Here is a 288,358-nt window from a genome sequence, read left to right on the forward strand (position 1 = left end):
AAGCCCTTCATATGTTTTAATCCAATTAAAAGAAGACTTCATTTGGCATCGGAGGAAAAGCCTCATAGTAATAAAAAGCAGTTCTTTATTTGGCCTTGAGTTTAGGATTTAACTTGGGGGTAGAAGCAGGGAGAGGGATATCATGAGCAATGTCATGACAAAGTTCAAGAATTTGGACTTGGGATCCCTTTGCCAATGCCAACTGAATACCAAATAGACATGAAGTATTTTATTACTCCATTTTTGTGTGTAGTAAGAGGTAGTATCTTATAAGATTATTATAAATTGTCAGAGAATTATACATTGTTCCAATGATTTATACTTTGGGAAATTGCTTGCTTTTTCTAAAGGGACAACCAGTGACTAAAAATCTTTTGAAAGAACCTATAGTAATGAGGACAATGAAATATGTGAAGCTGATTTCTATCAGTGTGATCATTTTATCTTTATCAGATGTTCTCATTTCAATTATATTTCAATATTTAATTTGTTTGAAAAATTTATACTAGTCACCTAATAGCTACAGAAGGAAGTACCTATTTTGAAGGAAAAAAAAGCCATTAACAGGTAAACATTTTGATCAATAGAGAAAAGTATGTAAGAAAAAACCTTTCCCCCTCTTGATAAAGAGGTTAAATGCTTTCTAGCTAAAGGATGAAATAAAAAAACACCAAGAAAAGGGACAGGGTGGCTCGATTATGGACATGGGGGAGGGTATGTGCTATGGTGAGTGCTGTGAAGTGTGTAAGCCAATGATTCACAGACCTGTACCCCTGAGGCAAATAATACATTGTATGTTATTTAAAAAGAAAAAAGACACACACACACACACACACACACCAAGAAAGACTTCACGGGAGCAATTAGTAGGATGGTGGAAATGATGCATTATTAAAACATTCGCTAACTAAATACGTTTCAGGTTTTAACAAAAGAATATAATGAAGGCAGATAAATTTATCGTTATAAAATTACACTGAGGTCCAACACTATAGGTGGAATAATATGACACCGAAACCAGGAAGTCAGTGCCATGAATGCAATCTCTTGCTCTTCCCTTTCAATGCGATGACAAAGTAGTCATTATAATTAGGATGAGTCTTTCCTTCGACTGCTCTCATGTGGTATCTGAAATTTATTTCTAGTCTAAAACACAGAATGAAGAGTTTAATGGCACACTTGTTCCATGAAATCTTGACCATGCTTTTAACTCACATGGTTTAATACAAGCTGGTTTTTGGAAAGACACTGGTAAGCACGGATCATGTTCAAGTATGTCCTTCAGCAACTGCTCTCCTCTGCAGCTGCCTTTCTCCTCCCCCGTCTCTTCTGTTAACTACTTGTCTTAGTAATAGTTCATGTATTTAGTCAATTCATTTACACTATCAATCAACTATAAAAGATAGTGCAATTGATTAAATAAAGGGTTCCAAACTGGTTAGAAGGCAAATTCAACTAACAGACATATTTGCTTTGATCCACTGGATTCAAAAAATCTAGAAATATCACAAAAAATTTTTAGATTTCTAGGTTTCTCTTGATAAATCAGAAGAACTTTCAGCACTGGACCTGAATTTTATGTGACTAGAGCTGGAGTAAAATATAAGAATGCACACTTGGGGTAAATCCCACCTCTGTATTGCTTACAGCCAGCCAGGTTCACTCATGCAATACCTCGTTGGCCCCTATCGGCTTGTGAATATGTGATCCTTGGATGATATTGACATGGGTGACAGTGGTACAGGTGGTATGCAGACGCGCGTATGCAACAAACATTCAACCAAGATGGCTTAACAAATAGTCTCAGCCCATTATCACCTGAGTTATTCACTTCTCCCACAGTATTTGATGGGCTATCAAATACCAAAATATTCTTTTAGGGATAAACAAAATGGATTCTTAATTATAAATACCATGAAAAGAGAACTTCCCGTATCCACAAAGTTGCATGCTAATCCCATGAGACCTTTATCCCTACTTTGTTCTCTTTTTCTTGAGTTTTTTCTTTCCCAAATGTATCACAGAGAAGTAATAATCTATTTTTTTAAAGAAGATTTATTTTGGATTAAGTGATTTCATGGTGCAAAATGGTTTTAAACAAAAATAGAGATCAGTATGAAAATAAAACAAATTGTACACATTAAAATATCTTTCCCTCAAAGCATTTTGGAATCATAAAAAAATACAACACAAAAGTCAGGGGTTCAGGTGAGGATAAGAATACAAGCTTTCCAGAAAACCAACATCTAGTCTACATTTCAGAGTCTCAGGCTCCATTTAATACCACCCACAAATCATTTCTAGGATGTCAACAATCTGCATTATTTGCACTGGAAAAAAATAGATGAAATTTAAATATAAGGTGAAGTGAGAACTGTCAGGTCTTAAAGTCAATACTAAATACCTCCCGTTAGTTCTCTGTTAAAAGTCACACTGGACGAATACGAAGCTTAAATCAACTCAACAAAAATAGAAAGAAACATAGCTCTTGACTGTGACACATGGAATAATGGACACGTGGCTGGAGTTGGTGAAAAGAAATGGAAAGGCTTAAAAAAATACATCACCTGTGCTCTACTGAAATCTTAGAAATAAATATGGTTTTTTTTTTTTTACAGAGCCTTAATATTAAAAAGTAAGCGTTATTATAAAATTAGATTAATACTTTCAGTAAGAGGCAAGAGAGATGCATGTATTTCTATTTTGGAATGCCTGCATCCCTATTATAAAAACATGTAATCTTATGCACTTTCCAATATATTAACAGCTTCAGATTTTACTTACGATATCACATAAAGAAAAATAGGTTGTAATAACAGCTTTTAAAGCATTAAGGTCCTAAAAGAACATTCAGGTCTGTGTGTTTCCTGGTTAGTACTTCCCAGGTATTTCTTGAACATTATCCATCCTCTTTTACAGAAGGTGTAGTAACTGGAAGTTTACTGATGGTTCCTTACCTGCATCAGTAATAGCTAACTCAGCCTGAATCCCACCAGAGACCTATCGACACTTCTCAGGGAGGTAATGTCCTAAGAGAAAATTAGATGGAAAGATATCACCTGCCCAAGGCCACTAGATGCTAAGATCATGTATGTAAATATGATTACTCTGTTTTTTTCCCCAGAAGCCCTAAAACTAGGGCCAGCCAATGCTGCTGAACTGTGCCATCATGAAAGCCAAGTAAACTGCCTAGCAGAGTAAGTCTGAGCCAATGTGTTTTCAGTCTTGATCAGCTTCCTGGAAAATTGGAAACACTGATCAGGTCTCCATTTGCAATTCGGCAACCCAATTCTTGAGTTTCTGCTTCCTGGATTAATAGGGAACATTTAACTAACCACTAGAAACCACGAAAATGTCCCAAAAGCTCTATTCTCATGTCAAAGAATGTCTGCTGAGAAACAAATTAAGCATCATAAGTATGTCAGGCTACACCATTTTTTTTTTAACTTATAAAGTTCAATAATAGCCACAGTAATTCTGAAGTTAAACCAAATCCACAACATAATTTAATGCTAAATTGTCAAATTTTCCTGATTCATCTGTGGGTTAGCTTTAATACTTTCAAGTTCTGTTGTGCAATACCGAAGATGTTATCAGCCTACCGAAGTTACACAGCGAGGCTAATTTCCCACCAGGCAGATTATCAAGCAGTGTCCTCACTAGGCAGCAGGACGTTCTTTTCTTCTTTTCTTCCCGAAGGTCAGAAACCAAATTGAAGCCCAAAGGTGATCTTCCCAGCCCTTGTTTTTACTTTCCCTTTGCTAGGATCCTGTCTTAACCATCCCTGCATTCCTTCTGGCCCAAAGTTCTGTGATTAGGGGCAGCACGCACACGCGTTATATCCTTTGTCCCAGTTCTTTGGAAGGCAGCTACCTCCCAGAGTCTTGACAGTTGGTCAGGAATTAGCACTGGGTTCCGGCCGGGGTGGAACACAACTGCTGGGCTTCTCTTGTCTGCTTTTCGCTTGAATCGCCCCTCCCGTGGGCAGCCATTGGCCTTAGTTTAGAAAGCTTTAATGTCTCTCGTCTTCCTCTGCTTCCATGTGAGATAAACAAATCTACCACCTGCCTTGGGAATCTCTCCAACACAATTTAGTTGAAAAGACCTTCAGACTCTTTACTGTAAGATGTTTTCTTACATTTCTTAAAGATGTTTAGAAGTGGTCAAGTCATAAATACAACTTGTGCAGAAAGACAGACAAAAATGGAGTGACTATGAAGAGGACAGAAAGGAAAAGAGAATCTGCAAGGGTTCCTTCATCCATAGCACTGGAGCCTACCTCCCAGACCTTCTAGATCCATCCTCATTAAGAATTAAAAAATAAAATAAGGTTAGTGATTAAAGCGGGTTTTCTTCCCCATTTTTATGCTTCCAAATAATAATAAACCACACTCCTGTAGAAATCCACCAAATGCCATAATTTTGCAATGTTTTAAATTTCTCATAACAAGTAGTAAAATGCAAGTATTAAGTCCATGAGGAGTTTTTTCCCCACGAATATACTAGTACCTTCCAGAAGCTTTTCAGAACGTGACGCATTTTAAAAATGTTTGAAAAAAATGAGAATTTGGGCAGATGCAACATCTTGCAAGATTCACTGAGAGTGGAATATGTTTGTAGAAACATCAGTCTCCACATTGTTTGAAACGAAAACTAGAGTTGTAACCATTAAGTGTGGAAATTGATCCATGAAAATCAACCTCCACCCAGCTGGGTTTGATACCTTTTACCCCCCAGAAGCATGAGAGCAGCAACAGATTTAAGATGGCACACGGGAAAGCACTTTGAAACTCCAAAGCGATGCCCACACATATTCTACCCTTACCGCTCATCATTTTCGATACAGTTTCAGCACGTCTCATGGTTAATGCAGGTGAAACGGATTTCCCTTCGAGTATAGGATGTCCACTAAATAATACACCCAACATACGCCACAAAATTGTGACCACACTTCTTTAGCCAAGATCCATTTGTTTTTGTGCACAAAATAAACGTCCTGACCCCCGAAGTGGGTTGGGCTCGAGGACTGGGGATTTTTCCCCCTGAAAACTGAAGTTACATAGAAGTGCAGATGAGAGGAGAAACAGAGGGAAAATACTGGAGTTAATTTTGCCATTTCTCTGATTATTTGAAGATCCTTGAGCTGCTCCTTCATGGTTCAGCTCCTCGCCTGAGCACTTTAAACCCTAGTGTGTGAAAGCGCCCTGGGCCTCCCCGCCGGACCAGTGCTGACACACTATCACATGCCATTAGTTACCAAGAGAAAGAGCATTTATGTGATTTTTATTTTTAGCCACACAGTATCTCCCATGTATGAAGGCTTCAGGGGATTTCCCAGATGGAATAAGCCATTCTCTCTTTATTCCTTAATTGTAGAACATACCAAATTTTATTAAAAATACTTTTTTTTAAACCTTGGTGTCTATTTCTGAGACTGTGAGCTTCCCAAGGGCAGGTTTTGAATCCTGTGGCTCCATCACCAAACCCAGGGGCTAGTACAGAGTGAAGGGCAACAGCGTGCCTCTTGCTTCATGTACACGACGTTCTGCATACATACGCAATGCTTCGTGACGGTCTTTTATAGTAGAAGACCGTGTACTATAAGCGTCACTCAAGAATTTTTTAAAGAAAACGAGACCACACAGCCAAGTCATCTAGTCTCAGAGTCTAGAAGAAAATATTTAGGGACATTTCTATTTGTAGGGGATATTCAAGTCTAATTTATTCTGTGGAAATGTTACGTAATGTTTTTATAGTGACTATTGGACTTTTTTGTTTTACTAATTAAGAATAATAGGTCAGTTATCATGGTGTTCCGATATGCTAAGCACATCTTCCTTAATTCCCAGTTCTGAGAACTAGAGCAGCAGTCGCTTTGGGAAGAAGTTAGATGCTTTAACGAGAAATATTTTTGTTAGGATTAATTAAAGAGATGCATATTATTTCAAACCTCTTTTACCCAATAATGTGGAATATGGTAACACAGTATCACAAACCAAAATGAAAGCTAACATGGTTAGCTTCGATTTTTGAAAGAAATGTGTAACCTTTTACACTAGCTACTTAGAGAATGCCAGCTCTGAACCATCAAGGATGTGTGTGTGTCTGTGTGTGTGTTTAAGTATGTTATAACTAAATTTCCTCTTAATGAAAAAAATACAAACAAGTAAAAATAGTTTGCAAAATTAAATATATACTTATATTCATGATCAGTAAGTACAAACTAACATCTCCAATTAAAACTTTTTTCTCTTCCCTTTTTCTCTGGTCCAGTTATAGTACACAGATAAATCCTTCTTTCTTATCTTTAGATTTTGGTAACCTTTTTTGGGGAACGTTTCCCCATGCTCAGGAATGTTGCATAGTTCAGGAATGCAACACGAGTGATATTCCTCTGGAGGGTCTCAGTAGTAAACACAGCTTAACCAACAATTAGTTCTTACAAACCACCTGTGAAAACCATGCATGTGACCCTATAAAATACAAGATGGCCAACATCCCATAATAGGAATCCCATGGCTACTTATAATTCTCAAAGAGGTGTTGGGGCAATGCCTGTAAAACCACAGGCTGGCAAACCAAATGTTAATCCAATGCTTTTATTATCCATGATTTAACTTCACTCTACTGAAGAACTGACTCCAATTAGTTATGGCCATAAGTCAAGAAATAAACAATGATGTGGAGTAACCCTAAAAGCAATAAAAATGAAGAACATCCTCTGATAAAATTATGCAGAAATAACATTAGTGATATCATGCAGTTTCTGAGATACCATAGAAAAATTGTTTCTTAATATTGATAAGAAAATTATGCATCAGTGAAAATGCAGGCTTAGAAATATAGTACTGAGAGTTTCAATTTGTGATGTCTTCATCGATGAGGGAAAATGGAATTCTTATTACTAAAGAGAGCTGATCTCTTGGGTGTTGCTGATGGCTCCCTAAATGAGCTTTGTGTTTAATGAGGCTGTACAAATAAAAAGCAGTGGGGGAAATACGAAATATCTGTATTAAATGCCATCCTGTAAAGTATTTGATGGATGGAAGAAGTCTAATGCATTTTAAATAAATGCATATCATACTATCACATATAGTGAGTCTTAAAAAATTATTACTTAGATGCACAGTCCTTGTAGTGGTAGACACGGCACTGTGAGGAAGTCTGATTTAGAAGCGATTTTCTATTACATCTGTTATGTGATGGAGTTGCTGTTAGTCGTAATGTCCCTTCAACTTTGGTACATTCAGTGCAAAATATTTCGGGGAATTTTTTTGTACCTTTATAAAAATAAAAGGCCCTTTTGTTCTCTTGAGAGTGCTTAAAAGGATACGTACTAGCATGATGCCTGAGTAAGCATGGAACATGGAAATGGAGCAGGCGATACACACAGTATGACAGGCAGGTTCTTATATACATCTCCAAGAACATAAATATAATGAACCTATGAAAAATAAAACAGAACTCACGTGTAGTTTTTCCTGATATGCTGTGATTAATTGCTAGTTATTTTTAAGTTGTTTTCATGCATTATAAAGCATAAAATCTGTCATTAGTTATTCATAGTATAACAGTTTGTCTTCAGCCTTAATTACACACATTTCACTTGGCATTTACATTGTCACAGACCACCTTATTGCAAATCTGTAAAGTTACCTCATGTTGACTGGGTTTCATTTTTGCTTGTGTCCCATGAAAGCTGAAACCTATGGTGCACACCATGCAGGCACTCGGAAGCAAGAAAATGAACATTCTGCTATAACGTAGGGCTTCAGTGAGTGTACTTTTAGGAAACATGTTGGTTTTTGTTATATTATTTAACTTGCACTAATTTGGAGATTGGGCCAAGTGCTGCCAGTGTGGCTTGATCCACGTTCAGTGGTAAGTTTCAAGGTTCTCCTGAGTCCCTAAAAGTGACCATGGATCTGATCGTGTACAGGTTTGTCTTTGTCTTGGAACATAACACAAATGGAAAAAAGTTTGGCAGTCAACAACAGTTGATTGAAAGACTGTTGGGTTGTTCCCTGGGCATCAAGCTCACCCCAATCCTTCTGAGAGGACTCATCACCACTATCCGGTCCCCAAATGGGACAGCGTGTGTGTTCCTGGACAATCAGAGCATTCAGCTTTACTCTAACGGAAGTGCACTCTTCCAGCTTCCAATGTTCAGCCATTCTTCAAGAGGGCAGCTTCTGAACTTGCCCGTCCGTACGGAGCCCGACATTGCTTTTCCAGGTCACTCAAGTCCAAAGGTGCTGGTCTCTTCCACTGCGGTCAAGAGTTTTTCATAAAGCATGGAGAAGCTTGGGTACGGCGGGAGATCCAGGCGGTTAAAGCACGTGTGAGCTCTGCAACAGAAGCAGCAGACATAGATGAGACCGCTCTGAGTGAGAGGAGACCGCCGTGTGTGTGTGTGTGTGTGTGTGTGTGCGCGCGCAAGCGCGTGTGTTCATGCTTGTCTTTCATATGCAGAATGGCTTATGGCCAATCTTCACACTTTTTTGGGAGGATCTGAAATTATTTTAATTTCTAAAGAGAAATAGGATATTTAAAAAATATTTTCTTTATGTTTTCACAACCATTTCAAATTCACATTACATACATATTACTATTTGTTTAGTTGTCGAAGAAGTGCAAAGACAAGTTTGTTTTTTTTGTATCTCTTTTGATGTCAGATATTTTTTTTAAAGTTTTTATTTGAATTCCAGTTAGTTAACATACAGTGTAATGTCAGTTTCAGGTGTACTCATGTAGTGATTCAATACTTACATGGACATGAATATCAATTCTGGCAAAATAATTCATTTTGCATTTGTCTGGATGTCTCGGAAAGTCTACAGTTTTACATTTTTTCATTTTATTGGGCAGGGAAGAGCACTGAGTGTCTCTGAGGATCTGCCTCATGGCTTAGAGTCTTGGGGAAATTCCCTGGCTGGATTTTTCCTATCGAGGTCAGTAGACCATTGTTACTTCTTTCAACCCTGTGCTATAATCTGTTTTCTCCTAACTCACAGTACAAAATAATGTCCATTTAAATCATTACATTAAGCATTCTTTTTTAGAAATACCTCCCCTTTGCCATGATAGGAAAAAAATATGCTTTCCTGTTATTTGCACCTGAATCACAATAAGAAATAGACAGTTTCCAAAATAGTACATCTTATCAGGAAACAAATCTGCACTTTTGACATGGATAGGAAGCATTTTATTCTGAACATACCACAGCTTGTTTGTGAAAGCTAAACAACTTGGACACACACCAAAAAATGCTCCTGGATTAATATGGAATTTTAGGAGCTATGCTTATTGATGGACTATTTTACAAAGTCACATGTTTACATTTTCATTCTTATAAATCACTCTAACACTTAGGAAGTAAATATAATGACATTCCTACATGCAGTGGAAAGATCAGAAGTTTGGAGCTGGACAGACCCAGGTTTGAATTCTAGCTCTACCAACACGCTGAGTGATTTGGAGTTATTAAAACTCTCTGAGACTATTTTCTTACCTATAATATGAGAGTCATATCATTTGTCGCAGAAGGATACAAGGATTAAATCAAATAACAGAAGCATTTTTTTTTTTTTTTAAAGCATGCTTAGTATAACGCCTGGCTCACATTCTCTGATGAAGTTATTAGTGAGAGATGTATTTTTAGCTACATTTCATTACCATTAAAAGGATTTGCTCTAGGGGCGCCTGAGTGGCTCAGTCCTTAAGCGTCTGCCTTCAGCTCCGGTCATGATCCCAGAATCCTGGGATCAAGTCCTGCATCCGGCTCCCTGCTTGGCAGGAAGCCTGCCTCTCCTTCTCCCACTCCCCCTGCTTGTCTCTTGCTATCTCTCTGTGTCAAATAAATAAAATCTTAATAAAAAAAAAAGATTTGCTCTAGAAGCCTTCATTAAATTGCCAAAAGATAATCATGACTCATGGAAATGATGAGATAACAAAGAGATAATAAAGCAGGTGTGTGGCCGCATCCATTATTAGGTCAGGAATGCAAAGGAGCTCAGTTAATAAGAATTCAGTTTAAGGACACAGTGTCGGCTCAGAGCCTCTGACTCTTGTTACTACAAACACTTGTATATATATTGGGTGGAAGTCCTCTAATTACTCTTTGCAGCCAAACACATTTTTAATAAAATAAATTATTTCAGAATTGCATTTGATATAATTCTTGTTAAAAATTTCTTATCATACCTTCCATACACTGGAACCTCAAGGAAGAAGTTTAACCTTTTTAAAAATTGAACTAGCATATGAGGAGACAGTCCCAGGAATGATTTAAGATCTACCTTTTGTATAGAATTTTTAAAGGAAATATAGAATTATTAAATGAAGAATTTATCTCTGTACTAGGAAAACAGGAAGAAGCAGAGAAGTAAAATATGTTTTTAATATAATTATATTCCAGACTTTGTGTGCTGGACACATAATACTCACTATCCATTAGACTAAAAGATGATATTCCTTTAAATGAAATTTAAAATGCTGCATTTCTTTGGACACCAACATAGCTGAGCATCTTTCTCCAGGACAACTTGCTTACAACATTTCCTATTTTGGGACCTCCGTGTTCATCTCCTTGGCCTATTTATCTTTTTAAGTTTTTTTTTTACTGTGATAAAACATACATCACATAAAATGGATCACTTTGGTCATTTTTAAATGCACAATTCTGTAGCAGTAAGTACACAGACAGTGTTTTGCAATCATCACTACCACTCATCTCTGAAACTTCTAAATCTTTCCAGCCTGAAACTCGGTACCCACTGCACACTAACTCCATCCTCTCCCATGCCTGCAAGCGCAATTCTATTCACTACAGATCTGACTATAGAAGGTACCGCAGGTATGTGGAATTATACAGTATTTGTATTGCATAATGTTTTCTTAGCATAATGTTTTCCAGGTCCACGTTATGACATGGGTCAGCATTTCATTTCTTTTTAAGGTTGAACAATATTCCATTGTAGGGATTTACTGCATTTTGTTCATCCATCCATCCATCGGTGGACACTTGGATTGTTGCCATCTTTTGGCTATTATAAAAAATCTTGTTATGTACATTGGTGTACGAATATCCATTCAAGTCCCTGTTTTCAATTCTTTTAGGTATATACCGAGGAGTGGAAATGCTAGATCATATAGCAATTCTACTGCACATCTTTGAAGGAGCTGCCGTACCATTGTCCACAGCAGCTGCATCATTCTATACTCCCATCAGCAGTGTACAAGGTTCCAATTTGCCTCCATCTTCATCAATATTGTTATTATCATTATTTTTATAACAGCCATCCTACGGGTGTGAAGTCCATTTGTCATTTAAGGCTTCATGATTTCCTATTGATTTGTACAAATACTACAAAATAAAGAGATGAGCTCTTGCATTATCTCCTGCTAATCGCTTTCAGCCTGTTCACTTTTTATTTAGTTATGCATTTTATTTACAGAGCAATACTAATCTGAAACATTGTCATTATGTCTGTAGTGTGTTGATATGAGATGTGTTGGGAAAGTGATCACTATTGCTTACACCTAGTTGGAGGTTTTGTTGTCTATGCTTTCGTGGTAGTGTTGGTATAGTGTTATAGGTTGACTTAGGGATAATTCTTCCTAAAAGAGTAACTTCATAGTTGTAATCTTGAATAAATATGACTGAACTCATTTTCATGAATTGAGTCATATTGGGTGAATTGGGAAATAAAAATAATTCAAGATGATCTGCTCTCTAGATAAGCCATAATCCCTAATTAATGTCTTAGTTGCTTAGGATGGGACACGACTGGAGATGCAATTTATCTATCACACTCTTGTTAAGCCTGTTCCTTCCCTCTTGACGACCAAATACCTTCCCTTACTGAAGGATATTTTTAGCTAATTAAGAATGCACAAAATGGTCACATACATTGGAATGAGAATTCATTCAATGTTTCAAGTCCCCAATTAAGTTCTTGCAAATACTTAGTTGTAGAATTTTAATTCATTGTGGTTTTATGGTAGGCAGAATTCTAAGATGACCCATGCCTTTGTATAAACCCCATCTCTCAAGTATGAGTGGGATGTGTAACTCACTTTTTTTTTTTTTTAAGAATTTATTTAACAGAGAGATACATAGCAAGAAAAGGAACACAAGCAGGGGGAGTGGGAGAGAGAGAAACAGGCTTCCTGCTGAGCAGGGGGCCTGATGCAGGGCTTGATCCCAGCACCCTGGGACCATGTCCCAAGCTGACTGTAGATGCCTAATGACAGAGCCACCCAGACTCCCCTGTAACTCACTCACAACCCATGGGGTAAGGCAAAGGTAAAGGTATATTTTAGATGTAACTAAAGCTAATCAGTTGATTTTAAGTGAAACAAAAGGGTAATTATCCTGAGTTGGCTGGACCTAATTAGGTAAGACCCTTAAAAAGGCATCAGGGAGGTCAGAGACTATCACTGTTGCTGGATTTGAAATAACCTGCCATGAGCTCTATAGCTACAATTCTGCCAACATCCTGAAAGAGTCTGGAAGCAGGTCCTTCGCCAGTTGAGCCTCCGGATGAGAATGTGGTCCAGCCGATACCTTGATGTCAGTCTTGCGAGATGCTGAACAAAAGACCCAGCTAAGCCACGCAAGGGCTCCTGATCCATAGAAGCGTGATATAATTGTGTGTTTTAAGCTACTAAGTTTGTGGTAATTCATTAGGCAATAATAGAAAATCACTATCGGTCTCAAGAGAGTAGAATTAGTCCAAGAACAGTGTGAGGAATGAAGGGCGACAGTAGAATCGCCCCATCAAGGTCAGGTAGTGGGTCACAGCCGGGAGCAAACAGCCCAGGCTTCTGAGCAGAGGAACAGGAACTCTGCACGTTTCTTGGCAGTTTCTGTAGGATCTTATCCAGTAAACCCTTCAGCCTGAGTACTCTTTTCTCTAAAGACTCAGTTCTCAACACAAAGGTAAAGACTGGACAAGTTTTCTTTTTATCATCTTGAGTCACAAGATGTAATCATCATTACTGATCCAGAATCGAAGATAATCACTGCTTCCTAAATTATATCTAGTTGCAAAACATATGGTCACTATAGCTGAACTCTTCCTCTAATAAGCTGAACAGCTTCTCTAGAAAATGTTTCATGAGGATGGAGGGGAAAACTGCAGAAAGATTAAGTGGTTTTCCCAAGGTCAAAGTTGAGTCAGTGGCCAAATCAAAAACAGGACCCCAACCTAGGGGAAGTCCAACACCACGCCGAAAGCAGGAAGACTAATGCTCATTAGCTCTGTTCTTTCAGTTCTTTCTGGAAGTCCGAGTGTTAATCTCGTATTACTCCTGACTGAACTGCTAGCCTGAACATCCTACTAGGTTATATAGATTTTGAGGACAAGGATTAGCAAGAAAAGCTTCAAGTATATATTTTTAATGAGTGACTCAGTCACGATATGCAGTAGCTCTGGGGGAAATGGTCCAAATTAGGTCAGTGTCAGTCCAGAAAACCCTGGGAGATACCGGGGGATTTTTAGGCTTGGCTCAAACCCTTCAGTTCTATCTCTGGCTCACCAGAAAGCAGAGAAACTCTGAGCAACACACCGGAGGGCATCAGAATCACCCTAGAAACTGTTTACAATGGAGATTTTTGGCTGCATCCCCTGAGATGCTAATTCAGAAATTTGAGGGTGGGCCCAAGAATCTGTATTTTAACAATCACTACACGTGAGTCAGACGCAGGTGGTCCCCGCTGCTGGAGACATCAAATGGATGAGAAATAAGATATCTACGTTGGCCATCTACACCAGCGTTTTGTATGTTTGCAAAAATTTCAAAACTCCTTATAAACAAGACAGCATTGCTAATAAGGAAATTGAGGAATAGTGTGGTTAAATCGGTTACCCAATATTTACCATCAACCTGCGGTATGAGCCAAGGACAGGAAAAAAAAAAAAAAAGCAAAAGCAAAACAAAACACAATCCTCTGAGGCTTTTCACACCCCCTCTCCCACCCCATTCCAAGTCCTAAGAAAACTCCAGCACAAAGTAACAGGAGGCCCTTGGACTCTGTTGATATTGGCAGCAAAAAGCACATCCAGTTATTCAGTCTCAATAAAAGGACATTTTTCAAATCTTTCAAAGCCAGCCACACTAAGGCTATAATGAGTTTACCTCATTTCAATCTTTGCAGCCAGAACCACTCAAGGAGGGCAGGTCTGAAACCCATCTTTGGGAAATCACGCTGGCATCAATATAAAGAAAATTTAAAGCCCTCCAGACATCTGGTCTGACTTAATCTCTTGGTGCTCTCTGTATTCGTCAAATGTTAACCAGGAGGCCACATGCCTACCCTCTCTTCCTTCCTACACACAGACAAGTCAATTACCCGAATCCAGTGAGCCAGAAGTACCACAATTACATCTAAACTTTCCACGATCAGTTAAACGATTAAGGAATTTCTCTTTCTCTGTACTTATTATTTTATTCCCCATTTTCCCAGAACTGATTTTTACTAGCCTATAAAGACTCAAAATATAAGACAAATAAGAACTTAGAATCAAGATTTTAAATTAAGAAAGAAAACAAGGGATAGAGAAAGAGGGAGAAAGGAGAAAGCCACGCACCTCGTTTTATCTAGTAGATGTAGTCTTAGAAATAAAATGGTTTGAATCTAATAAATACTTTCTATTTGCATTATGGTTTAAAAGGTGCTTTGCTAATAACTCTCTTTTTTCATTTGGCAGTGGTGCTGAAGCTTTCAGGTTTTGGTTTCCTTATCCCATTCCTTCCTCTTCTTCATGTAATTAATAAATCAAAAAACAAAAACGAGCATTTTGGAAAATTCTTAAGGAATCTTGGAACAGATCACTTTTTAATATCAACATTTCTTTGGAAATGTGAGTAGTCCTGACCTAAATTACCTGTCACATCCACATTTTGCCTGTGGGAGAGTGTGTCCACAGGATTTCCCTAAGGGAATCAGGTGTGACTGCAGTTCTAGTGGTCCGGACTGCTGGAGGCAGGGGCCAGAGTCAGCCTGGAGCTGGGCCATAGAGCAGGCAAAGGGGGGCTTCCTCTGGGCTCTCCAGAACCTCTAATTTGGGGATCCAAAGACTCTTCAGGCAGCATCCAAGCTTGTTCACCTATAGAACATCTTTTATGATTTCTCCCCTCGAAGGTGCCATATTTGAAACCTTGTCTTTCTCATACAAAGTGCTCTGACAATTAAAAATTAATTTTTCAATTTGCACAACATTTCATTTAGTCCTTCATTCACTGAACAAATACTTACTGAGCTCATATTTCATGCCAGGCATTGAGCTGTCCCCTAGCAGATGAGAAAGAAAAGCCTGGCCTCTGGCCACGAGGAGAGTTTACGTTCTGGCATCAAAATGTGCAAGCAAATGGACCCCCTACAGCTTGTGCGGTCTGTACCCTGTACTAGGGGATCTGACTGGGGAGAGGGGGCACCAAAATCCAGGCTGCCTTTGGCTCTGTTCACCAAATCCTGAGCCCTGACTCAGGGCCGCATTTCTCTACAAGACTGCAAGACACCTTTGTCTAATTAATTCAAAAGATCCATACAAGTGGCCTTGTACACAATTTTAATATACTGAGTTATAAGTCTGCTCAGCAGAGTCAGAAAGGCTTTAAGTGGACCTTATTTGTGCCTTGAAGGATGTGTAGATGTATAAGATTTTTCTGGATAAACTACAAGGAGAAGGATGTTCCTAGCAGACTGCCCCAGAGTATGGGGAAACTCCACATCCTCAGGAAACTTGAGAAGTAAAGTACTTGAGTGACAGTAGCCAAGGCTGGACCACAAGCCAGTTAGGGAGGCAAGACCACATCAGGAAGTAAGGTGTGTTCATGCAAAGACCTCTTCCATTTCTTCCGTGGATGAAAGGTAGCCAGTGACTAGCTACGGGGAGTCAGATGGCAGAGGTACCACTCAACAAAGCAGGGGACATATGAAACGGGTGGGAGCTACATGATGGATTCAGCGTTTGTAATCAGCATGAGAAATTCAAAGTTCCCAATGGCACAGAAAGATAAAGTTCAATTAAAGTAATCCAGGGATTGTGCCGTTAGCCTAGATAGATTTAGAAACACTAATAAAGGTAAAATTTCCATTACGATTATTAAAATATTCATAATTTCTCTAATATTACCATTAATATCTTCTTAGGCCATGATATTTAAAGCAGGAATTTCTGCTAAGACCAGTTCATAAATATTTGTGTAACCCGTGGTGGTACAAAGTTCCTCACCAGGTGTTCCATAAATGCCAATCAAGGGAAGGGAATTCTGGCCTGTACCATCTCCATCCCTCAGCTGTCATATATACCATTTGGTGGCCAATGACGTTGGTTTTCTGTTCATTCAAACTCCTTTATTACTTCCATCTGTTAAGACCCACACGGACAGAGATCAATTTATATTTCCCAGAAGGTTTTGTACATACTAATGCATGGATATCAGAAGGCTTTTTTAGAGGAATCTTATCTACTAACTAACGTCTTATGCTGATTTCACTAGGTCACCTTGGTTAAAATGTACTTGCACTTAGAAATACAGTTTGGAATGACCCCACAGCGGGAAGTCCTGCATCCAGGGGTAAGAGCGGAAGGAACTGTCCCAACTATGCAGTATGGGCAGATAACTTCTTTGCCCGTGGGTGGCTCTGGGAAAATATGAAGACAACATCCTTGTCAAACGTAAGAATTTAAACCCCATAGAAGAAAACTCAGTAAGGAACGGTTCCAGGACGAAAAGTCTTGAAGTCCAAACAAACATATAAATATCTTGGGTTGATATAGCACATTTCTTGCATACCTAAAGATGGTAAAATACCAAGCCAGCTCTGCAAAGTATGTATCGGGAACAAGAGTAATAATGGCCGAATTTGCTGGATGATGTGTTAGGCCTCATTTTAAGCCCTTAGCCTGCATTATCCGCGTTCATTCTCAAGACTGCTTTGTGAAGTAATGACTCGCATTTACTTTACTTGCTCCGATGAGAGTACAGAGATACTAAAGTGATTTTGGTATATGTTGTCTGCAGTGATCCATAGTCATAACCCAAGTTGAAGAATTCCCTAAGAACGTATTCATCGAGTACAAATGACGTGCCAGGGCTCCACACTAGGGCAAAGCCACACTCAATTCCCAGAGTCCTTGTTCTCACGGGTTTAGATCCCAGAGGAAGAGATGGGTAATCAGCAAGTAAACCAATAACTAAACAGAATGATCAAACTGAGGTAAGTCTTATGAGGGAAATAAGACATGGCAGAGTGACAGATGCACCGGGAGCGGCAGCATGGACGGTCTTCCTGAGGAGAACAAGAATTTCTTGGCTTTTTTTTTTTTTTTTGGTAAAAACTTTTCATAAGAATAAAAAGCATAGTTTTAAAAATGAAAAAAGTTACATCTTTAAAAAAATATTTTTTTAAAGTTCCAGTCCATGAGAAAAACTATCTTCCCGAGACACCCATTTCATAATTAATTCTTGCTTATTTCTTAGTTTGGGTCTGCATTTCGTTCATAATAATTTCCAGACGCAGCCATTTTCAAGAAGTTTCCTCCTTCGACAAAACCATCACCCACTCCATTACTGCAGCTCTCCAACTCCTCGGCCACATCACCCCACTTGGCAAGAACCCTCAGAGATGAACATATATAAACTCCATACTGTGCTGGCAGAGAGTACTTGCCCTGCATTTTCCAGGCTGGCACGGTAGCCTCCTGTTTGTCGGATGCTGAAGAGCAACTGCTATAACGTGAACGGACGGTCTCCTAAGTCCTTCGGAGCCCTGGGGGATGGGAAATCTACAGAAATGCAAAATCCAGAGCTAAGTACCAACCACAAGTGGAGGGAGTCCAGCAATGTGTTCAGGCCCTAAGCCTCTGTGGAGACACCCGTCTGCCTCCATCAGTCTTTATCGTCTGGCTCTCTAGTTTCGTCACCACCACGAAGAGAGGAAAAAGAGCCACGGATTCAGCAAGTGCCGGCTTCAGACAACCCTATATACTTTCCTACACTTCTTGGCCCACAGTGTGAGTAGGGCTACCACAAAGCGAGACCAGGGAATCTTAGAAAATAAGACTCACATCTGCTTGCTAGAAAGGTTGAAAGGGCCTCAATCACCCATGTCTAGAAAGACTAGGATGCCCTCCTGTTTGCCAGGAGTGCCCGCCCCACTTCCAGCTCTCTGGGGTGCAGCTTCCCCTGCCTGACACGAGGCGAGGCCAGACTGCTCAGAGAATGCATTTTGTCACTGAGAAGGACAGCCACCTGTTTTGTCTCCGGTCTGTTCAATGTCCTATTTTACACGTCAAACACTGTCTCATTAATCAGAAAAAGAAATACTCTGGGGTTGCCCAGCATGAGACAGACCGGCTCTTTAGCTCTGCGACTTGAACCTATCAGGAAATAGCAGGAAAAATGGCTTCAGGGAATCTACTTTGATGGTAGGAGAAAAGGCCGAAGTCATCTCCGCCCTTGGAGGTCTTTTTTACACTTAAGTAACACCCCCCATTTCATGAAGGATGATGATAATGTCACCAGCGAAGAAATCGCTTCTGATAACACTATGTGGTCATGCATTGAAGTTCTTCTTTTTATGTCTTTCCTCCAAGTGTACTTTTTTTGTGCAGCAAATTCTCATAGCTATAGCCGTAGGCTGGGCTACAGAAGAGTCAGGATCCGGGGCTAAAAGAACAAAGCTCTTCTCATTCCTCGGCTCTCATAGGCACCTTCTCACCAACTTGCCACACACTTTGTGAGCACAGCATTGTTACTCCTCTTCTTCCGAGGCGGATCTGGCCTGCTGCTGAGGACCAGATAGCCCGGGCCTCCCATACCTCTCCACTAGGTAAGCGGCTGTGAACCAGAACAGCCAGAGAGCTCTCCCTCCCAGTCAGATCTGAGAAGTTAGGCCTTGTTATAGACAAGCTAGGAAAATAGTCTGCTTGCCTGATGTGCTTCCTATCATCTTTGTTTATGTTTTTTTACAACGTGGGTAAAACTAGGAATGTAGAACCAACCTTGGGTCAGAATAAAGAAAGGAAGAAACAACGCCCGTTGCCCAACCGTGAGTGTGTAACAATAGTGAGAACACCGTCATCTGTGATGAGTCAGCACGTGGACTTCCCGGAGCTCTCGGGGGAAGCAGAGAGTGAATCCAGTCTGACCCTCAACATTTTCTCCAACCTGTGCTTCTCACTTCTTGCTCAGCCAAACCTAACACACCACCCCCTCTCCCTGGCCTTTTGCACATCAAGAGATTTTCCGGTTCCAGAGTTAGTTGGTGGCAGAGGCAGGCCCAAACCCAGGTCCTCTAGCTCCCAGCCCTGTGCTCACTCCAGTATGTTACCACCTGGCATATGCTGCCACTACTAACTGGATGCTTACTCAGAGCCAGGGTCAGCACTGACTGCTTGACATGAACTACTTCATTTAGTCCTCAGGATTACCAGCCTACAAGGTTAACAAGGAAACTGAGGCTCAGCAAGATGAAGCGACTTCTCCAAGACCCCACGGCGAGGGGGATGGTCCAGTCTCTCCGAAGCTAGGTTTTATGTCCACACCATAGCACCGTTCTCTGCTCACCAGGTTCTATGAAAATCGTAGTGATTAAGTGTGAACAACCGATACATCTGCTTATTGGTGCAGTTTATTCCATCTACTTTACAAAAGCAAATCTTCAGAAAAACAGATTTCAAGAGAAAGGGGACCCAATTCATCTGCCCTTTCCTGCCTCTTGATGCTGATGCTGGAGTTCCTCAGAAAGATGAGAAGCCTTCATCGGGAAGTGTGAATCTGCTTATGTGTTTAAGTTGTGTGCTGTGTGTGTAGGGGGGTGATTCAGGAATACATAAACATATTTCTTTAAATAATAAAATTACAGTCTCCCAAATTTGGAACATCGGGTATGCCGGGTAATACGTAGGTGTCCGGATGTAGTGCCTCTGTTCCCAGATGGACATGTACCCGAGGAGACTGGGGAGGCTGCGACCAGCCCAGAGCTTGCGCCGTTCACTGCTGTCTGTATGGGTACTTTCAGCGCCCCACTTGTCATGTGCTGGGGCTTAGAACATAATCCTTAAGAAACAGTGTTCTGTGATCGCTAAGAAGAAATTCTTGTTAATAGTTTTCTCAAAGTCGCTTTTACTTAAAAAAAAAAACCAACTCAGGATGACATCTTCGGGTACCTAATGCCACTTAGGAAGACCACAACTACCACCTTACAGTTTTACATTTATTAGTCGTAGCGAAGTAATTTTCTGCCACTCCAGGGAAATGCATCATCTTATCATGAGTGAGAAGTCGAGGCAGAGAGCATGCGCATGGAACGGAGGTGTGTGCTGTCTAAGCCAAGGAGGCACAGAGGACAGTAACAGGATTTTGTATTCTTTCAAAACCACAATGGCAGTTTCTAGAGAAGGGATTCTAAATAGTTATTAATATAAACACAAAATAAGCGCTTCATTTAACATCTAAATTTTTCAGCTGTAATCCTAAGAAGCCAGAATGTGATGACCAACGTTGTTTTACTAAAGTTAACAAATGCTTTGGTTATGATCCATTTTGTATTATAAGAGAAGATATTTGTAAATGATATATCTGATAAGAGCTTAATAGCCAAAATATAGAGAGAAATTATACAACTCAAAACCAAAAAACATAAATAACCCGATTAAAAATGCGCCAAGGACCTGAAGAGAGATTCTTCCAAAGAAGACACACAGATGGCCAAGAGACACATGAAAACATGCTCAACATCACTCATCCTCAGGGAAATGGAAATCAAAACCATAATGAGACACCACATTACACCTGTCAGGATGGTTAAAATAAAAAAGACAAAAATAGTAAGTGTTGGCAAGAATGAGGAGAAAAAGGAACCACTGGGCACTGCTTGTGGGAGTGCAAACTTGCGCAGCCTCTGTGGAGGAGACTTGGAGACTCCTCAAAGAACTGGAAAGAGAAATACCATGTGATCCAGTAATTCCACTACTGGGTTTTTACCCAAAGAAAATGAAAACACTATTTCAAAAGGATATATGCACCCCGATGTTTACTGCGGCACTATTTATAAAAGCCAAGATATGGAAGCAATCCATACTGACGGATGAAGGGATAAAGAAGAGGTGGGGTGTGCTCGTATCGCACACACATGCGCACAAACACATGCGCGCACGGATGTTACACAGCCATAAAGAGGATGAGATCTTACCATCTGCAACAACACGGATGAACCCAGAGTATCTTGTTAAGTGAAATAAGTCAGAGAGAGAAAGACAAATACCCTATGATTTCACTTATCTGTGGGAATCTAAAAAACAAAAATGAATAAACAAATACAAAGCAGAAAGAGACTCACCAAGACAGAGAACAAACTTACGGTTGCCAAAGGGAGGGGGGAATGGAGGGTGGTCAAAATGGGAGAAGGGGAGAGGGAGATACAGGTTTGGAGTTACTGAAAGAATAAGTTATGAGAATGGAAAGCACCCAGAGGGAATACTGTCAATGACATTGTAAGTATGATGTATCCGGACAGACAGTAACTGCACTTGTGAACACAGCATAACAGCGTAACATACAGACTTGTCAAATCACTATGTTGTACACTGGAAACTACTGTAACAGCATGGGTCAATTTCACTTCAATAAAAAAAGAAGACAATGATATGTATATATGCATTTTAAGTGCGACAGGAAGATTTTTTACTCCTCCATATAGAAAGGTGATCAAAGATAAATTCATTCTAAAATATTTTTTCCGCCCTCCCAAAATTTTAACATAAAACAGTAATTAATCAATACATACATAAGTTAAAGGTCTCCCTAGAATACCGTAGTGACAGGAAAGAAATGTTTTATATCTTACCTGGGAAGAGCAGTGATTTTCCCCCATTTCTCCACACAGAACCTTCTTGGGCCATTACTCCCTCGGAGAGAAGCAAAGCCTTCATAGGGAATGCTGGACGTGCCTGTGACAAACTGTCCACCAAGAAAACAGAAGGACATGGTGAAACCAAGAGACTAGCCACTACGAGCCACAGGGCATCACTCACACGCAAGGCGCTTCAGGAAGAGCAGTGGGCTGTCACTGGTGGGAGAGCCCGAAGGCTACACTCAGTGGGTGTGGGACAACCGAACACAGGAATTTTGACAAAGAGCTCGGGAATGCTAAGGAAGGAGAGTGAAATAAAAAGGAAAAGGGAATGCGGAGGGCTTGTAGCGGATAAGGCATTCTGTACAGCTAACCAGCAGAGAAGACTAAACTGGGTCCATTTCCTGCTACAGATTCATAAAGTGTCAATTGACCTAAGTCTGCTGAGCATCAGTCCCCAATCAGCTCAAGGTGAGTAAAGGTAGGACCAGATCCTTGATCCAAAGGAGCAAAGACCCAGTCTCCTCATAAGTCTGAGCCCAAGTACCCAGAAGGCTTGCTCGTGTTTGATATTTCTCTGGCTGCAATAAACCAGCAATTGCCGTGGCATTATAAGCACTGCAAGAAAATTATGAGCTGGTTTTTCCAGTGTCCCTGAACTTCACTGTTATCTCAAATTTGCGGAAAGTTAGATGGAAGAAAAGAAAGGATTCTTTATCACAGACTTGGTTACCTCCTAAGGGACTGAAAACCCACTTTCTGTTGTTCGGGATGTGGCCCTGCAGAGTGCCCTGGGACCTCTTGAAGGGACTGACGGCCCCGAAGCCGGTGTTTCTCCTGGGATTCTTGGACTAGAGTTGCTACGTACTCAAAATTTAATGAAATACTTGGACTTGGTCGGGGATGTTCTGCGTAGCAATGGAGCAACAGAACCACGCAATCAGGAGAGTCTGAAATAATGTATCCCTCATTTGCAGATAAGCACAGGGTATAATTACTGAGTACTCAGCATTTATAAAAAATATGCAATTCTAACAATAATTGCATTAATGCATTAAAAATATTAACTAGTGGCATCTTACCTGTAACAACCTCAGCCGTTGTTCATTGTTGAATCTTTCCACTGCGGCCCAGAACCACCGGATTACAATGTGATTGTCATGATACCCTATTGACCCAAACAGGAAGGCCCACGTTACTCTAACTTTTCTGTGTTAGGATGACAGGACAGCATGACGCGTCAACAAAAGACCTCCAGACATAAATCATCATCTCGGATTCTTTAAAGGTTGTTTATCGTTTAAGACTAAGGAATAACATTGTAAATATGATCACATGAGTGTCAAAAGTCAAACAAAAACAACACTAAATGAAGCTAGGAGGTCTCTGTTTCCATTTAGTGGTCAGTAAATAAAACAAGTGGGAAGAAGAACAACAAAGTTGTTATTTTAACCATATCATTTCTGAAAAAGATGATTGCCGTGACTGGAAATGAATAACTCTTTTGGTCATTCATTGAAGAAATTTTCAAGTATCGCTAGAACAAGCACTATAGTAAGCTTGGAGGTAACAGAGGCAAAGAAGACAGATTACAGGGCTTCTGGTAAAGGAGAGATACAATCGTCAAATAATTACACAAATATGTAATTGCAAACTATTTTAAAATTACATACAATGTTCAGATTTTTAAATCAAATCACTTTTTACTAATGAAAAGGCAAAAGTAATTTTATTACTTTAATTTCTTCAACTAATAAATCCCATATAATCCTTAATCTAAGTGTTATTTTTAATCCCGTATTTTAGTAGAATTTAATAAAATGTCAAAAGTATCATCCCCAGGGTGGATTAAGGCAATATTGAAGATTCCAAAATCTTTCAGTGAAGGAAGTTTAAGTTCAGAGAGAGAGCTGACAAGGATTAAGGAACAATTAGTGATCCAAACCGGTTCACTGACACTAGTGACACAGCCCCTCTAATTCTAAGTCAGCGGAAATAAATCCAAAGCAAAGGTAAGTAAAAAATGATTTTAATTTGAATTAAATTAATTCAATGCTCGTGTGTTTCAGTGGCTGTAGAGTTTGGGGGAGATTTTGCCTTCCTGTTTATCATTTGATCAGTGATGCTGAGTGGCCTCTGCATCTTGGATTCCCAAGAAAGGGATCCAGGTGAAGGGTAAATGTGCTTCTATTGGACACGGAGATTTATAGGCTCCACATCCACTTGGCAGAGATGAGCTCGTTGGTGCTAAGCAAACAGTTTTCTCATCTTTAAGTACGTTGGCTCTTTATAGCTTGTCTGACCTTATGAACTGGCCCCTTTTGGCTTCTGCTTTGCTGTCTGCACCCAACCTTTCGGAGGAGGACAGAAATGTCTCTTCAGATTCTCTATCAACAGCTGCCTTGTGAACATACGGCAGTGGCAGCAGGCTGCCTCCTCGTTCAGTGCCAGCGACTTGGGTTAGCAAACAGCTGGGCGTCTCAGCCATTCCCCTGCCTCCCTCCGGAGCACTGTCTTCCCAAGGATGTCGTTTGGCAAGATTTACAATAACCATGGAAACGGGGACTCGATTAGACACATACAGCAAATAAAAGCTTACAGCATATAAATGCAAAGTGGCTGACTGGATGAACAGCATTGCTATTAGAATTTCCTGGCGGGGAAGAGCTAATGAGATTTATGGTAAGATGCAAGTTTGACAGCGTGCTGGAGAAGCTGTGCTCTAGTTCATAAAAAGAATTTGGTTAACAAAGTTATAATGACCAAGGCTGTATATGGATTATACATGGGGCCAGCTGGAAGAGACACACCGCAGCAATTGGTTTCAGAAATAGCAGCAAGAGAGACTGCAACTTAATGCGGCCTTTCCGAGAGAGCGGGCGAGCGAGGCCAGCCCACGGCAGGCGAGGAGCTGGAGGGGCCAAGGCAAGAACAAAAGCAAGTTAGCAAATGTTAAGGTATTTTCATTCTAACTCCACACTTGAAAAGGTGTTTTGAAATCTCTGTTTCCATGTACAGATAACTGGAGATATGTTCCGCTTTCAGTCTCTTCTGCTGAGTGATTAATTCAGTGACTTAAAGTTTGTATTTTTCACTCCCAAGTTCAGAACTACTGCTAACCTCTTACTTTCTGAGCTGAGTTAAAAACCAAAATCCAAAATCAAAACAAAAACAATTGCTCTTTGTCAAAAACTGTCCCCCTGCAATAAATTTCAGAAAATGTGTTCTTTCTTTGCTTTAAGGTATGGAATAAAAACTTTAACTCTGGATTGTCATCAGGTCCCTTTCAAAGTGTCCCAACTCAGGATCAAATCCAATGGTTTTAAGCGCAATTACTAATTGAAAATGTATAGTGATGTACAGAAATACCACTTGTGAAGCTTCCCATGTGGTGAACTGTCATATAAATGTTTTAAATAATCTTCTAGTAGAGCTTCCTTTTCAGTTGAACTTAATGCTTGAATTTAGAAAGGCCTTTTCAATAAACATCTTGAATATTGAGAACCATGTCTGATTCCATTTATGTGTTTCAACAGTGAATTATAACTGAAAGTAGTTTAGTGAAATGTAGAAAAACTGTGTTTGCGCGTTAGGAGGCCCAGAGGGTGTGTGACTTCAAGGTTTCGAAGGAAGGGAGAGAGGTGGGATTTTGACCAGCTGGACGTGAGCTCCTCAGGGCTTCCCTCACAACACCATAAAACAATTACTTAGTGTTCCCATGGTCACGTTTCTTCACAACAATTAGGAGTTATGACATCCTCAGAGGAGGTGTAAACAGTCCCTCCTCCACTTGACAGATGAGGTAACCAGGAGCAGACGAGAACGTACCTTGCCCAAGGTCTCAGAGGAGACTGCAGCAGACCTATGATTAGAGTACAAAGTACTCTGCCCGTCCTGGATTCTGAGACTGGCGCGCTAACCATCTGCTTCCCCTCAGTGTGAAACTAAAAGTCCAGCCATCTCTCAACCACATCTCACCTCCTCTGTATTCTGTGTTGTTTCTCCAGTCACTCAGGTCGATCTCGGCTGTGCCTGCGATGACCAGTTCCAGTTCTCTTGCATCGAAAACAGACACCAGCCTGGCATCCACCACCTGTGGAATAAAAAGAATGCAGGGCATGGCTTATGAATCAGGAGAAATCTCAGCTACCATTAAGCCTCATCAGAAAAGGAACACACAAGGAGGTTGAGGAATGTTCTGGAAGCACTCCGTGTAGGCACTTTGAAAACTGTAAAGCTCTCAACAAATACAAGGTATTTTAGTACAATATGGATGATCTTTTCCTCAACAGAATTTTGATTTTACAAAACTGACCACTGGTGAATCCGGTTTGTTTTTCTCCTTGAAAAAAAGTCCAGTGCTCCTCCGCAGGAAGTCACATGGAGTATTTGTAACAACTCATCTGAACCCTAGATACCATCGTTTCACATATCACACAGATATGTGATTACCCACATCTAAGCACGAGTAAGACCTACCACTTCAATGCTGTTAGTGGTCATTAAATCGCGAAATGCTACCTGATTTCCGATCATTTTAATTCAGTGAGCTCTTCTAACAGGGCATTAAGGCTTTTTCGTCTTCTTGAAACATATTAAAAATATACTGGAGTTTTTAAATCGAAAGAGCAGTAGTAAATCCACCAAGAGAAGAAGGGAAATACCGCACAGAGAGCGCAGTCAGAGGGACTGCGGTACCCCAGAGTCCCCGCCGCACAAGCCCACTCGTGCCGGCTTCACCTCATAGAAGCCGCGCACTAGGCTCTCCGTCTGCTGCACGACGCCCCTCTCAATCCGCCACTTCACCATTCTCTCGATATACTCCTTCTTGTTCTTCTCTGTGACTGGGATGTTGGCACCCCCTGGTTTTAATTCTCGTTCGGTTATCTGAAATCAAAAAAATAAATAAATAAAAAAGGGCTGAACATAAAGCAACATTCTTGATGTGAGAAGAACACTGCTCCCAGTGAGCGGAAATCAGCCAGCCAGCTACCTGGCCTGGCCTTGGCCCGGCACAGCCCACAGGCAGCCGGCGGGTGTGTGTGGGGGGGAGTGCCAGGGGAGGTGCCCCATGGAGCCACACAGAGCCCAGGCACTGTGGAAAAACCAGGCATTGAGCTGATATCTGAAAGCCTCAGTAGTTAAAAATTGATGTACCGTAAGTACTGAAGGTTAAGTTTTAAACCCTGACTAAACAAGTAAGGCTTTCCAATGAAAATCAGTAGGTTCCAGATTCTGGCCCACTGCTATTTGAATGTTTGGCAAAAACATATTTTCGTAAGTTCTGTTAGGGTTCAGAATCAACTACATATAGAAAGCCAATATTTAAGTAAAGATTTACTTTAATGAAGCAGAATTACATTCAAGTGAATGTTAAATTGAGAACTTCTTTTCCAACACGAAATTTAGAAGACCAGCCAAATACTGATGTCTAAATAAGAATATTACGTATGAACCAGTTTACAATTTCTGAAAGAGATCTTTTAAAACCAATCCTTCCACCAACTTTGGGAAAAAACCGATATGATTTCAAACCTTCACCAAAACATTATTTACCTTCCTTCAGCTTTGAAACAACCAATTTCCATTCTTAAATATGAGTGAGAGTTAAGTACAAATGTCAATTAAATAACTGAATATTCAACTCTGGGGTAGCATGGACTTTTAGAAGCTATGCTTTATACAAGACAATTCCAACACATCTTATCTGGATATTTTAGTTGGAAATAAAAGATTGCTTCTAACACACAAATAGTTATATAGCTTATAACACACAGTTACCACAATCTATAAATCAGAACACCTTCGTCTGTAGCTGGCATTAAAATAATTTTTGTAACCAAAATTACTATAACTGTACGCAGACCTAGATTGAAACCACCCGACAAGCCACAAATAAGTAAGTGCACGATCTTAGCCACTGAATTAATTCTTCACCAACCATCAGTCTTTGATTATCACACTTAGTCACCAGTGAGTCACAGACCTGCCCGAAAACTTCTTCATTCACAGTGAATGTAAGGTCCAGGATGTCATGGATGTCATTGTCTTTCATCCACTGCAGGCTCTGATGGAACTCCTCGTCAAGGTATTCTAGATCACTCAGGTCACACAGACTAAGACGACAGACAGACAGAAACAGATATGTAGGTATGACTATCAGCCAAATGCCAAAGACACGAGGAGAGGTACCAAGAATTAAAGGCAAGAACAAGATCAACTAAATGAACGGTGATTCCTGCAACGTTCTTAGTCAAATTCAGTAACCAGACTAGCTAAATAATTCAGAAATCTGGTATAAGATTTTAAAATCTGGATATATAAAATGCCTTAAATCAACCAGCCTATCCTTTCTTTTACAGACACAGAACTGGGGTGCAGAGAGTGGCTGCATTTTCCCAGTTACCCACGATTAACGCCATCGTCATCCATGATTAACGCCAGAGCAGGAACTAGAACTCTGGTTGACAACTTGACTTCCAGATTCGTTTGGCTAGGTTATACTACCTTAAAACACTGTTCTCCGTCGGGCTCTCTGCTCGGCAGGGAGCCTGCTTCCCTCTCTCTCTCTCTCTGCCTGCCTCTCCATCTACTTGTGATTTCTCTCTGTCAAATAAATAAATAAAATCTTAAAAAAAAAAAAAAAGGGGGCGCCTGGGTGGCTCAGTGGGTTAAGCCGCTGCCTTCGGCTTGGGTCATGATCTCAGGGTCCTGGGATGGAGTCCCGCATCGGGCTCTCTGCTCGGCAGGGAGCCTGCTTCCCTCTCTCTCTCTCTGCCTGCCTCTCCATCTACTTGTGATTTCTCTCTGTCAAATAAATAAATAAAATCTTTAAAAAACAAAACAACAACAACAACAACAAAAACATTGTTCTCCCAATCTGAAATTTTTTGTATGTTTCAATGCTGTACTTTAACTTTGTTATTTTTTCTCAAGGACTAGATTCTGTGATCCACATTCACCTGTGTCCCCTTTTTCTTCATGGTCCTTATTCTTTCTGTGTTTCTGAAAACAGCAAGCCACAGAATCTCTCTACAATTATAATGGTTTTCAATACTTCTCTTTTTTCTACACAGAGAGAGGTGGAATTATTATTTTATGGTCCTATTTTAAAGTGGTAACTATTGATTGGCTTTGTTTTGCTTTGTTTCCAAATTCCCTCCCTTCAGCCTAACTTCAAAGACCATTTTGCTTGGTTCCACCTAACCATTTATTAGGCATCAAGTATGTGCCAGACATCGTAACAGCTACTTGACAGTTACTGCCCTCAAGGAGCTAATGGTCGGGTTGGAGAGACAGGCACACAAGGAGGTAAACTCATATAAGGTGATGGTGATAGCCGAGGGTGGGTAGCCCTTGTAATGTGTGTATTTTTCTATGTATGTTACACTCCACTTAAAAAAGCCCAGATAAGGTAGATACAGGGAGCTCTCACAGCAAGAATGCAGAACATTTCCTTCAACTGGAGATTCAGGAAAACCCTTCTGAGGTAGATAATACCCACATCAAAATTTGTAGGTTCTTGAAAAGCTGGAGAAGTGAAGGGGAGTGGAGGAAGACGGGGAGCAGGACGAAGGGGGAAGGAGAGACCAACATGAACCAAGTAGGAGGGCATGGAGTGTGGAGAACACGCAAGCATACTGGGACGATTGAGTGTTGACCGCGAGACAGAATGTCTGCAGAAGGTGGGAAGATTGCTGGGACCAGGTTTTGGTTGGATGTCAGTTTAAGGACCTTGGTGCTTCAGAATTACCAAAAGATTTTAGGACAGGAAATGACATGATCAGATGTGAGACGTAACTCTGAATTGTTCTATCTGGAAGTCACGGTACAGAGAATTACTTAATATGTTAGTAGAGTGGATATTAGATGGTGGAGACAATTAGTCGACCGCTATGGTAATCTGGCTAAAATAAAACAAGAGTTTCATATTTCGGGCACAGCTATTAAGGGTAGGCAGGAGAAGATGCATTTAAGACTTACTTAGGAGGTAAGCATGGGCATTAGTAAATGGTTTTCTGGGGAGCATAAAGAAGGATATCAAAATAGGGGTGGCGAAGGAACTCGTGTTGCAAGCCAACTCTGATTAACTGCCAGTCTTGAGGGCTGTAAATTGAAGAACTCCCTGAGGCCACAACGAGTTCAGTGGGAAAAAGGACCATAAACGATTTGTGAACTACACCAAAGCAATGGAGTGGGAGGCAGGGAAGAGTAGAGTAGGTGCCGCGTGCTTGCCACCTCCACCTCTGTCTGAGGGGGACTCCTGATTTCCGACCAGTCACCTGAGAGTACTGGCACCGTGAACTGTGATGAGGCCCAGAGGAGAAGGCACACTTTCAGGGACACCAGTAGAGGAACAACTCACAGTAAGTGCGTGGGGTTGGGGTGGGGGGTGTTCAACAACAGCAGAAGCCGCAGAGTGGTCCAGTAAGACAGAGACTGAAAGACATTCTTCAGGAGCTTCTACGGAGGGCGCCTGGGTGGCTCAGTTGGTTAGCAACAGGCTTCGGCTCAGGTCACGATCCCAGGATCCTGGGATCGAGCCCCGCATCCCACATCGGGCTCTTTGCTCAGTAGGGAGTCTACTTCCCCTTCTCCCTCTGCCTGCTGCTCCCCCAGCTTATGCTCTCTCTTTGCATCAAATAAATAAAAATAAAATCTTTAAAAAAAAAAAAAAGCTTCTATAGGTTACCGGTGGGAAAGAAGCCAGGCCAAAGTGTGTTGAGGGCACATCGCAGAGACTGCTCTTTCAGGAAACATAGATGAGAAGACGAGAGAAGGACTGACATGGTAAAGATGCAAAATGGGGCTCTTCTCCCAGTACCCATCCCTTAAGACTGTCCCTTCCTCTAGAAGCTCCTTGCCAGGAGCCCCAAGAAAAAAAAAAAAAAAGAAGATGCAAAATGGGACGGGGAGGACCCGAGGGGCAGATGGACAGTGCCCAGTTGCCCAGGGTTTCATCTGCCCAGACGCCAAAAGGGGGGAAAGCAAAAGCCTTCCTACTGACCCTCTTAAGAACCCATTAGAAATACTTTGTTTTCATTTGAAGTCTAGGTTTCCATTTTACTGAAGCAGGTACATGACCTTGGTCAGGGAACGAGCTGGCCTGAACCCAGCAGTCATTCTGTGCTTCCTCACTGCAAGTTTGAGCTACTACTCCCCTATTAGACAGTTGCCTTCTCCTGTTCAGCCTTGTAAATGACTACTGATTATAGGACAGAAATGTTTGCTCTACATTTTACAATAATTGCAATCTTTCGTTGTGGTAACGATGAAGAAAAGGTTCTGGATATGCTAGATTTTCATCTGCCATCCTAAATTACTGTCTTGCATATAGGGAGGTCTTCTCAGGAAAAATATGGGACAGCCTACCTCTAACAAACAAACAAACAAAAAAGTAAGACAAAAACAAAACAAAGGAGAATGAAAACTTAGCAGATGAAGTCTGCATAAAGCAAAATATAAAATGCTTCTCATAAAGGATAGGGGTTTGTGAGTCACCAAGAGTAACCCACAACTATTCTATTAATAATCAGCATTAATACCACAGGAATTCCAGTACTGTATTTGAAGTACAGTTGTTTTGAAGAAACATGTGTTGCAACAAATGAGAATAAACTTTCCGGAATAAAGCAAAACTAACACTTTAGGGGCAAGACAGAAGGAGAAGATCAGGAAAAACACAGTAACCATATTTGAAATCGCATTAGTTTCAGAAATCTAAGCACATAAATGACAAGCCCCTAAAAGAAAAAATAAAATATTTCATTTTAATGAAAGAAATACTGCATTCTTACATGCTAATTACACAAGCAATCAAAATTCTCTTACATTCTGAGAAGAGCTTTATAAAAGGGCCTAGTGAAGAAGGCGTCCAACAAATACTGATGTATAAGTGCGAGACCCAGAATCCTCCCGCTGAAGCGGAACCTGTGAAGGAAGAGCAGAAGGCAGCTTGCACATCAGGGAGCAGCTTCTAGGTGGTCCGACCTGCTTTCTAAAACGCGATCTAGGTCTAACCACTGAAAGTGTGTCTAAGACTTTCTGCTTACATGAGGTCCCTGAGAGTTCAAGTGCATTGCAACCTGGGTCTCCCTTGGGCCAATATTCACATCTACTTGAAAAAAAGCTGTTTTACTCTGATATTTAGAGAGCTACTGCTCCATCTCCGTCTCATGTCAACAGTATCCGCCATAGAGCACCCCACAGGGACACCATGGATTCCCCGAGAGCAGGCCTGTGAAATTTCCCCAAGCCGCTTTTAAGAGATGACAGAATGAAACCAGTGGTGGTGGGGAAAAAGTCTCCTTCTGGCTTGTTTGCATGAGTATCAGCAGGATTTCTCTAAGACAAACCCACGAGCAATCCCCTTTTGAGGAAAAGCCCCATCTCAGAGTGAGAGGGTTCCTATCTCTATTCTCTCTCAAACCCCTGCTGATTATTGTCACCATCCAAGAATTATGTTTGTGAACATCTGGGGGAGTTTCCTCATGGGCCATTCGGTTCTCTAAAATTTGAAAGCTCAATTCTACTCTGAATCATTTTGGAAACTTTGCTAAATATATCAGTCATGACTGGATCTGCTGAGAGGTCCCTTTATTTTCTCTTTCAGAAGTACTGTGGTTTCTACCTCAGGAAAGTCCAAATGTCTTCCAAAAGTGTAAATCCATGTTGAGCTTCATACAGTCCATTTGTAATTTCAGAATAAGGTAGCCAGTTTAAGATTAATATCCAGCAGCTTTGCTTTTCTCTTTGTCCACCTCACTTAGCACAACTGCAACAGACTCAGTTACGAGGACTGCAGACTGCAGCTACGTGGGGTTATTCTGAAGACTAAGTCCTACACGTCAACTCCTTCCGCCCACCGGTATTAACCTTCATGGCCCGAAGAAGCTTCTCCCGCGAGTCCTGCTTACGGTCTTTGTTGTTACTCCCCGTGGAAATAAGCAGGAGCAAGCAAAGAAGGGGTTATAAAGATATTTAGCACGTATAAATGCAGGGACTAGAAAAGATGTAAGGATGTTTGGAAAGAGAACAATTTGGGATTTTTAGAATAAACGATCTTCAGAGGGGAATCCTACACCAGTTTTCCTGGATGATTTTGTGTGAAAAATTAGGAAAGGGGCAATGCCTGGCTACAAACTTCAGTGGCTACAGGGTAAGTCACTGCTGTGACCACTCCATGTCCTCTGCCAGGGCTCTCGTCTACACAGGGTAAGTCACTGCTGTGACCACTCCATGTCCTTCGGCCAGGGCTCTCGTCTACACAGGGTAAGTCACTGCTGTGACCACTCCATGTCCTTCGGCCAGGGCTCTCGTCTACCATCAGTTCCTCCAGGGCATTTGACCTGCCACTCCCTCCTACTAGAATACCATCACCCCCTCAGCCAGTGTCCCAGCTGCTCTGTCCCAACCCCAGGGTTGGCCACTTCCTTAAGGGTGCTCCAGAAGCTGTCTGACCTCCGGGACAGGACCTTCTCCCACCCTACCTCAGAATTCAGAGATGCCCAAGGGTGTAGAGAGGGGTCTAGGGACTCCGCCAGGAACCTAACATCATCTGGAACTCCCTTCCAATGGGGGAAAAGCTTCTGAATTCTACCCAGTTCACCTGAAATTGGTCTTTTGGAATATAATCTATCCTAGCCTGGAGAATGCCTAATATTTAAATTTGACAACAAAAGTAAGAGTCAAATGAAACTGAAAATAGGTTTTTCTCCAAGGAGGAAAGCGTTAAAAGAAATGTGGCTTCCAATAAAAACTAATATCACAGAAAGCAACTGAAGGAAAGTGTCGGGGAAAAAAATACTTACCATTCGTGGTGATTGTCTACGAAAGCAGACATGGGACTTATTTGTACTGTGTATGTGTCATTGGCTGAATATTCAAATAAGCCATAATATGGGTTAAAGAGTTCTCTGGATACGAGGAAGAAAAATTCTCTGGAGGGTCCACTGTAATCCAGCCTTTAAAAAAATCCACAAAAAGAATAATGTTATAATTTTTTCTATATATTGGGCATATTTTCTACAGAGCTCAACTTTTTTTTTTTGATATTTAAACTTTATTTTTTTCAGTGTTAAAAACTTTTTTTTTTAAAGATTTATTTATTCATTTGAGAGAAAGAGTACAGGAGCAGGGGGGAACAGAAGTAGAGGGAGGGAGAGAGTCTCAAGCTGACTTCCCACTGAGACAGACTGCGCAGCAGGGTTTGATCTGAGATCACAACCTGAGTTGAAATCAAAGAGTTGGACACTTAACCAACTGAGCCACCAAGGGACCCCCAGAGCTCACTTTCTATAGAACACTCATTACAACTCTAATTGCCCACATATCTGGACTATCCAATCCAAAATAAAGTGAATTATCTTGAGTCCTGATCTCATCCATGTCTTGACCTAGAATAGTGAAATGGACATTTCTGTGAAGCATACCCAAAAACTAAAGCTACACACAGATAATGAACAGGCAATATGACACTCATTTGCTTATATGTATATACATATAAAAAAGGTACATATTTTCAATGTCTGGAACGAGGTAATGGGAGATAGGAGTACATTAGGAATCCTTTATTTATTTAAAGTATTCCTTTAAATACAGAGAGTATCAGCTACCTACATCCATGGGACATGGAGTTCTTATGGATTTCTGAAACATTCTGAAATGGGGGAAGAAAGAGACATTTGTGAATTGGTAAGAGAATAGTACAGATACAAGACCCCCTAGGAAGATCAGAGGCAAAAAAAAAAAAAAAAAAGAAAAAAAAGAATGATAGGGTTCAAGCAAAAACTTTAAATTATAAAACACCAAGGAAAATTATAGACAAGTAAAATGAGGGTGTCTAAAACTTCCTAAAGGAAGGCATTTGGAGAAGAGGCTGAAACTCTAGCACCTGAACTACAGTGTAAATTCCATTTAACTCACAAAGACATCAGGGTCAAAGTGAAGTATGAGAAACGGTTGTGTTAGCTTTGAGGAATGACAAGTGGCCAACAATGCTGAGAGGAAACATGCAGCCAAGAGGAGTCTGCAATAAAGCGATTTGATATGCTACATTTCAAGTGAAGAAGACAAAGTACATCTATTCCCTGATGGCGAGCCGACGCAGCGTTCAAAGACAGGAGGGAATGCTGGAGGGGACAAAAGCAATGGGAAGCTGGGTGGTGGGATTTTACAAGACTTCTTTTGTTCACTGTATTTTTTTTCTCTTATGGAATTTTCTCTAGGGGCATTACTGCATATATATTTTTTTTAATGAAAAAGAAAGAAAAATCATCTGAGTCTTGTCCAGTGAAGGGACTGCGTAATAGAGAAAAATTGCCTTATTAGAGGTGAAGACTGAGATGGGCTACTAGTAAGAAAAATGAAATGGCTTTTATAGGTCTTAGTTTATAGGTCTAAATAACATTTACTTAGAGGGGCACCTGGGGTGGCTCAGTGGGTTAAGCCTCTGCCTTCTGCTCGGGTCATGATCTCAGGGTCCTAGGATTGAGACCCACATCGGGCTTCCTCCCACAGTCCTACTTCGGGCCACTGACGCCATGAAGATCAAGTAGAATGTTTCTTCCACTTGAATGTTCTTCACATACTTAGAGGTGTTCTTTCCACAAATACTTGAGTGCCTACTATAGTTTGAGTACTAACCGAGATGTAAAGACAAAGTTTTTTTGAAAAGTAATTTTCTATAGGAACTCAAAGTTTAGCCATTTTGATATCTCTGGTCTCTGCACCCTCCCCCACTCCTGAACCTGCCATGTCTTTCAGTCTCCTCTCAAGAAGGGCAGGGAATTCCCTTGCCATCTTGGTCCTCTGTTCGGGACACTCTCCAGGGTGGGAAAGTCTGATCTCAAGGGTGGTGTCTAATACTGATCACAACACTAGGTTCAGTCTTGTCAGCACGGAGCTGAGAAGGAGCCCTTACCTTCTCTTGCTGGGCACGCTTCTCTGCTACGGCAGCTTAAAGCTACCTTGCCTTGCGGGGCAGCCACTTTGTCGATTCACGAGCCAGTCATCAGCCCAAACCTCTCACTTGTGCCCCTTTGCCCAAGACACTCCCGTCCTGACTGCAGGTCTGTATCTTCTCGGAACCTAAGTACTAGACCAGAATTCTTTCGACTGAGTTTCACTTTGTGAAACGTTACCATGTTCCAGTCTACCCAGATTCCTGAGGATGCAAAACATCTCTCTAAATTTCCTATTAATGGTGAATTTCATCAGCAGACTCCTGTCTTTCCAGAAATAGAGAATGCCAGTTAAAGGCATCTTGGAAGTCATTTTGTCCATCACCTCATTTTACTGAAGACTGAGGCTGAAGGAAATCACAGACTTGGATCAAAGGAAAGCTGCCACGGAGACTCTAGGGCTTAACACAGGTCTCCTGACCCCACGTTTACTGCTCATTACTCCTTACAGCCTACTGGTCAGTACACTTTAAATGTCACCAAGACTGATAAAAATGCTGCTTATGAAGCAGGGGTCAGCAAACTATGGCCTGTGGGCCAAATGTGGCCCATCCCCTGGCTTTGTAAATAAAGTTTAATTGAAATGCAGCCATGCCCATTGTTGACATGTTGTCCTTGGCAACTCTGCTACTCTAGTGGCACAACTGAGGAAGTAGAACAGGAAATGTATGGCCTGCAAAGTCTAAAACATTTCCTATCTGGTCCTTCACTGAAAAAGTTTGCCAAAGTAGGATAGAAGAAAGTAGAGGGAAAATGCTATTTTATTAAAATACCTGGCTTCCTATAAACCCTCCTCTATAGTGAAGACCCCTTCAGGCAATACAATGACTACGATATCCTAGGATATATGCAACCTTAAGAATGGTCCAACTACTAAGCATGAGCCTGTGAACGAACTCTGGTCCACAGTGGTCCCCGGCCTGCAGGGGTTTTCAGATACCATCAAGGCACGTGACAGATAAGGGTCACAGACAGCTGAAACACGGGCCAGTTTTATGAGTCAGTTTTCTTATAAAGAACAACAGATATAAGTAAATGAGTCTTTAGCTGCTTAAAATTAAACTGTGGCATTCAGTTTGAAATAGCAGGTTTTCTCTGAGCTTCAATTCTCAGTGTTTTCATAATACTGCTCTTATCAGAGTGTGTTATAATAATCCGTTTAGGCGTCTGCCTCCCCTATTGGCACATCTAGGCTGTAACCATACTGAGGGCAGGGGCTGTGTCTTTCTCATTTCTGTATCCCAAGTACTTTATTTTATTTTATTTTTTTAAAGATTTTATTTATTTACTTGAGAGAGAGAAAGAGAGAGGGAGAAAGTACAGGCAGGGGGAGTGCAGAAGCAGGCTCCCCCCGCAGAGCAGGGAGCCCAAGAAGCTTGATCCCAGGACTCCAGGATCAAGACCTCAGCTGAAGGGAGATGCTTAATGGACTGAGCCATCCAAGCGCCTCCTGTATCCCAAGTACTTAAGCCTGACACACCACAGGGGCTCAGTATCTGCTGCTGAATCTGTAAGTGGAGCTCTGATGCTCTCTAAAGAAAATCAACATAATTTACATTGTTATTCGACATCTAGCAGAGAGAATAATTTTGCCCAAGCTCACCTTCAGGGGCTGTACTGATTCAGTGACACTAATAGGTCATGCCAATCCCTGAAAGACAGCTCAGTTTGCACAAGTGTCAGGATTCACTCCGTGAGCTACACCTAGAAAGCCTGGTCTGGTCCTTTCCAGGGCTCCTATCTTCTAATAATACAGTTGTTAAACCAACAAAGATGGATCTCACTGATTTGTTCTTTATGGTAAGAGCTGATTCTGCTGAAGATAAGATGAATGTTCCCTGAAGTCTTAAACTGAAAAATAAAACCCCTTTTCCCCCCAAGAGAGAACAAAGTTAATAATAGTTCCTCAAGGAGGAAAATGGATCTTCTCTAACAGCTCAGGTTTTTATCTGCTTTTTTTTTTTTTTAACTCTAGCAGCACTGACAGAGCCAGTGTAAAGCCAAGACTGTTTTTAAAGTCTGATCTGATTATAATTCAAAGCTTATGCATATCTCAGACCGGGTCGTGGGTTACAAATTACATATGTCCGCCCACTTCAGGAAGGCATGTCCTGGTAGGGCACCTCGTGCATGTGCTCCCTGTAACCGTGTCTCAGGAACCTCTTCCACATAAATAGTTAATATGTCTCAGATCACGGGATCGTATGCTACATTCCTGTTTGGCCAGTTTGGTTGGTTCCAGAGCCAAAGGCTTGGCCCGGAAGTACAGAAACTCCAGACAACGGGTGTGTAGCCACACCACAGCTGCATCTGAGGGCATTTCGGAATAAGCACAGATGTCTTTAGGGTGGCAGTGGAGTTCTGAGCCCATGAAATGCTGATAAAGCATTTTAAGCGACCATCTCGTTGCTGGGCCGCCAGCACCCAAGCAGTCAGTGGTATCCAATACTTGTTAAAGTGATTTTTTCGCTGTAGCCTCCTGTTCTGCATTTTCAACTAAACATCACTGAAAGCAAAGTATTCCAACGCAAGTCAGTCACTGAAGGAAAGAAGAGGAAGGCGCTGGGAAGTCACACCATCGTTTCCTATAAATTTTCTGGGAGAGAGAAAACGCTTTGCTTTCTTAATAGCTGGTTCAGGCACATGAGGCCTACCGACTCATCTTCTGATTCAGTGTCAGACATTTATAGCAGCAAGGCCGAGTTCCTGAGCCACTTAAGGAGGCCTGCTGGGTGAGTAAGGGATTTTGCAAGCAATTAATATGACAAACAAAGTGTTACCTGCTGATGTCAAGCCAAAGTCTGGATACGGTAGCGCCCTTCGGCGAGGTTTGGGTTACTGAGGTTAGCCTGCAAAGATCTCTTTTTGGAAGAAAACAAGCAGGACCATAAGGTTTCACTTGCAGCTTTACAGAATTTTGAGGAATAAATGGTCAAACTCAGGACCCCAAACAACTTCTAGCAAGGATGAGACCAGTCCTATGTAAGAGCTGCTGGTTATTTCATAGCGGAGATGCAGGCAGACTGTTCCAGATCTCATCCTCCTCGTGACTTTGATTGGTGTCTCAGGAGAAATATCACAGAAGGAGCTCATCTGTTTAAGAACAGAGGGGGAGGCGACGGCACCCATCCCCTCCCTCGTCAAAGTGTGGTTTTGCGAGACAGACGACCGATGCCAATAGATGGCACCTTACATATAAGGAACTCACTCTTTCTTAAAGAAAGGTGCCTTGTACAGATTTGGCCGTGGAGGGAACAAAGAGGCGAGGCAGTCACGGTGTAAACATCCTTTCCTTATCCAGGCCCTTATGTCCTCCCTGCTTGGGGTACGGAGAAGTTAATGGCCCAAGACACCTTATTAGAACACAACAGTCCACCTAGCTAAGTCTTGATCCCACATGAGCTTTCGTTGCTAGAGCTTTTAATTCAGAAGAAAATAGTATGCTGGAGAACATGCAGTGCTCTATTGGCCTCCTTCCTACAGAAGCAATTTCCAGGCAGACAGAAGCCCAACAGAGAGAGGCAGCCACAGCATGTAATTTCCCACCACATTTTGTCGAGATGACTCAGTTTCCAGCCATTCTGTCACTGCTGACCTGCCACCCTTCCCACTGTGCAAGGCCAGATAACCAGATTAACTTGGGTGGAAAATGTAATGACCAGAACAAAACGCCAAGTTCTGACCACATTAAATCACAGTAGTTTGCTTAGCAACTGTCTACTTTTTGTAAAAAGCCAAGCATAACATGAAGCTCTATTTTAGCAAAAAATAATAATTACTTATCAACTAATACACTTCCAATAATAGGCTCTACAACTCTATGTATATCCTAAAAAGTGAATGTATCTTTCACCAGTAATCTGAGATTGATTTTTTAAAAAGACTTTATTTATTTATTTGAAATAAAGAGAGTGAAAGAGAGCAGGAGAGGGGAGAAGGTCAGAGGGAGAAGCAGACTCCCTCTGGAGCTGGGAGCCCGATGTGGGACTCGATCCCGGGACTCCAGGATCATGACCTGAGCCGAAGGCAGTCGCTTAACCAACTGAGCTACCCAGGAGCCCCTACTCTGAGATTAATTTTGCCTTACATGGAATTTGTAAGTCATCTGGTAAATTTCTGACTATAAATTTTCCCATATTTCTCTTGATTCTCCTCTTCCATTTCAGAACAATCTTTATGTGTGTTTCAGATCTATGCAACGAGACAGCCAAAAGCAGAGCTGAAGTGTCTCTATGAATCTGCTAGTTCATACTTTCTTGGAGTGCGGGCAGGTACAGTTTTCTTAAAAATAAATCCCCTTCCTTTATGCCCTAACTTCTCTATTGTAAATAAATACCCTCATTATGACAGGTAGGGAATATAATCACTGAGACAGTACCAATAAGAATTGCAAAGTATTATTCCCCCATAGAGGAAAATAAACTTGACATCAGCAACACAAAACACTATTCTACAGATACACCACTCCCCCTACGAATTTGGACTTTTCACAAAATTAACTGTTTCTCTCTATATATATAACTCTACTGACCTCCACTGCAGAAGGAAGTGTACACGTGCCCAAAATTATAATGGGGGCAGCCACTCACTATCCAATAAGGAAATAAGAAAAGTTCGGGGAAACATTTCCTAAATCGCCCCCAAATCCTGACTATATCCTTTCTTTCAGTAAATGTTTCATTTTAGAATAGTTTTTTATTTACAGAAAAGTTGCAAAAAGAATATGGAGAATTCTTGTATATGTCATACCCAGTTTCCCTCTTATTAACATCTTACATCGTATATAGTACATTAGTTATAATTAATGAACAGATACTAAGGTATTAACTAAAATGCATACTTCATTTAGATTTCCTTAAATTTTATACCTAATGTCCCTTTTCTGTACCAGGATCACACCCAAAGCACCATGTTTACATTTAATTGTCCTGTTTCCTTAGGCTTCTGCTGGCTGTGCCAGTTTCTCAGACTTATCCTTGTTGTTGACGACTGTGACAGTTTGAAGGTGTACCAGTAAGCTATCTTAGAGGATGTCCCTCCACTTGGATTTACCTGTTGTTCTTCTCATGAATAGACTAATATTATGGGTTTGGGGGACAAAAACTCTAGAGGCCAAGTGCCATTTTCATCACATCATATGAAGGGCCCACACCCTAGCATGATGTATCACTGCTGACTTTAACCTTGATCACCTGGCTGAGAGTTAGTCAGGTGTCTCCATTCAGGACTTGCTTCTTTTCCCCCTTCTCAAACTGAACTATCGGAAGAAAGCCATATTATGTGCAACCCACAATTACAGAGTGAGGATTTATGCTGAATTGTTTGGAAATCTCCTGCACAGAAGACTGGTCTTCTCTTTATTTATTCATTTATTTACTTAATCACATATTTATATTAGTACAGATATTTATTTTATACTTTGGGTTATAATTATAATCCAAACTTACTTTAATCATTTTCTTGCTCAGACAGTTAGGAGACCTTTCCATCGGCTCTTGAGTCCCTCTGACATAGCCTCATCATTGTGGAAATTTTGAGCACTTCTTTATTTTCTGACACCATAAGACACTTCAAGCCCCATCTCGTATATTTCCTGTTCCATCCTAGAATCAGTCATTTCCCCAAGGAGTCCTAGTTCCTTTTATTGAAGAATGATATTACAAACCAAGATCTAGTCACTGGGTGTATATATTTTAAATACCCATTACTAGGACTAGACATGAAGAACTTACAAAGGGACACATTTCATGAGCATTAAAATTAATGAGGGGAAAGTGACAGAAAACTCCCAACTCCACATTTATAGGTCCATGGAAAAATGCAAGTTGATTTTCACTTTGGCTATTTATTACAATCCAGAAAGAAATGACATTATCCTTAATTTTAATGCAATGGAATCAATGTGTTTGAGAAGGTGGCAAAGTCTAAAATAACTTCTTAATTTTATATTATTTTGAGGTTTCCATTTTTCAGCAAGAGTGCTATTTTATTCTTTCAAAACAGCATTATGTATTCTCAATGCCTTAGTAGCAAAGTGTAGTCTAATCTAATAATCTCTAGGTACAATATCGACAAGATAAAGCCATGAGACCAGAAATCACGTGACCCTATTACTCCAGCTTCAAAGGGCCTTACGCAGAGGGGCTTGATTATGGCTGTTCTGTATGGCTGAGGTCAAAATTCAAAGCGCCCCCCTCTTGTTTTCCCTCTGGGGTTACAGCTAGGAGACGGGTGATGGAAACAGGCAACATCTGGACATTGGTGGCAAGCAGATAGAGGTATCAAGCCATACTCAGTCTAGGAACAGATGCCATCAGTCCAGATCACAGGGCGACTACTTTAGGATGATCGAGCATGATAAGCATCTGCTCTATTCAAACTTAAGTACCAGGGCTTCCAAAGACTCTTGCTTACGTCTCTAAGATCTCAACAAACTATGGTCCAAAACAGAAGGAGAGCAGCTGGAGCTCTGGGGGAGGAAAAGTATTCCCACCCAAATGAGACTGGTTACGTAAGCAAATGTCTGGAATTCCACGCACACCTATGACTTGGCTTAAAACACCTGCCTTCATTTTCAGTTGTACACCTGCATCAGTAGCATAAGCTAGCATAAGCTAGAAGCCCACTGCGGCCCTTCACTAACCAAAACAAGTCTCAGGTAAGCTTCTGTCCAATTCTGTCACCCAGTACTGTTTTCCCATATAACATTCTACTTTCAGCTAAGCCCAGCTGGGACATTATACACAGAATATGTGACAAGAGCAGGGGTTATCAGTCCGCTGGAATATTCAAGATCCTTGGGTAGGAAAAAGTTCTGAAAGACCAGAGTTCAACAGTTTTACCTCTATCCAGTGCTGGCCCAAGAGTCCCGGGTGAAAGAGTCCTGATTTTACTGCTATCTAGTTCCATTAGCACCTGCAAATTACTTTTACTTGGGAGCCTTCAAAGTAACCATATGCTGAATGGCTGCATTTGTTGGATGTTAGTCCTAAGAGTCTATAATCTAATATACTTCATTCCAAGGCAGGACCGAGAACGGTAGCTTTAAAATGATCCAAATTAAGAGTCAATAAGACAACCAGAGTTCAGGCCATCATGTAGAACTTTTTAAATTTGCTGTACTGATGGCTGGGTTACGAAGGAGGTGCTGAGACTCGAAACTCAGATCTGAAATGAGCAAGGAGGAGGGGTCTGGACAAGAGGAGAGCTGTCACCTTCCCGAGAGTTATAGGAGAATGGCTGTGTTTATTCCGATGCAGTAAAAAGCGTGCAGGATTCTTCGCTCCTTCATTCCTGAACACTTATCTCCGCGAGTGCACTCATGGAAGACTCGCAGAAAGCCAGAGATGCTGGTCTAGGGCGGGCTGTTATTTTGGTAGGCATGTTGCTGTCCCCCACCAAAAAAAGAGAAAAGCTGGCAACAGAGAAATAAGAACCGAGGCCCAGGAATTACTGCTGTAGAAGCTTCCTGGTAGCAGAGCAGGATTCTAGCTTGATTCCAATACGGAGCTTATTTAACAGGTGAAGGCTGTTCTACTCACACCCAGCACAGATAAAACCATCACAGACATTAGAATTCAACCCTTGTTTTTTCCCTCAATGCCCCACTTTTTCCCCTTTAAGAAGGAGATGTAGAGAGAAGAAACCTAACCAAACTTCTGCTCTCAAAAATGAGCTATAGTTATGAGTATTTACCAAATAATTTCTCTGTCAAATGATTTAAAAAACAGAGAAAGCCATTAAAAAAAGAAAGGAAAAGAAAAAAGAAAGAAAGAAAAGAAAAAAAAAAGTTGAGAGGTTTATGCGTCTGAGAATGGCATTTCCTGCCAGCATGGTTTCCTGTGTCAGGCAGCCGCAGCGACCATGACCATGTGGTGACACAGGCCTCCGCAGCCCAGCCCGAGCTCCACATGCCGCTCCTCTGTTCTACTCACCCTTCCTCCCCGACAAATGTGACGTACAGCTTATTTCTCTGCAAGTCTTTTCTGGAGTAGCCCATGATCTGATTAAAAGCATCTTCCAGTAAGTGATCTCTTCTGATAATTAACCTGTCCATAAAAAGACAATGTGAAAAACAGATTATTTCCTAATCCTTATCTTTCTAGAACTGGGCAGTTTTGATCCCCTTCTCATTTACCATGGTTAACCGGGGGAAAGGGGAGCGACTTAATACACTTCTGGCTGCAATAATGCATATTTGTCTTGAACTCTTAACAGCAGAAGCAAAAATTACCTTAAGTGAATTGTTGGTGAGCAAAGCACCCCACCTACGACATATAAAAACAAGTCCCCAGCTCTTTCTGAATGGTCAAAAGAATTTATCCCCGAAGGAAGACGATTTTAAAACAATACAAACACAAAACTTTTGTTTACTAAGGAAGGACAACCCGATGAGGTCATGTTTTAAGCACGAAGGCACCTAGACAAGGAATTCAATTACTAAGTATGCATAGAGATGACTGTGCACCAGGAGAGAGAAAAAAAAGGAAAAACAACAAACCAAACCTCCCCATGTTCTCCAAGGCTGTCAGGTTTATGCCTGTGCTTAATTTAATTTTTAAATTAAGTGAATCTGAGATTCCCCAAGTGACAGCTACAAATGAATGATACTTGTGGCCCATTAATCCACTTGTGATGATCATAATGAAAGTCATCCTGAAGTGGCTAAAATTTGCCTTCAGTGCAAATAGTCATGGAAAGGGAAATATAGGGAGGCTGGACACAAGGAAAGCTGAGCTTCTGATCTCCTTTTTTGTTTGTTTTTAAGAAGTCTTTCTGCCTAGGCATGGAGTTCAGTGTGGGGTTTGGACTCATGACCCTGAGATCAAGGCCTGAGCTGAAATGAAGAGTCAGATGTTTAACCGACTGAGCCACCCAGGCGCCCCTCCAGACCTTCTTAAGTGAAGGGTGAGACAGGCAAAGCTCGCAGAGGCGGGTGCTTGGGCAGGCCGACGTGTGTTGAAGGGTAAGGAAACCGGGACCTGAGAATACACCTGAGCCAACCACTCTGCGGGGGAGCCCTGACTGGGGAGCCGTGAGACCACCCCTGGACCTCTTCGCAGACCCCTGGCGTCATGGCAGTGTGGCTGTGGAGACCCTTCCTCCCCTGACCTCTCTCCGGGGGCACAGGGATCTCTAGTGGGCACATGAGGCAGGGGTAGAATAAAGGGATAGAGGAAGGAGAGGGAAGTAGGGAATGAAAACAATTCTAGGCCAGATAACAGGACGATGTTTAAATTTCCTCGTTCAAGTTGGGGAAAGAAAGGCAGAAACAACAGTCATGACATAGTTCTTTGGACAAGTGAAGCTTATTCCACGGAATAAAACAGAGCTGAGCAGTGTTCCCACACTCAGGTCAGGTCAGGAGACAGTGCTGCGCCGTAGAGGACACCGTGCCAGCGTTTTATCTAACAAATAACACTGTAAGTGAACAGAGAGGCACTTTTCAGGAGAAACAAATTAGCTTTTTATTTTGCCTATATTTTTACAGGGAACATGGTGTTTGTTTTAAAACCTTAAGCTGAATGGTGCTTAATTCCAGAACTCTGTCATAGATGAGCCTGTAACTGCCACATGCCACAGTAATTACAGCGGCTAAAACAAAGGCTGTGATCCCAAATTACAATCCGTTCGACGTTCCCGACCGCATGCCATCTCCTCACCGTCACCCAGCCCTGAGGTCTGTATTTTGACTTACTTTAATTTCCCCGGGCCTTGTCCATATCCTTTTGTCTCTAACTTCCTGTAAAAGTTCCTTAGTTTGGCTTCAAAGTCTCGCTTATAAGGGGCTGGGGCGCGGGCATTGGCACGCTGAGTACCTGCGGCAAACCACAAAAAGAGAAGGTCTGGGTCTGTGCAATGTCCCGCTGTTCGACACATCACGGTGACAAAATACTGCCGGGGGCTGAGGCCACAGGCGACAAGGGAAAGGACACAATTAATTCAGCGGCTTCGCTTTTCACCTCCCCACGTCGGAGGTTCTAGCAGAGCTGACCCGAAGTCTTACATATTGCTGTGTGGCATTTTGGTTGAGAACAACAATCCTGTCTGCATAGTTACAATGGTGCCCATGTGTGTCAAATATGTTTCCCTTTTCAGTCCCAAGTCATAGGAGTCAAACAGAATGACTCATGTCCAATTGGAACTGTTCAGGGTGAAATATCTCCCTCTGCTCGCTGCTGAGATGATATCACGGCAATTAGATAGGAAGTTACAATGTGAAAGTATGTGGTGTATAAACCAAGAACAGTGCCTTTCCAGACTTTGCCCCGTGAAAATGGACAAAATGTACAAAATGATTCTTAGATATGCACATAAGAATTATTTCAGACTTATAATCACATACATTTTCGATTGTAGGGTAGGATAATCTTGATATAAACAGATAATTCTGGCATAACTGTAGACTCACATGCTTTTTGGCTTCACAAAGAATAAATAGTGCGATTTAGTGCGATTTGTTCACTTTTAATATGTACCAAGCGCTAGGATCATCCGCAGATAATCTAAAGATGTTTCATATGTCATCCAACAGTAGGTTTCATTAATAACGTGTAAAAGTAACACAGTTTGTTCCTCTTTCTGCAGAAAAGTCTAGCTTTGTACCACAGGGTGACTAACCAACAAACTGGGACAAAAAAATGGATGATAAATATGGGAATCAGACGCAGAGCCATGACAAAAACACTGCACATGAAAGAGCCATGAAATATTTTGCAACACAGTGAATGGGACTGGAAAACAGAAATTGTGAAGTCTTGTGCATTACATACCACATAAGCTCATTAAATATTTCTTTAATGAGTCAACTAAGTGATTACTGTTCATTGCTAACACTGTGTCAGAGTCAGCAACGTATGCTCAAAATGAGTAAGGCAGGACTGCTGAAGTGGATATTTTGGTTGCGAAGACAGAAATAAAACAAATCAAACAATCAGATAGATAATTAAGTCCTAAACTAGGAGGTGAACTAACTATAAAGCACAGGGGACAAAACCACATAGACTTGGGCTGTACCCAGCCCTGATGACCTATTTTGCTTGGCATACAATTGTTTTTAAAGATTTTAAATTAAATTCCAACATTTAAAAATTAGGAGATTTCAAGTAAAAACAAAACAGATTTTCTCTTGAAGATCTCATGGGAGCTCTTGCAACAGCTGGCCTGCACTTTCCTTAGGGCCACATTGGGCAGCTGTTCCATTAAATGAAGTATGTGCCACAACCACTCAATGATACCGATGGCTTGGCCCCCCTCGGTCTTTGCATTTGGGATCAGTGTTCCAGAAAAGTCATGGCAAATGAGGATAAGTAGAGATCAAGATGGAAAAGGCCCCAAGGAGAGGGCTTTATGGGGGCCAGGCCTTGTAAACAGAGGAGGATCTGCATCTTACACGGGGCAGGGCAGTGCAGGCTGGGAGAAGCCCTGCAGGCTTGTCTGGAAGGCCCCCGAGGAGACTGACCCAGAGCACAGGGGAGTGCTGCGGAGTCACTGGGAAGTTTCCTCAGAGGGTTGGAGCCAAATTATGTGAAGAATTTTAAAAAACCCAGCTAAGGAGTTTGAGTATGGGGCGGTGAGCCGTGGGAAGACGTTAGAGGATCCTGAGCGAGGCAGTTACAAACCCACGGTGTTTTTTAAAGCAGGGGTTTTCAGCGTGTGTTGGGTGGATTCAGGGCGGGAAGGAGAGGAGGCGTTTTGCGGGGGGCGACCTGGCCGGGAGTCCTGAGGGGACTGCGGTGACTCGGAGAAGCGCACACAACATGAAATAAGAGCTGCCAACAGATCGTAAGTAGGGAAGAGACATGGGGAGCTCTGACAGCAGCATCGAGCTTTAGACAGCAGCAGCCGCTGTCATTTGTGAAGCGCCTGCGGTGCGCACAGAGTCATGCGCTTTCCAGACAGGATCCTGGGAACCCTACGAAACCGGCACGATGCTCCTCGCCGGCACCGCCACTCGGTGACTAAGGAAACTGACATCACGTGCCGGTGCGTGGGCGCTGGGACCTGAGCCGGGTCTATGGGACCCTATGAGCAGTGTGGGACAGGCTGGTGGACGGGGCACGTGAAGCTTTCTACAGACTGTGCTGGGGACGAGAGCCATTCAGGTGGATCTCCTTCCCCGGCACTTGAAAACACAGTCCTGGGGTTCCGGTGAGAGATGAGGACCACATCTGTGCACTGAACGAGTTCGGGCAGCAGGATGCTTTGTGAGTTAGCTGTTTCTGACATTATCTGCAGAGAGGTGATGACTAAAGACATGGGGAAATGTGTTGGGGTATTAAGAATGGATTTTAATAAAATCAGCTACCAATCAATGATACGTCTAGAGAACTGTCTGCATGTTTATGAATCTTTTACCCAAAGATCTAAGATCTACGTCATAATGGAAACAAATAAACTTGACCTTAAAAGCTCTAGGATACAGAACCCTCTTACGCAGTGGGTTCTCAATCCTCACTGACTTAAGAAGCTCTAAAAAATCCCAATGTTCAGGTCACACCCAAGACACATTACATCAGAATCTGTGGGGCGGGACGCAGGCATAAGAGTTTTACGCAGCTCTCCAGATGAATCCAATATGCAGTCAAGGTTGAGAACCGTCACCCCCTACAGGAAGAGCAAATGTAACCAATGAAACATCTGGAGAACATCCAGAGACCGACACAGAGGCAATGCTTCCCCTGTATTTGAAAGGCATCATTTGCAACATGAAGGATCGTGATCTCACTCTTGGACAGCTAAGGGACAGGGCAGCATAGCACAGGGTCACTCAAGTGTGGCAGATTCAGGCTGTTGGTCCTGCAGCCTGAGAAACCTGTAAGCTAGTAAACCTAGATAGCTCAGAAAGCCACCGTCATGAGTGAGCTTTCAAGAGGGTGATTATTAATAGGGAAGAGAAAAAAGAAAAACAAAAGACTGAATGAAAATCTTTCAGGACTCTAAAGTTGATTGCTTAAAAAAAAGCACATGTACCATTGCTGTATTATTTGAGATGCTTAAAAGGATGTGGGAAATGCCACAATTCATTCCATCATTATCAATATGGACACCTAATATAAACTAGCTCTGACTCCATTTATGCTCTAGGTTCAATTACAGAAGAGATCCAATTACAGAAACTCTGGAGACAGAAATTGTTAGATGCAAAAATTCTTTTGCTAATAGTTCTATTATAAAAAAAATCATTTACACATTACTTCATGGTTTAAAAATTACAATAAATTATGCTGTTGGCCCTTGTCAAGTTCGTAATGCAAGTCGGGTGCCCTGCCAAGAAATTCCAGGGCAAGAATGCTGTTACTTCCACTTTAGAAATAAAAAATGACCTTGGAAGATTGAACTAATAGCACTGTATGGGAACCCTAACTAAAAGTAAAGTTTTAGGATACTGCTATAGAGAGAGTAACCTTATGGTTTTAAAAAAAGGAAGTCAGGGGCGCCTGGGTGGCTCAGTGGGTTAAGCCTCTGCCTTCAGCTTGGGTCGTGATCTCAGGGTCCTGGGATCAAGCCCTGGATCAGGCTCTTTGCTCAGCAGGGAGCCTGCTTCCCTTCCTCTCTCTCTCTCTGCCTGCCTCTCTGCCTACCTGTGATCTCTATCAAATAAATAAAATCTTTTATAAAAAAGAAAAAAAGGAAGTCAGATACAAAATAGTCCGTGTTACATTTAGGAAGTAATCAAATAAATGGCTGACTTCATGGGTGGTCAGCATTATGTTAATTATTCGCAGGAAAATTTTTAGTAACAGATATTAGGTTTTTTCCTTTATCATTGCGAGGCAGACCTGAAGTATGATAATAGTAGGATATTGTTTCCATTTATCATTATGAAATTGTATAATCATATACAAACTAAAGAATTCTACCTGACAAAATGCTTCAGGGCATAGGAGAAATATTCTGGCATCAAATCACTAGGAAGTCTGGGTGTTTTGGATTCTAGATGTGCCACCAAGATCTGAGATGGCTTTGGTGACTGGCCCTCACTCTGCTTTGGGTGGGATGGAGTTTGGCCTAATCCAGCATGGCTCTGGCCTCTGACTGGGGTAGCTCAGAAGCCTACTTCTCTCCTGGTTCACTTTCTAAAAATCGTCTCTACAACTTTTTAAAAAATTTATTATTTTTTTTTTAATAATTCCCTGTTAGTGAACAAACCATCAAGCATTATAATAATTTCTGGAAGACTCGTTCTTCTGGAACATAGCTCAATAATTAAAATTAAGGGGAAAGAAACACCTCCACAATGGCTGACCCAAAGCACAATTACCAAAGTTTTTGCATTTGTGCCTTATTCTCTAAGAGTAGTGAAAGGCTCTAGGTCACTGTTTTGAGCTTGCTGATATTTCCATTTACACACTGTTTATTTTTTTTTTAAGCTTTTATTTATTTACTTGACAGAGAGAGAGAGCATGAACAGGGGGAGGGGAAGAGGAAGAGGGAGAAGCAGACTCCCCATTGAGCAAAGAGCCTGATGCGGGACTCCGTCCCTGGACCCCAAGATCATGACCTGAGCTGAAAGGAGGAAATAACCAAATGAGTCACCCAGGCACCCCTCATTTACACACCATTTATTTTTTAAAAACCAACTTAATAAGCTGATTTTTTAGACCTTGAAAATCAGAAGCAATATATTAAAGGGGGAAACTGCAAGGCACACCAGTGACGGGCATTCTCTTACAGCCTTAGGGATGGGCGGACAAGGGAGCCTAACAACAACAATAAAATTTAAAAACACCCGTATATCATGGCACAGGCAGTATTTGGCCGTCTTTCAGTCTCTGGAATCACAGCTTCCCCATCTCCACCCACCCAGGGACATCCTCCATCTGCACTGTTTGTTCCTAGTTCATCTTTGTGGGGCTGAGCAAAGAGAAGTAACACTTTTTCTAAACACAAGTGCAGTTGATCCTTGAACAACACGGTTTCAACTGCATGGCTGCACTTAGATGTGCATTTTCTTTTAATAAATACAGTACAGAACTGTAGTATTTTCTCTTCCTTATGATTTTCTTCATAACATTTTCTCTAGCTTGCTTTATTGTAAGAATGCAGTATGAAATACATGCAACATACGAAACGTTTGTATGGACCTAACTGACTGTTCATGTTGTGGTAAGTTTCCTGGGAACAGTCAGCTGGCAGTGGTTGAGTTTTGGAGGAGTCAGAAGCCATATGCAGGTTTTTCACCTCACGGGGGGTTGGCGTCCTTGGCCTCCGCAGTGTTCAAGGGTCAACCGCATGAAGCTACTTCAGGGACGGTGGGCAAGATGGGGGACGTGTGCAAAGACAGGACGAAAAGAGAGACAGAAAGACAAAAGAGCAGGAGATGACAGAAGCAGCAGCCACGATGCTGACTTTCAGGGGAGAAAGAGAGGGAAAGAGGGCCCTACGGGGTCTCACTGTGCATATCCCATGCCTCAAGACGACTTTCAGCGAAGAACCACATGGCTCTTCAGTGCTCTCTGGTCTGTTTAACCCTGTTGCGTGTGACCTGGTGCCCGCCTAGCTTCCAGATAGTCCAGTTTTAGTCAAGCTGTAACAGCTCTGTACGCTGATCCCCCAAACCTGAAACACCTTTAATGCACTGTGTATAGGAAAGCAGGGAGAAAGATAACGTATTTGTGAAAGAGTTCAGTAAATGGTGGGTTAAATTCTCTGACACTTAGTCATAGCTTTGGTTACATGGAAAATTCACATATGTGAGCACATCTCCAATAATAGTAGATAAATTAAGTGTTATTGCATTTAAATTCCTAGAAATGTGGACTTACAAAAGGTCCTTAAATAAACTTCTGGGTCCCATATTTGGCATAAGAACTATATGGTCTTTGGAGAGATTTTCCCCTTCTGGCACAGCTAAGGTCAGGATTGGCATTATAACGGCCCTGGAAAAACAAACCTTCACATTCCAAAATTTTGACCAATTTTAGGTGAGCTTTCTAACAGCTGCAAAAATCAGCAAGTCAGAGTTTCCAAAGCCCCTCTCTCCACTGCACTTGAAAAAGTAAATGTGCTCAAATAAGGAAAAGTATGGAAAGTTTACCGATCCCAAGGCATTCTGAAAGATCATTCGAATTTGTTGCTGTCATAATTTTCACAGTATTATGCTCATACCACTAAAAGGGATGAAATTCTAGTCACAAGAAGGAAGAATAGACCACTTTAAAACATCCAAAATGCTTTTCACAAAAAAGCTTCAGGAAAGTGGTTGAAGGAGATGCTTTCGTACTCCAAGAATCAGAAGGTCACTCCACAGGGCAAATGACTTTAGCTAGTCTTGGCCTTGTAAGATCATGTGGAATCAGTTACAATAACTTCCATTGGTATCAGGCAGTTCATCCCAATTGCAAGATCAAATAGAGCCCCTGAAATTGAATAGGCCAAAAATGTGGAGATGATTCTCCCTGTAAATTAAAACCACCACAAACGCTGCTAGCAATTTAGATATATTTGGGTTCTACATCTCTTTGGAAAATGTTGGACTCTAAATGTGCTTCCAGAATGCGTTTTACTACCATCAGAGATTTCTCATGTTCCTTTGTGATGCTAAATGATTAGTCACCCTTTAAAATGCTCCTATAGTCTCAAAGAATGATTAGCCAGTCCCCAGGAGCACATGTTTTTGTAGGGCTTGGAAAGGGACAGAAGCCGTTAATCTACCTCTTTCTTGGGGAGGGACAACAAAGAAAAAGAAAAGCCCCAGGCAGGACAGCCTTGACTGAAATGAGCAAAAATCCACAAGGCTTCATTCCTTTAACCACAAAGCATCAGGTAAAGGAATAACCCATTTGAACTTCATCATAGGATCTAACTAAGATAAAGACCAGACAGAATGATTAAATATTTAGGCAGGAGCTTCTGCAAATCAGGGAGAAATGACTTCCCATTTTTTGGTTATTAATGCTTGAACATTGACAAACTATACTTCTCAGGATCAGATTTCCAGAAAGAAAGAAAAAAGGGATAAATTAATACTTATCGGATGCTTGTTGTGCTGCAAGCAGCAGGCAAGCGTGCTCCCCCAAGAGTCCGTGGGAGGTGATTGCTCTTATTTCCATTTTATAGAAAATCACATTCAAGTTCAGGGAAGGAAGTCAACTGCCCAGAGACACAGACCGTTGGTAAAGACTGAGGCTGGCTCCAAATTCCACTAATTTTCCCCCTACATCTTGAAACTTAGCTGAAGTGTCATATATTTATTTCTTTTCATTCTGGATCATCAAAATATGTGTCCCTGCTTTGTTCCAAAGTTGACCTTCACTTCTGTCTCCAGTGTCCTGCCTTTCCATGGGTCTGTGGTTTGCTGCTTCGACAAACTAGTTTCCTTCCACCCACGTCTTCTGACCTCTGTACACACACACACACACACGCTCAATTTCCCTATCCTGAAACCTCTTCCTTAACGCATCTTCTCCTTCTAAATACTGTCCAAGTTTCCTTCCTTTTCATCCCCATACTTCCTAAAAAGAATATTCTCCACTTCTGGCTTCTACTTTCACATCCTGTACCACTCTGCAAGTGGTCACAGTCTAGTTTCTAACCTCTTATCTCCTAGAAACTTCTCTAGAAAAGGCCATTTATAACTTCGTGATTTTCAGATCCAGTGGCCTCTTCCCAGGACTCATCCTTCTTGAATGCTTTGAGGATTTGGCCCACTCTCTACTCCTTGAAGCCTGGCTTCCCTGAAAAGACCTTCCTGATTCTCTTCCAAAATCCACTGGCCCGCTTTGCTTCATTGGCTCCTCTTTCTCAACCCGTCCCTGAAATACTGGAGTTCCTCATGTTCCCATCCTCTGTTTTCTCTTCTTTCCACGGGCTTGTCCTCCCTGGTTCCTCCAATCTGCCCTGGGTTTCAACTGCTACCAGCATACCTATATGCTGAGCCACCAGCCTCTCCTGAGCTCCATGACTGTCTTTTCCATTTGTCTTCGGTATCTCTAGTTGGATGGTTCAGAGAGTCCTCAACAAACCATGCTCAAAACTCAACTCCTCCAACCCCTCCTTTTCAGTCTAATCTTTTTCCTTCCCTGGTAAATGGTGTTGCCATCTGCCTGGTAGTCCGGGTGTTGGGGACCTCAGCATCTGCCTTGACCTCAGAATCTTCCCTACTTGGACTCAGAGTCCTGAGTCTCTATATCCTACGTACCCTTTGAACTAATTCCTGTTTCTCCAACACTTCTAGTCCAGCCCTTCAGCAGGTCCTCGTATTAACCTGCGTTAACACAACACCTGTCTTAGCACAACAGCCTCCCAAGCGGTTTCTCGGACTCCATTATCTCGTCTTCGAAACCATCGCCCCTATTGCCACCGAAGTGTTCCTTGGAAAACAGGGTATTCTTCTGTTTGCAAAGTTTCCGTGGCTCCATATGGACGACAAACTAAGCTTCCACGACCAAGCCGCCCTAGCCTATCTTTCCAACCTGAGCTTTGAGAACTTGCTCTTGCTCGTAGCTATTAATCGGCCCTAAACTTCTCTCACACTTCTGAGGCCGAGGTCATACCGCTCGCTGGCTGAGGACAGCCTTCTTGCTCCGGCCTGCCTTCGTCATCCTTCAAGGCTCCCACTGTGTCTGTTTTCTTTATCCCCAAACACCCACTGCCGATCTTGAAGGAAGAACAGTTCCCAAATCGGAGTTCCCATACCTCTCCTTCCAGAACCAACCACACGGCTTTACAGAGTCATTTGCTGACTCATTGTCCCACCATGAATCCTTCAAAGGCAGAGACTGCGTCATTCATCATTGTAGCACTGGAGTCTAACTCAGTGCTTGGATCATACTTGAATGCTCAATAAATCTGTTAAGAGAACAAATTAATAGACCTTTTCCTGTTTGTGGTATTCAATTAGGCTTTAGCTTCATTAACATAGGATTTGTGAAAACAAGTTATACATCAAAGACTACAGAGCAGCTTTGAGTGATGCATAATAGCGCTTAGATTTCTATTAAAACAGTTTTAAATACTGATAGCTATTAAAGCGTAAATAACACATAGCTAATGCTCTGTCAACGTTATAACTATTTTCTTTTTAAAAAACTTACTTCCTAAGCTGCATTTTCTATCATTTCTTCATCCATACATCCACTCACACCTTCATTCACACCAGATGTCTTTCAAAAGGATTTTGAACTTAAATATTTTAGTTTTTTTTATCCGTCAACATGTTTTAGCTGCCTGTGTCTCTAGTATTCCTATCTAATGTAGTTAGTCATTACTGCAGGAAAAACCTATCGAACTCCATTAAACTACTTTTAATTGTTTATTATTTCTGGAAAGTAGACATTTCTTTTTATTTGAATCTGTCTCCGAACCAAAATTTGTTTCAGTCCAAAAGCTAACATAGTATTTTGTGTCCTAATACTTTCCAGGATAGATTAGACACTACGTAACATAATGGAAAGCAAATCCTGCATCTGAGGATATCACACTGCTAACATTTATCCTCTCTTTCTGGAAAGTCATTATCTTCCTGTCCAAATGAATGGTCAGGGGGACAAACCAGTTTTAAGTGCCGTAGAACATGTACCCGTGCCCACACTGACGACGTACCCAAGCGCTCCTTTAGTGTCCTTTACGAAGGATAAAACATCTGGTCTTAGGGTACGCTTCTCAGAGGACTCACTGGGCACAACAGGCGGCCTTACCTGGTGAGTTCTGGGGAGAGGACACGGGGGAGCCACGTGGGGACTGACAGTAGCTGGGGTGCAGTAAGGCATGTGGAGGCACATAAGACATTATCTCTTCTTCAAATAAACTGGGGAGAGACAAGAAACAAAACGTACACTTTAGCCAAAGCAATGGGGAAAAGCCTTGCTTCCAAATGAGCCAGACAGTCGATTTCTCACCCTGAGGTCCAGCACACATCTCAAAGGGAGCACCTGTCCCCGCTCTCCTGTAGCTAATTCTTGGGATAAGCAGCCACCTGTTGTGGCTTTTGTGGAAGCTGTGGTTATGGGCCTGTTTTCCTACCAGCTTTGGACAACACGATTTCTATTTTGCCACTTTATTATTATTTTTTTAAGATTTCATTTATTTATTTATTTGACAGAGAGAGCCTGATGCGGGCTCGATCCCAGGACTCTGGGATCATTACCTGAGCCGAAGGCAGCCGCTTAACTAAGTGAGCCACCCTGGGCCCATTTTGCCTCTTTAATATGTGAGTCTGAATTTACACGTTTGCTTGAACACAGTACCTGGGTTTTTAGCTTCAAGAATAAGATTCAAGGGGCACCTGAGTGGCTCAGTGGGTTAAAACCTCTGCCTTCGGCTCAGGTCATGATCCCAGGGTCCTGGGATCGAGTCCCGCATCGGGCTCTCTGCTTGGCGGGGAGCCTGCTTCCTCCTCTCTCTCTGCCTGCCTCTCTGCCTACTTGTGATCTCTGTGTGTCAAAAAATAAATAAAATTTAAAAAAAAAGAATAAGATTCAACACACAACACACAATGCCTACTAAGAATCCATAATAGAGACACAAAGTATGTTCTTTATTTTCATTCTAAGAAATACATGACAGAGTCTCAATGTTCAAAGAGTTTAGGATTTAACTGGAGAATTAAAAGCAAAATAAAACACTTCCTAAACAACTACAGCTGCTCATAGTTAGGTCCCTTGTTTATTCTGGCTTTATAATTTTTTTCTAAATATGAGGATTTTGATCTCAGATTATTCACATTCTATCCAGTGTCTTTGTTCTTCCCCATATTGAAATTTCTGTTTCTCGGACTCTCCTAAAAGATAATAATCAGGGATGTGAGATCTTAGAATCCCAGACTTTTCATTAAATCTTATGATAAAAGTACTATTGATCACACTAAGTTCTTGACACTTGACAAGACACTTGAGGAATATTTGACAAAGCTTTGAAACAACAGTAAAGTAAGATGACTTGTGTTTTTTGTTTTTTGTTTTTTGGTTTTTTAATTAATAGGTAGAGGTAGGTTTTCCTCAAACTTGGCCAAATCTAGAAACCCGTTAGAAAACACTCAGAAAAAAGTGACAACAGTTCATTCTTGCAGAGGTTAAGAAAAGGACCCCTTAAGGTTGTAAACACTCAACTGAGGCAATTTTGCCTTCTCGCACACCATTTGGGGACTTTGGGGAATGTCTGAGAACATATTTGGTTGTCATAACTGGGAGGGTCTGCCTTTGGTATCTAGTGGGTAGAAGCCATGATGCTGGTGCATCATCTCACAAGGCACAGAAGACTGAAGAGCTCCCTGTAACAAACGTGTATCCAGCCCAAAATGTCGGTACTTTTGAAGCTATCTCTTTTGACAAGGATTTAATTTTTTCTCAGCATTGTGCTTTTGTCAACAATGGTGCAATGAAGATCCGGTATATATTTCCTTGTGCAGAGCAAGGAGGTTTAGTATAAACACGGTATGTATCTAAAAGCAGAAGTGCTCTGTCATAACACATATGCCTTTTCAACTATACGAAATATCATCAAACTATGCTCTGAAAAGGTTGTAGGAATTGTAATCCCAAGTACAGACAGTATGAGAGTCCCTATTCCTTATTCAATATTATCAGACTTTTTAATTTTTTAACTTTTTCCAAATCTAATATTATGAAATATTATGTCATCATTGGAAATTGCATTCTATGATTGCTAGCATCTGTCCATGAGTTTACTGGCTAATCTTTTCTTTTAAACGTTGTTTTTTGGTTTTTGTTCTTTATTTTTTAAGGATTTATTTATTTATTTGGCAAAAAGAGAGACAGAGAGTGAGCATGAGCAGGGGGAGGGGCAGAGGGAGACGGACAAGCAGACTCCCCACTGAACAGGAAGCCCTACACGGGACTCTATCCCAGGAGCTGGGATCATGACCTGAGCCGAAGGCAGGTGCTTAACCCACTAATCCACCCACGTGCCCCAGTTTACTGACTATTCTTATTTCAATTTCTAAGAAATGCCTTTTTCTTCTACCCTTTATCCGTTTTTCTTTTGGGTTCTTTTCTTCTGAATTGATTTAAAAGCATTCTTCTCATATTCATAATATCTCCCTTTTACATGTTGTGAATATATTCTTTTAGTTTGTTAACTTTCTTTGTGCTTTTATATATGATGTCTTTCACTATATAAACTTCAAAATTCTAACAGTCAAATAAATCAATCATTTCATATTTGAGCTATGAGAGAGGTAGATTTTTTACAGGAGTTCAGTTAATGAAAGAATATATGATACAGAAGAATTAATAACAAATGTAACAACGTCATTTAAAAATTCTTGAGTTTTATAATAGCTATTTTGGAGAACAATCTTACATGGGTTTATTTTGAATGGAATAATTTCCTAGAGCTGTGGCATGTCGACATTGCAGCTTGCTGATAATCAAGTCCATTTGTACCAGGAGTGATTTTCCTTTTTTTTTTTTTTAAGGCTTTTAATAAAATTTTTTATTTTTTATAAACATATATTTTTATCCCCAGGGGTACAGGTCTGTGAATCACCAGGTTTACACACTTCACAGCACTCACCAAAGCACATACCCTCCCCAATGTCCATAATACCACCCCCTTCTCCCAAACCCCCTCCCCCCAGCAACCCTCAGTTTGTTTTGTGAGATTAAGAGTCACTTATGGTTTGTCTCCCTCCCAATCCCATCTTGTTTCATTGATTCTTCTCCTACTCACTTAAGCCCCCATGTTGCATCACCACTTCCTCATATCCGGGAGATCATATGATAGTTGTCTTTCTCTGCTTGACTTATTTCGCTAAGCATGATACGCTCTAGTTCCATCCATGTTGTCGCAAATGGCAAGATTTCATTTCTTTTGATGGCTGCATAGTATTCCATTGTGTATATATACCACATCTTCTTGATCCATTCATCTGTTGATGGACATCTAGGTTCTTTCCATAGTTTGGCTATTGTGGACATTGCTGCTATAAACATTCGGGTGCACGTGCCCCTTTGGATCACTACGTTTGTATCTTTAGGGTAAATACCCAATAGTGCAATTGCTGGGTCATAGGGCAGTTCTATTTTCAACATTTTGAGGAACCTCCATGCTGTTTTCCAGAGTGGCTGCACCAGCTTGCATTCCCACCAACAGTGTAGGAGGGTTCCCCTTTCTCCACATCCTCGCCAGCATCTGTCATTTCCTGACTTGTTGATTTTAGCCATTCTGACTGGTGTGAGGTGATATCGCATTGTGGTTTTGATTTGTATTTCCCTGATGCCGAGTGATATGGAGCACTTTTTCATGTGTCTGTTGGCCATCTGGATGTCTTCTTTGCAGTAATGTCTGTTCATGTCTTCTGCCCATTTCTTATTGGATTATTTGTTCTTTGGGTGTTGAGTTTGCTAAGTTCTTTATAGATTCTGGACACTAGTCCTTTATCTGATATGTCGTTTGCAAATATCTTCTCCCATTCTGTCAGTTGTCTTTTGATTTTGTTAACTGTTTCCTTTGCTGTGCAAAAGCTTTTGATCTTGATGAAATCCCAATAGTTCATTTTTTCCCTTGCTTCCCTTGCCTTTTGCGTTGTTCCTAGGAAGATGTTGCTGCGGCTGAGGTCGAAGAGGTTGCTGCCTGTGTTCTCCTCAAGGATTTTGATGGATTCCTTTTGCACATTGAGGTCCTTCATCCATTTTGAGTCTATTTTTGTGTGTGGTGTAAGGAAATGGTCCACTTTCATTTTTCTGCATGTGGCTGTCCAATTTCCCCAGCACCATTTATTGAAGAGGCTGTCTTTTTTCCATTGGACATTCTTTCCTGCTTTGTCGAAGATTAGTTGACCATAGAGTTGAGGGTCTATTTCTGGGCTCTCTATTCTGTTCCATTGATCTATGTGTCTGTTCTTGTGCCAGTACCATGCTGTCTTGATGATGACAGCTTTGTAATAGAGCTTGAAGTCCGGAATTGTGATGCCACCAACTTTGGCTTTCTTTTTCAATATTCCTTTGGCTATTCGAGGTCTTTTCTGGTTCCATATAAATTTGAGGATTATTTGTTCCATTTCTTTGAAAAAGATGGATGGTACTTTGATAGGAATTGCATTAAATGTATAGATTGCTTTAGGTAGCATAGACATTTTCACAATATTTATTCTTCCAATCCAGGAGCATGGAACATTTTTCCATTTCTTTGTGTCTTCCTCAATTTCTTTCATGAGTACTTTATAGTTTTCTGAGTATAGATTCTGTGCCTCTTTGGTTAGGTTTATTCCTAGGTATCTTATGGTTTTGGGTGCAATTGTAAATGGGATGGACTCCTTAATTTCTCTTTCTTCTGTCTTGCTGTTGGTGTAGAGAAATGCAACTGATTTCTGTGCATTGATTTTATATCCTGACACTTTACTGAATTCCTGTATAAGTTCTAGCAGTTTTGGAGTGGAGTCTTTTGGGTTTTCCACATATAGTATCATATCATCTGCAAAGAGTGATAATTTGACTTCTTCTTTGCCGATTTGGATGCCTTTAATTTCCTTTTGTTGTCTGATTGCTGAGGCTAGGACCTCTAGTACTATGTTGAATAGCAGTGGTGATAATGGACATCCCTGCCGTGTTCCTGACCTTAGCGGAAAAGCTTTCAGTTTTTCTCCATTGAGAATGATATTTGCGGTGGGTTTTTCATAGATGGCTTTGATGATATTGAGGTATGTGCCCTCTATCCCTACATTTTGAAGAGTTTTGATCAGGAAGGGATGCTGTACTTTGTCAAATGCTTTTTCAGCATCTATTGAGAGTATCATATGGTTCTTGTTCTTTCTTTTATTGATGTGTTGTATCACATTGACTGATTTGCGGATGTTGAACCAACCTTGCAGCCCTGGAATAAATCCCACTTGGTCGTGGTGAATAATCTTTTTAATGTACTGTTGAATCCTATTGGCTAGTATTTTGTTGAGTATTTTCGCATCTGTGTTCATCAAGGATATAGGTCTATAGCTTTCTTTTTTGGTGGGATCCTTGTCTGGTTTGGGGATCAAGGTGATGCTGGCCTCATAAAATGAGTTTGGAAGTTTTCCTTCCATTTCTATTTTTTGGAACAGTTTCAGGAGAATAGGAATTAGTTCTTCTTTAAATGTTTGGTAGAATTCCCCCGGGAAGCCGTCTGGCCCTGGGCTTTTGTTTGTTTGGAGATTTTTAATGACTGTTTCAATCTCCTTACTGGTTATGGGTCTGTTCAGGCTTTCTATTTCTTCCTGGTTCAGTTGTGGTAGTTTATAGGTTTCTAGGAATGCATCCATTTCTTCCAGATTGTCAAATTTATTGGCATAGAGTTGCTCATAGTATGTTCTTATAATAGTTTGTATTTCTTTGGTGTTAGTTGTGATCTCTCCTCTTTCATTCATGATTTTATTTATTTGGGTCCTTTCTCTTTTCTTTTTGATAAGTCGGGCCAAGGGTTTATCATTTTTATTAATTGTTTCAAAGAACCAGCTCCTACTTTCGTTGATTTGCTCTATTGTTTTTTTGGTTTCTATTTCATTGATTTCTGCTCTGATCTTTATGATTTCTCTTCTCCTGCTGGGCTTAGGGTTTCTTTCTTGTTCTTTCTCCAGCTCCTTTAGGTGTAGGGTTAGGTTGTGTACCTGAGACCTTGTTTCTTGAGAAAGGCTTGTACCGCTATATATTTTCCTCTCAGGACTGTCTTTGTTGTGTCCCACAGATTTTGAACCGTTGTATTTTCATTATCATTTGTTTCCATGATTTTTTTCAATTCTTCTTTAATTTCCCGGTTGACCCATTCATTCTTTAGAAGGATGCTGTTTAGTCTCCATGTATTTGGGTTCTTTTCAAACTTCTTTTTGTGGTTGAGTTCTAGCTTTAGAGCATTGTGGTCTGAAAATATGCAGGGAATGATCCCAATCTTTTGATACCGGTTGAGTCCTGATTTAGGACCGAGGATGTGATCTATTCTGGAGAATGTTCCATGTGCACTAGAGAAGAATGTGTATTCTGTTGCTTTGGGATGAAATGTTCTGAATATATCTGTGATGTCCATCTGGTCCAGTGTGTCATTTAAGGCCTTTATTTCCTTGCTGATCTTTTGCTTGGATGAGTCCATTTCAGTGAGGGGAGTGTTAAAGTCCCCTACTATTATTGTATTATTGTGATGTATTTCTTTGATTTTGTTATTAATTGGTGTATATAGTTGGCTGCTCCCACGTTGGGGGCATAGATATTTAAAATTGTTAAATCTTCTTGTTGGACAGACCCTTTGAGTATGATATAGTGTCCTTCCTCATCTCTTATTATAGTCTTTGGCTTAAAATCTAATTGATCTGATATAAGGATTGCCACTCCTGCTTTCTTCTGATGTCCATTAGCATGGTAAATTCTTTTCCACCCCCTCACTTTAAATCTGGATGTGTCTTCGGGCTTAAAATGAGTTTCTTGGAGGCAACATATAGATGGGTTTTGTTTTTTTATCCATTCTGATACCCTGTGTCTTTTGACAGGGGCATTTAGCCCATTAACATTCAGGGTAACTATTGAGAGAGATGAATTTAGGGCCATTGTATTGCCTGTAAGGTGACTGTTACTGTATATGGTCTCTGTTCCTTTCTGATCTACCACTTGTAGGCTCTCTCTTTGCTTAGAGGACCCCTTTCAAGATTTCCTGTAGAGCTGGTTTGGTGTTTGTAAATTCTTTCAGTTTTTGTTTGTCCTGAAAGCTTTTAATCTCTCCTTCTATTTTCAATGATAGCCTACCTGGATATAGTATTCTTGGCTGCATGTTTTTCTCGTTTAGTGCTCTGAAAATAGCATGCCAGCTCTTTCTGGCCTGCCAGGTCTCTGTGGATAAGTCAGCTGCCAATCTAATATTTTTACCATTGTATGTTACAGACTTCTTTTTTTTTTTTTTTTTTATAATTTTTTATTTTTATAAACATATATTTTTATCCTCAGACTTCTTTTCCCGGGCTGCTTTCAGGATTTTCTCTTTGTCACTGAGACTTGTAAATTTTACTATTAGGTGACGGGGTGTGGGCCTATTCTTATTGATTTTGAGGGGCGTTCTCTGAACCTCCTGAACTTTGATGCTCATTCCCTTTGCCATATTGGGGAAATTCTCTCCAATAATTCTCTCCAGTATACCTTTTGCTCCCCTCTCTCTTTCTTCTTCTTCTGGAATCCCAATTATTCTAATGTTGTTTCGTCTTATGGTGTCAGTTATCTCTCGAATTCTCCCCTCGTGGTCCAGTAGCTGTTTGTCCCTCTTTTGCTCAGCTTCTTTATTCTCTGTCATTTGGTCTTCTATATCACTAATTTTTTCTTCTGCCTCATTTATCCTAGCAGTGAGAGCCTCCATTTTTGATTGCACCTCATTAATAGCTTTTTTGATTTCAACTTGGTTAGATTTTATTTCTTTTATTTCTCCAGAAAGGGCTTTTATATCTCTCGAGAGGGTTTCTCTAATATCTTCCATGCCTTTTTCGAGCCCGGCTAGAACCTTGAGAATTGTCATTCTGAACTCTAGATCTGACATATTACCAATGTCTGTATTGATTAGGTCCTTAGCCTTAGGTACTGCCTCTTGTTCTTTTTTTTGTGTTGAATTTTTCCGTCTTGTCATTTTGTCCAGATAAGAGTATATGAAGGGGCAAGTAAAATACTAAAAGGGTGGCAACAGCCCCAGGAAAATATGCTTTAACCAAATTAGAAGAGATCCCAAATTGTGAGGGGGGAGAAAGGGGATAAAAAGAGGTTCAAAAAGGAAGACAGAAAAAAAAAGAAAATAGAAAAAAAAAGAAAAGAATTTTTAAAAAAGAAAACACCTAAGAAAAATATAAAAAAATATATATATTAGATAAACTAGTAAAAAATCATTAAAAAAGAAAAAGGTAACAGTTAAAAAAAAATTTTACCCGAAGGCGAGAAAAAAAAACAAAAAATGAAAAAGAAAAAAATTAAATTAACTGCAAGACTAAAAAAAATCACAGGGAAAAAGCCATGAGTTCCGTGCTTGGCTTTCTCCTCCTCTGGAATTCTGCTGCTCTCCTTGGTATTGAAACCGCACTCCTTGGTAGGTGAACTTGGTCTCGGCTGGATTTCTTGTTGATCTTCTGGGGGAGGGGCCTGGTGTAGTGATTCTCAAGTGTCTTTGCCCCAGGCGGAATTACACCGCCCTTACCCGGGGCCGGGGTGAGTAATCCGCTCAGGTTTGCTTTCAGGAGCTTTTGTTCCCTGAGCGCTTTCCGTAGAGTTCCGGAGGACGGGAATACAAATGGCGGCCTCCTGGTTTCCGGCCCGGAGGAGCCGAGAGCCCAGGGCCGCACTCCTCAGTGCGCCCTCAGAGAACAGCACCCAGTCACTCCCGTCTGCCTGACCTCCGGCCGCGCTCCGAGCTCACCGAGCCTGCGACGGTTCAAGGTCACCCCGAGCTGTGAGCTTACTGTCGGCTCTGTCTCTGTAGCCGGCTTTCCCGTTCCAGTACCCGCAAGCTCTGCGACACTCAGACACCCCCGATCCTTCTGGGACTCTGCGGGACCTGAGGCCACGCTGACCCCGCGTGGGCTTCGCCCCGGGTAGCCTCTGGAGCGATGTCCCTCAGCGGAACAGACTTTTAAAAGTCCTGATTTTGTGCTCCGTTGCTCTGCTGCTTGCCGGGATCCGGCCCCTCCCCCCGGGGTCTATCTTCCTGTCGCTTTGGATTCACTTCTCTGCCGGTCCTACCTTTCAGAAAGTGGTTGTTTTTCTGTTTCCAGAATTGCTGTTCTTCTTCTCTTCGATCTGCCGATGGATTTTCAGGTGTTTGCAATCTTTAGATAAGCTATCTAGCTGATCTCTGGCTAGCTGAAGTAGTCTCAGCTGGCTACTTCTCCGCCATCTTGACTCCTCCCCTGATTTTCCTTTTTTTAAAAATAGGGGCACCTGGGGTGCTTGGGTGGCTCAGTGGGTTAAAGCCTCTGTCTTCAGCTCGGATCATGATCTCGAGGTTCTGGGATTGAGTCCCGTGTCAGGCTCCCTGCTTGGCGGGGAGCCTGCTTCCTCCTCTCTCTCTGCCTGCCTCTCTGCCTACTTGTGATCTCTGCCTGTCAATTAAATAAATAAAATCTTAAAAAAGAAACAGAGGCACCTTGGTGGCTCAGTCATTTAAGCATCTGCCTTCTGATTTTGGCTCACGTCATGATCTCAGGGTCCTAAGATCGAGTCCCACATCAGGCTCAGAGCTCAGCACTCAGCACAGAGTCTGCTTGTCCCTTTCGGTCTGCTTTTCCTCCCCCCACCCCGTGCTCTCCCTCTTTCTCTTCTCTCTCGTAAGTAAATAAAATCTTAAAAAAAAAAGAAAAAAAGAAAAAGGAAATAGGCAAAGTATAAAAATAGACAGAAAGTCTTTCACTATATATGCAACTAGTCCATTGCTTGAGTTTATAGTCACTGATTCAAAAGACTCAAACTCCAAAGTAAAATAAAAAATAACTAAGGACATCTGATAACTAAGGACATCTGAAAATGTTTCAATAACTATTAAACATTATTTATTAAGCAACCACATGGAATACATTGTGTCACTATGTACAATTATTAAATTTAATAAATACATCTGATCATCTAAATAAAATAAGTCTAGAACTTAATAACATCATTTGAATATAATAATTATAGAACTATTATATAATAAATGAATTTCTCACACTTCTCCAAAGGCCAATTAACTTCAGATAATACAGTGTTTCCCCAAATTGAGGAAAATGTAGCTTTGCTCATATGTATATATATATATATATATATATATATACACACACACACACACACACGTGTGTATCTATATACACACATATGTATATATATGTATATACATACATATACATACTTAAAACTGATACATATATATGTATAAGTATTTTTTTAAATGATTTTATTTATTTGACAGGAAGAGAGCACAAGTAGGCAGAGAGGCAGACAGAGAGAAAGAAAGGCAGAGAGAGAGGCTCATGACCTGAGCTGAAGACAGAGGCTTTAACCCACTGAGCCACCCAGGTGCCTCAGTTTTTAAGTATTTTTAAGTTCAACCATATAACACATAGAAACTCAGGAAAACTGCAGTGTTAACAAAAGCACAAATATTCTAAGCTATACTGTAACTTAAAAGATTGAGGATGATACCATCTAAAGATTATTGAACTAAGAATAGGTGAATGATAGTCATGATTTCTATTTTATGATCATTGTTTTTATTAATTCCAAATGCAGAATTTTTTAGTTTAAGTAAAAATGCTTAGATTTCTAAAATTTCTAGAATTTTACAACAGAACTATTTTATTACCAACTGAACTATGGTAGAAATATCATATTACATAGTAACTAACCAACAGTCTTCCTGACCATGTAGCACACTATATTCTGTTCTTAGAACTCATTCAGTGTAACACAGTCACAGGTCACCCCTTCGACTGAGAAGTAACCCTTGCTTCCCAATAGGTCTTGTTCAGGATCAGGTGAAGCAAAGTCTCTGTGGGAAGTGGTTATATATCCCTTTGAACTATGCTCCAACTACCCAGGAAAGGAACATAATTTTTTTGACTTCAGTTTTACAAGTATGGCAACTGTCATGCAGGCAGTCAGAAACGGTGAGGGTCAAGATCATCATGAGTACCATGAATGAGACTGTTAGCACTCTAAGACCAATAAAACGGTGTGTGGTCTGTTTCAGTATGACTTTGCCTTTAATTCTTTGCAGGTTCTGGTGGTGGGTGTCCCAACTATTGGGTAGAGCAAAGCATTAACTTATTCTAGTCTCTTACATTTGAGGGATAATATTAAAAATGAAAAATCTTTTGAAAACTTGCCAGTTTCCTTTCTAAACTACTCTAAAATAAACCAAAGCTGACCTAACCATCAGGAAAGAAAATGCAGCTGGTCAATTTTATGAAGGCCTATCAAGTCAGCAATGCGTACCAGTGATCAAATTTCAACTTTCTGATCGAATTTCCCAAACCTAAACTCTCAAAATCATTTTTAAAAAATCACATCAAATCAGAAAAAATAAACAAAAAAAGCACATTTGGAGGAAAGAATTTGAAAGAAAATATAAATATGACCTTTTACTCCAAAGGGGAAAGCCTGTATATGTTTGCGTTCCATTTCGTGAGTGGGACATTCTACCATTGGCCTCTATTAATCTCTCCCTTCTCCAATACCACCTCATTTATCACCAGGGTAAAAAAAAAATCAAACAGATCTCAGACTAAGAAGTGCAATCTGAAACGAATTATCACTACATCACCAGCATCCTACATCTTCCACATGAGTATTCCACAAGTCTTTAAGAATAACAGAGACATTTTTAGGCTACTAATATTAGGATAGCATTTTCTAAAACACTCCATAACATCCAATGACAGAAAACTTTCTACTTCAAAAACTGGTGTTCCATACCTCAGCAACATAACAAGGTCGGCATCACTTGAAAGACGCACCAATCCTGGGGTCCCTTCAGTTCGGATAAATTGGATCTTCTCCCTATTCAAGCAAACAAACAGCTCAGAATGTATGTGCTGGACTTCTGAAACATAACATGCCTTAGGCACCATTTTAAAAAACATTTAAAAACAACTCAGTCTCTGCTTTGAAGTAAAGCCTACTGTGGGCTTGTACCTAAGCAAATATTTGGGCCATTCAGGCCAATTCCCTGTTATTCCAAAAAGTGTACAGGGACAGTCATCTGTTTACCTGGGGGCACACCTCTACATCATGTGTTATAAGCGTATACCTACTTGGAGGCAGATGGGTTATACTCAATACATATTCAACATAAAGGCATATGGCTCTTTGAAGTAACTCAAACCCTGAAACACCTTTAGTTACCACAGTTGGTAGAACACATAACATGTATGCCTGTGCAAAAGTATATACACTTATATGTACACATTTCAAACATGACAATGTGAGTGATTTCTACCATTATTTTACTATAGATAGATGTAAGAACACCAGGTTTTTCTTTTTGTTTGATGAGCCATCATCATGCTGTTTTCGATTCTTTATATGAAAACAATTTTAATAAAAATTTCCCTGTTGCTTCCTCTTATTTACATGATTTTATTTCAAAGCACATCATATTCATTTTTATAAAAAAAATATAAGAACATAAACTACAGTACTGAAAGCATTTCATTTGATAGGAACATAGGAGTAAAAACAACCAATCAATTAACTCAAAGTGCTAATGACAGTATAGTCTGATTTTTGTACACTATGAAATAAAATATTAATCTTTGGTCCAAGTATTTATTTAGATTTAGTTCCTCTTGAAGATTATCTTGTTTTTCTGTTTGATATTTTCATAAAGTTCTACTGTATTTTATATTTCCAAATTCCAAATCTCTTAATTTTTACAAGCTTGAAGACAATGAGGTGTAAGACAAGGTTTAACTGTTGAGACGGAAAACCCCAGAATGTACAGAGAAGTCAACGGCTTTGCTTTCAGCCACACAGCTTACAAGGAGTGATCAAGAGTTTGCCTGCTTCTGGCTAGATCCATTTTAAACAATACATTAGCATATGAAGTTTCTAATCTCTGGTATTACCAAATTTCCCTTTCCAACCTTCACTGCCAGGAGTTTCACATATGCAACCTAAGAAATGAATGTTAGACCGGAATGTAAAGAAATTGCTCAGAAGGGAAAAGCCAGTCTTTCTGCTTAGTTGTTTCAGTCTGAAAACTGGAACCAAGCGGAACATTTGCCTCAAGTGTTACAATCACATGTCTGAAGCACATGACGAAACCAGGGAGCATTATCTGGTGAGCAATTTTTTCTGGTACAAGATATGAAAGTTGGTTGAAAAAAGCTAAATTAGAGAAAAGTTATCATGGAGGAAAAAATGAACAATAACTTAACGAAAGAAATCTTCTGGTAAGGGTCAGTAATAACATGCTTTGATCTTGAAGAATCACAAGCTATCTCTAACAAATACACAGTTTATCTCCGTAGCCTATCATGAAAAGGAGTCAGGCAAACAGAACAGACGAGAAGACAAACAGGGCGCGCACTCTCCTCCACTTCTCTGAGTGGAGCTAGATGGGGTGAGGCGAGCGACCTAAGAGATCGTACTCCGGACTGTGGCCTGTAGGCTTTCTGGGAGTCAGGAAAAGATGACAGCTTCCTGACTCACAAGAATGACAGGCTGAGGACAGGGAAGGACACCAGAGGACATATGCCAATGGGGGAACTTTTTATCACTGTCCAGATATTAACTATATTAGGCAGTGAAAGGAACTGGTCTGATTCTTTAGGCCAGAACATACCAGCGGCAAGTGGAGGCTAGTCTTCTTCAGGCCAGCTGAGTTATTGCACCAGTGAGCTAAGGGTCATATACTTTCAGGAATAAGACTCTGGAGCATGTCACCTGACGCATACTCTACCACTAAGAACTCTTTATACCAACATTCATTCGTCCTTTCAGCAAACATTTTCTCAGTGTCTGCTCTGTGCCGGGCACGGTATCCCACACTGGGCGTACAGTGGGGTAGAAGCCCTGGCTCCTCTCGCAAAGAGTTCACGTGCAGTGGAAAGGAGAAGGTCACTTCCAGTACTGCAGGAAAATATTCAAGCCGTTCCGTTTGTTTAACTGAATTCTGTTCAGGTCGTAGGCCCACTCCTATTCCACCAAGTCTTTTCACATAAAAACAGAGGGCATCGGTTTACTGACTGTCGAGAGCAGATCAAGGCGGAGGAAGAGAACATCACCAGATATCCTCAGAAATGTTGCCAATCTTTTCTAAGAAAAGCAAAACCAAACAGGAACTACTTCTTGGTTATTAGGTATTTGCCTAATAGTCCGTAGGCCAGCATTTGTCAGACTCGTGTTCCTATCTACTAGAAATCTACAGACATAGTCTCAAGTTCTCGGGGAATTTAAAAATTCTGTGTTTTCACACTGACAATCAAAAACTGCTAATACTGAGGCAGGATATGTTAGATAATCTGAATAACATTAATGACGGACTTGCTGCCATCTGACTTCAGTTCCCATGTTCGCATTTATAAGACATTGGTGCCAAGTGATCAGAGAGAAACTTTCAAAGTGTTGGTGAGCAGGCTCTGAGGTTGGCAGGGCCTTGATGTTAAGTTTGATAACAGCGGTCCCTGTCTACCACACACGCACCATTCTCTTACCAATTAAAAAGACAAGACTTTTCTTTTGCAGTACTGATTTGCATAATGACAATGAAGTGAGGCAAGGTTAGGTGTATATATATTGCCATAAGGTAAGAGAAAATAAAATAAATGGACTTAAAAAGTAAATTATGCATTTATGCTAACTAAACACCAACAATGTTATGACTTATTCTAAGAACACAAGTTTTATAACTTACAAATAGAAAAGGAGGAATAGAATCATCACAGGGTACATTTAATAATATATTTTTTCTTCAGTATTGCATTTGGGGTATTAAATGAAACAATGAATTAGTAGATACAAATAAAATTAGGAGTAAATTAATAGACAAAAGCAAGCTATTTGTTAAGAAAAATGATGACTGCACATTGCCACAGATGTACCATTAGATGCAAAATCAAAATCAAATACAAGTCAAACACAAGCGAAACAAAAAGTACAAATGTATCTTTCTACAGACAATGGTCTCTGTATTGGTGATTTGGCTTCTGAAAAACAAAATCTCACATTAGTATCATTCAATTAAATGTTATTTTTTAAAGTTTTCCCTTAACTTACATGTCTTTTGGCTTTAAAGTTCATAAAAGCTGTGAGAAGTTTATGCATATTTTGTATCTGTGCACACTTATGTTTCATTAAAAGTGATTAAAGTCAACATTATAGATCTGCAATATTTCTTTTCTTTTTAGATTGGAAAATAAGTTTTGGCTCCTAATAATTTTCCATGAGTCCACTTAGTGTCTGAAATAAACATAACAAGCTTGAGAAATATCATGAAAGAACCATATGACTCTGATTAAAGAGACATTTGAAAGTTACATCACAATATTTGTTCTAGTTTACTTTTTGTATTTATAGAGTTAGAAGGAATTAGTGGCAATCCTCTAATTCTTAACTTTATTGCACCTTAATGTAGAAATTCTATTCAATTTTAGTAGCTTATAATGAGGATTTAGATGACATTCAAATAACCCTTTATCACTTGACCCCCTCTGCATGGGTATGTTTCTTTCTCTGAGACCTTTAGAAAACATTCCGGCACTTCCTCCACTGGGCTTTCTCACTGGGCCACTCCGTTACAACATAACTCCTTTGTAAACATGAATTTCTTGAGAGCAAAAGCCCTTCCTCCTTCAGTTTTATGTTCCCCAAACACCTAGCTTTGTGCTGTAGGTACAGCATTAGGAATGCCCAATAAAACACAACACGACACAAGATTAGTAAACGCTAAACTAAGAGTTCGCTCCTAACAAATTTCTCTGCCTCCACTCAGCCTCCAGAATAAGCTACCATCTTTTTGTTGTGGCAGAGAAAAAGAATCAGAGAGCTGATAGCAGATCATCTGCTAAAACAGACCCCTGTGAGGGGAGTGCAAGGACAGGCAAAGGGGCACTCTTTTAATAAGGGAACTCACAGCTGCGGCGGTGACAAGTTAAACTGTATCGTGACAACCTCAGGGAAAAGTCTCTGGCTCTCGCTGCATCTCAGACACCCATAACATTTAGATCTTTGTAACCACTTCCTCAAGTGCACAGAATTACCCCAGAAGATCAACTCTAGCAGAAGAGCATTTGAGGACAATGAACATAGTCTCAGGGCCGGAATTCCCACAGAAATACTCTCATTGAAACCAACCTACATTTTTGGTGAAGTTAAAGAAGGGCACATGATCAGAAACAATCAGAAGCAGTAAGGCCTCGAAACCACAAAACTCTCCGGGTTGCAGACTGTGCACACATGGTTCCTGTAGACTCGGTTCAGTAACACCTTCAAAAATACATGTTTTAAAAAACTTCCCGAGGGCAATTTTACAGAAACCCCATGACTTCTCGACTGGTGTAAGTCTAAGACGAGAAGATTCGTGTTCATTACTCCATTGATCATTCACGCTCTGCCGCGGTCACCAGCATGGTCTGAGCTGAAGGCCAGGGCCACGCTGTACAAAAACCAACCTTCCTTTCAACTTCCCATTTGGTTTGCAAATACAGGGCTGCTGTGGATTCTCATGGACAAATAGAAATGGAATCAACCTGGACCCCAAAATACGTCTCCCTGATGCCTGGGGGAAGATGGACTAGTAGGGAGCAGGTCTGTTGGCTAGACCTAATAATTACATAAGAGGGATTATTCTCAACTCTTTTTTTTTTTTCTTAAGATTTTATTTATTTACCTGACCGAGAGTGATCACAAGTAGGCAGAGAGAGATAGAGAGAGGAAAGCAGGCTCCCCGCTGAGCAGAGAGCCCGATGCGGGACTTGATCCCAGGACCCTGAGATCATGACCTGAGCCGAAGGCAGCGACTTAACCCACTGAGCCACCTAGGCGCCCCTTATTCTCAACTCTTAATTCAGTTTTATGACATGTAGATCTTTGCACATAATATAGTGTTGTACAAATACCAACACCAAAAATTTTATTGAATTTGTGCTCATTATATTCACCAACAAAATATTGTTAAAGGGTTCTTTTCGTAATGAATATATTTGTCTTTGAATGAAATAATAGAACACTTTATTTTGGCTTTAATTTTAATGCCACACATACAAAAAGCTTCTTAGTATGATAACTGCCTTCCAGTGAGAGCCAGTAGGAGGATACAGTCACCCACGGGGCGACAGTACCTGCTTGAAGCAGGTAGTACCGACTCTTGGATGTTGATTTCTCGAGCTGAGGAAAGAAATCTTTTCTGAGATTTTAAAAAAGAAAAAAAAGAGGACAACTTCGTAGTATCCCCTTTACATGACAGTTAGAGGGAGCGGTGATTTAAATGCAGTGGTGAAAGCTAAAGCCATATCCCATTGCAAAGAACCGTAGCCATCCTATGGTAAAAGAAACACAAAGTGGAGTCTCAAGGAAGAGGAAACTACATATGCGTAGGAACTAAATACACAGCTGGCTTTCCTCTGGTTTAGAAGGAATCACAAGTTAAACAGGAAAAACACAACATAAATAGATGCACCCATTTGAATCTCCCAAGGGCTAACACTTTTCCTCATTATATGGAGAGAAAAAAGAAGGGATATTTCTTTGAAGTGACTGTGCCACTCGTGAGAAAGAATGCATGCAGAGTGACGCTGCTGTTGAGGACCCTTGGCTCAGGAAACGAGTATCACACAGTTACCTTTGACACACAATTACTCAGTGGCTCTATTCTACGCATCAATCTTTTATCAAAGGTATCACTGTAATACGAGATTAAAAAACCCCAGCGGGCTCCCCACCCTGCCTTGGTGGGAATGCCTCTTACGATGCAGTTTTTAACCATACAAAACAGAATGTTCTCTTAGACACACAAACTTCCCCATTATGATGTGAGAAAGCAAAATGCTCAACTACCGAAAACTTTTCGGAAAACAGAAGTGCGCTGTGACACACACTCTTTGTAGAGGAACAGCATTATCTCATTGATTTATGTTCCTGCTTCCTTCTGTACTTGTCATGACAGCATATGCTCTTCATGCTCAAATTCTGTAAATGATTTTAGAAAGGATATGCCGAGAGTTATAAATAAGGTGGAATAAGATAGAAACTTATTTCAAAACTTATCAAATAATTTCTTACCAATAGATTACCCTGTGAGATCTACATTTAAAGAATATGTTCAGCTGAAGACCCCAGGTGTCACTAACAGATAAAAACCCTTACCAATCATTGGGAGGCTAGAGACTTTTAAGACTCTGAAAAGCAGAGGGAGACAAACTGTAAGAGACTCTTAATCTCACAGAACAAACTGAGGGTTGCTGGGGGGGGTGGAGGGTCGGGAGAGGGTGGTGGGGTTATGGGCATTGGCGGGGGGTGTGTGTGCACTGTGTAAGTGCTGCAAAGTGTGTAAACCTGGCGATTCACAGACCTATACCCCTGGGGCTAAAAATACATTATATGTTTATTTAAAAAATATATAAATAAATTAAAAAAAAAACCAGACTCTGAAAAGCAGAAGGAAAAACAAAACAAAACTGAAAGCTACCCACTGTGGCCTGCAGTTTTCCCCTCTGGTAGAATCTAAGGTTGTGTCAAATCACTGAAGAATAATGATACTGTTGGATGCCTTGTTCAGGAAAAATAAATCACCCATTATCTTCGATGGTGGAAATTTAAAGATACGTGAAATTGCTGTAAATAATAATGTGGGGTGTAGAGCAAAAGTAGAAACCTTCTTGAATTTCCTCTTTCTTGTTTTTTTTTTCCTGTGTGGGGGGTGGGGTACCTTGACAGGAACAGATACTGACTACAGGTGTATGTGCGCATGCATGTGCATGTGCGTGTGTGTGTGTGCGTGTGTGTGTGTTGGGGCTAGAACTGGTGGGAAAGAAAAATAACAGAGTTCTCCTTATTTTGTGGTTAGCAAAAGAGGAGAGATTTGTTTTTGCTCTGTTTTGTTTTGCGGTCTGGAATCTCTAAGATCTCTCAGTGACAACTGAGGAGTTTATGTCTGCAATATTACTAACTGAAACTTCTTACATGAGACTCTCCAGTGGACCATGGATTACTGAGCTGATGATGTAATATACAAGTATGCAAAAAACAATTTTTATAATTTTCTTGTGATTGAGAACAGCACACTTGTAAGGTTGAGAAAAGCACTGAGACTTGAATTAGATGTTAACTAATGGAAAGTGGATTTTTGTGTAGCCAGTGTTTGCAGTCATACTTGAAATTACATGTAACCTTAGCCTTTAGAAACTTAGGAAGGTAATGATAATTTTAAAGCTATGAGAGACTGACAGGAGATGGGGAGTGGGCAAGATGGGGAGAAGGGTTCATAACGTACCAAGTTCCAGCTATAAAAGAAGTCAGTCATGGGGAATGTAATATATAGCATGGCAACTGTAGTTGATAATACTGTACTGCATATTTGGAAGTTGCTAAGAAAGATCCTAAAAGTTCTCATCATAAGAAAAAAAAAAATCCTGTAACAGTGTGTGGTGATGGATCTTAACTAGACGTACTGTGATGATCATTTCACAATACATACAAATATTGAACCATTGTGTTATATGCCTGAAACTAACATAATGTTGTATATCAACTGTACCTCAACAAAATAAAAGATATGAAAGACTAAGAACATAATAAGAAGAATTGGTAATTTATTTCAATTCGACAAAAACATCTATGGTTATTATCTATGTATAGACTGTACGCAAAATACTATTCTTGGTATTTAAAAGCAGTAAAGAGGAGATAAAATGAGTTGAATAAGATACATATTTCTAAGGAACTTATAATCTAGTTGGAAAATAAACCATAAGGACTTGAAAAGTCAAATTATAGCACAAAAGTCATATAACCAAAATAGTATAAACAACACTGTGATACACCACATAATTAATTATCAGTTAGTGTCTAGAATAGAAATTATACCTGGATGTGTCACTGGAATTAGGTGGAGAGGTTTTAAGATATCAGATGCTTGAGTTTTCCCCCAGACCTCCTGAATTAAATAACTGGACAGGGTGGAGGAGGACAGGGGGTATAAGTTCAGGGAAGGGAGAAGAGTTGGGGGGGGAGAGAAGACCTGACATTTTACAAGCTTTATAAAGCTCCCCAGGTGATCCCAATGCAACTTTTCATACAACTAAGTAGAGTAATATTGGAGAATCACTGCTGTGGGCCAAGATGGGCACCACTGGACAAACATCTCTACCAGTAAAGGTGGCACATGAACCAACTGAGCTTTGAGTTATGTCAAATTTTCAGCAGAAACTCACATCTTTTTCCCTCTCCACTGATGCCTACAAATTTTGGTTGAGAAATATTAGGCTAGAGCTTGGGAGCAAGAGCTTACAATGCAGCGGAGAGGCTTCAAGGAGGTGAGTTTTAAAGGAAAGACCTTCTTTGTCAAATGCAAAATAGAAGAACTCGCCAAGGAACAGGAACAGCATGTATTCAGGAAAGTAAAACTGGATTTAGGTGATGCATTGAAGAACTGTTTAGAAAAGAGGGTTCACGCAGGGGAACACTGGGTGGTGAAGAGGATCAGATTCCCTCTTTGGGTTCCACTGTGTTTTTATTATGAAAATATGTGAACCCCGAGCCTAGGATTTTGTTAAGTCTCAATTCAGTAAACTCTTTTACTTTTGTTCACTCGAGCTACACTCAAAAACGTTAGTGCCTTATTATTTTCATTATAATCTACACATCAAGGATGTATTCTTGGCTATGATTTCTTTTTTTTTTTTTCATATTTCTTCTTTAAAGAGAGTGGTTCTAGGTTCTTTAGTCAATCTTATTCAATCTTCATACTTAATAGACAAAAGCCAGGACTACAATGACCTGGTTGTTGATGACAAAGTCCTGGTACACAAGATGCCTTTGTTCAGACTGCCAGAAAGAAAAAGTAAATTTCCAAGATGATTATCAGTGTTACTGAAGATTTAATAGCTGGGGCTTATGGAACTTGAACCAAATACCAATACTGCAGTTACCTGAGTGAATGATTCCTGGTAAGATCAGGCTGACGCTCCTGTAGAATTTCAAAGATGTTGGGTTGGCGCAGAAAAGCAACAATCTTGTCATTGTAAGCTGAAAAAAGTCAGAAATTATAATAATACTTTAAAAAATCTATTAGATTTATGCACATAAATCCAAACTTAAAAGTCTGGTATTTGGGGGTTAATGTTCCTTGTACTAAAAGTCATAGTTTGGGGCACTATAGATGCTTAAATTCCAATTTGTGTCTACTTGTTATATGACTATTGGACGTAGATCTAGTAGGTGTGGCTTAAGCACTAATTAAACTCATCCAATAAATCGTATTTATTATCAAATTGCAGGTTGAGATCACTAACAAGATTCTAGATATTGCTAGCTTTTAGCTACTGTTTACCAAAGGCCTCTAAGCAACTGTTAGAAATGGAAAAGTATCTTCTGATAAAGTATCAGCCATCCAGAGACGTAAAGAGGCAGAACAAGAGTTGCCCAAATACACTAGCGCTCTGAAAACTGAAAACATGGATAAAAGAAATTGAAGATGACACAAATGAATGGAAAGGTATACCATGCTCATGGATTGGTAGTCTTAACACTGTTATATGTACATACTCAACACAGAACTCTACAGATTCAACAAAATGCCTATCAAAACACCAACATTTTTTACAGAACTAGAACAATCTCAAAATTTGTATAGAACCACAAAAGACCCATAATAGCCAAAGCAATCTTGAGAAAGAACAACAAAGCTAGAGATATCACAATTCCAGACTTCAAACTAAATCACAAAGCTATGTAGTTAAAACAGTGCAATATGTACACAAAAATAGATATACAGATCAACAGGACAGAGAGCCCAGGACATAGCCATGTTTACATGGTTACTTAATCTACAATAAAGGAGGCAAGAATGTACAATAGAGAAAAAATAGTCTCTTCAATGAATGGTGCTAGGAAAACTGGGCAGCTACCTGAAAAAGAATGAAACTGGCCCACTTTCTTTCACTATATACAAAAGTAAACTCAAAATGGATTAAAGAGCTAAGTGTAAAACCTAAAACTATAAAACTCCTAAAAGAAAACATGGACACTAATTTTCTGGACATTGGTCTTAGCCACATTTTTCTGATATGTGTCCTCAGGAACGAAAACAAATGCAAAAACAAACTATTGGGGCTACATCAAACTAAAAAGCTTTTGCACAGCAAAGAGAACATCAACAAAATGAAAAGACAGTATACTGAGTAGAAGAACATATTTGTAAATCATATATCCAGTAAGAGATTAGTGTCTAAAATATATAAAGAACTCATTCAACTCAACAACAAAAATCAAATAATCCCAATGAAAAATGGGCAGATGACCTGAATAGATATTTTTCCAAGAAAGACAAAAAGATAGCCAACAGACACCTAAAAAGATACTCAACATCACTAATCATCAGAGAAATCCAAATCAAGACCACAGTGAGACATCACCTCACACCTCTTAGAATGGCTAGTGTCAAAAAGACAAGAAATAACAAGTGTTGACAAAGATATGGAGAAAAAGGAACCCTTCTTTACTCTTCATCATATCTGTTTCTAATCAGAAATATAGATGTATTTAAGCCACAGAACTAAATGTCTAGATTCTCAAACATCAGCGATCCTGTTCGGGTAACACTCTTCTGCTCATAAATATGTCAAGGAATACGCCTTACTTAAACTAACAAATGATCAAACAAAAGAAATATAATGCTCTAAACATTTTCCAGTTCAAATTTCAGCTACATCATGCTGCCTATGTATACATATTTTAGTTAAATGTAAGTAAAATTTAAAAAATACTATCTGCTGGGGTGAGTATGTGCTTTGGTGAGTGCTGTGAAGTGTGTAAACCTGGCGATTCACAGACCTGGACCCCTGGGGATAAAAATATATGTTTATAAAAAATAAAAAATTTAAAAAAATACTATCTGCTCATAGAATCTCCCTGCAAGCTTGAAGTGTATCTAACAGTACATTTCATCATATATAAACAATGAAAACACTTAAAAATTTTTTTTTAGAAAACGCTTTTATAACTAAAATTTTGTCAGTGGGTTTTAAATTCCATCTACAATCAGAGACTAGATAACTTTTTGAGCACCTATTTTAAAATATTTTAAAATTCTCTGTGCAGTATTTAATATCCTACTAGTAAATGGCATAATAAAACAGGCTACTGGACTTAGATCCAAGATTTCTTCTTATCCAGTGTTTGCCAAACTAGTTAAATAATGCCATGGGCATTACTTTATGTTTCATGTTAAAGTTTTCCTTAAAGACGTGAAAATTTTAAGGTAGAAACAGACCACTGGACAGCTACTGGAATTTCAGAAGAAGCAGGGAGCCCGCACAGCCTCCTGCCGTCCGTCTACTCCGCCTGCCTGAGGGCTCCCGGTGTGAGACTGACCTACTTCAACCTCATCACGTGACTAATAACTCAAGTTGTTCTTTAGGTCTATTTGTCCCAATTCATTTATTTTTATTTTACAATTTTGGAGTCTCTTCCTGCCTTATATTTGCTAGAGATACCTAGCTCTCTACCAAAACCTTAAGAATGTGTCACCATTGCTTTCTTATTGTGAGGCTACTGTAGGTTCACACACTATTTAAGTTCAGTCCCAAGCATTAGATATATTCTAAGTATATGCTTGTCCATTGCTAATTTGAAATGACCACATAATATATTTGCCTTAATAGTTTATCTTTCTTTAAGCTCAGCTATCTAATATAATAGCTCTACAAAGAAAAGGTAGAGTAATATAAAAAATCTCATCCTAGAGGATCTTATATGACATGAGTGCTTTGCGATTCAATCAGTTTCTTAGGGATAATGAAACAGTTCTCAGTACAGGGCAAAGGGGCAGCTGACAGGCCGCATGATTCACACTGACAGGAAAAGTGAAGATAAAGATTTCTAGAAAGCGATGACGTACCCACGGGAACCATGTCCTGGTACTGCGGCCTACTGACTGTATTGAACGTACTCGATGGCCTGGGAAGAACTGGTGGTCCTGTATGTCGAGAATCTTCTCCTACCTGCAAACAGAAGCATCATTTATGGTCTGCACCAAGACCCAGATGGTTTAAATCAGCACACCGAGCCTAGTTGTTCAACATACCTGACAACGAGCATTAAGTGTCAACTGACCAGAAACGATGCCACCTGAGGAGCCAACACAGGGCTCCCAAGAGCTCTGCTTTAGTGGCTGAGCTGGGGGGACAGGTTGGGATGTCTGTGTCCTTGAGAGGAGCCTGGGGCAGTGACTACCAGGTGGTACAGACATAGTTCATACGTGTATAATCACTGGGGGCGTAGAAGCTCAACAGCACACGTGTTCACCAGGAATAACCTCTACTTTGACAGAACCCAAACCTGCAACAATACATCGGAGAGGGAACCTCGGAAGCACCAGGACCTGGTTATTCCTTCTTCTGGCCAAGGCAGGTCCGGGAATTCCCTGTGCAGCGGAGGCCACACTGGCTTCGTGTGGGCTACTGAGGTCGGTGTGTGATCTCCTCAGAAGCAATCTCACATGCCTATTAGAGCACCTGGTACAACAGCTCTTTCTGGTTTGAACCTCCCACACCAGGGAGCTAATCGCAGCAGGTGTGAGAGAGCTAAATAGGGTTGCCCCAACCTGAATTATTTATTGTACCTATTACAGATTTAGAAACCCGTGCATACAAGTCGACCAGCAAAAATGCCCTTGCGCAGTCTTCTCTGCGAACCCCAGCATTGCTTGAGCGTCTGTTTCAGCACTGCCGTCCCCGTATTCCAGAGGGCTTTTCAGACAACAGCAGCAAGGACGTATCAGACAGTAAGAGGGGCAAAGGGCGAAATAACAGAGTGGATTTAAAAACTGGTACTTTTAAATAGAGCTTCTACTCCCACTCATTCAAAATTCACCACCGTTTTATCACGTTGTATCTGTGAGGTGTTTGGTGAGGGCTTTTCTGAAGGCCCTAAAACTAAAAACACTGTTCCCGCTCCATGCTGCTTGCTTGTCCCTCAAGAATACTCTCCCTCACTCTTCACAGTGTGGTTCAAACAGCCCCTCCTCGGCGAAGCCTTCCCTTCTGTTCAAGCTGACTTGAAATGCACCTGCTCTGAGCTCCCACAGCACCCGATACACATCGGAGAAGCGGCTGCCATTATTACTGTTTCATAAAGTGTCTTCGTTCATGTTTTTATTCATTCGTATTACAGTTAGTTTCACATATTTGCTTCTTAGTAAGAACAAGGAACAAGTGTTATTTGTGTCCTTCACACCAGCCACTCTGTGGCTACCCTGCCAGTGTTCGCTAAGAGTGACTGTTGGGTGGAAGATTAATCAGCACTTTGCTAAATGGGGATAAGAGATAGAAAGACTCCCGGGTGTGACTAGAAGTTTCTCGCTCTGCTTCTCTTGAATTATCGGCTTTGAAGAATGAACTCAGCTACTCTCAGAGTCTCAGAGACTCGATCCTTAACGACACTTTGTGAGCCACAGAACTTACCATTTTAATACATGAACATATTCTTTCCCTCCTGTCAGTATGTGGTTATGCATCATTATTTCCCAGAACAGACAAACGTCTTCTCTTCAACATCTCACTTCCTTGAACCAGACCGTCCCACAGGGGACAAGGCCAGATAAGAGTGAGGAGCACTGCAGGCTACACCACAAAGCACATTCTGGACCGGGCTGGGGCTGACTGCTGAGTCTTTACGGGATTACCCCTCTTCTGTGGCTCAGTCTCCTTCAACATGAAGAGCTGTCCTCACTTGAACAGGAATGGGTACTTTAGGATTCCTCTACCACAACAGGCTATTACTAGACTATGACAATAACTAGAGGGCGTAAGCAAAGGAATTGAAAGAAAAAAGAGGGTAGCTGTTAATCTGATGCAGAGTCCCTACCCCACCCAGCAGCCAGCTCCATATTGTGAAGTCAAGATAAGGCAAGTGGCTAAAGTGCACCGGCCTCGTGATAAAGCCAGGCAGGGCCCTGATGATGGTACTTCTCACACACAAGGTCCAAAGGTGAGAGGTCTGTTCTGCTTTTAAGATGAATGCTGTCCATATCGTCCAGTTCACCACTAATGGTCTCCATGGCAGCAAAGTAAAGATTTATTAACTACTCATAAAACACAAATATTTCTGTGCATACCTCATCCTGCAATAGACTCATACATCACTTTTATATGAGCTTCTCAAGTATCCTCTCCTACGTCCGCACTTCCAGTCAGCAAACACACAAGCATGTAAATCATGAGGGGAAATTCCAAGAGTAGAATTTTGATGAATCAAATCCAGTTCTTTATTGCGTTCATAATTTTTCTTATGAGAGGCTACAAAATATCTGACCTACAGTATAATACTGAAAATATAACATGCACATAGACATGGAAAAGGCATGCTGGAAAAGAATCTCAATTTTTTTTTGCTTGAGCAAAATGTACACCAAGCAATGATAAACATTCAAGGCATAAAGCCAGTATTAAAGAGAAAAAAAAAGTTGACTTAGAACATTCCTTTTATTTAAGCTACCAAAGAAAAAAGAAAACAGGAAGTAATTATTTCATTTTTTCTTTTCTTTTCTTTGGTTAGGCTATTCGAGAGCCCCCATGTGGTTACCATGGTCACTGCAAGCCAGCAAAGTTAGAGCGAGGTAGGGCTGTTCGTAATTCCTAATTCTGCTCATTTTCTCTGGGCTCTTAGAGTTCATGAATCAACCCTCAGGTATATGGTGACTTTAAAGAATTAGTGAGGACACCACAACCCCATAGCATTGGCTGAAGATTTTAATTCAACCCAGCAACCCCCACTTGAAAAATCTCCCTGCATGTAACTGAAATTCAGCCCACTAAACGTTACATCTTGGGCCTTCTGCAGTTCGTAGTCGTCACGACTGGGTGTTCATGCCCTTGTGGGACACGAGCCTCCCTCAAACTTTGTTACGAATCGGTACACTACCTGTCTGACGTATTTTTGTCCTACGTAGCTGCCCTTAGGTATGCAAAAGGGTTTACCATCATCCTCTCTGGAACATTTTGTAACACTGAGAATTTTCTCTCACCATCTTCTGAATATAAAAAAATTCCCCACACTCTTCCATCTTTCCTCCTACATCCATCTTTTAAACTTTGTAAATGAGGCTCTGCGTCTTTCCAGAGAAGCCTTGTGAACATTCCAACACTTTTCAGTCTCCAAATGATAATCTCTAAAGCCAACTAGGGAAACAAGACAAGGCAATACTAAAAAGCCTGCCCATTTCCACCGCGACCGCGTGCCGTGGCCTCCACGAAGCGCTTCCCCAGGCGGGGGGCGCGGGACTCACCTCGCCTGCGCTGTGGCTGCGTTGCCTCGTCAGGTGCTGCCGGTGGACCAGCGCGCTCGGTCTACTGCTCTGCAGCGGGAGCCGGGGGTCGATAAAAGTGGTGGTGCGGGAGTTGTGGTCGACAAAAAACGCCTAGGAAACAATCCCCTCAGTCAGTGTCCGCTTGGGCCCCGCACTTGTCTTCACTCACCTATCACTGCACACGTTCAGGAAAAGACCGACTTTTGGGTAATGATCTTAGCTCCATTTTCTCATAGTTTTAATCTCTGGGGAGCATTACTCCTGGTTTTAGGAAATACTTGAAGAGACAGTCATCAAAGATAGGATCTTAGAAAGGAGCCGTGTGAAAGGATGGTTGGGCTTCTTTTAACTGGTGCTATTCAAGCTCTTACTGCTGTGGATGGTTATTACCAAGTTTTCATCAGCTGACACTTCAGTGTCATTGAAGTCTCCTACATGGTCAGCCCCCAGACACGTTCCCAGAGTAGTGTCTCCTCCATCTGGCCCATCACAGCCTGATGACCCTCCTATTATTTCAGGGCTTTCTCTCGCACATGTTAGGTAATAATTGTCTTCAGTTGTTCCACATCTCTACAACCTTATTCACGTAACCGGCACCTCAGTACCGAATGTTCTCTCTAAATGCTTTGATTGCATCGCTGCTCCAATCCAAAGCTTCCGCTGGATACTCACTATCTCAAAAAAAACCATTCTGACCCTTTGGCAGTTTTCCGAGATCTTAAAATCTCCTGCCCATTTGCCTTTCCAGTTTAATTGGTGTTTGCACATTCCACACAAATTCTATCACTATCACCTATGATGACTTTCGGCAAGCCAAAAAGTTCTCTGAGCTGTAGATTTCTTATAAAAACACGTCTTCCTCATTCACAACCCCCCCCCCCCGCCATACTGTGTGAAAGGAGGGAGGAATCACGTCTATGGTGTTTACAGCAGAATCCCCCGATGATGTGAAGTCATGAATAAGCATAACCAGTTTCCCTCACTACAGGAAGAACTATATATAATGCAGAAAAGCCTTTTAAAATTCTTTTTGTTTAATTTTGAAGCTCTACACCTGCTATTTATTGTTATCATTAGGAGACAAAGGGTTTAAGTCTTCAAAGTGAAATTCGCTCTAGGGAATAAGGAAGCCCATTATCTCAAGGACAATTAGAAAATGTGAGTTTTCCATGATCAGATAAAGTTTATTAGGCCATCAAGATAAAAGAGACTATTAGCAGAGCGGGGAGACATATTACCTATTAGTCAAGTGTCAGGGCACATGATATATGCCAATAACCTAAGCAAAAAAGAACTGACTTCTCAAACTAATGAAGCTCAGGTAACAAAGTACCTTAAAGACTAGGAAGGAAAACACCTAGACAAATCCCAGGTTTAGATGGTATATTTATGTCTATTAAAAAAAATCACCTTTCCATTATGAAACAAAATATTTCTGTATATACATACTCAGGAAACAGGCAAAACAATTTGTAGGTAAGCTCCCAAATAGAAAAAAAATTTTTTTTTGTAAGATAATACCTTTAAGCAGTAGATGCACTAGAAAACAAAGCAGAGAAATACACTGATTGAGAATCCTTCCTTCCTATTTGTTTAATTTAATTTATTATTTTGTTATTATTATGTTCTCTTAGCCAGCATATAGTACTGTATGCTGGCTAGTCCCTTCTTTCAATATCTGATTTCCAGATACAAAGACTGAATTAAATGGAGGTTTTGTAGGACATGACGCCGTCAGCCTCACATCCCTGGGTAATGCTCCCTTTTCCCTAACATGTCAGGTGGAACATCTCTCTTCTCTGAGCTTATTAAAAAAAAATAAATAAAAACTCTAAAAAACAGAAAACACCAATCATAAACTCTATATAGGCCTAAATTGGTAGATTCTGGTCCCAAATGTGAAACTGGTTCCCATTTGATTCGGACTTCTAATTACACTTATACATCATTTCTGCCATACTATGCAAAATGTCATGCAGTAGAAATTAATTTATTTTTACAAATGGGCATTTCAGAGTAATAGATATCATAATCAGCCATATATCTTTATGAAATTAAGATTAAGTTTTTATTACTAAAACAATAATATAAGCTATGTTTTTTAAGGGAAAAATACAAAGAGTACTAAAATAGAATTGCCTATTTACTCTATCTAATTTCTTAGGAATGTTTTGAAGGGATAGGTAACCATTTAGAAGTAACAATGACGCACTTGTAATTATAAGGACAAATGGGTGTGTGCATCTAGGTCAGCTGTGATTTACATGCAGTGTCATAGTATAATTTGATGTTAAGAGGCTTGTCTAAAACCAATTCTCCAAAGAATGATACTGTAAATGCCTCGAGGGAAAGGACTCTTTCTTACTCACCCTGTTATCCCCGATAGCTTTTGGGAGTGCATCTGGGGGAAAGATGGGGCCTTAGTAAATAATGAAACTCTCAAATTCTAATATCTTGTCTAAAGTACAGAGACAACGCACAACAAACTAATCAAATAATAAAAGTCACGTTCTTTTACATAAACATAGAAATACTTAAAGCTCTTTAAAAAATAAATGAGGGGTGTGTGTGTGTGTGTGTTAGGTAAAAAGCATGGAGAGTTAAAAACTATAAAACCACAGATAGGATAGAAGTTTTTAAAACAGCCCACTGTAGACATGAATTCATTACCAAGTTAAAACTTGAGAAGTGGGAGGCAAAGTAGTGGTTACATGGTTGGGATCCAAAATGAGACAAGGCTGGTTCTGAGAGCTAGCTCCACCACTTACCAGGACATAACCTTGAGCAAACTACTTAGCTCTTCTAAACCACAATTTCTTTTCTGGGAAATGAGGATAATAACACCAACATCAAAGGAAGATTAAACGAGACGGTTCTTACAAACTTTGTTAACATCGTGCCTGTGACCTCTTAAATGTAACTATTATTAGGATTAATAATAAGTTCTAACGTCTAAGACGTTTTTCCCAGGATCACAATGCTTCTTGCTACATTCCATATACAAGGCTCAAAAAAATGGAGAACTAGGGAAATGAGATTTCCTGAGCTCTTCATAAATGTATGTGGCCCAGGCTAAGGTATGGTCAATGAGATGTAAACAGAGTGTCACATGGTACTTCTGGAAAACCTCCTTACAAGGAGATTTTTACAAGGTCAAGCCCTCCCCTGTCCTTCATATTTTCTGTTCTCTGAGTTAAAGAGGAAATTCATGGAGCTCCAGCAGATATACAGAACCATAAGGATGAAAGAAAGCTGAGCAAAAATCAGAAGAGGCCAAGGCTCTTACTCCTTAAAAGCCTCAGACTGTCTACCTCTGATTCCTTTATGTGAGTGAATAACTCTTGTATGTCAAACTTTGTATGGGTCTCTGTCACAAGGCAGCCAGAACAAATCCTAACTGATACACTGGAGTCTCTGGGGGTGCAGAAGAAACATGGCCTTTCTAAAATTCAAAGCCTAGAAGAACACATAAACCAGCAACCACCATTATAAAGATTTTCATTATTTGGTAAATAATGACATCTCATTGTTGTTCACCTTCAATATAGGTGGGTAACAGTTCTGATTTAAGTGAGATGTATAGTTGGGAATGAATAAAGCTGGGATTTGAACTTATCTTTCTATCTGACTCTAAAGCCCAATGAGAAGTACCTCTTTCCCCTCGGTCTCCTTCTCATCTATCTTTTTGTTTCCGTTCTGCTTTCTGCTCCCTATCTTTTGCTTTTCATGTTCCTCCCACTGCCCTCATATCTTACATTGTAGGTGATTTTAGAACGCATTTAAGTGTTTACTGAATTAGGCTGGCAATAAGAGCCACTCACAGTGCTGGGCCTTAAAACTGTTTCACCACTGAAAAGGCTGCGACTAATGCCAGACAGCAAACTTTAATACTCTCCACAGTTAGCATCGCTGGCCAGGTGCAGGCATGGCTGTGGTTGGGGAATAGGTGCTATTTGTATCCCACAAAGGGTTCAATTTCAGAGTCAAATAGGACGTGCATATTGTTGAAACATATTTTTTAAGTCTGCCAAGTACTTTGGAGAAAGGTCTTGATTAAGACCTCTATCAAAATCCTATCACTAGAACACTAACAGAATGTAGTGCAAAGAAACAATTACTTGGCATGCATTTTGCCTTTGCCCCACCCACTGTGTGACCATGGACAGGTTTCCTTGGTACTTTGCTTTATCCCCATAAAGGGGACCACTCAGGTCACAGTTGAGTTGTGAAAAATGTATCCTACTTTAAAGTAGAGAGAAAAGCATAGAAAAATTATTGTGCAAAATTTAGGTTTGCCATTTCTATTTGTGACACACAAATCAATTATGTCAGAAAAGTGGATCACTTTCCCACAGGATATCCTAAGTAGTTCAAGCCAGTAATGCAGTTGACCTAGTACTTTTTTTTTTTTAATGTGGGTCATTTTTTTATGTCACCATCCTAAATAACCTGCCTTTATTTATGGAAGCACTTAACACATATTAGTAAATTCTGTGTGGGTAAATAGCATGTTAAGAATGTAGACTATTGGAAAAAAAGATCAATTGTATCAAAAAATGGGTCTTTTTCAGATTAGCCATAGCAACGCAAATTTTGACCAACATAGATTCCCTCCTGTTAAGCTTATTAAGAAAATTGACTCAAGCTTCACAGTGCTGGACCAAGTAAGACTAACAACACAGTCAAAAACTGAAAGGAATGCAAATACACAAACTCAAATCTCATTTGAAAAACTTCTTCTCTTTCATTGCTTCAGGGCATGGTCGAGTCAGGAAATATGAGCTGGTTGGAGCCAAGTGGTATTTTAGTGAGGCCAAACAAAATATGCTTCTCTCTTTACACAATTCTTTTTTATTTTTTTAAGCTTCTATTATTTTAAGAAAAGAAAAAGCCATCAGTATTTGAGAAGAAATACCAACCTCAGGCTCAACAAATCTAAGTCACAGAAGTTTGAAATTGTTTCCAGTTAACATTCTGCCAAACCAGGAATCCATATTAAAAGACCATGTAAACAAAATAAAACAAGCACTTCTAACTATGCTACACAAAGAAGATCAGATCTTCTATCTTCTTCCAAAGAGCTATGGAAAAAGCAGGCAGTTCAAGATGGTGGCACAGGAAGACCCTGAACTCACCTCCTCCCATAGACACAACAAATCTTCAGCTACATATGAAACAATTCCTTCTGGAAAGAACTTGAGAACTAGCTGAACAGCTCTTCCACAACAAAGAATTCCACCCCCAGTGTAGCAAACACTGAGTGGGGGTTCACAATGGAACTCCTTGATGAGGTGTTTTTGACTGACATCAGGTACCCCAGTCCTTGGAACCTGCACTAGAGACACAAGCTCTCAAAACATCTGGCTTGGAAAACCAACAAGACATATCCAGAGGAACCATAGGGCTGTAGGGAACAGAGATTCTGCTCTTAAAGGCCTTGTGTGTAGGCTCACTTGCCCTGGGATCCAGCACAAAAACAGCAGTTTGAAAAGAGCCTAGATCATATGTGAAGAAATTCATTTATTAATCTCAGAGCATCTACCAGAGGGCAAAAGCCTGTTGGGACTTTTTCTAGGAATGGAGGTACTCATGGATGCCATTTTTGCACTCTCACTTTGACTTGTTAGGGCCAACCCTCCACCCTCAGCCTGCCTTATTCCCTCACACTGCTAAGGCTAGAGGCCAGAGGCAGCAGGTGAGCACCCCATCCCCCTCACTGCTTTTGCAGGCCTGTCTGCTTTCCAGGTTCCCCCATAGCTCTCCAAAGCCAGTGCGTGTAGGCAGCCCACAGAGGGGGTAGCCACTGTGTACTTGGCTCTGGTGACCAGGGGAGATTGCATTTCTGGACCCCATGGAGCTGAAACTAACAGAGAGGCAACTTGAAACACAATCAAGAACTAGGGCAAGTTTAAATAGTAAGGTTAATTGCCCACACAGGGACACCCCTTTAAGACTGGGAGAGACAACTCTTTTGCCTAACACATGGAAACAGAGAGTCAAGCAAAATGAAGAAACAGAAGAATATGTTCCAACTGAAAAAACATGATAAAATTCCAGAAAAACACATTAAAGAAATGAAGATAAGTAATTTACCTGACAAAGAGTTCAAAGTAGGGTCAAAAGATGCTCACCGAACTTAGGAAAATGGATGAACATCAAGAAAACTTCAACAAAGAGACAGAAAATAAGAAAATACCTAAGAGCAGTCACAGAGCTGAAGAATACAATAACTGAACAATAGCTGAATACAACAGCTGATAATACATTAGAAGGGTTCAACAGCAGACTAGATGAGGCAGAAGAATCAGTGATTCAGAAGACAGGGTAGTGGGACAAACTCAAATGGAGCAGCAAAAAGAAAACAAAATGCTTATAAGTGAAGATAGCTTAAAAGACCTTTGGAACAACATCAAGCAAAATATCATTTGCATTTTAGGGGATACCAGAAGGAGAAAAGAAAAATAAAGGGGCTGAAAACCCATTTGAAGAAAGAGTGGCTGAAAATTTCCCTAACCCAGAGAAGAAAGCAGACATCCCGACCTGGGAAGTACAGAGAACGCCAAATAAGAGAAACCCAAAAGACCCACACTAAGACACATTATAATTTATAAGTCAAAATTTAAAGAAGAGAATCTTAAAAGTAGCAAGAGAAAAGCAACATATTACACACAAAAGGGAACCCCCATAAGACAATCAGCAGATTTTTGAGGAGAAAACTTGCAGGTTGATAGGAAGTGATATGATGTGTTTATAATGCTGAAAGGAAAAGGCTGTTATATATGAGCCTTACTGTAACCACAAAGTCAAAACCTATAGTAGATATGCAAAAGATCATGAGAAAGGAATCTAAGCATTGTACTACAGAAAACATTCAAACCACACAGAAGAAGGAAGAAAATGGTAGAAACAGAAAGGAACTACAAAAAGCCAGAAAATAAACAAAATGGCAATAAGTACATATCTACCAGTAATTACTTTAAATGGAAATGGACTAAATTCTCTAATCAGAAGACACAGAATGACTGAATGGATAAAACACAAGACCTATCTATATATTGTCTACAAAGGACTCACCTTAAATATAAGAGCACACAAGACTGAAAGTGAAGGGATGAAGAAAGATACAAACAAATCAAAAGAAAGCTGAAGTAGCTATATTTACATTGAACAAAACAGACTTCAAAACAAAAATTGTAATAAAAAACAAAGATGGACATTACACAATGACAGAGGGGTCAATCCAAGAAGATATAACATTTGTAAATATCAACATAGGTGTACCTAAAACAAATGTTCATAGACCTAAAGGGAGAAACTGACAGCAATACAGTACTACTAGGAGGCATTAATACCTGAGTTACATCAATGGGTAGATCATCCAGAAAGAAAATTGATAAGGAAATATTGGCCTTAAATGACACAATAGACAATATGAACATAACAGATGTGCATATAAAATTCTATCCCAAAGTAGCAGAATACACAGTCTTCTCAAGTACACAAGGAATATTCTCCAGGCTAAATCATATGTTAGGCCACAAAACAATTTTCAGTAAATTTAAGAAGACTGAAATCATATCAAGCATCAATAGTATGAAGCTAGATGTCAATTACAAGAAAAATGGGAAAATCACAAATATGTGGAGATTAAAAAGCATGCTACTTAACAACCAACGGGTCAATGAAGAAATCAAAGGGAAAATTTAAAAATGTCTCTAGACAAATGAAACCAGAAATAGAACATAAAAAAATCTATGAGGGCAGCAAAACCAGTTCTAACAGTGAAGTTTATAGCAATACATGCCTACCCCATGACACAAGAAAAAACTTAAATAAGCTTAAAATATATATAAATATATATATACACATATATATGCAGATAGATAGATAGATAGATATAAATATAGATATAGATACCTAAAAGAACCAACTTCAAAGTTAATAGAAGGAAGGAAATAATAGGGATAAGAGAGGACATCAATGAAATAGAGACTAAAAACAATAGAAAAGATCAATGAAACTAAGAGCTGGTTCTTTGAAAAGAGAAACAAAACTGACGAACTGTTAGGTAGGTAGACTAAGAAAAAAAGGGAGAGGGCTCAAATAAATTAAATCAGAAATGAAAGAGAAGAAATTACAACTACTACCAAAGGACTACAAAAGAATTATGAGAGATAATTATACACCAACAAATAGGAAAAAACAAAAAGAAAAACCTAGGAGAAATGGATAGATTTCTAGGAACATACAATTTTCCAAGACTGAATCATGAAGAAATAGAAAATAGGATTGGACTGATTATTGGCAATGACATTGAATCAATTATCAAAAAACCTCCAACAAACAAGAATCTAAGACCACATGGCTTCACCAGTAAATTCTTCCAAAACATTTAAATAATATTTAATACTATTCTTCTCAAACTCATCCAAAACATTGAAAAGAAGGGAATACTGCCAAATTCATTTTGCAAGGCCAGCATTACCCAATATCCAAACCAGATAAAAATACCACACAAAGAAAGTTACAGACCACTATCCCTGATGTACACAGATGTAAAAATCTTCAACATTATATTAGCGAACCAAATTCAACAACACATCAAAAGAATCATATACCATGATCAAGGGAGATTTATTCCAAGGATGCAAGAATGGAAAAATCTGCAAAATCAACGTGCTATGCCATCGTAACAGAATGAAGGATAAAAATCCACGTGATCTAGCAGTTCCACTTCTATCTATCCAACGAAAAAGAAAACACTAATTCAAAAAGATATATGCATCACTATGATCATTGTACCATTATTTACAATAGCCAAATATGGAAACAACCTACCTGTCCACTGATGGACGAATACACAAAGAAGATGTGGCATAGATCATACAATGGAATACTATTCAGCCAGAAGAAAAGAATGAAATCTTGCCATTTGTGGCAACAAGAATGGACCAACATTATGTTAAGTGAAATATGTCAGATAGAGAAAGATAAATACTGTGTGATTTCACTTATACATGGAATAAAAAACAAACAAAATTTATAGATAACAGAATAGATTAGTGGTTGCTAGAGCAGGTATAAAGGGTATAAAAATGGGTGAAGGAGTTCAAGAGTTACAAACTTTCGGTTATAAAATATGTGTCATGGGATAAAATGTACAGCTACTACAGACAATCATGTTGTATTACAGATTTGACAGTTGTTAAGAAAATAAATCTTAAAAGTTCTCATCACCAAAAAATGTCTGTAACTTTGGTGATAGCTGGTAACTACACTTACTATGGTGATCATTCTGCAATGTATACAAAGGTGAATCATTATGTTATATACCTGAAACTGACATCATGTTGTATGTCAATTACACTTCAAATTAAAAGAAAGGAGAGCTATGGAAACAAAAGAAGAATAATTTATAAGTTAAAAGCACTGCATATTGAATCTGTTCTTACTTCTGGCTTCTCTACAAAGTCTTAGAAATGCTAAAAAAAAAAAATATATATATATATATATATATATATATTTGTTCACACAGTCCCTCCATTCCAAAATACATATCACTTCTCAGCTCCTGGCTCCCTCCCTAGTACTTCTCTCCAATTATTAGGAATAAACACATTGTTATTTTCTCTATATTAGATCCCCACAGAACCCTTAGTGACTGCAGAAATAAAAAGGCTAAATGATACAGTTTATTATAAGTAAAAAATAGTCATGCTAATGTTTTCCACCACTTGGTTCAATTGGAGGGAGTATTCCCAAACATTCCATGACATCTGTATCAGTCACAAAAAAGTTAAAGCAGGTTATATTGTTCACCATGATCAGAGACTTAAAGTTCCAAGGAGACAAAACAGGAGTACGTGGTGTTCAGGCTAGAATTCTGGAAACAGCTGGTCAGTTAGCAGATGTGGATAAGTCCAATATTCCCAACAATTTAAATATAAAATGTGAGCAAATAGATATTTTATATGTTGGGAGTGGTAGTATTTAGGTGTTGGAAATATAGTAGAAGGGTCAGTGATATGCTGGTGATGGCGTCTATCAGCTCGTGAGAGCTGACTGTGAGATTTTAAGGGAATATGCTGACAGCCTGAAATGGGCTATGGTGGGAGAATTCACCCCATGGAAAGTGGCAAATGCTACAATCAGCCTCCCTCCACACTTCCCCTGGAGAGCCGGTTTTTAAAAATTTACAATAGAAGACTGAGGACGGTGTTATCCAAATCAGCCATTTTAGGTAAAGCAGAAAGTTGCTGCCATGAAATTTTAAAATAGCATATTATATTTCATAAAAAAGATCCCAGTACAGATCGTGAAGACAACTATTTAAAAATAAGAGACAAAGGCCATCTCCATATTTGGGTAGTTCCTTCAAGATTCCATGAGTCTAGCATGTTACTCAGAAATACACTCCCCAAACCAATCTTTGCTCTCTTCTCTCTTTCAAAAAGATGCGCTGTCCCAGAAGTAGTCTTTCCTGTTGGGTCCTACATGTACTGACATGAGTTAGTATTTAATCTAACACCTTTTACCCTGTTAAAAATAAGAAAGAGATCATTGAAAATCCACATGCTATTTACAGTTTTAGAATTTAATTCCATCTCCACCTGGATTGCTGCAATAAGACTTCAGCTTATTAAAACAGGCAGCCACCGCAAAGAGATACTGTTTCAAAGCAATTAAAGAGATGTGCCACAAAACTAACAAACGTATTCATTGAACTAACAAAAAGCATGTTTTTCAAAACGTAGAGCTTATCCTAAGATATTTTAGGGATTCACTTGAGACTTCCAAATACTAAGTTGCATTTTACTCATTGAAATGAACCTGACCCCATAAATTGTAGCTATCAGCTTCATGTGGGATACAACCAAAATCTGTCATCACTGGGTCAACTTCTGCAGCCACATCAGCTATTACAGTCTTGTAAAATGAGAATCCTTCAGTAGGCTCACACTGTGATAAATTTCACTACAAAAATATTTGTTCTCTTCTCAAAATCTATCATCATAACCATAACTGCTACTTGCCATGGTCATCTAAGTTGGGTATTTGGACCATTGTGCTATTCAAACCCCCAATCTGATTTCCAAAGTCACAAAACTCTATGGTTACTGAGTTTGGATATAGAAATGGATGTCAATTTAGATAGGATATAGATCACAAGATTTTTGTAGGGAAAAACACAAGAAACTATGGGAGAAGATATTTCACTTTAAATAAAAAGATGATTCGCATTTTTATTTTTAAAAATGAAGTTATGATATTATTACTTTTACAGTTCCAAGTTTCTTAGTACAATTTAGTCCCATGTAGAATGAGCAGGGAAAAACACTGTGTTTTACTGCTTGAGAGTACAAAACAAAGAGGCAAGGGGGGAAAAGCTATTTCATATTGAACATCTGGAAGGGGGAGCAAAAACTAACATTCTTTTCTAAAAATTAAACCAAATGATAAGCTCATGTAATAAGCTTTATAGTATTTTTCTAATTATCCAAGCCCTTTTGCATCATTCTCTCTGCAATAGAGTTTCTACTGATAATACTCCACTGACATGAGTCTCTGATGGTTCATTTCATATGTCAGTTCTACTGGGCCACCAGGAACCCAGACATTTGGCCAGACATTGTGGCTGATCTGTGAGTATGTTTCTGGATGATTAACATTTGAATCAGTAGACAGAGTAAAGCAGATGGTCCTCCCTAATGTGGTCAGGCCTCATCCAATCAACGGAAGAGCTCCTTAGAACAAAAACGTGAGAAGAGGTGAATCCATCTGCCTAAGTGAATTGGGATACTGGTGTTTTCTGGCTTTCAGACTCAGACTGAAACATAAGCTCTTCTTGGGTCTTGAGCCTGCTGGGCTTTGGATTGGAACTTACACCATTAGCTCTCATGTGTGTTTCTCTCTCTCTCTTTCTCTCTCTCTCTCTCTCTCTCTCACACACACACACACAGAGAGAGAGAGAGAGAGAGAGAGAGAAAGAAAACTTAGCTTATATAGAGTCTCTTAAAATTTGCCCATTACTTCTTCATAGGAATCAAACACACCTGCCTGGTGTATTCCTATCTCCATGACTTCACTTTCAGTGTTTTTCCTCCCCATCCCCTATCTTCTCTTCTCTACAATCTCCTTTTATCAAAATCGTACTCATTAGTCAAGGTTCCATTGTAATGCGACTTTTGCTAGGAAACTTCCCAGGTATCCCACACCAGAAAGAGGTCATCCTGTGCCGGACCACTGCAGACGCTATTCTAGACCACATGCATGTTCTTTTATAGTCCAAATGAGAAGCATTGCGGGTAAAGAGTCTAAGGGAGGAATGTCTAGTGGCTCTACACAAAAGGTGTGCGATTCTGTGCAAAGGGATCTGATTTCAGTTCCAGTTCTACTTATCTCGCTGAGAATGCTTTTCAACCTTACTTTCATGACCACGGCTGATGGAGAATGTAACCACCATAGTAAAGGCAACTGATCCAGCAAGAGAACAAATCCACCAGATGACTGCAAAACCATGGCAGAAAAATAGATGGCTCCGGGTTCTTGCACAGTTTTAAGGCGAGAGCAAACACCTGGGCGCAGACTACCCTTCAGTGTCAACACTGAACAGTGGACAACAGTGGACAACAAAGAGCAACAGCAAAAGGATCCCCACTTTGAAGAAACCATTCTTTAACTGCGGTTAAAGGAGATCAGCAGCACGTTAAGGGGAGGAATGGGACATGGACTAATCCTACAGTATATCTTTTATAAAGCCAGAACACGCTTCCTATTAAAGATATGGCCATTAACAACAAATCTTTATCTTTTTCATAAAATTCTAAACTGATGAAACTCTTAGTTATTGTACTATACAGACCTTTGCTTTAACCTAACCATTCAAATCCAGATTTTGGCAAGGTGGGCAGCAATAACCAGGTAGCAGCATTCCTGGCGAAAAATACAGTAAAATGGGTCATTCTATTGTAGATATCTGTATATTCCATATCTTTGTTTTCTCCAAATTAAATCAAAAATCTCTAGAGGTTTGTAATTATACAGCTTTTATCTTCTATACCGTAAGTGGAGGAATATTAAATCAATGACTGATTATTATAATCTTAAATGTTTTTCTTCCATTTGTAATCCCACCGTTATCTAAATTGATGCTAACCACAGCCCCAGGAGCTGGAAAGGTCAGGTTACTAACCCTCACTTCAGAGAAAACTGAGGTTCACAGAGGTCAGATTGGATCTGGAGGATCCAGAAATCCTGACCCCACTGTAGCATAATTTTCTCAAATCTTTCAAATTAACAATGGGAAGAAAGAAAGAGAGAAAGTAAGAGTGAGACAGAGAGAGAGGAAGGAAGGAAGGAAGGAAGAGGGCGGGGGGCAAGGAAAAGAAAGGAAGAAAGAAAGAGAGAAAGGAAGAAAGAGGGAAATGTTCCTAGGTCAGATAAATTTGGTTTTCCTTCTTAAAGTGCATATTTCTCTTCCAGATATATTATCCCCATGAGTACACCCTAATGATCAAACCTAGCCAAGAACCAGAAGCATTTTAAATAAGTCACATTTTAATACTACTGATGCACATTTCTTGTAAAAATATAAAACGTTTATATTAACACTGTATCCAGATCCCAAATTATCCTTGCTTTTCACACTCCTGAGAGTGTACAAAAATTTTAAACTAAAAAAAAAAAAAAAAAATTTAAACTTATTACAATAAAAAGCAAGCAGAACTTTTTTTTGTACTGGCCCACTTTCTGCTTACGTTTCATTTCAAAATGAGTCAAGTCAAAATGTGTCCTATATGTTAGGTGAAAATCCTAGGCCTTAAGTCCAACAAATAAACACAGAGGTTGGTCACAGTTTCATAAGGACGATCCTGCATAAAACTTGGCTTAGTTGTGAATCCCACCATTACAGAATCAAAAGAATTAAGGAAATCGAGTAATGGAACAAAATACTGATTAAAATAACAATAGAATTTTGAACAAGAGACCCTTCCAAATGTAATTAGCAGAAAGAAGTACATTACATATTTGATGTCAAATCCAGTCTCAAACCATATCATCTAAACTTCAAAACTGAAGAATCAAGGATTTATAGAATCCATCAGCTGAAAAGGAAATCTTGACCTGTCTCTAACTAACCTATTAATTTTTAAAATAGCTTTACATATTATTATGAAATATAATTCAGATACATATGATTAATTCATTTGGGTTGTTTCTACCCTTTGACTATTACAAATAAAGCTACTATGAAACATTTGTGTGCTACTTTTTTTTTTTTTTAAGATTTATTTATTTGGACACAGAGAGACATAGTGAGAGAGGGAGCACAAGCAGGGGGAGTGGGAGAGGGAGAAGCAGGCTTCCCATGGAGCAGGAAGCCCTATGTGGGGCTGGATCCTGAGATGCTGGGATCATGACCTGAGCTGAAGGCGGTCACCCAACAGCTGAGCCATCCAGGCGCCCCTATGTGCAAGTTTTGAGAGGAAATGTATTTTCTTTTCTCTCGGTACATACAGAGTTGTGGAGTTACTGGATTGTGGGGCAACTCTGCAGGACACTTCTTTAGAAACTGTCAAATTGTTTTCCAAAGCGGCTCTATGTATCTACCAGCAATGTAGAAGGGTTCCAATTCCCCACATCCTTGCCAACATTTACTATTTTCTAGATTTTTTTAATGGCCAATGAAATAGGTCTATAGTGGTTTCATTGTAGTTTTGATTTTCACTTTCCCAACAACTAATGATATCAATGAAAAAAAATAGTCTGCAACAAATGGTGCAAAGACCTGGATGTCCACAGGCAAAAAAATGAAAATAGATCCTCTACTGCACGCCATACAAAACAAAACAAAACAAAAAAACCTCAAAATGGATCCTAGATCTAAATGTAAGAGCTAAAACTATAAAACTCTTAAAAGAAAACACAGGAGCTGATTGTTGTGATCTGAGGTTAGGTAACGTTTTCTTAGATATGACACCAAAAGCATAAAGCAACAACAACAAAAAAATACAAATAAACAGCTATATCAAAATTGAAATTCTGCGCTGTAAACAATATTATCAAGACAACTCATAGAACAGGAAAAATATTTGCAAAGCATATATCTTATAAGGCACTAATATTCAAAATATGTGGTTCAAAGATCTCTCAGAATTCAATAATACAAAGACAAATAATCCAATTTAAAAATAGGCAAAGAATTTGAATACAGGTTTTTCCAAAGAAGATATACAAATAACCAGTGAGCACATGAAAAGATGATCAACCCAGTCATATGCAGACATAAGGAAACTCAGATCCGGGAAATCTAAATGACATATTTCAAGCTAGTCAGGTGGTTAGTGGCTAGTGAGGGCTAGACTAATCTTGTACAGAAAAATCATCACAGGCCTTAGATATAGAAATACATGGTTTATATCCAAGAGTTTACTTGCACACTTAATCTCTTTGAGCCTGTTTCTTCAGCTATAGTAAAACCCATTCCCCAGGGTTATTGTGAAAGTTAAATGACCTAATAAAATATTCCTCACCTAGAGGTTGGCGTCTAATCAGCCATTATTATTATTATATTTCAATATTCTATGTACGCATGGCATAAGACCTCTATGGCATTTAAGCATGAAGCCATGTATATGTGTCTCTGGGGGTGTGTCCTCTGCTAGCACCTAGGATCTAATCAAGACATACATATATGTCTCAGTCTTGAAGAATACTAGTAACCCCAGCATCTGGCCTGGGACTCTTCCTCCATGGGGTGACAAAGACAATTCCTCCCAGTAGAGAACAGTGGTAAAGTCACACTGATAACATTCAAATCCTGGATTCCTCACTTGCTTGCACACATTATTTAACAGCTCTAAATTTCAGTAAAGTATGGATAATTATAATAATACCCACCTCATAAATTGCCAGGAAGTGTAAATAAGATAATCCATGGGAAAGTACCTCGTACAGTGCCTGGCATATGGTATGAGGTTTAAAAATGCAGGTTTCATCATTATCTTATCTAGAAAGCCTGACATTGTTCTTATTCTTTAATTAATAGTTAACTAGAAATATTTTATTTCTATTCTTTTATGTGAGCCATGGACCTAGTTCACCCTAGAAATTCCAAAAAGAGCATACCAGATCTAGAATTCTGTGAAATTTCACCCAATTTAAATCCCCTGGCCTTAATTAGAAAATAAGTCTCCCCCCAAATTAATGACTGTCAAAGTGCAATACAATCTTCATCACCTTGTTTAAACAATATTGTGAAAGATCCAAGGCAACATATGCATTAAGGGACGTCAAATGAAGCAAATCTAGGAGCTTTTTCTGGTGAAAGAGTGGGGAGGGAGTCTTCATCGGTCCAAAGCAGAGATTACTAATAACTGGGAAACTCCAGGTGACACGTTTCCTTCATGTATCAAACTTGTTTTGAGAACCTGGCACGTGAAAGGCACTGGGGTAGAAGAGGGGGTAATTAAAAATATGGGGATCATCATCATCAAAATGAGGATCATCTGCTTGGGAAGATAAAACATGCTAATGACTATAGCACGAGACCAATGTGAATAGACATCACGAGAACACACAAGGGAAAATTACGAGGGGATTCAAGGGAGAACTGATTACTTCTGCCCAGATTGCTAACAGCAACTCACACTACATGCTGCCCTTCAATGATGCATCTGAAAGCCCCCACCCTCCTTGACCATGGTAGGAAATCCTACCACGGGCTCCCTTGGCACCTTCTACTACCTTCGTCAGATCAGTAGACATCCATCCACCCTACTCACTGCTGAAAGGCCGGATGAGACCACAGACTCTAGACCTGGACTGCCTGGGTTCAAATCCAATTCCATCACTTTCTAATGGTGGGACCTTGGTCAGTTCACTCAACCATGCTCTGCCTTAGTTTCCATCTCTTTAAAATGTGGATAAAAACAGCAGGTATCTGCAAGGCTGCTGTGAGCATGAAAGGGAGTAATCTAAGTGTTTATCTACCGAACAGTCAATGCTACACACTACCTAACGTCACATGGAGTGTTAGCTTTTATCAATATCACTGTGGCATGCACATCTGAGGCATTCAGAAGTACGTGGAAGTGTGCTGAATGACTAAACAAATGAAAGCAGGAAAGGAAAAAGGCCGACCTTGAGAAGACCAGACTGCAGAAGTCCGAAGAGCTAAATTTGAGAATGTTCCCCTTGAGAAGCATTTCCTTTCACGAAACTAAGGACTTGGATATCTTGTTCTGTGTCAATTCTAAAAATCAGTCATCACTGTGGGAAAATAACTTTGCCGTATTTAATAGCTTTTGATGTTATATTAAGTGGGGAAAAAGTTTACACCCTTTAAATGTTCTGGAAATGAAGCAATTCGTTTAAAAGGGGAGCTAACATGTCAAGACTGGAAGAAAGCCTATCAACCTTGGAGGATAAGCACGACGATTTCCAAACGGCAGTGGAAAGCAGCGCAGCCCAGGAAAGACCAGCACAAGCCTCTCCCAATGCTCCTTTAAACTGTTTTAGTTCCCTGGAAGCCAGATATTTGTAAAGGAAGGATAGGGGTGGGGAGAATCACAGGGAGATGTACCTGCTCCAGTTAAGATGTCCAGCTTAGCTAAAAACCTTATTCAAGTCCTAATGCACAAAGTAAAGAGATTAGACGAATGTGGTAAGTTTTCAAGCGTCTGATAATCCATTCTGCCCACAAGGCTGGGAGTCCTTCTCTTTCATGCCAAACAGCACCTGTAGCCAAAGCTACAGGCGGAGCCTGGGTCGCTCAGTCATTAAGTGTCTGCCTTATGCTCAGGTCATGATCCCAGAGTCCTGGGATCGAGCCCCGCATCAGGCTCTCTGCTCAGTAGGAAGCCTGTTTTTTCCTCTCCCACTCCCGCTGCTTGGGTTCCCTCTCTCGCTGTCTCTCTCTATCAAATAATACGTAAAATCTTTAAAAAAAAAAACACAAAACAAAAACAAATGCAAAGCTACCAGCAGGCTATGAGGTCAACCACCTACCAGCCCACTCTCAAGGTTCTTTACAATACCTACAACTTCAGGCACTGAAACCCCCAAATAAGTCTGAAAGCCTCAGCAAGTAAAATGGACAGTTGTGTTGTACACAGAGCAGAGATATGTTTACCTCAGCTTAACTATGGAAACTTTTATAAAGACTATCAGATAGAACTTGCTCCTAAGAATACATTTTAACTCTTCTTAAATAGTGTCCTAAACAGAACTAAAACTTTTCTCAAGGTCCAGGATCATTAAGCAGCAGCTCTCTCCTGCAGTGGGTCTGGCACATTATGAGTGGCAGGAAGGGACTGCCCCATGAGGTAAACACAAGGTTCTGAGCGCCTTTAGTGAAGGGGACAAGTGACTTAGCAAGTTAAGTCTCAGAGCAAAAATATATGGCAGCCATTATCTCAAGTTGGGCTTTCCCTAGACCCATGGCTCTCTAATGAGCATAACTCCCTAGGACACAGGTAAAATCTTGTCAGAGTTGAGAAGAGAGCTGAATTCCTGGTATGGTACTGCTCTTTTATACCCAGGGGTAATACCATCAGTACTTCCCAAAGTCTTTACTTAAACAATCTATGTCCTTCCTTTCAGTAGAACGTTTACAAACATTGGGTTCTCAGGTTGCCGAACCAAACTTAGCACCAGCAGTGTGACATAATTCTCTGGAGGAAAAAGTTCTAGAAGTGCTAGATGGCCCTGCCTCCCTCTTCTGAATGTCTTGGAAAGGCTTCCCTGCCAGGGACATAAACACAAATCCATTCTCTTTCATCTATACTACACTTCATGCTTGAGACCTCTAATCTTCTCTGGGCTAGGAATTATAGGTTGATTAAAGAAATTTACAGAAATCAAGTTAATAGTTTCATTGAGTCTGAGAGCTTCTCCCATGCATTAAAGTACATGCTCTTTAAAACATCTATTTGGGCTGGTTATAGGTTCTCAGTTAAGATTGCTGGACGCTGAGCTCAAGATGAGTAAGATGCTACTGTGGTATTGTTGCTAGAGGTCACCCTGGGGGAGAATGGCATTTATTGAGGATTTTAACATTTCACTTGCTTTGAAAGCTCCTTCCCTTATATGTTTACTCCTCACTTTGTTCAGGTCTCTGTTCACATCTAACCTTACCGGAAGGCATTCCCCGGCCACCCTGTACAAAATCATTCTGTACTCCTGTCTTTCTCTAGTCCCCATCCCCCGGTTTTTAAAAATCACAGCATCCGTTAGCATCTGGCATGCTATTTGTCTATTTTCTGTCTCTATCCGTGAGCATGGCAGTCCTATGAAGTGGATGACTTACCTGTTTTGCACAGGTACTCTATAAATATTTGTTGAATGAATGAGTGAAGCATGATTAAATACTTTAAATGTCATATCATTTTAATCCCCTCCATCCTCCAAGTCATACATTTCAGTCTTCTTACAGCGAGGGGAACTGAGGCTGGTTGTGCAGCATACAAAGAGCAGGCCCTGCTTGGGAGCGCGGACCGTGAACCAGGATGCCTGGGCTGGAGCACAGCTCAGTCACTACCCCTCTCTGTGACCCTGGGCAAGCCACCACACCGTTCTTGACCTGAGGCTCCTTGTCTGTAAATGGCATTAATAAGAGCAGCATTGCCTCACAGAGCTCTAGTGAGGAACTCATATGTAGAAAGACCTTAAACAGTTCATGGCCCAGAGTAGGTACTAAACCAGAGTATTTAAAAACACAAAATCTTAGCTGAGAAACACCCTATAAAAATTACTAACTTTCTCATTCTGATTTCTTACTCATGACCACATCCTGATCATAACCTGGCTTTCTGGGGCCCCTGGCTATGAGGGAAGTGCGGACGCGGTTCCTCTGGCCTGTATGACACTGGTATGTATTTCTCATCATACGTGAATTACTCTGTGAGTCTTGTTTAATAGGCTAACAAAATCGGGGCTCTGAAACACCACCACCGAGGCCGCAGTGCAGCTGAGCCGTTGCTTCCTGACCTCCTAGCCACTTTCCCCGAACACTACAGCTGTTCGATCAACGGCCTGTAACACCACCCGCGTAACTAACCCGGAGGAAGTGTCCCGGCCGAAGAAATCTTTCCTCTAAATAGCAGAAAGTGGGGAGAGATCATAGGCAGAAGAATATTAAGGCAAAAGAGAGTATTTTGCCAAACAAATGCCCTTGCGCCTGTCCACTCCAGACTGTTTCCGAACAGCAGAGTAACTGTCTGTAGAGACAACCTGCGTGTCCAGGTTTCCCCTGAACCGGGACATGGAAGGTCTCACCCCGCAGAGGCCTTTCCCCTCCCGTGAATGGCTGAGCCAAGGCCAAGGCCAACACTGTGGGCAGCCCGCTGTCCTTTAGCAGCTTCCCCAGGCGACTCCCTCGTGTTACCTTGCCCTGATGATCGTGTTTCATCTCCCAGCCCCTTGGCAGCTCCAGCTGTTTGTTGGCGAACATGTTGAGGAATCCCACAAGATCTCGGTTATGCTGGTAGCGTTCAAAGTGGTGGGTGTCCCGCCGGACTTTGGTGATCATGTGCTTCAAACACGTGTTGTTTGTAAACATGCGGTAGGCACTCTGGGGAACAGAAAGGAGAACCATGTCAACCCGCTTGGACCTACAACAGCAACGTGCTTCCCACACGACATCAGGTGTATATAGTCGTCCAGTTGGCATAGAAGCTTCCATACAGCTCTAGACTCGCGTGTGGAAACAGCAGGCTGAGCACAATATTTTGATCAAAATAACAGCAAGATGACAGAAAGTAAGGGAGCCTCATGGATGATATCTAGTTTTCTAAAGAACAAGCATCTCATTCCACAGTGGATGTCAGGTCCTTAAGTTGGTCTTAGGCAAAAACCGCACAGAGTCACACCATGTCAAATACAAATATACCATCTCACGGGGAACCCCAACATAGCCAGTTTTCCCTCCAGTGCTGGAAGAGATCCCTGGTCTTTGGGTGAGTACCAGGGAAGCAGTTATACATTTAGCAGCTAAGCTGCACAGGAAAAGTGGGTGGCCATATATCTGAATATCAGAGTATTTGCAATGGGTTGAGTTGCTCTCCCTGAGAGTCAAATTCAACTGAGACCACACAGAAAAAGGTTTTTCATCTCACACCTTCTTCCAGGCATAATCTCAATGAGTGGAATGGCAGGCAGAACTGCCGGGGCTGTATACGTGATTTTTCTCTCTCTTTTTTGGTGTGTGTGTATGTGTGCTTATGTATATGTATATATGCGTGTGTGTATACTGAATTTATACAGCTGAAATGCACATTTAATAAAACCCCACTATACAACCACACAAAAAAGTGACTGTCTTGTGAAAAATGTTATAGTCTTCATCTCTATGATACTTAAACAAGATTCCAGAAATTAGCCATAAGCCATGGGCTATCCACATATAAGTCAGTCAACAAATGTCCATTGTGTAATATTACGTGCCAAGAAGTAGAAAAGGAATAACTATATGGAGCTATTTCCTTGCATTATCAGAAAGAATATGACAGTCATGAAATTGATACGGTTGTGAAGGATCTATTCCAGAATTCTATTCTCAGATAGATTAAAAGGATTTTTCTTACCTTTAGCATCCCAGTACCACTAGACTGAGTCTGGAGGCCTTCAGGCTAACTTTGTGGTTCTGTTATTTGTTTCATTCTAAGGTAGACCAAAGCAAACCCAAAAGAAATCAGGATCTCTGGAAGTGATTTCATTTTAATAAACATTTACTGTCTTTGCTATGCCCAGTACTGTGGTAGTTACTGAGGATGAAAAATGAATGAGTATGAGGACAGTTAACATTGCTCCTGTCTGTCCAGGATCCCCTAACATATGTCATGTTCTAGTCAAAGTATTTATTGATGATGTCAGTCCTTCTAGAGCTTTCTTCCCTTTGGCACACTTATCACAGCAACTGGTGATATTTGAAATGGTGGTGGCTCCCCAGTCTAGGTCCCTGGGTCCCTGAGTAATTACAGGGATCAGAGAACCTTGATGACCCAATTTGGGATGAGAAACAGACCTTTGTCAGCTTAAGCCACCAAGATCTGTTAGTTTCTGTTATTGATATATAGACTAAACTATATAAGATGACTTTTATATAGTTTTTCCAATTGATTCCATCATTATATATTTTTTACTAAAATATTTTGGTCCTATCAAAACAAAAGACAGAACAGAAGTAAGAGAGGGAGGGAGGAGGCAGGAAGGCAGGCGGGCCAGCCGGCCACACTGAACTATCCTCAAAACACCAGTGCACTAAGTCCTTAGCACACCTGAGTATAAAACACGCTGAGCTTGTATTTCAACCTGACAGTCTAACTGAGAGGAGGATTTGATGGCTCAGAGAAATTGTGAGGTTCAGAGCACAGTGCACTGCCAAGACAGGCAAGCCGACGCAGGGGCTCCGGGCAATTAGAGAGCATGAGAGAATAAGAAAGTGATATCATGAAAGCAGAGAAGGAGACTAATAAAAGAAGTTGGAGGTTGTCAGAGACGAACGTTAGCTAACTAATAGTTTAGCCTGTGGCTGACCCTGCCTTGGTGTTTTATGCACAATCAGCAAGGATCTGTTTTTTGCATTTCGCTCTGTGCTGCTGATGTATTTCCACAGAAGCCACTGCAAGCTTAGAGGCCCGAGACCACACCAGCTCGAGTGGCAGTTGGCCCCAAACTTTCAAGCCATACTCCCCAGTCAGTCTCTTTGGGGTGCATTATTGCAGGATAATTCTATTAGATAAAGCATTATATTAACTATTGTTCCAAACAGGCATATCTCTTGGTCCCTCTGATTTCTTCTCCCCGCCCCCCCCATTAATCTAAGTAAATAGGCTACATCCTGATTCTTTATCTGGAGCACCAGAAGAAATGTTCCTCCTTCTACTAAAGAGAAGGAGAACTTCATTAGGGCAAGAAGTAGTAATTAGGTGAAGGAACCTGTCGCAGCCCTAGGCGTGAAGTGAAGTAAGTCTCTGGGTTTGCCCAGCTCTCTGCGCTCAGGATTCTTAAGGCCAGTCTTATCATTAATTACATCCGTTCATTTTCCTCCTCTCCTCTCAGTAAGATATGCCACAGAGTGCCAAGTTTGAGTGGGGTGAAAAAAACCACCTACCAAAGCAAAGTAAGTGCAAGAAAGATTTCTTATCAGTAACCAGCAAACGATCTCTGGACCCATAGCTTTTTCAAGTCTGAACATGCACAGACTCTAAGTGCCCGTACAAAACCTCTAAGGCAAATGGGAACATCCCTTCAGACTGCGACATTTCTGTCAGGAAAAAATGTATATATAGAAACATACGAACATATTTATGTATGTATTTATGTATATACACATGACATTTATACACATATGTTCATAGTTCATATTTTATACATATGTTTATTCTATTTTTTGTTTTTAAATATGTACCATTTTGGATATATATTTGTATATTTAACTACGTATGTGTATGTATGTGTGTGTATATATATGTATATATATTTCAGAAGAGTATTTATACTCCAGTTCATATGGAACCACAGTGAAGATTCTCGTCACGGCCCTGTCACTCATGGACAGAGACAAAGAAAATCATTTACTCTCTGCCTCAGAGATTAAATCTTCGTTCACCTGTAACATGGGATCATAGGAACTGCCCCGCTTTCTTCATAGGCACGTGAGACTCAAGCCCAGTGAAACAAAGGATGTAAAACAGCTTTGAAGAAGTAAAAATCACTATAAAAACATAGAGTAGAAGTAAGTAAAGGGATATATGAGGGATTATACCTACCATACTTATGTTAAAACAGATGACTGACAGCAGTAAAATTGTTTTCTACTTTCGAGGTCTTTGAAGATAATGGGCCAGCATCCCACTTTCTATTAACTAAAGAAGGTTTTCATCACCTTTCATTAATTCTGTCACAAGCCCTGAGTTAAAGCCCGAGGATACAGAGATGAGCACAGCCCCAGCGTTCAGAAGGACGGCAAGGGACATTGTAGGAAAAGGTGGGAGGAAGAGTTTCCCCGCAGGCAGAAAGTCGAGTTTGGACGTCAAAGGGCACAGAAGCCATGAAAGTGCTGAAACACAGAGTGAAGCGGCAGAGCAACCACGAGAGGGTCCCAGCACTCGGGAAGCGCTAGACAGGGAGGACCGCACGACAAGAGCTTGGTCTTCCCGGAAGCAAATGCTGGCAAAGCCGTGGGAGAAGAGCAAAGAGGCACTGTGCTGGCCCTCGCTGGTGCTGCGGTGCTCACTGCGTGAGGGCTTTTCGGTGTTTGGGTCGTTGTTTTGTTTTGGACTTACAGAAAAGGATGTAGTAAATCGATGTGACTTTCTACCTGAAACCCAAGTCGATTAGGAAAAAACCAACGCGCCGTGTTTCCTCACAGGATAAAATCTCGTGGAAACGCCCGGAACGATCTTGTGTGGCTGCGGCTGCATGTGGAGTCACCAGGAGAACCGGGAGAGCTGACGGCGGTTACGTGGACGGAACCAACGCCTGGAAACGATCTCTCGTGCTGACTGGAAAGTCCCCTTCGGTTCCTGCTTCTCGACTCCAAAGCTCCCTTCCTGGCCTTACTCGTGGGTGTTTCCCATTGTCTGGACAGGAAATGAACATCTGATGGTTGAGTGAAGGATCACCTGAACTTCTTTACTGGAATTCCGTTAAAATAACATTCCTTTGAGCTTAATGTGTTTTGTTTGGTTGAGTGTCTTGAGGTGTTAGAAACGAAAAACACTGAGAGGAGTTGAGGGGAAGGTTATTGCCATTTGGCAGCAGAATAAGAACATGATGTAAAATACGCCTTTCTTCTCAACCAAGCACAGTGCAAACAGTAATCCCTTTTTCTTCTTTTTTCCTTTCTTTCCTTTTCTTCCTCACTCCTTCCTTCCTCCCTCCCTTTCTTTTCTCTTCTCTTCTCTTTTTTCCTTCCTTCCTTCATTTCGTGTTATAGTGACCATATGTCCAGGATGACCTGGCCTAGTCTTGATTTCATCTAATTTTGTTCTTTGCAATAACATAGTAAGTACATCAAAGCTAAATAAAATTTGTCTTTCACATTTCATAAACCCTACATCAAGAATAGGCATACTGAGGGGTGCCTGGGTGGCTCGGTCCGTTAAGCATCGGACTCTAGATTTCAGCTCAGGTCTTAATCTCAGGGCCATGGGATGGAGCCCACCCACCCCACCCAACAGGGAGTCTGCTGGTCTCCTTCTTCCCCTCCCCCCACTAGCATATGTGTGTGTGTGCCCGCAAACTCTCTCCCTCTCTTTCAAATAAATAAATAAATCTTTAAAAACAAAATGAAATAAAAAGAATAGGTATTCTGAATCCTCATGTTTCTCTCTCATGTCTTTCATGTTCACAAGTGAGCAGATCTGAGCATTCGTATACCTTATTCACAGAACAAAATTTATTATAAACAAAATCAAGTAACTTTGCTTCCATAAAATGTATGCAGGGATATGAAAAGAGCCCCGTCTTACACAGTCTGTATTTTTAATCATAAGGGATTTTATATTATTTTCAGCTAGCTAAAGAGTAAAATGGAGGGAAAATTTAACTTATTAGCAAAACTAATTGTAAACTATTAATTCATTTATTTTGCAATAGCAGGAATTCCTGGCTTGTAAGAATATACTTATGTATTTTTGAATAATTTTTCACCTTTAAATACTAAGGAGTTTAGATGGTAGAATTAATGTATTTCTACAGCTTAATAAAAGCTAGAATAACAATTTTTGGCATGTATGTTGGAAACATTATTCAGTTACATATTAGGAGACATATTTATGTATTACATTAATTAGACAAACACAGGCATAGAAGTATAAAAGATATGACACTAATAATTAGATCTTGAGTTTTCAGAAATTGTTTATGAATACAATTTTGGAAGAAATCTGATCATACCAGCAGAGGGCAGTAGTATATACCTTAAGCAAACACAAGGCGAAAAAATGAAAACAGAATACAAAAAACAATATTTTAAGTTTTCCTTTAGAGTTATTACAATTATATAGCTACTTAATTTCATTATTTTCAATAAAAATGATTAAGTTACTGTTCCATGCAATCTATTTTTTATTACTCTTTTAATATAAACTGATTATCTTCAAATCATAAAAAGACAGAATTAGGAAGGCTTCTAAATCAATATACTCCTTTTGTATGTTGAACATTTCCAATAATATAAACAGGGAGTCTACTGAAACAGTTATGGTTAATAAACAATTCAAGCAAAAAAAAAATCTTAAGATAAGAAAATAAATTAAATAATAAAAAATAAAAAATTAAAAAAATAAATATTAAAATAAGAAAATCATATAAAAGTTTATCTCATATAATTTTGTTAGATAATCTGGAAAAAGAAGAGATTCCATCAAGTAATAACCTCTACAAAAAAAAACAACAAACTGTGGAACTTATTCCCATAAATTCTACCTTGAGATCATCAGCAAGGTAAATCCAGCTACTTTAATTCCTGCCACAGAGAAGTCAGGGAAATAAGGCTTCCTAAACCCAACAGAATTCTGACCTCACACAAATATATACCTGCACAGCATGAGATCTTTGTGGCCAGTAATGAAGGCAGTTCATGTAGGAAAAAAAAAAATTAAAATGCTTTAGAGAGAATACTTTAGAATCAAGACTGGCTTCCCAGCAAAAGGTGTTTTGAAATCATGCCCAAGGAAAGGGGAAAGCAATGAAAGCATGAAGACAAAAGAAACAAAAAACATTTAAGCTGCTGAGTATCTTCACACTGTTAAAATCTGTTATTTGTCCAACGTCCAGATGTGTTACCGTTGTGACAAAAGCAGTGAGGTCATTAAACACAACATCTTATTCTAGGAATTCCAAAGCTACAGGTCAAAGACCAGTTGCATCAGAATCACTTAAGGAACCAACCAACCAACCAACCAAACAGATGGTTGGGGCTCTCCAGACCTAATGAACCAGGATCACTAAGAGCTGAGAATCAAGAATATGCATTTATTTATAGAACTTGTAGTTTAAAAGCTACCGCCTTTAACCACAACCCAACAACATGACTCCAGCCTCTACTTGAAACATTGTAGTGATGAGGAAGTTGCACCCAAGAAAGCAATCTGCATTGACAACCTGGTGAGGTCATATTGGTAGCTTAAAATTAGCTATAGTTGGGAGTATTAACATCACAGAAATCAGTAAAGGCAAACCAGGCCTCGATATTATTCTGTGGGCTGCCCAGGATAGGTGTGGGCTGGCTGGCTGCATCTGCAAAGTGTTTTGAGATACAGCCACGTCCACTTGTTTCCATGTTGTCTTTGGCCCAGAAGCTGAAAACACATACTTTCTGGGCCTTTACAAAAAAGTTTGTTGGTTTCTTTCTAGATGTCAGGTCTAGACTTAAGAAACTGATAGAGAAAATAAAATGCTAATAATACAGATTAAACTTCACATTGTGCTATTACGCTGCATACAACATGCCTGTGAGCGTGCCCAAGAAGAGAATTAAGTCCGGTATTCAGGAGTTATGTGGCTTAAAGAGAAGGTACTACTGAGCTCAGTAACACGGGAGTGTGACGCTCCCACCTGCATCACCCCTGCTTCACTGTTGTCTTAACAGTTAATGTAGATGAAAAGATTCATGTTGGAACTACATTTGTCTGTAAACTACAACTATAGGTTGGCTACTGCTGTCAGACTTCAGCAAAAAGCAACAAAAGCATTCTGTGTATTTTATTATTATTTGTAAATTGTGTGCTATACATCCTTCACTCAGTAAGATACACACACACACACACATTCTCCCACAGCTGTTGTTGAATATTTATCAGCAAACCTTTGAACATTACTATTCAATCAACTGCTCTTTCTGGAAGCCTTTCTTTTCTCTTGTCCCCACACTCTAAAGTATTAACAAGAATGTCTGCTCTTCCTCCAAAACATGTCCCATATTCACCCCCTTGTCACCATCTCTACTGCTACTGCACTAGTCCCAGCTCCTTCTATGTCTCACCATGGGGCCTTTTCACTTGTGTCCCTGGTGCAGCCTTGCCCTCTAAAACCTATATTCAGCTAAGCAGCTAGAGGGAGCTTATAAACATTAACATTACAGGAAATCACCTTAGAAGAAATCCATTTAGAATAAAACCCAAACTTTTTGCCAGATCACACCAGACCTACATTCTGAAGCCTTGTTCACCTCTCTGACCTTATTCTATACCACATCAGACTCATTCAAGCCTTAGAGCCTTTGCTTTTCCCTGGCAAGGAAGGTTCTGCTCCCAGACCTTTACCCTACTGGCTTCTGGACATTTTATAAACAGCTTAAATGTAGCTCCCCCAAAAAGGTCTTCCTGTCCAGCCCATCTAAAGCAGTGCGTCCCGGAGCTCATCCTCAAGTACACCTTCGCCCCATGTATGGTGCCTCATGTCACACCGCACCATTTGAATTAACTCTTCCGGTTCCCTAGTTTGCTATCATCACCTGCTCTGTCCGGTTGACCACTCTATCCCCAGTCTGCACTGCACCAGCCAATCACAGGCATTTAATAAATCCTGGTTGAATGAATGCATGAACAAAGGGACAAACAGAGAAGCAAAGGAAAACTTGCGCTATCTGACTTCACGCCTAAAGCTCTTCCCACCCCAGAATGATAATGTTTTACAGTAACAATTGCAAATGTTCGCCCACTGTCCTTTGTATAAGAGCCTTACCCTTTCCCAGAATTGTCCCATGTATGAGTCTAGGTCATGTAACTTGGCTTCTGCCCACCTTCCCAGGCTCAAACTTGACTTTCAGCATGTCCTGGGCCCTATAGCCACCAACTGTCACCATGCAGTGCTATCACAATATATTGGCTTTATTTCCTAGGCTATAGATTTTAGTCCCATGATTCGGTCATTCCATCACTGGCAGCCTGTATCTTACGAAAGTGTAACTTCTCTGCTTCAGTTTCTTTATCTGGAAAAATGGAAATTTCATCTGACTTCTAGGTGTATTGGGACCAAATGGGTTAGAACATACACAGTGCTTAGCACAGACCTCGGAATGCACTTAGTGCTCAGTAAACAGCTCTTACCATTCTACAATTCGTTATGCAGACCAGGATAACTTCCTTCGGCCTGCCCCGTCTCCTCCGCAAACTCAGATTCGGTACTCACGGGGTTAGAATGCAGCACGGTGAAGAACTCTGGGCTGATGAGGAACTTCACGGGGGGAGACTGTAACAGCAACGTGAGCCTGGATCTGGAGGTAGAGTGGGGCAGGACGCTCTCCCGCCGGAAATCTGGGTGGGCAGACCACAAAGGCTTTTAGCGAAACCTTTCCATGTAGTGGAAACATAGCTGTTCACTTCCATCTATGTTTTAAAAGAGCCAAAGAATAGCTACATCATTGACCATTATTTTCATCCTCCAAACACACTTTGCTTCCATGTAAATTCACAGGTAAGGCCTGACTGGAATGGAACGGAGTACTTCTAGCCACTATTAACATTTTAATGCATGCCTAGATGTTTTAAGTGATCAGATTCAATCATTTTCCTCCATCCTACACATCTAGAGATTAGTTATTTATATTCTATCTGGTTTTGTGATTCTTCTCTTAGCACTAGTAAAAAGTCGTGGATTAGAAGAGGTCTCTGGTGAATTCTCTTATTTGCACTGGGTTACCAGATCTTACTGAAGATTAAAAGTTCACTAAAAGATAAACCTCATCTGTTGGAGATCCTTATGATTTGTTTTCTACTTCTGTGAGATTACAAACCAAACCAACCCACAGGCTCTCACCTGCACTGGCTGGGTGAAAGTCAGCTTCCTCCGCTGCCCCATCGATAGCAGTGGTATTTTCCTCAGGCCTCTCGTTCGTCATGGTTCTGCGGATACTCTGGTACCTACAATCAGTAGCCTAGCGTTACATCACAGCAGCCTCCAAAATGAAGGACCCAACCGCTCCCCCAGGGCCCAGATATTTCCACTATCCTCTCGGCTTCAGCAAAAACTTCTTCCCTAAACTTTATACCTTTATCCATTCCCTGACCTTTGGGCCATCTGTTGCTTAAGTAAATTACAATGCATTGAATTCCTTCTGTTTGTTGTTTGTGAAACACTTGCCTAACAAAGTAATAAAACTGGGGGGGAAAAAAAAACTGTGGCCCTCAATCAAAGAAAATTAAATTCTTACATTGTTAAAGAAAAGAACTTTCTATTTCATGGCCATTAATTTTCACAAAAGAATGACATTTAAAAAGCTTAGTTGATGATAAAGATGTATGATGAATAGAGATTCTAGGTATTTAGAAAGATATTTGGCTTCATATTTTATATATATGTATATATATATTGTATCTTTATCTATATATAGATGTACACACACTCTGTTTTTACTAAAAATCAATGCCTTGGGTTGGTGAAAAGGGTCGTCATTACTTATTTCCTCTCCAGTTTCCAAACAAGTGGGGTATGACTGTGATTCTTATTTTTTCAACCAAGAGAAGTTCAGTGAAGTCTATATAAATCAAAAGGGGTACCAGCTACATGTTCATGACAGGTCACCCACCGACGAGAGAGACAACCATGTCATCTTCTGCGGCCCAAATGAGCATAAGGCCAACCACACTACAGCCAGAGCGGAAGTGCCCTCCTCACCTCCGGTTCAGCTGCTCCATCTGCTGTATGGAGTTGGACCTCTGCAGCACCTGGGGGGCCGGGGGCGCTGTCGGCCGCTGCCACGTGGTGGTTCGGTTGACGTGATCCACGTAGAAGATTCTGCCGTGGCTGTCGATGCGCGCCTCCCAGTCTACACCACAGGAATGCACGGAGAGGGGTTAGAGGAGGAGCAGAGGCCGTGAATGTGGTTCATGATCTCCAGCACGGGTTTTCCCTGACATGCTAGAAACTGGGGCTAATACCAAACGTCTCACCGCATCACCAGGCACCTCCCTCAGTCCACTACAGGATCTGCTGTGATCAGTTCGAAAACATACCCCGTGTGTGGAATACCCCCACTTTAAAGGATCTCTCAGTGTAGAGAATCCTTCCAGACCTGTCCACAATGCCCATCTTCATGTGTGAGCGCCAATGTTTCAAAAATACAAATTGTTGGTATCAGAAGACTTTGAAATTGATGTCAATGACTCTTTTCACCAAAAACGGATTTTCCTCTCTCCTTTTTTCCAGCATGAATGAAAGTAGAGCTGGAAGCTTCCAAGTGCATATTTACATACAATTCTGGTAAATGTAGTCTTCAGAAGAAAATAAGGCTAGCCCAGTCATGAAATGGTGTCATGATCTACAAGCTTCCGTTTGCATTTCCTGAAGATGAATACATTTTCAGAACAAGGGTGATTACTTGCCTCCAACCTCAAATAAATGCATTTAAAAATATTATTTAATTTTATGTTTAAGTAATCCCCTTGATTAACTCTGTTCACCTTTGTAAACAAATACGTAAGTGCATGTTCAGCAGAAACAGAAAGCAGAATGATCTCCAGACTCAGAGAGAACTCCTCTGAGACTCTCTAAAGGACCATTCTCCTATCAAAATACACAAGGCATGAGCTGATCTTTGCAAAAGGCAAAATTTTGAAACTGACTGTAGTTGGGAAGTGCAATTTATATACAATATACAAAAACTGGTTCAGCCAGTTACATGTCCGGCTCCAGTTTTCAGCTCAGGTCATGATCTCAGGGTCGTGGGATCAAGCCCCACATCGGGCTCCTAGCTGGGAGTAGAGCCTCCTTCGTGGAGCCTGCTTGGGATTCTCCCTCTCCCTCTCCCTCTGCCCCTTCCCACCCACTCACTCACTCTCTCTCTCAAATAAATAAATCTTTAAAAAATAAAACAGAAATCTACTCCTTAACCAGCTAAGTGTTTATACATTTCTATTTGTGTAAAATGTTTTTTGAAATTATAAGCACTTTTCTCCTTAACAGCTCAGTTGTTTCAAAACTCCCCATGTCATCACACAGCTAATCGAGAGGCACCATGGGTCGGCGTGACCCTGCACACTGGGAGGAAGGCGTGTTGGCTGCTGACCACCTATGGCATTTGCTCCGGCGGAGACCAGAGCACGTATCCTAACGCAGTTCTCAGGGTTGGAAGGCTCTGAATGGTAGAGCCTAGTTGGCAGCGGCTGCCTCAGTGGAGGGCTGGGGGTGGAAAGATCTGTTTTTGTTGATCCCAGCACACTGTAATTTATGACAAATGGCATGAAAAAGAAAAATTGGGCTGAGAAAAAGAAAAATTGGGCTGAGAAAAAGCACGACACAGACAAAAAAGTGAATCAGTGCCACTCATGCTCCAAGGTAACACAGACTCACAACGAACCAGCCTGCCAAATCTGAATTCTTTGGAAACAGTCGCAATCCCATCAATGAGCCGTTTCCAAAAGACCTCTTGATCAGCCTGCCGTAAGCTGACAAATAGGAACTCCATTAGAGAATTTTCAGGAACCATTTTCCAAAAATTCTTTGATCTATTCCATTGTTTTGCTCTGCTCTTTGCATACTTTCCCATCTCAAAGATTTTGGAACCAATTACTCCATCTCATTAAAGCCAGGATGACTCAAGCACATAGTATATGTAACTCAAATGCACAAGAAAACAAAGGGCCATTTCTTTCCCCAAAAGTGTCTACAGTAGCTTTTAATTTAAAAAATGTAGAATAGGTCAATTAGGGATAAAAAACAGAATAGAAACCAACTAAAAAAAAGTAGAAAGAGAGGGGCTGCCAAGCTCCCAAGATAAGTTTATAACTCAACTTTGGCTCTAAGTTTTCTGGCCATTAAAGCAGAAAAGAAAACACTATTGTGGCCTACTTTCCATTTTCTGACAAAAGAAAGTAAAAAAATTATCTTCAAAGATAGAACTTTTTCCTTGAACAAACTACACAGGAATTTACCCCACAGAATATGGTCTCTATCAAGGCCATATGGGTAACAAAATGGGTGAGGAGGGAGAGTGGGGGATCTCCACATAGATTTACCACTACACATTACACACAGTGTGAGCTCAAAGAACAAGTAGCTTCAATAACATAAAATCATAACAAAGAATGATTCTTGGGGTCACTTCCCACAAACTCCAGGAATAGCCCTAATGTGTTTCAACAAAGACATCGCTGTGTGCGATGAGAAGAATAAGGAAATGAGGTCCGAAAATTTGCTTTCAGAGAACATGGAACATTGGTGCCCATTAAGACTAGCCCTATCAGATGTCCGACCTTTACACCGAGGTTACTTAAGATCCCATAAAGAGAAATGCTGTCTTGCTGATTTCAAGTGGAGGCTTAGCATTAGGTTGGAAAGGCTGTCTATTGTTGACTCTTACCCAAGTGTACCCTTCCATCCAAAGACAGTAGAGGTGTCTGTAGGAAGATCAGCTCTCTAATTTATCTACCAAAGTTTCCTTGCAGGGTGGAGAGAGGTGGGTATGGTTTATTATAAATTTTTATACTGGGCCTAGTTTATTCTTGATACAAGTAAGCATATGAAAACTCACTGCCCAGCATCAGAGACCATGATAAAATCAGACAGGCTTCCTTGTCTTGCCATATTGTAAAATGGGGTGTACAATCAGGGCACAATGCATCTGAGAACAATGTATTGGGATGTGTGCACCACAGTGGGAGGCAGAAGGCCTGGGGCTTCCAGCCATGGCTTTGTCACACCTTTGTTCCATGACCTTCAACAAATCACTACATCCCTGAGCCACAGTTTCTTTACCTGAAAAATCAGAGGGCAGAATGATACCTAGCTAAGGTCCCTTTCGGTTTTCAAATTGTAAGAATCTTCAAAATGACACCCATTTTTCTACATTAGGTTTAGTAAGAACCTATCAACATCTCATGTCTGGGCCTGCATTTGCAAACTAAACTCTAATTAATTTAGCTGTATAGAGCCAGGGGCCTTGAGGTCCTGAGGACCTGCCAAGCCAGTGTCAGCCACTGTAGCCCCAGTATTACCTCTTGTGCCTACTGGTCTTGCACACAAGATTTTATTTGCATAAAGGGCTTCATGGCAATAACAAGGTTTGAGAACTGTTACCTACAGAAATGCTTCTCAAAGTGTGGGACTCTGGCAGAAGGTATCAGAATCACTTTGAGGATCAATAAAAATGCAGATTCCCAGGCCATGCCTTGGATGGGCAAGGTCAGACTAGCTGAAGCTCGGACTCTGTCATCTACATTTTTGACAACCATTCTAAGTGACTCCTAGACACACTAAAATCTGAGGAACGCTGACATAAATTTATAAGCACTTAAAGCAGTTAAGTTACTAGACAAATCCATGGTGTTAATGCTAGATTTCTAAGAGGTCATGACATACACGCTCACGAGAAACAAAACTTCATCCAAAAGACTCTAACTGAGATCCCAGAGCCGCTGGACTGGGAGACACCCTGAGACTCAAACAGAACAGCCCCCTTTCAACGGCTGGGCAACAGGGGCCATGAGAGTTGGAAAGTGTGTAAAAGTACACCAAGGCCACGGTCACAGCGCTAATCCCTAGGCAGGGCCCCGGAGGGAGACGGAGCAAGGACAGTCTTACTTCCAACTTTGAGAATCAGCAGATGTGGGAAGGGAACAGGGGGCGTCCCTGGGATCCCTCTTCATCTCATCAGGCTTTTTTCCCAGTCCTCTCACACCAGACCTTGGTCTCCACTGGACCGTCCAGCTGGTGATGACATGAGGCCGTGAACACATGCATGGTGTGCTGAGACTGGGAAGAAGACCGGTGACAGAAAGCAGGGCAATTCGGGGGAAGCATGAACCGTGTGAACCAAGGGGTTGAGAGGACCTGAGTGGGACCTGAATGAGTTATAACTGGGTTTAGAAATATGAGGAAACTGAACATTGGGAAGTAAATGTATAAACCAGTATAAGAAATTATATAATCCATGGCGTTTTACCACAGAGTGAGATGATGAAGTTATAATGAACTGAAGGTATTCTAAGGAAAAAATTAAGCTTTTGTGGTAGATGACGGACAGCTGTGTTTAAAGACTAGTTTTTCCTTATTTCAACACTCAAGGAGGTATATACCATTTGTACAAAGTACAAAAGTAAGTTAACTTATCTGTGATTTGGGGAGTCAGCTCAGTAGGTCCATTTCCCCTTCAGGAGGCAGGTTAGTGACTGAAAGGGGCCCAAAGAGACTTCCAGGCCCCAGTGATGGGGCACTGACATACACATATGTTCAGGTTCGGAGGATTTAGCAAGCGGAATGTGCTCTTTTCTGTCTGTATATCATATTTAAAAAAAAAAAAAGATTTAAAAATCTCAAATAGCTGTCTATGGTGGACCGTAAATCCATTTTTAAAGAAAGTAGCTTTTGGATTAAAAGTATCAATTCGGCTCTTAAAACTCACTTTTAAGATCTAGAAAATAAGAGCCCCTAGCCTTAAACATAGTAGAAAGTTAGATTAATTATACCTTTCAGATTCACAGCCTTATTTTAAACTTTCATTTCAAAGGATGCTTTAATAATGAAAGTGCAGCACAACCACAAAAAAATGATAAACATTCTCCTGTGTTTCTCCAGACCTGCCCATTTGAACCTACCACCTAAGTAGTGTGCTGGTCCTAACACCGTGGCAAGAACCCTGGGATCCTACCAGGGTCCACTAATCTAGACGGTTCATTTAGAGTCTAATCCCATTCCTAACTCCTACCCTTCTTGGGGAAAAACACTCAACAGCTCCTTTTTGTCCCCAGTGCAGCAAGAGATTAAGTCACAATTATACCATAGCCAGAAAGAAAAATAAAATGAAAGTTTTTCAGAAGGGGCTGAGCTTATCTTCACGCTAAGACGACCAAGATTTGGCATGCTGATGACATTCTAGTGGGCTTCATCGACCCTGACCTGCCTCCAGCAGCCAGGGCCGTCCATCCCCTCAGAAGATCAGGAGGGCACGTATTGCACGGAGGACTGGGTGTGGTGCATAAACAATGAATCTGGGAACACCAAAAAAATAAATAAAAAAAAGATCAGCAAATTCTGAAGGCCCTCAGTGCGGACTCAGATTTAAGCCATTTCCAGGGAAGGCCCTCCCCACTGCCGTGCTGCCCTTAAGACCTGGAGTTGTACAGAGTCGTATCATATGGATCACGAGAACCTCTCTCAGCCAAGGGCTGGCGTTACACAGCTCACAAGGTCATATCACAGGGCCCGTGGCCTGAAGCAAGAGTAAGATTCTAAAAACAATCGGTAGAACATTGCTACAGCTTTGTCATCTCTAGACCAAGTCCAAGATCAGGTCCCAGTTCCCGAGATAGGAGGAATCAGACTAGACAAAGAAGCAAACAAACATGGAAAACTGCTTTACATAAAAAGAGACCAAACAGACGTCCAGAGACTACATTGTAACACTGATGCACAGACCACCCCATGATCAGCTGTGACAGGGAAAAGGTACAGCAAGGGACACCGCTGATCCCCTTCATTGTCTATAAATCTTCAGAGAGAAGCCCAAGTTTGCTGTGGTTTCCTCGCTATATGTTAGTACACAAGGTTCTTAAGGTGAAAATAAGCTCAAGTAACAACAGTTAATAACTAGGAAAAGAAAAGCAAGAATCAAGAATGGGGGGAGGGCATCAAAGCCCAAGGGACAATGATCAGCCTGCCCTGCTGAGGGCTGTGTACAGTGACCCACATAAGGAGGAAAATGTGCTTCTGAGTCTGATACAAAGGCTTAAGAGAGCAAACCTGTCTGGGCGATGCTCACATTGTCGCCACAACCACTTTTCTTAGACTCCAGGGCCCCTGGGAAGTCCTGCTGAGTAATCTTAATCCAGCAGAATGAGAAGAAAGTTGAGTGCTTTTTGAGCCTTCTTAGGTCTGACCTCAAAATACTACGATGGAAGAAAGCTTCAGTGAAGCCCCCAAAACCTCTTATTTAAGGTGAAGCTTGTATCTAGCAGGTGGCACACCATCACATATGCCACTACTCTGCTGCTCGGTAACTTTCAAAATTTACATTCATCTACTCGCACCAGAGTCCCTTCCCTTCTCATCTCAGATCAGAATACCTGATAGAGGACAAGGAAGTTGTTTAAGACTTCCTTGTCTCAACTAGTGAAGTAGAGATCGGAAACAAGTTACTTAATTTATCTGGGCTTCAATTTCTCCATCAATGAAATTAAAGAATCATTTTAGCCAATTTCTACCCACTTGACCTACTTCATAAAAGCGTAACAAAGAATAAAAAATAAAGTAGGTAAACATGCTCTGTAAACTATGAAACACTAGGTACGTTTGAGTGTCATAATTCACAGTGTTAATAGCACAACTCTTAGCCAGGTCATTCAAGGCACAGACTACTCTGTACAATCCGACCAGGCGCCCCATGGCCAAGCCTCTCTGGAGACCCTGCGTGAAGGCAGAAGGCACAAGACAGTGTGGAATGTGGAATGCCACAGCTCCAAGTCGGAGGCATGGCCCGAGGTGGTAGCAGAGCTGTCCAGTTAGAAAAGGAAGGCAGAGAACTGGTTAGGTTGGGGACAGACAGCTAGCAGAGCAGTCACGTGATTAAATAAGGCGTTAAAAGGATGAGACAGACCTGAGAACAGGAGGGGCCAAAACAGCGTGAGGACAGAGCCAAACAGTAATCAGGCTCGACCATAATCTGTAACCTATCCTTGATCATAGAAAAACCCAAATCTGTAAGTTGCATAACAGGGATTAAGAATTTTTCTCTTCTGGGGGCACCCAAGGGGTTCAGTCAGTCTAAGCGGTCAGCTCTTGACTTCCACTCAGGTCATGATCTCAGGATACTGGGAGTGAGCCCTGTGTGGAGCCCTGCATGGGGGTTCCACACTCCCTGGGGAGTCTACTTGAGGATTATTTCTTTCTCGCCCACTCCCTCAATCCCTCCTCCATGCTCTCTCCCACTCTCTCTGTCAGATAAATAATCTTTTTTTTTTTTTTAAGGATTTTATTTATTTATTTGACAGACAGAGATCACAAGTAGGCAGAGGCAGGCAGAGAGAGAGAGGAGGAAGCAGGCTCCCCACTGAGCAGGGAGCCCCATGCGGGGCTTGATCTCAGGATCCTGGGATCATGACCTGAGCTGAAGGCAGAGGCCTCAACCCACTGAGCTACCCACGCACCCCTGTCAGATAAATAATCTCAAAAAAATACTTTTTAAAGAAAGAATTTTCTCCTTTTCAGTCACTGATTAAATTGGATACACTATTAAATTGCTTTTTTGCTCTTAAATAAATCAACTTATTAAAATAAACCAACTGGTTTTTTAATCTTAAATTTTATATAATGCAAATATCAATGTTTAAACAAACGCACTGAAATATCACAAATAACAGCCATAGATTCAGCAGAAAAGTACTTGCCTTTATCAAATGCAAACCGGAAACCAAAATCATTGTTCAATAAAATTCAGAGCAACTAGATGTGGCCAGAAGATGCCATTTACCCATACTCTGATGTGATGCAACGCCTCAGAAACTCGAATTACTACTAATCCACAGACACATACAAACAAAGGTCTTCCAGAATCCTCTCTTCATGTTTCCAATTCATTTTTTTCCTATTATATCCAACTACCTCCCAGGGGTATTTTTCTTTTCCATCTCTAATCTTTTCTCCCAGGGTAAACAATAAGGAAATTTTTCTATTCCTCTACCTGCTTCAGATGACACACTGGTTAATTAATCTCTGGGGCTATTTTTAAAAGTTGCTTAAAATATGTATCTCCTATAAATAACCACCCTCAATTATCAAAGTACATAAGCAAAGGGAGGAGCTCTTCACAACAGAATTTCCAAAGAATCAAGCCAATATTTTGGCCAATTGTACGCAGTACCATTCAGCTTTTTTGTTAACACTCACCAAAACTAAGCACTCAGCATTTCAGCCCTATGAATGTATATTCCTGCACCTCCGCCTTTATGTCCCACCATTTTTGTTTAGATTTTTTTCTTTTTTAATTTGAGAGAGAGAGCCTGTCAGAGGGAAGGGCAGAGGGAGAAGCAGACCCCCACTGAGGAGGGAGCCAGATGGGAAGCTTACATGAGCACAGGGTGGGGGTGGGGAACAACAGAGGGAGAGGGCGAAACAGTCGCCCCCCCGAAGTAGGAAGGTGGTCTCGGGCTGGATCCAGGACCCTGGGATCATGACCTGAGCTGAAAGCATACGCTTAATGTACTGAGCCACCCAGGTGTTCTTATGTCCCACCATTTTTAACAAATTGTTGCTTTTTTTTTTTTTAAGATTATTTATTTATTTATTTATTTGACAGAGAAAGATCACAAGTAGGCAGAGAGGCAGGCAGAGAGAGAGGAGGAAGCAGGCTCCCCGCTGAGCAGAGAGCCCGATGTGGGGCTCGATTTCAGGACCCTGGGATCAAGACCTGAGCCAAAGGCAGGAGCCTAAAACCACTGAGCCATCCAGGCACCCCTGTCCCACCATTTTTTAAAATATAGCGGCATCAGCTTCTTGCTAGGATCACCTATAGGATGGGAGAGCTGAGAGACTGAATAAGAAGGAAAAGCAATAACACAGAAAGATATATTTTCCAATGTGTTCCCCTATAAGCAGAATTTACTGGGCTTTGTTACTACTCATCAAAATACTTGCTCTTAAAGAGAAATACTGCTTTAACGGATCCTAGACAGTTAAACAGAACTTGGATGATGTCCAGATTATAACTGGCCATGGGTATCACTCAGACCTGCGGATACAGGTTGTACAACTGTTTTCCCAGAATCCCTCATGCTCAACCATCCCCCTTTAAGTGTCACATGTTTCTTAAAAGAAAGAAATGACTTATCTTTCAAAAGCCCAGAAAACTGTCATGATCCACATAAATGGTAGACCAATGCCTGAAATTACTCACACTTCTCTGCATATCCCCAAGGAAAAGACCAGAACATTGCACTTAATGACCTAAAATGCTATAAGTGAACAGAAAGAAGTAAATCCCATAGAGTGAGGCTCTTCTTAGAGATCGTACCAGTTTGTCTCCTGACTGAACATTCATGCTGCTGTCAGGCGTAATTTTTAAAATTTTCTATTATGAACTCAACTGGCCCAAATATGTGGTTCTGTTTCCTCAATTACAGCACAGACTCTATTACAGTGTGTGCTGCCCCCCAACCCCAACCCCGCTGCCCCCCCCCCCAACAGGACAGTGCCAGAGTCCTCAGCTCCCAACTTCCCCACCTGCTGCTGCTCTGTTAAGGGGCAGCCCTGAGGGCCCGTCCTCTCAGGCAACCGGCATCCGCCCTCCGGGCCTGTGGAAAGGACCTGAGGTGCGCCCTTGAGCATGCCCCTGCGCGCTAACAGGGGCTTACTTGGCGGGAGAGCCTCGTCCACCCTCTGGTAGCGGCTGACGTCCTGGCGCACAGATGGCAGCGATCTCAATGGCTGGTGGCCGTTGGCTTGAGAACCTAGGATTAAAGAGAAAAAGGGGCTTGGGTCGCGTTTTCCCCTTCAGTGTCAAAACAGTCTCTGTGAAAGACCAAACCAAACCCAACCAACTACCAGAGCTAACATACATCCGGGACCAAGTCTGTCTGTCTGTCTGTCTGTCTCCGCCTCTCTCTGTCTCTCTCTGTCTCTCTGTCTCTCGACCCAGAAGCAGAAGAAAAGAGCCGGAGGTGAGCGCTCAGCAGAAGAGGGTCCTGCGGAGGAATGTCCCTCGCACCCCCCCCCCCCCCCCCCGCCGCTTCCCCTCCTGGCTGGTCCCGGTCACGCCCCAGGCCTTCAGGGGCCCATCGTGGCCACAAGACGATGAAGGAAACAGAAAGAAGAAAAGGAGAACAGGAGGAGGAGAGAAGAAAGGGACACTTTAGGTAAAAAATAATAATAAATAATAATAATAATAAGCTGCAGAATAAGGAAACTCATTCCCGTTTCTGCGTCTGGGCTCTTCGGGCGCAGGAATTATTCTGGGACTTTCTGGGGCCTCGAAGGAAACGGTGCCCAGCCGCGTTCACTGAGACAAAATACAAACTGTGGGTGTGACTTCGCGTCCCCGACGCTCAGACAGCGCGATCCTCCGTGTCAGGAGGCAGCACCCAACTTGGTGGCACTTTCCGCGCCGCAGAGTCGGAAACGCCGTGGCGCACGCAGGGCGCGGCCTCGGTCCGGCTGGGCCGGTGACCCGCGCGGGTCCGAAGCCGCTACCCGCCCCCGACGGCGCCGGCCCGGCTGCGTTTCTGCTCAGAAACCCGGGCGCGGCGGAGACCCGCGTGGAGCCGCGGACGCACGGACAGGCCTCTCCCTCCCACCGTGGAAGATCCATTCGGAAGACGAAGCGACCCGCGGAGCCCACGGGCAGAATTCGGACGCGAGACCCGCAGCACGAGTCACACGAGGGACAACCGGGGCCTCCCCTCGCGCGGCGGCCGGAGCCCGAGCCCCGCCGCTCCTACCTCCGGCCGCGCCCTCCTCCTGGGCCGCCGCCCCCTCGCACGCCCCGCGGGCCTCCCCGGCGTCGCCGTCTTCCTGGGGCCGGTTCTCGGGGGCGGCCGCTCCCTCCAGGCTCCCCCGCCGCCGCCACACCTCCCCGGGCTCCTCCTGCCGCGCCGCAGGGCCCGAGGCCCCCGGATCCGCCGAGTCCTCCGCCGGCGCCTCCTCGTCCGCCCCGGGCGCCGCCGCCCCCGGCGAAGGGCTGGGCGCGCGCAGGGACGCGGGGGACCCTCCGGCGGCGCCACCCGCGGGCTCGGCGGCGCCGGCTCCGTCGTCCTCGTCCTGGGAGGAGAAGGCGGGCGTCCCGGGGAAGCGCGCGCTCTCCAGCGAGGAGCAGCGCGTGTCCACCGACGACAGCTGCGTCGCGACGCTCTCGTTGCAGGAGCTGTCGGCGCCCTCCAGGTCGCTCTCGCCCTCCGGCCTGGTGCTGGCCTCGCTCACGCTCTCCGTCCTGGCCGGGTCGCTGGGCTCCGTCTCCGACGACACCTGCGACGGCTCCGAGCCCTGGTCCAGGGACTCGGCCTCGCTGGCGGCGCGGCGGCTTCCCCCCGACGCGTCCGAGGCCGCCGCGTCCGAGGCCGCCGCGTCCGCGCCGCTCGCCGCCTGGTCCGCCTCCTGCTCGCCGCCGCCCTGCTCGCCGCCCGCTCGGGCCTCCGCGCCGTCCTCGCTCTCCTCGGGGGCCGGGCCCGCGGGCAGCGAGGCCTCCGCCGGCTCGGGAGGGTGTTCCGGCTTCTCCTCCAAGGACGCGGCGTCGTTCGTGGACGCGTCCTCCGCCTCCGCCTCCGCCGGGGGGTCCTCCGGCTTCGTCTGCGACGTCAGGCTCGCGTCGTCCGTTCTCGACGTGGCGCCGAACATGATCAAGCCTCCTTCCTCCTCCAAGGAAGACGGGTAGCCCAGGTCTTGCTGGAACTCGTGGTCCTCCTCGTCGGAGTCGATGTGCAGCATGGCGTTGAGTCTCGTGTCGGTGGGGAAACTACTCCGCAGCTTGGGCGACGCGCCCATGGACCTCTCCGAGCAGGAGGCCGGGCCCGGCCTGGAATGGCTGCTGTGTTCAATGGCATCTAAGTAATCATTGAGTGAATCCTGGCGTCCTCGGGGGGGTGAGGTCCGCGACGACGTGGAGGTTAACTCCTCTGTGTCCATTTCCAGAGTCGAGCTAGTCCTGAAAGAATGCTTGGGCGTCCCGTCAGCAGCGCTGTCCTCAGACACCGGCCCATTGGAACACACGGGGCCGTCGTGATGGCCCCCCGACATGTCCTCCTCATCAGAAGGGCTTCCGAGGTCTCCATTCACAGTGTTGACCCCAAGGATTGTGCCAACAGCTTCTGGAGAAGCATCTGAAGGAGAAAACAGCATGTATTCAAACAAAGCGGTCATGACAAAACAAAAAACTTCTAATGTTCAATCCCTTTGCCCGCCCTCAGTTCAACAAACTCGGCCATCCCGGCAAGCCTTCTTCACGGTTTCACTGTCTGGCAACGATGAGCGACTCACTACTGAACGAGTATCTTTTGGTCAGTGTGACTGATGAAGTGTCTGCATTCACTACTCCTAGAAATTCTAGAATTCAGTTTCCCAACTGAGGCGTAAACCTAAGAGATTTCTTGAGAAACAAGCTTGCCCATCTGCTTGGGTAACTTCAGGACGTAATCACGGATTAGCTATTTTAGTTTCGGAACAGGACACAAATTCAAATTCTGTTCCAATGTCAATGGACAATGGACTGAGACTGAACGAGTTTTTCCCACAGCGACATAGTCATACAGCTCTCTCACCTTCGTGCGCAGAAGACGTGACCTCCACCTTGAACTGGAGGTACCCGCTCACGTGGTCGGCTGGGAGCCTGCGGCCAAGGTTGTAGCTGAGCATCTGATCACTGTAAAAGGAGAAATGGTTCTTTCCTTACTACACCGCTGTCGGCCTTCCCCTCCTCCAGCAGGCCACCCGCAAATCTCACGCACTTCTCTTAACACTTTCCGACTCACCAGAAAATACAACGCTCCAAAGCCTGTTATAATCCAACGTAATATGATTCATTCCCACAAAGGAATACTTATAAACCCCAGGATGCAACAAAATCTTGTTAGAAGCTGAAAACACAACACAGTATCACATGATTTTCTTAAACAGGGACTGATTCGCTCTCTCACTGCTAACAGCAACCAGGGAAAGATCATCAAGGAGCTGGGAAGGGTTTTGGCATTTTTTGACTGAGGTATAAAAGTGTAGAGGGCCTGGCTGCTCAGCATTTAGCAGAATAGGAAACTGGTCCTACAAGGACACGACAGGTAAGGACTATCACACAAGGACATGGGGACCCTTCGCTAGTGTACTTGAGGCATAGGAGCTGGAAGCTGGGAGACGGCAGGATGGGAAGTGTCTGTCCCTGACTACCATGGCCCCCCATTCCGGCCTCAATCTGTTTATTTGATCAAAGTCAAATGCAATTACATCATGACCTTGTATGAAGCAACCTTCATTCTCAATCTGATTTTTTCTTCATACAAGAAAATAACCAAAGGAGAGCATGAAATCACCCACAGTGTTCTCACACTGCCCTCTACTGGCAACTTCAGAAGGAAAACAACGCCTTTGCTTGCTATTTGCACGACTGTGCCGCTTAGAGTCACTAGTCTGCCGTGCGTTATTAGCACATGTCACTGTTTTGTTTGTCCGTCTCTACCTTCTCAGGATAATTCCGCACAGACGTCACCCCTTTAAAAGAACACGTGTGACTGCAAAATCCGGGTTCAGCTCTTGGGACTCCTTCTGACTTCTTAGCAAGAATGTTTTAAAACTGTAAGATTATTTTCTTCTTTCTTTTTCTTTTCTTCCCTAGAAACATTGTGACAGTTTTTGTCTGGATGTTTTTAAAATGCTTTCGCTTCCCAGAGTGAGTGCTTCCCGTGGGCCACGCACACTCTGCTAAGGGCTTTGCCTGCAGAGGCAAAGCCACCCTGGGAGGCATGTGGCAGCTCTGTTTTCTAGAGGAGGACACCGAGGTGTGGGGAGGGTGGGTGACTCATCTGAGGCCTGACACAAGCACTGCGGGACAGAACCGGGATTAGAACACAGATTCATCTGACCACGAACCCCCCGCTCTGCAGTCACATACCACCGTCCCGCTTTGTCTTCTCAGCGGTTCTAGGCCGCTTTCAGCAGCACGCATTTCAATGCCGTGATTTACTCATGGCTCATCTAAATGTAACTGCTATTCTGATCCTGCCTTTCCTACCTCAGCCGGTATTTTTCAAAAATCTTTTCTGCAAAGGGGTATACAGGCATTTCTTACCATTAGTATAGTTATACCACTTTTACATTAAAGTGTTCAAGTAACATTGTATAATGGCTATACGCTGCATCATACCAGGACTGCCTTTTTCTTTCTCTTACCACGGTCTTCCCAGAATTTAGACAGCACCTAACCCACAGAAGGGCCTGATCTCTGCCCGCTAAGGCATGAACCTAGCCACAAATTACATGGGCCTGTCCTCAACATTGTGGTTCCTCACCCATCCCTTTGGACATTAAAAAGAAACTGATCCTCATCTTCTTCTCCTCAGCCAGTAACAGCAGCGTGTTGGTGTTGATAACGGACGATTTATAAAAGGGAAGGATTTGAGCTAGGAAACAAATGTTTCATAGGAACTGTAAGAAAAGAGCTGCGTCCATCTGTCTTGCTCACCGTCGTATCCCCAATACCGAACACCGTGTTTAACATTTAGTAGACACGGTATATGTATACACACATATTTGTTTAACAAATTAATTAACAAATGAGACTCTTTGCTTGGAAAGAAGAATTCTAACAGGTGTTAGTGCTGTTTATTAGCCAAACTGGCCAGATACTCAATTCAACTATTCATCGTACAAATACAGGAAATCCTCCTATTCAGACTAAGGGTTGAGCTAAGGGTTTCATCCGTCGTTGAGGGCCCATCCGAGGAGTCACCTGTCCTCTTTCCTTCTTTATTTATCTTTGTTTTTTGTTTTTTAAAATATTTCTCTTTTGTTTATTTTTTGGGTTTTTTCTTTTTCTTTTTTTTTTTTTTTTTTTGCTTTTTTTCCCCTTTTTCATCTTTGTTCTTAACCAGTCTCATCTGACTCATCCTGCTTCTTGCGGTGATGTATGATCGCGAACATTATATATTATTATGGTACACAGTTATGAAGAATAAGTGCCAAATTCTCTCACCACCTGAGGCATCTCTCTCTAATGTAACCAGAGGAGGGACAAAGCAGAGGAAAGTCATGTGTATTTTGGACAAACGTGGGCCACTCGCTGCAAAATGTCACATTCAAAAAAATACTCTCCAAATAGGTAATTAGCAAGAAGTTCTAGCTCATCCTACAAAACCACACTCTATAAAACCTCAACTACTTCTGAGGGCCGCAATCTGCCAAACATGTAAGGAATGGAAGCCCAGCACTTCTCAAGATGAATCAGTTACTTGGTGGAAAGCAAAAATCAGATCAGGAATATATATTTAGGTGTCAGTAGCAGATATCCTAATATGTAGTGTCCTCCTTATCTAATAAAGCAAATCCCCAAGTGTCTGTATCGGACAATGTTTCTAACATACCTATGCAGAAACATTTCATAATTCCAGTATTTTACAAATTCATGCTGGACTTCCTTCTAATACACATCAATTCAGGACTGGCAGTTCTCGAAGTGTCCAGTTGTTTAAAAGACTAAAGGAAAAGCCCGCAAGTCAACAACAGCTTCATTGCCTTGACCATTCTTACTGGTGTACATAACTTCACACTTTTACCATATGTCTTATATATTCTGTAAACTATGATGATAATTATATAAATTAATATACTGTATTTATTGTATTTACCATAGTTTGTTTATTTTTTAAAATCTTCCACTTTCTATTAACCCTTAAAATAACTTTAAAAAAACTTCCTAATGTATATGATCTCTACCAGAAGCAAAAATTGTGATTTCCTAACCTTTATCAGATAAACCAGGCTACTAGAATTTCAGCATACTGTTCCTACTTCACATGTGCTGGCTCCATCACAAATCCCATCATCTCTGATGGCCAGAGACTTAAAACCCATTACAATCTCTTAGTTTCAGATTTTGAAGGGGCCTTCAAGTTCAGCTGGTCTAAACACTGTATTTTTCAGATGAGGAATGCCCAAGTTAATTACGACTTGCCAAAATAGAACAGTTCACTAGTTGCAGAGTGGATATGAATGAGAAACCTTCCTTAGTGAGCTGGAATAATGTCGCATGGCTGCCCGTCCGTGAAGTGCCACAGGAAGCCAGGATTCTAGAGCAGGCTGATCTGCCCTCAAATCCCAGCTCCACCTCCTGCCGGCTAACCTCAGATTCCTCATCTCAGAAATGGGTATAATCATACTACTGACCTCCCAGAGGTGTTGAGGTTACATGGGCTAATGAGAGTAATGGACATAATCCCTGACACAGAATAAGCTCTAGGCATCTTTTTTGTTTCCCTACTTTTATTTATTATTATTGCTACCACTGCTGTTATTACTTGTGCTGTCACTGAGACTACGACCACCAGTACCATTTGTTTATGTTTTCTTACAGTGAAGAAGGCACAAAACAAGATGGCGGCACCATCACCACCACCACCATCACTGCTACCACCACTATTACTATTACTACTGCTGTATGTTCATAATGTTCTCCTACAATGAAAAAGATACCAAAACAGTAAGCTCAGTGCTACCTCAGAGCAGTGGCGTTACTTAGTTTGCTGGAAATGACCACGTAAAAATACATGCACCATTGACGATAAGGGATGTTGTGATTTCTTAACTAGTTTATTCACAACTTAAAAAAAGTTCACAGAAAGAAAACAGACATCAAGTCACATTTTAAATTCTCTGAGTGAGTAAACTTTAGTTGTTTGAATGAACGTACAGGTCTAGGAATTCTACAATAATACCTCGTACCAGTTAAGGTCTTGTTTTAAATGGCCCTAAAACAAAGTGGTTTTTGTTTCTCAGGAACAGTGAGTTGTCTGGATGGGATTAATTAGCATAACGGAGCTGTGAACCTGACACTAGAACCCTGCTCTAGGAGAGACTTTCACTGAAAGATTTCAATATACTGAAAAATAGTTGAGTATTATGACTTCTGATGCTGAAGTGCTAATGATAGGCCCATCTCAGAAAAGACAGATACCAAATAATAATAATAATAATGCTAATGTATATAATGAAAACAAAGTGCTTTGGTCCTAAACAGCTTAATGAGTATAAAAACACTTCATTTTTTAAAAGAATTATCTTACCAATTCTTCTCAGTAAGAAAAGTCCTAGGACTACAAAATTTCATTTCAGTTGCTCTGTGCAAACTAATCTCAACAAGATCCCTACAAAGGGGGGCTGATTACCCAATGGCTTGCCGCTCCAGCAGTCTCTGGACTGGAATGGTTAGTTTCCCCAGGAAACGCTTGATGATGGGACGGCTCTTGGCAAATTTGTCCTTAATTTCAATTTCTAAGACATCAGTAAGAAGTGCAAAAAAGGAATATTTCTGAAAACAAAAACAGGTAACATGTTGATTCAGAAGAAAGATAAATATGAAATTATATCATTTCATTATTATAGAAAATGTTCTCTCTTAAATCCTATTGACTTAGAGTCCACCTTGCTAGAAATATCTGCAGCCAATGTCCATCCTTTATTCACTTTGAATCGTTAGCATTCACAGTGATCACAAGGCTTCAGTTAAGGATCTGCAGGACAAAAGAAGCCCCTTCAATCATGCAGTTCTTCCGGGTTCAACAGTTTTAGGAGACACTATCAAATGTTAAATTGTGCACAATGCAGTTTTAGTACTTACTACATTTAATGTACCTCAATTCTTTGAAATTTAATATCCTGTTACAGGATGCTTTCGAATTATTGCTGTGTTTGATTACCAGCAATTTTAATTCCTCATCCCATGCGAGTCAGAAGTTGTAGAGCATAGATTAAAATAATCTTTCACTTAATGGCTAAAGTAGGAACATCTACAGAATACTGTGGTTTCTCTGATAAATATGAGAATGAAACAAGTCTAAATGGAAATACTTAAAATTTAAAAGGCACACGGGACAGAAAAATAAAAACATGAAGTTAACATAAACTTTGTTGTTTTGCTTAGGAATACCACTGGAGAAAATCAGATTGGCTATTAATAAGAATATAAAATAAATATAAAAAGCTTTATTCATTTACAAAGACTTTCACCAATATTCCCTTCATGTTATCTTTACGAGTAACATTTTCAAGAACGAGGATCTCAGGATAAGTTAGTGATGGGGCCAGAATCTAACCTGAACAATACTGCCCCTTCCCTAACATTATCCACTTAACCACTGTGATGCGAATGGCGCTGGCCAGTTTTATACTTAGGCACCACTAAGTTTATTTCGTCATGACAACTGAAGTTCTGCCAAGGGCCATGCAGTCTAGGAATCTGCTGAAAAGAAAAAACATTTGCTAAGAATAAGAGTGCTGAGTTTAAGCACTACCTCTGTCTCTGAGAAGCTATTACATGAACACTTCAATCTTCAGTTTCTTAATTATCGAAATGGAGAGATGAGAATCTCATCCCTTATGCCGCCTTCTTAGGCGTACACTGATAGCACGGTTAAGATCTTCGTAAATATAAAATGTTAGCGAAAGAAACTTATTGCTAGGATCATTAACATATCCACTATGTTCCTTCTAGAGCTCATAGTGAGATGCATGTTACGTCTTCTAGGCTTCTAAATGTGTTAAATTAAGTGCTGTGCTTTTAAGAGTCATTCACTATTGGAGATCATAAGAAGTTTTTTAAACCAGGTGTAAGAATATATGCAATATGTCATCCACTTAAATAACCACAATAACTTCTCAGGAGAAACATCTTGCTCTGCTGACAAGTCACAAATAGCCTTACCTGTCTTTTCCAATTGGTTTTAGGTCCCCTGAATTATCTCCCGCCCCAGTGAAATATTTCCACAAACCTGTTAGGTCATATTGTTGTCATTAAACATTTAGGGAATGATCTGATTCATTCATTGTATAACTCCTACACCCAGTGAAGGTTTACCCAGAAACATTCTAACACTAGTAGGTTAAACATGTCTTGGATCTCTGAGAAATGGCGGAAGAGCTTGTGCTTTCTTCACTAAATGAGAAACAATGTCTGTTCATTCCTTGACTTTCCTGAGTTCGAATGAGAAAACCCCTCGTTTGATTTAAATGATGCGTTGCACGAAGATGACAGTTAACATAATGTAGCTGTGAGGAACTCGACAGTGTCTGTCATCAACGCATCAACGGTCTGCCTTCACTCAGGATGACGAGTCCTTCAATGCCTTATTAATTAACCAAACTCTAGACATCCAAAAAACCTTTGCCAAAGCCTACAGGGAGAGAAATCCCCTTAATTTGTACTGAATATACACTAGAACAAAACATAAAAGATTGGGAGGGCTTTTAAAGTTTTTAATTTTAATTCTACCTAGTTAACATATAGTGTTATATCAGTTTCAGGTACAAAACCAGAAAAATTTTAAATAAAAACAGGATTGGTGTTACTGACTTTTCCTTCTGCCTCAGGCTCTCACACGGCGCCGCAAGGCACAGTTACTGACCCTGCCCTTATTTAAAATGATAGCTAACTGCCAGGCGAGGAGGCCATTTTAATATGTTATTATGAATTTTTTTGCATTGATTTTGATTTTTGTTAAAAAAATATTTCATTAAAATATTAATTTTGATGATTGAGCCTTCTGGCCCCCCCTTAAGTCATGTTCCTGAGGTAAGGACTTCACTTGTTTTGCTCTACACCTGGCCTTGGCCACAAGGGACTCTCTCTTTCCCTTCAGAGCCTCTTTCCAACAGAAGCAGGAGACCCCTCAGTCGTCCTGCTGTGCTCATAAACAGCTCAATGATACGCAGAACAAAGAAGGACTTGGCCAACTTCTGGTCAAGGAGAAGAGCCTTGAGGATCATCTTACCTCTCGATGCCAAATCGGATTAGTGGTGTTACTGATGATAGTGGACCTTCTCTCCTGTCCGTGGTGGGCACAGGTGGGGAAACTGCTCTTCTTCCCTGGCTGAATGGACATCTTAAGATAAGGGTCGGGATTGAAGAACATCCCTTTCTTTAGCCCAACTGCTCTAAGATCTAAAAAGGAGGAGAGGAGGGCGGGCGAGAAAGAGAGGGGGGTAAACAACAGCAAAGCAGCAACCAAGTTCCTCACACCGTGAGCGCTTAGGTAAGTGAGGACAAGTGGATTATGACGAATTCCGGCAGAGGGGGGGTCTCCTGACAGGCGACAAAAGTGAAGCCAAACATTTATCCTCACCTTACCCACCCGAACGGACTTTTCCTAGATGCCATTTTGATTCTAACATGCATCATCACGTGGTCTGGCAACCAGCATTTCAAACAGTGTCTTGAGAGAAATTCTTGGGCAACAGTTGATTTTTTCAAAAAGAATGCTCATATGTTCTTTCATGAGAGAAAAGTTAAATCATCTACTTACATACATGAAACTACAGACCTATGTTTAATTTGGGGTAAAACTCGAGAGTACATTCAGTTGTCCCACATTTAAAATGTCATATATACTCCACAAATGTATTAAATATTGGGGGGAAAAGGAGGCCAGAAATATTTCTTAAAAATGTGAATGCCACCTGCTGTATTAAGTAATTATGGGGTTACTGTTTAGGACCCTACATACCTGATGAATGTCCCAGCCTCGTCTTAGATTCGCCAGCTCTCATTTCACACTAGCTGAGCGGCCAAAATGTCTGGCTAAAGTCTGGTACATGGAGAGACTGATACTTTTAAAAGGAGTCAGGCCAAGGGATGCAAACATGTCAAGCAATAAACCAGACCCACTGGGTCCTCAAGACCTTTCTGAGAATATCCGTTTGGGTAAGGCTGGCCCAAGAGCTAAGTGATCTTTAAAGTTCCTGCAGTCATAGACGGTTTCTAAGTAGCCTGATGCGATTGTAATCAGTCCAGGCAGCCCTCTGACCTATGGTCCTGAGAGAAATTCTGCAGATGTTGCTGAAGCTTCAAAGACCTTTAGATTACCCAGATTGGTCATTTGTGGTGACCCCAAATTATACGAGGTCCCCTGAGTCACCGTACTCAAGCTCATTCTTTTTTTTTTTTTTAATGTTTTCTCCACGATGGGCCCAACATGGGGCCTGAACACACAACCCTGAGATCAAGACCTGAGCTGAGATCAGGAGTCAGCGGCCCCACCAACGGAGCCATTGAGGTGCCCCACAAGCCCATTCTTGAAACACAGTCTTTCTTAGTAGGACAAAACTGGCCTGGGGTTGCCCACAGAACTGTAGTCTCCAGGGAGGACTGCCTGGAGGAGGCTCACTCATGGCCGACGAGAACCTGTGGTCTAGTGTGTTGTCCAGCGACAGCTAACTGGCAGCCGAGGAGGCCATTTTAATAGTCGGCAAAGGTGGAAAAATTCAACCAAGAATCCCTCCTGTTAAGGACACTGCATGAAAACTGTAAGGTATTTGATCTGAAAACCAGTGGCAGATGGGAAGGATGAGTAAGGAGCGAGACGGGCATTCAGGGAAACCCCTGTAACTCATTAGCCCTCCAGCCCCAGCCCTGGCACTGCACAAGCTGTGGAGTCATTACTAATACAGCCTCTGCCTTTGACGATCCACTTAATAATGCTACATGCTTGCACTTGGCTTTAGTTAGCATAAAATAGCTGTAAGAGAAAAACACAGTTTGCATATTTATTTTCTTACCTTTCTTGATTATGCTCGTCTCAGACTCAAAGAATAATATTCTTTAGCTATTAAATCAACTCCTAAAGAAGGGATTTCTTTGCAGTCAGTGAGGAGTAACATGTACAGAAATGGCTGCTATAAAGCCTGACAGGGCTGAATTATTCATGCAAAGCATTCCTTTGAACAAAAAAGCATCCCTTCGGGAGATTAAGCCACCAGGATGAAAGCTGTCACTATTAAATAGCCCTCGCGCCAAATATGGCCCCAAGGAACACTGTACAAAGAAATCTTCCTTAATAAATACAAGAAATTATCAATTATTTGTAGTCTGAGTACTCCGCTTCCTTATCCATCTCAGCTCCTCTCGTGCTTCTCCCTTTTTCTTTCACATATTTTATTGCTCAAAAATGTCCACATAACCTCACAGACCAAAAAAGAACTCAAAGTTACAAAGGTATATAACATGTTAACTATCCTAGTTTAAAGTCTTATTTGAAGAAGAAGATGAAGATATTCATCTAAGTGCAGTTTTTGTTGTAGATGTAGAATTTAATTATCTGTGTGCCCACTTGCCTAATCAAGAGTAGAACACCTGCAGGTAGCCATTCTACAGAGCTTAATCAATATTAATAAATATTACCATTCACTGTCAACATGCTACAAGGGGGTTAATTTTTCAGAATTACCATTACAGAATTGATTTCATCTATAATTTTTGGCCATGTCTGTACCATCTGCAAATACCTGACAATACATTAGGAAATACAAGTTACAAAGTAGCCAGCCACCATGTGCATTGAGGTGGAAAGGTGGAGGAAATTATAGTTAAAGCAGCAGCATTTAGGAGTGCCACAAAGCTTATTTCTTACATTTTAGGAAAATATCCTAGGATTTTCAGCTTCTAGATGGTCATGCTTATATGGGGAGTTAATTAGCATCCGCTCGAGTCAAAATCAGTATGTGTATATCATATTTAGGATGATACGGATCACTGGAAAGTGGAGGGCAGTGCTTCTAAACTAAGAAAACCATGGGATGGTCAAACTTGAAATTTTCTGAGCCATGGAGGTTGGTTCCTTGTTCCTAAACTATAAATGAAGGATTTCTGTACCTGTGGCCGCTAAGGACTGTGAAGGTCTAAAGCATAGTCAAATAAGAGTTTTCAGGAGACATGCAGATAACGGGGGTGAGGGAGGCGTACCACCAGCCTTGGTACTTCTAAGCACCCTTCTAAAAAACTAGATACATTTTAAACCCTGAGGGGTCCAACTGAAACATATGTATTGGCCAAATCTGAACCGTTAGCCACCAGTTTACAACTTCTGACATTCACCAGAGAATCAAAGCAAAAAAGGTTTTCATAGTAAGCAACCTCCCATGGAGGAGAAGGAACATGCCAGAACAGAAATGGACACTCCGAAGGCCAAGGCCAGCAATGAACTAATGTGCACACTTTCGTCATACGTGCTAATTATGCATCATGGAAATGTCTGTTTTCAAGATCAGTTTTCTCTCACTCTTGAGAATTGTCATTTCATTCACAACACTTTTTGCAGCCAAGAAAAGTGAATCTAATTTAAATTTCAGAAGCACTGCTCCCATGGAACAGTGAAAACAAAACATCTTACAATGACAGACATCTGTTAGTCTGCATTTTGTGTGGATTGTAGCACCGTTGTCTGTTTTAAAAGTCCATTTCAAATACTGATTTTCTTAGCACATTCTTGACTTTTAAAAGCCAATCATTTTCTTAAATCAGTAGCTTTCAAATTTATTTCACCGTAACCTATATACGAAACCTATTTTACTCTGAGATCCAGGATATGTATGCATAGATGTGTGTCCTTTTTGTGTGTGCAAGTTTTCAGTTTGTATATACTGATGTTCTATGAAAAAATATTTCCCTTTAGTGTAAAACTCTGATTTCTTTTCCTGCATTCTTTTTTTTTTAAACTGCTGGGTTCAAATAAGTTAAACTTACAAAACACAAATGAGTTCCAACTTACAATCTGAAAAGCAGTGTTTTTGTTTTTGTTTTTCATAAATATACAAGCAATTACAGTATTTCACTAACCTGAAAATAAACAAAAAAATTATCTTATCAGCTTTCCAACTTTTATGTGTATTTCTCCACAGAAATAGGAGCATCCCTTGGCTTATTTTTCTTAGTCTCCAACTTTTTCCTTTCTCTAGATGAGCTAACCACACCTTGTTTTCAATAATCAAAGTTCTACTGTGGGGTAGGCACATATTACACTACAGTGTTCTTTTAAAGTAATGATACACACTTATATAGTCTTTTTATCTCTATAAAACCTGGTGGAAGAAATCATCTCTGAGCTTATATTAATAATCTAATGGTAAGAAATATATTTGAATTTCCAGAACATTACCAAAAATATAAATAATACAAATAATATAAAATAAATAATATAAGTAACTATTTCATATATCATATATGAGAATCTATAGACCAAAATGGCCACTCACGCCTTTGAAATTATACACTTCCAAACTGGACATCATGTTTAAAGACATCCTTACCTGACAAGGTAAAGCTAACTAACTTCCGAGAATGCTGATTTCCAGAAGCACCTCCTTCCATGCCTTCTGCACCCATCTGCAGAGGAAAAGCACATATTAGAAGTTTCACAGTGTAGTGTGGTACTCAACTTTCTTAAGAAGCCACGTGCATTTGCAAATATGATGATTTTTTGTGTTAAAGATGCATTGTAGCATGTGCCTTTTTATAGGCTATAAATCTTGGAATTGAGACACAAATGCATATTCTCAGAGATGAGAGCATCATACCTCAATTTAGTCTTTACAACAAATGAAAGCAACACAAACTTCGAAATTCCCTGGGATATGCATCAACCTACTTCATGTCCTTTTATTTCTTTGATAAGAATATAGTTGAGATATAGTAAGTACACTTATATTGCTATTAGCATATTAAAATAATCCTTCAAGTTAAAAACTAAACACTAAATTCCTTTAGATTAGGAAAACTTAGAATAAACTACACAGGTGACTTATAGCAAGGTCATCCACAAATACGCAGAACTATCCTCTCTTGCCAAATATTTCTGGGTGACCACGTGAGTGTCCCATTGCCCTTGCAAACTCCTATTTCCTCGTGCTGCAGGGACAGGGCACGTGGGATGATAACTTAGCAATGACAAGAGTTGGCCATGCTGTTTAACTGGTTATTGCATTGTAAAAAGTTTTCCTAAAGGCTTTCAAGTAAATTACATCTCACTTGAAATTAGTCATTTACGGAACACAAAGCAGATCCAGGCTTCCTCTCAATTTATGTACAATTAGTGCTCAATTTATAGTTAATATACTAGGAAAACAGAGTTTACTGTTTCTCTAAAAAAGATGCCCACAATACTTTACGAGACAGAAGTGAAGGCAGAATATATCTTGAATAGTTAGGAAATAGAAACTACATTTTTCTCCTAAATTTCAGATTAAACCATTGAATCTAATCTTTGCAGCACTCCCTTACTCCTTTAAAAATCACATACCAACAATTGCAAACTGGTGAGCCAGTGGAAAACAGCAAGTGGGGTTCTCAAAAAATTAAAAACGGAATTGTCATATGATCCAGTAATTACAGTACTGAGTATTTAACCAGAGAAATTGAAAACACTAGTTTGAAAAGATATATGCACCCCGACGTTTACTGCAGCATTATTTACCATAGCCATGATATGGAAGCAGCCCACATCCACAGATAGATGAATGGATACAGAAGATGCGGTACATATGCACCGTGGAACATTACTCAGCCATAAAAAGAATGAAATCTTGCCATGTGTGACCACAGGCAGGGAGCTAGAGAGTAGAATGCTAAATGAAATAAGCTACTCAGAGAAAAACAAATACTGCATGATTTTACTCATCTATGGAATTTAAGAAACAAAACAAATGAACAAACAACAACAGCAAAACAAAAAAACCAGACTCTTAAATACAGAGAACAAATTAGTAGTTACCAGGGGAGAGGTGGGGGGGGGCGGTGGGAGGAACGGGTGATGGAGATTCAAGAGCACACCTGTCACCATGAGCACTGAGTAATGCACAGAATTGTTGATCATTATACTGTACACCTGAAACTAATATTAACCCTGTCTGTTAATTATACTTAATTTTAAAAAATCATATCCTGCGAAGAGATAAAAACTACTAATCTAAACAAAGTTGAGCATTTAAAAAAAAATTCCATTCAAATTGTGAAATACAAATGTCTACTTCCTTCTCTACTTCCGGTCCCTTCTTCAGCACTATTTGGTATGGCACCTGCCTGATTCCTAATGTTTCAAATGTCATCAGCAATATGCGAGGGTGCCACCCCACTTCCTCACTTCATCTCATCCAGAAAAGCAACTACTTGATAATTCCGGGTTGGCTCTCCACCAGCACGCGTGGCTTATTATATTGTGGCGTTCCCCTCTGACTCATTATCCCCAGCTTACCGGGACAGAGACAGCAGCAAACTGGCCAATGACGGTCTCCCGCAGGCTTCACCCCACACCCCCCGGGCTACAGAGCGATGAACAGTGTAAGGGAGCCCAGGACACTACTGCGACAGACACTCGGCCACCTGCTTCTCCAAGTCCCGGGGCCAGTCAGACCCCTGGTGAACCGTAGCCTCCCCTCCAAAGGACGACACTGCCCAGTAAGATCTGTGCCCTCCAAAACACGATGTCTCTTCCTGCTAAGCCATACTGATGCTAAGTGAGTTAAATGAGATGGAAAAGGTTCATGGTTTGTCTTCGCTTAAGCCTATTCAAAATGTTGGAAGCTATTACAGAAACACAAGAAAATGCCTTTGAATGCTCATTTGAAAAATAGGCCACTGTCTGACAAAAGGCTAATGTGAAACAATTCTCCCAGAATTTACAGATTGTGTCCTTTACTACAACTGTGGCAAATGTTCATCTCAAATAATGTTCAACAAGTTCAATGTTATCATTCATGACAATAAAGCCAGGAAAGGCCAAACACTGTCGCTAGATATAAGGACATCAGGGATAAAAGCACTCGATGTTTAGAGAGCAGTTTTTAAATAAACTCACTCCATAGATTCCTTCCAGGAAAACCCAGAAGCAACTCCGACAATCGAGTGTTGGAACAATACGTGGTAGTGAGGGATGCCAGCTTTTATCTGTCCCTGAAGCCAGAGGATTTCCTGTTCTGAGAGCCCGAGACACGTATCACTGTGTATTCTGATGAATGACAATGACGTCAAAGTGCAAATGACAGAAGAGACACAACTCTTTTCAATCCCTGATTCACTGCAGGAGGATATACGAGAGAGGGGGCCATGGGATGAGGATGGCAGCTCGTTTCCTCCCCTACAGAGCTGCTTAGTTACTTCTCCCATGACTGTTCTTTGCACATGGTCATGGAATAATTACACCGAAGGGCTTCATCAATGTCAGTGCTGTCAACCAGTCACACTAACTAGACGCAAGTCATATAAGGAGGTGGCCACCATGCCAGAATAGAAACACAGCATCACGAGGTGTCCATGGGGCTCAGCCTTCCAGTTTTGGATACAGACCCAATTGTCTCAGCTCGGTCAGAAATCTATTGACCACCGATTTCATTAGTCATCCTTCGAACCAAAATATTTGGTTCTGATGGCAGGAGCTGTATTTGGGAAGCTTCTAAGGTTCTATAAAACCCGTCTGAAGCAAATTAATGATCTCCAAACTATCCACAGGCTTTGAGAGAGTAATCTCAATGCAAAATCAATGGAATGAGATCGATGTTCACCAGCCTGTAAGTCCTGCTGTCTTTGATGATACCTGATCACTGAAATTGCTCAAGTCTAAGAAAAACTGAATCCAGAAAACCATGTTTGGAAGCTACTATCTAATTTCATACAAAGTTAATTTTTCAAAGGTTTTAATATTACAAAAAACTCACTTTCCCAGTTTTATAGTTTTTTAGAAGATTAATTAAAGCATATACCAGTGCTTAGTATGTAACATGGCAGATTTTGTAATCGATAATTGTTATTCTCCTCTTGACCTTCAAAATCTTGTATAGTAAATGTGGATTAGTCTTTTAAATTCTAAACGATGTTTATTACGTGGGAACTCAAATGTAATTCAAATGTGAGAAGAATATTTAAATGCTGGAGATTTTACACATACGATTCCTACTCTCTTTAATGTTCTTCCCTCCCCGTCTCCACATAAGTAACTCCTGTTCATCCTTCAGATTGTCCTGCAAACACACCTTCTTCAAGGAAGCCCTCGATGGCCTTAATCAAGAGAAATCTACCAGTATATGCTGTCATAGTCCCATTTTACTCCTCCTCATAGTGATTATCACTCAAAGAAACGTAATCTAATTTAACTGCTGTCCTTGTCCCCACCAAATGTGAGAGAAAGGACTGGGTTTTGGCTTATCCTGCCATCCCTGGGGGTGGGTGCAATGTCTGGTACTTAGCAGGTACCCAGTGAATATCTGTTTGAATGAATACATGAAAAGGAAAGACTTCATGATACCACATCGTGGGTATGGACAATTTCAAAAGGCCACCTGCAGAGATGACTTTCTGAATTTCAGGGAGTCAACATGGCCACTTGTCTATTTCCAAAAATGCATGGGTCTATAAACACATACATACACACAACAGACATGCACACACACACACTCACACACCGAAACACTTTGTTATGAAGATTCTATATTGTGGGAGTCAATGTTTTTCTCTTGAACGTTCATGGCCTGATTTTTATTAATGGCTCATAGAAGCTACAATGCTTTACATATCTTAGACTCAAAGAATCTCCTCAAACCACCTGAACCCAACCATCCCTGTACAATGAAGTACATCTTACAAAGCTGTTAGATTCCAAAGTCAGTCAATGGAGTGAAAAAATGACAAAACTGAAAAAAGCAATCCTTTGGAAAGTACCATGTTGGAAATGGGGACATTCTCTCCTTCAAAAGGCCAACATAACCAGCTCCCCCAAAACTAAATTCGGTATCTGTTCATTTGAAGACCTGGTGAAGAGACTGACTTCCTCTAAGTGGCCATGTCATACCAAAAATGTCTGGTGTCTTCAGGCACTAGAGCCCAACTCAGCATGAAGGGATCTAGTGCTCAGACCTCCTGAGGGTACAGCACACGCACGATCCCCATCTTATACTCTTTGGCGTGAAAGCTTGTTAAGTTGACTGGCAGGCAGAATCACACATGATTAAAACTGTTATTTTTCCCTTTTACTCGCTGAGCTCACGTATATTAAACTCACTTACGATGCAATGCCACCATCTCTTCCCAACCAGTCACCTAGATGAAATTTAGACTAAGTTTGATGAGCTACTCACTTGTTTGCTTCCTGAATGGCTTCTCTGAGGAGCTGACTATTTACAGATTGTCACAAATCAAATCAGATTTTTCCACTGATTTGTGTTATGGATCAAGGTAAGGCAGCCTGTAAGTTCTTCCCTTTCCTTAAGCGGGTGCCCATGCTGCTATGCATTTCCTTTTTTCATTGTTCCCCATAACTCTGCCTGGGCTGCACTGGCAAAAATAGAAAGTGGCCCTGGGGACCTCCTGAGGAAGCGGACAATGAGGGGCACTCACCATCACAGCCGGGTTCTTCACGGTAATGCAGGGGGTCGTGGCACGAAGGGCTCCACTGATGCCGTGGTAGTATTTAAAACAGATTTTTATCTCCGCTGCAAATCGATTAGGGAAAAAAAAAAAAACAAACAATAATTTAAACATTGAGACAAGTCATTCAGGAATCGACTGAAGAAATCCGGCACATCGCCTCTCAGAAAATGCTGCTCGCGACTCTTGCAGTGATCCCTCCTTTCCGAATCAGAGAGACAAAGGATACCAACTCCTGTCTGGCGTTTTCTAAAAACGTCCCAAACAGACGAAGCATAATGCACAAAAACAACACACAAAATAGGTATAGCGTAGCGCTGAGAACTGAACTAGCCACCTCTGACCCAGGTAGTCCACTGCGCCCCAGACCCTGTGCTTGTCTCAGCTCATGCTGTTAGTCAATCCTCACTTCAACCCTGGGGGGTGGGGATGCCTGTCCCCATTTTACAGAAGAAGTGCTGAGGCTTCCGAAGGTCAAGCAAACAGGAAACGTCAGAGTCAGGACTCAAACCCAATCTGTCCCATTCCAAAGCCTTCGCTCCCAACCTCTACGATAGACACAGACTGCCCCCTTCAGTGGAAATAGCAAAAAGAGCAGTCTAACAAAGTGAAGAAGTCGTAGACTCTGAAGTGTGAGGAAATCTGTATTTTAATTTTCCAAGTGGCTTCAATGCAGCCACTGCCGGGGATCAAATTCAGGAACCACTGCCATACAGATAGATGGATAGGAATAGACAGACAGACAGAGAGATGATAGATATGGATATATACGTGGCATACGTCTCTCTCCCCACAGCGGTGCATGTGTCTGTGTGTATGCACGTGTGTGCATGTATATATAGTCTGAGCTTGATAAAAGAGCAATGCAAATGCCAATTATTGGTTTAAGAAAGTAATGACAATTTCAAAGACCATGAAGCCAAAACGTGTCAAAGACAGAACCCACAGCCACCAGAATTTCTGTGTGTACAGAGCATCTGCGCCATGGCAGTGTCACTGCAAGGTGTCCTCTTGCCAAGGTGCAGGGTAACACCACAACGCTGCTGACGGCAGGACACCGGGAAGAGTCCCGGCCCGCGGGGGTGGAGCTCCCCTCTCAGCTGAGCTGCCCGGCTTAAGAAAGTGGGACCAACTAGATGTACTTCCCCAAGGGAGCTCAGAGTCCACTGACTCTCCTCCCTGTGTGACTGGCCTCCTGTAGAGTATTTGGTTTGACTATTTTAAGAGAAAGATAGAATGATTAAAGAAAAACCCTCTTTTAGAAATTTATACAGGATTTAAAGTACTATATACAAGAATATAATATGATATTCTATTTTCCTATCTAGGACAAAATACTAAAGCTCAAAAAACTGACTATCATGGGGCAGAGTAGTGAGTGTTTCCGTCATGTACGATGCTCACATGCGGTGGTTCACAAGGTTCTCGGCATCATCAAGCAGGAGATCCTTCCCAGGCACCCACCACAACACGTGCCCAGGGAATCAGAGAGGGGTTCTGGTCTAGCCAGTGTTTCATGGTGTAGCTGTTAGGATGAGGATTACAGGCAGGACACGACATAAGAGACAAGCATTAAAAATAAAGGGCCGAGAGGCGGCAGAGTGTAGAGACCACGGAGAGGATGAGTGAGGACGCAGTGGAGTCAGAAAGACCTCATGGCACAAACTGGTCTGGACTCAAACTTCCAGAGGAGAAAAATGGAGCCGAGCGAGTGAGGAAGGGCGAACGGGAGAGGAGAAGGAGTGTGCTGGGCTTGAGGACCAGCTAGACGACCTGCACAGGAATTCCGGCTTCGCTATGACCTCACTGGCCTGGGAACACCTCTGCGAAGGACCTTCCCAAACACGAACACAAGCTTTCAGGTATTACTGAAACGGTAACGGCTGCAGAGATGGCAGCGGACCTTCCTCTTCCTCCCCCACTTGCTTTCTTCCAAGACCAACAGCGCGTCTGCCAGAAGCACAAAGTGAAGCACCGGCCCACGCAGAACCAGCTCAGTGGCGAGCCCGAGGTCTGCGCCTCTGGCAGAGCTCGTTAGCATCACACTCGGATCGCTGGCCGCCAGCCCTCTGCGAATCTGCCCGCAGCAGCGCCTCACAGATCAGGTCAATGGTAAGTGAGCGAGCAGAGCAGCTCTTTTCCCATAAAGGGAAGGGCATTTTAGAAGACATCGTCCCCCAACTCCCTCTCATTAGGATGCTCTCTCCTCTTTTGTAAGGTGTTAAGAGACAGCTATGTAATAGACTATGGGACCAAAAAAAAAAAAAAAAAAGTCTCATTTTTGTTTTTAGGATGTGAATAGCCCAGACAGCTTTGCTAGTGAACCCATTCTGGATATCATTTAATTCTTTGCTATAACAAAAGTCTCTAGTTATTTGCGCCTGGATTGAAAGGCCCCAGCTCCGCAAGCGGAACACCAGTCCTGCCCCTTAAAAATACAGCAACACTCTGTGCTGAGGGGGAACGTTCCTCGGCAAATATTAGTTAGTGCTTTATGAGGTCACTCAAGATTCTACAAACTGGTGTAACTAACCAATGTCCCTTGGAGTGAGAGGGAGGAAAGACCGCCACATTCTGATCGATGTACCTCAACATTTTAGTTGTCCAAAGAGGTAACCTAGAAGATGACACAAGATGGGCAGAAAAGGGGAGCTGGGGTTCATGCTTCTACTTGAGCTAAAAATTGTAACCACTAACTGCAGAGGAAAACAAAAAGTTACTTCCAAGAAAGGGATCCAGCACAGGTAAAAGTGAGCAGGTGAATGATGACGGGCACCAGAGAAGGGAGAAGCCCGCCCCCCCAACCCCCGCCCCGCAGGGCCGGCCAGCCCCAGGCACGGGCAGGGCAGGTGCAGGACTGAGGGGCAACGAACAACCCAATCCCCCCGAGAACGGGCGCTCCACAACCCCATGCGGCAGCCGAAGTCTCCTTGTATTGGCCTCAGATTATGGAAAGAGGTACACGTGTGCCTGTGTGTGTGTGTATGTGTGTGTGCGCATATTCCTTCAGACTAGAAAAAGCAAGAGTATTTTCTCTCCCCAAAATCCACTTATTAAAAGCATGTTGCCTCAGAGGGCAGCAGGCAAGAGAAGGTGAGGCCTCCCCCATAGCCCATGAGGACTATCATTGGTTGGGCCCGCTCTAGCCTCGGAAGAAAGGAAGGACGGACGAACCACCCAAATGGCATCTTCCTCTCTCACAGGTCCCTCCCGAAGCCAGTCATGAATTATGGAAGTATATTTTTGTGCCTTTCGGGAATCTTCAGGATACTTTCATTTATAGAGTTCCTACAATAGAGATTTGGCAGCCCCTATTTAAATGCTGACAAGACATAAAAGCCCCTTTATTTTTCAATGTTTAACTTACTAATTTCCATAAACACAAATGAAGACATCTCCCAGAGCACCAGCACGTCAGCTCCATCCCCTCACAGACAGAGGAGGATCCTGACACACGTTACCTCAGGCTTGTTTTGTGCGGAGGGAGGTCAGGGAGGCGGAAGGAATGTCAAGTAGTGTTTAGGAATATAACCATGCACCTAAGTAAAGGGGTTTCTATAACTGTGATAATGACATTGCATTTTAAAAGTAGTCTTCTTGTTTCTGGGTTTGTATCTGAGTAGGACATCTCCAGATAGATCAAGTGAGACTGGTAAAATGGTTGTCTTCAGGGAGGGACACTGAGGACCAGGGCATGAAGTTGAGGAGATACTCACTTTTACCGTTTGTACCTTTAAACACTACCTATACTCTTTTCATACACTACGTATTCAAAAGTAATTTTTTAAAAGTAATCTCAACTCAACTACATTAACTCTGGGCATCAGTATAAAACTCCATTTCAAGCCCTCTGAAAAGTTTCCACAGGCCATGCCCTGTACGGAATGGTTTTGTCTCAAAGACTAGGAATTTGCACATCACCTTAAATAGCTACAAGATTCACTTAGGCAGTCACTAATAGTTTGTCCCTATTCAGAAAGTCTGTATATTTCCCAAGTTTCTAGAAGTCGAATATTTTGAACCACAAGATGGATGAAATGGAAATGTCCTTCCCTCAAGAATTTTTATTTAAAAAGAAAAATCCTGAGGGGTACCTGGGTGGTTCAGTCGGTTAAGCGTCTGCCTTCAGCTCATGACCCCAGGGTCCTGGGATGGAGCCCCCCACAACAGGCTCCCTGCTCAGTGGGAAGCCTGCTTCTCCCTCTCTCTCTGCCGCTCACCCCACTTGTGCTCTCTCACTCTCTCAAATAAATAAATAAGATCTTAAAAAAAGAAAAATCTTTTTTTTAAATCAAACTAACTGCAATTTATTCTAAAATATGATTTTAACTATTGCCCTAAATGCTTTTATTACAATCTTCGTATCCTGATTCCCATTCATAGGATCTTTTATTCAGAATTCACAAACTGGACCAAGTAAAACATTCTAGTCCTCATGGTTTTGAGGAAATCTGCCCATGTTTCCAGTGACAGGTGAACTTACCATTTATATGTTCCTGCAAGTCGTCGTCTTTTAACAAGGGCCAACATGGCCTGAGCGGCCAAGCCCTCCTCTGCTAAAGCTCAGATACACAATCATGAAAATCAAAGACAGACAATATCAGTGTGGATGTAGCAGAAACCTAATAGGATTAGAGGATGAACAGGATCCCAAAACTAAAGTATGAGAGTGGAAAATAAATAGCACCAAATCTCCATCTAAGGGACCAAAGGTCATTCTGATGTTGGTGGGGAGGGGCTTGGGAATGGATATGTTTAAAGCAAAGAGGCCCAGGCCACCTGCCCTCCCCCCACCCACCTAAAGCCTCCCACAAAGGTTCTGTTTTGGCAAGGCACTGCATCCTGGAAAGTATACTAATTAATCAGAGTGCCAATCAGAGACGAGGCTCTTACGGACGCAAGCCACTTACATCTCTGATGGCCCGTTTCCTCCTCGAGCCTACTTCCTAGGACTGAGACAGGTAAGATACGTGAAAACACTGGATCATATATTATCGATTTCCTGATATTATCCTCAATGATCAGAAAGCAGTTTAGCATACAGTAGTGAGTTTTGCTATTTCCAAGTTCATTCATCGATCCGGGATTTGGTGAGCTCCTAGAAGAGCCATGTGACACAAGGTTGGAACTTAATACCTCGTGATGTCTGGGGAGAGACAGACGGACATATGAATGGAAGGAATGAAGGAACGACAAAAGCGGGTCTGGATGAATCAATAAATGAATGACCATCATCTGTGTAAGACTATCGACCAACAGGGACAGCCGAGCATGACGGGACAACTTAGAAACCTTTTAGATTTCCAAACTCAAGATGCATCCTGCAAAGATGACCCATTCGGTTTCAGCAAACTAAGCTCATCCGAGTCTACAGTCTTATGACAAGTAGGTGCAGAGGAAGCTGATCCTCCTGTCCAGCGCCTGGGAAGGTCATCTGCCCCAAATTAAACCCGTCTTCGTCCTTCAAATTCATTTAAGTAGGCCCTGTAATAATAGAAGTCTGGGCAGCCTGCCTCCTCTGGGGCTTTATCTAGACAAACTAAAGCCATCTTTACATTCAGAAATAGACAGCGCTCAAATCAAGGTTTGCCCATGAACTTAGGTCAATGTTCACAGAATTTTATTTTGCCTGAACTTCTGATGAGCTAAAGATAAATTTTCTTTCTGAAGATGAGAGCAAAAGTTTTTAAATGTCCTAAGTTTTCAAGATCAGAGACTGAAAATATAGAAGCTCTCTAACTGCCCCCCCCAATTCTTTTTAAGTTCCATGCCATCAGCTCCCAAGGTTTAAGCAAAACTTCATTATGCTGGGAAGTCCCCTTAGGTCTGCTGTAGCCAGATATGGGGTAAAAAAGTGATGTGTGAAAGACACAGACTATACTATGAAGAATACACCTGACCTTTTTACATTGAAAGGATAGGGATGTGTGTGGAGGGCCCTCACTTTGAGTAAAGAAGATAAACTTTACTCTGAAGCCCAATCTTTCCGTAATTCTCACTCACTGTCTTGGATTTCAATGAACACGACTTTTCTCAGTCCTTAAAGAAAAAAAAAAAATTACCGCATATTTCCAGTTTTACATCCATGATACACAATATCTCCAATTTTGTGTGTGCGGAATTAAGGTGGAATTGAAAGGAGAAAATAACAACAGCAACAACAACAACAAAACCCTACTCTTCATTCCCAGTTCCTAGCTTCAATGTCAAGGTTATTTCTATTCAATACTAGAGCAAGCTATAAAAAAAAACATTCATCTGGACAGAGGTATTAGCACACCCTGATCAGCCAGGACATTACAAATCTCTAAAGCTTTTGGGAGGAGAAATAAAATCAACCCCGGCAAGTGGGAGCCTCTGCAAAGAGGGTTTCTCGCACATCGTGTTCCAACAGAGCCGTATGTGATACTGACTCTTCCCAGGTGGTTCTCGCGAGCCCCACGGCATGAACCGGCGCAGCCCATCCACAGGTGATCACTCCTAGCGGTCTGGCGCTTTGGAGAGAAAAAGAGGCTGCTTTACCTTTTCCCCTGAAGTTCAGCTGGCAAAATTTCTCAGCTCTATCAGTCTCTCAAATCCTGGGATCCTTCCAGAGGAGGAATCGCCTTGAATGAAAATAACCCATTCCATGTTCTCCCACATTCTTTTATCACTTGTTTTTCTCATTAGTGGATGGCGATGCCAGCACTGGGCCAAATGTTGGAAAGTAAAGAAAAGTAGAAATGAGCCAGGAAAACAAATGACCCATAATCTGACCTCCTAGGAAACAACCCATGTTCACATTTTGGCAAATCCCCTTTCAGATTTTTTCCTATGGGTCATGATATTCGTTAGATTTGTGTCGTATCTGTCTGCTTTTCTGCCCCCTCGTTTGCTGATACATCGTGCACATTCTCCCTTAAAAACTGCAGTCCCCTTAAGGTTTCAAGAGAGACTCCAGCCAGCTACTGAACTACGAAAAAAAAAGACAGTCTTTTGGGGAGAGAAGCATGATTAGAGAAAGTTAGGAAATGCTGATCTACCACTAAGGATGTGGAAGAAATTATCTGATGTCTTTAATGGCAATTCAAAGTGACAGATGTTCGTCTTTGAAAATAACTTTTTATACTCCAGAAATTTATATACTTCAATAAAAATATACTTATAGGGGCACCTGGGTGGCTCAGTAGGTTAAAGCTTCTGCCTTCGGCTCAGGTCATGATCATGATCCCAGAGTCCTGAGATGGAGCCCCGCATCAGGCTCTCTGTTCGGCAGGGAGCCTGCTTCCCTTCCTCTCTCTCTGCCTCTCTCTCTGCCTACTTGTGATCTATCTCTCTCTCTGTCAAATAAATAAATAAAATCTTTAAAAAAAATACACTTATAGCAGGTTCTCATTTAATCAAATCTTACTTTGTATTTTAAGGTTTAATATGTACCATCCTTCAGTACTAACATCTATACACACACTCACCTATATTAAATCTCTTAAATTCTTACATGAACTAAACAACTCAGGAGAATTTTAAATAGCCCATTTTTCTACCTTAATAAAGAATTCTCCAAATGTGAAAGTTCATTTCAACCAACCAGTAAATCACATATTCATTCACACTTCTATCTGTTCCACAAAAACATATGTACTATGTTCTCAATAGTATTAGTGGCAAATATAAGTACTCCCCTTCACCCTAAATAAGAGGGAAGAAGATATTTCTGTGAACCATATATTATGTAGAAGCATTTATCCTTATCAAAAAATACATCATCAAGTCAACTGGGTTATGGCTGAGTTACCGGCAGCCAATTTCTGGTTCTTAAAAATGACCTCGACTCTCCCACCTCCTTGTAAAGACCGGGACCCAAACACAGTCGTTACTGCTGCTGGGGGAAATGAGAGCCAAGTATTCTATAGGCCAATAAAATTCTTGAATTATTCTTTTTGCTTTTTGAAATTAATACAATAAATATTAATTACAAATGTAGATACAGGGTATATAAAATACATAAAGTATTAAAATAAATAATAGAATAAATACATGCTTTATATACTACACATTCACAAGGTACATGTAATGTGCACGTGTGTATACACACACACACACATATTTACACACGCTTTTTAAAAATATGTGAACATCCTCTAACAAGGATTTTCTAAAATATTATATTTCCCAGTTTGAAGACACATGGCATAAATATGTAAATTAGAGCTAAAAACGTTCATAATAAATTCAGAAAAGACCCCCTAGGTTTCCAGGTATTTATAGAATGTTCCGTAACAAACTTCTATTTCTCGTTTCGTACTTACGTTCCATGAAATAGGGCCCAGGCTCAATTCTCCACACAATTTGCCCTTTTTGGGTTCCAGTCACACCCCTGTTTTTAGAATCCCAGAAGTTGGCTGGAGAATTCTCATCTGGAAAAAGCAAACAAACACTTTTCAGCTTAATTACAACCTATGTGTCCTTCCTTAGCTCCAAGACTAATGCAAGTTCTAAAATAAAGGACAGAAGAGATAAAGGGGGAAGTATTAACAGGCAGTAGGACGAGGCGACCACTGCCCTGCATTTCTGCACTTGCATTGATACGGGAGAACCAGGGCGGGGTGGAAGGAGTCTGGCATTTCGGGGCTTGGCCAGGTCAATGAACGTCCCCAAAACACGAAACTGGAAAGAACAAAGGGTATGACCACTGCAGGGTCAGTGGTCAGCTGACAGATAAGAAAGGAGTTGGGTGCGCTCCCATCTACAAAATCCTAGATAAAAAGACAGGAAGAGCAAAGGTGGGAGACCCTAATAGAACTCCAAATGGAATTTTAAAAGGGGGGACCTTAAGCTATGAAAATGAGTGAAGACACAGTACAGGTTTGCCATGAACAGTGTTCAGGAGGCACCAACCAAATCATCATGTCTGCTAGGATAACCTTTCACAAAAAGCCAAAGGCGTAAAACCTTGAACAATACAAAAAAAGAAGAAAGGGTTTAGGCATTTGTTTGGACAGAGGACAGTGACCTGAAGAGCAGGACTATAACAGCACTTCCCAAGCGTTCTGACCTCCCAGCACACAGAAAACAGTAATATTTGTAGAGCGCATTGACACACGAAAGAGACGCTAGTAACATAAAACGGAAGGCAGGGATGTTCTGAGGGCTCCAGGCTTTCCCCCACCACCCCAAGGGCTGAAGTTCATATTCTATCATTTGCCCGCACCACACTAATTTGAAGCTCTGTCCCAGGGTCTAGAATAGAAAATATAACCAAAAAGACCATTCAGAGTTTGATAGGTACATGGAAATGTGTACAGTGACACTAGTTCTTCAAGTCATACACACTTCACTTGTCTCCGCAAATCCCTTTCGCAGGAGGGAAGGTGAAGGACACGCTTTCCCTGAGAGCTGGGACCGGCCAGACATGGAGTCAGAGGGACACTGGAAAACAGGAAAGAGGGAACAAGTCCCAAGCTCAAGGGAATCGTCCTAAGAAGAAAAACCTCTGCCCGCCCTTTGTTTTCTCATGCTTCTGGAGCACGAGAGAAATGGAAAGTGGACCAGAGCGAGGGGTCAGATAGCCCAGCCCTGAGAGGTTTCTGTCTGGGGCTGTGCTGGGAGCCCATGACCTTCAGCACAGGGATAAGCCGAGACGCTCTGAGAGCGATGGTCCTCCCCGCCTTTGGCGCTGAGCACACTGTCGTCAACAATTCTTCTCGTGAAAGATCGAGAAGGGGCCACTGTCCTCTCTAGGACTGGGAAAGCATGACACACTCTTGCCGTCTCCTCCCCCCAAACAAGCAACACGAGGCCAATCATCCATTCCTTCTCCGAACAGCACAGCAAAGCCGATATTTAAAAGGCGGTCACCGAAAACTGGTTGTGATAGATGTCGTGGGGCTCCTCGGGGCAGATCCCGACCACTGCCCTCCACTGAGCTTCCTCCTTGCCAAATGAAACCCCAGTTTTACCCAAGGCAACAGTGTTCCCAGTTAAAGACACTCCCCTCGCCAGAATACCTTGCAGCGAAGGGTGGCGCGTGGCATAGCTCTGGCCCGCGCCATGGCAATGGAAGTCTACTGGGTGGGACTTCCAGGAAAGCTATTATTTTCCTGAGTTAAAAAGGGCAGAGTCAAGGGCAGACTCAATAACCCTTTTTGCTCTTCCCTCCCCTCTGTTCTTGGATGAGAGCCACATGCTAAGGATGGCAGAGCAAGAAGCCAGAAGTAACCACGACAAGTCCTTCAGCTCTGCATCACGTGCCCTCAGGCTGCTTGCTACCTAGCAACAGTACATTGCTAGCTGGTTAAGCCACTGTAGATAGGTTACTCTACCTGCATCTTCACACAATTCCTAACAGATACACCCACCACCCTAAAATCCCATCAGTGATGCAGACTCATCGTGCCTGACTTGATCCAGAATCCCCTCAACAGCATCACTGCTTTGGTCTAGAGCACAAAGATGCTGGCTACGCATCTAAAAGAGAATTTACTGGGAGGAGCTGCTTGGCTGGAGAGAGAGACTCTCCTGTTTTTGCAAAGAAATATACCTTTTTCAGCTATTGTCACTTGGAAGCCACAAAAAGCTGGGCCCTGCAAGGAACAGACTACAGGAACAGGGACTAGAAGGTGTCCAGCCAACCAAAATGCTTTTTTATTTTTTAAAACGTGTCTATGCACACAGCGAATTTTCTGAAAATATTATTGTGAAAATTTCCTCTTGAGGCCTCAGGAAAGAGGAGGCAGCATTACGTCTTGTTTTAAGGAGCAAGCACCAGGATCCCAGTGATACAAAGCCGTGGTAGTGAAACCGCCCTCGCTAATGCGACCTCACTAGAGGAGGTTGGCACTTTCGGGGTTACTGACCTTTTCTCCCAACACCATCGGCTAAGCCAAACGAAGGACACGCTCCTGACAGAGTGAGCCTGAGGCTCCGCACTCCCTTTATATGTTTCCTGGAAAAGAACTTTGACAGAGAACCAGCATTGGCATCTCTTGTCCCAGGAAGGGCCACTAAGAAACTCTTTCCTTGGCAGCCACATCCACTTCAAGGCAGAAATTCTGCCCCGTGTGAAGTAGGAATTAAGGGGGAGCAGTGATGGGTGCTTCTCTCGAAGAGCCTGTTCCAAGAAACGGATCAGACTTGTGCATTCAAGGTACCCACCAGCTCTTGTGGGTTGGGACAAGCCATGTATCTTAGACTTTAATTCCCCGCACTGGTTTGTAGGTCACGTAGACAACTCCATTTGGTTAAATTCATGATATTTAAAGAAAAAAAAAAGGAGTTGAAGCAAAATGTTGAAAATGTACTGTGGGTATTCAGGCTCAGCTGGAATTCCAACGCCCCATAAAGATGAGAAATGGGTCAGAACTGGGACGAGAGAGCCCACAGCGGAAGTGTGGTGGGTCTGTTTCCATTCAAAATGCCACAGCAGGGGACCCACCCTGTCAATCTCCATGGGGAAGATCTTATTCTGCACCAAGCATGGTGGCTGTCACACAGCAGATACCCAAGCTCGTTAATAGTCTGGTTATTTTAGGCTAAAATTTCTCTCTGATGAGATGATGTTTCTGATCATTCATTATCACCAACAGAGACAAGGCCCTCTGCCAATGAGTGGCACTAACACTTCATTGAAAATATCAAGTCCGTATAAATAAGCCAGCTTAGGAGCACAGAGCACAAATGATTTCAATAGGATTATCACGGCCTCCTCGGCCACTACAGCTCCTACTGCCGCAAACTGGCACAACTCTGGCCAGCCTTGGTCACACCACGTCAAGAACAGCGCGTATGACTCACTGCCTTCCTTTATTTCAAAACTAATTTTAATTGGTCCCTCAGAGTAAAATTTTCTTCGTTAAGTAGGTTAACTAACACCTTTGTTTAGGTTGCAGTCAATTCTAGTCTGGACCCAGAACACCTTTGCTGTGACAGCATTCCTACGCTGAGATCTATTTTTCATGGATATCTGAGAACAGAATGTTTTTTTTCCCAGATTGCATGAGTTGTTTTTCTTTCCCCTCATCTAACATGCATATTAGGTTATTTGGTCTTTTTTAAATGCCCCAATTCCAAAGAAGAAAAAGAACGGAGTTTAAAATGGTATACCAACCAAAGGGTACTAAGCCCCCCACAACTATAATGAACACATAATTAGAAATCTATTTCTTCCTCCACTGAATGAACATTGTGATAAATCAAAGAAATCTTGTTGGCTTTTAAAACCAATCATCAGTTGTTGCATTTGTACCTGGCTACTTCCTTTTCCCATTTCTCTTAACAACTAGTCCAATCTGCCCCGGTCCTCACATCCCGTAGCTCATTTCCACGCTCTGGTGTGGAGCGGGTAACATTCAAAACATGTAGAACGTTAGGTCTCATCTCTCTAATATCTTTTCTGTACCCATACCTTCAGCTCCCCTTCTTGCCCAGGGTTCGACCCCGTCAGGGAGGAGGCTTTGACCCAATCCCCTCTACCAATCACCTTAATTTTGAGTTTCTTCCTTTCAACCTAAAAATATGTCTGCTTCTATAAGGCACACTTAACTGGTTTTGTTTTTGCTCTTTGAACATTCCCTTCTTCACTCCCTTTTCCATTCTCATTCTTATTTCTCCTCCTACTAGGATTAAAGTATCTGTTTTCCAATTGAAAAAGTCTTACTTGGGGGGCACCTAGGTGGCTCAGTTGGCTAAGCGTCTGCCTTCGGCTCAGGTCATGATCTCAGGGCCCTGGGATGGAGCCCCGCATAGCACTGGGCTCCTTGCTTAGCAGGGAGCCTGCTTCTTTCCCTCTCCCTCTGCGGCTCCCCCTGCGAGTGATCTCTCTCATTCTTTGTGTCAGATAAATAAATAAAATCTTTAAAAAAATAGTCTTATTTTCTAAGAGCACATAGTCTAGATACTTGGGTAACTTTCAAGTTGGAATATAATTACAAGAAAGAAACACTGAAGATGTTTAATTCATGTACCTAAATACCTTTTCTAAATCTAATTTTGTTTGGTATGGTTTATATAAAGCTTGTCCACTCATATGTCTTTTTTGTTCTCTTACAAGTCTGGTTGGCAGTACATTTTCTCTAAATAGAAAAGCAAAGTACACACACACAAAAGCCCTAAAAATCCTTTCGATATAATTGTATACCTGTTTATGAATATTATGGGAACGTGATAAAAGAAACCTTGAAAATCTTCCCTCCTGCCTATTTTAGCAGCCCATGATACTTTTGCAGAGTGACTTCATTTAGTGTTTTTTCTAATTACTCTTTAGAGCTATTTCCATTTATTCTGTTATGAATACCGGAATTAATTGTTAAGTCTGTTTCTCCAAGGGAGAAACAAATAAAGTGTTTGGACCCAGAAAACAAAGGCGTAGAGATAGAAGATGACATCACACACAAATCTCTTAACTACAGAATAGTTATTGGCTCAGATAATTTTCGCAGAACTAATTAATTAGGTCAGAAACAGAACCCCTTTCCTTAATTAAAATCACATTATCTTTAGGAGGAACATGGTGGAGACTTAAAAAATCTCTACATAAGCAAATTTACCAACATGTCGGGCACACTCATTAGGAAACAATCATCACTGGCCACTCTTCCCTTTAGCTAACTGATCCCCCCCAGTCACGACTGCCCACCTCCACTGCTCACGATGAACATCCTGAAGTTCTTTAAAACGTAGATTCCTGGACTGCTCTTCCAGACAGTTTGGTCCAATAGGTTTGAGTTAGGATGCAGGCATCTGGATTTCAGCTAATTCCAATAGAGATACTACTACAAAGGCCACACATGGAAAACCTGTTCTGTGGTTATTTGCAGGGATACTGAGCAATCACAGCAACGCTTTGGGCCCTGTTCATTGCTAACAACTCTCCTTCTCATTTGTTAGCTTGTTCATTCATTCACCGAAAAGCACTCGCTGACTGCCTACTGCAGAAGAGAAGAAGCACCCACTTCCTGCCATCAGGAGTTCCCAGTGTGGGGACTGGGGTGGAGGGCGGTGACTGGAACAGAGGCACAATGCAACACCAAGAGTGCGTGCAAACTTTCTGCAGTGTGAAAGAGGGACAGAGCGGGACAATCAGCACTCCCTGTGACTGTGTGTAGTTCATAGGGCTCGGGATCTATCAGGTTTGATGTATCCTGGGAGGCACACGGAGATATCCTTTGGGAAATCTACACCCTTAAGCCAGTCATTAAGGTGTTTCAGGCACTCCTTTGCTTCATGTTCTGCAGACATACTGCATTACCAAGGGGGCTCATTTTTTAGTTCTATGAATGGTCATAGGAAGCAATAAACAAGTGGCCATATTTAGAGCTGAATTCAGCTGTAAAACTTAGTGTTGTTGCCTGGGCCCCAGGATGTTATCTTTTTCATCTTTGGCAAAGTACAATTAATTATATTAACATACAACGTGACTATAAAGAATAATTAAAATAATGAATTCTCTCCTCAAATGCCACAGAAAGCTAAAATAATATAAGCAGAAAGGCTTATTCTTTTTTTTTTTTAAAGATTTTATTTATTCATTTGACAGACAGAGATCACAAGGAGGCAGAGAAGCAGGCAGAGAGAGAGGGGGAAGTGGCTCCCTGCCAAGCAAGAGTCTGATGTGGAGCTCAATCCCAGGCCCCTGGGATCATGACCTGAGCTGAAGACAGAGGCCCAACCCACTGAGCCACCCAGGCACCCCAGAAAGGCTTATTCTTTAAAACTCTTCTTTCCCCCATAATATTTCACATGCAGAGATCACTATGAAAATTACCTTTAAAAGACTGTTCTTCCTGTACATGATTTCTGGATTCCAGAAATGTCCTCTGAACAAGCTTTTAAGATAATAAGAAAATATACAGGAGACGTGACCAGACATCTCAAACATATCCAAACATAATTTGGATTTGCAAATGTTTCTATGTCCCTGTTAATATTTCCAAAATCTCCATAGAGTGGTAGAGATAAAATAGGAACAAATATATATGTATATATATTTGAGATATATACATACAAATAGAATAATATATGTAATATATATTATATATATATTTCGAATATATACATATATATATGTATATGTATATATTCAAAGCCTTCACTCTTCTATCAATCAGCCAAGGGGAGTTAGAAATGAGAAAGTTTTCAAGAAAGATGCCATATGACAGATTGTGCCAGAAAGATGAAAAATGATGCTTGCAAATTTTCTTTTGCTTTATAGTAATTCCTCCCCACATTTCCTCACAAATGGCATAAACATTAAAGTTGTTTCAAATTACCTTTTGGATACAAATCAAATGTAACTGTCCTGAGATTGGATCAGGGAGGGGCCTGGTGTACTCTGGCTGTACTCAAAAATTAGATGCCCTGAGATTTGGGATTTGGAGAGCACTGGACTAAACAACAATTTGAATCAAAAGTATCTTTGTAGACCTAGACAAAGAGCACAACTTCACAGGGACTGTGTGATTGTTTTTAATAATTTTCTAAAAGTTTTTGCAAATTTTCTACAAGTATGTGCCAGGCAGGTTATGGAATCCTGCTACAGTGGGACAGAGAAACTCTGACAACGACTCTGGGATCTGAACTACATTGCAAGGGGAGAGTGATTCTTTACTAGGGATTGGGCCACACAGAATACCAATCTTATGAAGTACTGTGAGAATTCACTAACAGCCTTCCTCATGAATTTGCAAAGGTGACATTAGTTTTAATCCAGTCTCCCTAGATGCCCAATTCCTGACACCGATGCTTCCTCTTTTTCCTAGAGATTATGATCCTGATACCACAACCACCAGCTGAGACGTACCCACTAATGACTATGGCTAGGTTCTAACTTGAAGAGCTATTTTCCTATAAATACCAGAAAGAACTGCTGATTATAATGTGCCAGAGATGGGAGAAAAAGGCACATCACAGGACAAAAAAGCAACAGAGGCGGAAAAGTGCTAATGGCTAGGTGGCCGGGTCTGGCCCTGGGGTACAACGTGTGCCAGAGAAGGCACACATGTCGCTGCCCTCGCATGGTGGAATGGGCACACACGTGCTGATTCAAGGCCATGCACCCCCGAGTTTGAAAGAGATGTCCCATGGTTATCTTCTCTGTGGCAGGCCATTGACCAGGGGTGGTGGAGCCCATCCTGGAGAATGGGAAATCTTTCATAAGATCCACACTGGGTGACTCAGAGCCACGTCCTAAGCACCCTCCACCCCAAGGGGCCTCCTGAGCATTCACACCTGCAGCCATACATACCCCCAGCAGAGGCAGGACGGGCCGCTAAGCCAATCTCTACATAAAATACTTGATCCCAAACTACTTGATTAAACACTCATTCTGACAAGGGAGGAAACCACCAACAGATCGGTGAGAAGCAATACTTGAACTCATGTTGGCCAATACCTCCTGAGAGTTTCAGTCACGGCCCAGAATACCAGATAGTGAAGAGCAGCTCAGAGTTGGCATCAAGGTCAGGCACTGCTTTATGTCTCTGTCCCTATGGATTCGTTGACACCCGTAACCATCCTCTGAGGGAGGCACCACTATCAGATTCTCAATGATGGGGATAAGACACAGAGAAGTTGGGAAATCCGCCCAAGATCCTGAAACTGGCCTGTGCAGAGTGAGCCCAGACACTGCGCTCCTAGAGGCTCTCGCACACCTTCCATCTAGAACACTGTGGAGAGTCTCGGTTCCATGCTGGGGATGAGGAAAGGTCACTGGGAGACTTAAAGCACGTAAGTAACATGATCCACCTTTTAAAAAAAATCCCTCTGGCTACCATGTGCGGAGTGGACTTTCGAAGGGCAGGAGAAGACAGCCCACAATGTGTCGCGCCCAGGCCCAGCACCAAGCGCCAGGGCCATAACCCAAACATGACCCTCTCCTTCCATCTCCATCTTTCCTGCATGCGCAGAGCTGCGGCAGCTATCAATAGCCTTGGTGCAGAAGGCTGTGAGTCCATTCCAGACTCTTCAGTCCAGCGACACCGCGAGATGACTCATCCACCTCTCTGCTCTCCCAAGTCCGGCCACCAGCCTGAATTTCACTCTCTAAACCCACCATGCTCTTCCTGTCCCTCTCTTTAACCAAACAACTCCCGAAAGTCCAACTTGCCCACACCCAACCTTCATCAGTCAAAATAGAAAGCTCAGATTCTCCGTCACTTAGTAACTCAATAAAACCCTTAACGCAACGTATTAAATATATCTCTGGCATTCAACCAACATGAGCTTCCTATTCAACCAAGATGAGAAGTATGCTTTATGTTTTAGGTACAAATCATTTATTACAGGTACCAAGAGAGTCATACACCACTTCATAATGACGTTGCCAGTCAGCCGCAATGAGGTGATGGTAAGATCCCAGAACTTTGAGAAACAGCAGACCTGGGTTTAATTCCATCTCTCTGATTTACTGGACCCATAACCTTGGGCAAGTCTTAAAACTGCATAGACTCCATTTTTTTAATCTACAAAATGATAACAGCACTTAGCTCTGAAAGCTGTAAGGAGTACTAGGTACAATACTTGAACGTGGCACATACCAGGAGCAACATATGTGAGGTTTAAAAATTTTTTAGTCCATTTCTTCCTTCTTTCATAGAAAGTTACATTTTTCTTTTCATACTCAAAAGCACAGTTCCTCAACCTCATTTCCTTAGTTTTTACTTTTTAAATTTCTTTTAAGGAAATCCATTTTATCCTAATTTCTCATAAACATATATCAATTAAAACAAAAGCATGCTAACTCATATGTTTTTGGAGACTGCTTTCTTCCTTAATCTGGATGCCGAACGAGCAGAAGTGCAGTCCATATGTACAATGACAGGACATGACGCTATTTCACACGGAACACAGTCCCTCGCACAGAGTAGATCAATCTGTGCAGTTCTTGAGTGGAAGGTCACTCAAAGACTAAAATTCTGTCAATGACCTTTAAGCTCAGCCTAATAAAGAATAATCAGAGAGCCCCTCATGTGCCTACACAATGAAACTTGTATTGGGAATATTGTGTTTAACTAGGAAATCTCTGTTGTGGCACTATGTGTGTTAAAAGTTGCCAGGAATGGAATTGTGCTACGATGGGATCCAGTTTAAAGCTCAGCATAAAAGCATCCTTCAGTTGGGGTAAGTCACACCTTTGATCTTAGTGAGCTCTTACAGTAAGGATCAGGAACTATAGCAGCTAACTTGATTGAGAGAGGGAGGTTACGCTCATCAAAGTGAACCAAATACTTATTAGAGCTAATCCAAACTCAATCTGAAAATATTAGTTGGAAGTATGGGAGAGCAACCTTTCTGGAACATTCATTGTTACTAACACTAAAGAATAATTCTGCAGATGTGCCTACTTTATCCACACTGGCTTGATCAGAAGGTGAACCACTTTCCCAGAGTTAGCATACTCACCTGAATCCTTACTAAACCAATAAGTTACTTTTCATTAAACTAAGTAAGCATTTATCTATGTTTCCAAATGAGGGCACTACTGGGTCTGTCCAGTACATTATAGCAATGATAGCGTCCTTAGCTCTTGGGCACTAAATGCCAGCTGTGTGCTATATGACAGACAGCATGCTATATGAAAGACAGACAGATAGACAGCAACATCCCACCCACCTTGAGAACCACTGATTGGCATTTTGTAGCCAAAAAGTAATTTTTTTTCATTGAAAAAGGATTAGAATAGAACTGAAATTTTGCCCTGGATTCATCCTGTCTTTTGAACAATTAGAGCAGATTTCAAAGGTCTGCAGAAAGCTGGGTCAGTTTCCTACAACTGCCACAAGAAAACCTTAACAAAAACATGATTTTATTCTAAAATTAAAGTTTTATTGAAAGAGTGTCGTTAAATCAACAGTTTCTAAGATGCGAGGGTCTTGTGAATACTTGTCCATATACACGTTACATTACAAATAAATAGGCTATAACATTCATGACAGAAGAGCTTTAAAATCTGACAAAACACCAAAACATTATTATCCAGAGGCAGATTACCTTTCATAAAATCTATTTAGACTCAAATGACATTTTGACAAATATTATTGTAGGTAGGACCTGTACTTAACATCATAGTAAAGTACTTTATCTGAAACCAGGAAATTGAGCACAGGGACTACATATTTATTTGTAAAAGTTTAAAATCTTTTAAAGATTTTTATTTATTTATTTATTTGACAGAAAGGGAGAGAGAGAGCAGAACAAATGAGAGAGAACATGGCGGGGGTGGCGAGGAGCAGAGCAAGAGGGAGAAGCCGACTCCTCACTGCCTCGGGGCTCGATCCCAGGAGCCTGAGATCATGGCCTGACCCAACCACAGATGCTTAACTGACTGAGCCACCCAAGTGCCCCTTGTTGCGAAAGTTTTAAATGTTTTAATTCCAGCACTAATGACATGGAGTTGTCAAATGATTAAATGGGATAAGCACACCACATTGGTGGTAATAACGGTCCTGATCAAGCTGGGGGGGGACCACATTTAAGAATGTTTCAAAGAGAAAGGTAGAGAGAACTCTAAATCCCACACAGGTGGACTCAGAAATCTGGTGAGGGGAGAACTCATTTCACAGAACTTTCTAGTATCTTACCTCATATAATCCCAAGGAATTTCTCTCTGCCTTTGCCAGGGTTGAATCCATAATCATTTCAAACCAGATTTAGGAAGCAGCAAGAAACATGTTCCATTCTCCTTAAAATCATGTCCCCGGCCTGCCCACTTGACGATTTCATTCATAGAAGAGACCAGAACTGAAGTCAGGCGGGTCTGGAGTCCTAACGTGGCTTGGAGAGCTCTGCGGGCCTACCTCACTGATGTTCCTGCTTCTCTTCCTCTTTCCCAAGTTCTAGAAATGAAATCCTAAGCGGGATATGAGCAGACCTTTCCTAGGAGACTCCTGTCCAGCTAAATAAACACTGAGAGCCACTCCTACTTTTCCTCAAGACTGTCAGGCATCCTAAATGAAAAAACACAACCTATCAGTGTCCCTTAGGCTGAGGCAGTCGTGGCCACACCCTGTAAAGGGTACAGGATGCAATCGCCCCATCCTCCCCTCGGCTTCCTTCCTGTGATTTTTTCCCATTGGGAAAATTCCAAAGAATGAGTTATATGTACACACACACACACACACTCATATGGACTGAGCTGATGTCAACAAACTGTTATCACAGAGAAGGGAATTTTCTGTCTGACTTACTAAGAATAGAGTGGTCATCATCTGGAAACGCTGATGTACTATTATGATTAATCGGACGGAGCATTCATTTAGTTACCGAAAGAGGCTTATAGCATTCTAATTAATCCAGAATGAAATCTGTGGACTTGGGATTTCAAACTGTGAAAATCGACTAAAACTTTCTGAAACATTATCTAGCTTTAATGAAAATCCAAAACTGTGGTTATCAACCCTGAAGTTATTCTCAGATGTTATGTTTTAAAGATTTTATTTATTTATTTGTGTGTGAGAGAGAGCAAGAATAAGCGGGGGGAGCAGTAGGCAGAGGGAGAAGCAGGCTCCCCGCTGAGCAAGGAGCCCGATGTTTTCACTCAGGGATCATGACCTGAGCCACGGGCAGACACCCAACCCACTGAGCCACCCAGATGTTCCTCAGATGTCATTTTTTAAAAGGTTTTATTTATTTATTTGACAGAGATCACAAGCAGGCAGACAGGCAGGCAGAGAGAGAGGAGGAAGCAGGCTCCCCGCTGAGCAGAGAGCCTGATACAGGGCTCGATCCTAGGGCCCGGGGATCACAACCCGAGCTACAGGCAGAGGCCCACCCCACTGAGCCACCCAGACGCCCCCTTCAGATGCCATTTTTAATGCAAAAATGGATGAAAACCCTCAATGTAGTTAGCTATGCTCTTGTCTCATCCCAGGAACTGGGTACAGCAGAAGAATTTCCAGATGAGACGCGTTGTTCTTTAGTGGGAGAGGGGCCCGTGACGCCGATCTGCCCAGGGCAGTTGTCACAATCATTAAGTGTTAGTTGACTGGGTGAATGCAATCGAAGGCTACAAGACCACATCCTTCCAGCAAACGTCCAGGAAAGCGGGATAAAATATCCTCATCGGTCACAAGTTTTGTTGTGCAGTGAGACAGAGCGGGTTCAAACTCTGTGCCACATTTAGTGGATATAATCTTCTCTCTGCCGTGTCTTTAATCCAGACATAGTTTGCCATAAAGCCCCAACGGGCCACAGAGCTTGGGGCTGATTCTACAATAGACTACAAGGACATGGCAAGCCTGGCAGTCCACAGTCACCACCGGGGCTCTTCCGACACGTCAACGCTGCCCAAGCTTGGGACACGCCACTGCGGATTCTTGGGTGCACGCGAGCAAACAGTAAGAACAAGTGCAGACTGCCCACTGGCTACCAGGGACACGTCACACATGGTTCTGAAACAGTCTCATGAACAGCCCTGTGCTCCAAGGCTGAGGTCAATAGTGTTATCAGGCCCGTGTTACGGATCAGGAAACTGAGGCCCACGGGGAGGAGGTGGTAATGAACGGCCAGGATTTAACAAACGGGGTCCTACCTGAAGGCACCCAAGCCTGAGCTCTTTTACAACATGCTGCCTTTCTCAGATAACATTCCAGAAAATGCCAGTAACCTCACGAACTCGGCTCGGTCACCGAAAGGAGGTAAGGATAAAGAAATCTAGAAAGGATGAATTCATTTCCTTTTATTGGCATCCAAGGTGACTAGAGCCTTTGAACGACGGACTTCTCAACAAGGTCAGCGTCTCTGCTTTCCTCCCCAGCCAGGAGTGCACAAGCTTAAATGTTTGCTTATTTCCTTATTTCCCATTAGTTATGGGCCAACAAACTCCACGGGGACTGAAGAGAAGCTTGTTGCTGCTCCCACCACTCTGGATCCCCAAGCCAGGTTTCTTTCCCTTCCAAATACTGTACCATTGGCCAGATGGGCCACTGCAACTGAACTAGGTTCTGGTCCACCCATGTGTCACCGATGTTCACGTGTGTCAAACAGGCTGTTGTCTTATGTAAAGGAAACCTGTGTCCCCACAGCACAAGCCATTGTCAGAAGGGAACTAGATTTCCAAGTTGATCTAGACACTTCTAAAGCAGATCAAGTTAGATGATGTTACAGAGTAGACTTAAGGCCATCATATATGTGTACCTTTTCGCAGAGATGGTCCTTCTGAAACACAGGGAATTCGGCCAGTACCTCGTCGACCACAGCAGACCACGGCATTGAGAAGGTAGGGCCGGAAGAGCATCGTGCCGGCCCACGAACGTTACGTACGCTATCCTACCTTCACACCACTCCCCGTGGGAAGAAAGACCTCAAAGCCCCACAGCAACAAATAAAATGGGAAGCACATCAGCACCAAATTCGCATTCCTGTGACATCTTCGCGTTTTCACGCGCCGTGAGAGCATATGGTGCCAGGCACTGGGAGGCCGTGCGGAACACGACAAATGCAGCCCCTGCTTTTTCTGGTAGAGCTTCTTCTTTTTTTTAAGATTTATTTATTTATTTGACAGAGAGAGATCACAAGTAGGCAGAGAGGCAGGCAGAGAGAGAGGAAGGGAAGCAGGCTCCCCGCTGAGCAGAGAGCCCGATGCGGGGCTCGATCCCAGGACCCTGAGATCATGACCTGAGCCGAAGGCAGCGGCTTAACCCACTGAGCCACCCAGGCGCCCTCTGGTAGAGCTTCTTGAGAGAGAGGGAGAAATACTACATAACAAATACAAAATGAATTCTTTGGTTACTATTATGAACAAGGAAAAAGGGAAGGAAAAAGAGGAGGTCTTAAGAGAATGGGTGAGCTGCTGACAGGACCCAGGCCAGAGAATAAGAGAAATCTCCCTCAAGGAATTAATGAGGCAACGAAGCTCTGAAGGTTGGGGAAGGAGAGGAGGGAAGAGAAGAGAGAGAACATTCCAGATAGAAGAGCTGTACAGAGACCCTGGGCTGGGAAGCGGAGTGGCACTTTCAAGGACTGAAGGAGGACCACTGGGACCAGAGCAGAGGGTTGAGGGAGGAGAGATGAGGCCAGTGGAGGAGGAAAGACTAGAAATTTCAAGCATTAGTGTAAAGTGAGAGAAAGGGAAACAAGAATAAGCGAATGAAAAGTGTCCCTTTATCTCTTCTCCATAAGATCTCCTTCTGAGGGGCACCTGGGTGGCTCAGTGGGTTAAGCCTCTGCCTTCGGCTCAGGTCATGATCCCAGGGTCCTGGGATCGAGCCCCGCATTGGCCTCTCTGCTCAGCAGGGAGCCTGCTTCCCCTTCTCTCTCTCTCTCTCTCTCTCTCTGTCTGCCTCTCTGCCTACTTGTAATCTCTGTCTGTCAAATAAATAAAATCTTTAAAAAAAAAAAAAAAAAGATCTCCTTCTGAAAGCCAATGGGGCTCAGAGTGGTCAACATTCAAAGTTACTGATCCGGCAAGGATGCTCATGGGTATGACTATGCTTTGTGGATGCTGAACGGATGAATCACAGAACATCAGACACCGCTCAACTACAGTAGCTTACTCCCTAAGCTCACAGAATGAATAAGGCATGGGAATAAAATGCAGAGTGTAGGGAATACAGTCAGTGATACCGTGACAGTACTGTATGGTGGCAGATGGTAGCTACAGTTTGAGCAGAGCACAGTGCAGAGAAGCTGAATCACTATGGGGTACATCTGAAGCTAATATAACATTGCGTATCAACTTAAAGAATTTTAATTAAAATACTTAAATAAAAAAATTAAAATTAAAAAAAAAAAACGAATACCCCCCCACACACACACCCGGCAAAAAAGAGTAAAGCAAAGTGCAGAGACACGATTCTTAGACGACGACACTAACTGGCAATGGAAAAAATCAGTAGCAGGTCTTACATCCATCTTTATGCCGGCACGAAAAACACAAAACAGAATCAAGGTCAGCACATCAGGAAGGAACGACCTTTTTCCTGAAAAGCCCATTATGAATTTCCTTTGTGTTTATGCATTTTGCATGCCTCGTGTCTGACATCATTTGTATGCATTATTTAAGTCCTGTACGGAGGGCCTGTCTGCTGCAACTTTTACTGGAGGCTTTTTTTTCTGACATGTGTTCATTCAACAGCAGATGAATGCTTGTCACCTCGTCACTTTGTTTTCCAATCCCCCAAATCTTCCAATGGAAACACACATTAGTCTGAGTATAAATCAGAGAATGTTTTGAAACTCTGTTCAAATATGCGACAAGTGCTAAAAGATCCCTTGGACCTCAAAGAAAAGTCGCGGATATGCACAGGAAACACATGGAATTTTAATTTTAGCTTGGACACTGGTATGCAATCAAATTAAATCCAAATAATAAAGGCTATCATCTGTTACCTGTTGTGAACTTACCACATGCCAGGCACTAGGAGCGTGTATACACACTCCCTCACTCAGTCCTCAGAGCAACTTTCTGGTCTAGTCACGATAATCGCCATTTCACAAACTAAGAAAACTGAGGGACAGAGAGGCCCAACACCTTGTTCACACACAGCTGAATCCCAGAGCAAAAAAACTAGCTGAATTTGAGATGGAGAGTCTGGACGACATCCAAACTCATCCACACATGGCCCACTGTTACACAACGTCCCCCCCAAATAACTACCTACATGCTCTCAAGTGACAAGAACTACACTTGACATCTTAGAATCATTAACTGATAGAATTCTCACAGCAATTCTGAGAGGTGCTATTCTCCTTAAGATAGAGGAAGTGAGCTCCGGGAGGTCAGGTGACTTGACCCAGGGCGCACAATCTCAAGGCCAAAGGTGCGAGGAAGATCTTCCAGAAGCTGACTCAGTGTCACAGCAGCAACGTCCCTGAAGAATCCTCAGTTCAGTAAGAATGATAATTTCCCAGATAGAAGTACAAAACCCTGAGAAAGTGGGCAGACTTTCTCACGGTTTTGTACTTCTATCTGGGAAATTATCATTATGCTTTGGAAGACAGTCATGTCCCCAAAAGACTGATATTCTCATCTTAGGTGGATAAGAAAATTTCTTTACTGATGTCCACTCAAGCCAAACCATCAGAATTGTGATTCACTGCTTTTATAAACAAGAATAAATTACCCTCATTTTTCTAACAGACTGATACACACAAGCAGATGTCATGTGCCAAAAACATGAAAGACATACAGAAATAAGAATAAATGTGGTTTTTTTCCTTTTAGTAATTTCCACCACAGAGTTAAAGGACCAGCTGTCACAGCATCTCCTTTATTTGACTGACCTGCATCTGGCAAGTCTGAAGGATGTATTTCTCCTTATGGGTGGATTTTGTATAAATATCTAAAAATATTGTGTTTTTACTCACTGATGAATTTTGTGTTATCCTGTGTCAATGTATCGTTAACAAAAAGAAGGCGGTTTATGTATAATCCCACCTCACTCGCTGAATTCATAACAACTGTTTACTTACATGGCTAATGGGTTCTGCAGCTATGTTATTTATGATTCCAAATAAAATTATATTGTAAAGCACGGTGAATTTAAGAATAGATTTTAGAGGGCGCCTGGGTGGCTCCATTGGTTGAGTGACTGCCTTTGGCTCAGATCATGATCCCAGAGTCCAGGATCAAGTCCCACATCGGGCTCCCAGCTCCCTGGGGAGTCTGCCTCTCCCTCTGATCTTCTCCCCTCTCATGCCCTCTCTCACTCTTTCTCTAAATAAATAAAGAAAATCTTTAAAAAAAAAAATAGATTTTAGGAGTGTAACACTGAAAATAAAATGAAGCCAATAAAGGATATAAAATGATTTTATTTGCATTTGTGTGTTGTTTCTGTCTGTCAAAAGAGAACACTGCCTTTTTCTAATTATGCTACGCATATGACTAAGATAGCAATGAACTCCATAACGTATCCTGAAGATTCTCTGCTAAAAGCAGGTAAGTAGAGACTCCACTATACCCGCACAGGGAGCATTTTTCAGGATTTATCCTTTACCACCATAGCACATGATGTAGACCCAAATAATTACATCGATTCCCAAACCCTGAAAGAACAGTTCTCCAATTCTATTGTATAATGGAAGCATTTGAGGACTTATATTTAAAATTTAGACTCCATAGAGCAAAGAGCAGAAATTCTGACTCAGTAGTTATAGGATGGGTCTTCGAAGACTGCCCAGCTAATTCTGATATAGCTGTACTAGAACTCCACATTGCCAACAGGCTCAAAATCTAATTGGACCATACATTAGCATACGTGTATATGCAAATGTCACATTTGATTTTGCAAAAGTGTTTTATTAGATGATAAGAAATAGACATGCATCTTCATACCTTTACAGAGTCCCCTACCCTAACAATTCTCATGATGATTATGATCAGTCCATGTTAGAAGAAGGAAAAAGGTGAGTATAATAGAAAGACAAGCCAGTGCAGAAAAAAATGAAGACAGAAATGGATGCTAACATGAGAAGAAAAGGTTTTGTTTATACATAAATCTAGAACAGTAATCCTCAAAATACAGGCCATGGACCAGCACTGGGCCATGACATTACTGTTATGATCTGTGATGAGAACAGAAATTGAACATGAGCCTTTAGAAATTTTCACAGTAAGTTGCCAGAGTAATTTTAAGTCTGTCCAAGAATAATAATAATCATGATGATGATGATGAAAATATGAATTTATATTTTGTAGATCTTGTTTTTATTTCATTTCATTTTCTAAGTGTCTTTTAATTATATTTCACCAAAGATTGGTGTCTTTATGGAACTGAATGACCACAGGGAATCTGAGAAGCACTGAGGGCTCTAGACCGGCGGGGGTTCAACCACGCTTGCTGCATCCAGGGAGCCCAGAGTTGGCTACAAAGTGGCTTTACCGTCTCAAAGGACAGCAGCCAAAAGGATTTCTTGAATGAATGTCTACAAGAACATCCTTAACCTCTCACACGAGCTCACTCTGAATCTGTCGGCAATACACGAATCTATGCGCTTTCGTGAATCTATCAGTTTTTCTTCTTAGCTTGCACCACCTCTTAGATAGAATAAGACTACAGTAAAATTCCCTAAAAACTACCTTCAATGCATAGAACAGCCCATTTCATTTATAAGTGTACCTCTCAAATTTCAGACTCTTGAATTTTAACAGTTGCAGACTCAGTGAAGAACTTCATCATCATAGCAATACCCCATCTGTGAGTCTTTGCCCCCAAGAATCCATTGTTCCAGACTGCTCTCAAAAAGTAGGTCTTTTCATTGCTTTGGTCATCTTAGTATTAGGTCCTTATTAGTTATCTAATGACTTTCATGATATTTGGCAACGACTCCAGTAAAGTATCAATACGTTACACTTTTATGTACACAGGACACAGACCTCCCTTTGTAGTTTTCCTGCCTACTGGTAAACTGATTAATAATTCTCTCTTTTACTGAGACTTGCACTGGAGACGGTAATAATGCTCAATTGTAGACAAGAGTCTCCCAATTCCAGCTCAAGTCCGTACACTCCTTGGTGGCCCCTACTGTTGCTACTTCTGCCACGTCAGTGTTGCCAAGAATAACTCTTTCTCCTCCAAGTTAAATACTGTGTTTATAAAAGGTGTGGGGCAGAGACTTTGGCAGTACATATCTGTACACACAACGGACACAGTCACAATAATAGCAACGGCACTCCTGCTTGCCAAGATCTCCAGCCAGAAGAATGAACAAGGAGGATCTTTTTTCCCCTACATAATTGTGTCCCCCTTTTCAAGAGAATAAAGTCAACCTTTAAGTATGTAAGTTCATTTTGTAATGTTTAAAAGTTACAAGTCATACACTAAACTTATTCATTATGTTTTCTCAACATGTTTTAATAGAATCAAAGACATTTTCTCATCTAGTCGGTTACTTATAGGACTAAGAACTCTCTAACGGCTTGTAAGTACAGTACAGGATAGCCCTGGTTCTGCAGCCCAGATGGATGTCTCTTAGCTGTGTGACCTTGCTCAATGAATACCCTTCCTAAACTTCAGTCCTTTGATAAAATGGGGACAATAACAACGCGTGACCAGCACAATTTTGAGAGGAGTGGACAGATACGTACAGTGAGTAGACAGTGCCTGGCAAAGAGTATTTACTCACTGTCCATAAGTTCTCAGATATTAGTGCTGTTATTCTCAACAGAGAATACTCTAGATCATTGAAATACCTGGAGAACTTTTTAGAATTTTATTTTTTTGCAACAAATGCTGACACTAAGTAGGTACTTCCACCAGGAAGGCAGCTGGTTAGATGAACTAACCGCAGCATCTCCCTAACCTGCATTATTTGGCATGATTAAACTGGGCACAAATTCAATTCTTTCACTTAAATTCAAATAACATCTTTTGAGAAAAAAGAATTACATTAATGCCTTTTATTGTACTGCATACATTTGTCTCAGCGATCGCTTTGGGAAAGGTTAAGTGAAGCAGATAAAAGTAAAATCACAAGACATCTTTGTAAAAGGAGATGGCATTCATCCAAAATGCCTTTCCTGGAACAAACTGTAACAACTTGTTTCACTTCCGCCCTTCCCTACCAAGCTATATTTAAAGGTCTGTAAGCATTTCCATCACAGATTGCTGTCATCAGGAATTGTAATTTTACCTTCTAATCTGTTTTAGAGTATATAAATATCTCAATCAAATTCTAAAAAAGCTATTGTTTTTTAAATTTAAAAATTCCCTTCAGTAAAGGATGATAATACAAGGGGGGGGGAGAAGAAAACCAGAAAAGTAGGATCATTTTACACGAAAAAAAAAAATTATCTGCCATGGCTTAATAAGCAAAATAAGACACCTGTTCCAGAAATGTGTACCACCTAAGAGTATATAAAGCCAGTGATCATTGTGTTATATATGATTTGTAATAATTAGAACTTACCTTATCTAAAAATAAATGTATAGGTACATTGTAGCACAACTAGCCATATTAGAGAATATTATGTTGCTATCACAGAAGTTTCCAAATAACTTTTAATGATGTGGACAATGTTCATGATAATGTGAAAAAGTATACTGCCGAGCTATATGCACAATATGAGTTTAATTGGGTATAAAAATACATATAATATTTCCCCAACACAAAGCTTCCTTTTTCTCCATATCCTCATGAACACTTGTTTCTGGTCTTTTTGATTTTAGCCATTCTGACAGCTGTATGGTGATCTCTCTTTGTGGTTTTGATTTGCATTTCCCTGACGATGAGCTAGGTTGAGCATCTTTTCATGAGTTTGTTGGCCGTCTGTATGTCTTCTTTGAAAAAAAATGTCTATTCAGATCTTCTGCCCATTTTTTTAATCAAACTGTTTGGTTTTATGGTGTTGAATTGAATGAAGTTCTTTATATATTTTGGGTATTAGACCCAAATGGATATATCATCTGCAAACATCTTCTCCCATTCAGGAGGTTGCCTTTTTGTTTTATTGGTGGCTTCCTTCATTGTGCAAAAACTTTACAGTTTGATGTCGTCCCAAGTTTATTTTTGCTTTTGTTTCCCTTGCCTTAAGAGACATAATCTAGAAAAATGTTGTTATAACCAATGTCAAAGAAATTACTGCCTGTGCTCTCTTCTAGGATTTTTATGGTTTTAGATCTCACATTTAGGTCTATAGCCCATTTTGAGTGTATTTTTATACATGATGTGAGAAAATGGTCCAGTTTCATTCTTTTGCATGTAGCTGTCTAATTTTCCCAACATCATTTATTGAAGAGACTGACTTTTCCCCCATTGTATATTCTTGCCTTTTTTGTCACAAATTAATTGACCACAGAAGCATGGGTTTATTTCTGGACTCTCTATTCTGTCCCATTGATCTGTGTGTCTGTTTTTATGCCAGTACCATAATGTTTTGATTACTATAGCTTTATAATATATCTTGAAATCTGGGATTGTGATACCCTGAGCTTTGTTTTTGTTTCTCACAATTGCTTTGGCTATTTGGTTTTTTTTTTTTTTTTTTTTTTTTTTTTTTTTTTTTTTTTTGGTGATTCCATATAAATTTTAGGATTATTTGTTCTGGTTCTGTAAAAAATGCTGTTGGTATTTTGATAGGGATTGCACTGAAGCAGTAGATAGCGTGGGGTGGTATGGAAATTTTAACAGCTTTTGTGGAACACAGTATGGAGGCTCCTAAAAAAATTAAAAACAGAGGTATCATATGAGCCAATAATTCCACTACTGGATATCTATCCAAAGAAAATGAAGACACTAATTTAAAAAGATATATGCACCCCTATGTTTATTGTAACATTATTTACAATAGCTAAGATGTGGGAGCAATCTTAAGTGTCCCTGACAGATGAATGAGTAAGGAAGATGCAGGGTACACACACCCACACACGCGTGCGCATGCGCACACATTACACAGCCATGAAAACGATGAGATCTTGCTATTTGTCACAACCTGGATTGACCTGGAGGGTATTATTCTAAGCCAAATAAGTCAGACTGAGAAAGACGAATACATATGATTTCACTCATGTGTGGAATCTAAAAAACAAAACAAATGAATAGACAAACACAAAAAAGCAGAGTCAGACCTATAAACACAGAGAACAAATTAATGGTTATTAGAGGGAAGAGGATGAGTTGCTGGGCAAAATGAGTGAAGACAAACACACGGGGTTCCAATTAGGGAATGAATAAGTCATGGGAATAAAAAGCGCAGGACAGGGAATAAAGTCAATGAGCTTGGAGCCGCGCTATACGGTGACAGATGGTAGCTACACTTGCTCCGAGCATAGCCTGACATCTAGAGAAGGTGAATGGCTGTGATGTATACCTGAGACCAATGTAATATTGTGCATCAACTCTACTCAAAAAATATTTTTCAAAACACACATATTATTTATGAAAATAAAGTTGTAAAAGGAACATACTAAAATGTTTATAGTAATTACTGCTTGGCAGAAGACCTAAGTGTTTCTTACACTGTTCCATATTTTCCAATTTGTCTCTAATGAACTTGTCCTACTTTAATAACAAGAAGAAAGAGGCTTCAATCAGGTTTTAGTGTGACAGAAAAACACAGAAACAGAAACAGTAATACAGGAAAAAATTAAGTTTGGCATCTTTCTCTTATCTTTCTACACATTTTGTGTTCTCCTTTCCAATTTATATTTAATAAGAAACTATTCTGACATTGGAAAATATTGTTTGTATTAAAGTACATGTTCAAAAGAAGTTTTTATTTGTCAAATGGAGCTGCCAAAAAGAGTGACCTTGTAGCTAACCACATATTATCAATAACCCATTTCTCAAGATGCTAAAAATCACAAGTATCATTCATCATAAGGACACCTCTGGGGGACAAAACGCAGATCCAAGATACATCTGATAAAGCAACAGTAAGAAAAAAAATTGAAGCAGAAGGTGCCACATGAAAAGTAGTTTGAATCTGAGTTTAAAATAATATTTAAGGGGCGCCTGGGTGACTCAGTGGGTTAAGCGGCTGCCTTTGGCTCGGTCATGATCTCAGGGTCCTGGGACCAAGCCCCGCATTGGGCTCCTTGCTCAGTGGGGAGCCTGCTTCTCTCTCTGCCTCTGCCTGCCTCTCTGCCTGCCTCTCTGCCTGCTTGTGCTATCTCTCTGTCAAATAAATAAATAAATAAAATATTTTTAAAAAATAAGATAATATTTAAAACTTCAAGTACTCAGTAGTCATCAACCCAAAGAGACCTGTTCTAAAATCTGAGGACTTTGAAAGGGTGGGGTTAGGAGGTTAGGGGAGCCAGGTGGTGGGTATTGTGGAGGGCACGGATTGCATGGAGCACTGGGTGTGGTGCAAAAACAATGAATTCTGTTACACTGAAAAGAAATTTTTAAAAAATTTTAAAAATTAAAAAAAAAATAATTTAAGATATCAAAAAATTAAACATATATAAAGTTAGTATGTCAATTTTATCTCAATTTTTAAAAAGAGAAAAAAAAAACCCTTTCTGTGTCTTTATATATCAGCTACTATGCAAAGTACTTTCGCATATACTCTTTTAAAAACCCTGTCCTCTTACTTCAATGTTAAAAAACTTGGTCGAGGGGTGCCTGGGTGGTTCCGTTGGTTAAGTCTCCAGTTAGATTTCCTCCTGGATCCTGATCTCAGGGTCATGGGATCGAGCCCCACACAGGTCTCCCCAGGGGGTTAGGAGTCTGTCTGGAATTCTCTCCCGCTCCCTCTGTCCCTGCACCAACCACTCCTCTCTCACACGCTAAGTAAGTACATAAATAAGATCGTTAAAGAAGACTGGTCCACTGGAAATACTGTCATATGTAATTCCCAGGATCAGTCTATAGTCTTTGAGGATAATAACCATATCTTACTAATCTTCATATTACTAATAATCATCCAATTTTAAGGAATCTCAATACATGTTTCTGATAAAATAAATTAAGAACTGACTCTCTGGTGTGAGGAGATATCACCTCACACCCGTCAGAACGGCTAAAATCAACAAGTCAGGAAATGACAGATGCTGGCGAGGAGGCGGAGAAAGGGGAACCCTCCTACACTGTTGGTGGGAATGCAAGCTGGTGCAGCCCCTCTGGAAAACAGCATGGAGGTTCCTCAAAATGTTGAAAATAGAACTGCCCTATGACCCAGCAATTGCACTACTGGGTATTTACCCCAAAGATACAAATGTAGTGATCCAAAGGGGCACGTGCACCCGAATGTTTATAGCAGCAATGTCCACAATAGCCAAACTATGGAAAGAACCTAGATGTCCATCAACAGATGAATGGATCAAGAAGATGTGGTATATATACACAATGGAATACTATGCAGCCATCAAAAGAAATGAAATCTTGCCATTTGCGACAACATGGACGGAACTAGAGCGTATCATGCTTAGCGAAATAAGTCAAGCAGAGAAAGACAGCTATCATATGATCTCCCCGATATGAGGAAGTGGTGATGCAACATGGGGGCTTAAGTGGGTAGGAGAAGAATAAATGAAACAAGATGGGATTGGGAGGGAGACAAACCATAAGTGACTCTTAATCTCACAAAACAAACTGAGGGTTGCTGGGGGGAGAGGGGTTGGGAGAAGGGGGTGGGATTATGGACATTGGGGAGGGTGAGCGCTGTGAAGTGTGTAAACCTGGTGATTCACAGACCTGTACCCCTGGGGATAAAAATATATGTTTATAAAAATGAAAAAAAAAATGAAAAAAAAAAAAAGAACTGACTCTCTTAGTTTTTATTTCCACAAACTTTGCCTTAAACATCATAAGCGTGATGCACTTCATAACTCACTGTTATCCAAATTTACATATTCAGGAGTGACTGCTAAAACAAAAATTTGAAGACATACTATGAGTAGAAACGACCCAAAGCCACATCTAAGCAACATTGTTATACTAAGGAATAAAAAAAGAAGAATTTGATAGCAAAACACAAATTAAAATAACTTTTCATTCCCTAGAGGAAAAAAAAAAAAAACAGAAAAGAGTCACAGACTTTATAAAACAGACTGCTCTGACGATATTCACATTTCATTAGCAGGCCAAGGAAGTTGTAACAACACTGATCTCTAAATCAAAACGAAACCAAGGTATTTGAAGCTATGTTCTAGTTAGTGCCAAGGAAAAGTGGCTTAGACTTTTAGTGATAAATCAATGACTAAGTTCTAAAAATCCTGAAGAGTGACAAAAAGAGTTTTAAATATAAGCTAAAAGGCAAATTATATTATGGTTCCTTTTAATTCTTTATCTGCTTAAGGTTTTCTACTATGAAAACTTATAGTCTTAATATAAAGTACCAAAATTTACCTGGGTCCAGACTGCTTTCTGAAAAGGCTATTCTGAAATGGACTCAGAATAATTAATGTAGGAATGAAGCAAAGCTTCCATTTTACAAAATGATCATGCAGTAACAAATATTGTATCTGAAAGGGCTTAGAGTAAGCTTTTCTCCCCATTTCTTGCCAGCAGATTAAATCACTACTGCTTAATCAAAAGAAGAAAATGTGGTTAACTAAACCACTGAATTACAAAGGAAGGAAGGAAGGAAAAAGGAAAGGAAACCAAGAAGAAGCTTTTCTCTCTTTTGGGGGGACAAGTTTATTCTGACGCATATTTACACAGAATTTTTACAATATTTGAAAACCAGGTTCCATTGCTAATACTGTATTCAGATTACTTTTTCACTCATTACTCTGAGAGTAGCAAAGTCACAAAAGCCTCCTTTGGGTCATTATTGGGTTGTGAGTCAACGGGACTGTCACAGATATAGGTGTCCATTCAGAGCCAGAGCTTAGAAGTCAGATTGCTGAGTTTATATGTGGACCCTGTTATGTCATCTTTTTGTCAACTTGGCCAAGTCACTTACACTGCCATTGTACAGGGCCAAATTAGTATACATACAAAGTGATATAGTATCACACACACACACACACACACACACACACACACATTTGCTTTTATTTATGAAAAAAAATAAACATGGGGATGATAACGAAGAAGCCACCACAAAGGGTTATCTGCAGAAAATGAGGATTCAGTGTGGAGGTATCACAGATAAAATATGAAACTGTTCTTAAAATACCTTCTTCTATAGGTTTTCCATTGGCCTAAATGGTACAGTTTGAGTATTTAAAAAACCATGCAACTCATTAAAACAAATACAAAATTTTTTAAACCCGTATTTCATAATATTAAAATATATAGAGCCTCTCATCAAAAAGAAAAATCTGATGATGAGTGATGCCGAGCATCTTTCCATGTGTCTGTTAGTCACCTGTATGTCTTCTTTGGAAAACATCTATTCATGCCTTCTGCCCATTTTTAAGTAGATTATTCATTTTTTTTTTTGAAAATACAAATCAAAACTACAATGAAGTATCACCTCACACCTGTCAGAATAGCAAAATCTACAACACAAGAAACAATGGGTACTGGTGAGGATGCGGAGAAAGGAGAACACCCCTGCACTGTTGGTGGGAATACAAACCGGTGTAGCCACTGTGGAAAGCAGTATGGAGGTTCCTCAAAAAGTTAAAAATGAAACTACCCTATGACCCAGTGATTGCACTGCTAGGTATTTACTCAAAGAATATAAAACATGAATTAAAACATGCACCCAATGTTTATAGCAGCCTTATCTACAATAGCCAAATTATGGAAACAGCTCAAATGTCCATCAATTGATGAGTGGATAAAGAAAATGTAGTAAAAATATGAAATGGAATATTATTCAGTCGTTAAAAATGAGAACTTGCCACTTGAAACATGGATGGAGCTAGAGAGGATTATGCTGAGTGAAATAAGTCAGTCAGAGAAAGACAAATACTGTAAGATTTCATTCATATGTGGAATTTAAGAAACAAAACAAATGAACATCAGGGGGAAAAAAGAGAGAAGGGGGAAACCAAGAAAGGGACTCAACCATAGAGAACAAATAGATGGTTATCAGAGGGGAGGCTCAGGGTTGGGTTAAATAGATGACGGGGCTTAAGGAGTGCACTTGTGATGAGCACCAGTGTCGTATGGAATTGTTGTACTAAATTGTACACCTGATACTAATATTATACTGTAATTTAACTAGCTGGAATTTAAATAAAAACTTAACGAAAAAAGAAAAACCCACAGCTAACATCATACTTAATGGTTAAAGACTAGGGACTTTCTCCCTAAGACCAGGAATGAGACAGGATGCCTGCTTTTGACTCTTCTATAACATTTTCCGAAAATTCTAGTCAGATCAATTAGACAAGAAAGGGAAATAAAAGTTATTCAAATTTAAAAAGAAGTAAAATGGTCTGTATTTATAGCTGACACAATCTTATATAGAAAATCCTAAAAAGGGGCGCCTGAGTGGCTCAGTTGGTTAACTGTCAGACTCTTGAGGAGGCTCAAGTCATGATCTCAGGGCTGTGGAATTGAGCCCCACCTTCAGCTCTGTGCTCAGTGGAGTCTGCTTCTCTCCCTCTCCTTCTGCCTCTCCTCCCAATCAGGTGCTCTCTAAAGTTAATAAATAAATCTGAAAGAAAGAAAGAAGGAAAGAAAGAAAGAAAGTCCTAAAGAATCCACAAAAACTATTAGAATTAATAAATCAATTCATGAGAGTTGCAGGAGGAAGATCAAGACTCAAAAATCAGTTGTATTTCTATACACCAGCAATAAGTATCCAAAAGGGGAGTTAAGAAAGCAATTTCACTTACAATAACATCCTTAAGAGAATAAAATATTTAGGATTAAGTTTAACCAAATAAAAAGACTTATACACAGGAATCTACTAAATATTGTTTAAAGAAATTTAAGGTGACCTAAATAAATGGAAAGACATCTTGTATTCACAAATGGAAGATTTAAGATTTTTAAGATATCAATACTATCCAAAGCAATCTACAGATTTCAATGCAATCACTACCAAAAGTCTAATGTTTCTCCCCCCAGCTTTTTTTTTTTTTCAGAAATGGAAAATCTGATTTTCAAGTTCATATGAAATTGTAAGGGGACCCAAATAGCCAAAATAATCTTTAAAAAAAAAAGGTGGGAATGTACACATTTCCTGATTGAAAAACTTACTACAAAACTACAGTAACCAACATTTCCTTAGCGATTCGGGGTCTCTTCTGAGATCCTACAAATTTTAGGATTATTTGCTCCAGCTCTTTGAAGAATACCAGTGGAATTTTGATCAGAATAGCATTAAAAGTATAGATTGCTCTAGGCAGTATAGACATTTTAACAATGTTTATTCTTCCGAGCCAAGAGCATGGAATGTTCTTCCATATTTTTGTGTCTTCTTCAATTTCTTTCATGAGTGTTCTGTAGTTCCTTGAGTACAGACCCTTTACCTCTTTGGTTAGGTTTATTCCCAGATACCTTATGGTTCTTGGTGTTATAGTAAATGGAATCGATTCTCTAATTTCCCTTTCTGCATTTTCATTGTTAGTGTAGAAGAAAGCCACTGATTTCTGTACATTGACTTTGTATCCTGCCACGTTGCTGAATTGCTGTATGAGTTCTAGTAGTTTGGGGGTGGAGTCTTTGGGGTTTTCCATATAAAGAATCATGTCAGAGAGAGTTTGACTTCTTCATTACCAATTTGGATACCTTTTATTTCCCTTTGTTACCTGATTGCTGTTGCTAATACTATGTTGAACAAGAGTGGTGAGAGTGGGCATCCTTGTCGTGTTCCTGGTCTCAACGGGAAGGATGCAAGCTTTTTCCCATTGGGGATGATATTTGCTGTGGGTCTTTCATAGATAGATTTGATGAAGCTCAGGAATGTTCCCTCTATCCCTATACTTTGAAGGGTTTTAATCAGGAACGGATGCTTGATTTTGTCAAATGCTTTTTCTGCATCAATTGAGAGGACCATGTGATTATTCTCTCTTCTCTTATTAATTTGTTCTATCACATTGATTGATTTGCGAATGTTGAACCATCCTTGTAGCCCAGGGATGAATCCCACCTGGTCATGGTGGATAATCTTTTTAATGTGCTGTTGGATCCTGTTGGCTAGGATCTTGTTGAGAATCTTAGCATCCATATTCATCAGGGATATTGGTCTGAAATTCTCCTTTTTGGTAGGGTCTTTGCCTGGTTTGGGGATCGGGGTAATGCTGGCTTCATAGAAAGAGTCACGTTACCTGATTTCAAGCTTTACTACAAAGCTGTGATCACCAAGACAGCATGGTACTGGCATAAAAACAGATAAATAGACCAGTGGAACAGAGTAGAGAGCCCAGATATGGACCCTCAACTCTATGGTTAAATAATCTTTGACAAAACAGGAAAAAATATACAGTGGAAAAAAGACAGTCTCTTCAATAAATGGTTCTGGGAAAACCGGGCAGCTATATGCAGAATGAAACTCGACCATTCTCTTACACCGTACACAAAGATAAACTCAAAATGGATAAAAGACCTCAATGTGAGACAGGAATCCATCAGAATCCTAAAAAGGAACATGGGCAGTAATCTCTTCGATATCAGCCACAGCAACTTCTTTCAAGATATGTCTCCAAAGGCAAAGGAAACAAAAGCAAAGATGAACTTTTGGGACTTCATCAAAATCAAAAGCTTCTGCACAGCCAAGGAAACAGTCAAGAAAACAGAGGCAACCCACGGAATGGGAGAAGATATTTGCAAATGACAGTACAGACAAAAGGTTGATATCCAGGATCTATAATGAACTCCTCAAACTCAACACACAAAACAGACAATCATATCAAAAAAGGGGCAGAAGATATGGACAGACACTTCTCCAATAAAGACATACAAATGGCTATCAGAAACATGAAAAAATGTTCATCATCACTAGCCATCAGGGAGATTCAAATTAAAACTACATTGAGATATCACCTTACACCATGGTCAAATTTAGCAAGACAGGAAACAACATGTGTTGGAGAGGATGTGGAGAAAGGGGAACCCTCTTACACTGTTGGTGGGAATGCAAGTTGGTGCAGCCTCTTTGGAGAACAGTGTGGAGATTCCTCAAGAAATTAAAAATAGAACTTCCCTATGACCCTGCCATTGCACTCCTGGGTATTTACCCCAAAGATACAGATGTCGTGAAAAGAAGGGCCATCTGTACCCCAATGTTTATAGCAGCAATGGCCACGGTCACCAAACTGTGGAAAGAACAAAGATGCCCTTCAATGGATGAATGGATAAGGAAGATGTGGTCCATATACACTATGGAGTATTATGCCTCCATCAGAAAGGACGAATACCCAACTTTTGTAGCAACATGGACAGGACTGGTAGAGATTATGCTGAGTGAAATAAGTCAAGCAGAGAGATTCAATTATCATATGGTTTCACTTATTTGTGGAGCATAACAAAAAGCATGGAGGACATGGGGAGTTAGAGAGAAGGGGGTTGGGTAAATTGGAAGGGGAGGTGAATCATGAGAGACTATGGACTCTGAAAAACAATCTGAGGGGTTTGAAGTGGTGGGGGAGTGGGAGGTCAGGGTACCAGGTGCTGGATATTATAGAGGGCCCGGACTGCATGGAGCACTGGGTGTGGTGAAAAAAGAATGATACTGTTATGCTGAAAATAAATAAATGAAAAAAAACCTACAGTAATCAAAACAGTGTGGGTACTTATACCAGGATAGATGTACAGAACAAATGAATAGAATCGAAAGTACAGAAATAAACCCATACATCTATGGTCAACTGATTTTCAATAATGATGCCAAGACCATTCAATAGGGAAAGAATAGTCTCTTTATCAAATGTTTCTGGGATAACTAGATTTCCACATGGAAGAGAATGAAGACCCCTACCTCACACCATCTACAAAAAGTTAACTTAAAAACAGATCAGTGACCTAAATGTAATAATAAATACTATGAAACCCTCAGAAGAAAACATAAAGGTAAATGTTCATGAACTTGAATTCAATGAGGGAATTTCAATTACAGCAATAAAGGCACATGCGACAAAAGAAAAAAATAGCTAAGTTGAACTTGATCAAAATGAAAAACTTTTGGGTTTCAAAGCACCATCAAGATAGTGGGGAAAAAAAAGAAAGAAAGACAGAAAGGGAAAAGGCAGGGCACCTGGGTGGCTCAGTTAGTTAAGCATCTGCCTTCAGTTCGGGTCATCCCAGGGTCCTGGGCCTGAGCTCCACATCAGGCTCCCCACTCAGTGGGAAGCCTGCTTCTCCCTCTCCCTCTCCCCTGCCTGTGTTCCCTCGCTCACTGTATGCCTCTCTCTCTGTCAAATAAATAAATAAAATCTTTTTTTAAAAAAAGTGAAAAGGCAACCTACAAAATAAGAGAAAATACCTGCAAATCATGAATCCGTTAAGAGTCTAATATCCAGAATACATAAGGAATTTTTACAATGAAATCCTGTAACTAAAAAGGGACCAAAAATCCAATTTTAAAAAGGGCAAAGGACTTGAATAGACACTTCTCCAGAGAAAATCTACAACTCATCAACAAACAGGTGAAAAGGTGCTCAACATCATTAGTCACTATGAAAATGCAAATCAAAATCACAAGGAGATATCACCTCACACCCATTAGAAAGGCTCTAAGAATAAGTGTTGGCAAGGATATGGAGAAATCCAACCTTTTGCACATTACGGGTAGGAATGCAAAATGGTGCACCAGCTGCGGAAAAGTCTGGAGGTTCCTCAAAAAGTCAAACACATTGGAAATGCCATATGATTTAGCAATTTTACTCAGAGGTATATATAACCTAAGAATTGAAAGTAGTTATTTAAACAAATACCTGTACACAAATGTTCATAGTAGCATTATTCAGAAGCCACAAGTGACGTGGCTGAAATAACCTGATGTGACTTGTTGCAATAACCCAAATATCTATCAATGGATGGAAGAATTAACAAAATGTGGTATATACATACAATGAATACTGTTTTATTCAGTCATAAAAGCAATGACATACTGCTACATGCTACAAGATGGATGAACCCCAAACATATTATGCAATGAAAGAAGCCACATGCAGAAGGTTATATATTGTATGAATCCATTTCTATAAAATATGTAGAATAGGTAAGTCCTTAGAGACAGAAAAGTGGACTGGTGCTTCTCAGGGGCTGGGGATAAGAGGATGGGGAAGTAACCACACAATGGAGAGTGGTGAGAAGGTTTCAGACCATTTTTCATTTAAAAGAATTTTTAATCCAAGTGACTTTATCATTTAAACTAAAAAAGATTTTTGTCACATGGCTATTTAAATATGGCAAAAGACTTACAGTTATTTTAACACAACTATTTTTTGTTTAAATTCAAGTTAGCTAACATACAGTACAATACTGTTTTTAGGAGCAGAATTCAGTGATTCCTCACTTACATATAACACCCAGCGCTCATCCCAACAAGTGCCTCCTTAATATCCATCACCCAGTTAGCCCATTCCCCTCTCCACCTCCCCTTCAGCAACCCTCAGTTTTTAACATAACTATTTTTAAACAAAATTAGAAACTAGAGACATTTTCAAATTTTGCAAAAGACTGTAGTCAAGACAAAGTTTATGAACCTCAAAAAGAAGGTAGTGAGAGTCTGTACAAGTTGACCAAGGATTGTGTTCTCCATCTGATAGCAATAGCAGCCCTACTTTGCCTGAATTATTTATACGTCACCTGCCTTTAAAAAAAAAAAAATCTGCAGTAACTGATTCAAATGGAAATTGCTCTTCAATCTTGCTTCACTGTGAAGGTTTTAAACCCGGTAGCTGAGATGATCAGGCTGTACTGTAAAGAATGTATTGGTTTCAATATTGGTAAAAACTGTACTGGAGATGGTACGAGGACAATGAGTCATTTTTATTTTTTTCTTTCTATTCCCTGTATTTTCCATTGACCTTAATTTTCATAACCAGGGACAAAACTGTATTTTATAAGACAAACGACTATAGTGAGAATACAGAGAATGAACTCCAGCAGGAGAACACTGCAGGGAAACATCAGACAGGAGTGTGCTCCGAAGTTGGGGAACAGATGACAAGTATCTGATCAAAGTAGAGGCAGTGAAGGTAGAAATGGATGTTGAAGAGATGAATGAAGAGATGGAGAAATGAACTGGCCAGGCCAGCTGGGTGGAAGTGATGAAGAAAATTTGAAGAAAAGTTTAAGAATAAGCCTCAAGTCTCCAACTCACCTCTTCTTTTCTCTAATGTTGCTGGTGGATAATCGCCACTAGCAACATTAGAGAAAAGAAGAGGTGAGTTGGTTACAGGATGGAGGGTATGGTCAAGTCTGGTTTGGGTTATAATGAGTCTGAGGAGTGGAGGGTCCATCCAGGTGGAGATGTCAAGTCAACACTGGAAATACGGTGATGGCACTCAGAAATGATTAATATTGGAGATTTAACCCTATGGGTGTTAGCTGAAGCCAGGGGGATGGATGGCTGAGAATGTGCTAAGAGCAAAATTAGAAGAAAATGACCTAGGATAAAAACCTAGAGAATACCAGTTTTTAAAGTGGAAGAAAAGAAAGCAGAGGACAAAGTAGAAATAAATGTATGCAGGTAATTAGGGGAAAATGATCTGATGTGAGGTCAAAAATATATACATTTTCAAGAAGAAAACTGTGAGTTCAACAGCAACAAATTCTGAAAGATTAGAGGACAAAGCCTAAAATGTCCATCACATTTAGCAATAATGAGGTCCCTAATGGCCTTAGTGAGGGCAGTGACAGTCCAATATTGAGGCTGAAATCTAGACAGAGGTAGGTTGGTATATAAAATGGAAGGAGAACATTTCAACTAATAAAACTATATCATTCAGCGGTGATCTTTCACACTGTATGTATACCATTCATTCCAAATCTTTTTTTTTTTTCCCTAGGTTTTTAGGGTTGTTTTGCTTTTTGGGTTTTTGGTTTTTTGGGGTTTTTTTTAGTAATCTCTACACCCAACATGGGGCTTGAACTCACAACCCCATGATCAAGAGATGCACACTCCTCCGACGGAGCCAGCCAGTGTCCCTCACTGCAAATCTTTAATAAGTGACATTGAAACTATATTCTCTTCTGCTTCATAGCAAAAAAGTAAAGCAATTTAGTACAATGGTTAAATATATTTCCTGTATTCAGATCCTCCTCTGTCACCTGCTTACTGTGTGACTTTGTGCAAGCAACTCTGCGCTCTACATTCTTTCCTCATCTTTAAGATGGGGATGGAAATCACACAACAGCAACAGGCTGTTGAGGACCAGCTGAGGCAGTGCATACACAGCAACTGGCTTAGTGTCTGCTCCACTCTAGAGTCAGACGTTCTATCCCCTAATTCTGTCCAAAACCAAAAAGAAACGAAATCTAGATCTCCCAAACTGAAGGAATGCCTGTTACACTTACTCATTCACTTGACAGTGAACATGGACTGAGCCCCTTCTGTGGGCCAAATGCATGCTAGATACTGGAGACATAAAAATGATATAGGTTTGGTCCCAACTTTCACAGGCTGGAGGAGGCAATGGCTACATTAAAAAAAAAAAGAAAAGAAAATCACAAGGTGGCAGGAAGATCACAGAATGTGAAGCTACTTATTCAGATCATGGGAAAGCAAACGAAAGAACACAAACTTATGAGTATTTACATAATGAAATGATGAAAATGACATTTACAATTCCCCTCCTTAGCACTTTTCACAGTCTTTCATTATGATGTCCCGAGTAAGATTAAAGAAAAAAAAATAGGGGTTCCTGAGTGGCTCATTTGGTTGGGCGTCCAACTCTTGATTCCAGCTCAGGTCAGGATCAGAGGGTGCTGGGACTGAACCCTCCGTCTGGCTCTGCACCCAGCACAGAATCAGCTCGAGGATTTCCCTCCCTCTCCCTCTACCCCTCCCTACTAAAATAAAAAATAAATCTTTAAATAAAAAAGTAAATAGCTGTCCAATTTTCCCAGCACCATATATTGAAGAGACTGTCTTTTTTCCACTGTATATTTTTTCCTCCTTTGTCGAAGATTATTTGACCATAGAGTCGAGTGTCCCTATCTGGGCTCTCTGCTCTGTTCCACTGGTCTATGTGTCTGTTTTTGTGCCAGTACCATGCTGTCTTGGTGATGACAGCTTTGTGGTAAAGCTTGAAATCAGGCAACGTAATGCCCCCAGTTTGGTTTTTCTTTTTCAACATTTCCTTAACAATTCTGGGTCTCTTCTGACTCCATACAAATTTTAGGATTGTTTGTTCCAGCTCTTTGAAAAATGTCAGTGGAATTTTGATTGGGAGGGAACTGAAAGTATAGATTTCTCTAGGCAGTATAGACATTTTAACAATGTATGTTCTTCCGATCCATGAGCATGGAATGTTCTTCCATCTTTTTGTGTCTTCTTCAATTTCTTTCATGAATGTTCTGCAGTTCCTCAAGTACAGATCCTTTACCTCTTTGGTTAGGTTTATTCCCAGGTATCTTATGGTTCTTGGTGCTATAGTAAATGGAATTGATTCTCCAATTTCCCTTTTTATATTTTCATTGTTAGTGTATAAGAAAGCAACTGATTTCTATACATTGATTTTGTATCCTGCCACATTACTGAATTGCTGTATAGAAGAATGAAACTCGACAAATCTCTTACACCATACACAAAGGTAAACTTGAAATGGATAAAAGACCTCAATGTGAGTCAGGAATCCATCAAAATCCTGGAGGAGAACATAGGCAGTAACCTCTTTGACACTGGCCACAGCAACTTCTTTCAAGACGTGTCACCAAAAGCAAAGGAAACAAAAGCGAAAATGAACTTATGAGACTTCATCAAGATCAAAAGCTTCTGCACAGCAAAGGAAACAGTCAACAAAACTAAGAGGCAACCCATGGAATGGGAGAAGATATTCACAAATGACACTATAGACAAAGGGCTGATATCCAAGATCTATAAAGAACTCCTCAAACTCAACACACACAAAACAGATAATTATGTCAAAAAATGGGCAGAACACAAGAACAGACACTTCTCCAAAGAAGACAAACAAATGGCTATCAGACACATGAAAAAATGTTCATCATCATTAGCCATCAGGGAGATTCAAATCAAAACCACATTGAGATACCACCTTAACACCAGTCAGAATGGCCAAAATCAACAAGACAATAAACAACCAGTGTTGGAGAGGATGTGGAGAAAGGGGAACCCTCTTATACTGTTGGTGGGAATGCAAGTTGGTGCAGTAGCCACTTTGGAAAACAGTGTGGAGATTCCTTAAGAAATTAAAAACAGAAGTTCCCTACGACCTTGTAATTGCAGTAGTGAGTACCTACCCCAAAGATACAGATGTAGTGAAAAGAAGGGCCATCTGTACCCAAATGTTCATAGCAGCAATGGCCATGGTCGCCAAACTGTGGAAAGAACCAAGATGCCCTTCAACAGACAAATGGATAAGAAAGATGTGGTCCATATATACAATGGAGGATCATGCCTCCATCAAAAAGGATGAATACCCAACTTTTGTATCAACATGGACGGGACTGGAAGAGATTATGCTGAGTGAAATAAGTCAAGCAGAGAGAGTCAATTAGCATATGATTTCACTTTCTTGTGGAGCATAAGGAACAACACAGAGGATACTGGGAGATGGAGAAGAGAAGTGAGTTGGCGGAAATCAAAGGGGGAGACAAACCATGAGGGACTGTGGACTCTGGGAGACAAACTGAGGGTTTTGGAGGGGCAGGGGATGAGGGGTAGGGTGTTGGTGGTGGGTATTAAGGAGGGCATGTATTGCATGAAGCACTGGGTGTGGTGCCTAAACAATGAATTTTGGAACACTGAAAAAAATAAAATAAAATAAAAAATGAAAAAAAAATAACAACAACAAAACCAAACTAAACTGCCAGTTGATTAATTGTTGAATGTTTTGTAAAATATTAATCACTTATTCTAAACACCTGTGTTTAATCTATTTTATTCTTCTCTGCATTTCTCAATAACTTCATGACATTAACAATAAATCTCCTGTTGATGGTTTCCTGTACCCCATATGCAATAAATCACAATGTAATCTCGTGCAGATATAAAAGCTGCTCTGCCTTACAAACAACAGCTCATTTACTTAATCAGAATATAAAAGCTAGAGTTACTTAATGGAAAGTATTCAATAGACCGATGAAAATGGGAATATTAAAGCATCTTTTAATATGATCTCAGTAGAGAGAAATTAGTGTTTCATCTTATAAAATGACTTCCTGAGATCCTGTCCTTAATCATCCCTCTCCATTAATTCCCCTATAATCTGATGTGATAACTGGCTATAAAATTAGCATTCTGCTCACCTGGGGAGGACTCTAAAGACCTAGGTTTCGGGTCTTAGAAGATCATTTTCATGATCGGGAACTAGTTCTTTAACTTCTCGGCAACTTCAGTAAAGGACTGGGAATACCTGTCAGCCCAGTCAAGGTTGTTGAAGCAAACATACAAGGAAATTTTCACCCCTGTGCTCTTCGAACAGTCAACTTCGAGCTACTGCCAAGTGCCTGACTGGAATTTGACTCTCCTGGAGGATAACTGTACAATAGATGAGTTTTGTTTTCTTCATTACTTACTCCAAAGTAGTCCAGAGGAAACTAACCATATTGGAAGTTTATAAGTATCTACTAAAGATGCTTCATTTAACGTAGTAAGTGTCAGGACAGCACAGAGCATGTATTCTGAACGTCCTCCTACTAATATATACAAATGTGCCACCTCCACTCCCGTCCTCCAAACTGTTTGGAAACAAGAAACCTAGGATACAAATTCATGAAGAATTGAACTCGGAAGAAAGTAAGACGACAACTCTGTTCAACTGTGATTTACTGAGTGCCTGCTTTGTACCAGGAATAATTCTAAGCCCTTGGGATAGAATAGTGAACGAGACAAATAAACTCCTCCCCTCCTCGAGGTTACATTCTAGCAGAAGATGGAAGAGGGAGATATACAACAAATAATACACACATTACGCAAATTACAGAGTGTAATGGAAAGTGAGAAGTGTTTGGGGGGAAATGGCAGATCAGGTAAAGGGTCTCAGGAATAGGCACGCAAAAGAGGCTTCATTCAGAAGGCGACTCAGCAGTGAGGAACTGAGTCAAGTCTGGAGAGCCAGCCTATCCGTTCCAAGCACAGAGAACCAATGGGCAAAGACCCCCATGCAGACGCTAGAAAATACTTGAGGAGCAGCAAGACGGTAGAAGAGAACATTTGAAGATGGAAAAGTAACAGAGAAACTGAGCAAAATAAAGAAAGAGACCCCTGTCTGAATCAGCTTTTCCCGGCAGCCACTGCAAACAGCACTTGCTGGGGTCAGCTGAGAAGCTGGGCACCCCAGCACCACAAGTTAGGAAAGGATAAAAGCCTCCTTGACCTTCTGTGTTCTGAGTCTCTTTTCAAGCAGAGCCAAGACCATCTCCTTCCTAGACAGTGTTTGGTGAATCTGACTACTGAATGGAGTCTTTCCATAAAGGGGAAAAAAATTCTGGCACAGTCCCTAATGTAAATAAGTCATTTTTATCATAATATTATACACACATAAATAACTAAATGCCAATAGTACTGAACAAATAGAACAAAACATGCATTCATTATAAGCAAAACTTAAAAATAAATAAAATTTCTAATTAACGATGCCCATTGACTGCAATTGATAACCAGTATTTTGCTGAAATAGAAGATTTTACAACACTGACTACTAATAGCAAAGGTTATTTTGAGTTAATTAAGAAAATAATGCATGATGCTAGATGATAACTCAGTTCTGCTCACTTTTCACCATCAACACTACTGTGAAATCCTTGGTCTTGGCCTTTTCTAGGCATAAGAAATTATTCACATATTAAACCCACCTTTTGCCTTTTCTCATAGGCTCTGACAAGACAGGAGGATGCCCCAGGGACACTGTAAGCAACAGTCTAGGCACAAATGCTGTATAGTGATGATGCTAATGAGTCAGAATACATCTGAATTCCTGAGGGGGATTATCCCTGGAACAAAAACACAAAAAACTTCTTGCTAAAAGTACATCCCTGAGAATATGCTGGCATGTTCCCAGGGATCCAGATCTCTGGCTGCATCTCAGTAGTTAATACGCAGAGGAGAGACCACTGAGGTGTGTGTGGAGTGTGGTGTGTGTAAGAGGAAAATGTGCCAAATTAGAGCATCTGTTTTGCTTGCTGTCACTTTGGGAATATCATTCAGCTACTTCCTGTTTCACTGAAAAGCAGCAGTAGGTAATTTTTTATCAAATTCAAAGTCCTCATTTGCCTCAATTAAATGAAATCAAGCTTGTGAGCACTGCGTTATTAGGAAACATTCTTTAAAATACGACATGAGAGGCACCCGGGTGGCACAACTCCGCTGAGTGTCCAACTCCTGGTTTCACTCAGGTCATCATATCATGACTATGAGATCGAGCCCGGCTCTATGCTCGGTGTGGAGTCTGCTTGAGATTCTCTCCCTCCTTCCCTCCCCCCCGGGGCTCTCTCTCTCTTTCTCTCTAAAATAAATAAAACTTTGGGAGCCTTGGTGGTTCAGTCAGTTAAGTGTCTGTATTTGGCTCCGGTCATGATCTCACGGTCCTGGCACTGAGCCCCATGTGGGCTGCCTGCTCTGTAGGGAGCCTGCTTCCTCCTCTTCCTCTGTCCCTCCCACCACTCTTGCTCTTTCTCCCCCTCTCTCATAAGTAAGTAAATAGAATCTTTAAAAATAAAATAAAGCTAAATAAATAAATAGAGCCAAAAAAAAAGAAAATTAAAAAATAAAATAAAACAAATCTTGAACACTACATCAAAAACTAACAATGTATTTATATGTTGCCTATTTCCGACCACCTGCCTAAATGACCTTTGTACAGCACTGATGGATTTCAGCTCAGGTCATGATCTCAGGGTACAGCTAATTGAACCTAATAAAAAAATAAATAATAAATTAAATAAATAAAAATAAAAATACATAAATAAAAATAAAATACTATTTTGTTATTCTCATTGTGCAGAAAGGTCATTTCCTAAAGGCTGATTTTTTGCTTTTGCTTTTTCATGACTTTCGTTAGGTATATGGATTTAACACTCTATGTAGGATGTATTATCTGTCATGTATTGTTCAGAGTGGCTTATAATTTTTAGTTAAATTAATCCTAACATCAATTCTCTGACTTAGATGCTATTATTATTCCCATATCGTGGAGGGTGAAATTGAGTTAAACAGAGCCTGTGTGATACACCCACAGCCACACGGCTGATTAGGAGCAGAGCCCAGATCCAATCCAAACACCTGGATTCAGAGTACATAAGTTTAACCACCACACTACGCTACCTCACATTCACTCATGGGCCTTCAACAAATACCTATTTTCTTTATCCTTAATATATTTATAGCAACTAATCATATGTACAACTTTCAGTATATAAGACTGGAAATCTAGAAAAGTGAACCAGGTGAATTCTGCTGGGTACCAAAAGTAAACTGTCATGGCAGTTTTGCAGACGTAAAAGTGTTAGCGTTACTGGATGTGTTTGTCAGATACAAGAATCACTGTCTGCAGAGTGTTTTCTGATTACTGCACAGTTAGCGTCTGTCGGCACGGAAGCTCAGCACCGGGAACAGGGCTGCTGGCCCAGGGAGGAGCCCTCTGGGAAACGCTGAACAGAAGTATCAACCTCTCTAGGGGAGAACCGTGACAGGCAAAGGAAGGCAGCAGTTCCTAGAATGTGAAGCACGGATCAGAACACATAAGTTGTGACTGAAGTGTCATCTGTTATGAATTAGTCCCTCTACGGACCATTCAGGACACATTTTTCACTCACGTCTGGTTTCTGTCCCCAGGACGCAAGGTGACACAAAGACCTCACACCATTAACAGAAGAATATTCCACGCATGACAGTAACTGTTGTATTGCAGAGCTGTCTGTTGCAAGCAAACAGATGTGCAACCAAGAAGCCTTACAGAGAGAGATTTCCTTAGAGGGGCAGAACATTCTAAAGTGCATGTGGAGAAAGCTTCATGCATTGAGAAGTTACCAGGAAAGAGGGCTCCAGGTCAAGTAAGAGTAGAATGTGGGGGACACTGCCCAGTCCCTCTTAGAGGCTCGCAACAGGCCTTACCAAATACAAAAGCTCCCCGAAGCCTTTGACTTCTATGGTGTCATAAATAGATTCAACTGATTAAATCGTTTATCACGTAACACGTAAAAGGAGCCAGAAAATGTAGCTCGAGGGACTGTGACTCAGTGCAATCCCCACTACTCGGGATCCGCCTCCCGGCTCTGTGAGAGGTTTGATCCTGTCAGGCTCCCAGAGGTGGTCAGAATCAGAAAGGCAGGTTTCACTGAGGAGGACAGGGAATTCTGAAGGAGGCTTAATCCTGTATCCTCTGGCTTTCTAGGAAAACTACTCAGAAAGCCAAACTATCACTACAGTTTGCTTAGTAGCCAGAAATTGGAAGTAGCGGAACGACTTCAGATGCCAAAATGTTTCTGGCTAATACCACCCGATACGTGTGCCTCTGGCCCTTGGGACCACACAGACCTCACCCTTAGGCAAGCACACTTCCCCCTGAACAGTGACTGGACAGACACGATCAAGGACTACACCGCTCACTTAGAGCTTCTATGGCTACCCAAGACCCCTTCTGATGTTTCATCACATTTTGTTTATTTCAAAACAGGTCTGTTACAGCCAGGGCCTGGAAGAATTACAGTGGACATTTCTTTAATACTTTCCCAGTAACAGGTACTATACGAAGTTGCTCATCATTAGCTACAGCACCGTGAGGCCAACCCTATTATGAAAGCCATGTTACTCATGAGGACCTGAGGCTCAGAGAAGGCGAGTAGCTTACCCAAAATCACAGAGAAAAAGCGGCCAAGTCAAAATTTGACTCCAGGGCATCCATTTTCAGAATCTATGCCCTTTACCAGCTGCTTTCATGACTTTAAGACCTGAGAACTTTGCAAGATTTTTAAGGCTGTGTGGCAGGATCAATATGTCACCTTTACAGCTTAAGTCTCAGAGGGGGGGGTTATTGTTATATTTTTGCCAGCAGTCCTGTGCTCCCCCAGATTCTCACCCATCATCACTGCACAGCACCCACTTGCTCGCCTCTCAAACTAAGCCACAAAATCGCTGCATGGAATCCTAAGCACATTAGAAACGACCCTGGCTAGATTACTAGCCTTTTCTGTGCCTTGATCTCCTCAGCTATAAAATGGAAATTGAGGGCGGCTGGGTGGCTCAGTGGGTTCAGCCTCTGCCTTCGGCTCCGGTCATGATCTCAGGGTCCTGGGATCAAGCCCCACATCAGGCTCTCTGCTCAGCGGGGAGCCTGCTCCCTCCTCTCTCTCTCTCTTTCTCTGCCTGCCTCCTCTCTGCCTAATTGTGAGCTCTCTCTCTGTCAAATAAAATTAAAAAAAAAAAAAAAAAGAAAGGAAAAGAAATTGCACCTGTACTAATTTAGAACATGGCAGGGAAAGTATTATGAATATACTTTCAGCTGCCTGGGGAAAATAATGACAACCACAATCTTTTTTTTTAAGATTTATTTTTTTGAGAGCAAGCAAGTGAGCAGTGAGGGGAGGGGCAGGTGAGAGAGAGAATCTCAAGCAGACTCCAAGCTGAGTGTGGAGCCTGACGCAGGGCTCGATCTCACAACCCAGAGATTACTACGTGAGCCAAAATCAAGAGTTGGATGCTCAACCGACTCTCACTTGGGCACCCCTTGTTTTCTTTTATTAATATATGACTTTCGTACTTGGGGCACCAGTGTGGCTCAGTCAGTTACGCATTTGCCTTTGGCTGAGGTCATGATCCCAGAGTCCCAGGATCGAGCCACACATCAGGCCCCCTGCTCTCTGTGGAACCTTGCTCTCCCTCTCCCTCTGCTGCTCCCCCTGCTTGTGCTCTCTCGCTGTCAAATAAATAAATAAAATCTTAAAAAAAAAAAAGATTTTCATACTTAAGGCCTAAAGAGACCAATGCATTCACCATTCTAGAAACAAACACACATTTCTATAAAACCTGTTACCACAAGAAACAAGATACTATACAGAGAACTGGACTAAGACTTCAATTGTACCAAATAAGACAGATGTTATATTTGTGATGAATGAGCTAAGTACTTAAATAAAAGGATTTTCTGATTTGAACGTTGCCTGCTGTCTAGGATTCTACATTGTATATTCTTCTATGTGTTGGCAGTGCTGCTGGAGATCGTCTATCTGCCCCACCTCCGTCCACGCACTGTACCTTTCTTTCTTCGGTACCCTTCTCTACTCTGTTCTCTGCCCTGAGAAACCCAATACTAAGGACGGTTTCACTGAGCTCCTTTGTCTTCAAGATTGCACTTGGGTTTAGTCAGCAGGGAGCACCAACAAGAGACGGAAGGGAAGGAGAAGAGAAAGCTGGGATACTAAACGCCCGGTCCTAAATATATAGGTCTCCTGGAGGTTACAGAGCTCTTACCAGGTAGCCCCCTCCACCTGGCTCTCTGTTATCCAGGTTCTAGTAACGTCCCCTCTTCTTGCATCTTCAGGCCTAGGGGTGGTAATGATACCCCATGCCACTGTGATTTCCCTAAACGCCACTCATACCCTTGTACCCAGGCCTTGTATTGAAGGCTCCTCAAATGAGCTAAAATGAGACAGTCGTCTACATGTTGCATAGATCCTGACTGAGATTGCACTCAATCGGGAACTTCTGTGTGCCATTTTTGTACTGAATTGATATTCAGTTCTCATGAATGTATAATTTAGATTGTATGATCTCACATCTGGAACCCCAGTGTATCAAGGATAATCCCATAGTGTTCCCACTTCTCAAGGTTTAGTTCTTCTATACTTGATCTCTTCAAGCTGCACTTGAATACATAAATAAACTAAATTAAATTTTTAAAAGCCCAGTGCCACCACTATGTTTCAGAAATATTGCTGCAACACCTGAAGGAAATACAAAAGCAAAAGAAATCAACACTAAAAACAGAATCACAGGGGCACCTGGGTGGCTCAGTGGGTTAAAGCCTCTGCCTTCAGCTCAGGTCATGATCTCAGGGTCCTGGGATCGAGTCCCGCATCTGGCTCTCTGCTCCGCGGAGAGCCTGCTTCCTCCTCTCTCTCTGCCTGCCTCTCTGCCTACTTGTGATCTCTGTCTGTCAGATAAATAAATAAAATCTTTAGAAAAATAAAATAAAAAACAAGAGAATACAGAATCACACTACAGAACAACAGAATCGCACTAAATCAACAGAAATCACTGAAACAGTAAGTAAATAGAGAAAAGGAAGGCATGAAAACATCACTCTTCACATTCAAGACTTACATATTCCTATAAAATGATCCCAGATAAAAGTGAAAATAAGGTATAATTTGTGTTCTATTTCTCTCATTATTAATTATAAGATAAAATTAATTAGATAAAGGGAAACTACATTCTGCTATATCTGGACTTTGAGAATAATACTTCCTCCATTTCTTTTTTTTAAAGATTTTATTTATTTATTTGACAGAGAGAGAGAGAGAGATCACAGGCAGGCGGGGATGGGGAACAGGCTCCCCGCTGAGCAGAGAGCCCAATGTGGGGCTCAAAGCCAGGACCCTGAGATGACGAACTGAGCTGAAGGCAGAGGCTTAACCCTCTGAGCCACCCAGGCACCCCACTTCCTCCATTTCTTTTCCTGAATTTGGGGCTTGTGTTATAATTTTATTGAGTCAATAATCACTACCCCACTAGTCCATGACAGAGTTCAGACTCTCTAGAAGTGGAGACAGGAGCCAGGTGGACAGATGATCCATCCAGTATCCTGGCCCAGAAAGGTCAATTAATTCACCCCAAATCATCTAGTTAGTAGAAAGCTACAGCTAAACTCAGGTCCATAGGATTCCAAAGCCCAAGATACCACAGTGCCTCTCTGAGATAAAGAAAAAATGGATTTGCAAATACTTTTTAAAGCTTTATTTATTTACTTGAAAAAGAGAGAGAGAGAGCACGAGCAGAGTGAGGGGGATGGAAAGGAAGAGAGACTCTCAAGCAGACTCCCTGCTGAGTGTGGAGCCCATCGCAGGGCCCCGTTCCAAGACCTTGACATCACAACCGGAGCTGAAATCGAGAGTCAGATGCTCAACTCACCTAGTCCCCCAGGTGCTCCTGGATTTGCAAATGTTATTTTTAAAAATGTTTGCCACTCAATGAAAAAAAACAGTCTTTTGAATAAATGGTACTGAGAAAACTGGATATCCACTTGGGAAAAAACGAAGTTGGAATTTTACCTTACACCATATAACATAAAAAATTAACTCAAAATGGATCAAAGATATAAACATAAGAGCTAACACTATAAAACTCTTAAAAGAAAACACAGGGAGAAATCTCATGCTGTTGGATTTGGCAGTGATCTCTTCTTGCACATGGTGCCAGAAACGTGCAACAAAAACACAGTAGATAAGGTGGACTTCATTGAAGTTTAAAACTCTGACACAACCAACAGAGTAAAAAGGCAACCCAGAGAATGGGAGAAAATATTTGCAAATCAGATATCTATTAAGAGACTGCTATCCAAAATATATGAAGAACCCCTACAACTCAACAGCAACAGTAACAACAACAAAAAACTTGGTTAAAAAATGGGCAAAAGGCTTGCACAGACATTTCTCTAAGGAAGACATATGATGGGCAATAAGCACATGGAAAGTCGCTCAGCCTCACTGGCCATTACAGAAATACAAACCAAAGCCGCAATACCATATCACTTCATACCCGCTAAGATGTTTATTATCAAAACAAAACAATATAACACAGAAATTAGAACTCTACACATTGGTGGTAGAAATGAACACTGGGGACTGTGGAACTGTGGCCAACACGATGGCAATTTTTCAAAAAATTAAACATAGAATAACCACACATCCCAGAAATCCCACTTCTGGGTATGTACCGAAAAGAACTGCAAAAGGACCCGAAAATGTATTTGTACAGCTATGTTTACAGCAGCATGATTCATAGAAGCAACCAACGTCCATCAATGAATGATTAGATTAACAAATGTGGTACATGCATACAGTGGAATATTACTCAGTCTTCAAAAGGAAGGAAATTCTGGCACATGCTACAACATGGATTAATCCTGAAGACATTATGCTACGTGCACAAAAAGACAAATTTTTTATGATTCCACTTATATAATATACCTAGAGAAGTCAAATTCATAGAGGCAGAAAGCAGAAGGGCAGTTTCCGGGGATCAGGGTTGGGGAATGGAGAAAAATGCTTGCATGTCTAAATGCAATAAAAAAAATTATACAAAGAAAAGCAATAGCATAAAAGTAAGCTTATAATTTGAACAGTAAGAACACTTTTTAGGTAAACACATATGGTTAAGTCCTAAATCTGTTTACAAAGTAATGAAAGAAAATATACACACTGGCCAAAAATACATGGTAAATTATAACACAGATAAGAGTTCAGAAATGTCATTTTTAAAGATTCACTGTATATCTTGTAAAGGAGATAGAAATAAACATATAAAAGCAGTTGTTCTTATATATTTCTGGTTGCAGCCTATGACTGTTTAAATCCTCTAAAGAGTAATTTTTAAATGTTCAGCATAAGCTATAAAAGCACCCTTATCATTTCTCCTTTTGGAAAAACATGCCCCAAATCTCTACACATAGAGATTTGTCTACAGGCATTTCTTTAGGGATGACCAAGCTGAAATGGTTACAGAAATCAAGGAGGAAACAAGAATGAATAAAAGTGACCTGGTCAAGACTGAGACAATGTCCTCACCAGTCCCAGCAAACTGTTGTTCTGCAAATGTATTAGAGGCCAAGGTTGGCATATATACTTCAATTCAAAAAACAAAAAACAAGACTGCCTTTGTGACAACTTCCACATATAGAAGAATGAAAATGGTTTAGTTTGGTGTGACAGAGGAGAGATACTGTCCCTGCTTTCTGCCCTTGAAGATAAATGAAGGCATCCATAAGGTAGGTCTTAATATGACTCAGGCACCAGAGAAATCTCACTTCTGAGAGTCAGCCTTCCACTCACTTCCAGTGGAGCTCACTGATATTCACTTCCTGGGGCCACTGTGGACCTACCCCATTCATACTGTCTTGATGACCTCCCTCTACACACACATACATAAATGACTTCCGGTCAGTCTCTACAGACCCGCATTTGTCAAATCTTACATTCTTTTGAGAGATAGGGAGCCAGCAGCATAAGTATATTTGGGTTTTGTTGGTTTTTTCTTTTTATTATTTTTTAAAAAGATGTTAATGCATAGCAGGTTTGCTAACCCTCTACACAACTTCACAGGTAATAGTGACAGAACAGTCCTTCAGCTCCTACCACATGCCACAGCACACCCTGACTTGTAAATACTCAAGACACTTTTCCCATTTTCTATTAAGGTGCTCAATCACCACAATCTGCTTTCCCTTGGAAAGTTGCTGAATTCTTTAGGTTATGGGTCTCCACTGACCTATTCAGCTACCATTTCCTTCATAGATGTGAAGACATTGCTTTTCCAGTGAGGTCTCCTTTACTACAACTCAACAGAACTTCCCAATACCACTGCTTCACATGCCTCATCCTTCTCACATGCATCCAAAGATGTTTGAGGCAGGGCCCACTAGAGACCCAACAAGCTGAATAATAAGAAGGACCAGTTTCCACAATGCTCTAACAACCCTGTACAAAGCATGCCCTTCCTGAAACACAGCAACAGGAAGCAGAGTTTTTTTTTAAGAAGGGGCAGGGGGTTTTAGGAAGCAAAGGGGAGGGAAGAAGACCCAGAAGGGGGAAAAAGTGGAGGTGTAGGGGCTGGGGATGGAGAGAAGAATAAAAATGGCTTGGGAAGTCAGTATCTGTCCATGGGGTGAATGAGAGATAACATATTGGCCTGGAAAGTATCTTGGCTGGATAAGAAGGACTCAAAATTTGAAGAAAAAGACTAACAGTCAAGTTAAAAAATTTGAAAACAAACAATATGGCCAAGTTAGTGGGAGAAAATATTTTGATTATGCATGCACAGTAACAGAGATTCCTGGCAAAACGTGACAGCTTAAATACACATGGTAACAACTTTAACCAGGAGGTGATGTTATATAATTACTAGGTCTTTGTGAAAGCAAGAGATATTGCTATAGGTTTTAATAAATTTGGTGTTTCTGTCTGAACTGCTACATAAAAGACTTAGCAGTTCAGGCAGAAAAAGCTTGGATACAGAAAGGGAAAAGAAGAAATCCCCCTAAATGACTCACTTCCCAACCAATCAAATCCCACTCGTTCTTCAAACTCTAATCAAGTCTCTTATGAACCTCTGTGAAACCAGCTCTAGGGCTCAGTCCAAAGCGGAATCTTTCTCTCTTAAACATATCATTTACTATCCGCCATTCATTCTTCACCTAATCCTATGCCACTGGATATAGCTACAGATCTTCTGATTTCTTGTATCCCCATATCTTGTCCCTCCAGCAAGAATAAAAGGTTCATGGTATTCTACAGATTCAGGTGTTTCATTAGAAGTGAATCTTAAAGGGGTGCCTGGGTGGCTCAGGGGGTTAAAGCTTCTGCCTTCAGCTCAAGTCATGATCTCAGGGTCCTGGGATCAAGCCCCGCATCAGGCTCTCTGCTTAGCGAGGAGGCTGCTTCCTCCTCTCTCTCTGCCTGCCTCTCTGCCTGCTTGTGATCTCTGTTTGTCAAATAAATAAATAAGATCTTTAAAAAGAAAAAAGAACTAAATCTTAAAAACAGAGAGAAATAAAATTTAAAAATGGAGAGAGAAGTATGGCTTCCAAACCTACATATGTTTAGCATCCAATGTTACTATATGATTTTGTTACAATCTGTGGCGACATATTGGCCAAAAAATTCATTCTTTTTGTCTGTTTTGTAGTATGTATGTATGTACGTATGTATGTATATTTTTTATTTTAAATTCAGTTAATTAACATATAATATATTATTTGTTTCAGAGGTAGAGGGTAGTGATTCATCAGTCTTATTATACCACGTGCCCTCCTTAACGTCCATCACCCAGTTACCCCATCTCCCCACCCGCACCCCTCCAGCAACCCTTAGTTCGCTTCCTATGGTTAAGGGTCTCTTATGGTTTGTCTCCCTCTCTGATTCCATCAAAACATCCATTCTTAATCTCAAAACGATCCCTACATATGGGCCCTGAAAGTTCCAGAGTTCCTCTCAAGGCACTGGTTCTCAAGATGATATGCAGACTCCGGAATGCACTGGTGGTCCAGGGACCTCTCTCCACCCGGTCCCATGCTCCCAAATATGGAGCATACTTTTTGGAGGCTACTTTGAAGATGTAATTTAATTAGTGATTTTTTTTTTATTAGTGATTTTAAAAAAGTAATTCTATGTGAAAACACATTTATGTTATAAAGAGGTAAAATAAAACTTCAAAAAATTTAATCCTAGTAGCAACTACTTTGGGCTAAATTTTCAGAGACTAATACTACTTATTTTTATTTATTTATTTATTTGACAGAGAGAGAGAAAGACAGCTAGAGGGGAGGACACAAGGAGGTGGAGTAGGAGAGGGAGATCAATCTTCCCTCCAAGCAGGGAGCCTGATGCGGGACTCGATCCCAGGACCCTGAGAGCATGATCTGAGCCGAAGGCACATGCATAATGACTGAGCCAGCCAGGAGCCCCAATTAATGCTATTTATTTACCACTAGCAGCAGCAGAAATACTCTGGTACAGAATTGAGAGAAGCACAATTTTAAGTTTCCACAAAACTGAGAATAAAGTGCCAACTACAAGAACAGCAACTCATGATCAAGCTCTTCCTCCAAGTCAAATATGAATATTTACATTTCTTTTTTGACATACGGCAAAACTGCAACTTTACATACCTTACCCAGGTTCAAGTCACTAGCAGGTGAGAAGGGCCGGATTCAAACCCAGGCCTGTCGCACAACAATACTGTTGTTCTAACCAGACAGTCTCCTGAGGGGGACTGACAGATGCTTGGACTTGAAGGCCTGAGTTTGCAAGAGAATAATTCAAATTATCAGCAAATATGAACATATCTTTAAATGAACAGTTCAATAGCCCTTTACTGCCATGTCTACTGAGACATTTTCTAGATAAGAGAAGAGCATTATTAGGTGCTGACAACTTTTCAAGATAAGAAAGAGTCCTCTGGATTTAAATAAATTCCTACAGTAGGTCCTAACATAGTGGGTACTCAGTACTGTATTATATATAATTGAATTATAAGAATAATTAATAATTGGAACCACCCCAAGAATAAAAAATATACCAGAATCTGGAAACGTGGAGAATTTGTCTTAAAAGAAATTAACTGGCTCCCTCCCTCAGGCCAGGTTTTCGGGAGCCTTTTCATGAATCTAAGAATAAAATCTCCAATTTTCAACAATTTTTCTAATCATAGTGAAGAGTGTTTGGTGCTTTGTATCCTTCACTGTGGAATTCTTGAGGCCTTTCCAAAAGGGATAGCCTAATTATAGCTGCCAACATTGCAGAGAAAGTGCACCACTTCTGTTACATGCAGCAGCAAGGAAATGGGACAGACAGAGGCAGGATTTTCATGTTGGGGGAAGGAGCGTAGGGTTTATGACTAATGCCTGCAGACTTCTGGAAAAGATATAGCATTTTCTCTTGAATGAAAAGATAAGCTTGTGCATTGTATTAAAATCAAGCCCTTTGACTGAAACAGGATAGCCTAGAAATAGTTCAGAAGCACGGGATACTTGCAACTGAAAATGTGCTTTCAAAGAGGTTATATTTATAAACCAAATATGCACAGGAAATTTTGTTATTCTACTTCTATTCCATAGCCTAAAGATCTGTATTGTCCTAGCACAAAGACCTCCCTGGACTGAAGCCCAGGCACAAGTTGTTTACTTAAAAATCATGAAAACCTGAGGAAAGACCATCTTTTTCCAGATAGCACCTTCCTGTGAAGATGCCCTTCACTCAACTCTTGTCCAAGACCAAATAGTGACTCTTTTGCCGTCTCTCTGACTACTAACCTGCATTTTTTTTTAAAGATCTCATTTATTTATATGACAGACAGAGATCACAAGTAGGCAGGGAGGCAGGCAGAGAGAGAGAGGAGGAAGCAGGCTCCCCACTGAGCAGAGAGCCTGATGCGGGGCCTGATCCAAGGACCCTGGGATCACGACCTGAACCGAAGGCAGAGGTTTTAACCCACTGAGCCACCCAGGCACCCCATAACCTGCATTCTTAGAAAATGTAAAGTCTAAATTAATTTCCTACTTTATATTCAACTTGTTTCTACTTAAAGACTTTTAATTTTCTATGAAACCTAAAAATGTATACAACTTTATCTGTAATATATTCCCCAACCATTTAGCACCCCAGTAACCCTATCATTGGGCAATTTCTAATTTAATTTCATGCTTAATAAGGAAAATTTTAGTAAATTGATATGATGTTTCTGGAGGGATATTTAGCAGTAGCTCTTAAATTAAATGTGCACATTCTCTGCCTCAGCAGTTCCATGCCTAGAAACTGATTTTTTATATTTTTAATTTTTTAAAGTATTTATTTATTTTAGAGAAAGAAAGAGAAAACAGAGTGGGGGAAGGGCACAGGGAGAAGGAGAGAATCTCAAGCAGAGTGAGTGTGGAGCCCAACGTGGGGCTCAATCTCATGATCCTGATATCATGACCTTGAGCCTAAATCAAAAATTAGGAGCTTAACCGACTTAGCCATTCAGGTGCCCCTAGAAAACTAATTTTTTTAGAAATGCTGACTGTAAGTATAGAAATGTTTACTGCAGCATCGTTTGCAATATCAAATCTTGGTATGAACCCAAATGCTCATCAAGAAGACAATGGTTAAATAAATTATGGTGCAAACATATCAGGGAGTGTTATAAAGAAGTTAAAAACAATGAATAGTGAGATGGATGAATGTTCAAGACACATTGTAAAGTAAAAACAAAAGCAATTTGCAGAATAGGCCTAGCATGATTTTTTTAGTTTAAAAGTATATTCCTATATGCCTCTGTGCAAGTGTGTTTCTGTGTATGTACTGCTCTACGGAATCCATCATCAACACTTCTCACCTCTGGTGGAGAAAGGGGAAATAAATGTATTGTTTGAAATTTTACAAAAACATAATCCCCTTGTAATAAGTTTAAAGTGACAATTTTCTTTAAAAACTCTAAGTGGGGCACCTGGGTGGCTCGGTCAGTTGAGCATCTTCCTTCTGCTCAGGTCATGATCCCAGGGTCCTGGGCTCCGGCCCCATACTGGGCTCCTTATTCAGCAGTGAGTCTTCTTCTCCCTCTACCCCTCTCCCCTACTCATGATATCTCTCTCTCTCTCAAATAAATAAATAAAATCTTTTTTTTTAATTAAAAACTAAAAATTCTACCTCTAAAAATATGGACCATCCCTTTTTCTTACCAAATATTTCAAAATATCATGTCAGGTAACAACTTATCTTTTACAGATGTTTAATACATGTGAATATACATATACAGATGCTTTAAAATGAAATATAAACATTTAAAGAGCATCCATTTGTACTTAGAGAAAAAGTGTTTTTTTAAAACATTTTATCTATTTATTTGACAGAGAGCAAGAGAGGGAACACAGCAGGAGGAGTGGGAGAGAGAGAAGCAGGCTTCCCACTGAGCAGCAAGCCTGATGCAAGGCTCAATCCCAGGACCCTGGGATCATGACTGAGTTGAAGGCAGATGCTTAATGGCTAAGTCACCCGGGTGCTCCAAGAAAAAGTTTTAATAAGGAAGATATATCTCCCTTCATCAACATGATTCCCAGTGGAAAACAAAATTCCCTAGATAAAACATTAAATCAAGGGATGGCTACTGTTCATAGGATCATCTCATGAAAAGAATACCCACAATAACCAGGCAACCCAAGGAGAAAAACTTGCCATAATAACCTCAAGTTACTGAAGAAAAAAAGAAAAAAAGAAATGGTAAGCTTTCATTAGAAATTAGTAATCAAGCAACTACATAGTACCTGAACATTTAATAGATCTTGGATTTAGTTTGGGTGAGAGGATGGTTTGCAGCAATATATCCTTTATTCTTAGTCAAAGAAACTCTGGCACTGTTGTCCAACAAGAGAATTCAGGTGAGAAAGTTTCAGTCATCCATGTACATGGTATACCTCCATACCATGGGTTACTTGAGCTGCTTTTGCTTTGTTCAGTCCCCCTTAGAGACACTATGCTCCATAATGTTGTCATTTTACAGCTTTTTGTCAGAGTGAAGAGTGCAGCATATTGAATGAAATGGTTTTCATGGTATCTAATACAAACTACTGCAGTGTACCTTTGACAAGAGCCCAGGGAAATCCCCTCCTGCGCCCCGCCTCCAAAAAACAAACAAACCTGTAAGAGAGCAAACAAAATTTCTGTGGCCAACAATTTAATTTGGGAGGCTGAATGCTTATTACTAAAGAAACTTAAATATGTGTAAACCAAACAAAATTAGAATTAACTAACATATGGACATCCTTGCCTTGGGGTTTTTATTCTTGGGTAGATCTCCCCAGCTGATGACCCCTAATAACTGTGCCACATAGGGCAGAACCTGAGCAAAGGAAATGCCAGGAAGTACCAACTAGCCAGAGGCTACCAGAAGGAAGCTCAACTAACTATTTATTTTGATTCTTTGACAGTTGACATAATGGGCAAGAAAGTGTTTAACAGATGTTTTAGGGAATGTAATCATACTACTGAAGCAACAGATAGCTAAGTGTTTCTGCTTTTTGCATGTACCTGGGTATACCCATGGACTATTAAATAGACTTGCAGGCACAGGAAGACTCTGTCAGTATAAAATTCACCTCAGCATATAAAGGAGATTCAGTAAGTGCAAATCTTGAGATCTTCAAGATGCCATAATTTTTAAAATGTCCTTTCAAAAAGACATTTATACTATGCATCTCATTTCTGCAAAATGTGACTTGATTACAAAGTCCTCAGCAACTTATGAGATTTATTTTAGGAGACTGAGTCACTTCCCCCAAAGTTTTACATCTATCTCTTGTCAGTGAAAAAATTCTAATGCCTGAAAGCTCTCAAGGAAATGAACCAAAACATTCTGGAAGGTTCATTCTCTGCCAGGAAGACAAGATAACCATGGCTTTAAGACCAGTAGGTACAAGGAAATACACAGGGAAGAAGAATGGCAGAATGTTATAGGACCTCAGATCTTTTGAAAGAAATTTTTTAAAAATAGAGACATGTCTGTCTCCCAGCTTACTAAATGTAGCCAGATTGTAAGCCAGACATTTCTTTCAAGTTCTCAGGTTGTATATCAAGCATGTCCTACTTCAACAAGACACTGTCAACATTTTCTATAGTTTCTAGACTTTCTTTTAAAATTATATTATACAAATACGGTTTCAGCCTCATATTCACCTAAGATCAATGCTTTAGGCGACATTTGGCTTTGGTAATATACAATGGAATGACTAATTCGCTGTGGCTGCCTAATCATGTTAATATTATTAGGTTTTTACTATATGCAATTAAGCTCCGGGGAAAAGTCTTCTGTTTGAAGCCCATAATAAACTGCTTTCTTACAAATTGGAGGGTCTGTGGCAACTTGCAATATCCAGGCTGGATACACTTGATTCTTTAAATCATTGTTGATGGATGAGGAGATGCCTGGTACTGGGATAGGAGACAGGTAGGGGTCCCACTGTATTCTTTAATAGTGGAAAAGCATTATTCTCCCTATTACTCTCCCCACAAACATTTACTTACTTGCCCAAAGTATTAGTCATGTTTCTTTGTGCCATGTCTGCTAGGATTATGTAGAAATAAAAAAATTTTTCTAAGTCTCTTCCTAGATCTTTTAGTAAAAGAAAATGATATCCTCGTCTCCCAACACCAATAAGCCTGTCCTGATCAACCAGGAAGGTTCAAAGGGTAGTCTAAGGCCTCTCCTAGTCAAAAGTTTATAATGGAGAATGTAATCTCAATTTTTTATGGTAAAGTAACCCTGAGAATACTCATATTAAGTCCCAGGGGGCCTGGGTGGCTCAGTTGGTTAAGCAATTGCCTTGGCTCATGCCATGATCCCAGCCTTCTGCGATCAAGGCCCACATCGAGCTCCTTGCTCAGCAGGGAATCTGCATCTCCGTCTGTCTCTCCCCCTACCCCCACCCCCAGCTTGTGCATTCTCTGTGTGCTCTCTCTGCCTGAAATAAATAAATAAAATCTTAAGGGAAAAAAAAAAAAGCACACCAAATGGATTTTCACTCCTGAAATTTTCTTAGAACATCGTGGAAATTGCTTTCTGTCTCTGGGTATGTTTCTGCCCTCAAACCCCTCCTCATCTCCCAGCTTGTCCCCTCTAGTGCTCTCACTCCAGACATCCTTCTGCTCAGGTCCTCCACTTCATTTCCTCCATCGGTCACCCCCAAGTCATTGAAGTCTTCTTTATCCTGCTGGACTCTTTGATCCATTCTTTAATCACCCTCTAACTCTATCTTCCTTCTCTCCTTCCACTGCATCCCATGATAAAGCTCAACAGTAGTTGAGCTACCACCACTGCTACTACTACAGCTACCTACTTAGACCGTCTCTGTAGCCCAACTGGTAGAACAGCAAAATAAAACCAAAGACGCTCCCTGGTCTGCCTTTCGTCTCAGGACCACAGATCTTCCATGGCCCTCGGTACTGCCAGGCAACCTCGCTGCACTGCTGCACTACACATGCCCTCTCACTTCTCTAGATGACGATGTCTGATGTTCACCCCTCACCACGACCTCCAGATGCATAAAAGCGGAGGCAAACAGACTCAGATTTCCATTGGCAGACCTACCACTCACCTTCCCCTAGAGACATCCTTGCTACACTGCCCTGCGCTCCTCGGTGAAGTGCTCCAGCTCCCGTGGAAGTCCAAGCCCCCAGCTTGTGCTCTAAATCCCATCTGCTCTCACGTTCCCAAGGCTTTATCTGTTGGGAGTATCCCCGCTCTTGCACCCTCAGTGTCATCTGGATAATGTCTACTAGATCATATCCACTAATGCAAAACCCAGAAATGCCTTTTTTTAAAAAAGAATTCTGAATGCCCCTGTTGGCACTCTGCCATGGCTTCCCCCCCTTCACAGCAAACTTCTTGAAGTAGTGATCTACAGACAAAATAGCCACTTTTTCGTCTCATATTTTTCCCCAAGTCACTTCATTCCAACTTTTATCTCCACCAATCTTGTCAAGACACCAACAATCTCCCTTCCGTGTTGCTAAGCCCAATGTTCATTACTTTTTGCCAACCATGGTAACTACTCTTATTGTATGTGGACTCTGACCCCTAACCAGCACTGTTAATCACTCTCTCCTACTTGATTATTCCCTTTTTTTCTCATAGCTTCCAGGACACATCCTTCACATGGTTTTCTTGCCTGGCCACACTTTCTTGAACTTCTGTGACTCCTTTTGCCCTCTGAGCAGCCTCTACCCTACATCCCCTTCTAAGTAGTGTAGGGATAGACTCTCACAGGGCAGCTTTCTCCAGATCCGTCAACTTGTTAATGATTCCTAGATTCCAGATTCACAGACCTAACTTCCTTCTTGACATCTGCACCTATGTCTAACAGGCATGTCAAATCTGACACAGATAAAATAATTCTTGACTGCTTCTTCTATTCCTCCCATGACTCCTCCCTCAAAATAATTGAACTACTCTGGCCAAAAATTAAGGAGCGACCTTAAATTTTTTTCTTTCCCACATTACCCAATACTGAACTATGAGGAAATTCTCTTGATTCTATCTTCAATAATATCCTATAGACATTCTACTCCTATCAGCCTTTCTGCTAGAAGCCAGGATAAGCTCATATTCTCTCTCACCTTTCCTGCCACAAGGCTTTGACCTCTGATTCATTCTCCAACAGCAGCCAAAGTGATCTTCTACAAAATCAAACCTTGCTATTCTGCTAGTTAAAACCCTTCACTGGTCTCCCTGTACTTCATATAAAACCACAACTCCCCATGACAGCTTAAAAAATTCTTTGTGCTTCAATGCGTCTATTTCTCTGACCCCCAGGATGCCCTATCTGCCCCTTGGGCACTGTGCTCGAGCAACACTGGTCCTCTCTGTTCCCAAAAGCTGCTACGCACATTCCTGCCGAGGGCTTATGCTAGAACCATTCCTTAGTATCTCTCATATTTGCATGGCTTGTTCCTACTTGTCACTCAGCTTAAAAGTCCCACCTTTCAGAGAGTCTTTCCTGACCCAACACAAAGTCTACCCAACCACTCTTATCACATTACCCTGTTTTATTATCTGCTTTGTACTTACTTGAAATACTACCTGATATTTTCCTTTACTTTTTAAGACTTTTTAATTTTCTCTTTCCCCTCTTGAATTCAAGCTCCACAAGTAGGGGCCTTCTCTGTTTAATTCACTATTGTATTTTAGGACATGGACATAGGGGCTAGTAAATATTCAGGTGCTCAATACATATTTGATAATGGATACTTCTAGAGAGAGCTTTGTCAAGGAATAAAAAAAAAAGTTACCTGCTTCCAAATGAAAAATATAATATACTTGCATTGTGCAGTAGACAATACTTTCAAAGGACTTTTGTAGAGAATTTGTTCAATCTTCCCAATAACCTTTTAGGAGTCTACCATGATTCTCCCATTCTCTAACACAGAAAGATGCTAAATGATTTATATTGAGTAACACATTCATACATCACGGTGCTGGGACCAAAACCCAATTACTGGACTCCCTGTTCAGTGCTCTTCCTGCTAAGTCCAAGTTAACAATGAAAATATGTATAAAACTGAACCCCTCTGCCATCCTGTGCTCTGTGCATGTCCTGTTCTTAGAAGATTATGCTGAAGTTATCTGTTCATGTGTCTCTTCTCTCACAGGGTCCATGTTCTTAGAAAATCAAGCTGATGTTTTATTCATCTGTATATTCCCAGTGCCTCACATGCTGCCTGGCACATTGTAGGTGTTTATTTATTTTTTGTAAGGATTTTATTTATTTATTTGACAGAGAAAGAGAGAGAGCAGAAGCAGAGGGAGAGGCAGGCAGAGGGAAAGGGAGAAGCAGGCTCCTCACAGAGCTGGGGGACCCCAACACGGGGACTCAATCTCATGACCCCAGGATCATGACCTGAGTCGAAGGCAGTCACTTAACCAACTAACTCTCCCATGCGCCCACACTGTAGGTGCTTAAATGTTTGTAGAATTAACTGATACCTCAGAGCCAAGTCTTTGTCTTGATACAAAACAGGTGGGTTATTCTCTATCTCAACACTGAAGATTTCATTTTGCACATATGAAAAACAAGGAATGGTTCTTCTTTCCCAAAAGCCTCAAGCTTCACATCATCCAGCTCTTTCTGAATCTTTCCCTGGACAACTCATGGACGAGAAGTTGTAGGAGGTTAAAAAGTCCTGGGCAGTCCTCCAAATCAATTCTCCAATCCATACTCTACTTTAATATTTTATTTATTTATTTGACAGTGAGAGCATGAAGACAAGCAGTTAGGGAAGCTGGAGAGGACAAAGCAGGGAGCCCGATGAGGGGCTCAATCCCAGGACCCTGGGATCATGACCTGAGCCAAAGGCAGACATTTAGTAACTGAGCTACCCAGGGCGTCCCCATACTCTACTTCTTAATAGAACAAAAAGCACGTAGAAAACTGCTCATTCACATTCATTCAATCTGAAGTCAGAAGCATGACATTCCACGCTCTGAAGGTGCAAATAGTCATCAAATAGTCATAATGGTGTCATGGGGAAAAACACTGAATGGGGTATCAAGAATCACAGGTTAAGATCCCCAAAGACTCTCAACAGCTGTGTGGGTCTGTGTAGGTTTCAGTCTCTAAGTTTCCTCATCTACAGTATGTAAGTGACGAGTATCTTTAGGGCCCTTCCGGCTCTAGATTCTGTTCTTCCGTTAGCAGTCCGGATTACGAGGACATTGTAATCCTATCCCCTCCAGTCTCTCCACTCAAAACAGCCAGATGAAGGAGTGCCATAATTAGGTTTAGGTGCAGTGGTAATGGTCAAATATAAAGAAAATGAATGATTAGATGGAGAGGAAACTTTCCACACCCTTCCACTGGACATTCTCTCAAGTAGCAAAATCTTTATGAATAGCAAGTTCCAAGTCCCAAAACGGGACTATTTCAAAACGTGTTAGAGCTAAAGAAACATCCCCTCACTCAAGAGCCAGTGTTTATTATCAAATGTTGACTCAAAGACTACAGAGTCCTAGGAAGAAATTAGTGTCCAAGGAATGCTGGGACATCCAATCAATGAAACAGGCCCTTCTCTTAGTCACACTATTTTATGTCTTCCCATCACAGGGGCCGACTGACCTCACAAGGCATTGGACACTGATACAACCCCAACACCACAAAACAGAGCAGGCAGGAGGATGTAGTCAGTAGTGTGCTGGAACCAACTGTTGACAGTGCCTGGAATTTTGAAAGCCAGCTCTTAGACGGTTGGTAGTTTGAAATTGGCCATGGTAGAAGATTCATACTGTGGAAATCTATAAATACCACAAATCAGAGGGTATGTTTGAGAGACAGCCAACTTGTCAACACACCACTGAATGCAGTGCTTGGCTGGAAAGACTATGTGCAAAGTAGACAATGCAAGACCATCAGGGAACAAAGAGATCTGAATTCTAGCCCTAAGAGTCCCACTAAGTGGCCATGAAGCTGAGGCAAGTTTTTGAACCTCTGTTCCGGTGACTAAAATGTAAGAGAAACTAAACTAGTGAGTTCAGGTATAAAAGTTAAGATTTTATGGTTCTGTTTGGGTCCTACCCATCCTGACTCCTGAGGTCTCCTCTCAAGAAATGCTCCATGAGCCAAAAACTGGGCAGCACCAAGAAACGGAACAATCTTTCCTCCATTTGTAAGAGCAAAGTATGGTACAACTTCAGTCTGAGGTTTTCAGCCAGCTGTGGGCAAATGCCCAGAGTTCTAAAGTTCCCGGGATCTCTTGATCATGGAGTTGCATCAAAGAAAGTTTCCAAAAGCCTCCACTGGGTCCAAGAGTTTCTTTTGGACTTAGGCTAAAGACCCACAGGCATTCCTAGCCCTATTTGTCCAGCAGGTGCTACTTCCTACCTCCTGTGGCAGTGGGGAGCTTTGAAAAGGAGCCCACTGGGCATGAGGGCAGGAATGAAAAGTGCCATGTTGCCAGAATAAGATTTAGAAGAAGTACACGCCCTAATACCAGAGTTTCAGCCTCAAACCAGGGCCACCATCCTGCGCTTATGTATGTAGGAAGTCCCTTAAAGGTAGAGGCTGTGTGTTACCTGTAAAATCTGGCACAAGAACCATGGAAGGTTTGCTAAAGTGAATTGCCTGGTTTCGTAGAGTTTGGGGTCCATGAATCTGAGGTTGCTATTTGGGCAACAAATAACACTGAGTTAAATGTTTCTCCCAGAGCAGTAAAGGACACCCAAGAATAACTGCTCGTGATAAGCCAGCACAGACTTATCCTCTGATACAGGATGGCAGTGTCAGCGTGTATGTACCCTTTGATCCTAAAAAGATGGAAATGCTCTTGATGGTCTTCCAAGTATCCTCCCGTCTGGATGCGAGGGTCTGTCTGTAAATACCATCAGCATTCCACAGGCTTGCTCCTCAAAATGTAAGTGTGCATAATGCACGTGGCGGGGGAGAAGTATTTAATTAGTAAATGGCAAAAGTGCATCTGGACATAATCCTAAAAGGGACAAGATGTAGACTATCATGCATGATGAACAATTTGTCAAAAGCTGACAGCCAGCTTTTGAAAAATTCACTCAGAGACCAGAACTTAAAAATAGATGAGTGATTTAAGCATAGAATGGATTCTCAAAAATGACAACCTCTGTCCAGCCTAACTCACAGAAATGGATCTTTAAGAGATTTTGGGAAAGAAAGGGGGTGGTTATTTAGGCCCATCTGCTGTGTCTAACCAGATCAACACATATAAACCACTGGAGAAAGCTTCCGAAAGCTCCCTAGGAATACAAGATTCGCAAAATCTTGGGAATTCAGCCTACGGCTAAAAACATTCTCCAAATCAATGATATTTTGAATCTAAAGACTAGAAGAACATTTGGGATGAGAGAAAAGGGACAGACTGGCATGGCCTTCAAGCTCCTGGGGAAGCAATTTAATCTAAAATTCATTATTTTGAATTTGATCAAAATTACCCTGGAAGATGAGGCTGTGCAGTTTAAGAATTCTTATCTCGTTACAATCACAGTATTTAAACAAATATCTATTGTATTCATTTCCAAGAGCTGCCATAACAAAGTACCATAAACTGAGAGATTTGAACAACAGAAATTTCTCATCTCACAGTTCAGGAGGCTGGAAGTCTGAAATCAAGTGTCGACAGTTACTTCCTAATGAGTGCTGTGAGGGAAGGATCCCGATCTTGTCTCGGTTGTGCCCATCTTCAAGTTCACAAGGCATTCTCCCTGCTGGGCATGTCTTTCTCCAGATCTCCCCTTTTCATAAGGACAAGTCATAAAGATTAAGGTCCATCCTAATGATGTCATTTTAACAGGATACTCCATGAAGACCTCCCCGAAAACCTAAAGCCTTAATTCAGCCTTCTTTTCCACTAATGTGGAGCTCTCTCTTTTTTCTTTGAGTTTACCATAACCATCCAGCCTGCCCACACCATCGCTCACTTCTCTGGTGGTCCCTGCCGGTCTCTGTAGGAAGACTGAAGTCTATCTTAGGGACAGGTGGCCTCATTCCCATCACCCTGTACCTCCTGCGTCAAGGCTCTGCCTTGGTTTCTTGTCTATTGTTGGTGATGATCACACTGTGTTTCACCATGCTCCCAGATGTATCCCACCAGTGTGGTCAAAAAGCATGGATAACAGACCCCGATTTTATCTTCTGTACTGCTTTTGAGTGAAATGCTTTACTTTTCCATAAATAGTTCAGAGCCGAAAGTCAGGTGTATTTCTTCAAAAGTGGTTATCTCCAGGGGACGGGAGCACAGCAATCAGTTAACACAGACTGACTGAGAAGCAAGGCAAAGCAAGAGACCAGAGAAAGGCAACATTTGCCCAACGGAACCATTTTCTACCCCACTTTGCCCGTTGTGGTCAGCTCAGGGACTCCTTTGAATCAAAGACAGACACCATGCCCAGATCCATTCTTGCAACATCTCGATTTGCAACCCGACAACCAAACCAAACAAATCCCAACAGTGACTCCTCCACTTGAAACGCCAGACAATGCTTAACCCCATTACCAACAGTTTGATATTTGGGTATTACATGCAGCAAGCGAGACTTCTAGGACAAAACTGAAAACAATGTTATTCTTTTCAGCCTGCTGCCTGTCCTGATCCGCTCCGGGGGACTCGCTTCCGTTCACCACTAGACTGAAGGACGACAGCAAACCCCTTGACTCTTCTGGTCATTATCACTCTTCTGGTCACATCAAGTCACAAAAATGTTCACATCTACAAAGAAAATGTCCAGTTCTGGGTCCTAGTTAAACCTCCAAACTTAAGTTAAAATAAAATCTTCTCGCTCTCTTCACCAAGGCCTGCTTCAGGCAGAAAGCCTTCAGAAAGGAAGGGGGCTGTGGCTGCATTCTGGACTCGCCACCGGTCTCTGTCTCTCTCAGGATCTCAGTGGGTTGAGGAAGGAGGAAAGGTTGGGAGGCAGGGAAGGCATGGCTGAGGTCGCCCAGCTACAATCTGATGCCAGCATTCTCTGCGCTTGGACCTTCTCTCTCCAGAGAACATTTCCTGGGGTCTGGAGAGAGAGCCCAGTTCTGGGGGTTCTCACCTGCAGTTTCCTTGCTGTGTTCACTTACAACCCTCTTTCCCTCAGATGACGGCACTCCCAGAGCACACCTGGCCTCTTCCTGCTGAGGTCTTCTGCCTCGGTCCTCTGAATGGCCCCCAGAGAACATCAGCTCCTCCGCCTAGTGTTTTGGAGCAAGCATGCCAGTGACCCCACACCAGCTCTGTGGTGGGCAGAGCCCAACCCTCGTCCACCAGAAACACACACTCTTGTCCCAGCAGCTCAGGCCGTGTGTCCCATGGCCAACGAGCCGTGCCCACTCTCTGTGCCAGCCACAGCTTCTCGCCTTTAGAGCTGTCCCGCGTGGATCAAACACCAGTCTGGTGTGTCCCTCACACAGCAGAGGACACTCATGAAGCCATCGGGGCAGGTCCCCTGACATTCCTCTCAGTTGACCTGAGGTGGAGGGAAGCAGCCACCAACTTCTCTCCAGCATGTATGTCCGAAAGAAAGAGTGGCTCCCAGCACACTGACAACGTCCCCAGGGAAATCTTCCATCAAACCAACAGCTCCTCTTTCATGATTCTGGACATCTTCGTGAGACCTGCTTGAGGGGTCGGGCATCTCACGTGGAATGTGGAGGTGGTTGTCACCTTCGGCCCAGGGGCCTCAGCTGCCACTGAAGCAGGATGAGTTCCCTTTGATCATTCTTGAACATTAATGATGTCATTAATCCCTGGAGTACAATTTTCCTCCATATTGTGTTTTTTTTAACTCAACAAATATTTTATCCAAAAGCAATGGTCTATAATCACACAGCCCACAGATACAGAAAAATTTGGTCTATGCCTTGCTGAACTAGAGTTTAATCATCATCACCATAGTCGACGTTTCCTACACTCTTACTAACCAAGACTTGTGCCATGTGTACACAGAAAAATCCGACTGAGGGTTTTATTGTTTCCTAGGAGATAGATATTGTTTTCAGAGGGGATAAGTAAGTGGCCCAGTGGCAAACAGCAGGTGGCAAGGTAGATTGAAATTTAGGTCTATCCAACTTCACAGCCAAATCATCTGACCATGAGACTCTACTGCATAAGTGGGGAGTTTTATGACAAAGGATAACGAAGGATACCCTAAGTTGCAAAGTCAGGAAAATTTCAAGGCCTCCTTATCCAAGTTGGAAACACCTTAGAAAACTTACTTCCCTGTAGTCTACTCCTTATCTATACAATGAGGACACTGGTAACAGCCTAAATTAGACGTGGGTTGCATTACCAAGCTTCCACCTCTCTTCCCATGCTCAGCACGGGGGCTTGCAGAAGGCTAACCCCCCCCACCCCACCCCTACCAGCAGGTGGGCCCTGCCTGGTTTAGAGGATAATTTCCAATTGCATTTTCCTGGCCACTTACTGGTCCAGGGAAGGGCTAGGTTTGTTTGAGTGTTTTTAGTCACCGACAACTCCTGAGAGGTACACTACTCCATAATGTTGTCCTGAGGATTAAATGAGATAAGATACATAAAGCACTTAGCTTCGTGTCTGGCAAAAATAAACCTTCATTTATTAAATATTGACGGTAATGTGGAACATGGATTGGACTGGACTATGTCAGACCAAGGACACGATTTAGGGAACTAACAATAGAGACCCACATGAAGTGAGACTCCAAAGAGGTGACAATGCCAGGAAACATCGCTAACTCAGTCCTCAACGGAGAGTAGGACAGGAGTCAAGGTCTCAAGCAATTTTTAAGCCTGAGAAACGATAAAAAATGGCATTTCCTCTAACAAACAGAGAAAATGAAGAAGAACTGGTTGGGCATGCCTGTCAATTTATTTTGAACAAGCTGAGTTTGAAGAGCGAGTAGGATATTCAGAGAGAAACGGTCGTGGGAGCTGTAGACAGAGGTTGGCGTTAAACGGCGGGTCGCTAGCAAACCGGGTGAGCCCCAGCCCTGATGCGAGTGCTCACCCTTTTCTGTGGTGTCCCTGCTTTCCTCACAGCTGACTTCCCGCCACCAGTGTGAGGACCCTGAACTCAGAGACAAGAGGAGATGGGCAGGCGTGGCTCTCATGGGCCAGGAGCATCGAACCACCCCTGGTGAGAGAGAAAGCTTTCTGCCTAGACCAGCTAAAAACTGGGAGTGGATGAAATCATTCAAGGAAGGAGGCATTAAAAAGAAGAAAATTCACTTACAAGAGGATAAGAAAGGAGTATCAGTAAAGAGAAAAAGAACAAAGGGCCAGAAAACTGGGGGACCCAGGAGACAGGGTCACAGCCAATGACGAAGCAGCCTCAGAAAGAGGGCACAAGAGGCCACAGCAGAGGCCAGGGCAGCCAAGACCAACAGAAGGTCTGGTGCGGGATTTCCCAGTTACTGCGACTTGCAAGCACATGGTTTTGGAAAAGAGTAGAGCCCGGGGGGTCCTCCCGTCACCTGTTATAAATCAGAATTCTGCAACACATCATTGAATTCTGCATAGTTTTCTTAAGAGTTACTGAAGTAGTTTTGAAATATCTATCTGAAGAGTATGTAGAATGGTTCAGCTCATGGACACTCACCGGTGCTAGTCACATCTGCCTTTAAATTCATCAGTTTAAACAAAGACGAGTAGGTTTGATATTTTATGGCAACAGAGTTCTCGGACCGAAAACAGTCCTCTTAGATCACCTCAGAGACCCAGAGTTTGTGTACGTACTCAATCCTTGGATTTAAAACCCTCCAAAATGTGTGCTGTACTGGAAAGAGCAGAAGTAACAGAACAGACAGTATTTATGTGTATTGAAACACTGCGACGGCTGTAAAAAAATAAAATTCTTTCACTGAAGTATTGCTCAGACAAAGGAACAGTAAATACTGGGGGAATATTCTAGACAGCGTTATAAAAACTAGTTAAAACAACCTAGAAAGTCAATCTCTACGAGCCTCCCGTCAAGGAAGTGACCCATCACACTCTACTGAGCCTTCAAAGATGAAGAGAGGTTCAAGGGAGGCACAGAAAACGCACATTTAACATATTCTGGTGGAACCAGAAGTGCTCCGCCGGGACAAGAGATCAAGCGCGATCTAAATCGCTGGGAGCCCTTCCAGACCCTGAGCGTGGGCCCCGACAGGGAGCATGAAATGCGCACTTCTTTCAAGGGTCCCACCAGGGTGAGGGGAAATCCGGTTTTAAATGATAGGAGTTAGGGGATATAAAAACAGCTCCTAATCACAAGCCAACTTCTTCTCTGGCACTCAATCTAAGACAGGAGACTATTCCAATACTGGAAGAAAAACCGGCTGTGTTGAACGTGCTGTTAAGTCATATTGCCTTCCTGGGGTTTTCGAGGGTAATTTTAGCTCTACTCAAAAATCACCTGCAGGAACTGATTTAGCACCTAACTCCCTTTAAAAAGCAACCCCGCTGTGGAGGAAATTCCTATTAAACACTGTATTTTTTCCAACCATTTTACTGAGCAACCATGGGAATATATTACTTAATCCATCCGGGCCCTCCGTTTCTCATTTGTAAAATGAGGCCAGCGGGGTAAATGATCATTAATTTCCTTTTCTAAATCTAAAACCTCCATGCCTCTAAGTTTTAAAATAAGCTCCAACAGATGGATCAGCTATTTAATGATTCCAGACGATGAAAAATATAGTACTTCGCCACCAGCATTCGCTTAAAAAATTAAAAAATTAATTTTTTAAAAGTAGCTTTATTGGTTTCATAGTGTTCCTCCATTCAGGCAACCAAATCACATGATGAACTAGAAAATCCGAAGCTACCTGACAGATGCTGACCTGTGACCTTGCTCAAATCAGCAGTTACATGGGGGCACGTACATATATACAGAGTTCACATTGTCTGTCTCCTTGAAATGGTTCAGGAATGACAGGGTTTGGCAGCTAAGTGAACAGAGGAAAAATGACTGTCACGCAGCCCAAAACTAAAAATTTAACCTCCTCCAGATGTTCGCTGAATTCTTCAGGCTTTCCTTTTTGCATTTAATGTTCTATCCTACCCCAAATATGCCCTAGACTTGCACTTTTAAAAAATCTCTTTTTGGATGCTTTAAGAAGGTATATAAATATTTAAAATCCTATTAGTTAGCTTAACGTAAATTCTCACTTGGGAATTTCAAGGTTTTTTTGTTTTTTGTTTTTTGTTTTAGATTAGCCTTACAGTAACATATTTGCTTCTAATATTATAGTTTACTGCTATAATTATAGTCCCAAGAACAGTGGACTTATTTCTATAGAGTAAAAACATAATCAATCATTCTTTGAACCATCAGCAAGTTTATAACACCACTTGGTCATAGATGTGTGATAGTTATGTTGTGAATATAAAGGTGATGTATTTCAAAATGTCAAAAACACTCAAGATTTCTCCAAGCGAAACGACACACAACCTTCAGAAAAACTCCCCTGACTGCTTAGAGCAGCAGATGCGTATTTTTGCAAACAAGGGACTAAGAAAGAACAAAAAAGAATGAGAGTATAAGTCACTAACCATACTGAATTCAGGGAATAAATTCCCTTCTATCTAAACACATAGTGCTTTCCATATTGAAGACAGAACCCATGGGTAAAGAAAGAGTAATCAAAAGGCCTATATATTGTATAATAATTGAAAAAAGAGGGGTGCCTGGGTCCTTCGGTCATTAAGCGTCTGCCTTCGGCATGATCCTGGGGTCCTGAGATCGAGCCCCCATCAGGCTCCCTGCTCAGCGGGAAGCCTGCTTCTCCCTCTCCCACGCCCCCTGCTTGTGTTCCCTCTCTCACTGTCTCTCTCTGTCAAATAAATAAATAAAATATTTTTAAAATTAATAACTGAAAAAAGAAATGGAATGACAGTTCTTTAACTATGATCTCAAATACAGGTATTTTAGAAACTCCTTCAGATATCTGGCATATGGCAAACTCCTCACATTGTGGCAGAAATCAGTGAGCGAATGAACACCAGAACTAATCTACTGAATGAAATCCTTAGGAGAAAACTATATAATGTGGAATAAATCTCCAACACGAAAGTATCACTTTTCTGTCATGACTGTCCTAAAACCTACTCTTTAATGAAATTAACTAATCGGCATGACTAAGGCGGCACAGAGAGCTAGATAAGGTGCTCAGGACACAACATGAACAGGACCCAGCTCAGAGCGCACCTAAAGGGACAAACGGAAAAAGACAAATTACAGCCCAGGGTCATCGGCCCTGGAACCATGACATGAATAAGTTCCTGGGGAAACAGGAAAACGGACTGATTGCCTGGGACAGTCGGGGGACACATCACAGAGTGGGTGACTTCCAAATCCCATCTAGAAGGATCCACAGAAGTCAGCCAGGCAGAAATAGGGAAGACAGGAGGAGCAACCTTCAATAAAGCAGAGGGAACCCCTTCGTGAGAAAGACGCGACATGCATATGGCATCCTCACGTCCTAGAATGACTTTCTCTCACGGCAATACCAAAAATTTAAAAAAGTCCTATTGGAGGGTAAGTCTAAATATCACCTTCTTAGTGTAGCCATTTCTATATCTTTCCCCTCCCCGAACTCATCTTAGGCATCAAACTGTTCTTTCTCCATGCTCTTGTGGCCTCTGTAACACTGTGCTGCACACACTGCGTCGTTCCTACCTCACACCCCACCAAAATGCGAGCTGATTCACGTCTGTAGCCCTCTGCCTACTGGCAGACAGACATCAGGCTCCCGACAAACGTGTCCATGGTCACCACCTATGAAAGCACCACCCTGCACGCGCTTCCCAAGTGTCATCTTGTTTCTTCCCCCCTGCAAATCCATGGGGTTGATACTATGCCCATTTTTGCGTAAGACATGGAGGCCGAGCCAGAACGTGACTCCAGACGCATGCCACAGCCCCTTTCCAAAACATCTCTTCTTGCCACTCCACTACCCAATGCCGAGGTTAATGGATCCACTGGCCTCTGACAAGTTCAAGCTCTGTATGTAATTAAGGCACTGTGGGTCTCCTAATGATTTTATGAACTATAGTAAATTGAGAAAATGGGAGCATTTGTTGCTTCATAAATTTTCGTGTGGGAAAAAAACATCAGCCTTCCCCAGTGAGCATGCATACACTGGAAGATGTGCAATTCATAATTTAAATTTACAAAAAAATACAAAATAGGACTTAGAGGAAGAATTTCTTAATGTCACTGCTGAATCCAAGTTATGACCCTCTGGTCCTTACCACTTAAATCAGATTGAAAACCTGAGACGCTCTCTATAGTTCCTCTGATGTCCATATGAAGGGTGCACAATTGTAAAGTGACTTTCTCAAAAACTCAACAATAGTGTCAGCCTGACTGTGGGAAAACAACTGTCAGAAATTAATATGATGATTGATAGTTATCACAGCTCTACTGTAACCCAGAGACTGCCTGCATAAGACTAGTTTAAACCAAAGATAAAATAAATGCTGCAGAATGAAAGAGAGAACACCTGAGAGCCCACAACGGAGAAAACCTACTGGAGAAAATAAAGGGAAAATTTCAGGTATACCTGATACCTTTTGTTGCTATCTACGTTAACAAGAAAAAATTAAGAATATTCTTTGAGTTGGTACATCAAAAGAATTTGAAGTTGAAATCAAACTTCTCCTGCTTGCTTCCATTTTTTTTAGAACACAACTTTTGTGGTGTGTGCATGTGTGTTTTCTCGGAAAATCAAACCTCACATAGTGTAGTGCTGCTGATCCAGGTAAGTCTCTTTTTCTACCAATACATTGTAGTCAATACATTGTTGTTTTAAGCCACTAAGTTTTCTCAGAGCTTCTTAGGTAATATATTAAACTGGAATAATCCCTGTCTATTAAAAAAAGTGTAACACTAATATAATGACTAATATAGAAAACAGGATGGAATTAAATGTTGTCAACAGTAAAAGAGAGGACAGAGAAGGAAGAGATTATAGTAAATTTGTTCAAAGATCCTTGTAGAATTTGAGAGGTATGTAAAGATACTGATTCGTGTTACCCTTTAGTTCAATTATACGTGACAAATATTTTAAGGATAACTGCTAACAGGCTAGATCTAGAAAGTTTACCTTTCAAACAGATAGACTGACTAGATGATAAGGAGTAAAGAAAACTCATTTCAGTGGAAGGCACGTAATCAGGTGTAAAAAAAAAAAAAACACACAAAAAACAAACAAAAAAAACTATGAAAAAGCATAAATATAGAAAACAAGATAGGATGTGGAAATAAATCCAAATATATTAAAAAATAACAGTAAATGTTGGGGCATCCAGGTGGCTCAGTGGGTTAAAGCCTCTGCCTTCGGCTTGGGTCATGATCGCAGGGTCCTGGGATCGAGCCCCGCGTTGGGCTCTCTGCTCAGTGGGGAGCCTGCTTCCCTTCCTCTCTCTGCCTGCCTCTCTGCCTGCTTGTGATCACTGTCAAATAAATAAATAAAATTTTAAAAAAATAACAGTAAATGTTAAAACACTAAATACACTGATTTTAAAAGAAGGTCACTCAGTTCGGATTAAAAATCATAAAGCCACGGATGATTTACAGAGATACACCTGAAGCGTGCCAAAGAATGGCTGAAATGAAATCAGTGGGAAAAGATCCATTGAACAAAAATGAATCAAAGGAAAGTTGACATAGCAACTGATAATAGACAAGCAGACTTTAAGAGAGATATCAGGATAAAAAGATGACATTATAGATGTATTTTCTTTATTGATATACCCATTAATCCTTAGAAAAGTATGAGAAGCCAATTATAACAAATATTATAAAAACAGTTTGTGTGATAAGACATTATTTTGTGAGTTAGTAATGGGTATTATCAGAATGAGGAATTTTTTTTTTTCTTTTGAGGGAGAGAGAGAGAGTAGGGTGGGGAGGGGAAAGAGAGAGAGGCTGCGTGTCCAGGGCAAAGCCAACAAAGGGCTCGATCTCACAACCCTGAGATCACGACCGGAGCCGAAATCAAGAATCAGACAGTTAACTGACTGAGCCTCCCGGCGCCTGTGGATTGAAGAATTTCTAAACCTCATGCTAAGGTTGTCTTAACTCTATCAAAAAATATTTACAATCATTCCACATTTACTAATTTCGGTACCTATATAAGCATCCTTTAAGGAAAAGCAATATAAATTGGGGGGGGGGAGGCTCAGATAACACTCACAGAATAACCAGATAAAAAACAAAAACCATCTCACCATCACAGTGTACAGACAGAAGAATGCCTATTTCAAGTATGGTTTTCTACCTATACGTCAGGGGACAAAATATACTAAAGTTTCCTTGGATACACTAAACCATCCATCATTTTAAAGTCTACCGAATGTCCAGGGAACACTTCCACAATCAGTTTAAATACATGGGCATCTCTGTGAACTAGATCTTTAACATGCATATGAGAAGAGAGATCTGTGATGGTCTGTGATGCCAACAAATGCTGTGAATTCAGGTTCTAATGCCACAGGGCATCCATAGTGTCCGGTACTATCCTTGGTCCTGCTCTGGGTGTGTCTTCTCATTCAGTCTCCTGAACACGCTGTAAAGTCTATACGAAAGTATGACACTTTTCAATTCTCACATCTATCCTTGCAGTGACCATGTAAGGATGTCTTGGCCTTTGAAACAGACCAGAGGACCACACACGTTGTTAGCAAGATGCATCTACTACAGTAGAGACATCAACTGCTTCCTTAAAGAGCCAATGTTTCCTCCCCATTGCCCGGTCTCTGTGCAGTTAGGCAGATCATGGCCCTAATGCTGAATGGAGTCCCTGAGAAGAAGTGAGATGTGTCACTCTGAGGCCAAAGCATTTAAGAGCCGATGTAGGAGTCTCCAGTGCCCTCTTTCCTTAACACCTGCCCAGAGAGGCCTTCTGTTACAGATAGTGTAATGGCACAATGGTAGCCCTTGATAATCCAATATGGCAAAAATCAGGAGAACGGTCAGCCTGCATATCTATCCCACAGAACAAAGCAAGCCCCCATCAATCCATGTTGGACACAAAGTATTAAAAAGAAATAATCTTTTGTTCTGCTAAGTCACCAAGGATTCAGAGTTAGCTCACTTGCACAGCATAATCTGACTGAGGCTAATACAACTAGGTAATAAAAAGCAATTTAGAGTTAAGTTGTTCCAAAAAGCATTTCGTGTTCAAAGCTCTTATTCTCTAAAAGCATTTTCTAAAACTTAAAGACATGACCTGAAACAACTTTTCTTTGGCAGTAATCATGTAAAAATACCAAAAGAGCTTACAGTCACTCTTTACTACATTTGATAGCTATTCTGGAAACTAAATACTTAATACATAAATTCTTTGTTCCATTTGATTGAATTTGGGATTAAACTGCAGCTTTCCCATCACCTTGAAAAGCATATTGGTTCAAAACCTACATAATACTCAAAAGGCTGTATTATTTAGCATCAAAATTTGAAGTGCTTTATATAATTTCTAGAACTCTGACTCAAAGGATTGGCTTTGGGTTTTTATAAGCAGAAGCAGTCTGGTGTGTCCCTTTAATATGGACATCCCTTCTTGTGGATTCATCCAGGAGGTAAGGTTGTGCTGCAGCTTCAGGCTACCAGGAAAACGATTTTATTATTATTTGCAGTAGCCAAAATGATGATGACAGTTTACAATCAGCAGGACCTTACAGTAAGCCCAGGCACCTTCTCAAGAGCTTTGTACACGTATTATCTTCTTTCTCATGACACTGGTACTTTTCTGAGGAAACTGAGATTTAAAAAGGTGACATAATTCAGAAAGGGCTTCTGTCATGCATAGGGCATGCACAGGGCAGCTCCGCAGCTCTTTGTGCGGAATCGACATCAAAGAGATTACGTAATTCTCTCTCGGAAGCTAAGCAGGGTCGGGCCTGGTTAGTACTTGGATGGGAGATTACGTAATTCTCTCAAGCCAGTAAGTGTATGGGAATTTACTAGTCTGTCTGATTGCAGAGCCTGTGTTCTTAACCTTGGATCATGGTAGAAAGAATTACTTTGTATGTATGGAGGAAAGAGTTGTAATGTGTGGTAGAAACACCTTTCCCAGGCCTTACTGCTTAAAACAAAGTCTGGGTAGATAGCCAGACTCTCTCTCTCTCCCTCCCTTTCTTTCTTTCTACCAGATGGTTTAAAGAAAAATATTAATAGTACAGGTGATAACCCCATACTGCAAAAGTCAAGAAGGTGCTGAGTAAGTAACTGAAGGTTGGAAAACACAGGACTGCATTTTCAACACTCAAGACACTCAAGGCCCAGCCTTCGCTGCCTCCCACTGGCCGTACAGCATCCTACGCTGGACCTTAATTCTTCATGCAATAAACATCGATTTAAACTTTGGGATTTTAAAGCTCTGAAAAACATAATCCCAAGGCCTTGGTTAACTATTATGATCCTATCTTTATTTTACCACCCAAATGCAAAGAAAGATGAAAAACATCATACAACATGAGCCATGATATTTTTTAAGACAGAGTCCAATACGGTTGTTCTGCCATTCATCTTTGTATACGATACAATCAGCACGCAGACCCTGAGAGGTATTCTCAAAGGGCAGTCCAGAGAAATGCTGGCGAACTATGTGCTACTGGTCTATGGCAAGACAAGCTTGAGCCAGAATGTGAAACAGTTGCCTCAATAAGCCCATTATTTAACTTAATTTTCTAACAGCAAGATTTTCTCAGTGAAGGATGCACGACATTGATTTAATTCTGGAGGAATCTTCTTATCTAGTGCTAGACCGACCACAGGCCAGCAATTTGAGTAGCACTGGGGTACGGAGTGGCAGAGCCGTCTCATTTTCAGAATGGGCATTTTCCTAGCTCTGTTCAGGTACTTGAAGTTGCCTGAAATTGAGAAATGGCAAAGTAAGCCTTCTGAAGTATTTTTCTTTGGAATGGCCAGAAAGCAGAGCACGAGACCGAAGGTTAAGGGGAATTAGACAGCGGGCCTGAAACAAATGCACTCTGTTCTGCTTTAAACAGGGACTGTGCGGCTCTTCAGGGAAAGCTGTTCATGCTGGGTCCCCTCGGTGCTTTCGTGCATGTGAGTGTCCGGCTCTTTCTGTCCAGCCAGCTTGGAAGGAAGCAATGCACAGCAGTGTCGCTTTCCTCAGGGCTCACTTCTCATCACAGAGACTGACGTGGCGGTAAGTTATAAATCTAGTTATAAAGTTATAAATCTGGTGATTTTTGAAAACCATATGCAAGGTATTCATTGTTGTAATCTGGAGAGTCGGAGCTATAGCTACCTTGTAATCATCTCTGGAAATCTCAGGGTGTGTATGAGACTTTCTAGAGAGAGAAACTACAATTAGCACCTGTTTTAGGAATTATGTCCACACCCAAATTTACCACAAATGGCGCTTTGATATTTTCAACCTTTTTTTTCTTTGTATTCCCAACAGGACATATATATCGCTTACAATGCCTGGAGAACAATTTATTTTTCTGACCCAGGAGTATATATTTTCTCCCCAGATTAGCTGAACATCCTCTGGACTGACTTGTACAATGCAGAACCTTATGAACAATTAGCCAAACACAAGCAAAACTCCCACTTCTTGAGAGTAAGAAAATGTAAGCCAAGAGAAACACAATCAAAGTGCAGAGCGAGCCAGTTAGCCACACCTCACCGGCCAGACGTTCCACCCAAACCCTTTCTTTCCCTTTGGGATTTATCTCTATAGAGACCATCTCTCTGTTCCACAAATAAAACCAGGCGTTGCTAGGAAACCGCCGGCTTCTCAGGACTCCGCTGAAGTAGGGCGGAGGGGTCTGAGGCCGCCCCTGACACGCATGCTGCTGCGGGCACACTTGGATTCTCAGCACGCCCGTGTCACAGAGCCCCAGAGAGAACGTATTTCTGGTTAGCCACAATGGCCTTAAATTGGTGACATCATTTGTACCCCAAATTCTTTTCTCCATCCTGGCCTTGCAGTTCCTCTTTTCCTCCAGGTTCCTCCCGATGTGTCCCCTGGCCACTTTCCCTAATAGGGCCCCTGAGCATTTCGAGTCACTTACTGACTCGTTCCGTAGATGACACCTGTCACAGGACTGGTCCTACTAAACTTTGGAAAACTTCCACATGGCTTGGAGTTAGATTTTCAAACTTTTTGTATCAGATTTTTGTTACTTTAAAAGAAAAAAAAAATGACCTAATGGATCTTAACTCTGTTGGAGCAGATTTGGGCACATTCCCTAAAGTCGCAACTACTGAGGCAGCCCCCACTCCCTGTCCTGCCCTCACAAGTGGTTCGCGGCCTTCCTTTTCCCCCCAGGTATCTTTCCACCACCTAGCCGCTTGGGGAGGATTGACTGCAGGTCCGAGAGAGCGTCACAGCGGGGACGTAAGCGGGGGGAAGATTGTTTCCACACATGCCAAGAACTCGGGAGCGCCAGTCCAAGCTCATTCGGACTTCTGCTCTGTCATTCCTAGCTTCAGTCTCGGTTGAGGTCTAACGGCTGCTCCACGGACGCAACAGTTCAGTGTCACATCCTGTCACCGCAGCCTCAGGTACGAGAGAAAGGGAAGTCCAATGACGACAGGAGACCTTGGCTTCTCACTGGAAAAGGAAGTTCCCCCCAAAGTCTTTCCCTGACCTCTCACTGGCCAGAGCTGCCTCACAGTCCACTCCTAGGCTACTCACTCACTGGATTACCATAGAAGTTTAGAACTTTCCTGAGTCTGGGGAGGACCTACCTGCCTGAGATCAATGGCTCGCTGCTGAGCCCATATGGAAGAAGGATCAGGAAACAGCTGTCCGTGAAAACCCACATAGCTTCCGCCTATGCCTCTCCACATGGGAGGGCATAGTCCCCCCAGAACTGAGGCTCCCTCTAACCTAGAGGTCAGAACAGCCCATCTTAGCCCCAGGAGCAGTGGCTGTCTCTCCCTGAAGCCGGGTCTCTGTTGACTCATTCTGAGGTCCCAGAAAAGCCAGGCTTCCTCTGAAACACAGCTGTAGCCTTCAGCTATAGGAATGCGCCACACTTAATGTCTTAGATGCTGGGACATGTGTCTTTCCGAGTCATGTGTTGCAGAAGACCTGCTGAAACCAACAACATGCCAGAGAGTCCCAAGCACGTGGTACTGTCACCTGAAGGTATTAATTTGTGTTCACCCCAGTCCCTTGAGAGGTCTGAGGGCACCAGTTCTCTCTGCCCTGCCAGGGATCTAAAACACTAGAAAATACACTAAGAAGAAATAACAAACCCATGGAACTGAAATCACCATTTATTATTCACTCAGAATTCTCTGGAAATGGTGAGATGGGAAAATTAAGTGAAATCTCTCACTGCCTCTGGGAAAGCAAAAGCATGGAAGAAACTTCTGCTTCAGGTCCTAGGGCCATGACTAGTTCCAGACTAGCCTTCCTGATGGAAACAACTGTAAAACTGGGAGGTGGTGGTTTTCAGACATTGCACAACAGGTGGCTTGAGATGAAAACCCCAGAGAGAAAAGAATCTGATGAGGGGACTCTATGACCACCCAGGTCTCAGCCAGGGGACAACTTCCTGAGTCCACGGAAGCTCCGACAAGCTGAGGATGCAGAGATCAGAGTTTGGATCACAGACGGGGGACGGGGAAGGAAAGAGCGATGGAGGGCTGAAGGCCAGAAGTGCGCACAGGGATGCCCCCAAGCCTTAGGCTAATGTCTAGACGGCACATGAGCAGAGAAACATGACCAAGGCTTTGTAGAGAGCAGCTGCCAAAGGGGCTGAGGGTGTTGAAGTTCCTGGAGGTCCAGCCGTGCTAGAGAACACTGGAATTATGACCCAGCCAGAGAAAAGACCCCTGGTCGGCAGCCCAGGCACCCGCTCAGACATCAGAAACGCCACTACTTGGGAATAAGTACAAAGGCCAACGAGACCTAGATCTAGCCTAACCAAGCCCTAAACCAAGCCCTAACAAAATCCATAGCATAGACCAAACTTGGAGGCTGAAGTTAGAAGTGCCGGGGGACCACACTGGGCTTTCCACCAACCCATCTTCACGAAGGGGAAAACTATATTACTCATATATCCTAATGGGATAAAAGTGAACATTAAAGTAAAAATTGTTCTACAGAAGTGATTTCCACAACTTAGAATTCTCAACAGCCAATGTAAAATCAGTAACTGCTAGATATGCAAGGAAACAGGAAAATGGGATCCATGGTCAAGAGAAAAACAGGTAATAAAAACTGCCCAGATACTGGATTTTGCAAAGAACTTAAAGCAGATGCATTCGATTTAATTCAAATAACTGAATGAAAATATGGTCTGAATGAGTGAACATATAGGGACTCTCATAAGAAAAATAAAATACACAAAAAAGAAAGAAGTACAAATTCTACAAATGTAAAGTCAATAACTGACATTTTAAAATGCATTGGGTGGGACTGACAAGAGCATGAGGATGAAAATATTAAAAGTTAGTAAACTTGAAGGTAGATAATATCTTAAAAATCATGTTAAAATGAAAACAGTTTTGTGAAATCTAAAAAATTGAAGTTATGTAAAACCAAAAGAATTACTTCCAAAGTCCCATCAACACTGTAAGACTTTTTGGTGAAATAATAGATATCAGAAATAAAAATACAATTTTTAAATCCTACCATCCCCATCTTGAAAATATATTTAGACACACCCGGATAAAAATGCTGGACTCTTAAGACTTTCCCCCCCCTTTTTCATTGTTATAAGAGGAAACAGAAAAATAAAAATTCTTGAAATATTTTTTGCCATTTTAGATTTCTTGTTATCAGCATGATTAGTTGAGTTACTTTCATTAGTAAACACAAATCAGTTTTATTTTAGTCAACATAAAATTCTTTGTTACTGAAAAACATAGATTTTAGTGGGTTGAACATTTTGATACACTGTCAACAAGGCTGTTACTCTGCCTTAAATCAGAGTTTGTCAAGACGGTGCTACCGGGCCGTTGCGGGAGGTGGACCTGTGCGCTGCGGGGTGTGGAGCGGCACCCCAGGTCTCTCATTCCCTACCCCCCTGTGTCAACCAAAGATGCTCCAGACATTACAAAGCGTCCTGTAGGAGGTAAAGTTGCCCCTGAATGAGAAGCACTGCCATCAACAAATAGGCCTTCCCCTTCCCCAATTTACTCCAGAAAAAACAAAAAAACAAAAAACAAGAAAGATGCTTAGTTTATCATTTACAGTGAAAGCAAACATGTCTTTCTATTACAATACTTGAAGCTAAATTTTGAAAGGCATTCCCTTTTCTGAGTGAAAAACTTCCCTAACTGTGGGGAATGTTAGATTTTTTTTTAATTTTTTATAAATATATAATGTATTTTTATCCCCAGGGGTACAGGTCTGTGAATCGCCAGGTTTACACACTTCACAGCACTCACCATAGCACATGCCCTCCCCAGTGTCCATAACCCCACCCCCCTTCTCCCAACCCCCCTCCCCCCAGCAACCCTCAGCTTGTTTTGTGAAATTAAGAGTCGGGAATGTTACATTTTTATTATCAGGTTTAATTTAGATTTTCTTTAAGCCCAGGCGGTAGGGTTTGGATTTTTGCTTTCAATAAAGCCAATTTTCTATTTCCTGGCATGTGCCATTCATCATTTGCTCACCTATGCACAGCACGTGCAAATCAGCTAAACACAGCTGGGACATTTTTATTAAAATAAATAGCAACCTATTCCTAAGTCATTTGTTACGAAAATATGACACCTTCTTTACTTATCTGATTGAGGACACATCAGGAATTTCAAAATAAGAAGATACCACAGACTGCAAGTTGTTCTTCATGAAACTCAACCTTTAGAAACTACAGAACGGGGCAGCCCTCTTGGGTCCCCTCCCCTTTCAGGAGCTTTGTACTCTCACTTCACTATCGCTCAATAAACCTTGCTTTGCTGCCAAAAAAAAAAAAAAAAAAAAGAAAGAAAGAAGCTACAACATTTTTTTTCACATCAGTTATCTAAATCTGGACATCTTTTTCACCAGTTTAAAAATATTAGTAAAAATTAATATCCAATTCTTGCCAAAACGGGACTACTGATCAAGGGTAATGTGAAGCTTTAAAAAGAAAATATTATAAAATCTGCAGGCCCTGGCATTTAATCAGGATAGAAATATAACCACAAAATTCACAGTGGCAAAGCTATTTATTATCGTTGATTGTCTCCTTTCTAAAGAGGAAAAAAAAAAAAAGTCCCAGAATCTTACTGGGTTTATTTGTGTGGTGTGTTCCCCACCCCACGCCCCCCAGCAAAACTACACATCGGTGTTATGTCACCATAAGACCGTGTGCTCTAAGTCTCACGCAGGCCCCTGCCACGTCACTCACCGATATGATAAAGTCCGATCCAGTCACTGGGGTCCACCTCCTCCTTGATGTCCCAGAAGATAATGAGGTTCTGGGCTTGCCCCAGCGTGTACTCGTACATGCTGGCCGTCAGGCTGGAGCGGCTCTCGGAAGTCACCAGGTCCGTGTCGCTGTTCGCCCTCTGGAGGGTCATGTTCTCTGGCATGGAGCTCTGGGCCGCCAGGCTCTGGAGGTTCTCGGGGCTCAGTGTGTACCGCATCTGGGGATTTCGACGCCGCACAAAAAGCAGGTGCTCCCGGGCCGAGCTAGCCATCCCGCCTGCGCCTCGGGGGTTAGCTTCTTACAAAGCTGCGAGAGACACAAGCACAGGGCATTCGTGTTACAAGGCAAGGAAATAGGTTTAAGCTTCCCAGACATAAAGCCCTAAAGAGTGTTTATTAAAGCCCGACCATGCAATAATCTTCTGCTGTCAAAATAAAACCTATTACTCTACTGTCAGTGGATGATGTCAGAAACGGCTCCTCCAGACGAAGGTCACTTGAAGGCAACGGCATCACACACCTGCCGCCCTTGACTTCACAGAGCACGGCTTCCTCCTGGGAATCAAGGAAGGGGATTTCCCTACTAGCCCTTTTAGGTCTATCCTTTCCCCAACAACCCACCCGAAGAAACGGTCCTGTTTTCTTTCACCCTGACACGTACTTGTTTCCTGTTGAAATCAGATTTTAAAAAGCAAGACAGAAAATGTTGACATGGTTGAAATATACCATTGAGCAAAGGATAACTTGCTCAATTTCCTTCGCACAGGAATGTCACCCATCAGAGTCTTTTTTAAGAACCTGCTCAAATGCCACCTCCTCTCTTAAATAAATACAGCGGCCACCATCCCTAAAACTGCAACACCTCAGCCTTCCCCATCCCTCCCCTCTCCCTGTGTTTCTTTCTAACAGCAATTATTATGATCTGATGTGCCACACAGCACCATTACTTATATACTTAGTTACTGCGTACTCCTCCCAGCAAGAATGTCCGCTTGGGGAAAAGACAGTCTCCTCAGTAAATGGAGCTGGGCAGACTGGACAGCCACATGCAAAAGAATGAAACTGGACCCTTATCTTATAAAATACAAAAAACAAAAACAAAACAAAAAAAAACCCAAATTCAAAATGGATTAAAGATTTGAATATAGACCCTGAAGCCACAAAACTCCTAGAAGAAAACATAGGCCAGTAAGTATCTTGACATCAATCTTGGCAATAATTGTTTGGATCCAACACCAAACACAAAGGCAAAAAAAGCAAAAATAAACAAGTGGAACTACAACACACTAAAACATCTCTGGACACTGAAAGAAACTATCAACCTCAAAGCTATGAAGCAGGAACAGCGTCCCGGGAGAGGGTGCGTGTAGCGAGGGCGGAGATGAAGTGGAGAAAAGATAGAGGTCGTCCGTATCTCTGTTTACCAAACATTCACACAGCACTGACTCTTTAAAGCGATTTGGAAGACTTGTGTTTCTAAGTCTGTAGCCGCACATGCTTCAACTTGACCCTGTCTCAGTACGTCCATCTGTTAAATGGAGGGGACTTTAAAGGACCATGCAAGATTGTTGTAAGGAGTAGAAAAATCCTAAGTGAAAGTATTCAGCAAAGAGCAATGACTGTTATTTAAGTAATAATGTAATTGCTGAATTAATTAATGCACTACTTAGTCTGGGGTAGCTCCAAGGACTGGAAGACAGTTAACCGAAATCAAATGCTACAGACAGACCTACCTTTACTCATGAAAAATCACTGTGAGTTCTGCCTTGTGCTAGAAGAAGGAGAAAGCGGGCCATCCTTCCCCTGCCTCCCTATTCAACGTGGTTTCTGGCTTCCAGAAGCCAGAAATCAGCTACATGAGGAAACACAGCTAAGTTAAAGCTTCGGAACTCAACCATGTCTATTAAATAACTGTTTCTACATTTAAAAAAATTAATTCCAATTTCCAAACAATTCACTTGGGAAAGAACTTTTAAAGTTGAGGACCTACAAGCCAGAACTGCACAAAGTGAGAGGGGAGATTAGAGAAAGGAGAAATTAGAAGACCCTCGGGCACAGAATATGAAGCAAGTCCACTGGAACCTCACTAAGAGCAATGAGCAGGGAGCCATTCCAGGGTCTCGAGCAGAAGAGTCAAACTATGAAATATAAGTATGAGAACCACCTAAGAGCCTCTGCGGGGCTGGGAGGGACAGGGCCGCGGGGAAACCAGTGAAAAGCCGATTAGGTAAGGCGTGCGGGCCCTGAGAGCGGAGAACGGATGTCAGTAACACAGAAAGGAAACAAATCAGTTGGGAATATTTCAAAGAAAGAGCCCAAAGACTTGGCAACAGAATGAATACGGGGATAAAAGTAGGGAGAAATTAGGACCAAATTCTGGATTTTCAGTCTAAGGGGCAACAGAATCCCAGAAACACTAGTAGAGCTGAGAAAATCAATACCATCTTGGGTGGGTTTGAAGTAAATGCAACGCCTCCAAGTAACTGTCCCAAGGACTCTTGCGAGGGTGGGCCGGGTTTCTGGTCATGAGGCCAGCAGTAAAATAAATATTCAAATGCAAGTTTCTGCTTAATAACAGACTTATTTATTAATTAGAATCAACTATGCCAGTTCATCTAGAAAAGGTTTATTCGTTTGGGGTTTCAAAGTCTCATTCAGGGGGGCGGGGGCGCCTGGCTGGCTCAGTCAGTGAAGGATTCAGCTCTGTTTCAGCTCAGGTCATGATCTCAGGGTCTTGAGCCTGTGTCTGGCTCCGTGCTCACGTGTAGCCTGCTTAAGAGTCTCCCTCTCCCTCCGCCCTCCGCCCTGCCTCCTGCTCACACTCCTTCTCTCTCTCTCTCTCAAAAATTAAATCAAATTAAATTTAAATTTAAAAAGCCTCATTCATATATTTTACTCTACATAATTCAGATCGATGTAGAAGAAATAAAATCAAAAATTAGAATGCAAAAAAAAAAAAAATTAGAATGCTTAGATTACAATGAGGGACAACAGTCCGAGCCACTTATCCCCTCTAGGAAAAGTGATATGTGTTTCAGAGTTCATGTTTCCACAGTAAGTAAGATCAAACATGATGCAAAAATTAATTCTCAAACTTGCATGAAAATGAAAAAAAAAAATCAAACCACTCTAAATGTTATAGATACAATTTTACTTTACAATTTTACTTTATTCAATGCAATATTCTCACATGGGAAAATTAGCTACTGAAATGACAGAGAATGGCCGCTTGACACTTTCTCCTACTGAAATCGAAGAATTCTTCATTTGCTTCTTGGTTTTATACCTATGTCTTAGGCCATAAGAAAGACTAATTTTCTTCAGAAAATTATCCATGCTCTTCTGAAAAGCTTTAGAAGGTAAAGCTGATGGTAAGGGAAACTGATTAGTATGCTCCAGTACCAGAAAGCTTTTCCCTTCAAGATCCTTCACAATCCATCCGGTTCCGGAAGGACACAATGTAACCTAATGTCGTCCTGCTTAAACCCTCTCTCCCTTCTATTGTGATTAGGTCTGCACTATGCAGCTCTCTCAGATAACAGACATCTGCTTCAACAACAACTAAAAACAAAATCGCTCTTCTTCCAGAGGTCAAGAGAGATGCAATTACCAAGCAAATTGCAAAACACCTTACTATACAACTTGAGTTCCAAAAGCAGCATATTTGCGTAGAAGACACACAGACAGTAGCAGGTGACAAATATACTAAGCAAGTGTTTTCATGTAAAATATTTTTGCTCAAGAATCTGGAGGTGAATGTCAATTGACTAGATCTCACCTGAAGGGCAAGAACTGACAACATTCCTCATCAAAAGACTTTTACAAACTAGGATTTTAACTTCTTAGACGGACACTGACAAGCAAAATCAATAATAACAACTAACATCATTATTTGATCTTTCAAATTAAAAAAATATATATACCACACAACGCCCCCCCCCACACGCACACCCCTGCTCAACCACACTATGCTTCAAAATCCAGGTGTGTTTTACTACCTAAATAAGGAAAACAAGGGGGGAAAACTATGTCAAAAGACATGAAGGAAAACATAATCAGCCTCCAATAAGCAGAGATATGAGAAATCTAGGAAGAAATGAGAGACCATCAGACTCCCAAGGTTAGCTGACACACGAGATGAAGAAAGTCATCACCAAAACCTCAACCAAACATGCCTCCCCAGTGGCTTTCCGCCATATCTGCTGTTACAAAAAAGCAATCATAGTCATTACTCAGTGTTTCATACATAATCATAACCCCAATGCTCAGCTTCCTCAGCAAAAATGTTCTAGCAGAATGATTAATACCAGAAAATCCCTGCTCTATGACTTGCCAGTAAATGCACCCCGGATGCCGCGGCATTTTACAGAGCCCAAGATGGCTGAAACTGCCCCTCCCTTCCGCTTCCTCGCAGACCGAGAAGTATCAGGAAATTCCATTTACCCGCCAGGCTGCTGCTCTTTAAGAAGAGCCTCACCTTCTTCTCACTTCATCAAGTAATATGTCGGGATCCACAACACAAAGACAGTCCACTTGTCAGTTTGGAAAAGGAATGTACGCAAATGGAGAGAAACAATTTTAAGTTCCAAAGCTTTTCACTTTTTAAAAAAGATTTATTTATTTATTTATTTATTTATTTATTTGACAGACAGAGACCACAAGTAGGCAGAGAGGCAGGGAGAGAGAGAGGAGGAAGCAGGCTCCCCGCTGAGCAGAGAGCCCAATGTGGGGCTCAATCCCAGGACCCTGGGATCATGACTCAAGCAGAAGGCAGAAGCTTTAACCACTGAGCCACCCAGGCGCCCCAAAAGCTTTTCATTTTAAAGACTGAGTCCAACAGCACTTGCAAGAGGTTGTTTAGGCCTTAAATCACTAAATATACAGCTAGATAAATAAATAAGAGAAAGTGATTTATATTTGGCTTCATTCTTTTTAGTTCTTTCAATTCAATAAGGTTTTTAATTCAATTATGAAACCTTTCTTCACAGGTGTGAATGGGTAATTCCCAATAGATAAAAGTTAAATAATTAATATTATGTATCTAAAAACACATTTTTAAAAAACGAGGTATAATTTTTTATTCATTAAAATGTCAACTCCAAAAACTAACTGGACGCAGGAGTGAAGGTGCAGGGAGACACACGCTCCTTGTCGCTCTCCCCTGAGAGGACAGCAGGCTGCTGGGTGGGCGGTTCCACACAGCCTGTCCGTGCCCTGGGAGAGGAAAAGGCATCTAGACCAAAACTGAACGCAATTTTCTCAAAAAAAAAAAAGGAAGTGGTTATTAGAAGACGAGGACATGAATATTGGACAAAAATAAAGGAAAAAGAGAAGGAAACTAACAAAATATCAGCACCCAAATGACAAACCCTTATATATATAATGAGAGAAGAAAACAGAATAGGATCTCAGGTATGGGAGGAACAAAGGCAACAATATTACTCATTTACCTCAAAAGTTGAAGATAAACTGTAAAGAACCCCTTCCGGGAATGATATTCATTGGCATGGATATTGATTTTTTAAAACACTGATCAATATTGTTAAAATGGTATTACATTAAGAAGGGTAGAACTTCAAGAATCATTCTTAAATGTTATACCAGATTAGAAAAATGGGAACCAGAGATTCATGTATTTTCAAGACCTTTTTAAAAATTCCAACCTCTTTTTCAGTAAATACACATGAAATTCCATGGTCTACCCAACTATTTTTTAAAAAAACAAAAACAAAACTCTTTGCTTTTATTTCAAGAGCTCTTATGGTTTGCTTCTCCGTTGACAATTATCAATGGTTTGTGCGGGGGAAGCGGAATCAATTCATTTCAAAGTCATCTCTTTTGAAGGATATTAAACTTTTACTCCCTGAACATCCCTAGGGCAAAAGATTTTTTTTTTCTTTTGCATGGAACACATGCCAAAACATTATCTTTAGCTACTAGAGCTGTCAATAATTACCACCTGCCGGTAAACAGAATTCAGATATTACAAATTCTACATGACTTGGTGGGGGTCGGAGCACATGGGCACGGGGCAGCCTTCCCTGGGATGCAAACCACAAAGCATGAGCTCCCAGTTACAGACTGTCAAAAGCTGCCAGAAAAGACAACAACTGTACTGCAATCAATTGTTCATTCCATAAAACACCCAGAGGTCGTAACTGTGAACACTAGTAATAGTAGCCGCACGTACCCTGGACCCCCACAGAACACATTTTTGAAGGCTTCGTGCTTCTCTCCATTCCTACTTCCACAGCGAGACGAAGCCAAGTTCCCGTCAGACCCCACCCAGCCCGTCACTTCTCAGCGCGCCCTCGGCCTCCAGCGTTTTCTCCCGACCCACCGGCTCTCTCCCTGCACCATTTCTTCAGGGACAGCACCCCCAGTCCAGTCAGGAGCATAATTAAAGGGCCGGGATGAGAGCAAACGAAGGCGCAGGGGTGCAACCAAGTGTAGGCAGGGAGAGCGGGACGGGCCTCTCACAGGGAGCGACATTTAAGCTGAGGAAGCTACACCGGAAGTTAGGCCTTCGCGACGTCCAGGTGGCGGGTGAGGAAGGCGTGAATTTGGGCCGCGGCTCTGAGGGTCAAGGTGGAGGGGGGAGGGCGGATTTTGAGTGGATTTCTCTACACTTCCTGAAAGAAAGTATTAAAAACTTCCATCTGGGACTTACTCCAATGCAAGCTCATCTAAACAGCCATGCACGGAAGTGCTCAGCAGGCTCCCCACCCGCCCGCCATGCTCTCCCCCTGCGGCACCCACTCCGCCTGTCTTCCTGAGGAGCAGCCAGCCAGAAGGCCACACTCCTACTGCTGGATCCCGGGGGCCTTTTTATATCATTCACCTCCCTCATACTCCACAACGCCTCGGAGTCTAATTACCAAGATTCAAGTCGTCTCTTGTCAGACGATACACTCTCTGAGGACAATTAATGTTTCTCTCGCACATCATCTCCACAAAAGAGTAAGTGTTCAGGAAATATTTTTGAATGGAGGGAGTTAACTGCCACTAATTAAAAAAAAAAAAATTTGAAAGGACCGAATGGACAGCAGGGGCGCATGTTGACTTCTCTTTAGCATGTAGCCAGCCATTCAGAAAGGATTTGAGTAAAGGGCCTACTTTACGCTGCAAGGTACAAGGCAAGGTCCTTGCTATAGTATGGAAAGAAATAAAACCCAACCTATGTGAGGGAAACCGAGAGCACATGCCCTCTGTAAGGTGTAAGTGTGAAAGTCAGCAGGCGTTCGCTGCGGAGAATGATGGGCAGGGGCTGGAGGGTTTAGAAGCCTAATGAGAAAAACTGAGCTGGGCTGTGAAAGATAGGAAGAGGCCACGGAAATATGGCATGAGTCCTAAGCCAAAGAAAGAATCCAGTTTAAAAAAGGCAAGAAAAGGGCGCCTGGGTGGCTCAGTGGGTTAAGCTGCTGCCTTCGGCTCAGGTCATGATCTCAGGGTCCTGGGATCAAGTCCCGCATCGGGCTCTCTGCTCAGCAGGGAGCCTGCTTTCCTCTCTCTCTCTGCCTGCCTCTCTGCCTACTTGTGATCTCTCTCTGTCGAATAAAAAAAAAAAAAAAGAAAAGAAAAGAAAAAATCTTTAAATTTAAAAAAAAAAAAGGCAAGAAAGGAATTAGCTTTCAATGGCTTCACTCTGATGCAAACCTCTATCTCTATCCTCTGAATAAAGAATCATGTCCTTTATTGCTCCTAGTCTTGATTTTCTGCTATCTACCCTCAAAGCAGCAGCTGGGATGAATTTTTTTTTCAAATAGAAGTAGGACTACTGGGGCGCCTGGGTGGCTCAGTGGGTTAAGCTGCTGCCTTTGGCTCGGGTCATGATCTCAGGGTCCTGGGATCGAATCCCACGTCCGGCTCTCTGCTCAGCGGGGAGCCTGCTTCCTCCTCTCTCTCTCTGCCTGCCTCTCTGCCTACTTGTAATCTCTGTCAAATAAATAAATAAAAAATCTTTAAAAAAAAAAAAAAAGAAGTATGATTACTTGCTCTTAACTCAAAACCCTCTAGGGCCCCCCATTTCACTTAGAATAAAAGCCAAAACCCATGTAATGGCCTACAAGGCCCACATGATCTGGTCCCTTGTCCTCTCTGACTTCATGTACCACTATGGCCATCCATATTCATGCTCACCCTGTGCCACTACAGCTCCTAGAAGGCATCAGCCATCCCCTACCACAGGGCCTTAGCATCTGTTGTTTCCTTTGCCACAGAAGCTCTTCTCTTCAATATCCACATGGCTCATTTTGCTATCCCTTCACATGTTTACCAAATGCCACACTCTCAGTAGGACCCTCCCTGACCACTCTATTAAAATTTCAACTGCCTCAACACTACCCTTTCCCTGCTTTATTTTTCCTCCATAGCTCTGTCACATTCTAATATCCAGTATGAATTATTAGCACCTCTCTAGTATCTAGTGTCTCTCCATACTAGAATGCGTGCTTCCTGAAGAGTTAGAAGTGACAGAGAGATGTCACCTCTAAGTAGGCAAATGAATTTAGATGTTTTTCAGGACAGCACCAAGAACAATGTCCATTCAATTAAATGATTGATTGTTGTTTTTAATTTTACAGGTGAGTCACTACCTGTGAATGCAAGGGATGTAAGTGACACAGTTGCACTGGCACCGTGCGATGGCTGTGGGCGGAAGCTGCAAACACACAGGTTAACATTTCAAAGTCTGAGATTACCGACCAATGTTTGCCATTATTACTGAGCTTCACAAAAGGCACATTTGAACAGAAAAAGGAAAAAGGATGGAATCAAACAATAAGTAATGATCATGTTAGAGAGGGAGTCACATGTAAGTCATAAACACAGACGGCTAAACTGACCGGAGTGTCCTTATAAGCAATCTCCAATGCCTACCATGTGTGAGGCCCTCTTCTAGCTCCAAGGAACCATGGATGAAACACGCCCCATTCTCAAGGAACTTAGAGTCTTAAGACTAGAAAAGGAAGGGGGCACCCAGGCGGCTCAGCTGGTTGAGCATCTGACTCTTGGTTTCAGCTCAGGTCATGATCTCAGGTTCATGAGACAGAGCCCCACACTGAGCTCCCTGCTCAGCAGGGAGTCTGCTTCTCTACGCCCCCCACATTCCCTCCCCACCCCACCCCCCCGCTCACTCTCTCTCACTCCTGTAAATAGAAAAGAAATGAATTTAGGATAATAATTAATAAATCACCCAATTTCTAAGCTTCCCAGTGGTCTGGAGAATCATTTGGAAGAACCAAAAAATTAAGCGAACATCAACGTGCAGCATGTGGATAAGGAAACAGTTCTGTTCAGTATCATGATCCTGCTTATCGACGTCGAGCTTAATCTCAACTCAAGAATTAGGATAAGAAATGTTTGAAACCTTTCCCAGAAGAACTACCTGTATTTTCACAGTACTATCGTTTTCAAATCCCTTTGACAAAAAAAGAGATCTTTTTCTGCCTAGGTATTCATTATCCAGCTGCACTCTGTTAGGAAGCAGAGGAAGAAAGCAAAACATATCACCAAACAAGGAACTGCAGACTTCAAGCTTAATCCCCCCCCATTCAACCACTGCTTCCGTGCAGCAGACAGCTGATCTCTGCCAGTCACATCTGTCAGCCATTCACAGAGCCTCAGCCGTTCCAAGAATAAACTGAGGGAGAAGAGAAACTGCACGAACTGGTAAAACATTCAAGAATTCATAAGAGTCAATGAAAGAGATTTTGAATCACTTCTTGAATCACATGCGAAACCACGGATGAATAAGGGCCTGGTAGAGTTAGAACAGTTGACAAGCGAAGGAGGAAGAAAATGAGAGGCAATTTGAATGTCACAGGATTAAATACGGGCTGTGGGAGGGTCGACCGAGCCCCGGCACAGTTTCTGTAATAAGGCTTTCATGACTGTGGCAAGAAAGACAAACATGACACGGTGCTATTGTACAATTCTCTTGAAAAAATTAACTCCTTTCAACTCCTTTCAACTCTTGAAAAATTTCAACACCTTCCTTTATTCTTTTTTCCTTCTAATAATTGGGCTATATTTGTGATTCGAATCTAAACTTTCCTGTATGTAAGGTAAACTGATACCCATAATCTGAAATTTTCCTTGTCCAGGTCAAACAGGTTTCCCCCCTATTTACTATAAAACTTCGTTTCCTGGGGCACCTGGGTGGCTCAGTGGGTTAAGCCTCTGCCTTCGGCTCAGGTCATGGTCTCAGGGTCCTGGGATCAAGCCCTGCATCGGGCTCTCTGCTCAGCAGGGGGCCTGCTTCCTCCTCTCTCTGCCTGCCTCTCTGCCTACTTGGGATCTCTGTCTGTCAAATAAATAAATAAAATCTTTAATTAAAAAAAAAATACTTTAAAAGGCCTGCCTTCCTGTTATCTCCTCTCTACCCTCTGGCCCACTCTCACCCTCGGGTTATCTCCACAGCTACCCCATGCTGGAGCGATTACTTCTAGATCTGATTTCCAGAGGAGAGCACCAAGTGAGCGGGTGACCCAGCTGAGATCCACATGCAGGTCCTTAAAGCCTGCTTCTCTGCCCGTATACCGCAGCTTCCTGGGGTTTCTATACCTGAGCCATATCATGTGGTACCTAGGGTTACCCACAAAACTGTGGGGTGGGGAGATAATATCATCTAGGTACAGGGTTTAAAGTCAGTGCCCTAACGCAGGTGCCAAGTAGCCTCTCACCGCCAAAGCAGAACTTCTGAGTGGCCTGAACTGCCCTGCTTTCCCCCAAGTCTTCTTTCTGGACCTCACTTTTGGTCCACCTACTATAAGCTTTGCAGGCACAGAAAGTCATTACTTTTTACTTGTTATGAGCCCCAGGTTAATTACAAGTCAACTTTGTAAGCCCATATTGCTGTTGAGAAGTGGGAATCTCCCTCCGTTAAGGCAGTCTCCACGGACTCTGACAACTCTGTGAAGTGTGGGGCTGACCCAGATGCCAGACAGCAGCTTCGCCCACGGGAGCCCTCCCAGAGTAGGACTCGGGACAAGTCCCACCCTTTGCCTTTCTCTTCTCACCCACCCATTTCTTTAAAGGACCATGAATACATAATTAGAGGGTTCCTGGTTCAAGCAGGTGAAAGCCTACGGTAAGCTAGAAGATGGAACTCGGCCTCCCATACCAGCTCCTGTTCTCAAGGCTCAATTCCCTGGCACTGGAGGCACCGCAAAGCCAGCACAGGGCCTCTTCCTCTGAAGAGGAAGAAGAAGGAAATTAGTTATTCCAAGTGGGATGCTGCCTAAAGTACTGGCTTCCTCCCGGCCAGGAGCACTGATGCACACACTAATCCTTGGGGTGCCCTGCCGGCTCTCCCGCTGTCCAGAACCACAGCCTCACACAAAGCAATTTGCTCTTCTCTATCCCTTTCCCGCTAGTCTTGCTGGATGTCCGGCGTAGAGGCAGACGCCCAGTTATTACTGCAAGTAGAACAAACGAGAATATACGATGAAACAAGGTTTGACGTCTCGTGCAGTGATTTCTAGAAAACAGACAATTCTTACAAAATAATGACAGAACTATTTTAGTTGGGTTGTGCATCAGATAAAGTCACATAAGAAAAACTGCCAATTTCTCTCTAAAGATACTGAAAAAATTTCATTTGTTTCCATGAGTCAGATTAGTTTAACTTATTAAATTTAAAGAAATTGGATTCCTGCCCCCAAATTCAATATACAAGACGCAGCATTTTAGTTAATAGATTAAAATCTATTCAAAGAAAGGAATCCACTCAGTTTATAAATGAAATTAAATTCTTATTTTTGCTTAGAATCCTGCATTATTAAATTTAGGAAGATACCACAGTCTTAAATAATCGTTTCAAACAAGTGAAAATCTCATTAAAATGAAAATCAATTATTGGTTGTAATTAGGGAAATATCTCAAAACACTATGCACTTATCCATTATCGCTTTCATGCCATTTTTAAAAAATATTTTATTTATTTATTTGACACAGAGAGATCACAAGTAGGCAGAGAGGCGGGTAGAGAGAGAGAGAGGAGGAAGCAGGCTCCCTGCTGAGCAGAGAGCCCGATGCGGGGCTGGATCCCAGGACCCTGAGATCATGACCTGAGCTGAAGGCAGAGGCTTAACCCACTGAGCCACCCAGGTGCCCCCATGCCATTTTTTTAAGTTTATTTATTTATCTATTTTTTTAAGTTTAACCCACTGAGCCACCCAGGTGCCCCCATGCCATTTTTTAAAGTTTATTTATTTATCTATTTTTTTAAGTTTAACCCACTGAGCCACCCAGGTGCCCCACGCCATTTTTTTAAGTTTATTTATTTATCTATTTAAGTAGTCTCTATGCCCAATATGGGGCTAAACTCTTGGCCCCGAGATCAAGAGCTGCATACTTTTCAGACTGAGCCAGCCAAGTGCCCCTGCAATCTTTTTTTTTTAAAGAAGGATCCCAGACTAAACCAAAAACCCACTCTTTGTAATAGTAAGAAGCCCTTCTGCCCTGATACATGAGTAAATGGGATGAGAGAAGAGATTCTGAATGTGGCACTTTTCTCCTCCTCTTCTCCTTAAAGAGGAAAGTGTTCCCCGTGCGCCTTCTGGCAGTGTGAGCACTTTGGTGGTCAGCCAGGCGGAGAACCAGAGAGACGTTTATAGACTCCTCCAGCCTCAATCCAGAGTGTCCAACCCAAGGCCCACTCCCAGGCTCTTCTGACACTCTTCTCTTCGTGGTTAGGCAAGTCGGGCTGGGTTTCTGCCACAGACTTCAAGAATCCTAGACAATACACGGGCTTTGTGTAAGACCTGCATGATAGGTGAAGCTGGGAGGCAAAACTGAAACCTCCAAAGAATGTGACTTGCCCCACAAACCATGGTGTCAGCCAGGGAGGGGCGAGGGAAGAGAGACAAGAAAAAGCCTGGGGTGTGAGGGCTGGGGAGAGCGGGCAGGCAGGAACGGGGAGATCAAAATATACAAACTTCCAGTCACAAGATGAACAAGTTCTAGGGATCCAGTGGCGATTATAGTTAATAATGCTGCATTATATACTTAAATTTGCTACGGGAATAGATCTTAAGTGCTCTCACCACAGAAAAGAAATGGTAATGATGTGATGTGACAGAGGTATTCGCTAAAATTAGTGGTAGGGGCGCCTGAGTGGCTCGGTCGGCTGAGTGTCCACCTTTGGCTTAGGTCATGACGCCAGAGTCCTGGGGTGGAGCCCATCCATCCCACCACCCCATCTGTGCCACAGGGTTCTCTGCTCGGCCCGGAGCCTGCTTCCTCCCTCTTCCTCCCAGTCTGCCTGCCCCTCCCCCTGCTTGTGCTCTCCCTCCTCTCTCTCTGTCAAATAAATAAAATCTTTAAAAAATAATGTAAAACAAAACTACAGTGGTAATCGTGTTTTACACCTTACGTACACAATGTTATATGTATATGTATAAGTTATATCTCAAAAAGCCTGGGGCTGGGGACAAGCCCAACGGAAAAAGACTGTGGCGATTAGGTACGCAAAGCATTTTTTTTTCCTGGGATATTTGGGTTAGGAAAAGAAAGATGGGAAAAGCAGCTACCAGGAATATGACAAGCAAGAGAATGTGTTAAACTATCATTTTCTAGACCATCAACCCAAATCTACTAATCCTAACCTATCTATGGGGTGGGGCCCATACATCAGATTTTTAACATACTCCCCAGTTAATGTTGTTAATGCTGAAATCTGAGAACTGCTAACATAAGAAATTCCCAGTGAGTGAGTGAGTGTCCCTATGTAGTCCCATGTTAGACCAAATAACGTAGATACTATCTTCCTAAGCACATCCAAGTTTTTTAAACCACATTTCAAAAGAACCAAAAGGCAACTGAGAGATTTCAGCCTTTGTAAAATTTTTTCAATTCTATTTTTTTAAGGAGGAATAAAAACACTTTATCTTGTGTATTCAGAATCCCACACAAATTACCTTTACAGTTCAATTTACTATATAGAAATCATTTTGGTTTTGTATTTTCAGTTAAATTCTGAACTGAGATTACAATATTGTAAAAAAAAAAAAAGGGGGGGTTGTTACATTAATTCAGTACTTTTAGCATACCAAATTGAAATGCATAAGTTCAAACTTCAGATTTATGTGAAGTCTTCAAATTCTTAATTTTCATTAAGAAATGAAGAAATGAAGACATTTGTTAAAGTTACCATCTCTGGGGCACCTGGGTGGCTCAGTGGGTTAAGCCACTTCCTTCGGCTCAGGTCATGATCCCAGCGTCCTGGGATCGAGTCCCGCATCGGGATCTCTGCTCAGCGGGGAGCCTGCTTCCTCCTCTCTCTCTCTGCCTGCCTCTCTGCCTACTTGTGATCTCTCTCTGTCAAATAAATAAATAAATTAAAAAAAAAAAAGTTACCATCTCACTCACATGCGAAATTTGCAACTCTGAGCTATTATACATAGAACAACCCTCCTATGAATACGGCAGAGCTGATGTGCCCTGAAGCTCAAAGCTGTATAGTCAAGCCAAAGACTCAAAGTTTACGATCTTCTAAAAGGTCTGCCATGTCAGGACCACAAAGCACAATCAATTCTATTTTCTATAGAATTTAGACTGACATAATTATTTAAACGTAATAAAAATTTAAATAACACAAGACTTTATTTATCCCCATCTTTATTCAAAAACAAAAATTGCATGACATGTTGGCACATGACATTCCATAAGCTGAAAAGAAGCAAGAGGAAAAAGTAAGGGGAAGCAAGCCAGGGGTAAAGTTTATACGCAAAACTCACACCATTCAGCACTGCTCAGGTACTAGAAATAGGCCATTAATTTGTCTCTGAACGTTCTAGCATCCCAGCCAAAAAGTTACAAGAGTCACAGGATCAGCCCCGTATCCATAATATAAATAAGAATGTTTTCCTGGTGATGAAACCCAAGAGAATATTCTCCTATTAGTCCTCATGATAAATGAAGTACTAATGTGCATTCTTATACCTCCATCAACTACAACAGTATTCTTATATTACCATTTTCGTGACACATCACAGGCTTAACAGAAACTGCTCCAGTCGAGGCACATTCACACATAACTCTACAATGGTCTACAATGTGTTACCACAAGAACCACCAGCCACACGTGGTGGCTACTGAGCATCAGAAATGCGGCCAAACTACGAAATGCTATAAGTGTCAAATACACACCAGATTTTAAAGACTTGGTACCTCCAAAGAAAAGTAAAATATCCCATTAATACATTTTATGTTGATTACATACTGAAATGATAGTGTTCCAGGTATATCGAGTTAAATAAAATAGGTGTTCTTGGTTTTGTTTATTTAAATTTTGCTTCATTAACATACAGCGCGATATTGGTTTCTGGAATAGAGTTCAGTGATTTGTGACTTACACACAATCCCCAGTGCTCATCACAGTAAGTGCCCTCTTCAATCCCATCCCCCACCCAGCCCATCCCCCACCCACTTCCCTCCCATCTAAAATCATATGGTATTTTCCTTTCTCTGAATGACTTATTTCACTTGGCATACTATACTCTAGCTCCATCTGTGTTATTGCAAATGGCAAAATTTCATTCTTTTGATGGCTAAGTAATATTACATGATGTGTATGTGTGTGTGTGTGTGTGTGTGTGTGGGTGTGGGTGTACACACCACAACTTTATCCATTCTTTGGTTGATGGACATTTGGACTCTCTCATAGCTTGGCCATTGTTGATAATGCTGCTGTAAACGTCACGGTACAGGTGCCCCTTTGAAACTGTATTTTTGTACCTTTTGGGTAACACCTAGTAGTTCAATTGTTGGGTCATAGAGCAGTTCTATTTCTAACTTTCGGAGGAACCTCCATACTGTTCTCCAGAGTAGTTAAATAGAATATATTTCAAATCACTCTTACCTATTCTTCAAGATGGCTCCTAAAAGCATTAACTAACATGAGTGGCTCACAATATATTGCTCCCAGAATGGGACTGTCTAGTAGCTAGCCTCTAGTTAAACTCAAGGATAAAATTTAAACTTAAATTTTAGAGCTTAGAGCAATAACTCGACTTCATATTTTTTAAGCAATTCTTGCTGAATGTAATTTCTTACAAATGAGTTTTCCATAAGAATGTGGCTAATGGAAAGTTCAAGATAATGTCCACTAATAAAAACCTTGAATGACACAAGTGACTAAGGGCAAAGCCTCTGGGAGGGGTCTCATTCTTTTATCAGCATGAAGGAGGCTGACCAGACAATGTGCCTACCTAAAGGCCACTCTTCTCCTGCATGGCGGCTAGGTGGAGGGCTAAGTTCTGGGCAACATGTTGACTAGAAAACAATTCTGGGCCTTGCCTATGCAGAGCCAAATGAGGGACTGACCCCAAAGCTTTAAGGAAAAAACAAGGGCCTCATAAAATAGCCTGGTGTATTTTTAGAGCAGGGCTAATCAGTGGGCCACTGTCCAATGAGATAATCCTAGAAGCCCAGAAAATCAATTCTAAGACGATGCCCCATCCACAAGGACCATCAAGAATCCATGATGAAATTGTGGCCTCTAATGAAAACAACCTTATTATCTGGTAAATTTGCTTTTAATAGTAATTAGTTATGTTTACATAATATGTTTAGGGAACTCAGCAAGACCTTTATATGTATTCATTCTGCCTTCAAAAACCATGCAAGTAAATTCACCCACTCACACAAGAGAGAAGGGGGTAGCCACTGTTCTTTTCTAAGAAAACAGACTTTTGTGAATTGAACGTATTTTATCACTGAGGACTGGGGGTTCGAAAAAAACTAGCTATAACCCTTCTTCTACATCACAGAGGTTTAGGGCCTCTGATTTAAGTGATGCTAAAATTTATCAAGCCATTACTTCTACGGAGGACTTTGAAAGAATCCAGCCAACAAGATTAGTTTTAAACCCATGAGCTCAAAATCTAAATAAAAAATAAACTGCCCCAAGTGCTCTAATACCAGCCAAATCCAAACACAGGGTAGGGGTGTGCAATGAAGCACAAGTCTTGGGAGGTTTTCACAACAAACTAAGGCTGAAGAAGAAAGGAACATTCCAGTCAGGATCTGCATATATGATCATGAAAGAAAAATCCACACTGACAGAAACTTCCTCATTATTAATGACATTTGTTGATGTGAAGTCCAGCTTTAAAATATCACCCGCTATAAGGTTCAAAGATAGCTTATATTCCGTTACTTTGAGTTCTATTTTTATGTAAATTGTATTATGGAAAATCGAGCTTAAACCTGGAGGCCCCAGCCAGCTGGGGTGGGCTCCACAGTTCAGAGCATTTGCAAAGCTCGTGAGCCCCAGCTAATGACGGTGCACCCAGGGCTCCGCAGCAGCTCTGGTGTCCAGAATAAAGAACTGGAAGCTGAAACTTCAAAAACAAAATTGTGACATGGCTCACATTCAGAAAGCATGAAACCAAGGATCAAACTTGCCAACCTAATTTTATCACAAGCAAAGAGTTGAGGGACAAAGAAAAATAGTTCTTAGGGCTTCTCTCCCCAACTATAAAAATAGTATCTGCCCATCACAACATTTCACAGATGAGAAAAGCTATCATCCGTAACGCCAGTGCACAGTTCCCAGCCCACTGCAGTTTGCTCTATAAATACACGCACAGCTATTTAAATGTACAGATGAGATGAGATCATACTACAGAGCACAAACTGTTCTGTAACCTGCTCTTTTTCACACAAAATATAATGTGGGCATTGTTATTCATAAACATAGCACTACTCCATCCCTTTTAACAGTCATATAGCGTTCCATCAGAGGGACCAGTGTAATCTAACAATGCCCTCAAGATGGGCGTGTAAATATTGCTATAAATTGTGTTGTAAACATATCCTCATGCTTTCATTACTGCACATCTGCCTGACTATTTCCTTAGGATAAATTCTGAGAAGAAGAATGGCTGGGTCGTTAAGTTGTTGACAAGGGTGACCAGAGCGCCTTTTGGAGAGAAGCTGCGGAGAACATTCCTCACACGTACAGTGCGGGGGACAGAGCTGCTCTGCTCTCCATGCCTTCGCCAACCCTGGATGTTATCAGTCTTCAGAGGCAGGTTACTGGCTAAGGGAACAGGTTCTAGAACTAGTAAAAATTGGCTCTTATGATGTTAGATAGTGCCTACCTGAGAGGCAAAACCAAATCTCATTTTTATTTAAACTTTATCTGCCTAATTCTTACTGGGATTAAACATAGGACTCCTTATTTAATTTTTATAAACTATTCATTTCCTTGGCCTTTTTTTTAAGTAGTAAACCATATCCTTTACAAATAATGATGATTTCTGCATCTTCCTGATTTGTTTTTCCAGGATAATTGCATCGGTTAGAATTTCTAAAACAAACGAGTAAAATTAGTGGTCACAAATATCTTTATCTCATTCACGACCTTATGGTAACAGAAGCTTTTGTAAAAATTTCAAAATTCAAAATTTAAAAATGTGATAGCAACTTTTTAAATACATTTTCCTATAAAGTTGCTTTAAATATAAATTTTGCGTTGTTTCTAAATTGCAGCATTCTTTTGGGGGAAAAGTCTTCTTTGACATTTTAAATTAAAATGATTTTTATTAAGTAAATTTGCACACACCTTCAGTAAAGACCATGATAATATATAACACTAAGAATGTGACGTACAAAATTAAAATTATTATATTACTTAAATTACTGAAAAAAAGAAATTTAAAAGGCAATAACAGTTTGTCCAATGATTCAAAATCAATTATTCCTGTTAAAAAAATATATCTGACAAATAACAGAAAAATTTTAACCCACCATTTGGAGCCAAAAATATAAAGCCCTTTGATGTTAAATGCTACAATTTGATCTAGTATTTTTACTCCTTGTGTTTTCATCCAAAAACAGCACATAAATTTCAAAAGAATGATTCCATTTCTCACAATTCACCCCCCCTTACTCCCACACTCTGAAAAAGTGCCTGGATTATTTCTAGATACAAAAGCCGTCAGTACATATTAAGGCCCTCATTGCTAATCCCCAAAATGAAGGCTACTCAAGCCACAGAACAAGTTAGCTTCTTTTCAAAAAAATTAAACAAAAGAACGGACACTGTGCTAAAACTGTACAATAAATAAAATATTCTGGAAGATCTTTTGCAAGTCTTAACAAATACATAAGTCTGCTTGTTGACTGCCTACCTAGAGATAAAATTATAAAGCAGAGATAATAACACATTTATCTTGCACTTAAAATGTGCCAGACCGGATGCTCAGAGTTCATCCTACGCGTATCATCTCCTACCACCCATTCACCTTCCCCCAACAAGGAAAATATTGCCACCCTCCGGGCTGCGCATTGCCTCTGCCACACAGAACCTACTAAAAGTACCCTATAAACAGACTGCAAACGGCTCTTTGGGAGTCACTGCTGACCAGCCGGCCTCGACAGAAAGGCAGCGGGAATTTTAAGGCTACCAGAACTACTCGAGAGTTTGAGCTTCAGCTGGTGGAAGATGGACCCCTTGAGTTCCCCCAAATCAGCAAATCCCACCACTCAGGACAAGGTCAAATGACACTAAGTACAACCAGATGGCTTTTTGTTTGCCCTCCTGGGACACTCTCCTTGAATAAGAGTGAGCATAACTAAGAGACCCCGGATCTACTTTCCACAGAACATAAAATAAAGGAAGCTTACCAGGCAAAACACACTAATTCAACAAAATTAATCCCTAGCGCAGTTATAACACTTTACAATAAAAAAAAAAAAAATGCTTCAGGGCACCTGGGTGGCTCAGTGGGTTAAAGCCTCTGCCTTCGGCCCAGGTCATGATCCCAGGATCCTGGGATCGAGCTCCGCATCGGGCTCTCTGCTTGGCAGGGAGCCTGCTTCCTCTTCTCTCTCTCTGCCTGTCTCTCTGCCTCCTTGTGATCTCTGTTTCAAATAAATAAAATCTTAAAAAAAAAAATTGCTTCAAGTTTAAACAACCTAATTTTCCTCATTCTTTAATATATCAATACATCTAAGACACTTATGGACTATTCACCTGGAAGAGCCAAATGATTCCTAAGTAATAAGTTTATAGGTTATATGTATCTCCTCCCATTATTCATATTCCTAGGACAAGCTCCAAACAAAGAAGAAATATTCAAATGAAGCCTAAGAAATAGAAATCACCTGGAAGAACACTGATAGAGCCCAATGCATAGATAGAGTCTGGAATCCAGAAATGAAATTCTAAATGTTGAGCCGCTGACATGTTTGGTGAGACACGAGATACATCAGTCTCCATTCTGATTTCATAAAGTTTTGATCATGTCAAGTTCCAAATGCTGACCACTGCTTCATTTTTGTACAGAATTTTACAACTAAAAGGGCTCCCAGAGAGATTCTAGCCTAATTCTTTAATTTCTGAATGATTACACCAACTGACTTTTTTTTTTTTTTTTTTGAGAGAGGGAGAGAGACGTGAGTGCGCGCAAACACACACGGGGCAGAGGGAGAGGCAGGGAGAGAATCCTAAGCAGCCTCCATGCTCAGCACAGAGCTCAACACGGGGCTCAATCTCATGACCTTGAGATGATGACCTGAGCTGAAACCAAGATTGGGATGCTTAACTGACTGAGCCATGAGGTGCCCCAATACCAACTGACTTTCTGAGGACTGTATGATTTTTATTGCAAGGTCATACAGTTTATAATTAACAGACTTAGATTATGACCTAGATTCCTCAAATAGATGCCTCCCCCCCAACTACATGGTATTTTCCCTCTCAACTATATTCCATGTGAGGTTATTTTGCAGAATACTTCAATATACATGCATACACACAAAAAAACCTTTTGAAAAACTTTCTTCTTAAAAAATGTATACTTTAGGGGTGCCTGGGTGGCTCAGTTGTTAAGCGTCTGCCTTCCACTCAGGTCATGATTCCAGGGTCCTGGGATTGAGGCCCACATTGGGCTCTCTGCTCAGCGGGGAGCCTGCTTCCCTTCCTCTCTCTCTGCCTGCCTCTCTGCCTACTTGTGATCTCTGCCTGTCAAATAAATAAATAAAACATTTTTTTAAAATGTATACTTTTTCATAATGTGTGGGTTTCTCAGGTATCTATCTACAGAATAATACTTTGTACAAACTGGGCCAGAGAACTGAGAAATAATATAAATTGATTATCTCAAGCTACTCACAATATTGTTCTAGTCTTGACTTTTATTAACTATTAACCTTACGTCTCCTACTTGACCACACAAATCCTTGAGTTTCTCACCTATAAAAATGAAAGAACAGGACAGTATCATCTCTGAGACACTTCCCAGCTCCACAAATTTTATAAGTCCGTATGATTCATTTACAAATCAGAACAATCAGGGTGCCTGGGTGGCTCAGAGGGTTAAACCTCTGCCTTTGGCTCAGGTCATGATCTCAGGGTCCTGGGATCAAGCCCCGCATCGGGCTCTCTGCTCGGCGGGGAGCCTGTTTCTCCCCCTCTCTGCCTACTTGTGATTTCTGTCAAATAAATAAATAAAATCTTAAAAAGAAATCAGAACAATCATGTTTCCCACTTTTGTTTTCCTTTCCCTCACAACAAACTTTTAAAACCTCTACCACTGGAATGCCTCGGTGGCTCAGTCAATTAAGTGTCTGCCTTTGGCTCACATCATGATCCTGGGGTCCCGGGATCGAGCCCCACATTGGGCTCCTTGCTCAGCTGGGAGCCTGCTTCTCCCTCTGTCTGCTCTGCCTGCAGCTCTCCTTGCTTGTGCGCTCTTGCTCTCTCTCTCTCTCTCTCTCTCTATCTCTCTGACAAATAAATAATAACTTTTTAAAAAATGTATAAAGCTCTACTACCATAACACCTGAAAAGGCCAAGTACAGAAGCATTCCATACTTGGGAAAGATGCCAAAACATGCCAAAGTGTTTATCAATAAAATATATGATGTTTGACCCAAAGAATCAAAAGGATAGTATCCACAATTCTCGAAATCCACTACAGTCGAATATACTGGGAACTGTCTCCCTTTCCTCCGCCATCTGTTCCATTATATTATACACTTGAGTTTCCCAATCTCTCAGAGTAAAAGATCTTATAAGGCTTAAAACGTCACATTCCACCAATAGGTGAAAATTTGTGACTGGGTATTGCTAGGTGCCGAAGCAAATGAAATAAGGCTCCAAAAAGCTCCAGAGCAGAAACTATGAAACCAGATGATAAAAATAACAAGAAGGTAAACACACTGACCCAAAAATCATTCCCCACATTACATAGTACTAGATATTCATTAACCCTTTATCTTATGTCCAGAACCATGTTAGTCACTGCAGAATATAGAGAAAAAGGAAAGACTTGGTTCATGTTCCTCAGAAGCTTACAGTCCACTTGGGGAGACAGCATCATCAAACAACAAGCAGCATGGACGACAAAAACTAAATGTTAAATTATGTACATAAGTGATAGAGGAATTATGGTTAATTGGGAATGACATGCAAAATAAATTGGCCCAAAGAACGAATAGAATTAGAAAGAGAAGACGTTTTCATAGACTTTGGATTCTACTCAACCCACCATATTTTTCTCCAGTGCAAATTCTATTACATGACTCAAGTGACAACGACAGTTTGGGATCCATTAATAGTATTTTCCAGATGGCCAATTCCTGGTTTTGCTTTAATCGGGTCTTAGCTGAATAGAATCTTAAAACTTAATATAATCACTGCTTCCCAGAAATATAACCAAAACAGGTTCCTTTTTTATCGATAGGTCCTCCATTAAGGCTATTTATTTATAAAGCAGACAGTTTTAAATTTTTTAGTAAATGATAAACTTAAAAATCGATGAAGCAACCCCTATCCACCACCACCCCCACCACTAAAACAAAGACACACACACACACACACAGAAAAAGTGAAATGATCTTTCATCGTGCTTAACAGTCCCGAGTATTACTGGACATCCATCAGGACAAAACAACTGTATTCTTTTATTTCAACGTTAGAAATGCATCACCTAAGGAGACCCAGTGGCGAGCAAACAAAAAAGACTAGAAAATACCATGTCAGAGAAAGCCTCAAAGGAGTGGCCTATGCCAGTAAACCAAGGGCGAGAGCTCCAGAGGAGGGAAACCAGCCGTCACCTGCTCACTGCCCCCTGTTCCTAGCAGACTTCCACAGAGACAGAGAGAGAGCTGCCCCCCACTCACATGAGCATCGAAAGAAACTGCAAATTGGCCCGTGCCCCGATGGCACGAATACCAGGACTTCTGAGTCCTGCTAGAAGTTAGCTGCTAAGTAGCATCAGTCAGAGGGTTTGTGAGAACCTGGTTCTCTCGTCACGTGTGATCGCCAGTGAGAGGACCGACAGCCCTGTGGGTCTAGAAGGGGGGTCTCCCCTATCTCGGAGAGCGGCACGAAAGAAGAGCAGCACTGGTGACGGTAAGAGGTGTTCATTCCACCAGTGGTGGCTGTCGGCGGAGTCACTGAGAGATGAGTTCCCACACAAGTAAGAGACATGGCCTGAGGGCCTCCAGGGCTGGTGAAAAGAATGAAACAGACCCAAGCAGATTCATCGTGCAGGTCAGACTACACACCACGACCCGCACACACCACCACTACCACTCTGGGGGAAAAAAATGCAACTACAAAGTGGAGATTTTAATAGAAAATAAAGTTCAAACTATGGGGCTGTACGTCTTCAGAATACTACTATGGACGGGTATCAGTCTGCGTTATGATTACAACAGTACTCACCGCAGAGAGACAGCTAGTTCTTTCATCGGTGCTTTTTGTTTGTGTGTTTTAAGATTTTTTTTAATTTTTTTAAATTTTTTAAAATATTTTATTTATTTGACAGAGATCACAAGTAGGCAGAGAGGCAAGCAGAGAGAGAGAGGAGGAAGCAGGCTCCCCACGAAGCAGAGAGCCCGATGTGGGGCTCAATCCCAGGACCCTGGGATCATGACCTCAGCTGAAGGCAGAGGCTTTAACCCACTGAGCTACCCAGGCGCCCCACTTTTGTCAGTGCTTTAAACTCGATCATGTAATATTTTTACATCACAAAGTGAGACCACTTCCAAGACCACTCTTGATTTGAGTCAGGTCCTTTTATTTTACTTTTAAATCCATATCCAAGCTTTCTGGGGAGACTCTCTTTTACCAGCACTTTTGAAGAGGACTGCTGTAAAACTGTGACCCATGCTGGGGGCGCCTGTCATCTCTATTGCTTCCAATTTCATTATGGATCTTTCAGTATGAACATGAAGAAAACGGCACCTGAGAAAGTCTACGTTGCCACATTACCACCAGCTGTTACTGCCTTATCTCGCTCAAGCAGGGCCTTTAAACATCCCCAGAATTCCCATCTGAAAAACTGCATACAATTACGTAGGGAAAAAAAAAATTTAACATGGATGCAGGCCTAAATAGTGGGAATTAGAACTACAACCTAAGTACCATCAGTGATTTTGTTGTTTCGTTTTACTAACCATGAAGACCTTAATTCCTTCAGAAATATCCTATCAGATGACAGGTTTTTGATGACTAACTCAGATATTCAATCCTCTTTCCATTACAAAACTACCAAACAATCAAGAATATAAAAAAGTCAAAGAAAAACCTGATTTATAGGTCCCCGGGTTTTACAGGCAAGAGGCAAACACTCAGCCTATAATTATTTCATTGGTTTTGCTCAAATCCATAAAAATACAAGGGGGGGCAAAAGGTTAGGGCCCTGACGGGTTTTGTTTTGTTTTAATGAGCATGTTAGGAAAGAGGATGATAAACCTCCAAAGAGGGTAAGATTTCAAGTTTGTACAACATTTGCTTGAACAAGAGAAAGGTGCTGCAGGGAGCTGCGGGTAATCCTACACCCTTCTGCTGGTCGGTTCTAAATACATTTCAATGGAGGTTGAAAAACCCAGCACACAGCTTTAAGAGTCAATGTGTTTTCCTTCTTTTGAACAAATTAAAGTAGCTGGCAGTAATTTTTTCAAGCAGATGGATTGGAATATTTTGGGAAATGCTAAGGGGCCGATTTTCTATTGCTTTTTAGAATCTCGAGTTATAAAATAAGATTTTGGCTAAGCCAGTCTTCCAAATTCAGCAGTGTTTATTAAAGGGAACAGGCTTTAACTTTCTTACCTAGATGATCTGTGCAGCAGTAGTTAGTTTCAATTAGGAAATCCAATTCAAATAAGCAGGATAATGCTGGGTTCAGTGTCTTTAGTCTCCCCAAAGAAGAAAACAGATTAAAAAAAAAATCATGTGCCCAGGAAAACAATGGACCCAACTTTTACCATTCCTTTTAGGTGCTCTTGAATTCACCCATTCTTCTATTGCTTCTAAACCTAATTTTACTTTACAAAAACTGCCTTATCTGTTACTTATCCAAGATAAGAATTAGTACATTTTCTCTATAAATGCCTGTACTTACACTAAGCTCAAATGAACTCCTGCTTCCTGACTGTGCCAGGCAAATCCTTGGCTACCCTCGTGACCACTGATCCAAGAGGACATTAGATAAACATGAAGCCATGTGGTTTCTTGTTTTATGTTACTTTTACAATCTGTTGTACAATTCCACTGGATATACAAAGAAATTATTCCTCTTCCTTGACTCTTTCCTTAGATCAATCATCTGGCCAATATTTATTGAACATCTGCTATGCACTTAGTCTTTCAAAGAATTACTTTCACAGGCTGTCCAAACAAAGAGCTATAAAACTTTGCTCAGATCCAATCCCACAACCTCTTGATTGTCGCTCTAACATAGAAGCCTGTAAAAATATTTTTTTTTAGAAACTAGAAAATTAGTCTAAAGCTGAAGAATTCTCTTCACCGCACCCACGAACAGAAGAATCCAATGATCAAGGACAAATGACCACCCTGTCTCATGCATGAGTTAGAAAGGAAAGCATGTTATTTAAATCTATTAATAACTGGTTCCAGAGATTGCATAACGAGTTGGGAAGTGGGGGATCCCTTTAAATGGTGCGCTGGAGCTGGCTCTCTCTGGCTCAGGATCTGACGGTGTGCATCTCTTCCCAAACCTCGGAGACTTCAAGTTGGAAGCCTGAGATGAGCCACAAGGAAAGTATTTACCCCTCTGTGATTTTGCTCCAAATAGTCCCCTCTCCAAAAATCTAAATCTATTCTGCTCCTGCGCTCAGACAGTTGGAGTTTAGCTAGCAAGAAACTACCACTTGCAAGAAACAGAACTGGTGAGGGCACCTGGGTGGCTCAGTGTGTTAAGCCTCTGCCTTCCACTCAGGTCATGATCTCAGGGTCCTGGGATCGAGCCCCGCGTCAGGCTCTCTGCTCAGCGAGAAGCATGCTTCCCCTCTTGGTCTGCCTGCCTCTCTGCCTGCTTGTGATCTTTCTCTCTGTATCAAATTAATAATAAATAAATAAATAAAAATATTTAAAAAGAAAGAAAGAAAGGGAGGAAGGAAGAAAGAAAGGAAGAAGAAAGAAACAGAACTGGTAAGAACAGAAAATCGTAAGATTCCCTAGCCCTTGGGGAACTTCCAAAGCAAGCGAACAAAATCCTACTGGAGTTGACAAGGGGGTTCCCAAGTAGTTGAAAGTGTCAGGAACTGCGCAGAGAGGAAGGGGAAATGGGGTTGGAAGCAGATCTTAACCGACAGCCATGGTTTGGGTCCACTGGAAAGAGGAGAAAGAGTCATGGCTTGGGATTACTGAATGGGTGGAGGAAGCAGCAGAGTGCGGCCAGCCAGCAATGGACTTGAGGCCAATATGGGGAGGGACACGAGGCAAGCTAACGAGGCAGAGGGAGCTACTGAGGCTCTGTGAAGAGGGTGATAGAGTATTTTAGGAATGCTCTTTCCAATTTCGCTCAACTCCTTGTTTTTATTATCCTGAATTCTTTCCCTATGATCTCTGATAATCCCAAATCCCCTACTTTTCAGACTTCTCAGCCTAGAACTCCGGCTAGCACTGAGCTCATCCCCGTGGCACGTCACGGGCTAACCCTGGGCCACGTGCTGGGACACAACGAGTAAGAGCAGATGCCAGCGCTGCCTCACAGAGCTGTGTTAGGGTCCCCCCATAAACAGTTCCAGGGACACTCCAGCCTACCCTTTGTCCTCAACAAGTTGTAAATTACTGAAACTTAAACTGCAACATTTACAAACACTGTGCCTACCTGTTCTTTAAACCATTCACTTAGTACCCCAAATATCTCCTCCCATAGAAAATCACTTCCTCCCTATCTTTGCACCTTATAAATAATTCTCCCACAACTACTACTCTGACCACAACTACTACTCACTAACCTCTTAGTACTGACCTCCGCAGATCAGAATCAGACCTCCCAGAGTATGATGACGGGAAGGGGGGGGTGGTGTAGGCGGAGAGAAGGCGGGGAGGAGCCACATTTTACTGAGAACTTTCTCTGAGCCTTTTGGGACCCAGTAAATCCTCACAGTAATCCTGTGAGATGGGAAGACACTGAGCCTTACTTACATTCCCATGCTTTGCCTAAGTTTGGCTTCAATATCTGATTCCTTCTTAGGCTCTAAAGTCCGCGGAAAGGACTGCTGTGTGGGTGTACAACCCCGGGCTGCTAATGATACTCAGTAGAAAATTGCTAAATAGAAACAATGTCAGAAATGGTCATTAAATGTCCAGATTAAACCTGAGCAGTTAAAATGATCCAGGATTTTAGCAATATAAGTTATTGCAACAGAGAAGCAGGAAAAAAGGAAGATGTTCTCATTTCTGAGCAAAATCCTGATGCCCCCTTCATCCCACCTCCGGTTTCCTCTTCTTAATAAATCCCATGCTCCCCTGGACTCTTCCCTACGAGGGAAGCCTCTCCAGTCCAGGCCCAGCCCATTCCCTAAATGACCCGTGTTGCAAAATTACCTTCTCTTGTCTTCCTGAAAAACTTATTTTCCTTGCAATAATACAAAAGAGCGTCTAGCAACAAGGTCTAGTGATCATCAACACACACATTACTCAGAGCCCCTCCATTCTCTTGTTTCTTTCAAGAGGAATGTTTGGATTAATTGCACGACAATGAAGCTCTCACTGGGAGAGACTCTGGTGGCTCGGCAGGGGACAACTGTAGATATATTTCACACATCAACACCCACCCACCCACCCTCCACCTCCCCATCCCCCCCACCCCGCCTACCCCCCCCCCACCCTCAGGCTTCAGTCACTTGGAGAGATTAGGGGAGGAGGGGTCCTTTCTGAGGCAGGTCAACCTGGACTGGGATTCTGCATTTAAAAGCAAACCTTCTCCAGCTTCACCGTTAAAATCATCCTTTGATTCACATGGATCCAGGTGGAATCCGAGAACCCGAGAACCCGCAGATCCCATCAGCTGGGGAAGCCGCCCATCTCTCAGGACCACACTCAGGTTATCCCTACTTGAAGCTACTCCTCTTTCTCGCCTCTTGCCGTGAACGCCTCTGCTTCTCTAGCTACAGATCTTCTAAGTGTCTGAAGGTATAAGGTCTTTTTTCAGCACAACTCTAGGGTCGGCAGGATCCGAACATTGGAAACCGGATTGAAAGAGGAGGGAAACGAGAGGATGATCCGCCACGATCAGGACACACACGTCTAAACCAAACCGTGAGACTTACAAAAGGCCCGTATCGTTATTTCTCTCGGATCTGGCTCATCTTCCCAGACAGTCCTGAGCCTGCAAGATGTCTTTGAGCAACCAAATGACAGCCTACTTACTGACTCTGTAATGTCACCTTGCAGGAGAAGCACTGACTTTTCTATAGGAGAGGGATATGATAGGATACCGTACCAGGGCCAGACGGGGAAAGAAAGACAAGTCTGTTTTACTTTTTTACGGACCTTCAGTGAAGGTCACTGAATCAGTGTGTGTGTGTGTGTGTGTGTGTGTGTGTGCGCACGCACAAGCATGCAAAGGCAGCCGAGAAAACTCAAGGAAAAAAATAGAAAATCGGGCAAAATATACAAGTAAGCAATTTACAGAAAATAAAAACTAAATAGCCAATAAACATATTATGAAAAGAGAAATTAAAGCTACAATGAGATATTATTTCACATCCGCCAGAGCGGCAAAAATTAAATAATCTGACAATACCGGGCGTAAACGAGGACTCTGAGGCGGGGAACCCCTACGTGCACTGGGGGGGGGGAGGCATCTCACAGACGAGAAGAGGCACACATCCCGCAATTGAGTGCTTCCAATCCTAGGTACAGCCTAGGAAAATCGTAACAGATTTCCACTAGAAGTTCTACCAGGATGATTTGTAATTGAAGAAAAGAAAAAGAAAAAAGAAACAAAAGTCCCTTAGAGAAGGAGAGAGGAACTGTGGCATTTTCACACTTTGTAATATTATACAGCTGCGGGAAAAAGTAAACTAGAGCTCCCCTTAATCCACGTGTACAGAGTGGGGGAAAGTTGTAGACAAATACATACTATACATTGTAGGTTTGCTTTGCATAATACTAAAACATGTAAAACAATAACTCCTTGTTTGGGACCCAAATCTAGGTCTGTAAGTGCACAGGAATAAGAAATAGCAAAGTCAAAACAATGGATCCCTCTGCGGGAGGAAGGCAAAGGTAGACAGAAGTATGCGTGACTGTCATATGTTACAGTCTTTGCATTTCTTAAATATTTCATAATAAAATTGTAAGATCTTATCCTGGTGATCTGGTAACCACATTCTCTTAATAGAGAATTGATAGCAATTAATCATGACCAGAAATTCTATTTAAGTTATGTTGATTCTGAAATTCACAAAAAGCCACATTCTTCAAAAATATCAAAGTGGGATTAGTGTTACAGCTCGAAAAGAACCATTTAGGTGCAATGAATAACCTTTGCTTTCTAAATCTGTGTTCTCTAAAGTGAGGTACATTTGGGCTCAAGAAGAAAACAATGGACTTTTTTTTCCATAAAATCCTTTGATTCCTAGGTTTTGTCTATTTATACATACATAATAGACACCAGTATAAATTATTTATATTAATTTATATAACATAATTTACAATATGTTCTTGCACAGAGGTGGGTATATGTCATGTAAAAATAAACCTCTGGGGTACCAGGGTGGCCCATTCAATTGAGTGACCAACTCCCGGTTTCAGCTCAGGTCACTATCAGGGTCATGGGCTCGAGCCCGGCATTGGGCTCCTCACTCAGCATGGAATCCACTTGAGATTCTCTTCCTCTACTACCTCCCACCTCATGCACTTGGGAACACTCTCTCTCTCTCAAATAAATAAATAAAATCTTTTTAAAAGTAAAATAAAAACAAACTTTTACTGGCCAGGCCACCAAATCAAAAAAGATTAAAAACCTCTGTTCAAGATGACCATTAATTAACTTTAAAAGCCACCCATCCAAGTAACCTATACCCAAACCCTAGAGATTAAAAATGGAAATTTTAGAAGAGGACTAGATTTTTTTTTTTAAGATTTTATTCATTTATTTGACAGACGGAGATCACAAGTAGGCAGAGAGGCAGGCAGAGAGAGAGGAGAAGCAGGCTCCCTGCTGAGCAGAGAGCCCGATGTGGGGCTCCATCCCCAGACCCTGGGATCATGACCTCAGCTGAAGGCAGAGGCTTTAACCCACTGAGCTATCCAGGCACCCCAAGGACTAGATTTTTAAGAGAGAAATTATTAGTGAAAAATATCTTAAACCAGAAGATTAAAACCGTCATCGGAGAACGATCTCACTCTTTCTACAGATCAGAATTTACATCAGGCTTCTAGATAAAAGTTGATATAAATGCCAACCAATATAGCAGTGGTTCTGAATATACTGGTGTTGAATGTTTTTTTAAAAGGGGGCTGAGGGAAGAAAGTAAATCATCTGAAAAGCCCACAGGGGAAAAGGACACAATCTAGGAAACTGTGTGCCACTCTTTAACACGAGAGCTAAATTAACATTCTCCAACTGCTTCCAGATATTGATATTCATTTTGGAACCGGCAGGACATATTTAGAAAATGGCACATCACCAGAAAATGTGGGAGAGGGTGTGGGATTCTGCCTAATACAATGTAGCAAGAATCTTTCCAGAGCCAACTTCGGGAGCCAGAAAAGAAAATGTGTTGCATAAACCCTTTAGGCTGAAATGTAATCTTCCAACAAAAAAAAAACTAGATAAAATCAGGTAGTATCATCTTACTATAAATAACTGTTCAAAGAAGCTGCATTTTAAAATAAACTCCTTGACCTTTAAGCTAGAGATCTTGGTTACTGCCAAGTGAATTCAAAACAAAAGCGAGATCGTTTTCCTAAATGTATAATGAAAAATTTAAATATACCTTTTAGTAAAATGAGATGACTATTTATTTACAAGCATCATTTATCAACTTCACAACAAACAAAGTAAGAAAGTGCACAGGAGGCAGCTGCCATAAAGGCCTGTATTTTGGCAGAAGCCGAACCAGAGGTGAGTGGATACTGCGAACATAAATCAAGAGAAATTAAGATATTTACTAGGAGAGTATTCATTTTACTTTAATAATAATGTTTTCATACAAAAAAAAAAAAAAGTCTTCTCAAAGAATCCTTTACAAACATTCATTTGGACCCTGGCTCAGAAAGTCTTACTAAAAGGTACCGGCCTTTAGCAGGACCAATTTATGCAGGCATCTATTTTATGACATGCTGTAAGGGAACTGCACATCTCTAGAAAAGGTGCAAAGCTTAGATATGTTATTTCATATCTGATAATAGCATCCTGTCTCCACTGTTGACTACTCATTTAGGATTTGATTCCTTCAAAGTACATGATAGGATGCAATAGGTCATCTCAGGATAATAAGTTTTTGATGAACGCATTTGATAGGGTTTCTAATTTCTTCCCTCAAGTTTCTGAGACTAAGCAAATTAATCACTCTAACATCCAGGCTCTCAAAGCAGAGGCCCATTTATTAGAATATGTTCAACAACAAGCAGCTCTTCCTGCCCATGGGTCCTGTCCCTATGCCTTACTAAAATCACCTTATTGCATCAAAAAAAAAAAAAAGAATATGTTCAACATAGAAACATGATACGTATTGTGCTCCCATTCCCTACACCCAACACTTTGGGCCTAGGGACAAAGGACTTATCACAGATGGGTCTCACAGCTTACAGATTTCTCAGAAGCCCAACAGTGGCTTGGTCCATGGTCCCATGGCTCTGCCTTCCAGAGAGCATCAGTGATCAAAGTCTTTTCTCATGGTTTCTCCCGAAAGGCTCAGAAGATCTCCCAGGCAACAGAGCTCTCACTCGGTTTTGTACTCTTGATGCAATTCAACAGATCCTCCTTCAAACCAGGAGCAGGAAGGAGGATCTGCCCAGGTTGGATAGTTCCTACACCTATTCTATTCACCTCTTATGCTAGAATTCTCTCAAGGGCAAATAATGGGGAGGGCGGGGAGGCGCAGAGGAGGAGGGGAGAGAAGAGAGGAGAGGAAGGAAAAGGGACCCACAGCTGGATCCAGGAGATTTCATCAGAACTTGATCTCTCTCTCAACATCTCTTACCTCTGCTTTTCTCCATCTGATCCTCATTTTCTAGTTGGGTCTTACCGTAATCGCGGCAGGATGTCTGCCCGCAGGCTTACGTCTTCCCAGCTCTCAGTCCAGTGAAAAGAGAGCATCTCCTTGTAAAGAATGCCAGTGAAATTTCCAGAATGAAAACTTATCAGTTCTAATTGACTTCGTGTGGGCTACCTGTTGAACCCAGAACCGACCAGGTGGCCTGAGCAGTGCAAGGATTTCTGACCGGCTCAGCCCAAGTCAGATGCCCCCCGCTGGCATCGGGGGAAGGAGGGTTCAAAAGCCGACCACGGGGCTGTACGGGACAGGGACACTTTGGGCCCTTCTTGTTGATCCCTGTCTTTAAAGCCCCTTCCATACTTTCCCAACCTAGGGCCCTTCATCCTTTACCATGCCTATCAAGCACACACCCTCTCCACATGTTTCCCTGGCCCAGGAAAATCTCTGTGTGGTCCTGACGCTGGAGTCAAACAGCCCGGCTTCCATTTCTGGCCCCACCTCTTCGGCAAGTTGTACAATCTCTCTGTACCTCAAGTTCCTCGTCAAAAAGGAGAAGAAGAAAAAAAAATGTTTTTTTTGACAATAGCACATCTATCATTAAGTTGTTGGGACAGATCAATAAGATGATACACCCAAAATGCTTAAAACAGTGTCTCACACGAAGTTATCTCTCAAAAAAAACAAGGTATAAATATTCAATGACTGGTTAACACTTCACTAACACTGCCTCATTTTTGCTTATAGCTGAGATGTCTTATAAGTGCAATTATAAGACATCACGTAAGAGCACATATAAGTGTGGGGTCTATCTGAGAATGTTTTCTAAGATTGTATTTCCTAATCTATATTCACAATCAATGTATGAAGGGACCTGTTTTCACTGTACCTTTACCAAATTGGGTATTATCTTCTTATCCTTCTTGCAGAGCCATTAAGTAAAAATTCAGTTAACAGCGATTAAAGTAGATCCTTTTTAATCCACAAGACACTAAACACCTAAAAATGTAAAAATACAATAATTAATTTTCAGTTTATCTAAAGCTCTCACTGGTTTCATACTGTGTCTATTATTTAATTTGGTTATTGACAAACCCAGGAAAGAAGGAAATACGGCTTAAACTTTGTAGTATATAGGAAAGTAAAATTCTAAACTGTAGAAGATTTTGTTTATTCCCTGCAAGAAATGCAAACAATCTGGATGGAAATGATATCATGTCCTCAACTCATTAAAAGCAAAAGCTAAGTGAATATAAGAAAAGAAAAAATTAGGGGTGCCTGTGTGGCTCAGTCGGTCAGGCGTGGGACTCGATTTCAGCTCAGGTCATGATCTCGGGTCATGGGATTGAATACGGAAAGGCTGGAACTTTAGGTAGAGAAAGAATACCCCCTCTGAGGGTATTTCAGGTACATAGACACTGAGACAGAACAAAAAGAGAGATAAGGAAGAAAAACCAGACTCCCTGTCCCAACTGCTAGGATTAGAATGTTTTTTCTAATAATTACACTGTAACCACAGAAAATAGAAAATAACCATGCAAAATAAATAAATAGATAAATAAATGAGCAAGCCTCAAAGAGAAGTTAACTACAGAGGTTAACCAGACCTAGCAAAACATATCTATAGATCACAGATGTCATAGGAAACAAAGACTCTCACGTAATGTATACGAGTCATGTCGAGTTCCAGACCACTGACCTAACCACCAGCAAGTTTCCTGGTAAAGTCCCAATAAAATGGCAGAGATCAAACGCCCTCACTGGCAGCGCGGTCAGGATCCCTCTCACCCCTGAGAGCTTTTTCAGGAACCTTCCTTAATAAAACTCTCTGGCTTTGCTCACTCTCCTTAGTCCGTAAGATTCATTGTTCTACTCTGTGAGGCAAGAACCTGCTCTCCTGCTTCAGGATTGAGCCTGTGCCCGGCTCTCTGTCTGCACTCATGGGGAGTCTGCTTGTGGTTCTTCCCTCTGCCTCCTACCCCTACTTGTGTGCACACACATGCATGCTCTCACACACGTGTGTGTGTTCTCTAAGTACATAAATCTTAAAAAGGGGGGCGCGTCTGGGTGGCTCAGTGGGTTAAAGCCTCTGTCTTCGGCTCAGGTCATGATCCCAGGGTCCTGGGATCGAACCCCACATCAGACTCTCTTCTCAGGGGGAAGCCTGCTTCCTCCTCCTCTCTCTCTCTCTCTGCCTACTTGTGATCTCTGTCAAATAAATAAATAAAATCGTTTAAAAAAAAAAAAAAAAAAAGGAAACGGGGGCCTGGGTGGCTCAATCAGTTAAGTGGCCATTCTTTTGACTTTGACTTGTCTCAAGTCATGATGTCAGTGCTCGGGGACGGAACCCTGAATCGGGCCCCCTGCTCGGCTCAGTGTCTGCCTGAGATTCTCTCTCCTCCTCCTCTGTCCCTCCCCCCACTTGTGTTCACACGCACATGAGTGCTCTCTCTCAAATAAAAATAAGTCTTTAAAAAACAGTGGGGGGGCAGGAATTAGCCTTTATTTAAGGTGTGAAATAAAGCTGTAATGAGTATTTTTCCAGCAGTTGTCTAATAATGAGAGTTTTGGTCTATTCAATGCATCCAATTGCTGCCATTTAAAAAAGTCAAACTCAATCTAAATTTCCTTAATAAGTTAAAAATTAATAGGCCATTCATTGGAAATCTTGCATGCTTTTAAAATAAAGAAAACACTTCTTCCACTTTCCTGGCTTTCAAGTGTTTCAGGAGGAAAATTCTAAATGGGATGAATTCATTTATCCTCAAAAACCCCTTCAAGTGTCCCAAGGGATTTCATTTTCATTAGTGCCATGATTTAATACAAAGTCTGTGTTATTAGTTGACTTTCCTTTAATTCTTTTCAAATGTTTGCTGTCAAAAACCTAGATGAATCCTTCATACACCTTTAAAATGACATCTGAGTAAAACTGACAGGAAGATACTAAGCTCCCCCTGCTTGTGCAGCCTCGTGAGAGAAGGGGCTCCTAGGGACCACCACTGTCCTGCAGGACCTGAACACCTCACAGAGGACACAAGTCCCACTGGTGACGGAAACGTCCAGCAAGACTTGGACAGTGGCTTGGAAGAAACAGAAGCAGCAGGAAATTAAAAAGGAGAAATCAGAGTCCCAGGTGCAGGAGTGGCTCCAGGCAAAGAGGAAAACTAATCTAGGCTCTAACAAGCAGTATTTTTTTTTTCTCTAGAGAAATTTATGTATTTATTTGACAGAGAGAGTTCAAGCACAGGGGGAGCAGCAGGCAGAGGGAGAAGGAGAAGCAGGCTCCCCACTGAGCAGGGAGCCTGATGCAGGGCTCAATCCCTGGACTCTGGGACCATGACCGGATCCAAAGGCAGAGGCTTAACCCACTGAGCTACCCAGATGTCCCAAGCAGAAGAATTTAAACAGGCAGAACGGCGAGGGAAGAACTCTCTACTGCAAACCCTGGACGGCGCACAAGGGTTCTTGTAATAACAGACACACTCCCACAGACACGGCTCCTGGCTGCGGGCATGTCCTGTCATTACGTTTCCTACTGTTCCGTAAGGTAAAAAGTGGATTTTATTCTGCCTGGTAGCTCTGCAGTCACTGGGGTTTGACTGGTATGTGTTTAAAGTAAGTCTGAACATTCTGTTGCCTATAACCACTATCCAGCCGGGTTAAAAACGCACGTCCGGGGAGTAACTACTGCCGCTGTTAGTATTATCGCTATCCATAGCGATCCATTAACTTCGCTCTCAACAGTTGTTTTTACCTAATCCCCACAAACATTTTCATAAAGAACAGTATCAGAAGAAATTATGACAGAACCAGAGGAGATCCCAAGCCATGCCGGATGATACAAACCAGCCCCGCGATGGAGGAAGTCTGAAATACTATAACGTAGAAAGCTGCTTTCAGCACCAATTTCTCAATTTATGGGAAACCCTTACATTCATATTTATATTACATAAACACATATATAAATATTTATATTTCCCATATACTAATACATGGGAAACCCTGATTTATATTTCCGAATAGAAACATGTACGGCATCCACAGGAATGGGCAGCAGCCCAGGCTTGGGAAAAGGAACCTCTAAATTGTGGTATAAAATGTGGTCTCTTATAACAAACTTGTTGATTCCTGGATTTCATTCTAAGAGACAAATGAGGTCAGGCGGCACCCATTAGAGCACCCACTGGACTCCCACTTAGCATTTACGGAGAAGTAACACAGCCAATGTCAGGGCCAAAGAGGAGGGTACACAATTCTAAAACGATTGAACATGCGTCACAACAGAGTACAGCATAAACTCTTTGCACTAGCATGTCATCACTCGAGCACAGAGCCACAGCCTCCATTTTTCCTGTCCTGGATAAAGAAGCAACAGAAAATGCGCCACTGTGAGCCCCTACAAGTTGGTGGCAAATCGGCCTAAGACATGTCCCAGACCGCCTCTGCCCGACAATCACTGGGTCACTGAGCCGCAGCTACTCTGTTCCACTGCCCGAGTCTCCACCCAGTGCTCAACCAGGCAGGGTGCACTGTGTGAACACAGAACTCAATACTTCCAAGGACAAACTCAGGATCTCTCTCCTTTTCCTCCACCAGCTCCTTCTCCAGACTTCCCTGTTTCCATAAATAGGAACTTGCCTCAAGAGCTCTGAGTTATCTTTGACTCTTCCCGACAGTCCCATATTTTCTCTTCCATCCTGCTCTTTCCACTCCTGCTACCATCTTCTTGCTGGAAGGTCTGAGGTACTGTCTTAACTGGTTTCTTAACTGCAGCTGTATTTGTAAATTACCTGGGCCGAGACACATTTCAGAGACTCCCTATTGCCTAAGTTAAATACCTTGACCCAGGGGCATCTGGCTGGCTCAGTCAGGGTCTGCCTTTGGCTCAGGTCATGCATGATCTCAGGGGCCTGGGATCAGGCCCCATATTGGGCTCTCTGCTCAGCAGGGAGTCTGTCCCTCTCTCTCTACCTCTGTCCCTCCCCCTGATCATGTTCTCTCTCAAATAAATAAATAAAATCTTAAAAAAAAAAATCTTGACCCAGCATTTGCGATCTTTCCCAACATGACCCCAAAGTATTTTCCACCACACCAACGCTTACTCCCCCTCAAATACCGATTCTTCCCTAAGCCTGTTCCTGTCTCAGCCACCTGCTGACCCCATGTGATAGGGTCACAGAAGACATGGCCACATTTCTAGCCAAACCACATCAGCTTTGGAGGTGCACTCACAAAGCTGCTCCAACTTCCCCAACGCAAGATGTTTTTTTTCTCTTCCGTCCTCCCGTACCCACAGTACTTTGTACTTTATTATCCTAACACACGTATTTGCATACCCACTCACCCACTCTAGTGAAAGAATGCTGCCTGTGGGTTCTTGCACATGTGATAAAAGCCTTAGTGTTACTTGGGGACCCAGGGTCCCACCATTGTCATCCACGAGAATCGAAGGGGGCCCCTTCTGAGGGTGGAGAAGAGGGGCAGGCTCAGGCATCGGCCCGTTCCTTCCTCAGCCACAGCCCTGGCTCTGCGACGTGCACCTGACAACGCAGAGACAGGGGCTGGGAAAGCACCGAATGGGGGCCGGCGAGCCGGACTGACCCAGGGCAGAGGTGAAAGGAGAGAGACGCTGTCCGACGCCTGCGCTGGGCCGCACAACACCCGTCCTGTTCCTAGACTCGTCAGTCACACCAGCACAAAATACCCTTTTCCTGCTTAACCAAGCTTGAGGGCCCTCACAGCCAGAGTCCTACTTAAAGCATCCTTTCTGTTGTCTGTTGGCCACGTAAGGGAGGAGTCTGACCCTTCGGCCCTCTCCCCTCCGCCCCCGCTCAGCTGGGTGGCCCCCGTCAGACGCGGGACGGAGACCAGGCGCCCTGCACTTAGTAAGTACTGGTACTCAGGAAATGTTCTTGACATGAATTGGGGAATAAAGAGTTTAATTGGGAAGAAATAACAGACTTAATTTTACCAGTCTCTCTGCACAGTCTTTGCAGTCTCTCTGGTCGTCACCTTATCACTTGCAGTCAGTAGACCCGGAGAAGCTTCCATGACCAGGTTCCAGGGAGGTTCTGCACTCAGAATGACACTCTTCTGTGAAAACTCGCCCCTGCTTTCAGGACTACTGAAATACTAGCGCATACGGCAAAGCAGGTGTTTGGCAGCAAATGTTTTTTAAAAGAGCTTTTGAAGACCACAAACTTGTTTCTCCTTCTAAAATTAGGGAGACTCGCACAATGATAGCTTGGCTGCCCTGACCCCGTCAGTTCCACGTTCCTCTCATCCTTTCCAGAAGCCGCCAACACAGGTTCGGGATGCCTGTTCTGTCCAAGGTCTGAGAAAGCTTCACGGTTGTGCTCTGTGCCCGGAACGCAAGTGCTTTGGGACAATAAATGCATATGTGGCCTGCCACACGCTGGTGGCGCCCTCCCTCCCAGTGGAAACGGGTGACGGAGTGTCTCCTGAGAGACCCCACAGGGAGCTGCGCCCTCAGGGGTCAACGGACCACAGGACGACCCGCAGCCCTCAGACCTGCAGGCTCAGAAACCTGTGCGTGGCCTTCCGCCAAGCTGGCTGCCTCCTCAGAGAATCCAAGAGGCGCACTTTCCTCCACAAGCTTCCACTAATGTAGAAAATCAAAATGCCAGTTAGTTCAGTTCACAATGAAAGATAATGATTTTTTATGAGATATTACGTAGTGGAAAACTTTAGGCATTAGAAATCTTAAAGTTCGGCGCCTGGGTGGCTCAGTGGGTTAAGCCTCTGCCTTCGGCTCAGGTCATGGTCTCAGAGTCCTGGGATCGAGCCCCGCATCCGGCTCTCTGCTCAGCGGGAAGCCTGCTTCCTCCTCTCTCTCTGCCTGCCTCTCTGCCTACTTGTGATCTCCGTCTGTCAAATAAATAAATAGAATCTTTTAAAAAAGAAAGAAAAAAAGAAATCTTAAAGTTCCTCTGATCACTACACTCTCTCCCATAGCTAAAGTCATGGAAAATAAATCATGGTCCGTAAGAAGGCTGTGGCAAACACTCGAAATCAAAGGAAAAGGGATTTAGAGGTCCTTACAAAATGGACCTCTGACAAGGCAGCTTAAAAGATGTTGTTCCTAGAAGAAGTCCGGGAAACTGACCACACTCTATCCCCATGGAGAGAGCTTGCTGCACATGAAGCGAAGGCCCCTTTTTCATATGCATTCTAACCGCCTTCTCTCACCGGGCCAGCTGCATAATTTGCAGGGCCAAATCCAAAATAAAAATGTGGAGCTAACTTATTGTTCAAAAAGTAAGATAAAAAATGACCTCAAAGTTACTAAAATCTGGCTTTGCTTTCTTCCATGGTCTCTCTCTTGACTTATCATGTTGCATTTTCTTTGCTATTTCATAGCATCTCCCGTGAGCATAGAGATGCTCCCTGAGCCAGAACAGACCCTCACAGGCACCAGGGAGCCCCGCCCATGACTTGGAGTAAGTGCGCAGCCCACTAACTAGAGGGTCCCTCTCACACCAGCTGCTGGACTGCCGCTACCTAGGCCAGGGGTGGGGGTGTGGGGGTCAAGCCAGGTAATTCCCTTTGCCATAGGGCATGCGGCCCAACCCACCACGCGCAGGCCACCCCAGGGACTCCACATCTGCACTAGGACACACGCCGTTCCTGGACTAGCGGTGGGCGAGGGGCACGGAGCCACTGCTGAACGCATTACGGCATTCCAGCCCAGGTGCAAACGGCCAACACCACGCCTCTCCCCAGACACCATGGACTGTGCAGACTGGACCCTCACACCCCTTCCACCCAGACTTCCACCGGGGACAAAAGGGTGATGATGGTTGCTTGACGGTCAGGGTAGGGGCAGGCCAAGCAGGACCAGTGACCCAGGGAGGTGGGGAGCAGGCTGCCAAGCATCTAGGGCGCAGGGCTCCATGCTCGTGGACATGCTCCCCTGTCCCATCGGGCTTCATTTACAAAACACGAATTCAAAAACAAAATTATTATGAATTTCAAAATGGCACCTGGCTGGCTGAGTCAGAGGACCATGCAACTCTTGACTTAGGGTCGTAAGTTCAAGGCCCATGTTGGGTGCAGAGATTACTTAATAAAACTGTTTTTAAAATGTTTTTAAATAGCAACCACAGAGCACTGTGTGCCAAGCACAGAGCCCTTCCCAGAGAGGCGCCCTGTATGACTATACTAGTCATAGTCATATGACTTGCAAGTCATTCTCTTGCTTTTTCTTTTCTTCTAAATGTCCCTGGGCATGGCACAGCTCCAAAAAACAAATACAGTCCAATTGTGCTACACTTACAACTTAATAGCATGCCTCAAGAAAATTAAGGTTCCCCTTTAATTCACCAATTATTTTTTACACAGGTATTTTAGAGACTAAGCAGCTTCCACATTGCACCGATCTAATAAGTAAGGAAGCATTCTTACTCTCCTCATTTCTAAGCCTTCTCCTGCAGCCCCCGAATACTAACCGCATAGACAACCGGCCAAGCATAGCAATAACCACAGACTCAAACATCCCTAAGAAAGCATTTATCTCCATTAGCTTATTTATTCCATGAATTTAATAAAGCTTACATGCCTACCTGTCCGGCATTATGCTAAGCTCTATGTTACCAAAATCAAAAATTATGCAATTCCATGAAGAGTGCACAACTCAAGTGGAGAAGACAGAGAAGAAAGGAGACACTTTAGTTTCATAAGTGCTGTGGACTCGCTTGTCACGGAGGCACAAGAGAGGGGGAGCCAGCCGGGTGGGCTGCGCTGAAGGTTTCCCAACCATTTCTATAAAGTAGTGGAAACATTTTTCCAAAAAAAAAGAAAAAAAAATTGATAGCACCTTGGAGTTACAAACCTTTTCCTACAAGCTTTCAGAATCTACTATGTGATCTAAAAAAAATAAAAATAAAATTTTTTAAAAATCTATGTGAGGGGCACCTGGATGGCTCAGTGGGTTAAAGCCTCTGCCTTAGGCTCAGATAGTGATCCCAGGGTTCTGGGATCGAGCCCCACATCAGGCTCTCAGCTCGGCAGGGAGCCTGCTTCCCCCTCTCTCCGCCTGCCTTTCTGCCTACTTGTGATCTCTGTCTGTCAAATAAATAAATAAAATCTTAAAAAAAAAAAAATCTATGTGAGAACTTCCTACCACCTCTAAAGTATGAAGTACTCTTGGAGAAAAAAAAAAAAATCAAACCCCAATCTATTCAAGCCTTGGAGATTCAACCACCAATTTACAAGAAATACAGGGAAACAGGGGAGAGGGGAACAGATTAAACTAACACCAAGGGACGCATTCAGCAAAATCAGACTGTGGGAGCAACTCTAACAGACCAGATCACTCCATTTCTTCAAAAACACATTGTAAGAGGGGCACCTGCATGGTTCGGTCGGTTAAGTGTCTGCCTTCGGCTCAGGTCATGATCCCAGGGTCCTGGGATGGAGCCCCACACTGGGCTCCTGCTCAGTGGGGAGCCTGCTTCTCCCTCTCCCCCTCTCTCTGTTTGCTGCTCCCCCTACTTGTGCGCTCTCTCTTGCTCTCTCTCTCTCTCTGTCGAATACATAAATACAATCTTTTAAAAATATTAACTTAAATTAATAAATAGTAAAAAAAAAAAAAACAGGCAAATTCTGATTAGGTTAAAAGAGACTTAGAAGATACATTAACTGATTGAAGTGCACGGGTCTTGTGTGGAAGTTTTCTGAATCCTTGTCAGGAGAGGAAACATTGTGACACTTATGAGACCAAACTATTTAACAAATTTAAGGAACGATTAGTATTTTAGTTTAACAATGGCATTGTAGGTATGGTCAAGGAGACAAGAAAGCCTAACGGTTAAGGATCCAAACCTTGGGATTATATTTCCTGGTTTCAAATATCTCTTCTGAGACTGGGCAATAAAACTCTGAGTCAGAGCCAAAGGCTCTACGTCTCTTCTCCCAAACAGGAAGCAGTAAATGTAGCTGCTTCGCTAAGCTGCTGGAGGGCTGGAGATGTCACCTGAAAAGGGGCTGGTCCACAGGAAGCATCCATTCCACGTTTACTACTAGTAGAGTGATGAGGGACTTTTTATTAACCTTGCTATGGATTTCACTCAACTCAGTTACTCTAATCTCTGAACTAGGTTACTCTTCTTGCATTTTTCCATACACAGCACCCTTTTTTAGATGATCAAAACTTAGTTTTTTTCTTTAGAATCTTGTTCAAAATTATTTCAGCCACAATCTTTCTTAGGCTGTGTACACCAGCCTGGTTCCTTGGGGCTGCCTCGCTCACCCAGATGGCTGCAGGGTGTCACCATTCACACCCACCGTCCTCCCTTGCATGGTCTCTGCTCTGTCTCCCCGCCCCCCACCCCTCCACCCCCAACCCAGCCGCCAAGTTCACAAATCCCCTTGCCTTTCCTCTACTGGCCTACGGCCTTGAAGAGTACATTCCCAGGAATCAAGGCAGCTCCTGGGCTACATCTCTTCGGGTGAAGTCTCTTTCAGCTCCTATGTTCATGCTCTAACGCATCCCAGGGGTTCCCCAGGCAGTGCTCTCCCCACTGTGGCTGCGGCAAGCCCACGCTTCTTCTTCCTCTGCAGGTTTCTACTGCATGTCCTAGGGTTCAACAAACACAATTCACTGTTTGCTGCTGCTCATGGCCTCAGGCCACAATAGCACCTGCCAAGTCTGCAAGTTCCCATCCTCTGCGGCAATCCTAATCCTTTCCTCACTTCAGGGCAGGGAGGGGCAGGCCTCTTGATAAACCCTGGAACCCGCACTACCTTACACTGCTCTGATCCCTCCGAGGCCACTCACTTGTGCTTTGCACATTTAGGCACAAGAAAGATCCTCAGTGGGTTTTATAATGCTTAGCAGTAGTGAGGCTGTTTTACATGTCAGGGGCAACAGAAAAGAGAGGACAAAGACGGACTTGGGAAAACTAGTGTACAGAAGGTGATACTATTAAAATCCACACCCTGCTCTCATCCTCCCACCACAAAAAAAAAGAAAAAGAAAAAGTCTAGAGGCAGCTGGTAGCTCAGTCGGTGAGGCGTCTGCCTTTGGCTTGGGTCAGGATAACCAGGGTCCTGGGATCAAGCCCTACATCCGGCTCCTTGCTCAGCAAGGGGAGTCTGCTTCTCCTCTCCCTCTGCCTGCCACTCCTCCTGCTTGTGCTCTCTCTCTCTCTCTCTCTCTCTCAATCTCTCTGTCAAATACATAAATACAATCTTGAAAAAATATCTAATTACTCCTGACACCTTAGTAATCGGTCATAGTTGTGCTAATCATTAAATATACTGGATTCCCGGTAAACAACTAAACCTCTCCAAGCCCCACCTCCTTCATCTGCTACGTGGGGATGTTGGATTACAGAATCTCTAAAAACCCGGCCAGCTCAGAAGGTGGGATTTAAAATGTACGAGATAAAACTCCCAGATGCAGACCCCTGTGCTGTGTCATCGTCACGAAACTGAACACTGGCATGACTACTAATATTACTGTAAGTTCTAATAATATTATAACACATACATTAGTTGCCTTACAGAAATTTAAACTGCATGTACCAAAATCACAGAGCATTAGTGTAACATTAACAATGACATGTTAATACATTGACATTGACATGTTAATGTTAATAGTTTCTTAGCAGAGGTTGCAACACATTTTCATAGACTAAACACGATCATTTATTCTAGCACCACAGTTTGTACCTGGTGGCCAGTCCCATGTCTGCTGAATTCACTCATTTATTTAGGAATTCTGCCACAGACTGTACTTTGTTCAGGCTTTCGAGACTATCGTGCAAAGGCGAGACTGCCTAGGCGGACCCGGAGCTCTGCTTTAGTCCCTTTTCAGGGTTCCCCTCTGGTCTTTGAAATTTAGGTACAAAATTGAGTTATCAAGCCGTTTTGTTGAAGGCTGGCCCACCTTAAAGCAGCAACTTGGGATGCAGCCAACGCTATAAAAATCCATCTAGAGACAGGAACATTTCCAGGAAACTGGAAAAAACTGAAATCAATGTTTGTAAACAGGAATCACAAAATCACAGGCTGCACAGAAGCAGGACTTCAGCTCAGCGTCCTGCCGGCTGGGACCTGCCGGGGCCTACCTGGGCTCCCTGAACGCTCTATTACAGTGACTCTCGTGGCCCCAGCAGAGAAAGGCAAGTGTTTGCAGGAGCTCCAGCCAGTCTGCCCAAATGGTACGGTGAGCAAAAAAGGGTGCTCGCAAAAGAAAATCAAGCTAAAAATGTCCTAAGTCTTCCTCACAGAAGAAATACCCTTTGGGCAGTGGGGGTGGTGGGCCAGTCACAACTTACAGAGGTGACATTCTAGTAATGGGGCTCAAAACACAGTTTCTGTCTTTCTTGAAAGTCTTGGCATCTCGCTGCTGAAAGGCATAGTCAAGAGCCAGCCGTCCACTGAAAGGCAGTTCGAACAATCACATCACTGCCCCCTCTGGGTCTCAATGTCTTCGTTGCTAAAATGAGAGGACTGGACCACGCGACCTCCAAAGTCCCTTCTGAATCCAACATCAATGAATCTATGACATTCATTCAAATATCTGGGTTGCCAGGGAACCTGGGTGGCTCAGTGAGTTAAGTATCTGCCTTCGGCTCAGGTCATGATCTCAGGGTCCTGGGATCCAGCCCCATTCAGGCTCTCTGCTCAGCAGGGAGCCTGCTTCTCCTGTTCCCTGTGCCTGCCACTCCCCTGTTTGTGCTTTCTCTCCCTCTCTGTCTCTCTCTCAAATAAATACATGAAATCTTTAAAAAAAAAAAAATTAAAAAAATAAATCACTGTGTTGTCATTTTGACCCATTTTTCACCCTTGCTACTCAGAAAAACCCTTTCTCTCTCACCTTCACACCATCCTCTCTAAAGTGACTGAAATGTACCTCAGTTCTTCTGAGCCCCTCGCCCCCCTCCTCGAGCGCTCCCCCCAAACCCCCCACCATGTCTGTCGGTAGACCCGGCACCTCCCCTCGGCATGGGCCCACCTTGCTGCCCCCTCACTTCCCAAACAGCGCAGTTCCACCCCATTTCAGGCCGGCTACCACATCTGACTTCCTTCAGAAACCGAATTCCTTCACGCTTCAGGCGTATTTCTGCGCGTGGGCACACTGCAACAGTGCACGTGGAGGCCGGTGGTCTACATCCAGACTCCCCACGCGTCTTTCACCTTCAACCCGTCTCCTCAGTCGGGCTACCTCAGCTGTCTCCCGGCCACCTGTTGTGTAAATGAGGCCTTACCGGAACACAGCCACGTGTGATCTTGTACATATTACGGCGGTTTTCTCACGAGAACAGCAGCTTAGCAACTACAACAGAGACAATATGGCTGCCAAAGCCTACAATATTCACTCTCTAGCCCTTTACGAAGTCTGCTGATCCGATCTCCCAGAGACCCTCTGAAGGAAGGATCCTGAAGGAAGGGTGACAGTTGACAACTGCAGAGAATCTACCATGTGCTAGCAACATGCCAGCTTTTTACCCTCTTTGTGGGAAGCAGGGAGACTTGCTACGTTCTACACTCCTTAAGGGCAGAAAGCCAGGTTCTCTTCCAACCTCACCTCCTAAAAATCGGCTGATATCAACAACGCACAAAGCAGACCCTCAAAACAGATTTGTGGACCTGAACCACAGGTTATCGTGTTTAGGTCTCAGGCTAACCTATGAGGGCACTGAAGCGTAGGTGAATGGCAGGACAAGGTACGAACCCAGGTTGCTCAGACTCTCTCCACGACTCCGGAAGACCTGAGACAAGTCAGCAGTCTTCCTGGGAATTCAGTTATTGTCACAACCACCGGATAACATGCAGCTGCTGCTGGTTTCCTAAATTCTCCTGCCACTCCACAGCTCTATGCCCAACTGTCCCATGCAGCAACCAACCTCTGAGCAATTCCTATGCACCAGGCATTGTTTCACGTGCTTTGTAGGTACGGACACCTTTAACCTTCACGACCCCATGAGTGGTACCAGTGATGTTCTCATTTTGTGGATGATAAAACTGAGGCGCAAAGGATTTAAGTAACTTGTCTATGGTCACACAGCTAGTGAAGCGTGGAGCAAGGATTCAAATCCAAGATGTCGGACTCCAGAGTACCCACCCTTAACCCTAACCTATAGCACCTCCCTTCTACCAGAACAGTTTTCTACAACTCAGCTCAAAACCCCCATCCTCCATAAAGACTTCAAATATGAGAACAAACACTCAGTCTATTTCTCCCCTTTCCATATCATTCATTTAAACTAAAATTTAAGACGTTTCATGTGTCTATCTTCCATTTTATGCCACAAGCTTCTTTAAGACCATTCCTAAGGAGTTATAAGCCAAAGCATTTGAATAATAACAAACACTTATTCCTTTAGGCTCTACCACAACCTTTAAGAAAGAAAATTTTTGGGGGGAGCTTTCATGAGTTCAGTCGTCAAGTGTAATAAAGGACGGTTGTGCAAACTAAGCTTCTCTGTTGTTATAAAGCATCAGGTTACACGACAGTATCTGGGAAGGGAAAGGGGGCAGGGTTTCATGGGTGGACAGAACTGCTTATGCAAGATGTTTTAAAGTACATTTATTTTAATACAAAATGAATCAAAACCTAACTACTGCACAAGGTCTTATTTTCTTAAATGTCATCTAAAATTTAGGAGTTATTGGTGTTAGTTACAGTGCCCAGAACTAACATTAATACAGTGATTTGAAATATAACTCCATTCACAGATTAAACCTAAGCACCATTTTCATTACAAATATGCTATTTATTTTAGAAAGGTAGAACTCTTGGATAGACCCTGGGACTAAAAACAAGGAGATGAAAGTTCAGGTTCCAATTCTGTCGATTATTAGCCATGCATACTTGAGCGTATCACAACCTCAACAGGCATCAATTTCCCTATCTTCAAAAATAATATCCATTCTACCTTAATTCTAGGATTGTACATCCAGTATTTATGAATGTCCTATACCTGTGATAATATGTTTTCCAGAATCCGTGGTGACTTACCCCAGCATACGGAGACGATCCCCAGTAAGAAAGCTGAGGATATGATACAACACTTGAGATATTTGGTTACCAGTTATATGAGCTGATAAAAGAGGTTTTTTTTTTTAATTCTTTTAAAATATGGCCAGAGCATAATATGTCAGTAAACAAGCACTTTATATATTAAAACAATGACATCATTTTTGTGACTCACATTATGTGTTTTCATATGATTTTAACAGCAAGTATGCTTGCTATCACAGAGTATGAAAGATGACCTTATGAGCACTGAGCTAATTTTGTATTGCTTTTAAAATAGTTTTAAGGACCGCATTGCTTTGCGTGTTCTTTGTAAATTTCAATCCAGGTAAGTTTACAATATGTTTTTAGACTGGTTGCTTAACTTTTCAAACTTACTGAACCTCATTTTTATCTAAACCTAAAAATACACAGCGCATCTATGACGGCAGAACACTTCTAAACTCTTCCAGGCCAACTTGGCTACTAGATAAGGTCTTGAAGAAGGAATTCAGCATGTGACTCACTTTGGTGATCCAAAGGACATTTGCCAAGGGACTCATTCACTCAGTCAAGCATACAGCAAGCACCTATTACATGGAAGGCACTTGGTGGAATCTAGGGAGTCCTGAAATTCCAATAGGACACCCTCCTCACCATCAAGGCGCCCACAGGCCCGGGTATCAACCACTCCAGCTGGCACAAGGAAACAAGCGCTCCACAGATGCCCCAGGGCAGATGAGGAGAGTACAGTCAGTCTGGGAGGCTGACACCAATTGGAAGGACGCTTAGAATAAGTGCACGGGGTAGCTGAGGACATGGGAGGTACGCTCGCATCACTCTCATTTCTCAGGGAAGGAAGAGATAAAACAAATTCATACGCAAAGTCAGGAAAAGAAATCGTGTTTCCACATACTAATTAAAATGCCTGTCATTTCTAGGTACAAATGTCTGTGTACCTATTTCGCAATTACATTAACATGTATTTAAAATGGACTAACAGGCAAATCTTTAAGAATAAACTTAATTCTCATTACACTTTAGTTGAGGCCTCTTAAGTTGAAGCCACGTACCTTAGGGAAAACAGATTCTTAAATAAAATCAGGCCAGTAGCCAGAAGAAATTAAGGGAAGAGGAAAAAAAATACAAACAAAGCAATTAAATGTATACTAAACTTGAATGGAGGAGAAGGTCTTGAGAGCACAAGTTCATCTTATTCAAAGAGCCAAAGCCTGTTTCTGATAATAGATAACTTCCAGCTTTGACATTATAAAAATGATACCATTTCCTTGACAAAAGAAGAGACCCAAACAGTTTACAATTTTGTTTTCCATTCTCAAACTGAAGGTCTTCTTAACATAAGAATATACGTTGAATTGCGATCTAATATGGTGGTTAAAAGCATGTGCTTTGGAGATGGGCAGCCCTGACTTGAGTCCGAATTTTGCAGTATACCAGCTGTGTGGCTCTAGGCAAAGCCCTTAACTTCTATGAGCCTCGGTTTTCTCGATGCTAAGTAGTGGTGGCTATCTCCACACCACTGGGTCTTTGTAATGAATAACACATGGAAATTTCTTCAGCACAGTACCCACACTGCATAACTGCTCCATAAATGTTCATTACATTAATAAAGTTTCATACCACCTCAGCATTCAGCCAGGCTCGACTTCACAAACTAGGCCTTGTATGCAAATCAAGGGTTCATTACGAAAAGCTCTTCGGTTACAAAACCTCTTTATAATCATCTATCAGGAAGCAAAATGGTAGAATGCTACCAATATTTCTTCTGATCAGTTAAGTACTCAACTAGAAGATTTGTTTTTTAAAAAGCCACGCTAATTGCAGCCTCAAAAGATAAACTTTTCTCTGAAGCAAACATGAGATGTCAGGCCTGTTCTTGATTACCTGATTTTCCAAAGAATATAAGCAAATTCCAACTTTCAAAAACCCTACCATCTAATTTTTTTTCTCTACAATCTCTTATCACCATCATCCGACATTAGATTGCACACCCAAGTTATGAGGGCTTGGGACTCAGATAGCTGCTCACCTGAAAAATGAGACAACAGTATCTAACCCATAAGGGTTTTGTGGAGATTAAATGAGACATTGAGTGTAAAGTGCTTCACATAATGCTTTGAAACAGTGTACCAGGAAACACTCGACACCTGGAGCTATTATTCATATCATTAATTATTTAAGTCTTTTCTCATAAATTGAACAGCCGAGGGGCGTCTGGGTGGCTCAGTTGGTTAAGCGTCTGCCTTCGGCTCAGGTCATGATCCCAGGGTCCTGGATGGGGCCCCGCATGGGGCTCCCTGCTCAGCAGGGAGTCTGCTCGCCCTCTGCCCTGCCACCTGCTCATGCTCTCCCTCTCTCTCTCTCTCTCTCTCTCGAAAGTAAAAAAAAAAAAAATGTTTAATATCATAAATAAATAAATTGAACAGCAGAGACGAACTGTTTCCATCTAATGATCTACACAGTTCTGGAAAACACAGATTCCGAACTGGGTAAAGACCATGAAGAATTATGGGTATTGTTGTTAAGCAAGCTCTTTCTTATTAACAATCTTGCACACATTCTGGATTAAATGTGACAGGGACTCCAGCAAGAATGCCAATCACATGAAATTTGAAAAAGCATCTGGAGCCTTTGTATTTCCCTAACAGACACTTTCAGTCAGTAATCCACAAATTTTGAAGTGGTAATTATCTGATATTGGGTTCTGTGTAGGTTCAGTGTTTTACAACATTTCTTCTTGTGTGTATGAACCGCAGGATGTGTGTGAGGCAGTGGTTCTCGGGCCGGCTGCATCTCAGAATTGGCTGGGGAGGTCTAGGAACATATGATCCCAGGCTCTTGGACCAACCAAAGCCTCGTGTCTGGGATAAGACCTGGGTGTCTGCAGTGTTCTGCTTGTTTTGAAGTTCCCCAGGTGGCACTAACACACATTGAGGGCTGAGAAAGAACCATAGGTATAAGGAGAAACGAGAAGCAGGCAAAAAATTCTGGAAGGAGACATCAGGCCAGTCTGTGGGAAACCTTAGTTGTCCAATTACAGATTTAGGGGGTGGCTGAGAGATTTAAAGAGAGAAACACAATTATACACAACACAATTAAGCTCTCAACCCCAAACTAATCAAAACCCCAGAAGAGCAAGACTCTATCGATCATGCTAAGAGAAGTCCTGTAGAGCGGCAGATTTTGGAATGCCTAAACTCCAGAACAAACTAAAAAACAAACTAAAAAATCCATAAAGGAATTGTAGTTGCCTTTTAGGGGGAGAAAAGGCCTGAGAACTGAACCTCCCACGAAAGTCACATTCACCTCCTTCTGGAGGCGCACATGGTCATTCATGACATGTCTCGGCTGCAGGAGAAGGCCACAAAGCAGACAGAAAACAGAGACCTTCTCCAGGCATCAAAGCCTTGCTCACTTCTTCACAGCCTGTCCAGACTTCCTAGAATATGGATGACACAGATGGTATACTCTGGAAAACAGAAGCAGGTAGCCAGCCTAGTGAGCCGGGGTCACAGAGCGGCGGCTTTGATACAGAAGTGGGGGGAAGTGGAGAGTGTGATGATGTTTAAATCCCATCATCAGCAATAAAGTGGGCATTGTCAGTCCGTTTGCAACCCCCGAGCTATGGCCTTCATGGGGGAAAAGCAGGGATGGGGTACTCTGTTTGTTACAACCCCACAGACAGGAAGTTACCACAATATCTAGGCAACACAACAAAATAACCTCTGCTTGAGGCACAACTTCCGGGCCCTCCAGGGGCCACAGGAAGATGAGGGTCGTTAGGAGGGGCCCCTCTCCTCCATGGGCATGTGCGTGCCCCTACCTGTGCTGGGGCTGAGGGAGCACTGGGCTCCCTCCTGGGGAGAAGGGGTGTTCCTAGACTTGAGCACATAAGTAAGCCTTTCTTAGAATATCTCTGGTCATTTATTCTAATTTTGAAGCATATTACACAAGAGCCTGCCTAACATAAAATTTACCGCCTCAACCATTTTTCAGTATTCAGTACAACAGTGTTAACTGTATGCACATCACTGTACCACAGATCTCCAGAACTTTCAGATCGTGCAGAACTGAAAATCTGCACTCATGTTTGAACCAAAATTCCCCCCACCTCCCTGCTCCCAGGCCTGAGAAACCACCATGCCACTTTCTGTTTCTGAGAGTTTCACGACTTTAGATACCTCATAAAAGTGGAATCTTCCAGGATTTGTGTTTTTGTAACTGGCTTACTTCCTTCGTTTAGCATAATGTCTTCAAGGCTGTCCATGTTGGAGCATGTGACAGGACCCCCTTCCCTTTTAAGACTAAATAATATTCCACTGTGTGTATGTACCAAATGCACACTAAGGTTGTCCCAACCCTTGACGACTGTGAATAGTTCCGCAGTAAGCATGGGTGTGCAATATCTCTACGAGCCTGTTTTTATGTGTTGTGGGCATATACCCACAGGCAGGACTACTGGATCGCATGGTCACTCTACTTTAATTCTTTGAGGAATCATCATACTGTTTTCCACAGCAGCTGCATGATTTTGCATTTCCACCAACACTACACAAGGGCTCCACTTTCTCCACATTCTCACCAATACTTGTTATTTTCTTGATACCGGCCATCCTAACAAGTGGGAGGTGCTAGCTCATGGTGATCTGGATTTGCATTTCCCTGACAATTAGTGATGTTGAGCATCTTTCCATAGGCTTGTTGGCCACGTGTATATCTTTTCTGGAGAAAAGTTTATCCAAGACCTTTTTCCTTTTTTAATTAGGTAACTTGGTTTTTCATTTTGAATTGTAGGAGTTCTTTATTTATTCTGGATATTAAATCCCTATCATATACAGGGTTTGCAAATATTTTATCTGATTCTGTAAGGTGCCTTATCACAGTTCCTTTTGCTGTACAGAAGTTTTTAAGTTTGGTGAAGTCCCACGTATCTGTTTTTGCTTCTGTTGGCTTGCTCTGCGTCATATCCACAAAACCACTTCCAAATCCAACATCATGAGGATTTTCCCCCATGTTTTCTTCCAGGAGTTTTATAGTTTCGGGGTTACATTTAGGTCTTTAATCCTCTGTGAGTTAGTTCTTACGTATGGTGTAAGAGAAGGGTCCAACTTCCTGTATACATGTCAATCCAGGTTTCCCAGCACCATTTGTTGAGAACATTCTCCGCTTCCCACTGCGTAGCCTTGGCACTTTGTTGAGGATTATCTTGCTGTCCACTCAACGCTTACTTCTAAGGCCCCCCCCTCACAACACATAAAACAAAACGTTGCTTCTCCTGAATACACTGCTCTGTAATCTGCTTCTTTCATTTAAAAATGTGCAAATCAGTGACTTATAATATAATCATCTTCTTTTACAATTCTTATTTATCATTTTAAAGGTGTTTTAATATAAAAATAATATATGCTCAATGTAAATGAAAAAGGTAAAGAAAAAAGTATAAATAACCAGAAATCCCAAAGCCGCAGGCAACCACTGCTCCCAGTTTGATGTATTTGTCCAGGACATTTTATCTTCTTTTTTTTTTTTTTAAAGATTTTATTTATTTATTTGACAGAGAGAGATCACAAGTAGGCAGAGAGGCAGGCAGAAAGAGAGAGAGGGGAGGAAGCAGGCTCCCTGCTGAGCAGAGAGCCCAATGCGGGACTCGATCCCAGGACCCTGAGATCATGACCGGAGCCGAAGGCAGCGGCTTAACCCACTGAGCCACCCAGGCGCCCGACATTTTATATTCTGAGGATGAAAATCTTCTCCCAGATTATATTCTGACAAACATTCACCGATATCCTACTATTTCCAGTCACTACACTTAAGGTGTTAAGCCCAGAGATACAAATAAAATGGCATCTGGACCAGGCCCTCGCAGAGAGAAGGCACTCAAATACTTGTTGAATGAATGAATGAATGAATAGGTCTGTGTCTTGACACATTTACATCATGATTAACTAGCCAATCCAGTTAAGGACCAAACAAGCACAAAAATCACGCAAGGCGGAATGATAAATGTTGTAACAGGGCTGTGGTCACAACGAGAGGAACACTTAAGCACGAAATCATACTCAAAATGTTGGGTCACTTCTTCCAGAAGAGATGGTGCCTTCTCAGTCTTAAAGAAGGACCACAGCAGGAGCGCCTGGGTGGCTCAGTGAGTTAAGCATCTTCCTCTGGCTCAGGTCATGATCCCAGGGTCCTGAGATCGAGTCCCACATTGGGCTCCCTGCTGAGAAGGGAGTCGCTTCTCCCACTCCCTCTGCCCCTCCTCCTGGCTCGTGCTCACTCTCTCTCTCCCTGTCAAATAAACAAAATTTGTTTAAAAATACATGCATGCCTACATACATAAGAAGGACAGAAAGACGCCCAGGAAGATACCCAAGAAGCAGCCAAGGAAGAGTGATCAGGAAGAGCACTGGCCAAAACCAAAACAACAAACAAAAACAAAGGCATAGGAGTGTACGGTATATTCAGGGAGCTGCACCATTCACCCGCGAGGAAAGGTAACAGTGGGTGCGGGGTGTGTGTGTGTGTGTGTGTGTGTGCGCACACGCATGCGCGCAAATGTGTGCTGAGGATAAAGCGTGTAGCAGAACAGCAATATAAGGCTGATGAGGTGTGAAAAAGCCACATCACAGAGGGCTTTGAATCTGAGTTTCAACCTCATCTTGAAAACCATGGGAGTGCCTGAGACAGTCAAGCTTGGAAGTTTCAGTGTGGGAAACAGTGCCCTGACTGGACTTTGGGTGGGTGACAACCCGGAAGCTGCCAGAGGTTCTACTACAGAATTCCACGTCAGAAGTGTTGCAGGTCTGACTGAAGCCAGCACGGCGTGGCGTGGCAGTGAGGAGGTCAGGATGAGCGGTATGGAGGCGCAAGAACTAACAAGGCTCCGTGAGTGACTGATGGAGTGTGGCTACTGAGAGACGGAAGACTAGGCAACTCCTGGTTTTCTGAAGGGCTTGATCACAAGAGAAAGAGCAACTGGAGAAGAGAAAACAGAAAATGACAGCTTGGTTCGGGGCATGCTGAGTGTGAGGATTTGTGCAGGATTTGTGTGGAAGTCTCCAGAAAAGGTGTGGCTTTGAGAAACTGAGTCGGGAGCAGAGCACAGAGTGGAAACCAGGAAGGGAACATCATCAGGTCCAGGACGGAAAAAGAGAGAACATCACTGGTATGTACCAAAGGGATCACAGAACGTACGTCTGGGAAAAAGACCAGGAAGGGAACTGACCAGAGAGATGATAAGGAAAAGAAGATGACTTACCACTGTGAAAGCCAAGGTTTTAAAAACTGGTTAATTTTTTTAAAAATTTAAAATGAGTTTTAAGAAGTAAAATGTGATCAAAACGTAAGGAAGAAAGATACTTACAAAGTAGAAGACCAGTAAAATAAGTAAAAAGTAGACAGTCTCATAACATGGGAAGATAAATCCCTGAGTCAATCCAGAACCAGTGATCTTCCATTGTACTACTTTATCCCTAATTCTTACCAAGACCCAATATAGCATCTATAATTTCCCCACGGATATCACACAGTCAGTGCCAGAAACATGGCAATTCTTGCGGAGTCTGTAAAGGGTGTGGTGGTACCTAGATCCGGATTCTGGCACCACGGTTCCACGGTTCCTGTGGTGGTTGACCTCTTTGTAGGAGGCAGAATCCAGCCCAGGCCTTAGTTCCTACAGCCTTTTGTTAGGGCCTGAAGGAAAGAAAGAAAGTGGGAGTGGACAGAGAAGAGAGAAAGGATGAAAACGAGCAAAGAAATGATCCAACAGAAGTGAGAAAGTGCTCTGGAAGCCGTACCAGGAGACCTCACGCCGCACATCTGTATGCAAACCAATACATTTTTGCAGCTCGCCAGAGCCTCCCCAAGGAGCTGCTCTCGTGTTTCCCAACTTTCACATGGGGGTGGGGGGGTGGGGAGGCTGAGCAGCCCAACAGACTTTCTCACTATGTCAGAGACAGTAAGTGTGGCCGAGCCTCGCATGGTCAGCCCTGCAGATACAACCCCCCAGAGCCCAGCGGAAAGAGATGATTTTGGAAAACCCTCAAGCCCATGCACTCTGCCAGCATTCCATACATGAACGTTCCTCACAAAAAAAAAAAAAAAAAAAAAATGAAATCGGGGCCCAGAGTGTGGGTGGCAGCCTCTCCCTGGAAGGGACAGAAAAGGGAAAAAATGCAGAAAGAAGCACCCTTAATTATTACTGCATTCTCCGTCCTATTTTTAGAAAAGCTTAATGAATGGAAGATACTTCAACCTGGTAACCAAGCCTGGGAACCAGCAGGCAAGGGAAGTATTAAAACAAAAATAAACATGCTCAGTGCCCCCCCCCTTTCCCAGGTAATTCCAAATATAAGTTCAGGGAAACTTAAGCAGCTTCACATCTATATATTTCCTCATTAGGAATCTGGGACTAATATTGAATCCTCAAACACAGGATTTAAACAAACTAATAGTGCTGTAGTGGTGCCATGAAAGATGGGTCACGAGCGCTGTGTCACCAGTTTCTGGGTGGTGACACTCGGGCTAGCTTATGAAAAAAGGCCCTCCTCTCGGGGCACCTGGGTGGCTCAGTGGGTTGGGGCCTCTGCCTTCGGCTCGGGTCGTGATCCCAGGGTCCTGGGATCGAGCCCTGCATCGGGCTCTCTGCTCAGCGGGGAGCCTGCTTCCCTTCCTCTCTCTGCCTGCCTCTCTGCCTGCTTGTGATCTCTGTCTTTCAAATAAATAAATAAAATCTTTTAAAAATTTTTTAAAAATTTAAAAAAAAAAAGAAAAAAGAAAGGCCCCCTCTCTATTCTCGGAAAAATTTAACCCTACTCAGATCTTGCTTCCTAATGCTCCAATATGTGAATATTGAGACCTTAGCCCTGACATGGAACCACACCCCACTGTCCAGGGCAACTGGCTGGCCTCTTGGCCACAGTCCCTGCAGAGGAGGTCCCCAGATAACTGCCTCAAGCTGCACCCACACCAGGCAGGACTGTGTTAGACAATTTGACTTTAACACAGATGACCTTTTAAGACAGGGGCCCGATACTCAATGAATTTTAATCATCTCAAAACTGCAGCACTGACCACAAATGCAGGGCTCAAATATTTTTATACTGTTATAAGCTAAGATGCTCAAATAAAAACAGCAATTCTGTTAGGTCAATGCATTCACTAGGCAGTATTCCCAGGAGTGCGGCGTCAATGACATCTACCCAAAATGCACCAGTTTTAAGGAGTCCTTTGGTCTTCTGTGACGCCTGTATTCTTAAATTAGCTGGCTAGAATGTGAACAAGGCTTAGTTTAAAAAAAAAAAAAAAAAAGGATAGTCCTAGAACTACAATGGGACAGTTTCAAAGACCGTGATGTGTTTAAAACCTCATTACTGTATTTCATCTTTATCATGGGAAAGCATGTTTACATAGTCTAAGGTTGGGAAGTATGCGATAAGATTTTTATTACCACGATGAGCAATAGGTCCACATGCATGCAGGTCCGTTTGCTCATATTCTCTAAGGGGTCTCTCAAAGTCTCGTTTCTCAGGGGCATGTTACAACGAACAGTTGTTCATTGTAACAAATCCCTTCTTACCTCCAAAACAACAAATACCCAATTCCCCTCTTACAAACACCGGTAAGAGTTAAGGTATGTCAGATCATAATCCCGACAAATATATCCACTCACATACAAAGAGCTCTTTTAAAGGAGATCAAGAATAGAAAAAAAAAATTCATAAAGCATAGACACAAAACAGTGATTCTATTTTTTCTTTACATTTCTGAATCGGCTCACTGAATAACAATGTGCTTTATTCTTTACAATAAGCAGAGGAAATTATTAGAATGGTGTTATACAAGAATATGTAATGGCATGGGGAAATGTTCATTCTGCTACACATGGTTAAAATAATAAAAAACACTTTTCAAAACAACATATATATATATTAAGATCCTAATTGTATAATGAAAAACACACACATCACCCCACATAAAATACAGCTGCACCCATATAAATCTGGTGGGGGAGGGAGAAATAAAATTAATTTCTCCAAAATGTTACCTCTAAATGGTTGGACTGCTAATGAACTTTTTTTTCTTTTTACTTTTCAATATTTTTCTATTTTTCTACAATGACCATGACCTTTAGCATAAGATATTATGGAAATTAAATGAGATGATACTTGAGTACAGCACAAACTCAATGCCTACACAGAGTAAGCATTCAATAATCATTAGTTTAAAAATCCAACGCATAAATATGGATACATTAAAAAAAAATTAAAAAGCAAAGGGTAAAATATTGCCTACATAGATTATGTTGTATTAAAAATTAGATATCAACTAAAGTAAATTTAAAAGATTTTTTAGAGGGGCTCTTGGGTGCTGACCCTTGATTTCGGCTCAGATCATGATCTCGGGGTCATGAGATCAAGCCCTGCACCAGGCTCCATGCTGGCCATGGAGGCTGCTTGGGCTTCTCTCTCTTCCTCTCCCTCACCAGCTCCATTTCGCTCCCTATGCGCACTTTAACTCTCTCTCTCTCAAAAAAATAAAAAATAAAAAATAAATTAAAAGATTTTTAGAGTAATAAAAATAGATTTAGTATCTTTTACTCTTGTAATTTTAAATTCCTTTTTTTAAGGTATACATATGTTGGAAGATGACCTCAAGAAACTTGGACTTCACAGAGGCCGGGGTATTGTTTTGCTTTGTTAATCAGAAGACAGTATAATATTGTAACCTAGTAGATTCATAGAATATACTGAACATGCTTTTCAAAATGGTGCCTTGTGTTTATGCTTTGCTAGAAACTGTGAGCCAATTTTATAAGAACTCAAAGAGGGAGATAAAACCACCATCATAACAAAGCTATCATTTTCCATAACAAAGTACTGCTTTTCTTCTCAAGTCCTCCAATCTATTTATTTTCAAAGACGCTGTTATAATTCAGTGGTGTGCTGGAGGGACACAGCTAAATTCGATAGGGACTAATGATTGACCGGGAGAAAGATCAAAA

The 288,358-nt window shown here is 41.6% G+C and overlaps 1 protein-coding gene, 2 long non-coding RNA genes and 1 other non-coding gene across 9 annotated transcripts; 3 read left to right on the top strand and 1 right to left on the bottom strand.

Moving 5' to 3' along the window:
- Window positions 1–792: 792 nt before the first annotated feature.
- On the top strand, window positions 793–11,670 carry LOC123391640. 2 transcript variants are annotated; one of them, XR_006606331.1, is made up of 3 exons: window positions 793–3,021; window positions 3,125–3,197; window positions 4,150–11,670. It is a non-coding gene; the product is annotated as an uncharacterized LOC123391640 (long non-coding RNA). The 2 variants fall into 2 exon arrangements; XR_006606330.1 differs by having other exon boundaries at window positions 3,125–11,670.
- Window positions 6,174–230,217, bottom strand: HECW2 (HECT, C2 and WW domain containing E3 ubiquitin protein ligase 2). 4 transcript variants are annotated; one of them, XM_045078500.1, is made up of 29 exons: window positions 162,073–162,444; window positions 150,808–150,915; window positions 149,042–149,206; window positions 142,490–142,584; window positions 137,416–137,491; window positions 133,107–133,276; window positions 130,506–130,648; window positions 125,898–125,998; window positions 124,086–125,459; window positions 123,003–123,098; window positions 113,338–113,488; window positions 112,480–112,583; window positions 111,853–111,977; window positions 103,100–103,285; window positions 82,693–82,824; window positions 79,306–79,408; window positions 76,337–76,433; window positions 67,164–67,247; window positions 55,470–55,579; window positions 45,527–45,647; window positions 43,764–43,877; window positions 33,679–33,831; window positions 31,700–31,798; window positions 27,855–27,984; window positions 26,609–26,755; window positions 25,847–25,961; window positions 22,951–23,036; window positions 21,863–21,975; window positions 6,174–8,348 (listed from the first exon to the last, which is right to left on the bottom strand). In XM_045078500.1, the coding sequence occupies exons 4-29, from the start codon at window positions 142,490–142,492 to the stop codon at window positions 8,237–8,239; spliced, it is 4,245 nt and encodes a 1,414-aa protein (XP_044934435.1). In that variant the 5' UTR covers window positions 142,493–142,584; window positions 149,042–149,206; window positions 150,808–150,915; window positions 162,073–162,444; the 3' UTR covers window positions 6,174–8,236. The 4 variants fall into 4 exon arrangements, with proteins under 4 accessions (XP_044934435.1, XP_044934432.1, XP_044934434.1 ...); XM_045078497.1 differs by lacking the exons at window positions 149,042–149,206; window positions 162,073–162,444 and adding an exon at window positions 229,891–230,217; XM_045078499.1 differs by lacking the exon at window positions 149,042–149,206.
- On the top strand, window positions 38,077–48,143 carry LOC123391639. Of its 2 annotated transcripts, none has more exons than XR_006606328.1 (5): window positions 38,077–38,561; window positions 40,019–40,100; window positions 44,597–44,794; window positions 45,320–45,508; window positions 46,417–48,143. It is a non-coding gene; the product is annotated as an uncharacterized LOC123391639 (long non-coding RNA). The 2 variants fall into 2 exon arrangements; XR_006606329.1 differs by having other exon boundaries at window positions 44,600–44,794.
- Window positions 82,236–82,338, top strand: LOC123391732. The gene has a single exon (XR_006606426.1). It is a non-coding gene; the product is annotated as a small nucleolar RNA U13 (small nucleolar RNA).
- Window positions 230,218–288,358: the final 58,141 nt, after the last annotated feature.

The sequence above is a fragment of the Mustela putorius genome, unplaced genomic scaffold, assembly GCF_011764305.1.
Source record: "Mustela putorius furo isolate JIRA1106 unplaced genomic scaffold, ASM1176430v1.1 tig00000275_pilon_pilon_pilon, whole genome shotgun sequence".
In the NCBI taxonomy this organism is placed as follows: Eukaryota; Metazoa; Chordata; class Mammalia; order Carnivora; family Mustelidae; genus Mustela; species Mustela putorius.

Excerpts from the sequence above, each read along its gene's own strand:
- HECW2 (XM_045078497.1), bottom strand. The coding sequence starts at position 230,182 with ATGGCTAGCTCGGCCCGGGAGCACCTGCTTTTTGTGCGGCGTCGAAAT. Across the intron at positions 113,489-123,002 it reads GGACGAGGCTCTCCCGCCAA|ACTGGGAGGCGCGCATCGAC; the intron begins GTAAGCCCCTGT and ends CCTGTGGTGTAG. Across the intron at positions 45,648-55,469 it reads CTCTCCCCAGAACTCACCAG|GTACTCAGCGTGCCAATGCC; the intron begins GTAAGGCCGCCT and ends GGTTTGCCGCAG.